We start from the raw sequence: 254,768 nt of genomic DNA, 5'->3' as shown, positions 1-254,768 counted from the left end.
GTAGTTCCCAATTGGCATGGATACCTGAATGCCCAGATATCTAAACTGGTCCACAACCCGCAGTCTGTTGACCTCATCACCCAGGATCGACCTATCCACTCCCGCGTCCACCTGAAACAGATTCGATTTGGTCCAATTGATAGTCAGTCCAGAGATCCCCCCCATACCGCTCGATCACCTGCATGGCACAGCTCAACGATTCCCCTGGGTCTCCCAGAAACAATAGAATGTCGTCTACATAGAGGGCTATCTTCTCTTCTAGATGGCCATATACAAATCTCTTTATGTCTCTGTTCTGCCGTATAGCAGTTCCACTGCCAGAGCAAAAAGGAGAGGCGAGAGCGGACATCCTTGGCGAGTACCCCTTTGTAAATCCACCGTGACAACATTCCATTAATCCTCACTTTAGCTACTGGTCTAGCATATAACAGCTGTATCCAGGATATAAAATTAGTGCCAAATCCCATGTCTTAGCACTCCCCACAGATATCCCCATTCCACACTGTCAAATGCTTTATGAGCATCTAATGAAGCTATTACTCTCTGTCCCGGATTGTCCACCGGCAGTTGCATGTTAAGGTATAATCGTCGTATATTTTTTGCCGTGGATCTATTAGGCATAAAACCCAACTGATCCTGGTGGATTAGGGTAGATATATCACTTCTGTTAATCGATTAGAGAGTACTTTGGCCAAAATTTTTACATCCGTCGTTAACAGTGAGATGAGCCTGTATGATTCGGGGAGTTTTGGATCCTTATCCTCTTTAGGTATTACTGTTATTATCGCCTCCCTCATAGACTCTGGCCATATCCCCCTCATACTTGCCTCCTCCAAGACACTCAGCAAATTGGGTAAGAGTATTTCTTCCAGAGATTTGTATACCTCCACCGGCAGACCATCTACCCCCGGGGCTTTTTCATTTGCCATGCCATGTAAAGCTCTCTATCTCCTCAAGTATGATAGGGCCATCTAGACTGTGTTTCTCTGTCTCTGTAATTTTGGGTAATGTCATTGTACCTAAGAAAGCCTCTAGGTCACTCTGTCTCGTCTCCCCTCTAGTAGAATATAATTCCTCATAAAAGGCTGTGAACGTGTCCATAATATCTACCCCCTCCGTAACCAAATCTCCCATTGTGGTGCGAATGCAATGCACAAAGGATGATTGTCTCTGAGCTGCCGTCACCACCGACAACAGATGTCCCACCTTTTCTCCCTCCGCATAAAAGTTCTCTTTTTGAAAAGCCTGCTTCCTAGCTACTTTCTCCAATAGCACCTTATTAACTTCTTCCTGAGCTGCTTTTAGCTTCTGCCTATTCTCTGGTGTGGGCTGTGTTACCATCTCTGCTTCTGCTCCCTTCAAGACCTCTAAGCAATCAATTTCCCCCTGTCTACTACGAGACTTACACCGGCAAACGTCTCTAAATAAAAGGCCTCTCAGGTATGCCTTCATGGCGTCACAAACTACCAATGGATCCGCACTACCTCTACCCTGTTTCCCCAAAAAATAAGGCACAGTCTTATATTTTTTTTTGCCCTGAAAAAAGCACTATGTCTTATTTTCAGGGGGTGTCTTACTCTCGAGGAGACATGGTTGGGGGTAAGTTTACCCCCCACAAAAAGCAGACCGCCCCCCATCCCAGGATCGTCATACTTACCAGCCCAGGGCGTCTGTATGGCTCCCAGATCCTTCTGTGATCTCCCATCAGGTACGCTGCACGCCTCCCCTGCGTCTGGCTGACATCAGATCTCACACACACACACACACACACACTTCTCCCTGTGATCTCCCTGCAGCTGTGCTCCCCTGCGTCTGGCTGACATCAGATCTCACACACACACACACACACACACACACACACACACACACACACACACACACACACATCAGATCACACTCACTCACTCACACACAAACACACACCCACCCCACTTCTTCCCACCCACCCCACGATCCCAGCAGCTGTGCTGCACGCCGTGCTCCTCTGCCTCCTGCCGACACTCACAGATCCGATCGCTTACGTTCACACACAGTCACACATCAGACAGTATACACGCACACATCTGATCGCATACACTCACACACACACCCCACTTCTCCCTGTGCCCTCCGGTGGGCGGTCCCAGCAGCTGTGCTGCACGCCGTGCTCCTCTGCCTTCTGCCAACACTCACAGATCCGATCGCATACACTCACACACACTCACACATCAGACAGCATACACTCACACATCCGATCGCATACACTCACACACACTGACAATATCGCACATACGCGCTCACACACTCACAACATCCGGAGATACCACATGCTTCCGGCCATGTGATCCTTGGCAGGTCCTGGAAGGTCACTGCACGCACAGTATCGCCGCCTAGAGGCAAGCGATATCGCCATATGTTGTGAGTGTGTGGATGCGATCTGTAGTGTGTGTGTCTGTGTGTGTGTGAGTGAGTGTGATCTGATGTGTGTGTGTGTGTGTGTTCCGCTGCAGGACCTTGATGCGCTCACCTGCTCCCGGTCGGCTTCTGGTAAGTATGATTGGGGGTCTTCTTTCTTCTCTCTTCTGGGGGTGCCCGCTGCCTATAATGAAGTGTCCTGCAGTGTCTTTAACTCTTTCACCGCTGCATGACACTTCATTATTGACCGCAGCTATGTCTTATTTTCAGGGGATGTCTTATATTAAAGCTTCCCTGAAAACTCCTTGGATGTCTTATTTTCTGGGGATGTCTTATTTTCGGGGAAACATGGTATTAAGGGCAAAATATTCCAGAATCTCACTGGCTATATCGTCCATGTCAATACTTTTTATCCAAACCGGATGTAGCTTCCATTCTCTTGTTAGCCTCTCTCCTACTCCCCGTTTTTTAATAGATACCAGTATTGGACTCTGATCCGATATTACTCTAGCCAAATATTCAACATTTGAAATTCCAGAGTCCATGATTTCATTTCCCAAGGCCAGGTCTATACGGGAAAGCATACCATGGGTCGCTGAGTGACAGGAAAAACAGGTCACCCCTAAATTCCTTATCCTCCAAACGTCTACCAACCCCAATTCTTGAATAAAGATACCAAATGCTGTCGCTCCGTCCCTCCTCGCCTCCCGTGAGTTTCTGCTCCTGTCCCAATATGCATTTATGACATTATTAAAGTCACTGACCAACAAGAATGGTAAATTCCCCCATTTAGCCAAACGCTCTCTCACCTCTCTAATTTTGACACTAGTGTAAGGCGGTGGAACATATATAGCAGTAATGCATAATAATTGTCCATACAACTTACAGATCACCATTACATATTGTCCCTCTGTGTCTATCCATGTCTCCACTTGTTCATATAGGGCGGATCTATGGACCAACACAGAGACCCCTCTAGCATAAGTAGAAAAAGTAGAGTGATACGCCTTTTGCACCCATCGCTTGTGAAGTACATTTGTCGTTTCGCTCGTCAAATGCGTCTCCAATAGACACATTATTGATGGTCTCTGGTCTAGCATATATTTTATCATTGCGTCTCTTCTACCTCTATCTGACAGTCCCCTTACATTCTAACATAATATTTTAATCTCCTCTCCCATGTTGAAAATTACTAGTTATCTTTAAACAAACATCCTGTCTGTTACGGTTCCCGTTTCTGGGTATCTGCGTGTCTCCTTCTCCTTTGCTGAGGAACTGGAGACTATGTTCGGATTTCTTGCTACTGCACATGTGCAAGCGCTGGAGACTAAGTCCTATCTTGGAGCCATTGCACATGTGCGGGTGACATCATCGCTGATACGAGGTCACATGTCTCTGACACCTCCTAAGCTGATTGGCCGCTGATCATGTGCTTGTGACACGTGGTCACATGTCTCTGACACCTTCTATGCCGATTGGTCGCTGGTCATGTGATTGTGACGCTTTGCTCGGTGATAGGCCAGCGTGACGTCATTGCTGTCGTTCTGGCAGCGGATTGGCTCTGGTGTCCTCCATCTTGGATGAGGCACAGAGTCTATATAAGCTCAGTCCTCTTGGTTCATGCATGAGAGTAGACGCTCTGTGCACGTCCCTCTAGGCATCTCTCTGTCTATACTAGGTGAGCGCTATTGGCAGGGTAGCGTTGTTATACCTTACAGCTTCGGCTGCGGTCCGTATCCTCGCACCTTATTGGAGCGGACATAGGCAGGTGCCTGAGGCACATGGTCTGGCTGGGCCTTGTGAGTCTACTCGTAGGTGGACGTTGCCTCTAGGGTAACGTTCCTTATACTGCATCTGGCAGTTGTTCGTGTCCTCGCACACTAGTGGAGCGAACATAGGTAGGAGCTTTGTGCGACTTGTGCTGCTGTCCGTCTCTTTTGCACCACTAGTGGAGCGGACCTATCTGTCTGTTTATATGTATTTTTCTGAATTTGTCTTCAAATATGTATATGTACGTATGCCTGTATGTGTATGTGCGTGTCTGTGTGTGGATGGGGTCCACTGAGACTCTTTCACCCGGAGGCCACAAAAACCTGGGCCGGCCCTGGCTGCCTTAACATTGGGATCAATAAAAATATGTGAGTAACTCTCCTTTCTGTGTCTATGTGACGGCTGTGAGTGATCCTGGACTGTGTCTGTATTGTACTGTGTGTATATATGATGGCTGTGAGTTTTCCTGGACTGTGTCTGTATTGTACTGTGTGTATGTGATGGCTGTGAGTTATCCTGGACTGTGTCTGTATTGTATTACTGTAGATCTGAATGTGGCAGAACAGGATAAGATAAATGTTCATTATTATATCTAAATGCTACAGTTCGCGCTCTACTGTTATGGCTAAAAATGTTAACGTTATGGGGCCCCAACCAGATTTTCTGCCCAGGGGCCCCCACCAACCTTAGACTATGTGCACACAGTGCGTTTTTCGCGGCGTTTTTGCACGTTTTTCGGGTGCGTTTTTGGCCTCAAAACTGCATGACTTTGCTTCCCCAGCAAAGTCTATGACTTTTCAATTTTGCTGTCCGCACACAACTGTTTTTTTAAGCTGCGTTTTAGAGCTTGAAAAAAAAAATGGACATGTCAATTTTTTCCTGCGTTTTTCTGCGTTTTCCCCCCATGCAATGCATTGGAAAAACGCAGCAAAACGCAGAGATCAAAAACGCAGCAAAACGCACCAAATCGCGGTAAAAACGCATGCGTTTTTTGACGCGTTTTTTCGACGCGGGTGCGTTTTTGTGCGTTTTTAGCGGCCAAAAACGCACAAACGCAGCGTCAAAACGCAGTGTGCGAACTTAGCCTTAATCTGCCCTGGCTGGCCCCCAGCCATAGATAACAACCCCATGGTTGTGACTGTAGATAATGACTGAGCTGCAATGAGCGATAACTACAGGCAGACGCTGTCACAGGCTGGCGGCGCATCTGCCTGCAACCAATCACAGATGACAGGATGGCTGGTGGGCGGGGAAAGCACGGAAACCTATGTGTATGCGATGAGCCTATTGTGCAGTACAGGAAGTGAATGCACAACCCAGAAGCAGTTTGCCGCCATGATACCAAGTCTCGGTAAGTATTATTTTTCTTACTTTTCCTTTTATTTCCCCAGTGCGGATCCGGATCGTGCACCTGGAATTCCATGCCCGGGTCCGGCACCCGGCCATCTTTGAAACCTCGCGGATCCGGACTTTTACAGTCCGGATCTGCTCAGCCCTACTGAGGACATAATAAAATTGAGCTCTTACTGTAACGAACGCTGTCTAGTGCCCTGTATCTCGGCGATAACCTTTATTATTCTGGATTCTTTCTCAGAGTTTGGTGATGTGTATTTTGAAAAGGGTAGTCAGAGCTGCCGCTGCAAAGGCCTTATAATTGCACCATAAGGTTGAAGACAGGGGCCAAGTACAGACTGTAATATCTGGCCGGTCCTAAGAGACAAGTTCTCAAGGAATACATAAGAGAGTTTGGCTTATGGTCACATTGGGCCATCTTTGTCCAGTGGGTGCGGGTTTCTTTGTCAAAAAGAAGGCTCCGGACTGTTCGTGCCTGGATTTCCGTGAGCTTAACCAGATTAGGGTTCGGGACCCGTATCCTATGCCACTCGGTCCGGTACGCTTCAACCAGATTACCTGTGCCATATGGGTCTCCAGGGGGCCTATAATTTGATTTGGTCTAACAGGGGGATGAGTGGAAGACGGCATTCAACACACCAGAGGGTCAATTGGAAAATCTGGTGATGCCGTTAGACCTTTTAACATTTTGTTAATGATGTATTTGCTCACCTTTTGGGGAAATTTGTTATCATTTACTTGGATTATATCTGCATTTATTCACAGGATTTTAGATCATATTTAAAGCATTTTAAACAGGTATTGCAAATTCTCAGAGAGAACAAGTTATACACTAAATTAGAAAAGTGTGTATGTGCAGTTCAGGAACTTCCGTTTTTGTGTTATATAATTTCCACTTCTTGGTTTAGTATGCATCCCTGTAAGTTACAGGCTATATTAAAATGGGACCATCCTGAGAACCTTAAAGCACTGCTAATTCTTTTTGGTGTTTGCAAATTATTACAGGAAGTTTATTAAAAAATTTCTGCCATAACAAAACCTCTGACTGACATAACGGAAAAAGGTACGGCCTTTTCCAACTAGTCAAAGTGCTTTATATGCGTTTGACTGTCTAAAACAATTGGTTCGTGTCAACACCCATATTAATACAACCTGATGTATCTTTACCCTTTAAGGTGGAAGTTAACACATCAGAGGTGAGAGCTGTATTGTCTCAAGGTCCGTCTATTGGTAAACTGCATCCATGTGCTTTCAATTCCAAGAAGTTATCTCCGTCCGAATGCAATTATGACACTGGTAATAGGGGACTACTCACTATTGAATTAGCATTCGAGGAGTTGTAACACTTTTTGAAGGGAGCTTTTCATCCTTCTACTAATCATAAAAATCTGTTGTACCTCGAGTTGGCGAAACATCTTATACCGAGACAAGTTCGGTGGTCATTATTTTTCAACAGATTAGACTTTTTCTTAAGTTATCATCCAAGGTCTAAAAACACTAGGGCTGATGCTTTGTCCAGTTTTCAAAGGGGGGAACCTTGTGAGGAACTTGTGATCATCCTGCAGAAGAGAGTGGTGGTGATGGTGCTCAGTACTGAGGTTCAAACTGAGATTGTGAGGCCCAGCATGAGGCACCATCTAATAAGCTAATAAGTCATTTGTTCCCCTGAATCTTCGCATTAAAGGTTCTGGGGTCCATCATGATTTCGTCCTGACTGGTCACTCTGGGGTGAAAGGTACCCTGGATCAATTATTACATAGTTTCTGGTGGCCCAAAATCCAAAGGGATGTGGTATCCTATGTGTCTGCATGTGCCACGTATTGTCCATCAGGTTGTCTGCAGTCATTGTAGGTCCATAGCAAACCTTGGACAGATATTTCCATGGACTTTATTAAGGATCTTCCTTCCTTTGCTCTCCTACTTGCTGGTAATATGATAATTTTTGTGGTGGTGGGATTGGCTTTCCAAAATGACACATTTTATTGCATTACCATCATTAACCAATGCTAAAACCTTAGTTCAAGTATTTATATGTGAATTCGACTCCATGGAGGCCCATCTGATATTATTTTTGATAGAGGTACTCAATTTATTGCCAATTTTTGGAAGGCTTTCTGCTTTCACTTAGGGATTAAACTGTCTCATTCCTTGGAATTCCATCCATAGTCTAATAGACAAACTGAGTGAATGAATCAGAAGTTGGAGCAGTGTTTGTGCTGTTTTGTCTTAGATAGTCAGGAGGAGTGGTCCTCGTTCCTTCCTTTTCCAGAGTTTGCCATCAATAATCGCCATGAGTCCTCTGGTATATCGCCTTTTTTTCGTCTATGGTTACCATCTACACTTCTGTACTTTTCTTAAGGGGCTCTCGTCTGGAGTATCTGAGGAGGATCAATTGGGCTCAACACTATCGTCTACATAGGAAAAGGTTCAGCAGCAATTCCTTAACATTGGCTCTAATTATAAGCATGTGGGTGACAGTAGACGTGTGCCTGGTCTGGACCTGTGTGTGGGTGATCTGGTGTGGTTGTTCACTAAAAAGATGCTTAAAGTACCATGACTTAATTTAGGACTTTGGTTCATTCAAAATTACAACGGTCATCACTCAGTTGGCTTTCCGTCTGGCCTTACCAGCTTCAAACAAAATCCATAATGTGTTCCATATATTTCTATTAAAGAAATTTGTGGGTTCGGGAGCTCTTCTGCCCACCCCTCCACTTGCAGTCTTAATGGATCACTGGAGTTCCAGGTAACGAGAATGATAGATTCTTGGGTCGTTCATTGTTCTATACAGTACCTGGTTTACTGGCAGGGTTATGGTTCTGAGAGAACTTGGATACCAGCCTCTGATATGCATGCGGAGTGTTTGGTTATGGCATTTCATTGCTGTCATCCGGAGAGACTTGGTCCAGAGGCCCCTTGTAGAGGGAGGGGTACTGTCACAGGGTGTTTTCTTCTAAACTCAGAGTATCATGGAGGCATCAGATGCTGGTCAGACCACAGACTCTGACACTCCTCACTATACTTTCTCTGGTGCTTCTGAATTACATAGGCATGCTCAAGAGTCGACCAGTTGTCTGCTCATTATTGTTCTGACTAGCAGGAGTTAATTTCTGCCAGGCTGCTCCTTACCTTTTAAATCACATGTTGCGGGAGACCTATCACAATTCCTTCCCACCATTTTAAGATGGAGGAATTTGTCTTCCTATGCAGACTATAGCTTTCTGCTAAACTGGTCCATATGCTCTTGTTTTCCAGTGTGATGATTTACTGTGTGTTGCTTAGTGTGCTGTGGAAGTCGTCCTGTCATCTGGTTATTTCCTCCCTGCTTTAATTTTCCTCCTTTTACTTGTAGTCTACTCTGCGAGTTTTGATTTCCCCTATTTGTCTATCACTGTTGGTGCTTACATGCGTCTGTCCCGCCCCCACACCCCCCACTGGACTACAGAGGGAGGGAGTACTAGATCAGGGCTAGCAAGAGCAGGGGTAGGAAGATGGCCCAGACATCGTCACCATCAGACGTATCTCAGAAATCAGGCACAGCTAGGACCCCCCACCCCTCTAGCTTGAGGGCCAGTTTAGGAGCCCTTGTCTCCGGTTATCACCTGCCACCCTGTGACAGTTTATTGCAAACTTTCACCTGTCTGCATTTCAAATTACCAGACCGGCTGAGAATCTCCTGACCTGAACTAACGCCTTATAAATACCTATGGTGCTTCTATTTCGGGTCAAAATGCCACAGCTGATTGGGAAATGTAGACTTAAGGCCGCTTTACACACTGCGATATCGGTCCCGATATCGCTAGTGTGGGTACCCGCCCCCATCTGTTGTGCGACAAGGGCAAATCGCTGCCCGTGCCGCACAACATCGCCCAGAACCGTCACACATACTTACCTGCCCGGCGACGTCGCTGTGACCGGTGAACCGCCTCCTTTCTAAGGGGGCGGTCTGTGCGGCGCCACAGTGATGTCACTGAGCGGCCGCCCAATAGAAGCGGAGGGGCGGAGATGAGCGGGACGTAACATCCCGCCCACATTCTTCCTTACGCATAGCGGCCGGGAGGCAGGTAAGGAGAGCTTCCTCGTTCCTGCGGTGTCACACAGAGCGATGTGTGCTGCCGCAGGAACGAGGAACAACCTCGTTACTGCTGCAGTAACGATTTTTGAAAATGGATCCCCATGTCACCGATGAGCGATTTTGCACGTTTTTGCAACGATGCAAAATCGCTCATCGGTGTCACGCGCAACAACATCGCTAATGCGGCCGGATGTGCGTCACAAATTCCGAGACCCCAACAACTCAGCATTAGCGATATCGTAGCGTGTAAAGCCCCCTTTAGGGCTGGTTATAATTAACAAGTTAAACAGTCTGTTTCCTTTAGTATAATACCATGCATATGGAGTCGATTGATCTCATAGGGTGTGTGGTTTTTTGAGTATATATATGCAACCTTACAAGTAGGTGTTCCAGCTTCAGTGTAGAATAACTTTGTATACAAAGAATAATCCAGGCTAGGACAGGTGGTATAGGTACCCGATTATTGACTGATCATACTCAATAGTTACAGACATAGTAAGTTATAGAAATATACTCGTCAGTAAAATCCAACTCAATCACTCCAGAATACCTTGCAATGACTGCAGCTGAGACTTTTTTTTTCACATTAAAAGTAGTACTAGAACATAAATTGCAGTTTTAAAGGGTAAAAAACTGTGCAGACAAAGAAAACTAACATTCATCATGTGTACATTATTTGGGCTGAGATCCATTTTTTTTCCCCAAATTATTTTTATTGGGATTTTTGAGGAAGGGTAACAAAACACACAACAAAAAATAAAACCAAATAATGTACACATGATGCATTTTTAAAGGGACTCTTTCAGCACAGAATGACTGTTGAAACCCAGTACAACTGCTTGGTGCATCATGCTGCACTTTCTCACCTACCGTACTTGTTTTCCACCTATCTCCGCCCTTCTCTGGCTCTATAATGCCAGAACTTTCAATCAAAGAAGAGCGGGTGGAGACAGGAGGAACACAACTAGATAAGAACACTGCACTTAAGGCTGGAAACACATCTATGTGAGTAAAATCGGTCCGAGTTGGCTGAAAAAAACTCGGCTGATTTTAGTTCACGTTAGGTGCAAGTGCAACGCACGTGCGATGCTATTTCTGAAAAAATTAATGATTTGGCTAGCGTGTGTAATGCGTGTGTGTTCCTTTTTTTTCCTCAGCAGCTGTCATCTGCCATTGAGCTCTGCTACATGGCCGCTGACAGCAGACACAGACAGAGCCGCACGATCAGAATGAAATCGGATGAACGTCACCCGACTTCATTGTCATCCTGCGGCTCTGTCTGTGTGGCATGCCCTGATTTCGGTCACCGGTGAAGATCTCACCGGTGACCGCAAATCCCCTGAGTTACCGCGGTGAGCCGCGCTATCAGCGGTGCAGTCACTGAGGTTACCCGCAGCCACAGCAGAAGTCCTCACTCTGAGAGCAGTGGCCGCGGGTGACCTGAGTGACGTCATCGCTGATAGCGCGACTCACTTCAGTCGTTGCGGGGAGCTCACAGAGAGCGGTCGTGCTCTGTGACCGCTCTCTGTCAGCTTCTGATGTAGCAGAGCTGGAAGCGACGCAGGACCTCTGGATTACGTCGGACAAGGATGGGTTTTTTGCGTACTTAATAAAGTGGTGAACGAGGGTCTTTGTTATTGTTTATTATTTCAAATAAAGGATTTTTTTCACTGTGTGTGTTTATTAACTTTAATTTATAGGTTAATCATTGCGGGCAAGAAAAAACAAAAAGCCAGCACTAAATGTGCACTTCAGCACTAAACATTCCAAAATGAACTAATTATAAAAATTTTGAGATTTTTGGCAAAAAATTGCAATTTCTTGAGCTGCCTCGCCACGTCACGGCAAATCTCATTTGAGGCAGTACTACACTAAAATATTTTTATAAAATGTGCCATACGGCCTCACATATGTCATGGGTACGGGATTGAAATAGACCAGGTGAGTGCTGCTAAGCAGTTCTACTATTCATATGTGAGGCCGTATGGCACATTTTATAAAAATATTTTAGTGTAGGACTGCCTCAAATGAGATTTGCCGTGACGTGGCGTGGCAGCTCAAGAAATTGCAATTTTTTGCCAAAAATCTCAAAATTTTTATAATAAGTACAGTTTGGAATGTTTAGTGCTGAAGTGCACATTTAGTGCTGGCTTTTTGTTTTTTAATCATTGCGGGTGTCTGATAGACGCCTGCAATGATTAATCTAGAATTCAGTGGCAGCTATGGGCTGCCATTAACTCCTTATTACCCCGATTGCCAACGCACCAGGGCAAAATCGGGAAGAGCCGGGTACAGTCCCAGAACTGTCGCATATAATGTATGCGGTAATTCTGGGCGGCTGCTGACTGATAGTTAGGCTGGGGGGTTCCCCATAACGTGGAGCTCCCCATCCTGAGAATACCAGCCTTCAGCCGTATGGCTTTATCTGGCTGGTATTAAAATTGGGGGGAACCGCACGCTGTTTTTTTAAATTATTTATTTATTTTACTGCTCAGCATAGACACGCCCACCGGCTGCTGTGATTGGTTGCAGTGAGACAGCTGTCACTCAGCGTGGGGGCGTGTCTGACTGCAACCAATCATAGGTGCTGGTGGGCGGGTAAAGCAGGGAATACGAGATTGTTTAATGAGTGGCCGGCTTTTTCAAAAGAGAAGCCGCCGGAGCAGTATGAACGCCGTGCAGCGCCGTGCTGGTGATCGGTGAGTATGAGAGAGGGGGGGAGAGGGATAGACCGACATGGACAGAGAGTGAGGGACAGAGATAGTGACCGACCGATAGACCGACCGACAGAGAGAGAATAGAGACTGAGTGGGAGAGACCGACTGACAGAAAATAGTGATTGACAGACATTGTGAGACATCACTCGTTTCCAGTGTTTTAGGAAACATGCGAGAAATGTATTTAGAAAATCGGATGTCATTAGGATGGTGTGAGTGCCGTCCCGTGACATCCGATTATTTACACGCTCCCATAGACTTGCATTGGAGAAACTCGCAAAAAAGCAGAATGCTGCGCGATTTTTTTCTCAGTCCGATTTGGACTGAGAAAAAAATCGCAGATGAGAGCTGAATCATTCACTAACGTGTCCGATTCCAATGTGAGATTTTCTCGCATTGCTCTACTGCGAGAAACTCGCAAGTGAGAAGCAGCCCTAAGACTATGTGCGCACGCTGCGTGTTTTGCACGTTTTTTGGGTGCAGTTTTGGTCTCAAAACTGCATGAATTTCATTCCCAGGCAAAGTCTATGAGATTTAATTTTTGCTGTCCGCACAGTGCATTTGTTTTAACTGCGTTTTTGTGGCGACCACAAAGGTTCAACATCAATTCTTTTTGCGTTTTTCCCTGCGTTTTTCACCCATTTAATGTAATGGAGAAAAATGCAGCAAAAAAACGCAGCAAAAAATGCATCAAAAAGCACAAAACCACATGCGGTTCTTTATGCGTTTTTGTGCGTTTTTTGGGGCCAAAAATGCTGCATCTTTGTGGTTAGAAAAAAATGCAGCGTGCGCACATAGCCTAAAGCAGGGGTCTCAAACTCAGCTGGGTATATGGGCCGCACATAGAAAAAAAAATATTTGGGGGCCACTTTCTTTGCTGAACCCAGTGACATTTTTAGTGATCGCATATTTTTTTCTATACACCTTTGAATCACATTTTTTGAACATTTTTTCCTGTTTATTATAATAAATGTGCCCTTTTTTATTTCAGTTTATTAAAAATAGTTTTTAATGGGAAAAAAATCCATTCTTTATTTTATGTTTTTACATTTTATCCCCTTCTTGTAAGTAATATCGTTTTACAATTACCACCATCTAGTAATTTTGGCCAACATTTTGTAGTTAATTTCCATCCTGGTCCTCATCTATTAGTAATGTCACCATCCTGTAGTAATGTGCCCATATTACCCCCCTGTAGTAATGTGCCCATATTGTGCTCCCTGGTAGTATTGTGCCCCTTGGTAGTAATGTGCCCATATTGTGCCCCCTGGTAGTAATGTGCCCATATTGTGCCCCCTGGTAGTAATGTGCCCATATTGTGCCCCCTGGTAGTAATGTGCCCTTATTGTGCCCCCTGGTAGTAATGTGCCCATATTGTGCCCCCTGGTAGTATTGTGCCCATATTGTTCCCCCTAGTAGTATTGTGCCCATATTGTGCCCCCTGGTAGTAATGTGCCTTTACTCTTCCCCCTGGTAGTATTGTGCCCATATTGTGCCCCCTGGTAGTAATGCGCCCATACTGTGCCCCCTGTAAGTAATGTGTCCATATTGTGCCCCCTGGTAGTAATGTGCCCATATTGTGCCCCCTGGTAGTAATGCGCCCATACTGTGCCCCCTGTAAGTAATGTGTCCATATTGTGCCCCCTGGTAGTAATGCGCCCATACTGTGCCCCCTGTAAGTAATGTGTCCATATTGTGCCCCCTGGTAGTAATGTGCCCATATTGTGCCCCCTGGTATTAATGTGCCCATATTGTGCCCCCTGGTAGTAATGCGCCCATACTGTGCCCCCTGTAAGTAATGTGTCCATATTGTGCCCCCTGGTAGTAATGGCAGTAATGTGCCCATACTGTGCCCCCTGTAAGTAATGTGTCCATATTGTGCCCCCTGGTAGTAATGGCAGTAATGTGCCCATACTGTGCCCCCTGGTAGTAATGTGCCCATACTGTGCCCCCTGGTAGTAATGTGCCCATACTGTGCCCCCTGGTAGTAATGTGCCCATACTGTGCCCCCTAGTAGTAATGTGCCCATACTGTGCCCCCTGGAAGTAATGTGCCCATATTGTGCCCCCTGGAAGTAATGTGCCCATTGCTGTAGTAATATCCCGTTATTCACATACAAAAAAAAAAAAAAAAAAATTCTCACCTTTCCTCTGTTCCCTCGAGGTGCTTCTTCCTGCTTCTTGCAGCCGCAGGCACCTAGACCCAGTGACGATTGTGACCGATTACATACACGGAGCTGCCGCCATTAGCGTTTTCCTACTGAGGAATGATTTGCGGCACTATTGCTCTCCTTACATCTTTACTAATGGCAGCCGCGCCGGCCAATCAGAATACACCCACGTTAGCTGCCTCTGATTTGCCGGCGGCAGCTGCCATTAGTAAAGGTGTGTAGAGGCGTGCCGCAAATTATACTCGCTGCAAGGAAAGTGCTGACGGCGGCGGCCCCGAGTATGTACCGGGCCGCAATCGTCACGGGGTCTAGGTGTCTGTGGGCCGCAAGAAGCAGCGTCAGGGGCTGCATGCGGCCCACGTGTTTGAGATCTCTGGCCTAAAGGTTTGGTTATCCCATGGGAGCACAGAGTGCCTGTACTTGGTTTGAACAGTAAGGCTGTCTGTGCTTGGTGCATTTTTCATGTGTGTTTTTGGTGCAGTTTTGTGACAAAAAGGCATGTCTATCCTTATTCCAGCAAAGTCAATGGGAATTCTGAAGTGCTGTGAACACGTTGCTTATTTTTTCCTTGCAGCTTTGGGTGCAGAAAAAAATCTGCAGCAAGAACATTTTTGGTGCGTTTTCCTTAGTTTTGTAGCCATTACAGACATTGATTTCACTGAATGAATGCAGGACACAAATTCACCAAAAAACGGATCAGTTTTTTGGTGCATTTTTCTGCCACAAGGTGCAGATTATTTCTGCACCAAAAACTCAGCATGCGCACATACCCTTACTCTACACAGTCTTTTTGAGGGTTTACGTCAACAAGTTTCTTAGCAACATGATAGTAAATCTGTAATGCAGAAGTATTGTGCTTGCCAAATATACCATCCTACCGATCTGGTCTTCTCTTACTGCTACGACTCATTCTACCCAGATCTATGGCTAATCTTTTTTTTTTTATGGTAGATGATTTAGACCGTCTCTTTTTTATGTTACAATTTTTTTTCTTGTCATATAGACAATTGGTTTATATATTGTACACTGTTAGGGCATATGCAATTCATAGAGTGGAGAATCACTGTGAATAACTGCTTCCCTGGATATATTTTAGAATCCGTTATGGGATACTCTAATTTCCCAGCAGCTGATCGCTGGAGTTTCTCAAGCTAGACCTTCAATGATCCGCTGATCACTACACCACCGTCAATACTGAAAGGTGCCGTTTACAGACATCTGTTAACACCCTTCTTCCTTCTCACGGGGTGAAAAGTAGACAAGATGACTTTAGAACAGGACTACAAATAAAACACATTGAAGCAATGGTAAGGATCTTTATTTATCAAGGTCTTTTAGAGTCACTAAAATGGCTACTAATTACAAATCTTCATTGCTTTTTTTCTGCCTGTCCCCCTGGCTACATTATTTTTTTATTAAACTGCAGGTTGCTTACCCGCTTTCCCCAGGTCCAGCGATGCGTCTCTGCCACTGCTTCCGATATCTATTATTGCCTGCAGCATTGACTGGCCAACAATTAACTGAGCACAGGTGACGGCACAAGCTATCTAGCTCAGTTATTGGCTGCAGCGCTGTGGACATGACATCAATGCTGCAGGCGATAACAGACACTGGAAGCAGCTGTGAAGACTCAGTGATGGACATGCTGAGGGTGAATAAAGGCAAAGTTTTATTTTTTATTTTATTTTTTTTAAAAGAAATTAGCAACTAGGGAACAGGGGTTTTCTGAAGCCAAAAAACCCTCTAAGGGCGCCTTCACTCTTGCGTTGTGCGGCATCTGTTGCAATGCGTTGTGTGACGCATGTGACGGATGCCTTGCAAATAGTGTGATAATAAAGGCAAAGCATTCCTGGGAAATAACGCGTTGCGTTAAGTTTTCTAGCCGCGAGAGAGAGAGAGACCATCATCACCGCACACGCAGGCACTACCGCACTCATCATCATCACACATATCCCAGCACTACCGCCCCCATCATCACCGCACACACATAGGCACTACCGCACCAATCATCACCGCACACGCAGACACTACCACACCCATCATCACCGCACACACCCCAACACTACTGCACCCATCATCACCGCACACACACAGGCATTACCTCAGTGATGTTCCCGCTGACAGCGCGACTTCCTTCAGTTGCTGCATGGAGCTCACAGCGAGCAGCTACTGCCGCTCTTGTCAGCTTCATGTAGCAGAGCTGGATGCATCGTGGGAATTCGTGGATTATGCCGGACCTGGAGGGGTATTTGGGGATTTTAATAAAGTGGTAAAAGAGGGTTTTTTTTGTCTTTTATTCCAAATAAAGTATTTTTTTGGGTGTATGTGTTTATTTACTTTCACTTACAGGTTAATCATGGAATGTGTCTCATAGACGCCTGCCATGATTAACCCTAGGACTTAGTGGCAGCTATGGGCTGCCACTAACTCCTTATTACCTTGATTGCCACCGCACCAGGGCAATTCGGGATGAGCCAGGTGGAGTCCAGGGACTGTCGCATCTAATGGATGCGGCAATTCCGGGCGGCTGCTGACTGATATTTTTAGGCTGGGGGGCTTCCCATAATGTGGGGCTCCCCATCCTGAGAATACCACCCTTTAGCCGTGTGGCTTTAGCTTGGCTGGTATCAAAATTGGGAGGGGGGGACCGCACGTCATTTTTTAAAATTATTTATTTATTTATTGTACTGCACGATATAGACCCGCCCACCAGTGGCTGTGATTGGTTGCAGTGAGACAGCTCTCACTCAGCGTGGGGGCGTGTCTGACTGCAACCAATCATAGGCACCGGTGGGCGGGGAAAGCAGTGAATACAAGATGGAAAAATAAACGGCTGGCATTTTCAAAAGCAGGAGAAGCCGCCAGAGGAGTGTGACAGCTGTGCAGCACCGAGCCGGTGAGAGGGGGGAGAAAGACCAGGAGTGATTTTAAACGATTTGATCGTTCTGCTAGACATGCTGAGCATGCGCAGTAGAACGTCATGGAATCCGTTAGTGGATTCCGCCACTTAGTGCACTGCGGCGGAATCTGCCCCCATAGACAATCATTAGACACCTTGGCGTAATCTAATGGAATCCGTCAAAGTGCGTTATTTTAACGACCCAAAAAACGCTACATGCAGCGTTCCCTCTGCCTGACGCTGCGTCTATATAACAACGCAGCGTCGTCCAGCGGATGCAAAGCAGACACTTGCATTACGGTGTGTCGTCAATACAAGTCTATGGAGAATAGCGCAGTGCGTTAACGGACTGCGCTACTCTCCATAGCGGCGGATTGCGCTGAACGCAAGTGTGAAAGCACCCTAAAGGAGCATAATGTCAAGGTCCTGCAAAAGTGTAACACCTGCAAAAATGTTTCCCCCTGCTGACTTCATTTAAAATGAACACATCAAACCTTTCATATTTTTTTTCCAAATGAAAACCATACAACAGATTTACTTGTCAAATATAGAATTTTATTTACATGTTGGCATCTGTTGTATTTGCTTCATGTGGCACGTCAGGAAAAAAAAAAACGCAGCAAATTAGACAACAATGTAAATACATCATTTGCAAAGTTTACATATCACATCTAAAATAAATAGGACTTTTGAGATAACTATATTTTGTTTCAAATAAAAATAGTCATTTTTAAAAATACAGCAGTTTCCATTGTGCAGGAATAATATCACATATTACATATCTTCCAGTTTAACAGGATATATCCTGAATACATCCTAAGGAAACCTTACTCAACAATATAAAAGGGTGTCCCTGCTTAGTAACCCCCAAAGCAGTATCTTCTAGCAACACTGTCCATGGTTCCAGACTAGTTTTGTGCTTTCCAAAGAAAAGCGACTCAAAACATGAAGTGGACGATTTATCAAACTTTCTACAGAATTCTGGCATTAAACTGTCTGAAATATCGCTGATTAGAGTACACTTCTTGCCATAGGTGCACAGCAGCTCATAAGAGAGATAAATTCATTAAGAAGCACAGACTCGTCATTAAAGTTAAGATGTCAAAAGGATCAACCTTCATAGTCAGTCTATATAGGCATACAGGTCAAAAGTTGAATAAAATGATACCTTGTCTTCTTTCAGAAACAATGCACATTTTACTGAATAGGTAAATAAGCAGTTACGATCTATGGGAGGGACAGAAATCTTTCTGACAGCCTGCCTCTCGGGGTGTGTACATATTTCCCCATATGACGTTGACCAATCATAATAAGGTATGCAGTGGAAAAGACAATAGTCACCACAATAGCTTAGATCTGGTATCTCCATGTGATGTGGCTTGCCAGAAAAGAGGGAGGGGCAGGCAGTACAGCAGAGCTGAGGTTGTCTCATTATAAACACTTCTAGCAGCTCTGCTCTAATAGTGCTGTCAGCTCAGCTGTATTGCCCCTCCAACACCCACATCACTGGCTGACGTGATGAAAGCTGAACAAGTGTTTGTAATCACACTCATCTGTGCTCTATGTAATCACACACAGCTCTGCGGTGACAGCAGACGGTCGTTACATGTCTCACGGTGAGAAACCTGCTCTAAGCTATTGTGGCGGGGTATTATTCTTTTCTTTGCATCTTGCTACCTAATAATTGGTCAACATCATTATGAGGAAAAAGTAGATGCCCTTAGAGGCAGACTCTTGGGAAAATTTAAGTCCTGCCCATAGATCTTCATTTCATTCAGTTCACTAAAGCGGGCTTTACACGCTACAATTTATCTAACGTGTCGGCAGGGTCACGTCGTAAGTGACGCACATCCGGCATCATTAGTTACATTGTAGCGTGTGAAACCTCCGTGCGATTGCGATTGAATGTTAAAACATTGATCGCATGCACGTCGTTCAATTACTAAAAATTAAACGTCAGGTTGTTCAATGTTCCCGTGGCAGCACACATCGCACTGTGTGACACCCCGGGAACGATGAACAGCAGCTTACCTGCGTCCCGCAGCTCCCGCCGGCAATGGGGAAGGAAGGAGGTGGGCGGGATGTTTACGTCCTGCTCAGCTCCGCCCCTCCATTTCTATTGGCCGGCTGCCGCGTGACATCGATGTGACACCGAACGTCCCTCCCACTCCAGGATGTGGATGTTCGCCATCCACATCGAGGACGTATGTAAGGTAAGTACGTGTGATGGGAAATAATCATTTGTGCGACACTGGCAACAAATTGAATGTGCCGCACATACGATGGGGGCGAGTCACATCGCATACGATATCGTATGCGAAAATGTAAGGTGTAAAGCAGGCTTTACATAATAAGAAAAACATGGATTTCTCTGGTGTAAGCAGAACAGATAGCAAAGTATCATTTTAACTCTCTATAATCCGTATGCACATATAGATTGTTTGGGAGGGTTGATCCTACTGACAGATTCCCTTTAAAACAGGCATGCAAATACCCAGTCTTATTAACTGGGGCTGTGATCACTGTTACAATAAGGGATGCTATATGTAGAAAGAGGGGGAAAATGAGAAAATCATACTGAGGAATCACCCCAGAGATAATTCAGACCACAATCGTCAAAGATGGGTTCTAATTTAATGTCTGGGATATGGGGGGTCTGAATTAATTTTGGGGTCTGATGTCTTGCTTCTGCGGCTTAAATTTTATTTTACAGTGTATTTTATATTACTTATTTTTTTAGCATTTCAATTCTTTATTGTACCATTTTGAAAAATTGATAATTGGTATGGGTTCTTGTGATTAAATATGTAAAGTTGGCAAACTTGAATCAGAGCACAGACACAATTCTGACAACACATGTTGGCTTAGAGGACTCCGCAGGATTATGCATTATGTGGTTGTCTATTCATTTATATTGCCATTATGTAACACTACTATGGTTCTGCAGAGGCCACTGTATAAGAGCAACCCAAAGGCTCCCCCCATTCATACAGGAGTGACCTTTATAGTTTTTTCTCTGGTGTTTCTAATGTTAAGGCCCAAATAAACATTGGATCAAAGATGGGCGAACCTGATGATTTCAGTTTGACGGACAGACATGCCAACTAGTGTACATGGGGGGGGGGGGGTCTACAGACTCTCCTCAATACACAGATTTTCTAATACAATTGACGAACTTTGTAAAGAGGCAGAATATGTTCTATTTTCTCAGAAGAGATACGCTGGCACGAGAGGCTTTGGCAGTAGCTTACCTCTTGATACTCAAGAACGTTTGCATGCTTGGTCAAAAGGAGCATGCTTGTAAATTGTCGGTGGATGTGGGTTTATGGATATAATAGCTGTAAACAAGCATCTGGCTGACTGCTATCTGCTGAGAATGAATAGATAAAAATGGTATGCTTCAGACATGAAAAAAATCAGGTGAAAACCATTCCAAGAAGGTTTCTCCAAGAAAGTGTACATGGAATATATTGCATACTGCACATACCTGGGCACACAATCCATTGTTGATGGGTGTGAATCAGAAAGAATGGATAAAACATCTACTGTAAATACTCTCTTTATGTATTAAAACAACACAATGATGAACAATCACTGTGCTAGCTCCAGTGTGACATCTGCTAGATGTATAATTAGGATTTTATCATGGAACGATTCTTTAGGACACCACAGAAAGCAAAAAGAAATGAAAGCTTATATCAGGGAGAAATGTACTTTCTGATATTGATACAACGAAAGATGACATAGAATCATATTGCTGACAAGTGCAACTCTTCACTGTTCTGTCACACAAGTACAATACGACTAGCAAAAGCACCAATGTTAAAAAAACAAACAAAAAACGTGTCCAACTCATTCATCTAACTTTCTTCACAGCTATGACAATTGGGGAGGCTGTTCAAGAAGATTGCGTAGATTTACGAATACAGTCTAAATTAAAGTCTGCCTGGGGCGGGTAGGGAGAACAAATGATCAGTGTGTGATAGACTTCTTGATGGACATGTTAAGTACATTTACTTACATTACGGCTCGCTTGGCCTTCACCAAAATTGTGCTGCATAGCATTACTATATCTGGCAGACTACGTGCAGCCACACTCCTCATCAAGAAAATTAAGTATCCAGTAAAGCACAAAACGTGTGTAAAATACAAATTTACTGCACCGCATGAACTGTATTATGCACCACATTTCTGGTATATTTGCCGTAGGGTATCTGCTCCATTGTTTCATGGTGTCAGATGAAAAGCAGCCATCTTCCATTCTTTGCGTTGGCCTGGACTGTAAAGTGCCACTAGGATATGTAATATGTAAGACTAGACTTAACACAGTCTTTCGTAAAATAAAAGATATGCTTGAGAACTCAGAACTCTAGACTCCGAAACCACTTGTACATGTGTGTCGCTGACATACACCCACTGGCTGGAAGACGACATAGCTTCGTCTTTTGATCTTCCATCCATTGATCTTCCATCCATTGATACTGCAAAGCAAAAAAAAAAATGGTAGGTAAAACCTTTCCCTCACAAATAACTTTATTCCTGATTTTCACACATAAGCAAACATGCATTACCTGGCATATGTTGGGCACGAGAAGTTCTTTAGTTTTCAAATTATACTACTGTATTGACATATCAAGAAAAAACAAAAAGCCAGCACCAAATGTGCACTTCAGCACTAAACATTCCAAACTGTACTTATTATAAAAATTTTGAGATTTTTGGCAAAAAATTGCAATTTCTTGAGCTGCCTCGCCACGTCACGGCAAATCTCATTAGAGGCAGTCCTACACTAAAATATTTTTATAAAATGTGCCATACGGCCTCATATATGAATAGTAGAACTGCTCTCAGCAGCACTCACCTGGTCTATTTCAATCCCGTACCCATGACTGAGTCATGGCTGTGGGCGGGACAGGTCCAAGCAAATGCTGCATGAAGTAAATAGCCTGTGGACAAAGCCTGATGACTTAATGTGAACAGTCACCAACCGCCAAAATCAAGACAGATGGAATACATCCCAAATTGGGGTGCATAGCAAGGTGGAGGTCAACCACCGACCAATTCAATGAAGAAAAACAAAAAGCCAGCACCAAATGTGCACTTCAGCACTAAACATTCCAAACTGTACTTATTATAAAATTTTTTATAATAAGTACAGTTTGGAATGTTTAGTGCTGAAGTGCACATTTGGTGCTGGCTTTTTGTTTTTTCTTCATTGAATTGGTCGGTGGTTGACCTCCACCTTGCTATGCACCCCAATTTGGGATGTATTCCATCTGTCTAGATTTTGGCGGTTGGTGACTGTTCACATTGAGTCATCAGGCTTTGTCCACAGGCTATTTACTTCATGCAGCATTTGCTTGGACCTGTCCCGCCCACAGCCATGACTCAGTCATGGGTACGGGATTGAAATAGACCAGGTGAGTGCTGCTGAGAGCAGTTCTACTATTCATATGTGAGGCCGTATGGCACATTTTATAAAAATATTTTAGTGTAGGACTGCCTCTAATGAGATTTGCCGTGACGTGGCGAGGCAGCTCAAGAAATTGCAATTTTTTGCCAAAAATCTCAAAATTTTTATAATAAGTACAGTTTGGAATGTTTAGTGCTGAAGTGCACATTTGGTGCTGGCTTTTTGTTTTTTCTTCATTGAATTGGTCGGTGGTTGACCTCCACCTTGCTATGCACCCCAATTTGGGATGTATTCCATCTGTCTAGATTTTGGCGGTTGGTGACTGTTCACATTGAGTCATCAGGCTTTGTCCACAGGCTATTTACTTCATGCAGCATTTGCTTGGACCTGTCCCGCCCACAGCCATGACTCAGTCATGGGTACGGGATTGAAATAGACCAGGTGAGTGCTGCTGAGAGCAGTTCTACTATTCATATGTGAGGCCGTATGGCACATTTTATAAAAATATTTTAGTGTAGGACTGCCTCTAATGAGATTTGCCGTGACGTGGCGAGGCAGCTCAAGAAATTGCAATTTTTTGCCAAAAATCTCAAAATTTTTATAATAAGTACAGTTTGGAATGTTTAGTGCTGAAGTGCACATTTGGTGCTGGCTTTTTGTTTTTTCTTCATTGAATTGGTCGGTGGTTGACCTCCACCTTGCTATGCACCCCAATTTGGGATGTATTCCATCTGTCTAGATTTTGGCGGTTGGTGACTGTTCACATTGAGTCATCAGGCTTTGTCCACAGGCTATTTACTTCATGCAGCATTTGCTTGGACCTGTCCCGCCCACAGCCATGACTCAGTCATGGGTACGGGATTGAAATAGACCAGGTGAGTGCTGCTGAGAGCAGTTCTACTATTCATATGTGAGGCCGTATGGCACATTTTATAAAAATATTTTAGTGTAGGACTGCCTCTAATGAGATTTGCCGTGACGTGGCGAGGCAGCTCAAGAAATTGCAATTTTTTGCCAAAAATCTCAAAATTTTTATAATAAGTACAGTTTGGAATGTTTAGTGCTGAAGTGCACATTTGGTGCTGGCTTTTTGTTTTTTCTTCATTGAATTGGTCGGTGGTTGACCTCCACCTTGCTATGCACCCCAATTTGGGATGTATTCCATCTGTCTAGATTTTGGCGGTTGGTGACTGTTCACATTGAGTCATCAGGCTTTGTCCACAGGCTATTTACTTCATGCAGCATTTGCTTGGACCTGTCCCGCCCACAGCCATGACTCAGTCATGGGTACGGGATTGAAATAGACCAGGTGAGTGCTGCTGAGAGCAGTTCTACTATTCATATGTGAGGCCGTATGGCACATTTTATAAAAATATTTTAGTGTAGGACTGCCTCTAATGAGATTTGCCGTGACGTGGCGAGGCAGCTCAAGAAATTGCAATTTTTTGCCAAAAATCTCAAAATTTTTATAATAAGTACAGTTTGGAATGTTTAGTGCTGAAGTGCACATTTGGTGCTGGCTTTTTGTTTTTTCTGTATTGACATATCAGAAGCAACTCCCTGTGACATCTCACTGGCCGCTCATGTAAGCTCTGCTTCACATTTCTCTTGTACCTGTGGCATTACATGCAAGCTATGCAAACTGAGGGTAAATCATCTAATCCATGGATAGGCTGTGTCCAGAGTAAGAACAGCTCTTACCTTGTTACGGGCTCATGTAGGCTCTCAAAAAGTGAGCTTCTTTATGACATCCATTTTTTTCCCATGAGACAACCACTTAAAGGAACTGGACTTGTTAACAGTTTGACAAAAAATGACCAGAGACATTATTTATGAAGTAATATACATTATGTCATAAGGGAGTCCACCTGTTTGAGACTTACTCTATGAGCCAGATTGGCATTATAAGAGCGTCTCTCAATTTGAAGGATGCAGTTTATCTATTCCATGATTTGCTCTCAATTTAAACTGTTCTTAACTGAAGCATCTATGGGGCTATTGCATCTTTGCTGACCGCCAAGGTGCATCGGCCCCCCAGGCTGCACGAGGGTGCATAGTCACGAAACCCCTCCCCCGTGTGCATCGGCAAACCCCACCGGGGTTCATAGGCACGCCCCCACTAGGGTGCATTGGCATACCCCCCACCACCCAGGATGCATCAAAACGCCCCCACAAGGGTGCATTGTCATGCCCCCCTGCACCCGAGGAAACATCAGAACGCCAGCTCCAGGGTGCACCAGCATGCCCCCCTCCAGGGTGAACCGACACACACTCCAATTAATAAATTAAGCATTAAAGCTGACAATTTAGTTTTTCCTGACAATTTCGATAATGTTTATGGAACCTGATACAGTAGATTTTTCTATGTCAGACTCTGCTTTGGGGAAAACAAAAAAATCTCCTCTTTCTAATATGCATCTGTTCTAAGTGGTGCCAAAGTTATCTGATTGCTGCTTTGTTCTCGGCATGCACACTTTACCAAGCTTAATATGCACATTATAGGTGGTGTGGGGGTCAAGAGACAGATACTCACCAGATGAATGCTTGCCACCACTGATGTTATCCACGTCCTTTTTGGAAGGCATTCTGATCTTCACATACGCCACATAATGTCCTCCTTTCATTGATCCGCTGTGCTCTACTACTCCATAAAGACTGTACAGAACATGTTTCTCTTCTGGAACATTCTATACATGTGCAAAGATATAGGTTATCGTATGAAAAAAGAACAAAAACACTAAAATCATCAAACGATGGGAAACTAAATGCCAATAAAAGGGGATAAAAATGTGTTGCGGGACGAACCATCATTTTTTTATCCACAATATTTAGATATGTGATCATCTAAAACAAATTCCAACTAAAACCTGCTTTGCATGATCTAATATTGTAATCCAATATTTATTCATATGTCAACCCCTATACACTAGTTTGACATTTGAGAATCTCATTCAGCAATTCACACATTAAAGGGAACCAACCAGCAGGATTTTCATACGTAAAGCCAGTGCTATACTGGCGCTAGGAAGCTGAATGTAAGCATGCCTTTTGTTCTGAGATTGGAGGTTTTATTTCAGAAATATGTGCAAGTAAATTTCCAGCAATGCACTGCCATTTGATTGACAGGTGCAACAGGAAGGGAATATGTGGGTCACGTTTTGCAAACTATTCCCACCCCTTTCTGCCTGCCTGGCCTTCCTCCCTGTTGCCATCATAGACGTTAATTTCGGCACAGGCAGACAGACAGGGGCGGGAATAGATAGTAAGAGGCAACCCATATATTCCCTTCCTGTTGCACCTGTCAATCAAATAGCAGTGCATTGCTGGAACTTTACTTGCATATATTTCTGAAATAAAACATTCAATCTCAGAACAAAAGGTATGCTTACATTCAGCATCCTAGCGCCTGTATAGCCCTGGCTTTACTTTATAAATGAAAATCCTGCTGGTTGGTTCCCTTTAGTATCAGGATTGGCAGATATTGGGCAGTCGCCAAATTTGCCATTCTTCACTTTACAAAGAAGAATCTATCAGTTGTGTATCTAACACCATGTTTTAATATGTCATACCTTGCAGGTCACAGAACAAAATGGAGCCAAGTCTAATATGAAAGGAAAGTCCACATGCCTGTTAATTTTACGGAGCGTTAACCCATTCTGCAACAAAACAATTGAATTAACTTATAGGTTTTAATGGTGGAAGAGTTCAAAACATATTTGATGAAGGACAATCTAAACTTAGTCTGTGGTTTTAGTTTAGGACATTGCGTGTGCCCCAAATATGTCAACTGTTCGAATCATACCTGAGAAAACCTTTTCAAGTGCAAAATGAGATTGGCCGGTGCTGAAGATATTAGCAGCTGCTTTCGAGCATTGGTATACACACTATCTTGTGTCTCATCTAGAAGATCTGAAAAAAGATGTTCGATCAGAAATAAATAATTGTGCGCATTAAAAATGCATAAGTGTTACCAGAAACCATCTTGTCTAGACCCAATATTCTCTAAAAGTTGTCCTCATCAGTATTTAACATAGTCCCATGGTTTGGGTTTTTCTTTACCATATGAAGGGCATAGCAAAAAGGTTTTTATTTGTATCTCAGAACGTCATTAAAAGGGAACTTGTCAGTCGAGTCGTGCATCCCAAACCATGGGCAGCATTGTTCAGAGTCTGGTGCAGCCGGGTATGTTCTCCTCTGAACTGCTCTGGAATTTCAGAGATAACATAGTTTAAAGATCCCTAGTCACTGCTCCAAGGAATGGACACGCTTCTCGGTCTATGAAAATCTGTTAGAAATTAAATCTGGCAAGATGATTCCACACTACAAACTATTTATATGTACATGTATCTCAAAGACAAGTCCAACAATACCTTTACATGGCCAGTCCACACCTCATTTACGGAGAAATCAGTGTTTATTGATATGTAAATGAGGTTGAAGAGCAATTTGTAGATCTCAAGCCTCTATCACTACAGCTCTATTCTCGGACCAGCGCTGCCTCCTGTTTTGCAGACAGCCTCTATGGTGTGTAACTTCAGCAAAATGAGCGATCCATCAAGCAGAAGGCGGCATTGATAGGCAGGGAATAGAGCTGAAGTGACAGATCTACCATATACATATGCATATCAATTTCTCAGTAACAGAGAAACAGACTGGCCAAATAAAGATATTGCTGAACTTGTCTTTGAAAGAGCTGCATGCACAAAAAAAATATATTGGGGGGGAGGGGTGAAATTTTGATTACAGATTCCCTTTAAGATTTTTTTACAGTCAGTAAATCTATTCTATGACACATGAAACCTAAATATTGTGATACCCTATAGATATATAATAATAAATCAGTGCCAGGGATACACAAAAAAAACAAAAAAAAGGACCAGTAAGAAATAATTGTCAAATACAAAATACAGTTTTATTGATACAAAAGATGAAACACGTGGACAGTGGTGGCAAAGAGAGAGTAGAACACTCTGCCCAAAAAAATACAAGGTACCAAAGACAGCCTCAAGATGGCAGTATAACCTGCTGTAAAAGGTATATACAGTATATATACAGACAATAGTAGCTGCAGGAGAGAGTGTGCTATAGCTATCATATGAAATGTCTAAATCACCCTAAAGTGCTTCCTCCATTGACAACCAAAATAAAATAAGTAACACAATACCTTGAGTCATAATGAAGGCAGCAGAGAAGAGATGAGGCAGACCAGGCACAACAACGTGTCCAGACTTTACCATCTTTTGTCCAGGACACTAATGATGTCCTGAAAAAGTTGGATGGGGTGGTGCTTAAAGAGGATATGTGGTTGGTGAGTTGTGACGTGGAAGTACTTTATACATCTATACGCCATACACAGGGCATTTTTGCATCTGAGTTTTTTTGAACATGACCAATCTTGATCCGGAGTTGAAGGAGTTTATCATACTCCTCCTCCGATTCATTCTTGGCCATAATTTGTTTGTGTTCAAGGACCGCCTCTTCCTACAGCTCCAGGGAACGGCTATGGGGGCTGCATGCGTACCCTCATATGCTAATCTTTTCCTGGGGCTGTAGGAGAGGTATACGACACTTGACAGTGAGGGACACGAAGGTGTCATTTCTTGGATGCGTTACATCGCTGACATGCTGTTTATTTGGCAGGGCTCCACGTCGCGACTCGATAACGTCCTTGGGCACCTTAGTAAGAACGATAGAAATATTAGGCTTACCTGGAAATATACTGTATATACCTTTACAGCAGGTTATACTGCCATCTTGAGGCAGTCTTTGGTACCATGTGTTTTTCTGGGCAAAGTGTATTCCACTCTCTCTTTGCCACCACTATCCACGTGTTTCATCTTTTGTATCAATAAAACTGTATTTTGTATTTCACAATTATTTCTTTCTGGTCATTTTTTTTGGTTTGCGTATCCCTGGCACTGATTTTTTATTATAAGTCTATAGGGTATCACAATATTTAGGTTTCATGTTCTATATTGGACCATTCCTCTTAGGAAATTTCTTTGTAGGTTTATATAATCTATGACACATGGTTTGGCACAATTGAGCGCTGCCACGTAGCACCCCCAAGATGCACATAGGTTACCCGCAGAGTGAGCCTTCCTCTGATATTTCATCCTGTTTTCAGTGCACTTCTCACACAGGAGCTTGTTGTTCCCCATTAAGAGCTCGACAGATGTAAACTGGTAGAGACAGGACTGAACAGAGCATTCTTTGGAGCTGGTTACGTAGCCCTGGGAGAGTGTTTGGAAAGCGTTTTGAGGGTTCAGGGATGGCACACACTTTGCATAAGAAGAAGGCTGATTGTTTGTGCTGCTCACTTCTTTACAGGAGTCCAAATTCTCTGCCATTTCATTGAGGTTAAGCTTGGATAAAGAGCCCGTGACTGCACTAAGGTCAATGTTGTTGTTAGTGGACTGTGGACTCTCCTCCGATACGCGTTCTTTAGGATTATTAGACTCCTTCTTAGAATCCTTCTGGATTATTGACATTTCCCAGTCTGAAGCCTCACTATCCGCATCTCCGCTGCTCTGGCCATCTCTTTCACTGCCATCTGACTGGCTGCCAGACTTCACACTTCTGGAAATACACTTTACATCTGGCACTAAACCATCTCTTCCATCCACTTCAGACTGCTTATGTCTTTCCTCAGTAGATTCACTCTGGCTGATCACAGAATCTTGTGAAACTTTCTGTCCTTCTTTTAAGTTATCCTAAGTTAAATTAAATAATGAACGTTAGTAAATCTCTTTCATATCATCACAAGAATGTAACAGTTAGGATAAGTACATTATTTATTGGGAATGCAGTTACATCATGGCGTCAGTTGTCCTGACACGCATGTTTAAAGGGAATCGCTCATCAGATATTTGCTACCCAATCTGAAAGCATGATGTAGTGACAGAGACCCCAATCCCAGCAATGTATCATTTATTGGGCTGCCTGCTGCAGTTTTGATAAAATCAATGCTACAGAGCTACCAGTTTTCTGAACATTGACTTCACCACTGATTGTCAGCTTTCTGTGTACACCATAGGACGAAATTCATCAAATCAGTGGTGGTGATGTGGTTGGACTACATGGCAGCAGGTTTACTAATGTTTTTTTAGTGAAAATCTCCTGCTGATAAAAGTCATTTTATCCAAACTACAACATGCAGCCCTTTAAGTGACATCACCAGAATCCGGGTCTCTGCCTCTACATTATGCTGCTCTCAGATTATGTAGGAAAAACCTGGTGACAGATTCCCTTTAAGCAAATACTTATTAACTAATTATTGCCTTAAATATCTACTTTAGCATCTTTGTTAGGAAAAGATAGGCTCTGCTTCCATTAGTCCTCTTAGAAATATAAGCGTAAATTGACAAATGGGTGTTACTATTCCATAACCATGTTAAAAGGACATAGTCCCATACAATAGGACACTGTTAAAAAGACATTACCACAAGATAGGGATCAGGATGGGGCACATTACTGCAAGATGTTGGCCAAAGTTACTACCGTATTTTTCGCTTTATAAGACGCATGTTTGTTCCCCCAGAATATACGTGGGTGTGTGTGTATGTATGTGTGTATGTATGTATGTATGTATGTATGTATGTATGTACAGTTAGGTCCAGAAATATTTGGACAGTGACACAATTTTCGCGAGTTGGGCTCTGCATGCCACCACATTAGATTTGAAATGAAACCTCTACAACAGAATTCAAGTGCAGATTGTAACGTTTCATTTGAAGGTTTGAACAAAAATATCTGATAGAAATTGTAGGAATTGTACACATTTCTTTACAAACACTCCACATTTTAGGAGGTCAAAAGTAATTGGACAAATAAACCAAACCCAAACAAAATATTTTTATTTTCAATATTTTGTTGCGAATCCTTTGGAGGCAATCACTGCCTTAAGTCTGGAACCCATGGACATCACCAAACGCTGGGTTTCCTCCTTCTTAATGCTTTGCCAGGCCTTTACAGCCGCAGCCTTCAGGTCTTGCTTGTTTCTGGGTCTTTCCGTCTTAAGTCTGGATTTGAGCAAGTGAAATGCATGCTCAATTGGGTTAAGATCTGGTGATTGACTTGGCCATTGCAGAATGTTCCACTTTTTTGCACTCATGAACTCCTGGGTAGCTTTGGCTGTATGCTTGGGGTCATTGTCCATCTGTACTATGAAGCGCCGTCCAATCAACTTTGTGGCATTTGGCTGAATCTGGGCTGAAAGTATATCCCGGTACACTTCAGAATTCATCCGGCTACTCTTGTCTGCTGTTATGTCATCAATAAACACAAGTGACCCAGTGCCATTGAAAGCCATGCATGCCCATGCCATCACATTGCCTTCACCATGTTTTACAGAGGATGTGGTGTGCCTTGGATCATGTGCCGTTCCCTTTTTTCTCCAAACTTTTTTCTTCCCATCATTCTGGTACAGGTTGATCTTTGTCTCATCTGTCCATAGAATACTTTTCCAGAACTGAGCTGGCTTCATGAGGTGTTTTTCAGCAAATTTAACTCTGGCCTGTCTATTTTTGGAATTGATGAATAGTTTGCATCTAGATGTGAACCCTTTGTATTTACTTTCATGGAGTCTTCTCTTTACTGTTGACTTAGAGACAGATACACCTACTTCACTGAGAGTGTTCTGGACTTCAGTTGATGTTGTGAACGGGTTCTTCTTCACCAAAGAAAGTATGCGGCGATCATCCACCACTGTTGTCATCCGTGGACGCCCAGGCCTTTTTGAGTTCCCAAGCTCACCAGTCAATTCCTTTTTTCTCAGAATGTACCCGACTTTTGATTTTGCTACTCCAAGCATGTCTGCTATCTCTCTGATGGATTTTTTCTTTTTTTTCAGCCTCAGGATGTTCTGCTTCACCTCAATTGAGAGTTCCTTAGACCGCATGTTGTCTGGTCACAGCAACAGCTTCCAAATGCAAAACCACACACCTGTAATCAACCCCAGACCTTTTAACTACTTCATTGATTACAGGTTAACGAGGGAGACGCCTTCAGAGTTAATTGCAGCCCTTAGAGTCCCTTGTCCAATTACTTTTGGTCCCTTGAAAAAGAGGAGGCTATGCATTACAGAGCTATGATTCCTAAACCCTTTCTCCGATTTGGATGTGAAAACTCTCATATTGCAGCTGGGAGTGTGCACTTTCAGCCCATATTATATATATAATTGTATTTCTGAACATGTTTTTGTAAACAGCTAAAATAACAAAACTTGTGTCACTGTCCAAATATTTCTGGTCCTGACTGTATGTATGTATGTATGTATGTATGTATGTATGTATGAGATATATATATATATATATATATATATATATATATATATATATATATATATATTATATACATACACACACACACACACAGCAGGGTCCGGTGGAGGTAGGGGGCGCTGCTGGGGGCAGGTGAACGCTGCGGCGGCAGCGTTTGATCTCCTGCTCCCGCTCATATAACCGCTGGGGGAGCGGTGCATATTATAGGTCTCTGCGCCCCCCTGTGATCGCACATGCCCCCCCTGTCTTAGATATGGCCCCCGTGCTGCTACTCATTCTAAAATAAAAAAAGCTCTACTTACCCCCTCCAGCGTTTCTCCCCGGTGTTCCTGCTTCCACTGATCAGGCACGCAGAGATCTCAGTCTGCTGTGCCGATCACATGGCCGGCACTAGAATCAGGAAGTGGAGGAACAGAAGCATGGAGGGAGATCAGCGCTGGAGGAGGTAAGGAAAGAGTGTTTTATTTTACAATGGGCAGCAGCCTGGGGGCGATATCTAACACAGGGGGACTTGTGCAATCTATATAGGGGCCATGGAGCACCATGGGGAGATATCTAACACAGGGGGACTTGTGCGATCTATAGGGGCCATGGGCAGCACCATGGGGGCGATATCTAACACAGGGGGACTTGTGCGATCTATATAGGGGCCATGGGCAGCACTATGGGGGCGATATCTAACACAGGGGGACTTGTGCGATCTATAGGGGCCATGGGCAGCACCATGGGGGCGATATCTAACACAGGGGGACTTGTGCGATCTATATAGGGGCCATGGGCAGCACTATGGGGGCGATATCTAACACAGGGGGACTTGTGCGATCTATAGGGGCCATGGGCAGCACTATGGGGGCGATATCTAACACAGGGGGACTTGTGCGATCTATAGGGGCCATGGGCAGCACAGGGGAATGTGTGCCATCACAAGGAAGCTATATTCAATATCCAGATTAAGGGGGGCTAATTTTAGGATGGGGGGCTATGAGGGACATATACCCTATATGATTTGTTAGAGGGACACTGGCATTATAAGATGGACCCCATATATAAAGTTAAATAAATGAAGTGAACATTTCTTACTGCCACATCCGTAACAACCCAATCAATAAAACTGTACGACGAATACTATTTAAAAAAAATTATAATAAAGTATCGAAAAATGTTCTTAAAAAAAAAAAAGTGTTTAACAGATGTATAAAAAAAAACAATATGGTATGTCACTTTGTCTTGAAAAGAATGCAGCGGCCCAAATTAAATTTTTTTATATGTGCGGCCCATATACCTAGTCAGGTTTGAGTCCCCTGTCAGCACTAGGCTGTGTAGGAAGAGACCCTACTGACCAAGTAAATTGTAAACTGTTAAAAACTAATTCTATTTTAACATTTTTCATATTTTAGCTAATTTATGCAATGAAAATGCATAAACTTTATTATAAAAGTGAGTGGCACTGGCAGCACCCAGTTATTAACCTATTTATACATTTCCAGAAAGTCTAAAAAGTAATAGCACACGGTAAAGTCATATCAAAAATGCTCCAACATTGTTATCTCATAGGGAATACATTATTCTGATTAAAGAGGTTTTCCACTACTAATGTGAGCCCCTTTCATTTGTTTTAACCCTTCCTAACTAACACTTCTCTAATATTCTTCTGCTACCTACTCTGCTCCTGTAAGCTTACTTCTCTGTGGTGCATATATTCCTATGTTGATAGGTGCGTATATTCCTATGGTGCGTATATTCTTAAGTTGGTGTTTTAGCTTTGATTCTTCCAGTCTGGAGACTGGAATTGAACCAACTGAGCAAGGCATGTGACTGGTGGGGGCGGGATATAGGAGTCTGGGCACACATACCTGTTATGATTCAGGGACCGAGGAGGATAAAAAAATGCGGAAATCCAAAAAGTAACCAGAGTGGCTGGAACCTTAACAGACTGCAGACCTAATCCTAACACACAACTAGAAGTAGCCATGGGATGAGCTAGTCATCTTGACACAGCCGGAGAACTAAATATTCTTACATATAGAAATATAAGAAAAGCTAATCTGCCTCAGAGCAATCCCCAAAGATATAGATAGCCCACCACATATAAAGACTACGGTGATATAGGAAATCACAATAGAAAGCTAGAAAACAGATTCAGCAAATATGAGGCCAAAACTATCTTTATAGGAAAGGATAGGAAAGAGCACTGTCTGAAGCCGTAAAAACCCTAAAAAATCTCAGCACGCCTGATATGGAAAAATCCTGAGACCACACGGCCTCTCCCCCACTATCTCGCACTCTGATGTTACTGGGATCCAAAAACACTAATATAGATGAGGGACTGAATTTAATTAAGCATGACAAAACACAATACGTTGCAGAATCATGGAGCTAATATGGCAATCATTAGATAGTATATCACATTGCATGACCTGCACATTACAGCACTTGTCACATCAAAGCACTGCACTTTAAATCAGGCTGAGAAGAGAGTGAAGTGAAATCTGGGCATGAATCAGTACTTAAATATGTGCTGCAGAGAGATATATTTACAGAATGGAAGAGGTACTAGACAGGGGTTCCCGCTCTCGCCCTTGCTATTTGCTACCGCAGGAGAGCCATTGGCAGTTGCAATACGGAAGTCCAGGGAGATAACGGGATTTAGGTGTGGAGCAGAAAATATCATTATATGCAGATGACCTACTTTTATATTTAGACAGGATACATTCCTCGATTTTGCCGGCAATGGATATCATTCAAGAATTTGGGCGGAGGTCTGGCCTTCAGATTAATTGGTCCAAATCAGCTTTAATGCCGATAGACCCTCTCCCGGTTGATTTCTCGGACTTGCAGATACCGGTTCCTGTGGTCCGAGAGTTTAAGTATCTGGGAGTAACTGTTAGCCCAATTCTGAAGGATTTCCAGGCCCTAAATCTGGAAACCCTGGTGCAGCGGTTTAGAGCAAAGGTACACACCTGGTGTCGCTTGCCGCTATCAAATATCGGTAGATCTAAGTTAATCAAAATGGTAATGATGCCACAATTACTACCGTATATACTGGCGTATAAGACGACTTTTTACCCCCTTAAAATAATGGCTACAGTGGGGGGTCGTCTTATACGCCGGATATACGGAGGGGGGGGGGGTGTGTATGTACACTGCAGTGTCCAGGGGAGGTGGGGGCAGCAGCTCTGGAGCACAGGGGAACGCTGCGGCCTGCATCCTTTGATCTCCTGCACCCGCTCATATAATATGCACAGCCGCTGTCCATCTCCAATGGTGCTGAAATCGCACGCAGTGAGGGGCTGGGGCAGCGGTGCATATTATATGAGCCTGCGTCCCAGTGTGATGGCACATGCCCACCCCTGTGTTAGATTTGGCCCCCAGGCTGCTGCTCATTCTAAAATAAAAAAGCTTTACTTACCCCTGCAGCGTTTCTCCCTGTGTCCCTGCTTCCACTGTGATCAGGCAGGCAGAGAGCTCAGCCTGCTGTGCCGATCACATGACCGCACTGAGAACCAGGAAGTGGAAGAACAGAAGCACGGAGCCAGACAGGAGGGAGCTCAGCGCTGGAGGAGATAAGGAAAGAGGGTTTTATTTTACTATGGGCAGCAGCCTAGGGGCCATATCTGACACAGGGGGACTTGTGCGATCTATAGGGGCCATGGGCAGCACTATGGGGGAGATATCTAACACAGGGGGACTTGTGCCCATTATGGGCCCCGGTGAGCTGCTTCTAACCCCCCAGATGTATGCCCTGCCAATCCCCCCCCCGCCGATGCAGCGGGTGCTGTACCCGCCGAGCCGCGGGTGCAGGCCCCACAGAGCAGCAGAGTTGTGTGTATTTGTCTGTATGTAGCAGAGTTGTATGTGTTTGTCTGTATGTAGCAGAGTTGTATGTGTTTGTCTGTATGTAGCAGAGTTGTATGTGTTTGTCTGTATGTAGCAGAGTTGTATGTGTTTGTCTGTATGTAGCAGAGTTGTACGTGTTTGTCTGTATGTAGCAGAGTTGTACGTGTTTGTCTGTATGTAGCAGAGTTGTATGTGTTTGTCTGTATGTAGCAGAGTTGTATGTGTTTGTCTGTATGTAGCAGAGTTGTACGTGTTTGTCTGTATGTAGCAGAGTTGTACGTGTTTGTCTGTATGTAGCAGAGTTGTATGTGTTTGTCTGTATGTAGCAGAGTTGTATGTGTTTGTCTGTATGTAGCAGAGTTGTATGTGTTTGTCTGTATGTAGCAGAGTTGTATGTGTTTGTCTGTATGTAGCAGAGTTGTGTGTGTTTGTCTGCATGTAGCAGAGTTGTGTGTGTTTGTCTGTATGTAGCAGAGTTGTATGTGTTTGTCTGTATGTAGCAGAGTTGTATGTGTTTGTCTGTATGTAGCAGAATTGTATGTGTTTGTCTGTATGTAGCAGAGTTGTATGTGTTTGTCTGTATGTAGCAGAGTTGTGTGTGTGTGTTTGTCTGTATGTAGCAGAGTTGTGTGTGTTTGTCTGTATGTAGCAGAGTTGTGTGTGTTTGTCTGTTTGTAGCAGAGTTGTGTGTGTTTGTCTGTTTGTAGCAGAGTTGTGTGTGTTTGTCTGTTTGTAGCAGAGTTGTGTGTGTCTGTTTGTAGCAGAGTGTAGTACCATTGTTTCAGTCCAGTTGTGGCTTTATACAGCAGGGAGGAGCATTCCTTGCTGTACTAAGTGAACATTGGAGCAATTGATCTGTCAATGGCCCTTTAAAAACATATTGTACGGCTCTCGCGGAATTAAAATTAACATGTTGCAATCAAAGCAGACTTTTTTTTCATTTGGGAGCGGGGTAGTCTTATACAGTGAGTATATCCCAAATTCTATATTTTTAGGGCAGAAGTTGGGGGTCGTCTTATACGCCCAGTCGTCTTATACGCCGGCATATACGGTATATCTTATACATAATTCTCCAGTGTGGATACGTAGGGAATTTTTTGCAAAAATTAATACATTATTCCGGGAACTTATCTGGAAGAAACAGGCTAGGATTCGACTGGAAGTGCTACAGCGGGGAAAGGAGGAAGGAGGATTGGCGGTACCAAACCCATATATAATATTTATATATATATATATATATATATATATATATATATATATATATATATATATATATATATATATATACACACACACACACACATACTATAAAGCCTCCCAGATGCAACATCTTAGGGGTTGGGGCAAAGAAGGAGCGTATGATAATAGTGGTGATATAGTGAGACAGGGATCGGTATGGAAATATCCAGGTTGCCAGTTGGATGTGGGACAAAGACAGATAAATGGGGCACGATATCCCACCTTGGCTATGATATTTAGGGTATGGGACAGAGGTAAGTTTCTTTTGAAGATAAATGGGCCTACGGGGTTCTGGCCACTGTTGCAGAACCCGGATTTGCCAGAAATTAAAAAATTAGTGCGGTTCTGAGGATGGGAAGATAAAGGGATCCATTTAGTGCCACAAGTACTACAAAATAATATTCTTAAGAGTTTTGAGCAATTGAGAACAGAGTTTCACCTCCCGCATCTCTTCTTTTATCAATACTTACAGCTGAGACATGCACTGAACAGACAGAGGAGGACAAATCCGGTGACAGTGACACATAATCAAACATTACATATGCTACTTACATCTGAGTCCTCTAAAGGTCTTATTTCTGAACTATACAAAAGATTACTACCTGCCCATCTGGAGACATACCCACTGACTGTTAAAAGTAAATGGGAACGGGACGTTGGTCCCCTGACGGAAGACCAGTGGTCCGACATTCTAGAACAGGTCTCTAAACTGGCGGTCTCTGAGTGCCAAAGGCTTTCTCAAATATATCTCTTCCACAGGGTATATAAAACTCCCAGCCTATTATTCAGGATGGGACTTAGATCAAATGCACAATGTGTTAGGTGTGGACAGGATGATGCCCATTTGATGCATGTTATGTGGGAGTGTGGACACATTGGTGATTTCTGGAAGCAAACCCTGGGACTCATAGACCAAATATATTATATCACAATACAACCGTCACCTCGTTTATGTTTGTTGAGTCTGTGGGAGGGAGGAGTAGACCCGGACTCTCCAACAGCCCTGGGAATAGCCCGTATCCTGTATCAAGCAAGGAAGATACTGGCATACCATTGGTTAGATCCTTTACCACCAACGTTATCAGATCTTAAAAATAAATTAAATAACGTCATTAGATTGGAAAGGGGAGTTTATTTAAAAAGAAAAACACTGAGAAAGTTTTACAAAATCTGGCAGCCATGGATTGAGTCGCCGGGTCTCCCCTCTGGGGCACTAGTGCAGGATTCAATTTTGGACCAGTTACTGTTGTGCTTGCAGTGAATGGAACGTTTGGGGGGTAAAAGTTAAAACTAGTGTTTTACGTGGCGAAGTGGACTTTGAGCGGCGCTGTGGGAGGGGCCGGAAGTGTGTGATTGATGATTAGACGGGGAGAGAGAGGCAAGCGGGTATGGAAATATGATGCGGAGCGACACGGCTGATGGAGGAGGCTTTTCTATTAGACTGAGGTATTATTGCATAATTTAACTTTTGTTTATCTGTGGAGCCATGTTGTTTGTAGGCTCAATTTATATAACTGTGATCTAAGAATTTTTTTCATATATATATATACAGAGGAATAACCGGATTTATAGACAACATAAGTTTTTTCAATGTACGCTTTTACTAGTTATACAAGATGCAATATATTTTCTCTGTATTGATTCCTAATTGTTTAATAAAAAAGATCTGATTTAAAAAAAGATACATTTACAGGAGGAGGGTAGGTAGCAGAAGTGTATTGGGAAAGTGATACTTAGGAATAGTTAGGAAGAATGAAAGGGGGGGGGGGACACACACAAGTAGTGGAAAATGCCTTTAATGAGTATTCCCAAGGGATATGACAAAAACTTTCACCTTTTGACCCACAGCCACTTTCTGAAGGGGAGTCACTGAAATGGCCGTACATGTTTGCAGCTCTCTCCTTTCTAGCGTTATAAAAGAAAATGCCATACACCAGTGAAGCCACCTTCCCATTAATACCCTACTGGCATGCGATGGCAGATCCCATCATACCAAACTATGCCCAGGTTATATGTAAGAGGTGTTCATTAGATGCACATCTGATCACATAAGTCTTCTGTAAAGTGATAAGGGATATGTTAGCACTGTATAAGCAAGGTGGTTCAGTTAGCATTGTAGGCTGTTATCAATAGGAATCTAGGTCCAATCCCAACACCCTCAAGGAATTTCTACATTTTCGAAAGAACTACTGATCGGGAATTTAGATTGTGAGCCCCAAAGTGGACAGAGCCAACAATGACTGTAAAGGGATGTGGAATTATTGGCGTTCTATAAGCGAGTAAAATACATACATAAATCCCGATCACATGACATTTTATATATACTTTTATACAAAGATATGACACATCCTTACATTATTATTTACTTCGAGGACTGTCTCGTGTATCCTCCCTGGTGAGTTGTCGTTACAAGGATATGATATATTATCCTGAGTAGTCTTTCCTTTGGGTCCTTTTCCACAGATTACAGGTTTGGAGACCTAAGTCAAACAGCATCACAAGAGATGAGGATAAGTAAGGTTTAACATTCACTAGACAAAGTAAGAGTGCATTGGTACACAAAGCTGACATTTGGGGCTAGAAAGGTGAATAAAGTGAGGGCACAAAAGACATGGGTGATAAAGAAATGTATTCACTTTAAAATTAAAAACACATTCATACTGTGGAATTTCTGTATGTAGCATAAGTGAACAGTTGGTAGAAGGTTCAAGATGCTAAAGGGACTAAAATATTGTTTTTTATAAATATGAAAATAAAAAAAGCGAAATTCGAATTACTCTTTTTTTCCCCCCATTAAAAAAAATAAGCATATTTGGTATTAGTGGATCCATCTGGTCCATCAAAACATACGTCATACGTTGTGATGGTAATGGCTTTCCAGAAAATGGGGTGCAAAAAAAAAAAAAAAAAAGCGAGGAAAAATAGGTAATCCTAATACTATGAAGGGGTTAAAAAAAATATTTTTTTTTAAATGGAAAACAAGACAAAAAGATTAAAAAAAATAAACCATAACTCATAATGCCACATTATTACCAACCTAAACAATTAAATGACCCCTCGAAATAGTAGCAATAAACACCAAAACTGATGAAAATGAATAAAAAGTGTTAACACAATCCCGTCAATAGAAAAATATAGGACTCCCAGATTGCAGTGGAAAAAAAAATATTAAAAGGGAAAAATACCATTTGTTTTTACGTAAAAACAGCAAAACAAAATGTGAATTTGATATTGTCGCAACTGTATTGACACAGTCAACTCCATATGAGCCAACCCTCCCGAAAAAATGGCAGAGACCAATGCCGCACCATAAAAAAAAAAAAAGTTATGCAACACAAGTAACAAAATAACTAAATGGTGCCATAAAAATAAAAAACTCATTCCTCATCACTGGCTCTGGTAATGTAATGAATATATGGGAAATACACTTTTGGTCATGAAAACCAAAAATATTGAGATGATTAAGGGGCTTAAGTAGATTTTGCCAATATACACCACACTGTGGAAATGAACAAGAAGTTTCACTCACCCTTCCTTCTATAATGGGCAGAGAAAGATCAATAAATGCCTCTTTGACAAAGGAAATCTAGAGAAAGGAAATCATGAACCGTAATTACAACCTACTACTCAAACCTCATTTGTAAAAGTGATTTTACCAAAATACATAATAAACATGACTACTGCTCATTTTAGCCTTGCAGACGTTACAACTTACACGGCTTTATGGATCGGAAGATCTAATGCTTTTACCACTATATTCATGGTTATTGGTTTTTAAGAGGTAGAGTCCGCATTCTAGTACAAACCACTCCAAAAAGTGGGCCATTGTTTTCTAGGGGGTGTAAATGTGCATCCAAATGGGGAGGATATGAACCAGATTCTCCACTGCTTATTATTGTAGCTGCATTGTCAATGAGATTGCACAACATCTCATCTATACACTGCAGAAAAAATTCACAGCTTAAAAGGAGGTGTCCCAAGAACAAAGTTCATTTTTATCGCTAGATCTTCGAATGAGAACACTGGTAAATAAGAAAATTGATGCCTGAAATATTTAACCTGATTTTAGATCATTTTTTGTTGCGGATTCTAAATCTATTCTTTATTGATATATATTAAAATTTAATAGAAAACACCCAGTGCTTATGAACACACAAAGACTAGTAAAGGGATGAGCTATATAAATGGGATCCCTATAGCGCCCTATGGGATCTTGATCCTGCCTGACAACAGAGGGTATGACACCGTAACTGTTTTGGGCGCCCCTGTTCCGCGTCGGCTATCCCTTACTATGCCCTATGAAAATAGTGAATTAAAAAATTACACTGCCCAAATCAGTTACAGTGTCATACCCTCCGTTGTCAGGCAGGAACAAGATCCCATAGGGCGCTATAGGGATCCCATTTATATAGCTCATCCCTTTACTGTGTGTTCATAAGCACTGGGTGTTTTCTATTATCAATTTTTATATATATCAATAAAGAATAATTTTATTCTAAATCTACCCTTATTTTATTCCCATCAGCTCTAGTTAATATACCTCATGTATATGCATACAACCGATCAAACACTAGGACCGAGGTCTACTAAACATTTTTTCCTTCTTTGTTATTACAACATGTACGTACATAGATTTGATTTATTTATGAAGAATTTATATCACAGAATAAGAATTAAACATGCATAAAAAGGTTGTCAGTGATACACTGTTCATTTACGGAGATACCTCTTAAAAGTGGGCGCTTTAAAGATTTATTGCGCTAAGTTGCACCAGGGCAATCACTTTGAATAAACCAGCAATAATCCACAATCATGTGAGTTTATCAGTATCCTCAGTATCTTTTGTCTAGATTTCTTAAATCTTGGAGGGATCGTTCACCCTGCTCTTCACTTCACCAAGGTTTTTTGGAAAATGATCCAAGTGGTTCTGGAGGTAATGCTCGTACATGCAAGGTGATGGAGAGATAGTAATCTTTCTACTAGTTAGGTGTATTCATGTGCTTCATAGTTCAAGAAAATTCTGTATAACCATAGTGAAAAAAGACCATGCATCTGCCTCAGCATTGTTCAATGAATCTTTGAAGTGTGGATCTTCAGGAGTTCTCTGATTTGAGGACCATCAAAAATACTCGCCTTTAGATTTTTCATGGTCAGCGCTGGAAATGATGTAGAGATGTAGTTGAAGCATCTTCCCTCTTTGTTTTGAGCCTTTACAAACTGTTTCATCAAACCTAATTTGATGTGCCATGGTAGTAAAATTATCTCGTCAACCAATGGCTCTGCAATTATATTCTGTTCTCTCAGAGGCCACTCTTTACTCTCCCAGTGCTCTTTTTTTTTCCGCTACAATCCGAAAGACAGATGAAACAGGGATATTTAGTTTATCCAATCTGCTGTCCCTGCACAATATTCTTTAGATCCATACAGACTGGCCACTGGTGATCATGGTATGATAATTTCTGTAGGACAAGAGCAATTGTGTTTTGCTCTTCAGTCATCTTAGTTGAGTGACCTATTGCAATTGATCCATATTGTATCCCCACATTTTAAGCTCCGCTTAGAACTAAGAACAGCCACCATTTGCTTGGTTGATATATTGTAGAATCGCAGATGGTCAGTTATGGATTTGACTACTACTTTTTAAAACTTATTTAAATGTGCATTGCATTAAATATTCAAGTATTTGTCACACACGTTGCAGATTATCTTTGATTCCAAAATTAATACTCCTGTCGAGGAATAAATCCCAAATTGCTGTGTGGGTAACTGTATAGTAACTCAAAAAGTAGAGCTGCTACAAAAAATGAATAAGATACTCTGATTCAGAGGAGTGCATATACCTAAAATCAAGTTTACTACCTGAGGCACCAATATGTTATGTGTTTTTCTTTCAATAGTTGCAGAGTGTAATAATTTCCACAATTGGATATCTTTAAAGGGGTTGTCCACTACTTGGACAGCCCCTTCTCATTCCCCTTGTTTGTCCCACAAAAATAAATAAGCCTATACTTACCTTGGTGCGGCCGCAGTTCCAGGGATGTCTGAAGTCACATCCCGCAGCCCACATTACATTGTTATGACACATGGGTCCCGCGACCAATCAGCGCCACTTTCCTTCTCCTTGCCTTCAGCCGTTTGAGCAGGAAGTGAGAGCAGTGCTCACATCCTGATCAAATGTCCAAAAGTGGGAATACATACATCTGATGCTGATTGAAGCCACGCTCCCATGGCCCACATGACATTATGGCACCAAGCCCCGTGACCAAACATCAGTGGAAATCACTTTCGCACCGTATGTCACCATAGGCTTATATATTTTTATGGGGGTGAACAAGGGGAATGAGTAGGCAGTTGTCCAAGTATTGGACATCCCTTTTAAAAATGTTTTCCTGTGCTGAGATAATCTTATAAATGTGCCCCTGCTATGTACAGTTTAAACCCTTGACGACCTTGGAAGCACTGGTACATGTAAAGTCGTGTCTCTCCCTTTGATGCAGGTTCACATGGCGAACCCACATGTTTCTCTGTACTTGTTGGCTACTCTGATCAGCCGACATGTTCCTATAACAGGCGTGGGTGAATCTTCGATCCACCTGTGCCTGTTAACTGGTTAAATCCTGCTGTAAATCTCTGACACAAAACACAAGCCATCATAAGGCTATATTGAAGGAAACATAAAAAAAGTTATGGCTCTTGGAAGAAAAGGAAGGAAAAAATGAAAAAAAAAATAAAAAAAAAATAATAAAAAAAAATCGCTGGGTGGGGAAGGGGTTAATAGCAGTTTCTTATCGTACAGAGACGTAGTCTGATCATACCACGTATTCAGGCAGGGGAGGAAGTAAAAAAAAAAAAAAAAAGTATACAAACATTAAAGCATGGGATTGCAAATAATTCTCTCTTTAAAGGTAAAACATTTTTTTTTAAAAAACAGGCAGGGAAATGCTTTACCTCCCCAAAAGAATCAGCTCTGATCCCGTGCTGTGCTATATATTCTCTTTCGCATCCTCCCCTTCCCAGGAGCTATGGTATGTTCAGACAATGTCCCTGTACAGTCAGATACATCCATTACACAGTACATAGTAGGCACACTTTATAAGATTTCAGCACAGGAACCTTTTTTAACACGTCCAATTGTGGAAATTATTATTATTCTAAGATCTATTGATTAAAATTAATTTTAAAATTAACTTCATTTGTGGGGAAAAAGTAGATTTTAGGCACTCACCATAAAATCTGTTTCTTGCTAGTCTTCATTGGGGGACACAGAACTGCGGGATAGTCTGCTGCCACCTGCAGGCTGACACTAGTATTACATAGAATTAAAAAATGTTTCCTCCGTAGAAGACTATACCTTGCCTCCTAGCAACTGGCCTCCTCAGGGAAGAAGAGGAGGAAGAAGAAGAGGAAGAAGAAGAGGAAGAAGAAGAGGAAGAAGAAGAGGAAGAAGAAGAGGAAGAAGAAGAGGAAGAAGAAGAGGAAGAAGAAGAGGAAGAAGAAGAGGAGGAAGAAGAAAGAAGAGGAGGAAGAAGAGGAGGAAGAAGAGGAGGAAGAAGAGGAGGAAGAAGAGGAGGAAGAAGAGGAGGAAGAAGAGGAGGAAGAAGAGGAGGAAGAAGAGGAGGAAGAAGAGGAGGAAGAAGAGGAGGAAGAAGAGGAGGAAGAAGAAGAGGAAGAAGAAGAGGAAGAAGAAGAGGAGGAAGAAGAGGAGGAAGAAGAAGAGGAGGAAGAAGAGGAGGAAGAAGAAGAGGAGGAAGAAGAAGAGGAGGAAGAAGAAGAGGAGGAAGAAGAAGAGGAGGAAGAAGAAGAGGAGGAAGAAGAGGAGGAAGAAGAAGAAGAGGAACAGGAAGAGGAAGAAGAGGAGGAAGAAGAGGAGGAAGAAGAAGAGGAAGAAGAAGAGGAAGAAGAAGAGGAAGAAGAGGAAGAAGAGGAAGAGGAAGAAGAAAGAACATTGTTAAAACATGCCCAACTGGCAACCAAGGAAGGGAGCTGTGTGCCTCAATGAAGACTAATGAGAAACAGATGCGTACTAAAAATGTACTTTTAATCGGTCGCTTTACAGGGGGTCACAGAACCATGGAACATCCTAAAGATAACCGTAGGGTTGAAAACAGAAAAGTAAATATTCTGTTGAAATCACAGAACTTACTGAAAAGGCTCAAGTGAAGGTTTGAGCCACTGCTGCCTGCAGAGTCTTCAGCCCAAATTTGCATGTACAGAAGCAAAGTTGTGGCCCTTGTAAAATTTTGAAAAGTATGAACTAATGCCCAGATAGCTGCAACGCAGATGCCCTGTGGTGGACCGCCATTGCAACTATCTGGGAATCAGGTCATGCTTTTGCCATTGGCCTACACTAGGATGCCAAATTGGTATGAGAAAAAAGCGCTAATCGTCACTACTCCATAGTATAACACTGGTCTATCCTATAAAACATCGGATAGCCCTCGTTTGTGTTATATGCTCGTGTTAGCAAGCCCTAATAGGGGTTTTCCAGTTTCAGAAAACCCTTACCTCTTGGATGCAGCAACAACAACAAACAAATCGTGCTTTAATCACCCTCCCCGGGTGCAGGGCTGAGGCTCCACTGCTGCTCACGTTGTATGTTATTATTTGCAGTGCTGAAGTCGCATTGATAGCTCTACAGCCTATAACTAAGCAGGGGACAAAGGCAGGGGCAGTGGGATCAAGTATTGCAGAGCTGAAATCCATATCATGTCAATTTATGAATGGAGCTAACCAGAACCTGTTCCATTATCAGACAGTCAGATGTTACATTGTCTTCAGGGCGAGAGCCTCAAAATAGCCGGATTCTCAACACACAGTCTTATACTTGTCTTACAGCATGTACTGATGTTTTTCTAGAAAAATGTATCTAAACAGGATCTTTCACCCCATTTTTCATGTTGAACTTGGACACTCAATGCAATAGTGGCAGTAGATCTGAATAAAACTTTGATTTTAATTTCGTCTCTCCATTATCGTGATTTTAGCTATCAAAAATTTGACACCCAAGATAGTTTTTTTCTGTAAAGTCCAAGTGGACACTACCACAGAGCTTTCACTGGGGTCAAGTATTTCTTCCTCTTTCTGACAGTGTGCAATCATAAGCAGGCAGCAATATACTGGAGCAAGAAATATACCCCCCCAATAACTTAGATCAAGCTCTGTATGAGACATGTACAGTGAGAGAAATAAGTATTTGATCCCTTGCTGATTTTGTAAGTTTGCCCACTGACAGACATGATCAGTCTTTAATTTTAAGGGTAGGTTTATTTTAACAGTGAGATAGAATATCAAAAATAAAATTTGCTGTGTGTAACGACAGGTAATCACCTCATTATTAGCAGCTCTCAATACATTGGATCGAATAGACAGACTGCGACCCTATAATTAACACTGAGATTGCTTCTGCTGTGAGCTGGACGCGCCCCCTGGGCTGTCCAGATCACAGCAGAGGGAGATCGCCACCATCTTTGTGGAGCTCACAGTGTATGCTGTGTGCTGCACTTTCACCCTGTCATCCGCTAGGGATGTGTGAGTACCAGTGCTGGGCGGCCGCCGCTACCTTGTCTCCCCCTCTCTCCCCGCTGCCGCCACTCCCCCCTCTCGTGTGCTCACCTTGGGCCTCCACTCCTAGCAGCTCAGAGGGGCACAGTATACTAAGGAGCGCAGTATAAAGTGGGGCACAGTATACAGTGGAGCGCGGTATACTGAGGAGCACAGTATACTGATGAGCACAGAATACAGGAGAGCACAGTATACAGCGGAACACTGAATACAGCGGAACAGAGTATACTGAGGAGCATGGAATACAGCGGAGCACAGTATACTGAGAAGCGTCGTATACAGCAGAGCACAGAATACAGCGGAGCACAGTACACTGAAGAGCACGGAATACAGCAGAGTACGGTATACTGAGGAGCACGGTATACAGCGGGGCGCAGAATACAGTGGAGCGCGGTATACTGAGAAGGACCGTATACAGCGAAGCGCAGAATACAGTGGGGGGTGCGGTATAGAGCGGAGCGCAGAATACAGTGGGGGTGCGGTATAGAGCGGGGCGCAGAATACAGTGCGGGGTGCGGTATAGAGCGGGGCGCAGTATACATTGGGGAATAGTATACAGTGGCGCACTATGCCAGTGGTCCACGGTGATACATTAATATCACTTTGCGGTCACCAACAAGATGGCTTCGAACTGGGATCCTAAACTTCATTCTCTCTTATCCTTTTGGAAACACCCAGAACGGGAAGCGTGACACACACATGAGAGTAGATTCCACCCACTTTTACTGCAGTAGTAAATGTGAGCTAGTTCTACAGTAAGATTTCAGCAGCTGCTCCCCCTAGTGTTTAAGAGTGGAAAATATCAAACTTTTAAAATATTTTTTTTATATTTTGCTCAAATTAAAAACAAATAATATTTAAATAAAACATTAAAAAGGTATGTGCCCACGATCAGGACTCTCTATGTCATGAACGCAGCGAGTCCTGACCTGCGGGACCATGCGTCTCTTCCGCAGGAGAACAAAGCTGCTCGTACCCACGATCAGGGTTCAGTGCGCTGCAGTCTCCTTGCTGTGTTCTCCCTACAGAGGACGCATACAATTCCGCAGCAAACAATTGATATGCTGTGGTCTGGAAACATGTGCTACAGATCAGTGTTTGCTGCTGAAAAAACAAGCACCGTGGGCACGGGATTTCAAGAAATCCTGTCCACTATGCTTGTACTGTACAATGCTGCATTTTGTTTGCAGCAGACGCTTGCTGAGTCCAAAACACAGTAAACACTGATCATGGGCAGCACCCTAATACTTTACAGTTTTTCAGTTATTGATTTTTTTTTTTTTTTACGACACCTTCCCTCTAATGATTTAGAGATTATCTGCAAAGAGGAATGGACCAAAATTCCTCCTGACATGTGCGCAAGTCTCAACATCAACTACAAAAAGTCTGACTGCTGTGATTGCCAACAAGGGTTTTGCCACCAAGTATTAAATCTTGTTTGCCAGAGGGATCACATACTTATTTGTCTCTTGCAAAATGCAAATCTAATATATAAAGCGGAGTGTATGTGTGTATGTATGTATGTATGTATGTGTGTTTGTCCGCTAAAGGAATCCGCACCGTCGCATTTACAATCATGAAATTTTGCACAGACGCCTCATGTGAGCGTCGTAGACTATGTTTTGATAGAAAAATGTAACCCCGTGCTTTAGGCCGGGGCCACACGGGGACTACTGCGATCCACTTGCATGACGCTCGGCTCGTGCTGGCAGTACAGCAGAGCCGAGTCTCATGCTTGTGTCCCTGCAACTGAGGTCCGTTCGTGCGAGCAGACCTCAGCTGCGGGGGGCGGGCCGGCACTCAGGAGGGGAGGGAGGGATTTCTCTCCCTCTCGCCTGTGTAGCCGGCTATAGACATTCTCGCATTGCACTGGCAGTACACCGGTGTACCGCGAGTGCAGTGCGATTTTTCTCTCGCCCCATTCACTTGAATGGGTGCGAGAGAAAGAGTCTCGGATTACAATCGCAGCATGCTGCGATTGTTTTCTCGGTCCGATTAGGGCTGAGAAAATAATCGCTCATGTGTGCTGTCACACAGGCTAGAATTGGTCCGAGGGGAATGCGATGTTTTATCGCACTCCACTCGCACCGATTTTCTCGCCGTGTGGCTTAGGCCTTACAGTTAGTCTCTAAAATCCTGCCGCCATTAAACTGAATGGAGGTGGGAGCTATAAGTTATTATTAGCAACTGTCAGTGGTTGCTTTAGGAACAAAACAAACTGTTAGTTGAAGCTTATGTGTGAGGTTATATGATGTCGGTGGAGAGATAGCCAGGCAAAGAGACAGCCGGGCAAAGAGACAGCCGGGCAAAGAGACAGCCGGGCAAAGAGACAGCCGGGCAAAGAGACAGCCGGGGAAAGAGACAGCCGGGGAAAGAGACAGCCGGGGAAAGAGACAGCCGGGGAAAGAGACAGCCGGGGAAAGAGACAGCCGGGGAAAGAGACAGCCGGGGAAAGAGACAGCCGGGGAAAGAGACAGCCGGGGAAAGAGACAGCCGGGGAAAGAGACAGCCGGGGAAAGAGACAGCCAGGGAAAGAGACAGCCAGGGAAAGAGACAGCCAGGGAAAGAGACAGCCAGGGAAAGAGACAGACAGACACACACATAGATGCAGACACAGAGATGGAGACCGATAGACTGATACAAATACAGACAGAGATAGAAATAGTCAGATAGAGACAGACACAGACAGACAAGGAAAGAGACAAACAGAGAGACAGACAGACAGCGACACACAGACAGAGACTGGGAGAGAGACAGAGAGACAGTTACTATCCCGGGCAACGCCCGGGTACTACAGCTAGTACATTTATTTAATCTATACGTGATTTTCTAGATTTTATTGTGGATATTCTCTCACTGTTAAAATTAACCTACCATTAAAAATTATAGACTGTTCAGGTCTTTGTCAGTGGGAAAACTTACAAAATCAGAAAGGGATCAAATAATTATTTCCTCCACTGTATTGCCAGACAGTCTTCTCTCCTTACTGCAGAGTGATGACTGAAGTGCACCAGAATTGAGGCTGTTTAACTATCAACTTTCAGCTCTCATCTCTGGAAGTTAGTGTGGGAGAATGGTCAGCGCTACAGAGTTGTGTCACACTACAAACACTTCTAGTAGCTCTTCTCTCAAATTCAAATGAGCTTTATTGCCAGAAACAAATACACATTAGCATTGCCAAAGAAGTGTAGTGCTGCCTACCCTGCTATAGTGCCCTTCCTTAACCACAATGACTGGTGGAAATGAAGGCCACTAATCACACTCAGCTCTGCTTCATCACATGTAATCACTGAAGTGACAAGAGCAGTCAGTTTTCATGTCTCACACAGAGCCTCTTCTAAGCTATTAGTGGGGAATTGTTCTTTTTCCCCTTATTTGTCGACACCTGCTTATGATTGGCAGCTAGAGATGGGCGAACTCCTCCATGTTCGTGTGACTTGCCCGAACTTTTTGTAATGTTCGAGTTCAGGTTCTGAGATAACGCAAACTTGCGTCCGAACCCCGAACTTGGACTTTACAGTTATGGGATGGGGTGGGGTTGTAAAATAAAGAATATAGTTAATAAGAAACATTGTCATTATACTTACCGCTCCCGCGACGCATCCTGCAGACCCATTCAGCCGCTGTCTCCCGGCCGCTTCTCCTCCTGGGTCTGATCATTAACGTCCGGTGGTATTCACTGCATTGCTCGTCACTCTTTGGCTGTTTTCGGCTGTGTTCGCAGTGACGTCAGGGTTCACCCAAGTCCATGGCTTAGCCATGGATTGAACTTTGACTGTCACTGTCAGCCTTCTTCTCGCTCTGTATAGACGTTTTTCTGTACAGAGCGATGAAACAGAGCTGACATTGCTCTCACTGTGGATTATGTCGGACCAAGGATTTTTTTTTTTTATATAATAAAGATGGAGTCGCTAAATGTTTTTTTGTTTTATTTCTAATAAAAAATTCGTTTCTATGTCTTGTGTTTTTCTTTTTACTATTTACTAGAAATTCATGGTGGCCATGTTTAATTTGGCATGACACCATGAATTTCGGGCTCAGTATCAGCTGAGAATACAAAGCTGGTGTTAACCCCTTTATTAGACAGTGTGCCACCGCCATCAGGGCCACTGGACAAGACGGGTAAAGTGCCTGGAAGTGGCGCTAAGAAACAATGTGCCATTTCCAGGGGTGACTGCAGAGAATCCCAGCCCCCAGCTACCTGGTTTTACCTAACTGGCGATCAAAATACGGCAGGAGCCCACGCATTTTTGTTTTAATTATTTTTTTAAATAATTAGAAAAAAATTAAATGGGCTTCCCTGTATTTTGATTGCCAGCAAAGGCAAGCAGATGGGGGTGGCAGCCCGTAGCCATCCACTTTATCTGCGCTGATAATCAAAAGTACCATGTAGCGCTAAGTCTTTTTTTAATTATTTATTTTTTAACACTACTATATGTGTGAGGGACCCAACAGCCAATCATAGACACTGTCACGTAGAATGAGCGTCAGTGATTGGCTGCTAGAGTAACCTGGAATCTGCCCATACATTCTAGATGCTAGAATGTATGGGCTGGTTTCAGGTTACGCCAGCATCCAATCACAGATGCCTACTCTGTGGCAGCATCTGTGATTGTCTGTTATTTTAACAGTAAAATAAAACAACAGAGACATTTTTTTTCATTATAAATAAAACAGAAGACGTTTAGGACTCTATCTTTAATACCCCCAAAAAAAACCTCCGACGTAGTCCAAAGGCGGGCGAGCATCTTCAGCTCTGCTACATCTGTGCGAGGAGAAAGACAGGTCTGCTCACACAGACTCAGGTACAGACTCAGCTGAGAGCTGTCAGAGACTTCACTCGAGTGCACAGCTGAGGCCAGTCAGCTGTGCCCCTGGGTAACCTCAACTGACGTCACTGCAACACTGCTGTAAAGTGAGCGCTTGTTGGCAGTGAGAGTACTGACGTCAGAGTCGGGGTTAGCCAAGGGCACAGCTGATGTCACCGCCGACTAGCGCTCACTTTCGGCAGTATTGCAGTGACGTCACAATAACATTCACACCAGACTGGTCACATGGCTATGACGTCATGGAAGGTCCTGTAGTCAGTGGAGGTTACCCGGGGGCACAGCTAACGGTGCTTGTTTGTCTTTGTGAGCAGACCCGTTTCTCTCCTCGCACAGATGTAGCAGAGCTGAAGAGATGCTTGCCTTTGGTTTACGTTGGAGGTTTTTTTTGTTTTTTTTATTTTACAGCCCCTGTACCCGAACGGTAACACAAAGCTCGTGTTCAGGACCTTGTGCACGAACACTGTGTGTTCAGTATGAACCCTGAAGTTTACAGTTCGGGTTCGCCCATCCCTACTGGCAGCACAATGAGAGAACTATTAGAAGTGTGTGTAGTGAGACTCAACTCTGCAGCACTGTATGAGTGCTAAAAGCTGTAAGATAATTACACTCCGCAGAACTCTAGCATGTCATCACTTTGCAGAGAGGATAGTAAACTGTTTGTCAATACATGTCTCATACTGAGCCTGTTCTACGCTGTTGTGGAAGCGTTTTCTTCTTCCAGTGTGTTGCTACCTGAATGACTGGTCACCAGAGGAAGAAGTACAAGCTCCCAGTTCAATCTCTCTGGTCTCGCTCAATTCGACTCAAATTATTTTTTTAATTAACAATTTAGGCGCCAAATACATTGATCGCTAATATCTGTTAACTGCTTTTGAGCACTACGGCATTTTCTATACCAAATTATACAGCCATTACTTACACTGATAAGAAGTTCCTTTCTTTTTCACACATGTATGTACTTACATTCTCACATTCTTCACACATGACTGTGCTGGATAATTCACCAACAAATATTCTGTCAATAAAATTAGTTCTGATGCCTTCTCTTCCATACGCTAGAGATGCACAAAAAAACCTGGTGGTTAATAGCATAAAATATCGGTGTCGACACACTGCAATATTACTAGCATAATAATCAAAGTATGCTTTCCATGATGTACGCCCCCTGTCCACTAGATGGCACTAAAGAATCACTAGCCCACGTCCAGGAAGCTATTCCGTGACTTCATAAGCGGAGGACAGTGGGAGGCATGCAAGCAAAACAGTGTTCCAAAAATCGTAAGGTATCAAACAGCTACTAGATCATAAAAAACAGCAAGTCAACGATATCAGCCTGGGAGGGACATGTATGTATATGTGTATAGTCAAATGACACTGTACCTTTGACTTTTCTCTTTGTATCCTCATCCGCAGTTTTAGTGGTTGGGTTGTTAAATGCTTTCAAAATACCAGATTGTATACGCTGCAAAGTCAAGAAAATGCTTTTAAGAGCATGCACAAAGTAAATATGCTCGAATATACAATGTCCACTTAAAGCATGGATTTGTGTTAAGACTGTTCTTACAGTTAATTTTCTCATAAAAGGTCTCCGGACAGTCTCCACTGGCCTGTGCTTTCTAGTGTTGTCCTTGACACAATGGAAATGGCAGGAAAATGTCAGCAACGCTAATCAATGGCCACAATGGGGACCTAGCCCAGCCAGGGATTGGCGGAGCGGCCACATCTGATCCGCTGAGGACAGGCAAGCACAGACTGACATGAGCATCCGGTTGGACCATTTATTTATTTTTTAATAGTTTTGAGCCCTTTTATGAATACAAGTTATTGGCTGGAAAACTGAGTATTTAACACTTTATGCAGAAAATATATACAGTGCAGTACACCAAATTAAGATTTCCTGACTGGCTGCAGCGGTCTCATGTCCCCGAGTTGGGATGTCATTAATTCAGCAAGAGGTAGTGACCGTGTTGGAATGGAAACAATGAGGGATTGGAGACGTATTGCTTGTTTTAAAGAGTTTTCATATTTTGGTACAGAAAAATACCCACTGGAAGACCCCTTTTATATCTTTCAAGGCCAAGATATTTTATTTTGTTTTAGATCAGCTGAAGATTTGTTTCCTATTATTGCTGCAGAGATTAAGAACATTTTGATTCCAAGAAATACATTCATAGGGAATAGCTATGCATTTCAGACATACTCAAGCATCCATTGTCAAAGAACTGGAGTGTGTCTGAAACACGCAGCTTTTCACATGAATATTTTTCTTAGAATCCAAAAGGTTCTTAAACAGTTTTTAACTTTTTCAATGAAGTCACGTTTTTTACTGGGCACTTGAAGCATCTTTCCTTTTTATTTTCCATGGACATACAAGTTTGGTCAGAACAGATTTCCATGCTCCTGGATCATGAGAACCATATTGGGTCAGCTGGCTAAAAAATAATTCCACACTAATGCCACAATGAATCCTGCCTGCATTCAGGTAAGAGGTGTCTTGAAAGAATGTTTAGGCCTTATTCAGACATTCATGTTTATTCACAAAAAAATGATACGAGGATCTGCTGATAAGTCTTTGGCTTTACCCAGAAAGAAATGATAGAGAATGATGAAACTTTATATTTATTCCACATCCTCTCCACTGGTGTCAACACACTTCTTACATCGGCATTCCAAGTTCTGTAAGCCTAGCAAAAAGAAGGATTTCGGTTGTGCCTCAAACCAGGCATCTGTAGCAGCCATGGCATCAGAAATGGGGTGAAATTTGGTACCCTTTAGGTGTTTCTTCAGGTTTGGAAACAGATGATAGTCAGAGGGAGCTAGATCTGGTGAATAAGGTGGGTGGTCAACCAGATGGAATCCCAGCTCTGCCAGTGTTGCCGTGGTTGCTTGTGCAGTGTGAGCGGAGGCATTGTTTTGCAGGAATAAGATTCCTTTGGACAGCTTGCCGTACCTTTTGGCTTTAAGAGCTGCCTTCAATTGGTCCAAAAGTTCAATGTAATACCTTGCATTGATGGTGGAACTCTTTTGAAGGTAGTCCACTAGCAGCACACCCTCCTTATCCCAGAACACTGACGTCATCACCTTAGTGGCTGATTTTTGCACCCTGAATTTCTTTGGACGAGGAGAGCCACTGTGCCTCCTGACTGCTTTTTCTTTTCAGGGTCATACAAGTAAATACAGGTCTCATCCACAGACCATTAGATCCAGGAAGTTCTTATCAGTCTGGAAACGCTGACTAATGGACCGGGAAGTTTTAATTCACATGCTTCTCTGATCTGTTGTCAGACATTTGGGAACCCACTTTGCAGAAAGCGTCCTCATGTCCAAATGTTCATGGATAATGACACAAACATGTTCACGGGAAAGCCCCATGATGTCTGCTATTGCTTTAGCTGAAATTCGTCAATTCTCCAGTATGAGGTTGTGACAGCAACGACGATCTCTGGAACAACAACCACTTTTGATCGTCCAGGATGTTCCTCATCATTGGTGCTGAAGTGGCCTGTTTTAAATTTGGCAACCCAGTTCTTGAAGGGCACTGATCCTCCAATGTCTGCGACATATCACCATGAATATCCTATGCGGACTTTCCGTGCAGAAACAACGATTGTATCCATCCACTGCTCGCAGTTGGTGTGAATATTGAATTAGACTCCGCCATTCTGTTTTCCCGCGTGCGTAGAACACTGTTGCCATAAGCAACAAACACAATATTTTGAAAACATACATTAGACACATAAGGCTGGTTTAATATTTGCGCCGTTTTAACTGGTGGAGGAAGGTTGAACTAGATGGACCTAGGTCTTTTTTCAACCTAAGTAACTATGTAACGGAAACGGAATCCAGCACAGATGCAGTACAGTTCATTTATTTACAGTGCAAGCGCAACACCATGCGGTCGTGTGCTTCATACACATCCGCATGTGTCCACATGGTGTTGCGGTCCACATTCAGTTTCCGTCAAAACGACACAAATGTGAAACATTCATTACCATAGAAACAAAAAAAGATCAAAAAGCCAAAGACTTAGCAGCCCCTCGTATAAGTGTTTTCGATCTGAATTTAATGAGTGTTTGGTCTGTGTCAGTTTTGCCATGAGTGATTTTCGTATATGGATAAATAAACCACAAAGTGTCTCCTATAGTTTGTAATGTTATTCATCGACAGCGCAAAGAGCACCAATTGTACCCTGATGCTTTCCGTGTACTGTCCGTGATTTTCACAGACCTATACAGTTGTATTTATACTTTTTTTTTCTCTTTAGTGATTTCCCTTTTTTTTTTTTTTTTAAACATAGAATAAAATAAACGGTTTGGCGATATAAGGAGGAATTAAAAAATGGTCTACAGTGGAAGGGAGGAGGAAAAAAAAGAAACAAAAATGGGAACAAACTATTAAACAAAACATACAATAAATAAGGTCTGGCTAAGTTACCGTTTGGTTTCAACTATGTTTGGGTAGATCTTTCCTGTTGATTCCTATTTTTTTTATTCTGTGAATAATCTGATTTCTTGATTTTTCTTTTGTGTTGTATTATTTAGATTTCTATTTAGGGAAGGCATTATAACAGTATTTTCATTTTTATGATATATAAAGTATTTTTTTTATAGCTTGTGACAATTCATAGGCTCTATGTGTTGAGACTCTTCCTATGACATCAGATATTGGTACTTTTTACGTATAATTTCTGTAAAAAATGGATGTCTCCATGATTTTTGTATAAACACCAACAGCCCCATACAACACATAACCATTCTAATCTGAAAATCAGAGCGAGATCATGTACTGTATGTGAAATATTGGCGTCTTATGAGGACTTAGAATGTGCACCACATTTGGTATTTTTTCTTTTTCAATTGATTTATTTGCTGAAGTTCAAAGTCTTTTCTAACAAAAATGCCACAAGAGCGGACATGAGCTTCTTTTTCACATGGATAAAATGTAACACCATGTGCACTTCCGACAATAGGAAGCTTATTCTTTTAATATTAGAAGCTTTTTTATGTGAATGTTAAAGAATCTGTGCAAAAAAACACAGAATAAATTCTGTGCAAACGTGAGCTTTTTTATTTTTTTTTGCCAAATAGATACAACTTTTTTTGTGATGCCATCAGCAAATCAGTAGGCTCAGAGGTCGTCGGATAACTTCATTCTCAAGACTCACCACTTCTGCATTTGAATGAGAAAACTGAAACAGCAGGGATTTGGAGTGCCAAGTAACATTTCTTTTTATATAATGGTTCCCCATCACTAACCACTTTAGAAAAAGGAGTGAAATCCCCTTTAACAAACAGTGGGAAAAAAAAGTTTTTAGTCAGTCACCAGTTGTACAAGTTCTTCCACTTAAAAAGATGAGAGGCCTGTAATTGACATCATAGGTAAACCACAACTATGAGAGACAAAATGAGACAACAAATCCAGAAAATCACCTTGTTTGATTTGGCAAGATTTTATTTGCAAATTATGGTGGAAAATAAGCATTTGGCCCATAACAAAAGTTCATCTCAATATTTTGTTGTATATCCTTTGTTGGCAATGACAGAGGTCAAATGTTTTCTTTAAGTCTTCATCAGCTTGGCACACACTATTGGTGGTATGTTGGCCCATTCCTCCATTCAGATCTCCTTTTTGGGCCTGTCGCTGGGCAACACCTACGTTCAACTCCCTCCAAAGGTTTTCTATGGGGTTGAGATCTGGAAACTAGCTAGGCTACTCCAGGACCTTCATATACTTCTTACCAAGCCACTCCTTTGTTGCCCTGGTGGTATGCTTGGGATCATTATCATGCTAAAAGACCCAGCCACGTTTCATCTTCAATGCCCTTGCTGATGGAAAGAGGTTTGCACTCAAAATCTCACGATACATGGCCCCATTCATTCTTTTATGTACACGGATCAGTCGTCCTGGTCCCTTTGCAGACAGACAGCCCCAAAACATGATGTTGCCACCCCCATGCTTCACAGTAGGTATGGTGTTCTTAAGATCAGGATTCTGTCTCCTCCAAACACGATAAGTTGTGTTTCTACCAAACAGTTCTACTTTGGTTTCATCAGACCATATGACATTCTCCCAATACTCTTCTTCTTGATAGTCCAAATGCTCTCTAGCAAACTTCAGACGGGCCCGGACATGTACTGGCTTAGGCAGGGGGACACTTCTGGCACTGCAGGATCTGAGTCCCTGGCATGTGTTACTGAGGATAGCCTTTGTTATGGTGGTCCCAGCTCTATGCAGGTCATTCACTAGGTCCCCCTGTGTGGTTCTGGGATTTTTGCTCAATGTTCTTATGATCATTTTGACCCCATGGGGTGAGATCTTGCGCGGAGCCCCAGATCGAGGGAGATTATCAGTGGTCTTCTATGTCTTCCATTTTCTTATTATTGCTCCCACAGTTGAATTCATCACACCAAGCTGCTTTCCTATTGCAGATTCAGTCTTCCCAGTCTGGTGCAGGGCTACAATTTTGTTTTTGGTGTCCTTCAAAAGCTCTTTGGTCTTCACCATAGTGGAGTTTGGAGTGTGACTGATTTCTGACAAAAATGATTAAATCTGCGAAAGAGCTCTGCAGCTTCCTTCCGAAAGACTCTTCTGGAAAATCTCAGCTACATACTGAGTGAGATCAAACCTTTTTATCTATATGTATTTGTTTTGGTGTTGATTGCACCTTTTTGCACTAGCTCGGTTATTTATGCTCCAGCATAATTTTAAATGATTTAATAAAAGGTATATTTTATTCCTAATTGCTCATATTTCTATTGAATTGTACGGAAAGTGGCTTTATATCCCTGCATTTCCTTCCATCACGCCCACAGTGACACGATTAACCAACCACAGTGTGTGAATATGCAGGGATAAGTGATGGTGCTTCTGGACCAGTCTAGGTCCACCAGTGCCACGATTAAACATCATTCAGTTTGTGGAAGAACTAATTATACTTAAAAGATCCCTTCTCTTGACAGGTGTGGATAGCACTATATGGAGAGAAGGTATTCACACCAGTGACTATGTAAGGGAATTATATGAAAAGCAGAAACTGCTGTGTGAATACTGACATGAAAAATCCAATAGTTATATGTAAGAATGAAAATATGAAAATGGAATCTGCATTACTGCCATGAACATATGAATAAAGAGAAATTTAGCTATTGAATTGATCAATGCAACAGAGCCCCTACACTACGCCAAAGTATTTCTCTACGTTGGGGTCCCTAGCTAGTGTGTGTACTCTCATGCAGTAAAAAAAAACAACAACAAAAAAAAACAAAACAAAAAACAACTTACCGTGTATGGGAAGCTGAGACCCAGGCTATATATGCATATAATGTGGACTGGCTATTGGGTGGGGCCGAGTTCACAAACGAAAGACTACAAATCAATTAAGAAATAACGTCTGGAACATCTGTGCATACCTTCTCGTCATATAGTGTAGATTTTTTTTAGGTTTTTGCACCCAGTTCAGACTCAGAATGGAGTTCCAGACGTTATTTCTTGATTGAGGTGTGGATAGCAGTCACAAATAGCAACTATCGCCATGAAGGGCCTATCCTGTCCTGCATTACACCGATAACCCATTGATGTGAATGCTTCAGTTCTCCTGTGGTGTGGCTGCATGGAAACACTTGACAGATTTTCCATAAGTTTTAGATGATCGTCAAATATCCTAGAAGAGGAATATTTTGTAATTTGCCTATTTCCAAGTGGAGTACAATTTTAACACTTCATATTGCAGAATATCAATCTAAACACAATATAGTATTAAAGTGTGTATATTCACTTTTGGGCTGGGGACTAGGACCTGCAGTATACGCTGGATGGCTTAAAAGGAATCACTTTGCCAAGATAAGCCAATGGATGATACCTCCAAGCAGAGAATTGAAAGGGATTGTCCAGTGAAAACAAGTTATCACCTATATACAAGTAGAAGGTGGAATTTTTTTCCCCATTAAGGTTTGTGTACAAGGCGTTGTTTTTAGGCGGATTCCATACAGAATCCACCTGAAAAAGTGCCACAAAAGCTCTCCATAAGATGAACATAATGCGCAAGAACAACAAATTGACGCCTGCTTTCAACTCTTTGAAGTACAGAGTAAAAGTCACTGGAGTAAGAATGACGGGAAAACCACCAGAAAAGCCGCTTCAGGAAAATGATCGCCAGTGTTTTCTTGAAGCGGCTTAGTCTGGAAAAACACAACAGCTGTGGTGAAGTCTAAAAGACATGTGCCCATACCCTCAAAATGGATGGCAGTGTGATTGCTCGACCAACACTCCAATGATTCTCTATAGCGCTGCCGTGCTCTGTGCTTTTTTTTTTTCTGGCAGTCCCATAGAAAATGAATGAAACAGCAATTGGGAGTCCAACTTGCGGAGTCATTTTGTAACAGTGATAACCCACATCTGCGTGTAGAGGTGAGACACCCATCGATCTGCAAGCTATGAATGACCCTGGATATCGGTCATAACTTGCTTGTTGTATTCACTAGACAAACCCATTAATCATCCAAGGGAGAAATAGAAAGTAGTAGTGAGGTTATGGTTATTGTGTGGTGGGCAAGACTCGACGCAGCAGTGGCATCAAAATCAGTATTACATGTTCCAGAACCAAATAAATCCTCTTGCATTACATACACATGATAATACTAAACAAATGAGCATACTTTTACTTACATTACAGTTATTTTTTTACATCTGATTGATGACCATTATGTAGTGGTGGCAGATACAACCGTAATGGAGTGTAGCTATTCCATCCAAGTAGCTACCGGACGTGAAGAGTACATTGCTTCATGGTAATTCTTAATGGATGGTCTCTAGAACACTCATTCACCCTCCCAAGAATCTGACTATGGGACACTGCAATAGGACCATTTTGACATTCTACTGTAGGTAGGATGTATCATTAATGTTTGTTTTTCCAAGTAGTTTGTCCCCATGTTTTGAACAACTGCAGAAGCAAAGACACAGCCATACCCAGCCACTTTTTAAGAGAATCTGAAAGCAAAAAAATTGCTAAATGACATTTCTGACCTCAATCGTCAATACCATCAGTATCGACTTACAGGAGAAGCCTTTGCTATGCCTGATCTACAGTACCTTCTAATCTAATCACACGGCACTGAAGACTAGTAACACACACTGCTAACCTCCTGCACTTCAATTCTCCGTAAGATGAAGCAGAGGAGGACACCTTGTGTCACAGACTGCTTCAAGACCTTTTTCATGGTCAGTCTTCAAAGCAAAAGAGTCGGAAAACGTCAAACAAAACAATAGCTTTTCTAAGGCAAAATGTAGTAGAGCAACTAGCTTTAACTGCAATCTAAGCCTTCTTCAGAGAAGCTCTTACACTTGTGTGACAAGTGGGCTCTGCAGTGCGTATAATAGCTTTACAAGTAAGAAATAGAAAAAGAACAGGCATGTGGAGTTTCAAGGAAAGCAATTATTCAGTGTTATGTTTGGTACAATACAGCTAAGGGTCAATTGTCGCTTACATTTGAAACCTTGGGTCTCAAGGTCTGACACCTGGTTCAATTTGCTTATTTGTAAAAGGGAAGACCTCAAGACCTACACTTGGAAATAAAAGGGATGCTAAATGAAATCAAAATCAGTTTGTCCTCGAACATAGAGGTGCATGTCAGGCATGCAATCTTCAAAAATTGGAGTTCTGGTATAGAAAACCACCCTTTATTAAAGGAAATTGCAGTCTTGCTCATAAAGTGAAGTGCTGAAAATACATATAAATGGAGTGGTAGCTGATTGTGCTGATAAGAAAGGATTATATGTAGCGGTCATACATCACAGCATTGTATGAGCCCAACCAAACATTGCCATGTAAAGTGTCACACCTGTGCAATCAGTGCCAAAGACATTGGCCCAAGTCAATAAAAGGTCTTTCATAAGATTTCCGGTGTAAAACAGATTGTAAAGTCACAAAACTTTTGTGCAACTCAAAGCTGTGCATAAGTTTAGCATCTTTTAGCATTTTCACGCCAGTACCACCTAGTTCTCCTGACAAATTCTTCACAATTATGGGTGATGTATCATTTAGTTTACTGAGTGTAGCTGATATGATGGTCACAGTTTTCTGGGCTGCAGAACTAGCAGAGATCAGATGTTAGACTATGTATAATTCCACCCACCCTACAGCTTTTTTGGGTACAATGTAAAGTGACAGAAAGCTGGTGGCAAGGTGGGACTAAGGGGTACTTTGCACGTTGCGACATCGCAACTGCGATATCGACGGGGTCAAATCGAAAGTGACGCACATCCAGCGTCGGTAACGACGTCACAACGTGTAAAGCCTAGATGTGCCGATAAACTATGGCAAAAGCATCGTAATTCAGTGATCTGTGTAGTATCGGACATTTTCATAATGTCGCACCAATAGGAGATACGATGTTGTTCCTCGTTCCTGCGGCAGCACACATCGCTGTGAGTGAAGCCGCAGGAGCGAGGAACATCTGCTTACCTGCCTCCACCGGCTATGCGGAAGGAAGGAGGTGGGCAGGATGTTAACGTCCCGCTCATCTCCGCCCCTCCGCTTCTATTGGACGGCTGCCGTGTGACGTCGCTGTGACGCCGCACGACACGCCCCCTTAGGAAGGAGGCGGGTCACCGGCCAGAGCGACGTCGCAGGGCAGGTAAGTGTGTGTGAAGCTGCTGTAGCGATAATGTTCACTACGGCAGCTATCACAAGATATCGCATGTGCGACGGGGGAGGGTAATATCGCGCTCGGCATCGCTAGCATTTGCTAGCGATGTCGCAACGTGCAAAGTACCCCTAAGAGCCAAGAGGCCAGATGTCCTGTAGTGATAATATCCTGCTGATAAAACACAGATTCTATTGTAAAAGCAACACAGTCCAGTATGTGACACATCACTGTAATTATGGTGCTCTCATATTACATAGCAATATCGTGCTGACAGATTCCTTTTAAGTGACATGCATCACTAAATTAATTAAGTGCATCTTAACCCTGAACAACCCTTCATTAAGATGTCTGTATAGAACGCCCATTGTGTCCATTATAAAACTTGTTCAAATCAGTATAGGGGCACTGTACTATAGTTAGGTCCAGAAATATTTGGACAGTGACACAATTTTCGCGAGTTGGGCTCTGCATGCCACCACATTGGATTTGAAATTAAATCTCTACAACAGAATTCAAGTGCAGATTGTAACGTTTAATTTGAAGGTTTGAACAAAAATATCTGATAGAAATTGTAGGAATTGTACACATTTCTTTACAAACACTCCACATTTTAGGAGGTCAAAAGTAATTGGACAAATAAACCAAACCCAAACAAAATATTTTTATTTTCAATATTTTGTTGCGAATCCTTTGGAGGCAATCACTGCCTTAAGTCTGGAACCCATGGACATCACCAAACGCTGGGTTTCCTCCTTCTTAATGCTTTGCCAGGCCTTTACAGCCGCAGCCTTCAGGTCTTGCTTGTTTGTGGGTCTTTCCGTCTTAAGTCTGGATTTGAGCAAGTGAAATGCATGCTCAATTGGGTTAAGATCTGGTGATTGACTTGGCCATTGCAGAATGTTCCACTTTTTTGCACTCATGAACTCCTGGGTAGCTTTGGCTGTATGCTTGGGGTCATTGTCCATCTGTACTATGAAGCGCCGTCCGATCAACTTTGCGGCATTTGGCTGAATCTGGGCTGAAAGTATATCCCGGTACACTTCAGAATTCATCCGGCTACTCTTGTCTGCTGTTATGTCATCAATAAACACAAGTGACCCAGTGCCATTGAAAGCCATGCATGCCCATGCCATCACGTTGCCTCCACCATGTTTTACAGAGGATGTGGTGTGCCTTGGATCATGTGCCGTTCCCTTTCTTCTCCAAACTTTTTTCTTCCCATCATTCTAGTACAGGTTGATCTTTGTCTCATCTGTCCATAGAATACTTTTCTAGAACTGAGCTGGCTTCATGAGGTGTTTTTCAGCAAATTTAACTCTGGCCTGTCTATTTTTGGAATTGATGAATGGTTTGCATCTAGATGTGAACCCTTCGTATTTACTTTCATGGAGTCTTCTCTTTATTGTTGACTTAGAGACAGATACACCTACTTCACTGAGAGTGTTCTGGACTTCAGTTGATGTTGTGAACGGGTTCTTCTTCACCAAAGAAAGTATGCGGCGATCATCCACCACTGTTGTCATCCGTGGACGCCCAGGCCTTTTTGAGTTCCCAAGCTCACCAGTCAATTCCTTTTTTCTCAGAATGTACCCGACTGTTGATTTTGCTACTCCAAGCATGTCTGCTATCTCTCTGATGGAGTTTTTCTTTTTTTTTTCAGCCTCAGGATGTTCTGCTTCACCTCAATTGAGAGTTCCTTAGACCGCATGTTGTCTGGTCACAGCAACAACTTCCAAATGCAAAACCACACACCTGTAATCAACCCCAGACCTTTTAAATACTTCATTGATTACAGGTTAACGAGGGAGACGCCTTCAGAGTTAATTGCAGCCCTTAGAGTCCCTTGTCCAATTACTTTTGGTCCCTTGAAAAATAGGAGGCTATGCATTACAGAGCTATGATTCCTAAACCCTTTCTCCGATTTGGATGTGAAAACTCTCATATTGCAGCGGGGAGTGTGCACTTTCAGCCCATATTATATATATAATTGTATTTCTGAACATGTTTTTGTAAACAGCTAAAATAACAAAACTTGTGTGACTGTCCAAATATTTCTGGCCCTGACTGTATATTGGAATATAGTAGCAATATTAATTAATTGGATTCTGAGAACTTACCTAACTTAGGGTATGGCCAGATGATGGCCAATTGATACATGACTTGTTTTGTAATCGTGTGAGCTTTGCTTGCCATAGGTGGGCTGAACGTCAGTTGTACTGTCAAAGCATGGTATGGTTTTTTTTTTTTAAATTCTTTATTTATTTAGAAACCGTCATAACAAACAAATACAGGTCCATGGACCTAACGGCCTGTCTGCAAAAATCACAGTCTGCTCCGAATAGAGAGTACATTGAAACCATTCTTATGCACAACTGGGTAAAGTGTAGCAGACGTACATCCCATCCCGAACATCTAACTATGCAAGGTTCCCGTAAGGTTTTTCTTTATTATTTATTTAAGTGAAAACGTCCATTGTGCCTAAAGATATTAAGATACTCAAGTTTGAAAGAAGAAAAGAAAAAGAAGATAAGATAGAAAAAGAAAAAGAATATAGAAGAGTCATAAGAGGATGAGCAGGGAAGAGATGGGACGGGAGAAGGTGAGGTAGAAGGGTAGGGGGAAGGGTGTGGGGGGGGGGGGAGAGGGAGAGTCGGCGGACATTCATACCCGCCACATATCAGCACACTTACAGACTTGCGGATTCGTTGGTTCCCGTGCCGTCCCCCACCAGCTCTCTATAGTCCCCTGTTTGTTGGAAGTCCATCCACCCCCGCCAGGTGGCCCAGAATTTCACATATGAGTCATGCAATGAGGAGGTCAGATCCTCCATATGCATTAGGTCATTGACCTTAGTGATCCACTGTGCCACCGTGGGGGGGGTCCGAGATCTCCATCTCTCCGAGAAACATAGTCTCGCTGCCATTATGAGGAACTTCCTCAGGGATGCTTTGTATGTTTTTAATGGGGTCTCGCAGTGATGCAACAGGAAGATAGCTGGACCCATTTCTTCAGTGGTTCCTGTAACCAACCGAATGATGTCAGACACACCTTTCCAGAATGGCTGGATCGCCTCGCACTCCCAAAACACGTGGAAGAGAGTGCCCTCCTCCCCACCACATCTCCAGCAAGTAGGATCCACTCCTGGAAAAATGGCATGCATTCCAGATGGCACCCTGTACCATCTGGACAGCAATTTGTAACTGGCTTCCTGGAATCTAGAGCTAATGGATGAGCTGTGTGCAAGCGAACAGATGCGTTCCCATTGGTCAGAGGAGAGGCTCACGCCGAGGTCACTCTCCCACTTCGCTACAAATGACGGAGGAGGTTGGTCTGAAGGCGAGGATAACAGAGAATATGCCGCCGATAACGAGTGTCGAGTCGGGCCTGTTACCCCACAGATAATTTCAAATCGTGTCTTGGGCTGTTGGAAATAGGCCCTATTTGGAATTTTACTGAGAAAATGTGCCAGCTGTAAACATCTCCAGCGTCCCAACGGGGCTGGGGTTTGTCTAGCCTCCAGATTGGCAATCGAGGGCCAACCCTCTCGGTCTCCCAAGTCTTCTACCCGATCCATCCCATTGTGTATCCACAACTGAAATATGGGGTCCGTTCTTCCTGGCTCAAAAGAGGGATGGCTCAAGATAGGCATCATGCGGGAGTGAAGGGTGATCAATTCTGCACGCACCAGACCCATATTGCAATATGTCACCGTAGGACCAATAGTTGGATGTACCTTCAGCCCCGCAGGAGCCTCCGGGAGCACCCAAGGCAGTTTATTTAAAGGTATTTGAGAAAAAGACTGTTCAATTTGAACCCACACCTTCTGTGTACCGTTCCTACACCAATCAATTATCCTGGTGAGATGGCCCACTAAATGGTAACGTTTCATATCCGGCAGCCCGATCCCGCCTTTGCGTTTGGGTCTAAATAGGGTGGTTCTCTTTAAGCGTACTGGTTTGCCCGCCCATATAAAAGATGACTGAATTGACTCGAGTGTTCGGAAGAATACAGCCGGAATTTTAATTGGGAGAGCTTGGAAAATGTATAAGAGCCTGGGCAGTATATTCATCTTAAAGATTTGATTTCTACCAAACCATGAGAACAGGGATTTTCCCCACCGGTCAGAGTCTTTCCTAATAGATGCTAGTAAGGGTAGAAAATTATGGACATAGAGGAGGCTCAAGTCACTGGTAAGACGTATTCCCAGGTAATTAAGAGACTGAACTGCCCACCGAAAACTAAAAGGATGATTTCAACTCCTCCACTTCCCTGTAGGACAGATTGATGTTAAGAACCTCTGACTTTGAGAAGTTAATTTTGAAGTTTGCTAATTGAGAATATATCTGAAACTCTTTCATCAAGTTAGGGAGAGACACTTTGGGAGCCGAGACAAAAAACAGGAGATCGTCCGCATATGCTGCGACTTTATGCACGGCCCGGCGCACCGCCACACCCGCAATATCGCTATTAGCTCGTACATGTCTAAGGAAAGGTTCGAACGTTAGGATGAATATTAGAGGGGATAGCGGGCATCCCTGACGGGTGCCGTTTGAAATGGTGAAAGGGTCCGAAAGGATCCCATTCACACGCACCCTCGCTGATGGTACAGTGTATAGAGACAATATCCATCCCAACATACCGTCCCCCAACCCCAGACTTCTGAGTGTAACCTCCATAAATGTCCAATCTACTCTATCGAATGCCTTTTCGGCATCGGTCGACAATAGCAAGGACGGAATTCCTCCTGTTTTTGCTGCATGTATTAAATTAGTGGCCTTAATTGTGTTGTCTCGTGCCTCGCGACCTGCCATAAACCCCGCCTGGTCTGGATGGATAATTCGTGGAAGCAGAGGTGCCAGTCTGGTCGCCAGTATTTTAGCAAAAAGTTTCGTGTCTACATTTAATAATGATATTGGGCGATAGCTAGCACACTGCGTTGGATCTTTCCCTGCTTTAGGTATTACTGTGATATGTGCTCTCAAAAAATCAACGTTAGGGTTTGAGTCCCTCTGGGCCCTGGAATTAAAGGTACGCAGAAGGTGCGGTGTAATTCTTTAAGTTTTTTATAATACACCAGGGGCAGGCCATCAGGGCCTGGAGCTTTTCCTGTTTTGGAAGATGCAATATCATCCCATAGTTCTTGGTTCGTAATTGGTAGTTCCAATGCTGCAATCTCCAAACCTTCCAAGTGCGGCATTTTAGCTTCTTTAATATAGTCTACTATTTTAAGTTTAAGGGTAAGTGATGACTTTGAAGGGCCATTTGTTTCTAGATTATATAGGGATGCGTAAAATGTTTTAAAGGTTTCCGCAATTTCCAGGGATGAATGTAGCATAGTACCCTGCGATTGTGTGGGGGAAATTTTAGAAATAAATGTTGACGCTTCTTGTTGTCTAAGCGCTCTCGCCAGTGTTTTGCTGCATTTATTCCCAAATTCATAGAAATGCCGACGAGATCTGACCAAGATCCCCTTAGCCCTATTATTGAGCAGTTTCCGCAAGTTGTCGCGGGCTCTAAAGAGGGCGCTTCCCACCTCTACCGAGGGCATCTGTTTGTGACGGGTCTCCAGGTCTTTCAACTGCGTTAAGAGCGTAGATATCTCAATCTCCCGCTCCCTTTTTCGTCTTGCCCCCTGCTGAATCAATATTCCCCTAATGACACATTTGTGAGCCTCCCATACTGAAGTTGCTGAGATGTCACCAGAGGTATTCCTCATGAAGTATTCTGTCAGGGTATTTTGTACTAGTTGTAGTATCTCCGGGTCCTCCAGCAGGGAGGTATTCAACCTCCACTGCCACTGATGTGGCAGTGAGGATTGTAACAACACCTTTACCGTACAAAGTGCGTGATCGGAAAAGGTAATGTTTTCTATTTGAGACTGAGAGATCCTTGTGAGATCCCCATGCTTTACAAAAAAGTAATCGATTCTAGAATATGTTCCGTGTGCCGTCGAATAAAATGAATAGTCTTTATCGGCTGGGTGTAATAGCCTCCATATATCCACCAATTGGTGTTCATGTATTATGCGTCTTAGTTTACGAAGGGCCGCTAGAGGATGTGCCGAAGAGCCCGAAGAGGTGTCCTGGACTGGGTTCAGTGCGATGTTAAAATCTCCCCCTAAAATGAGAGTGCCCTCCATAAAATCCTCTAACGTTTCCAGGAAGTCAGTCAGTGCTGTAATTTGTCCAGTATTTGGAAGATACAGTGAGGCTAGGGTGTATATGTGCGAGGCGATCCTACCCTTTACCAACAGAAACCGTCCTGAATCATCGCTGCGAGAATCCAATAACTCCCAGGGAACGGCGCGAGATATAAGGATACTTGTTCCTCGGGACTTCGGGACGGGGGAGAGGCTATGCTAAACTTCAGGGAACCACCGAGAAGACAACTTGAACATCTTGTGTTTGCAAAGATGTGTTTCCTGCAAAAAAGCAATTTGAACATGAGACCTTTTCAGCATATTTGTCAATATGGATCTCTTACCAGGACTATGTAGTCCTTTCACATTTATTGTCCCGCATTTCACCTCAGTGTCCCTCGCCCTATGCATGGCGAACAGCGAGCAAGAGAATGTCCCCCTACTAGTGAAACACGGGTTGGAATAGGAGAGGATGGGGGGGGGGGGGTTGGTGGGTAGGGAATAGAAGAGCTCAGAAGAGAGAAGAATGTAAGTAGAACGCGAGATGAATGAGAAGGATGAAGTAAAAGGTAAAAGATTAGACCGAAGAAGAAGCAGAGATGAGAAGAAAAGTATGAAAAGAATAAACCAGTTCAAGTAGCTGGTTTATTGACCAGATTGTATAGATTTTTACAGTCTCAACACCTGTTTGAGACTTGGCGCTCTCTAAACGGGAGAGCGTCCCTTGGGGTACGTAGAAAACCAGGGGTCAGAGCTCCCCAAACCCCCAGATATACATGAAAAACATATACAGTTAACTAGATCCAACACCTCACCCCTCCACTGTAAGGTATCGGGGTGAGGGGCACTTATCTTAGAATACGTTAGCCAGAGAGATAGAACATCAGGATTAAAAACTTATATAACATGTATCGCATAGAGAACATGTATCGCATACTGCAATAAATCCGTCGGCAGTAGGGCAGGTGTATCTGATTCATATTAGAACACCCGCAGGATATCCCCTACCGACCTCGAGTTCCGAGGAGACATACAAGTCCCTCCCACTCCTTTAGGGAGAGTAAGACCATAATAAACATAAAAATGTCACTCCTCCGAGTATGACCATCAGTCCGGTGACCCTTGCGCAAGCTCCTCCGCAGGTGTGGGCCCCCGTGATCTCTGGGTCATGCGATTGCCTCCTTTCTTTCTCTGAGGCAGGCCGGGCGGTCTGTCTAATTGTAGCCAATTGGGGACCTCTACTGCATCCATGCCCAGAAAACTGAAAAGTCCCTCCAACTCCTCCGGACGTTTCAGGAAGAATTGTTCTCCACCATATCTGACAATAAGATGAAAAGGATGGCCCCATCTGTACGTTGCTCCCTGTTCTTTGATCTTCTGCAGCACTGGCATGAGCTGACGTCTCATGTAGAGGGTCCGGGAGGAGACATCCGGAAAGAGCTTTATTTCTGACCCCTCGTGAGAGACAGTCCCATAGGCCCATGCATTTCTCAGAATGTCCTCCTTGTCAGTGTAGTAGTGTAGTCTGCATAAGACATCATGTGGAAAGGCAGCATCTATGGGTCCCTGGCGAAACACCCGGTGAACTCTGTCAATTACATATAGAGTGTCTGTTGTGCCTCCTGAGACCTTGTTGAAAATTGCAATCACTGTCTTGGAGAGGACTGCTGTTGGAATATTTTCTGGTATGCCTTTCAGGCGGACATTATTTCGCCTTCCTCTGTTCTCCTGATCATCTAAGAGAATGGTAATATTTTGCACTTGCATTTTGGATTTGGAGAGATCTTGCTCTAATGCAGTAACCCTTTCAAACAGGGTAGACACATCTTTTTCCACTACAGCAGTGCGAGTGTTAATCATATCAATGTCTCCTCTAACTATAGATAATGCCCTTTCATGTGCAGCCTCCATCCTTGCTACTAGAGAGTCCAGATCATTCCTGGTAGGGAGAGCTGATAACTGTAAAATGCGGTCTGTCTCTGCTGAGGCCATGATGGGGTTAATGCTCCGCAGGGCCTACTCCCCTGCCTGTCTCCCACATGTCTCTGGGGTCTTTTTCCTCTGTGCTCCCTCCAAGGGTAAATGGACTTCTAGGGGGAACATGTTACTGGGACCTCCAAAAAGGATTTCCCCTGCGTCCGGGCGCCCACTCACCGCACCAGAGATACACTTCATGTTTTCCTGCACTTGTGGAGACCGGGGTTCCCCGCCGCCATCTTCCTGCATCGCCCGCTCTGCTGTGCACGCTCCTGACTTGTCAGAGCTGAAGTGTATGTTCTGAGTCACGGGTCCCGCTGCAGCAGCGCCCGCTCCCTGTCGCTCCATATCTGCCGCTGGTGTCACTGCCTTCCCCGCTGCCTTGTCAGGTCCTGCACGTGTGGCTTCTGGTGAGGACCGCGCGGCCGCCGGCGCCATTGCTGTAGCAGGCCTGGAAGTCGGGGAAGGCCCCCCGCCTCTGAATAGGCGATCCACCGCTGCACTGCCGCTCTGGGATGCTGGGGGATCCCTCTTCATAGCCGCTGCCCTCCTCCGGTTCATTTAACCTCTGATGAATAGGATCTAGTGGGTTAATTTAATCTGGGTCTGAGGAGCTCAAAGGAGATGCGTCCTCACACCACCACAGCTAAGCCACGCCCCCAAAGCATGGTATGTTAACACCCATAATGGCATGCTAAAATTCAATCAATTATGAACAATTACAATAAAAACCTAAGACATTAAAAAGGTTTTCCAGACACAAAAAAACCCCAAAACAAGAATTTGGCTATCCCGGTAACAAGTCTACAACCTTTTAATACCTAGATATATTTTGCTCCCCTTCAGCCCTCTGCAGCCATCCCTGTTATTGTGTACCTCCTGAACATCTTGAGAGCTTTCTCTCTGTGCCTCTGGACTACATAACCAAGAGTCAGAGCTTTAGCTGTTCCATAGCTCACACACTCCCACCCTATGTGCCCCAACAGCTCCACCTAAATAGCACCGTCCTGAGACTCATACAATCTCAGGAAGGTGAATATGTGTGTGCACGAGTCATCCATCCTAACATTCCTCCCACTTGACCTAGAGTGTGTTATCCTAACACTCTCCTGCAGCCATTAATGTGCTTTCACACTGCATTTGTGCAGTCCATCAAACGTATACACTAAGCGAACTGTGCAATTCATCTATATTTGTGTTTTTTACCCCTCACTTAAAAATCGTATACATTACACGGAACCCACGTTGGACTCATTTCATTGTTAACGAAAAATGCATTCATTTGTTAATTGCACAGGACAAAAAAAGTGTTTTTTTTTTATTTGAAACCAAAACTAACCAGTGTCTATGGGTTTTGATTTTTTTTTGTGAGAGGAGAGTAGACATTGTTGAACGAGTCTAAAGGCAGCAACATGATTGTGTCTCTACTTGTGAAATATCACTTAATGCTGTTGCATCCGGAGGCAGAGAAGATGTCCTGTATTGGAAGACTGAGAACTTGGATATAGCGAACTATCGTATTTTTCGGATTATAAGGCGCACTTTTCCTCCCAAAATTTTGAAGCCCACACCGCTGAGATCTTTAGAATGGCAAGTGCCTCTCTGCACGCAGCGAGCACCAGCACAAAGCAGCGCCGGCCACCCCAGCACACAGCTGTGCCTGCTGCTACAGCACAGTACTGCACTGAGCATCTGGGCCCCCCTCTGCACCACCCGCATCACTGACCTGGTCCCACCACCGCCGCCGCCTCCTGTGATCCCCGTTCCACCACAGCTGCCGCTCCTTCTGGTAAGACACCGCCGGATTATAAAACTGACCCCATATAATTTTTTTTACCTCTAAATTTGGGGTGCGTCTTATCTAGAGTGTCTTATAAAACGAAAAATACGGTATGTGCGTGAAAGATATGTTGCCTTCCACACCCTTCATCATCAACGGTGATCTTTTCCAGAGAAATTTGAAAACAATCTTCAAATGTTCAATGAAACCTTTGATGCTCCGCTATCACATACTGTATACATGAAGATATTCAGCATCAGTACATACATTTTAGAAAAATCATCAGTCCAAAGCAACGATTAGTGGTGACGCGGAGGTAATAATTTTATTTTAAAAAAGTATTTTCAAATTTCATTGTGACGCAGTAGCCAGCCATAAAATGTGATGTGTTCAGTGAGGGCTTCAAAGAAATGGTACCTGGAGTTAGTGCGTGCGCAGATTGAACTCTCGGCTCAATGAGGAGCTGAGATCTCATCTGCGCATGTGCCATCTCCAGGTTCCATTTTCCTTAAGTCCACTGCTGGGAGATCAATGGGCCGGAGGCAGCGTGTTTGCAGAGGAGTTCTCGGCTGTCAATGAGCCGAGAGCTTAATCTGCGCATGTGCCAAAATTTTCTGGATGGTTCCTACCTCACACCGCCAGCAGCATCGCCCTATTCCACCAATGCCCTTACCTCTTGTGACCCCGCTCCACCACCCCTAGGTAAGCTAAAAAACTGAATTATAAAGACACACATCCCATTTTCCTGCCAAATTTTTTGGAGGAAACTTGCATGTTATAATCCAAAAAATACAGTATTTCAAATATTGTTTTGGGGTTCTTTTTGGTAGAATAGTTCCTTTAATATTTTCATAGATATCTGGCTACCAGGGAAAGCTTCACCTCACAATTTTGCTTAGGACTTCAACAGTTTGCGAACTGGTTCATGAAATGAGCAAGGTTATTTGGGAGAAGCTCAGTGGCTTAGTATTACTGAATGATTAAATCAAGTGATACTTTGCACTGACGAGGGGCGATCACCCCGAAACACCGTGTCTGCAAATTGGGATTCTTATCTGGCATATATCCTAGGTCATATGAAAAGGCTTGTTAAAAGGCCACTTGTGACTTTTAGGAGAACTATTTCCAATAGGTGGCACTACAGTTTGTCTCCTTTCCTGGACAGAATTTAAATCAAGTGCCAAATTTTCCCAATTGCTTTGGATGGGAAACCTATTCGCATTCAGAAACCTGTCAATAGTGGATCTCTGTATTACAATTATAAAAAATATTTTTCCATAGTTCTCATGGCTATTGTGGATGCTAGATACCACTTTGTTGCTGTTGATATTGGTGCGTATGAATGATTTTGGTTTTTTTTTCTTTTTAAAAAGTAACATGGGTAAATGCCTGTATAACAACTGTTTCAACACCCCCCATCATGACTACTTACAGGCACAGAAGACCAATGGTTGGCCAATGGTTTTAGGGGGGCTTGAGGCCTTCCAACTTTGGCAAAATCTTATGAACCTATATTCCAGTCGGAATCTGAACTCAACCCGTAGGATCTAGATTGAGCAGGGTAAGGCTAATGACCTCAACATGGCATGTGCTTTTAACCACAATTCAACTTGAAAATGTTAACAATGTGATAAAGGCTTGTGTTATTTTGCATTATTTTGTGGTTCGACATGAACTCCTCTTTGTTGATCAAAAGGACTGTGAATCTAACCTGACTAGCATAGAGGCTAGCTCGATATGGCTTTGTGCGCACCTTGCATTTTTTTTAATGCAGATTTGGTGCAGATTGTGGCACAAATCTGCATGTCTATCCTTATGCCAGCAAAGTCAATGAGAATTCTGAAGTGTTGTGTGCACGTTGCTTATTTTTCATTGCAGATTTGAGCAGAAAATAATCTGCAACATGTCAAATGCTGGTGCATTTTTTCATGCGGTTTTAAGCCATTGACTTCACTAAGAAAAACACACAGCACAAAAACACACCAAAAACGTATGCATATTTTGGTACGTTTTTTCTGCACCAAATCTGCAATGTGCACATATACTGTAGGTCTTAGGGGCACTTTGCACACTACGCCATCGCAAGCAGATGCTTGTGATGCCGAGCGCGATAGTCCCCGCCCCCGTCGCAGCTGTGATATTATGGTGATAGTTGGCGTAGCGAACATTATCGCTATGCCAGCTTCACATGCACTCACCTGCCCTTCGACGTCGCTCTGGCCGGCGACCCGCCTCCTTATTAAGGGGGCGGGTCGTGCGGCGTGATAGCGACATCACACGGCAGGCGGCCAAAAGAAGCAGAGGGGCGGAGATGAGCGGAACTTAAACTTAACCCGCCCACCTCCTTTCTTCCGCGTAGATGGCGTGAGCCACAGGACGCAGGTAGGAGAGGTTACTTGCTCCTGCGGCTTCACACACAGCGATGTGTGATGCCGCTGGAACGAGTAACAACATCGTAACATCGGTCATTTTCAAATTATGGAAATGACCAACGCTACACCGATGATACGATTACGACGATTTTGCGCTCATTAATCGTACCAAAAAGGCTTAACACACTAAAGGGTACTTTACACACTGCGACATCGCTAGCGATCTCGTTAGCGATGTGAAATTCTAGATCGCAAGTGCGATCTTTCGAGATCGCACATGTGTAAAATGACCTATGTGCGATCTCAAATGATCGCACTTGCGATCTAGAATTTCACATCGCTAATGAGATCGCTAGCGATGTCACAGTGTGTAAAGTACCCTTAAGATAGCGCCTGCGACGCCGGATTTCAATTTGACCCCACCGACATCGCACCTGTGATGTCGTAGTGTGCAAAGTGCCCCTTAGAGCTACTACTACCATTCTACAAATTTGGGAACAATATGACCAGTATTTTGTGTGTGAACAAATTCAGAGTGATCAGGAGGTAAGTAATACTTTCTTCTGCATCATGCGATTTTTATAGGATAATTTGAAATAAAATTAAAAATATTTTCTAGAATTTGGGAAAGGTCTAAGATTAAAGGGAACCTGTCAGCAGAAATTTTGCCCTAAACCTAAAAGCTTCCCCTTCTGCAGCTCCTGAGCTGCATTCTAGCAAGGTTCCTATAGTTATTCTGCCCCCTTTTAGATCAAAATAAATAGTTTATAAAGTGGTACCTTTCAGTTTGAAAATCTTGTTAATTCTACTACGGGGGCGGGCTTGTCTGTTGTCCGTTACTGTCCCTCCTGCCGCTTTAGGCCGTCCCCCTACGCTCATTTACATACCTCAGGACGCCGCCCAGTACGTCAGAGGTCTCGCACATGCGCCGTGCCACTGTAGCGGGACTGTGCACAGTGGGACCGCTGGTGACGTTGCGCAGGCACGAGATTATGGGCGGCGCTATGATTTTCATCAGCAAGCTCCCGCCCATAATCTCATGCCCGTGCTTTCCCCTCTGCCTCCACTGTTCTGCGCATGCCCTGGCCAGATGACCCAATGTCACCTCTTTCCCATCTAGCCCTTGAGCAGGAAATAGATGGGAGGAGCAGAGCAGGACACCACCGATCATCTGGTCATCTGGCCAGGGCATGCGCAGAACGGTGGAGGCAGAGGGGAAAGCGCGGGCATGAGATTATTGGCGGGAGCTTTCTGATAAAAATCACAGCGCCGCCCATAATCTCGTGCCTGTGCAACGTCACCAGCAGTCCCCCTGTGCACAGTCCCGCTACAGTGGCACGGCGCATGTGCGAGACCTCGGACACACTGGGCGGCGTCCTGAGGTATGTAAATGAGTGTTGGGGGACAGCCTAAAGCGGCAGGAGGGACAGTAACGGACAACAGACAGCCCGCCCCCGTGGTAGAATTAACAAGATTTTCAAACTGAAAGGTAACACTTTATAAACTATTTATTTTGATCTAAAAGGGGGCAGAATAACTATAGGAACCTTGCTAAAATGCAGCCCAGGAGCTGCAGAAGGGGAAACTTTTAGGTCAAAATTTCTGCTGACAGGTTCCCTTTAACAACACATAACAAAACAAGAAGGTGCCTAAATGTATTGTTAAGAAAAACTATACAGTGTATATATGAATGAAAAAAAGTAAAACCTGATTAAATTATATTTTTGGTTGGTTTTCCACAGGTTTGGCACAGCACAGCGGATGAAATCCAATTTGTTATATAGAAGTTAAAGAGGTTTTACTACATTTGTCTCTGATTTTTGTTTGTTTTTTTTCTCAGATCTGTTGAAGTTATAAAAATTAAAAAAAATATATTTATATTATTTGCAATAGAAATAATGATCACGGTGTAGAAGTATGATATATTTTTTTCTTGGCCAACCAACAATCTTTTTTTGGGGGGATAAGCAAAACATAGTTTGAAATAATATATATTTATTATCACAATATTTTGTCTAACATGCAATGTGTTTGTCCATTAGAAAAGCATTATTGTTTTCCAATCCTGAGCTCAAACTTTACTCAAGGTAACATTTTATGGGATAAAGCAAAAGTGAGATTCAGTGACCAAGATAGCTTAGCTTGGCTGTCCAATAATACACTCTATCCATAAAACATGTCGTAGTAAAACTCGACAGAGTAAAACATACCTGGCTGGAATAATTCAGTCAGTGCCTGATAGATGCTTCCCATGGATTTGGCAGCATGTGTCAGATGCCAGGTTCCCTTTAAGAAGCTTGCAATTTTCTGAGATCTACAACTTATTTTTCTGTTGCTGGAGCTTCCGTGTTTCCCCGAAAATAAAACAGTCTGGCTGAAAGCAGTATCACTGTTGCAAAGATAGTTAGAGTGAAGTGAAACTTCAACCTGGTGTGTGTGTGTGTGTGTGTGTGTGTGTGTGTGTGTGTGTGTCTGTCTAACTTTTTTAGCTGCCCATACACTTCATTATTGAACCACAACAAGGGCTTATTTTTGGAGTAGGGTTTATATTTTTAATTTCTTTCCTGGATATGTAAAATTCTAATGATGCAAATACTGATCAAAGAAGCAGGTTTATATCATATTTATTACATATGACCAATGGTATGGATAGGTCATAAAATGGTTTAGAAACAAGCAGGGCAAGTAAAGACGCTTAGATCGATATTAAAACCATTAGGGGTTAGATCAACAATAGCATTGCAGCTTATTCTGAAATTCTCTTGCAGAAGAGTAGTAAAAAATAACCTAAAAAACCCAAAAAAACAAACTATGAACTGGAGCCCTCCTCTCAATATTCTGGGCCCCATATTTCTTAAGACTAGTGTTATACATGCCAGTTTTAATGAAGGGGCGTTTTGGAGGAGGATAAGCCAAATTCATTAAAGGGAACCGGTCACCTAGAACATGCGTTCTTACCTATCAGCAGACGCATGTGTGCGCTAATTACACCTCCCTACCTATCCCTGTGTTATAAAATTGTATAATATGAAAGTAATAAAAAACATTTTATTACCTTCATATTTCCTATGTAAATAGCAAGGTATTTGATCACAGGGGCGGCGCCTTGCCCCTGCATACTTTCCGTGGTATCACGCCCATGTGGCCGTGATACCATGGAGTCACATGAGCGACGTCACCGTCGCTCATTCTATCCTGCGCACGTTTACACTTAGTATTGCGGCAGGCTTCTCTTCCGGGTTCTCCTTGTCAGTTTCAGACGCGCACTGCGCATGCGCAGTGCGCGTCTGAAGCCGGCACGTGAACACCCGGAAAAGAAGCCTGCCGCAATAGTAAGTGTAAACGCGCGCAGGATAGAATGAGTGACGGTGACGTCGCTCATGTGACTCCATGGTATCATGCCCACATGGTCGTGATAACACGGAAAGTATGCAGGGGCAAGGCGCCGCCCCTGTGATCAAATACCTTGCTATTTACATAGGAAATATGAAGGTAATAAAACGTTTTTTATTACTTTCATATTATACAATTTTATAATACAGGAATGGGTAGGGAGGTGTAATTAGGGAACACATGCGTCTGCTGATAGGTCAGAACGCATATTCTAGGTGACAGGTTCCCTTTAAGAGGCAAGTACTGGAATAGGATTTCTGACAGAACTGCCACCACTATTGAAGACTTTGACGGGCTGGTTTACCGACACCCTGTGCCCTCCCCAGCCTCACCAAATTTGCCAAAACTGGTGTGAAAACACAAAAGTCTAATTTTTTAAGCAACTGGAAGGTGCGCAAAAAAAAATCAATCAATTTTTCAAAATCCTTTATGCCAGTTTACTTTTGGAAATACTGTAGTTTGAAAAATGTGAGCCTTCGTGTGGCTGGATAGGGAGGCATCCCAACTGAACTAAGAAGTGAAGCACTCCCAGAGCAATGAACTAATCTGCTGTAAGAGACGTTTTAGCTCAATGCTGGACTTTGTTGGAGGTAGCATTTTGTCAGGAGGTAAAAGGTCACTGACTGCAGAGTAGTAATTGTAAAATGACCCTTCTCTTATGTGTTTTGTTGGGAGTCATGACCCATCAGTGGATAACCTCCCTTCCACTGGTTTTACAGGCACAAATTTACCACAGAGACAAATCGATAGCCAATTCTCTAACGCTGAGATAGGTTATAATTAACCCACTCTGGTGGGATTAGGGAGTTATACCATTTATTTAGGTCAAACACAAAGATCTTTTGAATAGTAATTGGGGGAAGGGAAGAAGTGCAGCAGAAACAAATACAGTCCTATCTCATATGAAAAAAAGTGGTTGGGATAATACATTGGTGACAGGAGTGGTCTAAAAATCCTAGTGTTAGCTGTTGGGCTGGAACATGCAGTCACCATATAACAAAGACAACATAGACTCACATGGCAATACATAAGACAATACTAGATTTAAGAAAATCAAATGCAAACTTAGATAACTAGAATATACAGTAAACGTTTTACTTAACAGATTAAAAAAAAAACCCCACATATATATTTTTGTATATTATCTGTAACATTAAAGGACTAATTTATCATGAGCTTTTGAAGTCACTTTCTTTTTTTGTCTTCTTGTGTTAGGACTAGTGATAGGCGGACCGGGACTGTAAAAGTTCGGATCCGTGCGGTTTCAAAGCTTCCCAGGTGCCGGACCCGAGATTCCAGGTGTTGATCCCGATCCGGCACTGGGGAAATAAAAAAAATAAATAAAAAAATAACGTGAAAATAAGAATGAGGCAAGAACTTCATACTTACTGAGGCTCGGGCACGGCTGTACACTGCTCCCGCGATCGATCATTCACTTCCTGGGCCATTCGTTATTGCTCATCTATATGCACTGCTTTACCTGCCCACCGGCTTTCCTGGCGACTGTAATTGGTTGCAGTCAGACACGCCCTCAAGCTTGTGTGACAGCATCTGACTGCTGGTATTCTCAGGCTGGGGAGGCCCATGCTTATTGGGCTACCCTCAGCCTAAAAATAGCAGCCTGCAGCCACCCAGGATTATTGCATCCATTAGATGCAACAATCTCTGTGCTTTACCTGCCTCTTGCCTATTGCCCTGGTGGGGTAGCAATCAGGGTAATAAGCTATTAACAGCCCACAGCTGCCACTAAGCCCTAGATTATTGATGGGGAGTGTCCATGAGAGCCCTCCATTACTAATCTGTAAGTGAAAGTAAATAAAACACAAACAAAAAATTTTTTTATTTGAAATAGAATACAAAAAAACCTCTCTTTTTCACCTATTTATTAACCCCCAAAACACCCCTGCTGGTCCGACATAATCCACACAAGGTTTCACGATGATTCCAACTCTGCTACATATCTGAAGTCACAATGTGCGATGATAGTACACGAGACAAATGCTGTGAGTTTGAGGCAGAGAATGAATGAGATGCGTGATCAGCGGTGCTGTCACTCAGGTTATTTGTGGTCAAAGCGGGAGGTTCCCATGGTCCTCCACCTGTGACTGGAAATAAAGAGACCTCAGGTGACCACAGTAAACTCAGGTTCACAGACCTGCATCTCCTGGCAGAAAACCGTGATTTTTTTTGCCAAGAGATGCTGATTTGGTGTTGAAATTTTCATACCATAATCCTGCACCAAATCTACACATCGTGCCAAAAAAATCACTACCGCATCATACTGCATGTGGTTTTGATGCTTTTTTTGCCAGGAGGTGTAGATTGGGTGCATGAACATGGTGTAAAAATGTAATCACGAAATTTGCATCTCTTGGTCCAAAAATGCAAAAAAAGGTTTTGATGCCTATGCAACTGCATACGTCCTCTTTCATGTTTTTGGCTTTTTTTTTTTTTTTTAAAGTATGTGCTAGCTAGGTTGATTTATTTGTTAGCACCCTCATCTATATACTTTTTTCCCCCCTCACATAATTTTTTTTATTCTAATGGAAAATTGGATTGCAAAAAAGTGGATAAAATGAACAAAAAATCTTAACTTAATTTTGATGCCAAAGAAATATGCCAGTCAGCATTTGCAGTTTAATGTCCATGATATTTACTTGTCAAATTAACATAGTCCCCCCAATAACACATCATTAGAAATCCTGGAAAGAATTTCAAAAGGATACTGATGTCATACTAAATCTATGTACCCTTTTTTCTAATGTATCAGCCATACTAATAATTAAGTCTGTACACTCTGCTCATAACAATTTAAAGCGAGCAAATAAAACAATGGTAAGCTACACAATATGACGGTAAATGTCTTTAAAAGCATCCTGGTGGCAGACATATTGCTGCGGGCATTGTTACATCAAGAAACACATGGTTGTGACACTCCAATACAATTGCATGGTTCACAGCTGTGGATTTCCCATGGAAGACAATGCAGCCACAGCCAAGGTACTGCTGGGTAAGATCGACACAACTGTCAGTGCTTAAGGGCCCCAGACCCCCAGACCTGACATCCTAATTTTGTCACATCATCTACTACCATGAAAAGGGGGCTATGCAGGGGAAAAAAAACCAAACCTAAGAGCAGAGCAGAGCTTTCAATAGTGCTGCTCCCCTGCTGTGCTGCCCTGGGGTGATGAAGAGGATGCTCATACTAATGTACCATTATTGTAAAACAGGCTCTGTAATTGTGGCAGAGGGTGGAATCCAACCCTTATCTGACCAGTATTGGCAATGTCTCCAACACAGGCACAAAGCCCCCTTTCAAATGACTCATACACGGGTGAGTGCAGAAGTTTAGCATGTAGTTTTCTGACAGACATCAAGACCACTGGAAGCATAAATGGGGTCACCAGCCGTTCTTTTCCACAAGTTCACAAAGCGTGGAGGTGACCTCTGTATAGTGGTTTTATACAGCTATTAGCATGTCTCTTACCAAATCCATGTCAGATCACAGAACGCAGCCAGATGACAAGACAGGTGAATCTATTCACTTACCAGATCATCGTGGCCAAATATCAACTACTTGCGACACAATTATATATTGATTTGGGGGTTCAATTAAAAAGCAAATGTAGTCTATGGAATAAATTTATTTTACACCGCAATCCTATTCATCGAAATTGTCGGCGTATTATTATTATTTATTCCTTGGCAATTTACAAGTGAAATGGGTATACATAAAAAAGTAAAATAACCATGAACAATACAAAGACAGGAGAGAGGTCCCTGCCGGCAAGGGCTTACAGTCTACCGGATTTATCTATTAATTATAGCCAGGACTCAAACACCGTACATGAAACATAAATTGCCTGTATTAATATATATGGGAAGCGTTTTCTTACTATTTTTCTGTCCTTTTCAGCAATATAGAGAAAATATGATCAATATTCGTAAAGTTAGGGTTTACATCGCCAGACCGGCGGCACGATACGGCTTACCTTTGTTTCTTCCAAACGCAAAGCATCCAGCAAATAGTGAAGTAGTTCCTGGCTATCCTGCTGCTGGAAAGTTTTAAATCGAGGAGCCCTATCGAAGATAGAAATTTATAGCAGGTTTAAAATCACAGTAGAAAAGCAAAGGCAGCACTACATCAAGAGTGTGCGTGATGTATGTAATAGGTACATCAAAAATCACAAGATCAGCAGATCTTTCAGAGGTTATACAACTGCAGACCTCAACAACATGCTGGCACTTATGGTTTCATGACAACTGGAGAGACATAACATTGTTGACCACTGAAAAATTGTGTAAAATTGATATGTAAAAACAAATCTCAGATTTCAAAACTATATAAACATTCATATGAATTTAAACTTTACTGGTGATCTAGGGTACAGCAAGAGTAAGGTTAGTGTAAACATGGAAGTTCATAGTGGTTGGACTAACATACAGGAGTTTTGTTATTGATGGTATTTTTTACCCAGCATCAGAAGAACTGTTTAATTGGGGGTAGGCTGTGGGATCTTTTGAGTGAGATTCTTTTGGAGATGTTTGCTTTCTTTCGAAGGTGTCTGCTTTCCTTGATACATTCTATTATATCTGTTCTGCTGTATTCTATTTACTTTTTACATGTACCAGTTGCTGCCTGGACACTTTTTTTACTGAACTATATAAGGCTACATGCGCACGCTGCATCTTTTTGTGTTCACTAACTGCAGCAAAAACGCAGCCAAAATGCAGCCAAAACTGCACCTTGTTAGAGAGAGCCTGGAAATGTCACAAAAAATGCTTGTAATTGTAGGTGCGTTTTCGGTGCGTTTTTCATAACATGCATTTTTGCTGCGTTTTTATGACAAATGTTGACAAAAACGCAGGAAGAATGAACATGCTGCATTTTTGTGTCACAAACTTTTGATAAATAAAACGCTGACAAATAAACTGCAATGTGCACATAGCAAATCTGACTTCTCATAGACTTTACTGGGAAGTCCAATGTCAGAAAGTTCTGACAACAAAACTGAAGCCAAAAACGCAGCAAAAAACGCAGCGTGCGCATGTAGCCTAAAAAGCGCGTATTTTGGAGGAGGGTTTATTTTTCAAGCATACTCCAAAAATCCCGAAAAATCATGCTAGGACATATTTTGGGGTAGATCATCTGTTCAAAGAAACATGGTTGTTTCATGTGATGTCCTAACGGTGTTCCTTCCATGTTGTGCACATTGTCTTTAGCTTCCTCTTTTGTCCTACACCAATCACATAGATAAATAAAGAACAGAGCACTGAGTGAGCGATCTCCCCAATCATTGAGGAAACAGATGTCTGGTGCCTAAAATACAGACAATTTCATTACATTTTTATGTTTTTGCTTTACAGTTTAATTATAATTCAAAAATATTTTTTAAAAAAGAGGTTTACGGTACACACACACACACACACACACACACACACACACATTTTATATATCTGGACATACTCAAACACACACACACACACACACACACACTAAACCAAAATATAAATGCAACACTTTTGCTTTTGCTCCCAGAATGTGCTCAAAGATTTAACACTTTTCCTATGTACCACAAAAGGCCTTTTACGCTCGAGTATTTGTGCACTATGAGATTATGTGTTGAAAATGCAAGGCATCACTTGCCTCCCTGCAAATTACACACTAAGTCTTCTGAGTATCATACGTCACTGACAACAGCACACGTGCAACAGAAATGTACATAAGTACAACAAAAGTATACACAAGATCTCACGTGATGAGACGATCAATTAATAATTAATTAGAGAAAGAATGCCAAGGAAGAAAAAGTGAGGAGGAGTACAGGACAATGGATTCTACCTGGCATGCTACTCCTGCTTTTGCGTCTATCATACTCTTACTTCAATGGCTTACTGAGAATTAAGAGATATACAAAAATGTCATTCGTCAGGATGAATCCACCACGCCGCTATAAAAGATAAATGACAGCAATGCAAAAAACTGGGCTAGCCAAATAGCAATTTGTTTTCCATTTTTTCTGCAGACTAGAGGGTCTACCGAATACATTCTGATTATCAAAATGTGTTCTACAGTTTTTAAAGGGTGGTCCGGCGCCACTCACCTTTCAAATTAGTAGTGAGAGGCAACAGACCCCTCCTGAATCAAAAATAATAATAATGCCTGTACGATCGGCAGTTATAATGGAAATCCTATTCTAACGAATGAGAACGTTTGTATGATATCCGACGATCGTGGGCGCATCCCTATAGTTATCTGTAGATGTGACATTCATTGATACTGGGGAGCAGGGACAAACCAAATTATTTCAGAAAGAGATCGATTGTTTCAACAAATTGTTCACCGGAGAAGATTCAGGAAAATTAGTTGAAGGGTAAAGTGAACAGTTGCCCAATGTAAAAAATCATGCTGTCATGCTGGCGTGTACGGCAACTTTCACTTGTTTACACTATCTTGACACTTTTTTGCTGCTTTTTTCTGCAGGCAAAACTTTTGCTTTTGGCAGTGAAGGAAGATGCTTACAAAAAACTAATTTTGCTACATTTTTGCAGGTTTTTTGTTGCCTTTTTGTGTATTTTTTGGTGCCGATTATATGTAATTTGTCTAAATTACATGTGTAATAAATTTAGTTTTATTCATGAAAAATGCATAAAAACTGCATTTCTCCTGTGTGTTTGCACTTCATCGCTCTTCATGATGAAAAAAAAATGCTGCAAAAACACTGAAGGAATTGAGAACGCAACAGTTTTTCAATTTAGTCAAGAGAAAAAAAGTGATCGTGCATGAGATATCTAAGATCTCATATCTTTTACTAGTACTGTACAAACCTGCTTTTAATGTGTATAACAAAACACAGGGGAAAAAAGTTGCAAAAATGCAATGTGTGAACAAGTCCTTCAGAAGATTTCCATTATGGATTTGGCCACAAAACCACAATGCATTTGCCACTAAATCCATATCAACACTGTAAGGTCTGCAATAAAATGAGAAGATTAATATATACATTAAAATATTTATTATTGGCTTTACAACAAGACAGAATATTTGGTTTTAGGCTTCATTTACAAATGTACGATCCCAATATTGGTTCTATACATCAGTGTGTCAGGAATAGTACCAGACAGTAGTAGCAGTGATTCGCAGCATTCTGACAGCTAAAAGATGTGTTCTCTCTTCTCCTTGAAAATATGCTGCAAGCAAGATGCCTGACAAGACTGGACTGCTGGGACGGTGGGTGAGCTGACCGCTCACAGATGTGAGGACATATGGGAGCCAGTGCCAGTACGCTACAACCTGTTGTACAGTGTCAGCAGTATAATGACAGAACAGGTTGGACCGCGGCTCATGGTGACACGAAGTGAAGGGCGACCGTCATTGAGATATACACGCTACATTCACCACTCCTGTTAGAAAGCCTGTTAACTTGGCAACCAGTTTAAGATCATATCTAAGTATGTTCACGAAGATATAACATAAGTCATTAAATTTCTCGTAAAGCCATCATTATATTGTGGAATTCCTCCATTCTAAAGACAAAAATCCAGTATGAACAAAAAAAAAAAATAAAAAAAATAAAAGTATTTCTTAGGGTATGTTCACACCATGCTTTTTCTCCGAAGGTCAAAAACATCCATTTTTCCAGGATACAATGCTTCAAGAAACACTCCAATTTTTTGTAGTCCTTAAAACCTAAAGCATCTTTTGCTAGGATTCTCAATGTCCATTTTTCCACATTGTTCAGATGTTTTTTGATATCTATAGAGAAATAATGAAAATGCTAGTTTTTTTTATTGCAGCAAAAAAGCTGAAAGTTAGCAAACAAAATCCCTACATCTTTTTTGGCTTGTATTGTAAAGTATTGAGTGTTTTTCCAGTCCAAAAAAATGCCTAAAGAATGACCATGTTACTTTTGTAAAACGTTTGGAGTCCTTTGAGAGCGTGACGCATTTACAAGACGCTAAAAAGCATGAATATATGAGCAACAAGTTCTTTTTCAATAGAAATTAATGTGATTATTCTTTTGAGAGTTTTATTTTTTTTGCAGTGTTTTCCATGCAACAAACTACAGCTAAAGACGCAATGTGAACCTTAGGGCGGCGTCACACGCTACGATATATCGGGTGATATGTCGTCGGGGTCACGGATTCCGTGACGTACATCCGGCATCGTTAGACATATCGTAGCGTGTGACAGCTACGAACAACTGTGAACGAGCAAAAATACTCACCTTATCGTTGCTTGTTGACACGTCGTTCATTTTCAAAATGTCGGTCCTCCTTATGTGCTCCGGTTGTTTATCGTTCCTGAGGCAGCACACATCGCTTTGCGTGACACCTCGGGAACGACGAACACAGCTTACCTGCGTCCTGCCGGCAATGAGGAAGGAAGGAGGTGGGCGGGATGATACGTCCCGCTCATCTCAGCCCCACCGCTTCTATTGGCCGGCCGCTGTGTGACGGCGCTGTGACGCCGCACATCCCTCCCCCTTCAGGAAGAGGATGTTCGGGAGGTAAGTGCGTGTGACAGGGGGTTAACGACTTTGTGCGCCATGGGCAACTAATTGCCCGTGACGCACAAACGACGGGGGCGGGTACGATCGCTACGTGTGACGCCGCCCTTAGATTGTAATAACGTTCAAACTAGGAATTTTACAGCTCATTATTGCACATCTAATGTTAGCTATTTTGAACATATAGCCCGTCAACCCATATTAGGCAGTCTTAACATGTCAGTGTTTCCGGTCCATATGGTGTCCGCACATACTGGAGACATGTTCTCACGCATACTAATTAAATTCAATAGAGATCTTCACACCTTTCTGTGTCTGTGTGGACCATCCATGTGTCCTTGTGCTCCACACGGAGACTTGTCAATTTTTTACCAGCAGCACGAGTCAAATACAGACAGCACACGGATGGCATCCGTGTGACATGTACAGGAAAAAAAATGGAGGATACTAAAATAAATGGTTTACTTGGTGTAAAGGATGTACAAAGCTTGCAAAATGATAGATAAATGATAGAGTTAGGTCCAAAAATATTTGGTCATTTTAGCCGTTTACCAAAAAATAATAAAGATACATTTATATAATAAATATGGGCTGAAAGTGCAGACTCTCAGGTTTTATTTTAAAGTATCCACATCCTAAATGGAGTAAAGCTTTAGGAATTACAGCTCTTTAATATGCAGCTGCCTCTTTTTCAAGGGAACAAAAATCATTGGACAATTATCTCAAAAGCTCTTTAATGGGCTGCATGGGCTATTCCCTCATTAATCCATAATAAATTAAGCAGGTAAAAGGTCTGTATCTGATTCTAGATGTGGGATTTGCAGGCTGTCGCTGTAAACCCATAATATGCCATCAAAAGGAGTCCTCAATGGATGAAAGGATTTTGTGTTGCAGTGTAATGCCCAGTGTCAGACAGCTGGATTTGCATCCTAGGTCATGGGTCTTCCAGCAGGAGAATGACCCCAAACATACTTCAAAAAGTACCCAGTTTATAAAAGAAGAGTGGTCCAAAATTCTAGTTGAGAGGTGTAATAAGCTTGTTGATGGTTATAGGAAGCGATTGATTGAATTTATTTATTCCAAAGGGTGTGCAACCAAATATTAAGTTGAGGGTGCCAACAATTTTGCCCATTGCCCATTTTTGTGTGAAATTATGTCCAATTTGCTGTTTTGTTCTCTGTTTCCTTGTGTTGTTCCAATACACACAAAGGAAATAAGGATGCGTATAACAAAATGTGTAATTGTAATAATTTTCAAAGGAAATGGGAAACAAATACATAATTTCTGGAACAATTTTAAAAGGTATCAACACTTAAGCCCATGACTCACTAATTACAGCCCTACAAACAGGCAGTATAAGCAAATAATCTTTAGATTCTTCCATAAACTACGGTATAGTACTCATCTAGCGCAAAAACAGTTTTTGGGCTTGTGTGTGTATCCTAACGACTATCAGCATCCCGCAGTAAATGTACAGCACACGGATCAGTACACTGACATTCGTTTGTAATACAGCGATGGTGAGGGCACAGAAGCAAAGGCAGGCTTAGTAAAAAGTCAATAGTGGTGTTGCATTATTGAGAAGTATAGACTCCATGTTCAATTATAATTAAGGTATAAATAATAAATTAAGTGTATAAAAATAGAATTAAACATATAGTGTGGAATAATAAAATAAAAAAGTGAAAAATTAAAAACTACATATTGCCATTTTTATTATCTTAGCAATCAGAAGAAAGACAGTCATCATTCTATAAACGGCACTGCAATGGATGTATATAACAAACAAAACATAATGGCTGTTTTCACCCTCCCAAAACAAAGGGTATAGGGCCATTATAAAGTTACAGTAAAAAAACAAAAAAAAAACCCTTAAACATAGTAGAGACAAATGGAAAAACAAATTCTGCATCCTGATGGCCCACCATGACCCTGTTCTTATAGGGTTACTGGTTCAGATTTTTAACTGAAGAGGGGCTTAATTTGTTTTTTCCTCCAATTTACTGAAAGACGACAGCTAAAAGATGTGCTCTCTTTTCTCCTTGAAAATATGCTCCAAGCAAGATGCCTGACAAGACTGGACTGCTGGGACGGTGGGTGAGCTGACCGCTCACAGATGTGAGGACATATGGGAGCCAGTGCCAGTACGCTACAACCTGTTGTACAGTGTCAGCAGTATAATGACAGAACAGGTTGGACCGCGGCTCATGGTGACACGAAGTGAAGGGCGAATGTCAGCAAGAATCTCATGCAAGCAGCTCTTCATGTTCTTTTGGAAGAAAAGAATCCAAAACTACTTAAAATCTTAAAAAGAATGCAAGTGTTAGAACAACGACAGTAAAAGACTTAACACGTTCAAGGCAATGCACAGAGATGTAGAATGAGGAAAGCCGTGCTACCTGTTTGTGCTCACTTATGACCATATTAAATGTATCTAGCAAAACGGACTTCAAAGGGTAAATGAGAGAACGATATGTCTACGCCAATTAATGCAAAACAAGGTAGTCACAATATTCTGTGTCCTATGTTGTGCCAATCCTGGGATGGATCTGTAGTTTAGCTTACATACACCACGGCATCTACCTTACAGAATAAATACATTTCAGAATGGGGTTTTTCTTTTAATTTTTTTCGTGGATATTGTAACTCTTGAGCCCACCCTATAGAAATCATTCCAGCTTCACATACAGTTAATGTGTGTGAGAGAGAATATAATATATATTGCTATTCTTCTATCTCCACAAACTCATACGGTGATGTATGGGCAATACACTTCATATAATGGGGGGTGTTGTTTCCGAGACCAAATTTTACCATATGCTGAGTATCCAAATACAGCATCTTTATCACCCAAGCGTAAGGGGAATTGAAAACAGATTTAAATTAAAGGTTTTCCAACTAATTACATCTATCGCCTATCCCCCAATATTAGCATTCTTTCTAGTTGTGGTTGAAACGGAATTGAGCAACATGATCGCGCATGCGCTTTGCTTCTCCATTTATTGTCTTTGGAACTAATACAATTAATTGAATGCAGTAGCCTTCTGCCCAGTGGCGTACCGTCAATAGAGGCAGACCATGCCACTGCTATGGGGTCTGTGAGCTGGAGGGCCCCAGGCTGCCCGAGGTGTGTGCGTTTTCACTTTCATGCATCATGCCTCCGAAGCTGTCACCAAGCAGCTCATTAAGGTGGCTGTGTGCCGGCACGGTTTGTAGAGCTGCATGCTGGCCTACGCAGACTCGCCCACACTGTGCGTGGCCTGTGCTGAAGAGGAGGAAGTGGTCAGGCAACTTCTTCCAGAGAGCTGTGAGCGATGCTAGGAGGACAGGCAATCAGGAGAGGGGGCGGAGCTTGTTCAGTACAGCCACGAGAGAATTAAAATGATGAAGAGAAAAAACAGTGCAGGAGTGAAGGAGTAGAGACCACAGAAAAGAGAAGAGCAAACAGTGCAGAAAAACAGTGAGAAGCGGAGAACAGAAGGAATAGAAAGCAAATGCAGAAGACAGGAGGAGCAGACAGGAAGTGCATGCAACAGAAAGGCCAGAGCCACTATCATCATCTCTCACATTACAGGAGCAGGTGAGTATTATAATGTACAACTGCCCTGTGCTGTGCAAGCACTGTGTGTGTTGCCCCTGTGCTGTACCATCACTGTGTGTGTATTATCCCTATGCTGTGACATCACTGCGTGTATTATCCCTGTACTGTGACATCACTGTATTATCCCCTGTACTGTGACATCACTGTACCTGTACTGTGACATTACTGTGTATTATCCCTATACTGTGACATCACTGTATTATCCCCTGTACTGTGACATCACTGTACCTGTACAGTGACATCACTGTGTGTATTATCCCTGTACAGTGACATCACAGCGTGTATTATCCCTGTACAGTGACATCACAGCGTGTATTTTCCCTGTACAGTGACATCACAGCGTGTATTTTCCCTGTACTGTGACATCACTGTACGTATTATCCCTGTACAGTGACATCACTGTGTGTATTATCCCTGTACAGTGACATCACTGTGTGTATTATCCCTGTACAGTGACATCACTGTGTGTATTATCCCTGTACAGTGACATCAAAGCGTGTATTATCCCTGTACAGTGACATCACTGTGTATTATCCCTGTACAGTGACATCACTGTGTGTATTATCCCTATACTGTGACATCACTGTGTGTATTATCCCTGTACTGTGACATCACAGTGTGTATTATCACTGTACTGTGACATCACAGTGTGTATTATCACTGTACTGTGACATCACTGTGTATTATCCCTGTACTGTGACAACAGTGTGTATTATCCCTGTACTGTGACAACAGTGTGTATTATCCCTGTACTGTGACATCAGTGTGTGTATTATCCCTGTACTGTGACATCACTGTGTGTATTATCCCTATACTGTGACATCACTGTGTGTATTATCCCTATACTGTGACATCACTGTGTGTATTATCCCTATACTGTGACATCACTGTGTGTATCCCTGTACAGTGACATCACTGTATTATCCCCTGTACTGTGACATCACTGTACCTGTACTGTGACATTACTGTGTATTATCCCTATACTGTGACATCACTGTATTATCCCCTGTACTGTGACATCACTGTGTGTATTATCCCTATACTGTGACATCACTGTGTGTATTATCCATATACTGTGACATCACTGTGTGTATTATCCCTGTACTGTGACATCACTGTTTGTATTATCCCTGTACTGTGACATCACTGTGTGTATTATCCCTGTACTGTGACATCACTGTGTGTATTATCCCTATACTGTGACATCACTGTGTGTATTATCCATATACTGTGACATCACTGTGTGTATTATCCCTGTACTGTGACATCACTGTGTGTATTATCCCTGTACTGTGACATCACTGTGTGTATTATCCCTGTACTGTGACATCACTGTGTGTATTATCCCTATACTGTGACATCACTGTGTGTATTATCCCTGTACTGTGACATCACAGTGTGTATTATCACTGTACTGTGACATCACAGTGTGTATTATCACTGTACTGTGACATCACTGTGTATTATCCCTGTACTGTGACAACAGTGTGTATTATCCCTGTACTGTGACAACAGTGTGTATTATCCCTGTACTGTGACATCAGTGTGTGTATTATCCCTGTACTGTGACATCACTGTGTGTATTATCCCTATACTGTGACATCACTGTGTGTATTATCCCTATACTGTGACATCACTGTGTGTATTATCCCTATACTGTGACATCACTGTGTGTATCCCTGTACAGTGACATCACTGTATTATCCCCTGTACTGTGACATCACTGTACCTGTACTGTGACATTACTGTGTATTATCCCTATACTGTGACATCACTGTATTATCCCCTGTACTGTGACATCACTGTGTGTATTATCCCTATACTGTGACATCACTGTGTGTATTATCCATATACTGTGACATCACTGTGTGTATTATCCCTGTACTGTGACATCACTGTTTGTATTATCCCTGTACTGTGACATCACTGTGTGTATTATCCCTGTACTGTGACATCACTGTGTGTATTATCCCTATACTGTGACATCACTGTGTGTATTATCCATATACTGTGACATCACTGTGTGTATTATCCCTGTACTGTGACATCACTGTGTGTATTATCCCTGTACTGTGACATCACTGTGTGTATTATCCCTGTACTGTGACATCACTGTGTGTATTATCCCTATACTGTGACATCACTGTGTGTATTATCCCTATACTGTGACATCACTGTGTGTATTATCCCTATACTGTGACATCACTGTGTGTATTATCCATATACTGTGACATCACTGTGTGTATTATCCCTGTACTGTGACATCACTGTTTGTATTATCCCTGTACTGTGACATCACTGTGTATTATCCCTGTACTATGACAACAGTGTGTATTATCCCTGTACTGTGACATCACTGTGTGTATTATCCCTGTACTGTGACATCACTGTGTGTATTATCCCTATACTGTGACATCACTGTGTGTATTATCCCTATACTGTGACATCACTGTGTGTATTATCCCTATACTGTGACATCACTGTGTGTATTATCCCTGTACTGTGACATCACTGTTTGTATTATCCCTGTACTGTGACATCACTGTGTGTATTATCCCTGTACTTTGCAGAGTTTTACTATAGTTCCTAAGGCTATAAAGAGGGTCATAATTATTACCATTATATGGGGGAGACAGATGTGAAAATTTATATTGTGTGTGGTGAGGGGCACGAAGAAGGACATCACTACTGTAGGCAAAGCTCACACATTGCAGATTTTTTGGGGATCTGCGGTATGAATCCACTGGTCTTGGTGCAGTGGACTTTGCTCGGTAACAAGACAGTGGTTATATTCAAAATTTATGTGGTGATATTTGGTCATGGTGTGGTGGCATTATTTTGCAATGTATTATTGGCCCTGGGTTGGTGGGTGTTGTTCAGTAACACTGTAGTAGTAGGTGTTATTTCTGACTATAAGCCGCCCCCGGGAACGTGTGCTTTTCCGACCTACAAAGAATGGAGAGGTTTGTAATTTTTATCGTAAGTACACTTCAACTGTGACAGAATCCTAAAAAAAAATATTTAGAAAAATCACACTGATTTTTTTTTTTAAATAATTATCATTTTATTGAATGAAATATGTATTTGATACAATAGAAAAACAGAACTTAATATTTGTTACAGAAACCTTTGTTTGCAATTACAGAGGTCAGACATTTCCTGTACTTCTTGACCAAGTTTGCACACACTGCAGTAGGGAGATCTTTCAGATTTCGGGGAGGTTGCCTGGCAACTGTCACGGCCAGGGATAGAAGCTATACCGGCCGTATAGGACAACACAAAAAGGGAAGGGGAAAGGAATGCCCTATCACTAGGGAAGACAACAACCTACAGATCACCCTCACGAACCCTATACAGTTGTCGCACCTGTCGCCAAGCAGGAATACCTAGAACCCTCTCTTACCCTGGCAAATAGGCCCCAAGTTAGAATGGAGTGTATGAGCTCTTCCTCAACACCACTATCACTAAAGGAAGACACAAGGGAACAATACCGGGGAAACAAAACTGCAATCACCAAAGCCCTGGTAGACTGTAAAAGACAACACTGAGCTGCAGCAACCACAGAAGTCTGGAGCAACAGAAGACGACCTTTCCAGAGCTCAGCAAGGAACAAACTATAAACCGTACCCAAATCCCCCCAGGGTGAGGTTTATAAAAAAAAGTCAAAGGCTGGCAATTGAGAGGAAAAACTGACAGTTTCCCATGGTTCTAGAGTACTCTGATGGAGAAACAGGGAGCGGTCAGATAACACGTGCTGACAATCTCTGGGATTTTCTAACACTTGCCGTCACTGGATTATCAGCTGGCCGTAACACATCCGTGATAGCAACATTGAGTTTCAGGTCCCACCAAAGCTTTTCTATTGGGTTCAGGTCTGAAGACTGGCTACGTCACTCGAGGATCTTGAAATGCTTCTTACGGAGCCACTCAGATGTCCTGGCTTTGTGTTTCGGGTCATTGTCATGTTGGAAGACCCAGCCATGACCCATCTTTAATGCTTTTACTGAGGGAAGGAGGTTGTTGGTTAAAATTCCACTAGACACGATCCCATCTATCATTCCTTCAATACGATGCAGTCGTCCTGGCCTGTTTGCAGAAAAGCCCACCGAAAGCATGATGTTTCCACCCCTATGTTTTCTTGAGGTTGTACTCATCCTTCTTATTCCAAACACGGTGAGTGGAGTGGATGCCAAGAAGTTCTACTTTCATCTCATCTGACCACATGACCTTCTCCGATGCCTCCTCTGCATCATCCAGATGGTCATTGATGAACTTCAAACTGGCCTGGACATGTGCTGGCTGAGTACGGGGGACTCTGTGTGCCCCACAGGATTTTAATCCATGATAGTGAAGTGTGTTACTAAGGCTGGAGTCACAAGAGCGTATGAAAAAAACAGTTCTATTCGCATCCAGGAGAGTAGGACAATTTTTTCTCACTTGTAATCAGTGTGCGGTCAGTGTGCAAACTGTTTTTTCTCAGCAACCATTATTGATTTACTGGTCATTTACAGGACCATTTACAGTGTTCTGTGCTAAAGAATAATTTTGTATCCATAAAAAACGGACGTAGGATTATCTGTGTGCTGTCTGTGTAGCGTTCGTTTTTTCTCTCACAACCATTGACTTGTATTAGCGACTATTGCATGATTTCGGCATCCACTCGCAGCATGCTGCAACTTTTTTCGCATCCAGAATATATTTAATACCTGAAGATCATTCCTTCATAATGCTGTAAAGAATTTTTATCCTTTTTTGTAAATTTGCTCGAATGTAGATGCAAAGATTTTTTTTCTACATTAATTGCATTTTATGTTTAATGGGGTTCCATTAACTTATGTTTCTTTTTAGTCATACTGTAATGATATACTGTTACAGTTGGATCCAGACATATTTTGACAGTGACAAGTTTTGGCAATTTACTAAAGTATATTCAAGATATGGTTATATCATTATATGATCTTAGCTTTAATTTGTGGGTTTTCATGTCCTAATTGTAGTAAGGGGTTAGGAATTACAACTCTTTAACATCAGTGTTAAAGAGCTGTATTTCCTAAACCCTAACTGGAACCTGCCCGATGCACATCACTGATAAACATCAGACCCCAATGCCGTGACGGCACCAGCGTGTTCAGTAATTGATGAGTGTAGAGTGAATGGCCGCTGTAACCGTGCCCCCAGCACTGACTGACATGTAATTAATCAAAAGCTCTAGAACGGGCTATTACTTTGTTAATCCATCATTTAACAGGTAAAAGGTCTGGAACTGATTGCAGGTGTGGCATTTGCATTTGAATACTGTTGCTCTGACTCCCACAACATGTGGTCAAAGGAACTTTCAATGGAACAGTAACAAATCATCATAAGGCTGAAAATAAAGAAATCCATCAAAGCGATAGCAAAAATGTTAGCTGTATCCAAATCAACAGTTAGGTACATTCTGCTAAAAAAAAAAAAAAAAAAAAAAAAAGAAGAAGAGCGCACTGGCGAGATTGGAAATTCAAAAAGGCCTAGACATCCACGGAAGACAATGGTTTTGTATGATCACAGAATCCTTTCCACTTTCCATTGGTAAAGAAAAACCCCTTCACAACATCCACCCAAGTGAAGAGCACACTCCAAAAAGTAAGTGTTTCAGTATCTAAGTCTTCCATAAAGAGAAGACTTCATGAAAGCAAATACAGAGGGTTCGTCACAAGGTGCAAACCTTTAATCAGCCTTAAAAATAGAGATGCCAGATTAGACTGTGCAAAAAAAACCAACAAAACACAACATCTGAAGAAGTTATTGGAGAGATGAACAAAAGATCAACCTGATGGGAAAACGAAAAAATGGAGATGGCTTGAAATGGCTCATGGTCCAAAGCACACCACATCCTGTATAAAACATGATGGAGGCAGTATGATGACATGGGCATGCATGGCTTCCAATGGCACTGCAGTTTATTGATGATGTGACTAAAGACAGAAGCAGCTGGATGAATTCTGAAGTGTAGAGGGCTATGCTTTCTGCGCAGAGTGAACCAAATGCAGTAAGGTTGATTGGATGGTATTTCACAGTGCAGCTGGATAATGACTCAAAAGACTGTGAAAGCAACTCAGGAGTTTGTTTGTTTTTTTTAAGGCAACTAACTGGAATATTCTGCAAGGCTGAGACAGTCACCAGATCTCATCCCTATTGAGCATGCATGTCACATGCTTAAGACAAAACTAAAGGAAGAAAGTCCCACAAACAAGCAACAACTGAAGTCAACTGTAGTAAAGGCCAAAGCATCAAAAAGGAGGAAACACAAGGTTTGGTATGTCCAGGGCTTCCAGACTTAAGGCAGTTATTGCATGCAAAGGATCACTTACAACGGATTAAAAATTAACATTTTAATTATAGTAAAGTTAATTTGTCCAATTACTTTTGAGCCTCTGAAATGAGGAGGCTTGGTAGAAAAATGGTTGAAATTCCCAAACATTTCACTGGATTATTTGTTCAACGCCTTCCATTAAACCTGAAAAGTCTACACTTTAATTGCATCCGTGTTGTTTCATTTTAAAATCATACAAAGCCCCAATCACGAATATTTAGTCACTGTCCAAATATTTCTGGACCTGACCGTTTTCTCTAATTTATGGTATAGAGCAGACCCTATATGCCTGAAATAGTTCCTATCACCAGTATCGTGCTGCCCTTACCATTTAATAAAAAAGAGTGTGCAGCTCCAGACTCGTGATTTTTCTACACGTTTTTCACAAAAGTGCACAGAACACACCCTCATATCTCCCCGAAACGTTTGTGGTATATCTACATTTAGATCAGAATCCCACAACCCTCCATGGCTCCATTTGCAGTGAAAGTATGAAAGTATATTAAGCCAAATTTTTGTTAGAAAGTTGGGCCCTTTTTAGGAACATTAGGGAATGTGCTTTGTACTTTTGCTTTTGTCATATTTATAAAAATCATCAGGCAGCCCACACTTTTATTAAATTAAAAGGACATGCCCAGACTGGTGATAAGTTCTCTTTCAAGCTTGATCACTTTTCTACGCCCTTATGCTGCAACCGCTTTAGGGTAATTTTATTTTTGTACTATATATATTGTTGGATTATTGTTATTTTAGACCATCTGTGTCTTCCAAAAATTTCAAATGACTCACTAATACGCAGAACTATCACAAAGGCTTAGGGGGTCTCTATGGTTATATATACACGTGTCTATAGTCTTCACCAACCTAGCAGTGATTTTGTGCTTGTCCAATGCAAACGTGGCCTGTATTTACATAGCTGTTTGCGTGCCCTTCTGACTTTGTTCCTCAGTTAAAAATATTTTTGTTACAGTAAATGTTCATCGTAGGTTTGTTGTTTTTTTTTGTTGTTTTTTTTTTTTTTTAAGATAATTGCTCTCCCTGTACAAGAGCCTTTTAAATGGCTTTGGAACTCTAAGTCTGATCTACTTGTTTACTTTTTTTTTTTTTTTTTCTAAAGAAAACTTGTCATTAAGTTTTGCCTATTTAATACATCGCCAAAATGTTATTAAATGTTTTACCCACATCAATATCTTATTTACCTTGAAACATGCACTTTATGCCATATACAATAGGTCGGCTGCACAAAACAAATTTTATTGTTTAAATCCAGAAATCCTGTTTATTCATGTTGTCTTGATTTTTATTTGAAGAAGATCCCTGATTTGATTAATCAGTTTATGAATAGGGTCTGCTGACAATAAGCTGATCCAGGAAGAAAAAAAATTGGGAAAAAAATAAAATTTATATTTAAGAACAAACAATACCAGGAAACCAATGTTCCGTTATATCAGATTAAAAATTAGTCTTATCAAGACAACCCTCGTCGATAATTAGAGATGAGCGAACTCGCAGATATTTGGGTTCGGAAGGTCCAGTAGTAACCCAAAACATGGGCCTCCCCAGCCTGAGAATACCAGCCCAAATCTGTTTGTTTTCTTTTGGCCAAGTATCAAAGTTGGGGGGGGGGGGAAGGGAGGGGGGCGCACAATGTTTTATTTAAGATAATGCGCACAGAAGTTTCAATATACAGGGGACCCTACATCATTTTTTTTTCTCACATGTTTTAATTCCACAACCAATCACAGATGCTATCACAGTGAATATGCTTGAGAGCTAATTATCGGACCCATAAGCAGTGTGACAGCTGCAGGAAACCCAGTAAGTATAATTCCCCTGTTTCAATCTCTATTTGAACTTTTATTTTTTAAGCTGTGTGGCCAAACCTGAACAGTAAGGCCGGCTTCTCACTTGCGATTTTCTCGCAGTAGTGCAATGCAAGAAATTCTCGCATTGCACTCGGACACATGTTAAACAATGAGGCAGCTCCCATGTGCTATTTTTTTCTCAGTCCAAATCGGACTGAGAAAAATAAATAAATAAATCGCAGCAGCCTGCGTTTTGGAGAGTTTCTCGCGCGAGTCTCTCCAATGCAACTCTATGAAAGCGTGAAAAAAAATGCATGTCACACGGACCGGCACTCACACCATCCTAGTGACATTCGTTTTTCTAAATACATTAATCGCATGTTTCGCAAAACACTGGAAATGAGTGAGGTCTCACAATGTCTGACAATCAGAGAATGACCAACATTGTGAGACCTCACTCATTTCCAGTGTTTTGAGAAACATGTGATTAATGTCAGTCGGTCTCTCCCTCTCTATTCTCTCTCTGTCGGTCGGTTTCTCTCTCTCTCTCTCTCTCTCTGTCCATGTCGGTCTATCCCTCTCCCCCCCTCTCTGATACTCACCGATCCCCGATCACCGGCGCTGCACGGCATTCATACTGCTCCGGCGGCTTCTCCTCTTTTGAAAAAGCCGGCCGCTCATTATTCAATCTCGTATTCCCTGCTTTCCCCGCCCACCGGCGCCTATGATTGGATGCAGTCAGACACGCCCCGATGAGTGACAGCTGTCTCACTGCAACCAATCACAGCTGTCGGTGGGCCGGTCATATAATGCAGTAAAAAAAAAAAAAATAACTTAAAAATAATGGTGTGCGGTTCCCCTCAATTTTAAATACCAGCCAGGGTAAAGCCACACGGCTGCAGGCTGGTATTCTCCGGATGGGGAGCCCCACGTTATGGGGAGCCCCCCACCCTAACATTATCAGCCAGCAGCCACCCGGAATAGCCGCATCCATTACATGCGACTGTCCCGGGTCTGTACCCGGCCATCCTGAATTGCCCTGGTGCGGTGGCAATCGAGGTAATAAGGAGTTAATGGCAGCAGCCCATAGCTGCCACTAAGTCCTAGATTAATCATGGCAGGCGTCTCCCCAAGATACCTTCCATGATTAACCTGTAAGATTATGAAAATGAAGACATACACCCAAAAATCCTTTATTTGAAATAAACAAAAAAAAAAAAAAAAACAACCTCTTTCACCACTTTATTCAAGACTCCAAATACCCTTCCATGTCCGACGTAATCCACAGAGGTCCCTCGACGCTGTCAGCTCTGCTACATCGGAAGCTGAAAGAGCGTGGTCACAGACCACGACCGCTCTCTGTGAGCTCCCCGCAGTGACTGAAGTGAGTCGCGCTATCAGCGATGACATCACTCAGGTTACCCGCGGCAACAGATCTCAGCGGGAGGACTTCAGCTGTGGCCGTGGGTAACCTCAGTGACGGCACCGCTGATCGCGTGGCTCACTGCGGTCACTCAGGGGATTTGCGGTCACCGGTGAGACTTTCACCGGTGACTGAAAATCAGGCCATGCCACACAGACAGAGCCGCGGGATGACAATGAAGGCGGGTGACGTTCATCCGACTTCATTCTGATCGTGCGGCTCTGTGTCTGCTGTCAGCGGCTATTCAGCTCTGCTACATGGCAGAGCTGAATGACAGATGACAGCTGCTGAGGAAAAAAAAAAAAAAAAGGATCACACACGCTCTGCTAGCCTGGAAACAAAAAAAAGCATCGCACTTGCATTGCACACTGACCTAACGTGAACTAAAATCGGCCGAGTTTTTTCATGCAAGTCGGACCGATTTTACACGCATAAGTGTGTTTCCAGCCTAAGACAGACTTCCCTGAGAAGTCTGTGTTTGGGGTCTGTGCATGAACACTAGATGTCCGGTACAGACCCTGAACCTTACAGTACATCACTATCTATAAGCCCTCTTGTGGCTTGCTGCTTGGGACTTCCTAAACCAATAGTATGTAATTGGGCTTAGCAATCCATACATTCCCATGTCAGAGCAACCTTTTTCAGAATAAGGCTATGTGCGCACGTAGCGTTCTGTCCCTGCAGAAATTTCTGCAGCCATTTGAACAGCACATGTGCGCTGCAGAAAGAGTCCGTAATGAAAAAAAAGCCGATTCTATGCGCTCTGAGTGCAGCCCCTCCCATAGACAGAGCGGGGTCTGCAGGCAAAGCGCACGGAATAAGTGACATGTCACTTCTTAGAACGCGCGCCACGTCTAAGACGCCACATGCGCACGTCTCCTGCATAATCTTCATAGATTATGCTGGGGACGCAGGACGCATGCAGTTACGCTGTGGTGCAGATCGCAGCTTAACTGCATGCAAATACGCAACGTGCACACATAGCCTTAGGTAGTAAAAGGAAATATAAATCAGAGAGAAATCTGGGAGTGCAGTGGTGGCAAGCACATGTTTGCTGAAAAAGAAAAATATCCTCCCACTCCCCACCCTGTGAGCTGACTCTTCTCTGTCTAAGCTCTTTAACAGGGATAAAACCATCTCTATTGAAAAGCTTCCTTGTTGCAGCCCATGCTGTGATACTCTGTTATGGAAGATCCCTGATATTTTATCAATACAGGAATGGGCACAAAGGTTTAACAGCATTATTTGGAAGGAGACATGAAAGCAAAAGAATAATATTTATGAGAACCACATGATAAGCATTTGGTCATCTTGGTTAACTTTTATATCACATTATGTTTTTGGCTATTGTGAGATTTACCTTGAGATCACTCTAGGCCCATTGGCATGGATTCTCCAACTGACCACCCCATTTTTATTCTCTCCCTCTACACCTCTTCAGTTTCCTTTTCTTTCAACAGTATACCTCAATTACCTTAAGCACAGAAATACACACATTTCACACCTTGCCATACTATCAGTGAGGTTAGTAATTGGGGTCAGACGAATCATCTGTTTAAAGGCCCATGACCTAGGATGCAAACCCAGCTGTCTGACATTGGGCACTACATTGCAACCCAAAATCCCTTGGTAATCTTCAAATTTCATGATGCCTTGTATACAGTCAAGGCACCCAATGCCAGAGGCAGCAAAACATTCCAAACACATCTTTGAACTCTCCACCATATTTTTATGTAGGTAATGTGTTATTTTCTTTGTAGGCCTCATTCCATTTTTTTGTAAATATTAGAAAGATGGGCTTTACCAAAAAAAACTCCACCTTGCTCTCATCTGTCTGCAGAATGCTTTCCCAGAAGGATTTTGGCAAACTGCAGTCTAGCTTTTATAGCTCTCTGTTGTCAGCAGTGGGGTCCTCCTGGGTCTCCTGTCGTAGTGTTTCATTTAATTCAAATGTTGATGGACAGTTTGCACTGATACTGACGCACCCTGATTGGGGCTGCTTATCCATCATCCAGACTATCCTGCGTTGCAACCTTTCATCAATTTTTCTCTGCTGTCCACATTCAGGCAGATTAGCTACAGTGCCATGGGTTGTAAACTTCTTGATTATGTTGTGCACCATGGACAAAGGAACATCAAGATTTCAGGAGATGGATTTGAAACCTTGAGATTGTTAATATTTTTCAACGCTTTTGGTTCTCATGTCCTCAGACAGTTCTTGTCTCCTCTTTCTGTTCATCAAGCTTAGTGTGGCAACCAGAGTGTGAATATTTGGTAAACTGCTCTTTTTTTATCTGCTTTCAAGGGGTGTTTGTTTCAAGCATGTGATTTTTTTGCAAAGTGGATTACCCACAATTTTGGAAAGTTGCCAACAATTTTGTACAGACCATTTCTGAGGTTGTGTGTGAAATTATGTCCAATTAACTTTTTTGTACCCTCTGTTTTATGTGTTGTTTCAGTACAAACAAAAGGAGAGAAACAAGTGTATAACAAAACGAGTAACTGCAATAATTTTCTTGGTTGAAATACTGCATTTTCTTGAATAATTTCAAGGGTGCCAACCTTTTTGGTCATGATTAAGACATTGACTTGATTTATGAGAAGCTTACAGGACTGGACACATGGCAAACACACTTCTGTGAAAAAAAAGGATGGGAAATTTGTTAACTCAGAAATCAGCAGCTGCAAACATCTGCTGTATCATCTGTATACTCACTAATCATAGGTGACTAATGCAAACTCCCCTGGCCAGGAGCAGTGGTATATGCCGATAAATCACTAAAAATCCAACCTTTTCCGAAATATTGCAACTAAGTCATTATGCAACCCCTATTAACCTGCATAAAGCTGTTATGTGGCAGCGACAGAGCTGTTTTTTGCTGCATGTTTTGTGTTGCAGCCATTATCATTTCCCTAGTTTAATGGTTACCATCTGATTTTGAGCTTGTCTTTTGTGCTTTTTCTGTCTGCAGTCACTCTACATGACTGTTGAATCCGCATAGCGTGCACACTACATACTTTCAGCATTCTCTGGTATCCATTTCAACAACAGGCGAGTCACATGGCCGCAATTATTTGATCTGCATATCTCCAGCCACATTCCCACTAGACATGATCCACCTTGCTCAATTTGTGAGCAAGGTGGATCTCAGCCGTGTATCTAATCCCCTCCTATGTGATACTGTCTGCTGAGCTGTGTATCTAATCCTCTCGTGTGATACTGTCTGCTGAGTTGTATCTAATCCTCTCCTGTGTGGTAGTCTCCTGAGCTGGGTATCTAATCCTATCCTGTGTGATACTGCCTGCTGTCCTTGGTGACAGTATAGACATTTGTGGTCACCACAAAAAATGGCTCCGCACTGTGATCGTAAACTTCACTCTCCCTTATCCTTTTGGAAACCCCCAGATTGGGAGGGGGAGGTGACATCACACACAGGAGAGCAGATTCTGCCCACTTTACTGCAGCTGTAATCCAGGCTACTTCTACAGTAGGATTTCAGCAGCTGCTCCCCCTAGTGTTTAAGAGTGGAAAATTTTAAACTTTTTATTTTTTTTTTTATATTTTGCTCAATTAAAAACAAATAATATTTAAACAAAACATTAAAACATTAACACTTTACATTTTTTCAATTATTAAATTTTTTTTTTTTCATGACGCCTTCCTTTTAAGCAAGACGGTGCATGTCTAGTCAAATTATGGTCGGAAATATGCAAAATTGCACACTTGCAGTCACGTGACCGCCTGCTCTCACTGCAGACACCAGAAAATTCAGACAGCGTGCAGTGAGGATTCGGAAGTCTGCAGTCACATACAGTGACTGCAGACTTTTAGAAAAAGGCCACACAACCCCTTTAAACCAGATTTAGAGTGATGTATTTTCAATACTTAACAAAAGTGTCACTTCGGAAGCACCTATATGGTTGATCGGCTTGATATCTTGCAGTCTTGTTACCTTTACTTCTTAGAATTATTGTGTACACAGTTTTGGGTGAGCTTTATTTTTCTAGACATGTTCACTTTACAATTTTATGGTGAGTGGTTTACTTTGTATACCATTTTTGAAAACAGAAAAGCGAGCTTAGAAAAAAAAATGACAACTGTTATATTCACACTAGTTATCGCATTGTCCATTTTCTTTATCTTACAAAAGCCTTAATGACTAGAGCAGCAGTTTAGGTCACAATTATCTAATTCATTAATAACATATAATACCATAATAGTGGCTACTTGACTAGTAATTACACAGACAATGAGCCTATAGGTTTCATACTCTGTTCCTTACTCAGTGTTCCCATCATAGACAATCAGTATGTAAATGCATTAATATAAAAAAACATTTCTAGCCATTATATAGCATTTTTAAGCAGTTTTCCCCTTAATATTAGTTCCCCCTGCACTCTGCTTCAAAGATGGCAGAGACTAGCTTTTAGGGTGTCTCCCCACACATAGAAAAGAAGACTAGCAGCAACACGTAGGCCATTATACAGCAGTACGGAGCAGTGTTGTTCTGGATCCAGCACTGTACAGAAATAGAACACTACTAGCAGTGTCTGTGCCTCCCTTCTTCCCCTATCCTATCAACAGACGTCTAGGAGGAGCAGCTGTAACCTGATCACTAAGTGAATTTAAAAATCTGTCTCATCTCTTCCTCCATGGACATTGATGTCACCAGTGAAATGATAGTAAGCGGTTTGCACAGAAGATAGGAGAAGTCTGATAGGTGAAATGTTTCCGGAATAAGATATATTACAAAGTTTACGGTTTGCAAGCAGGGCTGTGGAGTCAGTAGGCCAAACCTGCGACTCAGACTCCGAAATTTCCCTTGCACCGACTTCATGACTCCAACATATATTGCTTATATTTAAGTGAAAAATGTATTGTAGTACAATGTGAACATCAGACATTTAATCAGTTTTATGATACAATATTCAAGATATTTAAGTAGAGCATAAAATATATTTATTGGAATACAACTTTAGAACACAAAAAACTGGAATTGTAGACGCACCTGATTATAAGACGCACCCCCAAATTTGATGACGGAAAAGAGATTTTTTTTTTTAATGTTAAATGGGGTCCATCTTATAATGCCAGTGTCCCTCTAACAAATCATATAGGGTATATGTCCCTCATAGCCCCCCATCCTAAAATTAGCCCCCTTAATCTGGCTATGGCCCCCTTATATTGAATATAGCCCCCTTGTGATGGCACACGTTCCCTTGTGCTGCTTATGGTCCCCCTATGGATTGCATACATTCCCCTGTGCTGCCTATGGCCCCCTATGGATTGCATACATTCCCCTGTGCTGCCTATGGTCCCCTATGGATTGCACACGTTCCCCTGTGCTGCCTATGGTCCCCTATGGATTGCACACATTCTCTCCTGTGTTAGATAGCTCCCCCATGCTGCTGCCCATGGCCCCTATAGATCGCATAAGTCCCCCTGTATTAGATATCGCCCCCTTGGTGCTGCCCATGGCCCCTATATAGAATCGCACAAGTCCCCCTGTGTTAGATATCGCCCATATAGTGCTGCCCATGGCCCCTATAGATCGCACAAGTCCCCGTGTTAGATATCGCCCCCAGGCTGTGCCCATAGTAAAATAAAACCCTCTTTCCTTACCTCCTTCAGCGTTCATCTCCCTCCTGTCTCGCTCCGTGCTTCTCTTCCTTACTTCCTGGTTCTCAGTGCGGTCATGTGATCGGCACAGCAGACTGAGATCTCTGCGTGCCTGATCACAGTGGAAGCAGGGACACAGGAGAAATGCTGGAGGGGGTAAGTAAAGCTTTTTTATTTTAGAATGAGCACGAGCGTGGGGGCCAAATCTAACACAGGGGGGGGCATGTGCCATCACAGGGGCGCGCAGAGACATATAATATGCACCGCTGCCCCAGCCCCTCACTGCGTGCGATTTCAGCACCCCCGGAGATGGACAGCAGCTGTGCATATTATATGAGCGGGAGCAGGAGATCAAACGCTGCCGCCGCAGCGTTCACCTGCCCCCAGCACAGCGCCTCCACCTCCCCTGGACCCTGCAGTGTACATGTACATTATATATATTATATATATATATATATACACACATATATACATACACACCCCCCCCCCCGTATATTCGGCTTATAAGACGCACCCCCTACTTTCCCCCAAAATTTGGGGGAACAAGAGTGCGTCTTATAAAGCGAAAAATACGGTGTGTATGTATATGTATATATATATATATCTATATATATATCTATATATATATCTATATATATATCTATATCTATATCTATATCTATATCTATATCTATATATATATATATATATATATATATATATATATATATATATATATATATATAGATATAAATAAAATCTATAAATCACTAAGTAATAAACTATGTAAGTGGCAAAAAACTGTTTAACAAAAACACACTAAACATTTGTGCAGTGAGTATATAAATCTGTTGTAAGAAATAGAATTGCCTCTGTCAGATCCTCCTTCATAGATGACCTCAAATTTGACCTAATAATTTTAAAGGCTAGAGAACAACCTCTCTACAGTAACTTGAGTTGGAGGCACAGCCGTAACCACATGGGCAACATCTCTAACAATTTACGGGTATAAAGGAATTGCCTCATGTACAGTCAGTTTTGATGAACGGTTGAATTTTTCTATTTATTTGAGAGCAAGTGAAAAATTTTGCTGAAATATGGTCAATCTGCTTGCTATAGGAGACAGAGCGAAATATTTTTCTTTGCGGCAACGCTTTGCCTGCTCCAGGTCATCCAAATACTTGTCAAAGTTAAACTCCTCATCTGACGAGGCTGAAGATATGGCAGCAGTAGCACTGTCAGGACCCAAGTCTTCTTGCACCTGGCAGTCCTGTAGGCCACTCATCCTAACTGCTACCTCAGTCAGAGCTTCTTTTCCTTTAGTAAGCTGTTGATCATCAAGCAGTATACGATGACTTGGTTCCACATAAACAGCTGCCAGAAGAATTTTATTTTCCAATAGCTGTGTCTCTCTCCTTTTCATGAAAGCAGAAATGCCATCTGCGATTAAACCTCCTCTTTGGGACAGGTAAAATAGCAAGTTCTTCCACTCCCTATGAAAATGCCAGGAGTTAAATCCTTAGCTTGTAATTTTTCAGTCACGGTAAATGCGTGATTAAGCAATTCCTTCAATTCAGCCACCTGTGTCCATTGATCTTCATTTAGGGTTAGCCTTATCTATAAGAAACAGTTTTCGTTCAAGCAATCGCTCAATTATTAAATAAGTGCTGCCTCACCGAGTGACTTGATCGGCAATTGCCCCTTTCCCAGGATGTCTCTTCAAGATGGAATCAATTTTAGGGGTTTTAGCGGCAATAACCAATTTCCTCACTTTTCCATTCAGATTTCCAGCATGTCCGTCTTGCAGACTATCTCTTATTGCCAGCTGCAGCGTGTGCACAACACAGCGCATGTGATGAATATGAAAGTGTTTTGAAGCAGCTTCAACAACATCATCTAATCCTAAAGTATCATTTTGCTGTTCTTCTGTTGTAATATCTGTTTGTTCCTCAGTTACATGAACAGCACTGTGGCCTTTCATCTCAAACATACTGAATCCGAAACTTTCTTCTAGCTGTTGTTCATTACTCTCATTCATCAGTTTAATTATACTTATGTTTGAAGCATTGTCTGTTACAATAGCAAGAACCTGCTCTTTTTTGAGTTTGTAATCCTGCAGAACTTTTTCCTCTAAGGCCTGGAAAATCTGGCTGGTGTGATGAGCTTTACTATCTTTTACTGCCAGTGTCTTGGTAACAATTTCTTTGTTGTCACAAATGTATCGAACATTGATGGCAAAATAGTTCATTGAAATGCAGGGACTCTGGGCATCCCAGCAAAGGCAATGGGTTTCAAGATAGGACATTCAGACACAGCGTTTTGTGAGGATCCTCACAAAGAATGAGCAGTCAGTTTGTGGCGGTTTTCTAATCTGCTTTTGTTATTGAAAGCATTATTTATGAGCTCAGAAACCTTTCAGGTGATGCGGTTTTTTAAAAAGCTGATCTGCTTTTGCAACTGGAAAAAACGTATCCTCAAAAAACGCAGCAAAAACGCTGTGTGTGAATGTAGCCTTAGATCAGGAATAGAACAGCCATTTATAGGACATTTCATAACTTTCCCAAATTCCTATGAAAATAAATATTCAGCACATTCTGTATTGAACTACTGTCCCCAATTTATTTTATATTTTAGGAGTCGGAGTCGGTCCATTTTATACCGACTCCAACTTCACCAAAATGTACACCGACTCCGACTCCACAGGCCTGTTTAATGGTCTATTATTACATTCCTTAATGTATTTCTAAATGAGTAAAGGTTTACATAGTTGTCAAAATGTCTTAGGAAAACTTCAATAAATGGTTTCCAATTATTTGAAAGATAACTTTACTGCTGATAGATGCTGCCCGAGAACTCGACAGCATGAACCAGTGTATGAACTCAGCCAGGTATGTTAGACTCTGGTTTTCTCTGAAACGCTGCAATGCTTCATACTTTAAAGGCTGCCAGTAGATTCGGTCACTGCCCTGGACTGATAGGCAGTGTAGGCAGAGAGCTGTTAATCCAGGGCAGTGGAAGTCTCTGGGGACTTGCCTGTGTGACTAGTGTGGAGGGACGCTTAGTCTCAAGCAGCTTGTGACGTGTCATGGATTGGGCCGCATGTATCAGCTGTCAAGCTCACTTTAAGGCTATGTGCGTACTAGAAAATGGACTTTTCTTAAGAAAAATCCACAGCCTCTGGCAGAATACCACACCCGCGACAAAAATCTGCTGTAAAACCGGACCCGCGTTTTGCTGCGTTTTTGCTGCGGGTTGGGCCCTGCTTTTTTTTTTTTTTTTTTTTTTTTACCATTATCTATGGCAAAAACCACAGCTACCTGCAGAAAAAAAGTGACATGCACATTAATAACGCAGTGGAAATTCTGCGGGTAAATCCATAGGTATAAAAAAAACCGCAGTGTTCGCACAGCATTTTTTTTATACCCATAGGTTTTGCTAGGGAATGACTGCAGAAATGTTAGACACATTTTCTGTTGCAAATCCGCGGTAAAATTAGCAGCGTAAGACAATGGAAGCTATGGAGAGGAAATTCGGTATGACATGATGGCCAGTCAGATTCATGGCTCTTCTTGTATCACAAAGTTTCGCAGAACGGGAGCCCATGTACACAACCGTATTCCATTTTGGCTGAGAGCATGGGGTGTCAAGTATAAGATCTCTGGCTGTGCTGTCTAAAAGCCGCAACAGAGTACAAGAACGAGATGAGTTTCATGAGAATTCCTGTAATATGTAGACCATCATTTTTTTTTAGAACGCTGGCATAAAATAAATTTTGCACATGCAAATATATTGCAATAAGAGTATAGATTTTTTTAAATTTCCTTTATCCATCGCATCTTTACAGTTTTCAAATAAAAGTCTCCGATTAGACTTCATGGCATGAAGAATGTATGGATTTATTTAAAAGGCAGCTCTTCAGGGCTGCAGGAACACTACCTTTCAGTTAAAATGTATAGCAATCATGGGTTTAGGTCTTACTTTTAGTTGGCTCACAGCATGAAAAGGTTAATATATGTCAAGCACTATCTCTCCAGATAAGTAAAAATGAAAATCTGCGCTCCTGATATTCAGAGCAGTGGAAAACAAACAGACGGGCCCTGTAGCGATATATCCAATCTGTCCCAGCAAAACGTCTGACAGCTGCAACACTAACAAAATTAACAGTGGATGAATTAGTACCAGACGCTAAACAGTTGCCATGGAGAGAATCAGCCTCATAGATTAAGGATCCAGCGAGGCAGGGGCAAGGAGCTGAAAATTCCAGAGAGGAATCCAGTCAGTGTGTGGGATTCAATGCTCACAATTACTGCTATTGTGAGCAGATCAGCACGTTATAGATGAAATGATCTCTAAGAGGCATATAAAAAGGTAAAGATCACACATTTCCCTTGTATTTTAGGCAAAAAAAAAATATATTTTCATCCTTTACATTTTAAAATTAGCAAAAAAGGAAAATGGGCCGATGCAAAGGTTTGGGCACCCTGCACGGTTAGTAAACTTTATTGTATATGGTATGTAGTGTACGTACCACTGCAATCATAGGCTACGGGGTACTGATATCTGCTCCTTTCATAAGTTATCGCTACCAGAGCCAGATCAAACCTCAGAAGCCGCTGAATGTGCAGGGGTGCTATTAATATTTTAAAGCCAAGTGTGAGGCAACACTTTAAAAAAAGTTATTCTCCATCCCTAGGATAGGGGGTAACAGCTGATCACTGAGTGCCTGACCACGGGGAACCCAAGAACAAGCTTCTGCAGCCTTATCTTCAACGGAAAGGAGTTTCATATGCTCATCCTTTGCTCTAGAAATAGATGATCCTTGTAGACAATGTTTTTAAGTGTCGGGGTGGTCAGCTATTGACTCTCCAAGGACATTTAAAATATACTTACAAATGCAAAAGCAATGAGGAGATTATACAGTCACAGGAAAGCCAACCAAATTCACTATACTGAAGACAGAGATAGGTTATTATGGTTTCTGCCTTCATGATTTCCCTGTAACTAATATGCCAATCCCAGATCAGGCTAAATCAGCACAGAAAATATATTGTGAAGTTGAAATGCATAAAAAAATTATGCATGTCCAAACTACAGTTTCTAGCTCGGACAATTAAAAAAACAACATGTCCCATATATAAAAATAATTTTAATGGAAAGGGACACTTCTGCTATAAAAAAAAAAAACCAACACTCCAGTGTTAGTTCCCTGCCCTTAGTAATACACTCACTTGCCATCCTCTTATGCTCTCCCCAGCGCCGCTCGGGTCCTGATCTATCATCTTGTGACAGCAGATTCTGATTGACCAGACGTCAAAGCTAAACTTTCACAAGCTCTCAATGTAAGTCACTGGTGGACATGGGCATAGACAGAATGGGGCCCCTGTGCAAGAACAATGTATGGGACCTTTCCAGTAAAATAGTTCCTTGTAAGGCACAATCCCACCTGCTATGGAGTTGGCCCCCCTTGCCTCTTGGGCCTCTGTGCAGCTAGCTACATAGGTTGTAGCAATGATATATGTCTGCCCTTGATGTAAGTCCTTGACAGCCTTGTGGTAGCTCTCATAGACTTAGATTGAAAAGTGATCTCTGGCTCACCCAGCCGACGTCAACCTACAGAAGACAATTGGAGCGGCGCCATGAACAAAAGATGGCAGCTTCTAAATATATTAGTAGAGACAGGGAACATACATAAGTGATAGCACTCCAGAGGTGAAATAGAAAAAAACAAAAACAAAACAGAATGGTGCTTTAGGTAGAAATCTTGTCTTGATGTTCATGCATTCAGGGGCAATATCGCACTTAAAGAAAGAACAAAAACTATATGACACTATATGTTATTAGTTATATTGCTATAACACCACTCAGTCGTAAAATCTAAGGGTATTTATTTACACTGATGAAATGTCAGAATCTGAACATTTTTATAATTAACGTTAGTTTTACAACACAAAATAGATGCCAAAAGTATCTCTGCTGCTCTATCCTCCCGAGACGTAAAGGCTCTAGCAACACATTGCCTTCATATACATGGCTAGTCCCTCTGGTATACAAGGAATGTAATGCTTCAGCAGCTAGTGAAAAAAAATATGTATGCCTCCAAAGGACGAAGAGCAACAGACTGGCATTTGCTGGCCAACTTCTATCTAATGTGAGCAGGCGGAAGTAATAAAACCTCCTGCTAACCCTGGTGGGGACTGCAGCTTGCTGTGGCGGGGGCACTGTCGCTGTGCCATTTCACCGCGGTCTGTTCAGCATTGGCATCAGACAGGCCTGGTGTGCAGCTTGAGACTCGCTCAAATCAAAGATACAATTCTGAAGAGACCAGTTGCAACATACCACTCATATGGGTGACCGGGTCAAAAAGGGACCACGGCTGATAGTACAAATTACTCAACTCTTGTAACAAATATTACATCGTACCACTACACAAGCGACTTAATGAAGTCCAGAGTAGAGAAGTTGAAGTTCATTTCATAGCAAAGAGGTAAGGGCTGCCATTGCGCAGGGAAAAAAAAAAAAAAACAAAACAACAAACATTCTCAGATTCTCAGGATCAGCAGGAATCCCAGACGTCCTAACCCCATTGATTAGAAATAGCAATAAAGGTGGTGTCACACACAGCGACGACGACAACGACGTCGCTGCTACGTCACCATTTTCTGTGACATTACAGCGACGTCCCGTCGCTGTCGCTGTGTGTGACATCCAGCAACGACCTGGCCCCTGCTGTGAGGTCGTTGCTCGTTGCTGAATGTCCTGCTTCATTTTTTCGTCGTCGCTCTCCCGCTGTGAAGCACACATCGCTGTGTGTGACAGCGAGAGAGCAACGAAATGAAGCGAGCAGGGAGCAGGAGCCGGCGTCTGGCAGCTGCGGAAAGCTGTAACCACTGTAAACATCGGGTAACCAAGGGAAGACCTTTCCCTGGTTACCCAATATTTACCTTCGTTACCAACCTCCGACGCTCTTGCTGCTAGTGCTGGCTCCTGCTCTGTGCACATGTAACTGCAGTACGCATCGGGTTAATTAACCCGATGTGTACTGTAGCTAGGAGAGCAAGGAGCCAGCGCTAAGCAGTGTGCGCGGCTCCCTGCTCTCTGCACATGTAGCGACGTTATGATCGCTGCTGCGTCGCTGTGTTTAACAGCTAAGCAGCGATCATAACAGCGACTTACAAGGTCGCTGTTACGTCACAGAAAATGGTGACGTAACAGCGATGTCGTTGTCGTTATGTGTGACACCAGCTTAACATATCTTGGCAATGTGACATTTCTTTTAGGCGAAATCCCACATCAAATTTTTAATGAATGATAACAACAACTTTTCCCATAGCAATCAAAATTGTACACAAAAGTGCTATTATGGCATAGAAAATGTCAATGTAGAGCAAGCAACTTGGCTGTCCGAGATAGTCAGACTCCTCAGTGAGAAGGCAGAGATCGTTTAAAACCATCTTTGCCTTCCTAATCGCTGCATATGTTCTGTGTATACAGATTAAGGCCCAGTGCCCACGCTGTGTAGTTTTGACACGTATTTTCAGAAATCTGCATGTCCATTGTGAAGCCAGCAAAGTCCATGAGAATTCAGAAGTGCTGTGCTCACTTTGAATATTTTTCCCTTACGTATTTGGTGCAGATTTGGTGCAGAAAAAAGAAATCTGCACCAAATTCGCAAGGGAAAAATACTCAACGTGGGCACAGCACGTCTCAATTCTCAGACTTTGCTGGCTTCACAACGGACATGCAGATTTTGCGGCAGATTTCTGAAAATCTGTATCAAAATCCGAGTCAAAATACGGTGTGGGCACAGGGCCTAAAAGCACTTCCTCCTCTAGTCTCATCAATCATGCGATTGTCAGGCCCACAGGGAAAAGGAGAAACTGGGTTCTAACAGATCCAGATCAGCTCTGCTTTATAGTAATAAATAAATGTTCCCTGTAACTAGAGATTATATTCCAGCCCAAATTACTGGGAAAATAACAAATATAAAATTGTATTTAGAAGGTTGAAATGTCTCCAAAAAGTCTTTTATGACTTAGGGTCCAGAATGTGAAAATAAATGAAAATAAATAAAAAAATAAATAAAAAAAAAAAAAATCAGAAGATACGGTAAGTATAATTGTTTTGCTTTAATCCCCATTCTCCCTTTTTTCTTTTTATCCATGTGGACAAACCCAAACATTAAAAAGGCAATGTGCCTAAGTGGCATTTTTTTTGTTTATTTTTTATAGCGTTTTTCCTTGCTTACTTTAATAAATAAAAGCAAGGAAAAAGAATCCATGCAAAGTCTATGAGAGTCGTGACTTGCTGTGCACATGCTGCTTCTTTTCTCTTTGCAGATTTTGTTGCTGAAAAAAGAAGTAGCATGTCAATTGTTTTTGTGTTTTTTGCTGCAGTTCTATAATCTCCTGAAATGCTTTAGCACTATTAGGCTATGTGCCCACGCTGCGGATTTACCGCGGATTTTGCCGCGGATTTGCCGAAAATCTGCAGCAGCGGCACTTCCAAGCCATTTCAATGGCATTTTGGAAATGCTGTGCCCATGCTGCGGATTTTTCCGCGGCGGATTTGCCGCGGATTTTGATCCGGAAAAATCTGCAGCATGTCAATTGTTTGTTGCGGATTTTGGTGCGGATTTGGGTATAGAATGGGAAAAAAAAAAAATCCGCATCAAAATCCGCGGCAAATCCGCGGGTGCGGATTTGCCGCGAAAGTCGCAGATTTTCAGGCAGAAAAATCCGCAGGTACATTCTACCGTGGACACATAGCCTTATATAGCAGCACTTTGCCTCACACTATGCATACAGCATGGTGTCTAAGGCCCTCCGTAGCTCAGTAATCCAAGGTCGTCATGGTGACAACCCAGTGTTACAATGGCAGCGATCAGGTCCCGGTGATTGCATTACAGGGACTCGATCGCCAGGGAGATGTAAGCAATTCCTCTCCATGCCGTTTGAATGCTGCAATCGCACTGATTGCAGCATTCACTGCTAGTAGCGGCGCGGGCACCACTTTGGTCAGTGAGATCCAGGTAATGGCTATAATAACAGTTAGTGACCAGGCGGCAATCGCAGGAGTATAGCACCTGAACCCCGCGATCATATGACTAAGAAAACAAAAAGCAGGAAAAAAACAACAGTGAAAAAACGCGCAATCACAATAAAAAAAAAATGTGCGTTTTTTCAGCTGCTTTTTTTTCCTGCCAAAACATGCTTTTTGTGTGCAGAAAAGAAGAACACAAAAAGCATATGGGCACATAGCCTAACGCAGACTTTCCTGAGACGTCTGTGTTCTGGGTCCGTGCTGATACCACTTTCTTAGGCTATGTGCGCACTAGAAAGTGACTTTTACTTAAGAAAAACTCGGACCCTATGAAAGAATCCCGCACCCGCATTTTTGCTGCGGATTTTCTGCAAGTTGGTCCCCGCAGTTTTGACAATTATCTATGGCAAAAAACGCAAGTACCTGCGGAAAAGAAGGGACATGCTCATTTCCTCAAGAAATTCTGCAGAAAGAATGTTCTTGAGAAAAAAACGCAGTGTGCGCACAGCTATTTTTTTTTCCCATAGGTTTTGCTGGGAAATGTCTGCAGAAAGGTTACAACCATTTTTCAAGAAATTTCTGCAGCAAAATCGTGGATAAAACCGTGGGTAAAAACGCAGTGTGCGCATAAGGCCTAAGGCCTCCTTCACATATTCATGTCTACAATACTTGTGATGTCCATTTTCACACGTACCGGACACATGTCGACCCGTTAAACTCAATGGATTTACTGACACTTCCGTGTTTTCACACAGACCGTACATCTGTGTAGAGCACAAGCCTGTTTGTGTGCTCCACGTGGCGACATGTCTGTTTTCTAAACAAAAGAACAGGGAGTATAACATGTAAAAGGAATTTTATTGAATTATCAAACAATTTTAATAAATCCAAGTGGTAAGGATAAAGTAGCCAAGAGAATTTAATATGTTGAGCAGGACAGAAAAACAATGAATACATATAACCAGTAGCATACATACATGGACTAATATTTGGGATGAAAATGGACAGGGCGATACAAAATATGCCTATGGAAACAGTGGTTCAGTGTAAATAATAATCTATAAAGTGCCTGTGCTTATATTAGATTACATTTTTCAAACTCCCCTATGTGTAATCATGCTAAAAGGTGTATCCCCGCCATCATACTCCTCCCACAGTATAAAGACCCCTACATACATTTTGCTTACTTTATACAGGATATGCCTTTTAGTACAGACCGCTTCCTCAGGGGGGACAGTTGTTAATTGATATGGAATTTGTGCACATACCCCATTGGCACATTTAGTTATGGTCCAATTTGGATTAATAAGAATCGAGTCAGTGTATTTTTGTTAATAACATGTCTGCTGGCAGCACGGGTGTCACACAGACCGCACACTGATGTGATCCGTGTGACATCACTAACATGCATCGGAGAAAACACAGGTCACATAAAAAACAAACAAAAAAAAACGTATATTTACATGTCTCCGATGCTACTGTCTCTGTTACTTCCGGGCCCGCTCATTAAGCTCATGAATATTCACTGCACTGACGGGGGACCCATAAGTAATACCGTGTTTTTCCAAAAATAAGACACTGTCTTATATTTTTTTTGACCCCCAAAAAAGCACTAGGGCTTATTTTTGGAGGAGGTCTTATTCTTTGAGAAACACGGTTTGGGGTAAGTTTACCCCCCAAAAAAGCAGACCCCCCCCACTTCCCAGGAGACTCATACTCCCCAGACCAGGACGTCTGCATGGTTCCCAGGTCCTCCTGTGATCTCCGGTCGGTGCTGCACGCCGTCCTGACACACACAGAAGATCCCAGACACATACAGCAGATCACACACAGCCGATCGCAGACACACATACACACACACACACACCAGATCGCAGATATACACAGCAGATCATACACAGCAGATCGCAGACACACACAGCCAATCACAGATACACACAGCCGATCACAGATATACACAGTAGATCACACACAGCTGATCGCAGGCATACACAGACATACACAGCCGATCGCAGACACACACACATCACATTCAGCACTTACGGCAGCAGGGAATGAGAGCAAGTCACGTGTCCGGCCGCAGGTCCTGTTCGTTGCGCTCCACTGCACTGCCTCTCAGGATTCTCCCGGCGAGAAGAGATTGGTGTCGCTGGATGAGGTGAGTGTGTATGCGATCCGATGTGCGTGTGCGATCTGATTGAGAGAGAGAGAGCGCTGATGTGTGCGGGTGTGTGATCACTGCAGGTCCTGTCGCTCAGTGTCGGGTGAGTGATTGCCGGGTGCCGCTGTGTATAATGAAGTCTCCTGCAGTATCTGTATCTTTTTTAGCTGCAGGGACACTTCATTATAGATCCGCGACTAGGGCTTATTTTCGGGGCAGGGCTTATATTTAAGCCTTTCTCCGAAAATGCTGAAAATCCCTGCTAGGGCTTATTTTTGGGGGAGGTTTTATTTTTGGAAAAACACGGTAGCAGTGCCAGAGACAGCAGTACTGGGGTGTACAAGTACATTATCATGCTATCCATGTGGTATCTGGATGTCATAAAGATAGCACAGGACAGCACACTGAACACAAAACACATACACACATTCATCACGGACCATGCAAAACGTTTGTGTTTTGCATGAATGTGTGAATGAGGCCTAAAGGGGGCTTTACACGCAACTACATCGCTAACTAGATGTGGTTGGGGTCACGAAATTCGTGATGCACATCCGGCCTCATTAGCGACGCCGTTGCGTGTGAAACGTACGAACGACCGCTAACGATCAAAAATACTCACCTAATCGTTGATCGTTGACACGTCGTTCTAATCTCAAATATCGTTGCAGGTTGTTAGTCATTCCTGAGGCAGCACACATCGCTACGTGTGACACCCCAGGAACGACGAACAACACCTTATCTGCGTCCTCCGGCAACGAGGTGGGCGGCACTTTCTTTTGGCTGCTCTCCGCCCCTCCTCTTCTATTGGCTGGCTGCCGTGTGACGTCGCTGACGCCGCACAAACCGTCCCCTTAGAAAGGAGGCGGTTCGCTGGCCACAGCATCGTCGCTAGGCAGGAAAGTATAGTGTGACGGATCCTAGCGATGTTGTGCGCACACAGGCAGCGATTTGCCCGTGACGCACAACTGACGGGGGTGGGTGCTTTCACCAGCGACATCGATGCGATATAAAGCAGCCTTTAGATAAAGTTACATATCTATAGTAAGCAGCTATGTGGGAATTGTATTACGGAATTACATGGTAACTAGAGGACCATAAAAGGGTACAATAAGAACTTCAGATATGACCATCAAACATAAATGATATATTAGTAGAAATGGGCATTCAAGTGATGACCACAATGATCGGGTCACTGCATGAATTTAATCAAGGCAGATCTCTACCCATGAAAATCCACCTCCCTATTAAAGTCAATCATCTACAGGCAGTTTCTCATGCACAAACACTTTCCTAATTTAAACGAGGACCTGGACCCATTAGTTGAGGACATCAGTGGAGATCCCAGTTTAGAAGATCCTATTGTGGAAATAGTCGATTAAGCTTCTTAAATAACTTCTAGTTAAAGCCACTGATTATTAAGATGACTACTGTTACCATTATGTTAATTTTTTTTTTGCCTGTAATTTTAGCAAAGCACACCACAAGAGCGCAATTTATTAGCAACAGTAATTTTTAACAGAAGCTATCCGCACAGTGTCACTTGACCTGAACGAAACAAGCACCAATAAAGCACTATTGCTTGGCAGCAGAACCTCTTAAGAGAACAAAACGTCCCACTCTGTCAGGAAGAACCACATCTGTGCGGCAGCAGAGCACATAATTAGGTTGGTGATTAAGTGATTAGCCATCTTCTGCCCAGTTTTGTTGAAATAATAAATTAGGACTAACAAGCTGAATGAACTCAGTACACAAGCAGCAGAAGAGCTATTCAATGACTGCATGCTCTGGTAGTTTACATGAAATGATCACCACCAGGTCTGGCCAAAGAAAAATAGCAAAATCTGACATTTATAGAGTATTTTTCAAGGTACTAACATACAATGCTATGTTACACTATGCTGCAGTTCCGGAAGGGAGTATTGAGGAATACTGTACTGTGGAGAGCTGCTTAGATAAAGCAATACTCCGATGAGAACAACAACTCTCCCGTGTGTCGCGTTGAACCACTTATGAGTCCGTGTGTTCTCTGTTTTTTCATAGACCTACTACGTTTGTCTGAGGGAGACTCGTCCGAGAATTGGAGCAAATTGAGATTTTATGTCCACAGACAGATCGTCTGAGGGAAATAACACTTATGAATTGGTTCGTTGACTTAATGCAAATTGGTCACTGGATTCGTGCTACATAACCCATAACTGGTATAAAACAGCCTGGATGCACAATTGTAGTCTAGTATACTTTCCTCTATAACACTGCACTGTAATCTAGGGAGAGACCTGACTAGTGCAATAACGTTCTACGATTACTTCTCCCTGCATCGACCTAGTTGACCAACAGGTCTCTCCCATGTGTGTACACAATGCGACATCTGCCAATCAACTGGAATGGGGCAGGAAAAAGCTGGCCAGCGGAATCACGTCTATGGTCCCTGGCTGATTTATCAAATGGTGTTCTCTGAAACACCAGCGTTTCAAAATAACAATACCTGGTGCAATTGCTCAAGGTTCACGGAGCATGAGTCTAGGGTCTTCCCACAAGAAAGCATGATCCAGGGCCCAAGGGTTAGATGGCTTATGTAGCATAACCATTTGCCTTTAGATTTAGCAGTTCTAACTGGCTTATCCATGGGACAGTTATAGGAAAAACAAGGAAAAACAAAAGTATATTTTCATCAAGGATCTTGGAATAATAATAATTTCCACAATTGGAGATATATATATAAAAGTTCTTAGAATCTTATAAATGTGCCCTCGTACATACCACAGCTCCTGGTCAAGGGAGGAAGCAAAAGAGCGTATACAAACAGGATAGCGTGGGTTTGTATCTAAGTACCTCAGCATAGGAACAGTTTTTTTTTTTAATACATTCAATTACATCGATTAATGCGTACCGTAGTTTGTTCGTGGGACAACACAATGTTAATTAGTACATCTGCAATTGATGTTGTTTATTACTTTGATATAGTGGAAGAGTTATATATTAAAGGGAACCTGTCAAGTACAATATGCACTGAGAGCCACGAGCAGTTCTGGGTGCATATTTGCTAATCCCTGCCTAAAGGCCCCGTCACACTAAGCAACATCGCTAGCAACATCGCTGCTAACGAACAACTTTTGTGACGTAGCAGCGATGTTGCTAGTGATGTCGCTGTGTGTGACATCCAGCAACAACCTGGCCCCTGCTGTGAGGTCGTTGGTTGTTGCTGAATGTCCTGGGCCATTTTTTAGTTGTTGCTGTCCCGCTGTGAAGCACAGATCGCTGTGTGTGACAGCGAGACTGCAACAACTAAATGTGCAGGCAGCAGGAGCCGGCTTCTGCGGAGGCTGGTATCCAATGTAAACATCGGGTAACCAAGAAGCCCTGTCCTTGGTTACCCGATATTTACCTTCGATACCAGCCTCCGCCGCTCTCACTGCCTGTGCTGCCGGCTCCTGCTCTGTGCACATGTAGCTAGCTGCAGGACACATCGGGTTAATTAACCTGATGTGTGCTGTAAGTAGGAGAGCAGGGAGCCAGCGCTAAGCAGTGTGCGCTGCTCCCTGCTCTGTGCACATTTAGCTGCAGCACACATCGGGTAATTAACCCGATGTGTGCTGTAGCTAGGAGAGCAAGGAGCCAGCGCTCAGTGTGCGCTGCTCCCTGCTCTCTGCACGTGTAGCTGCGTGCGGTGGTAACCAAGGTAAATATTGGGTTGGTTACCGATATTTACCTTAGTTACCAAGCGCAGCATCTTCCACGCGGCGCTGGGGGCTGGTCACTGGTTGCTGGTGAGCTCACCAGCAACTCGTGTAGCCACGCTCCAGCGATCCCTGCCAGGTCAGGTTGCTGGTGGGATCGCTGGAGCGTCGCAGTGTGACAGCTCACCAGCAACCTCCTAGCAACTTACCAGCGATCCCTATCGTTGTTGGGATCGCTGGTAAGTTGCTTAGTGTGACGGTACCTTAACCGTCCCTGTATACACTAGCATAGATAAAGGGATGTTGAGAAAAAGGAATTCTGAAGTTCTTTTATCATATGCTAATGAGTGCAGGGAGTAGTTGCAAGGGCGTAGGTTCCTGTGCTCATTCCACCCTCTTAGCATGTTAGCACGCCCACAGGGGTGTACTAACATGCTATTCAATACACACTGGCCAGCATAATCATCGGCAGTGAAGCCCATATCTGTGTCTGTTGCACCGCCTCAGAATGTTGGGCATAGGGTCAGTGCGCATTATCAAAAGTCCCCAGCACTTCCAGTCATGAGCACTACACCAGTTTGAAGCTGGGACGCGTACCCCGCTTCATAGTGCGCCTGACTGGAAGTCCATTGATCATGCACACTGAGCCGAAATACAGCGTCGGGCGTGGTGGCAGCAGAGGTGAACATGACCATACCTCTGACGCTGCGCATTCATTAGCATGTTAGCACACCCACAGGGATGTGCTTACATGCTAAGGGTGCCAACTAGCCAAGGGAACCAACGCCCTTGCGACTAGTTGCTGGCCTCATTAACATATAATAAACGATCTTTAGAACTACCTTTTCTAAAGATCCCTTTATCTATGCTTCTATAGGCTGGGCAGGGATTAGCAATATGCACCCACAACTGCTTGTGGCTCTCGGTGCATATTGCACCCAACTGGTTCCCTTTAACTCCTTCCCAACCTTGGTGACCAAGTGAATCTAATGGTGGTTCTTCTAAATCCCGCGATCTTTCTCGGTATTGCCCAATCCATGGACCACTGAATAACCATTACTAAAGGCCACTTCACACAACGAGATCGTGAACGAGATTGTTGCTACGTCACAGTTTCTGTGACGCAACAACGACTTCACTAGCGATCTTGTCATGTTTGACATGTACCAACGATCCGCCCCCCTGCTGCATCGTTGGTCGATGTTGAACAGCCTGGGCCATTTTTGGCTCGTTGGAGTCCTGCTGGGCAGGATGGATCTGTACGTTTGACACCTAGCTAACGATTTCGTTAATGACCTAGATGAGTGATTCAAGATCGGAATTGTTACCACAGCTGTTGTGTGACAGGGACCCGACGATTTACAAGATCGTTATACGGGTCGCATGCTCGTTCCTAAAGTCGGTGTGTGTGACACCTCACATACGATTTTACCAACGACTCAGCAACGATCTGGGAACTGTGACGTAGTAGCGATCTCGTTCACGATCTCGTTATGTGTGACTGGACCATAAGTCTGTAAGGTGAATTGGAGTTAATAGGGTTATATAAAAGGGAGTTAAATAAATAATATCCCCCTAAGAGTAATTGGTTTGCTCAGTAACTGCATGCACCTATCAGCAAGCACTGGGGTGGAGACGTGAGGGTCAGCGAGTGCTCTCGTCCGCTGGCCTAGCTATCTTTGGAAATACCGCACAGGCCAGGGCTCATCCCACTGAATGCCTGTACTCCTACTCAGACAACACAGGGTGAGGGTACCACACTCCAGTAAGACTTTATTGGGTCACCAACAGACAACAGCATACAATACATTCCCAGCATGGACACAAGAGGGTGCAAGTGACAGAGTCTCACCTTTCCGCTGGCTTGCCAGGGATTAGAAGCTCAGCAACTTCAGGGCATCCTGGGCTAAATGCCTCAGACAGCAGCACGCTTTTGGCGGACACCCGAGGGGCGATGGTGGCAAGCTTAGGAAGCTGACCAAGCACAGTGGGGTATGTGGCCAGGTAACTAAGTTTGTCCCAACCTGAGTTTTGCAAATTGTTCGACAATGGAGCAGGTCTGTAATTTACCAGCTGGAACCATGGTCTCTAGGCTGAAGTCCTGTAGAATCACACAGGTGACAGCAGTGGGCCCCTTTTTATGTCCCTCAGCTCCCATGTGCTCGGCACATTCCCAATGCTTTCTAGGAGACAGGTTTTGTGGTTTCTATGAGAGTGCTGCTGCCAGAGTCCACTGATGGCACCTTTTCTCACTGAGAACAAAAGCTTCAGCAGTCCGAAATCGAACATACCAGATTCCTCATGCCGTCATGAGAAGATCAGGAGATCCTCATGCACATTGGACTGTCAGCTGAGCCTATCACTATTGATGTAAAGAATTTGAAAAAAGGAGCGCATGTGAAGGATCCACGGGATAATGTTAAGGATAGTGTTAGAATGTACTCACCTGATGTGGTTGTGCAGCCCTGCACAACCACAGTGTAGAACGAGGGTTGAATGCGCTGCCAGGGAGTCGGCCCGTAGTGACCATCCAGAGGAACGGAATCCTTAGAAGCCGGTCATGTGACAGGTCAGTGGGGATGGTGGACGTCTCTGGTGCTGATTGAGATATGACCTCCGGCCAAGCTGCTCATGCCGTGAGTCCCACAACGGGGAAAGAATTCAGAGAATGCAAAAGAACACGGTCTTGAAAGCGCTAAGGAGGCCACGGTGATATAATAGTTTTGTAGATTTATTAGAGGTTTACAGCCACAACGCGTTTCAATATCACAATGTCTTTATCAGGTGGATATAAAGCGAAGTGTGGGGAATATTATTTAAAGGGGCCAGTGTGATTTCATTGGCTACCATCGAATTGATTAAAAGATTAACCTTTGATTGATCACATTGGCACCCTACATGGACAGTGATGATGATTTCCTCCAGGAATCTAACCTTTTGCGCAAAAGGTTAAGAAAAAAGGGCTATCCATCCAAATTGTTGGATGATGCCTTCAGTAAGACCAAACATCTTACACAGGACCATTGCATTACGAGTATAGAAGACAGCACACTGACAAAAACAGTGAAGGAAAACCAAACCCACGTAAATTTAGTTTAATTACCACCTACTGTAAATCTAGAATTCAAATACATAAACTCCTGGAGAAATATTGGTTTATTTTACGAGGCGACTCGTTGCTTCAAGACCAGATTCCCCTTAAGCCTTCCATCATTTACCGGAGGAATACAAATCTTAAAAATTTAGTGGCGCCAAGTAACCCTAATCTTAATGGTTTGTCTAAAAATACCACCATCTCCATTAATAATGGAAACTTCAGGTGCAACACCCCTAGGTGTATGTGCTGTGAAGTCATTGGGAATAATATTACCTGTTTCACTTCCCGGACCACAAATTCCCTCTTTCCCATCCAATTCCATCTGGATTGTCAGAGCACCTATGTAATCTATTTGCTTGAGTGCACGTGCGGCCTGCAATATGTGGGCCGCAGAGTGCAAACAATGCATGCTAGGTTGAACAAACATAGGTCTAATATTAAAAATGGTTTTCAACAGCATAGTCTGTCCCACCATTTTTATAATGTACATCAAAAAGACACTAAATATTTGAGATTACTAATCATCAATCATATAGATAATTCTGGGTCCGACCACTTCGAAAGACTCATTAAACGTGAGAGTTATTGTATTTTTAAATTAGGGACTTTACATCCCGAGGGTTTGAACCTGACTGTTGAAAACGTAGCCGAACATTGATCTGGGTTTCTCTGTTTAACGGAATCCATATCTTGGATTCTTGAAAGGGGAGCAACAGCACCTATTGTGCTGGAAAATGCACTTAACTGTTGTCCAACAATGGATGGCTTGCCTACAATCCACAAATAGGTAGCGCCTTCTAAATAATGACCCTTCCTTTTTTCTTCCTAGCTACATGCAGTATAATAATAGGTACAGAATCCACACATGGCTTTTATTATTTCATTTTTATCTCCCTGTGTTTGATTTTAGGAAGGTAGTGTTAAGTTAAAACAATGAGAATGTTAATATAACCTAACTTTATTAATATTTTTGTGTTTTTAATTCATTCTTATAACTGTGATTTAAATGTTAAAAAAAAAATAAAAATAAATAATCATGAGTTTTTATATCAATTATTATCCATGTAGGGTGCCAATGTGATCAATCAAGGGTTAATCTTTTAAATCAATTCGATGGTAGCCAATGAAATCACATTGGCCACTTTAAATAATATTCCCCACACTTCACTTTATATCTACCTGATGAAGATATTGTGATATCGAAATGTGTTGTGGCTGTAAACATCTAATAAATCTACAAAACTATTATATCACCGCGGCCTCCTTAGCGCTTTCAAGACCGTGTTCTATCGCTATTGATGGATTCAGCCAGCGTTTGTTTAATGTGTATGGGGGCCTTAAAGGGGTTGTCCAGGATTTCTTTATAATTTGTGGGAGTAGCTAGGCTGCAGCATGCTGACTGTTTGTAATATACTCCTTGCCAGCATTCTGCACCTTTCCCTAGATATCACACTTCGTCATGTGACCTGCTCTCTCCTGATTCTGGAGGAGTCACACCCAGACTAGAGTTTTCCTGTTTGGCAGAGACTGGTTATATTGTCACTACCATTTAATCTCCATTTGAATGGTTTGGTCTTTGCCAGAGAGGCTTTGCACCAACTTGGTGGTTACCTGGTGGTTCTCCTACTTTCTTTATTATTTTTTTTATCTATTTATCTACCCATCTAGTCTAGAGCTGACAAGTCACGCACACCGCAGCGTAACCTGGAAGTGGCTGTTGCCAAATGCTATGGAGGGTCAGGACAAAGCTTCATAAATTTTGTTTATTGGATTCGTTGGACTACGTGCATGGAATTTTTTCTTTTTCTTTAAAGGTGGTGAATGAGGGAAAGTGTGGGGGAGTGTTTATTTCAATTAAGTATTTGTGTGTGTGCGCGCATTTCCTTTTTATTACTGGGTTAGTAATAGGGTAATAGGGGTGACTGATAGACACCTCTCCATTACTAACACCAGAGTTTACCCTGACTGCCGAAGCACCAAGAGCCAAAGCGAAGCATCAGAATTGGAGCATCTCATGTGATGCACCACTTCTGGGGAGGCTGATTGCTGGTATTATCAAGCTGGGAAGGAACCAATAACCATGGACCTTAACAGCCTAATGATATCAGCTCAGAGGTGTCTGCTTCATCTTTGCCGGTTACTTTGCCGGTTGAGGGTACCCCACAATGTTTTTTCTATTTATTTATTTGGTTAATATAAAGCTGGACAATAAGCTCCACATGCCAATTTTATAATGACTCGTGTGCTTGCAAAGTTTTATATCTGCTGGATGTCTGTCTGTCTACACAGAGCTGAACTCAAAGGTCTAAGACTTTTTGTACGTACGCAAAAGACCTCTTTCAAATACTGTTCACAAAGTATTCCAAAATTTGTGTTCGTGAGCAATTCTCCTTTGCCAAGATAATCCATCCATCTCACAGGTGTGGCTTATCAAGATGCTGACTATACTGCATGATTATTGCACAGGTGAGCCTTAGGGTGCTTTACACGCTGCGACATCGCTACCGATGTATCATCGGGGTCACGCCGTTAGTGACGCACATCCGGCGCCGGTAGCGACATCGCAGCATGTAACACTAATGGGCAACGATCAATGATCACAAAATTGTTCCAAAACGGTGATCGTTGACACGTCGTTCATTTCCTTAATATCGCTGCTGCTGCCACCGGTACGATGTTGTTCATCGCTCCTGCGGCATCACACATCGCTATGTGTGACACCGCGGGAGCGACGAACATCTCTTTACCTGCGTCCACCGGCAATGCGGAAAGAAGAAGGTGGGCGGGATGTTACGTCCTGCTCATCTCCGCCCCTCCGCTTCTATTGGCCGGCCGCTTAGTGAAGCCACAGTAACGTCACTATGACGCCGAACGCACCTCCCCCTTGAAGGAGGGATTGTTCGGCGGTCACAGTGACGTCGCTGTCAAGGTATGTGCGTGTGACACTGCTGTAGCGATAACGTTCACTACGGCAGCGATCACACAATATCGCACACACGAAGGGGGCGGGTACTATCGCGCTCAACATCGCCAGCAAATGCTAGCGATGTCGCAGTGTGTAAAGCACCCCTTAGGCTGGCCACAATAAAAGGACACTCTAAAATGTGCAGTTTTGTCACACAGCACAATGCCACAAATGTCGCAAGTTTTGATGGAGCGTGCAGTTGTCATGCTGACTGAAAAAATGTCCACTAGTGCTGTTGCCCGTAAATTGAATGTTCATTTCTCTACCATAAATCATCTCCAAAGGTGTTTCAGAGAATTTTGCAATACAGTCAACCGGCCTCACAATCGCAGACCAGGTGTAACCGCACCAGCCCAGAACCTCAACAACCAGCATCTTTACCTTAACATCTTGAGACCAGCCACCCAGACAGCTGCTGCAACAATCGGATTGTATAACCAAATAATTCCAGCACATATTGTCAGAATCAATCTCAGGGAAGCTCAACTGCATGCTCGTAATCCTCATCAGGATCTCCAACTGACTGCAGTTTGTCATCGTAACCAACTTGAGAGAGCAAATGCTCAAATTCGGTGGTGTCTGGCACATTGGAGAAGTGTGCTCTTCACGATGAATCCCAATTTTCCCAAACATACCAAAAACAAGAATGCGTTTGTTGGTGCATTTTTATGCCAGGAGGTGCAGATTTGATGCAGAGAATTTCTGCACCAAAACTGCAATGTGTGTACATAGCCTAACACTACTTTATCTTTCTAGCTAATAATTGGCAAACAAATATTCTAAAGGATGCTGGTTCTGGATAGTTGGTCTGTGTACACATGCCACCGGTTGCAAGATGCTCAATTGCCAGCTAAGTAGATTGTATAAAAAGTATTGTTGTCAGTATACATACATCACCCCATGTAAACAAGGTGCTCCTGAAGTATGATCGCTGATTGAAGACAGAATGATTACTTTTAATGATCGCTCTGCCCTATGCAGTTTGCATGGGCTGTGTGACTGGGCCTTTAAACAAGTGCCATTTAACTTGGACATGTTCAATCTGCTCATTTCAATAGACTTTAGTATTTGTAGCACAACGCCAAGACATTCCAAGATCTTCAATTAGTGAACAATAAGCAGCGTACCGATATTTTTTTATTTTAGATGTATAGTTATATAACTAATGTTGCACACTCAACATAAACCCAGCTTAATGGTCTGCAGCAAGAACAAATATTAAATGGTTCTATAAAATTCCTGACCTGAGGCGAAGTGCAGGTATCTCGGCATAGTGCACTATAAGCGCCTAATCATAGAAGTCTGAAGATATGTGAATGGAAATGCTAGTTAAATAATGACTTACTTTTGACAGAGCTGGCTGAAGAGCATTTTGGGAGTCAAAGGTTCTTTTCCGAGCTGCTTCATACTGTGCAGAAATAAGACCACGGCTGATGTGAGAGGACCAGGATTAGGGAGGGTAATCACCAACTGATCCTGAAGGAAAAAACATAGTAGCGAATATTAGGTTAGATCATCTAATGGACATGGAAATGGTTATGCTATATACTGTATTAGTTCTTGTGTTTTCATTTTTTGCATTCTATATGGCATTTACCATGTGGGTTAATTCATTATATAATTTTACAGACTGGACATTTATAAAATCACAGATAGCAAATTTACATTTTTGTTTTTTAATTCCTTTATTTTCAGATAGAACAGTAAATATTTGAGTAATCTGTAGATAAACAGTGTTTAAAGGGAACCTGTCAGGTGCAATATGCACCCAGAACCATGAGCAGTTCTGGGTGCATATTGCTAATCCCTGCCTAACTGTCCCTGTATACACTAGCATAGATAAAGGGATTTTTAGAAAAAGTATTTCTAAAGATCTTTTATTTTACACTAATGAGTGAGGGCACTAGTCCAAAGGGTGTTATATCCCCCGACTAGCCGCCCTCTTAGCATGTTAGCACGCCCACAGGGGGCATACTAACCGGCTATTCAACTCAGCATCACCAGCGGTGCCGCGCGTACCTGTGTTCACTGTGACCGGGTTTCTGAGTCCCCGACACTTCCAGTCATGCGCAGTAGACCTCTCTGAACCCGGGACGCGTACACCCAACTTTAAACTGCGCATGACCGGAAGTGCCCGGCATTCAGAAACGTGGTCACAGCGAACACAGGTACGCGTGTCACCGCTGGTGATGCTGCATTGAATAGCAGGTTAGTACACCACGGTGGGTGTGCTAACATGCTAAGAGGATGGACTATGTTGGGGGATAACACCCTTGGGACTAGTCCTTGCGTTCATTAGCATACGATAAAAGATCTTTAGAAATACTTTTCCTAAAGATCTCTTTATCTATGCTCTTTGAACTCACGGTCACTCTTCCTATATTATGTTGCTCTCAGATGAGGTAGCAAAAACCTGGTGACAGATTCTGTTTAATGTTATCCTCTGCAGTGGGAGACTAAACCCAGCAGCATGGTGGTGCACTGTGGCTCCATTCAATGCCCATGCAGTGAATTAGCACAGTCCCATAACTCAACCATGCCACTCCATTTAATTTCTAAGATCAGTGAGGCGGAAAAGGGGCTCCATATCCATATTCTTCTGTTGGGGGGGGGGGGGTTCTTGGCACTGGAGCTTCTGATTAATCAAACATTCTTTACCTGTCTTGAGGATGAGTAATAATTGCAATTTGTGCAAGAACACTTAAAGAGGACCAACCACCAGGATTTGCAGTATGAACTTAATGCAGTGCCATACAGGCACGAAGATGCTGATTGGAGGAATACCTGTTGTAGAAAGATTGGATGCTTGGTTGCACAAATATGGTTAATCAAAGTTGCAGAAATGCACTGCACTTTGATTGAGGCGGGCCTTTATGGGTAGAGTTCTCGGCGTTTAAGAGTGTCACTTAGTTTACTGGGTGCAGCAGCTGTGACACAATCAGAGTTCTTGAATGTAGCATAAAGCAAAGCTGAGAAAGCTAACACCCCCACACCAGAGCTCTCTGAGTACGTTATCTATTGACAGTGAGCTGCGTATCAGGAGGGGACATGGTCGGAGAATTGGCAAGAGGCCGTTATTCCCAGCAATGATAATGTCCTAGTGATAAAACCTTCATGGTTAGTAAACAACAGCACAAAGCTTATTAAATGACACATTCTTGAAATCTGTATTTCAGCCTCTATTGCCTGCAGTCGTCAGATTACATAGCAAAAATCTGCTGACAGATTCCCTTAAGGGCTCGGGACACCAGTTCTAGAGGTCCATCATCAGGCAAGTAAATAAAATCTCTTCATAAAAATACAACAACTTATTCAAGTGTACAGCAAATATATCTCTGGGAAAATCAAAAGGTTGTTGTTCTAGCAAAAATTTTGGATAGCTCGCGACATTCACTATAAACTGGGACAATAACGTAACAGCAGGAGATTATTGTAGATGCATTTACCAAGTTCTCTTCATTATGGCAAATCTTTAATTTGGATTCCCTTTCTTTCATTGCAGACAGAGCTTCGGTTAACATATGTGTATGGGCAAGATTCTGGAAAAAAAGACAAAATTTGTCAAATATTCTGCAAAGCCACTCTCTCAATGATTACAATGCAATCCTCATGCTAAAAAGCGGACACTAAAGCGGGCTTTACACGCTACGATATCATTAAATGTTTTATCGTTGGGGTCACGTTGTTTGTAACGCACATCCGGCGTCATTAAAGATATCGCAGAATGGGACACTTATGTGCGACCTAAAACGATCGCAAAAGCGGCAAAAATAGTTTGCTGCGGAGAGGTCGTCCTAAAACAAAAAATAGTTTACCTCTCATTAGCGATGTTGTTCCTCGTTCCTGCGGCAGCACACATCGCTGTGTGTGACACCGCAGGAGCAAGGAACATCTCCTTACCTGCCTCCACCACCAATGCGGAAGGAAAAAGGTGGGCGGGATGATACTTCCCGCTCATCTCCACCCCTCCGCTTCTATTGGACGCCTGCCGTGTGACGTCGCTGGGACGCAGAACGAACCGCCCTCTTAGAAAGGAGGCGGATCACCGGCCAGAGCGACGTCGCAGGGCAGGTAAGTCCGTGTGACGGGGGAGCGCGATTTTGTGTGCGACGGGCAGCGATTTGCCAGTGTCGCACAAACGATGGGGGCGGGTACGCACGCTAGCGATATCGGTACAGATATCGCTAGCGTGTAAAGCCCCCCTTAACCCCTTCACCACCCAGCCAGTCTCTTCAGACAGGCCAAGTTTTGCAATTTTGACTCGTGTCACTTTATGAGGTTATAACTCTGGAACACGTCAATGGATGCCACTGATTCGGAGAATGTTTTATCGTGACACATTGTACTTTATGATACCATAATGGAAAATTTAGGAGCGCTATTGAAGAACAGATTTGGCAAGAATAGACTACTGTGGGAGCAATATCGCATTTGAAGAGTGGTTATGGTGCCAAAACTAGCGGAAACAACCCACATGTGACCCCATTTTGGAAAGTATAACTCCTGTGGAATTCATCTAGTGGTACAGTGAGCATTTTAAACCCACAGATGATTCACAATTGTGTAACATTGGGTTGTGGAAAGGAAAAATTAAAATGTTTCCACTTAAATGGTGTTTTAGCCCCAAGTTTTTACAATTCAGAAAAGCTATTAGGAGGAATTGGACCATGTCATTTGTTATAGAATTTTTCCTAAGCTCACTAATATCCTATATGTGCTTAGAAACTACTTTTCAGACATAGTACATAACTCAGAAAGGAAGGAGCGCCATATTGAAATGCCGTTTTTGCTGGAATGGTCAGGTCACTTTTGCAGCGCAGATTTTTCTAGAATAATTTGCGGACTCCATTTGCAGAGTGATGTACCTAAACAGTGGAAATCCCCCATCAAGTGACTCCTTATTACAATTCACACCTCTCTGGGAAATCATATAAGGGCAATAAATGTTTTTACGCTATGGGCGTTTTCGAGAAACAATCTGGCAATGGAATTTGCAGAGTGAAAAATACAAATATGCCATTGTAGTGCTCAATAGATTGTGCCCAGCTTGTGCTTCTGGAAACACGTACCTGTAAAATAAGGGAGCTCTCCACACTACATTAATTTCAAAGATGTGGGCACTAACTGAGGTTTAAGCACATTTTGGTGCTCTGAAGGGAGGAGCAAATTTGGATTTAGGAGGGCAGATTTCACTAGATTTCTTTTGATGAGAGACGTGTCGCTTTTCAGAGCCTTTGTGCTTCCAGTAACTTAGACACCCCCTATATTTCTGTTAAGAGATGACGGACCCAAGTGGAGACTTGTTTTTATGCGGCGTTCTGGGGTACAGAACATTTTGGATCAGTTCTTATGTATCCAATGCTCTACACTAAGCACTTACATCGGGGTTTACATCTAAATATCTGAAATATGTGATTCAGATGAAGCCTCCAATGAATCCATTCCCTAATGAGGCAATTGGTGTTACTCCAGACTCCTTTCGGTCTGTTTAGTTGTCTCCGACTTTTCAGAGGTGCACAAATCTGTGGCCAACCGCGCTATTGTGCATGCCTAAAGAGACACCTAAAAAGAGGGACATCGCTGGATTATAGGCCACAGAGTCCACAGTGACTCCTTCTGCCTCATTACAATGAATCTTGACTCAGGGGTTCCGTCTTAATCATGTATTTCAGAGATTTACATGAAAATCCCAATGCAAACGATCAGCGTAGAGCGCAGGATAAATGTGAGCCGACTCTTACTGCGATCTTTGTGAGAAAGAATGAACAAATCAACAGCAGATCAAGAATTGGTTTCCTTTATTATTTATGCCATTCACCGTGCTGTATAAATGATTAGATGGCTTTTTTCTTCGGCTCTGTGCGACTACAGCGATACCAAGTTTATATCCTTTTTATATTTGGCTGCCATCACACACACTAAAAAAAAACAAAACTTTTTTGTCTGTATTTTTACATAAAAATCTTTTGCATTGCCATTATTTGAGTGCTATAATTTTTCTATATTTCTCCTGAAAAGTCATGTAAGTGCTTGTTTTCAGAAGGATGAGTTAATGTTTTTATTATTACCATTTTCAGGCACATATATTTTAAATCACTTTGTATTCTGATTTTAATAGGCAGAATGAACAAAACAGCAATTCAAGATAAGACTGCTTTATTCTTCTGGTCATTACAAATACAATATTCATATTGCTTTTTATGTTTTGCACAATAAAAACTAATTTTGTAGAAAAAAAATAGTTTTTGTATGGCTATACTCAGAGCTATACCTTTATTTTTCTACTGATGGAGCAGTTTGATGGCTTGCTTTTTTGACAGACAGGATGGTTTCCAGTGATAACAAGTATGCTTGCTTTTTTGTCTATTTGTACATAAATATAAAGTCTTAATTGGTATAAATATATATATATATATATATATATATTTTTTTTTTTTTTTTGCTTTATTTTGTGATATTTTTTTTTAGATTTTTACAATTTTAAAAAGCTTTTTTTTTTTACACTTAGTTCTTCTATGGGACTTTAACATTCATTACTCTGATGGCTGTTGTAATGCATTGCCATGCATCAACATTGCAATGTATTATACCTGTTAGCTGTGCAATGACACAAGCCTTTAAGATCCTGCTCATGGCATGGTCTAACAGACTTGCCGAAGCTGGCTGACCTGGAAGGTTGCCATGGTTATGATCAGGCGCCTGCGATCACGTCGCAGAAGTGCTGATCAAACAGGAGAGGGAACTCCCTCTCTTAGCCTTCTAAATGTTGTGATCGATATTGATCACAACATTTTGGGGGTTACATAGTTTGGGGTAGTGCAGGCACTGCTTTTGGCAGTGAGAGCAGAGTCTCTGCTGTGCAGCTCCTGTGCCCCATACAATTTCCATGACATAATCATACGTTATAGGTCAAGAACCCCTTTCCAACCATGACATATGGGTACATTATAGGTCATGAAGGTGTTAAAGCATAACCATGATTTTAAATTATATTTCATAAATCAATAGTATAAATGAAAATAAGCAACTTAGTAATATATCTTATCTTAGACAAATTTTGCTTCTTTCTCTACCAGAATTGATCAGTTATTATGAAAATTGTCCATTCTGAGGTTAAATCTGTATTCAGTGAAGACTTTCCCATCACTGAGATGGGAGATGGCAGTTATTGATGAGATTCTATGTAGCTAGAAAAGGGAGGAGGGATAGAGCTCTGCCTCTAGCTCCTCCCTCTGCCTGTCATCATAGATTCTCATCAGTATAACTGCCATCTCCTATCTCAGTGATGGGAAAATCTTCACTGAATACAGATTTTTTTTGAGCCGCGCCAATGATCACTTCTCAGGTATTCAGATTAATGGATCTTTATTTTGCACAGGTCTACGCGTTTCTGGAGTCTCAGCTCCCTTCCTCAGGACCATCAGGCATAAGAACACATCAAATCATTGGAGATTTGATGTGTTCTTATGCCGGATGGTCCTGAGGAAGGGAGCTGAGACTCCAGAAACGCGTAGACCTGTGCAAAATAAAGATCCATTAATCTGAATACCTGAGAAGTGATCATTGGCGCGGCTCAAAAAAACCCTATTTTCCTCTATTGTTCTCTGTTATCTGCAGTCTGGGTTGCTGCTGCCTTGATCAAAACTTTCCATGCCTGCATAGTAGTTGTGACTTTCACAACTTCACTTGGTGAGTAGTACTGCTCCCTGTCTCTACCCCGTGTGTTATTGGGGTAAAACCCTATTGCGCTTCTTCTCCACAGCTTTTTACTCATCCGAATACAGATTTGACCTCAGAAGTGAGAATTTTGATAATAACTGATCAATTCTAGGAGAGAAGGAAACAAATTTGTCTCATAACAAATATTACAAAGTTGTTTATTTTCATGTATACTATTGATCTATGAAATAGAAATTAAAACGATGGTTACACTTTAACATCTACTTTAAACAAGTGGTTCACCCATATTTATATTATTTGCTAGATCGATATGTTGAGAAACAATGTTTCTCTCAAAACACCTTATGTTGGCAGTAGTGCCTGTGAGCGGCGCTATTGCGGACCGCTGTTCCCCATCACCTGACCCCCAGGCTCTGTGACCACGAGGATCCGGTGATGTCACATCAACTTCCTGCTGACCTAACATCAGCACGGCCGGCCGCAGTCTCCGTGAGTGATTGGCTGTGGGCGGTGTTTCACCACTCAGCGCAGCCCAGCGTGACAGCCCATCAGCTCTCTGCTCCCTCACAGCAGAGCGCTGCAAGCAAGAGACACGCTGGGCTGTGACGAGTGGTGAAACACTGCCCACAGACCAGTGACTCAGGAAGAGTGCAGGCGGCTGCGGTGATGTCACAAGATCAGGAAGTTGAAGTGACATCACTGGATCCCTGAGGTCACGGAGCCCGGGGGTCAGGCGATGGGGAAGGGTGCACTGCAATAGCGCCGCTCACAGGCACTATTGCCAACATAAGGTATTTAAGAGAAACATTGTTTCTCAACATAATATTGATCTGGCAAATAATAAATATGGGTGAACCACTTCTTTAACACTTTCAAATCCTTTAAAATATCAGCTCATTGGAAGACTGACCAGTAGGAAATCCTCCACCTGATACAGTGGGCACCGTTCTCTTTTTTTCACCACTAGCTTGCCTGCAGCAGTATGGAGTGGGGCAGTAATGGAGCATTTGGGCTGCTGCTCAACACAACTCTGTGGCAGTGAATGAAGAAGAAAAATTGCAGCATGTGCTTGGCAGGACTAGTTTATGGATCGTCCTCATGTAAACAATAGGCTGCACCTGTACCGCCTGCTTTACCTTTTAGTTTGACTCGAATGGTAGTTTAAAAAAAGTGTACCACTTTTTTATGCACAATCTCTAACCATTCATACAAAAAGGTTTCCCATTCGATCATAATCTTGTAAACAGTTACAGTGTCTGAATGTACATATATAAAAGGTTGCATTATCAATCATTTTTTGGTGTAGGGAGAAATGGTTTGCCAGCAGTCAAAATAACTTTAAGAAATAATTAGCAACATGGTCATGAAGGTGACCCTAAACAATAACACTCGAAGGCTGGACAGAGGTCCGTCCCAGGAATGTACTAATTGGTACTTTATCACTTGCCACATCCAAAGATAGGCACAAACCAGGATATATAGGCAAATGACATCCTCCCCTGCTTATCTGTATGACATGATTAAGTGCACAAGAATCCTGCACTCATCTTACCTATGCCCACACAATGTTTTCAAGATTGCTCATTGCTAGCTAGGAAAGAATTTGTTCTTTAAAGAACTAAAGAAGAAAACAGAACAAGTACGAATTTATCTTGATTCAATGTGCATTGATGTAAGGGAGAAAAGGTCACCCAAAAGAGCATAATGCATATCCCATGTAACAGAATTACAGATTCATGCACCACTTGTTTGGTTTGCTTTTTCTTCACCTTTTATTTTTTTATTAAGTGTAATTTGTATTGAAAATTTATAAGACTGATACAAACTCAAATACAAAATTCGGGTTAGTGTCTAATGTTGTGAACTCTCAAATTCTGCAATTCAATGTATAAAAGTGGGGGGAGGGGTTATATACCACAAGGAAAGGGATAAAGGGACAAGGGGAGAGTAAGGCTATGTGCCCACAGGAGAAAATACCTGCAGATTTAGCTGCGGAAAACCTGCAGATTTTTGGGATTTTCTTTTACGCAAGTACAGACACTTCCCATGTTATCCTATCCGGGATTTGGGGAGTGCTGTATCAATGCTGCAGTATGTGCGCCTGCGGAAAATGCTGCGGATCTCCCGCAGTCGCACGTAACTGCATGTCAATTATTCATGTGGATTATTCCGCACTGATCTCTATACTTACCTGCCTTGATTGAAGACACCGGAGACTCTTCCTTCGGTGTAGAAGAGCAAGACGGAGCTAGGAGCGGGCTGCAAGAGTTGGGCGGGGCCTGCACAAGCTGCGGTCATCTGACAGCCGGAGCTTAGCCGGAAACCAAGTTGCTGTGCGATACAGGTAAGTAGGAACTCACCGATCACTCCAGCACTTGTTCTGCACTGAGGATGCAGTGTCTAAGCCATGGTACTGGGTCCTCAATGCAGAATGCCCGCATAATATCCGCAGGACCTCCGCACCAAAAACGCAGAACAGCTCAGACAAAGTTGTGCTACGGATTTCTGGGAGCTCCTGCTATATCCGCAGGACACTTTCTCCGTGGGCACACAGCCTTAGGTGCTGTTTGTTTGCAAGCTCTTGCCATCGGAGTCTTAATGGCTGCATAAATGTATAGGAAAAACCTGACTGACTTCTTATCCAATCCCCTGGGGAAGGCAAGTACCAATTATTCTAATATAATGGAGTAAAATACCTACAAGCCACGAAAACAAATCAAAACATAAAACACGAGATATCTAACATAACATGTCCTCCTGTGACATCAAAGCTTCAGTTTCTGACTTAAAAAGGATTGTCTACCTTAGGGAACAATTTTCTTCTTTTATGTAACTACATTTTGTTCTAAAATTAGTTTTTACAATTGGCTTCAGTAATGGTTTTGCAGTTTGTCCTTTACATTTGCCATTACTCTATATTTGTTGTTACTGGCAGGGAGTTCGGTTTGATGGGGAGTCTGTAACTTATCAATTTTTCTAAGCTCTTTTTTCACGAACAGTACTCAAAATATAATAGTTATTCAACTGTTCATGTGTCCATGTGTTCATTTCCCCTCTGACCGAGCAGTCAGCACAAAATTCAACAGATGTCAAGTGTCGGAACAAAAATGGAAATCCTATGGGTCAGGTTTTTTCTCACATATGAGAAAAAGTGATGAAACTGACCAAACTGATGAAAATAACTAACGACACTCGGTCCGGTTTTCTCATACGGGAAAGACAATTACTTACTGACAAGAAACAAATCCAGAAAAAAATCACCTTGTTTGATTTGGCAAGATTTTATTTGGAAAAATTATGGTGGCAAATAAGTATTTGGTCAATAAAAAAAGAAAAGATCATCTCAATATTTTGTTATATATCCTTTGTTGGCAATGACAGAGGTCAAACATTTTCTGTAAGTCTTCATAAAGGTTGGTGTTATGTTGGCCCATTCCACCATCCAGATCTCCTCTAGAGCAGTGATGTTTTGGGACTGTTGCTGGCCAACACGGACTTTGAACTCCCTCCAAAGGTTTTCTATGGGGTTGAGATCTGGAGACTGACTAAGCCACTCCTTTGTTGCCCTGGTGATGTGTTTGGGATCATTATCATGCTGAAAGACTCAGCCACGTTTCATCTTCAAAGCCGTTGCTGATGGAAGGAGATTTGCACTCAAAATCTCACGATACATGGCCCCATTCATTCTTTCATGCACAAGGATCAATTGTCCTGGTCCCCTTGCAAAGAAACAGCCCCAAGGCATGATGTTGCCACCCTATGCTTCACAGTAAGTATGGTGTTCTTTGAATGCAACTCAGCATTCTGTCTGCTCCAAACATGACGAGTTGTGCTTCTATTAAACAGTTCTACTTTGGTTTTATCAGACCATATGACATTTTCCTAATACTCTTCCGGATAATCCAAATGCTCTCTAGCACACTTCAGACGGGCCCAGACATGTACTGGCTTAAGCAGGGAAACAGGTCTGGCACTGCAGGATCTGAGTCCCTGGCAGCTTAGTGTGTTACTGATGGTAGCCTTTGTTACGGTGGTCCCAGCTCTATGCAGGTCCTTCACTAGGTCCCCCCCTGTGGTTCTGGGATTTTTGCTCACCACTCGTGATCATTTTGACCCCACGGGGTGAGACCTTGCATGGAGCCCCAGATCGAGGGAGATTATCAGGGGTCTTGTATGTCTTCCATTTTCTTATTATTGCTCTCACAGTTGATTTCATTTTACCAAGTTACTTGCCTATTGCAGATTCAGTCTTCCCAGTGACAACACTGGAAGAGCACAGACATCACTGGGGGTTATGAACATCACAGCAGGAGCACAAACAGCACTGGTGGGGGGGGGGCACTGGGGAAAACAGATAACACTTGCGGAGCACAGACATCACCAGAGGAGCACAGACATTACTAGGGTGGTACTGGGGGGCACAGACAGCACTTCCGGAGCAAAGACATCACTAGGGGACATGAACAGCACAGGAGAACATGGACAGCACTGGGGGTGGTACACAGCACTGGGGGGGTAGCACACAGCACTGGGGGGGGTAGCACACAGCACTATGTATGGATGGAACACATACTGCACAGGGGGTGGAAGCACACAGCACTGTGGTTTGCACACAGCACCGGAGGGTGGGCACACAGCCCTGGAAGCCGTGAAGCTGCTGCTGCTCGTCTTCTGTGGGACAGGAGCGTAGAGAGCTAACCCTGCCCACAAAGTAAGTCCTGGAGCCAGTGTGAGGACCCAATGGTACGCTCATGTAACGCTCAGCAGTGAATGCTTCGGCTGGAGTCACACATCGCATCACCCGGCAGGGACGCACACTCTTGACAGGAGCGTCTCAGCTACATAGAAATACATGCAGCCGACCCACTCCTGTCGAGAGTGTGCGGCCCTACCAGGTGATGCGTGACTGACTCGCAACTGTGATTCCAGAATACGCGTCCCCGCAGTGCACATGGGGATTTAAAGCACCAGTGGCCGGAAAGACGCGATTGCCAGCCCGAGAACTGTGGCCCTAGGAATCTGTCCAGGGGCCGCAGAAAACTTCCTCGGTTTTCCACCCCTGGCATAAAGGATAGGTTTCATGATTATTTAACATGAACACTGCGATATCATACAAACATGATCAAACTTTAAACGTATATAGAAATTAACTACTATGGCTTCAAGTAATTTTTCAATCCGCAGATATTATTCACTCTACTTTGTTCCAACGCCACCTAATTAGAACTATAGCTGTCCCTATGCTGGGTATGGGACTAGTTTTAGGTGACTGTAAAACTCAATTATTTGTAGACCAATGGCATCCCTGAAATAAGAATCAGGAAGAAAATAATCGAACTTTACTTAACCTCATTACGACAGCCTTAAGCCTGCTTTACACAGGACGACCGATTGTGCGATTTCACAATCGATCGTACCCGCCCCCTGTTTGTGCGTCATGGGCAAATCGTTGCCCGTGTTGCACAAAGTCGTGAAACCCCCGTCACACGTACTTACATGCTGAGCGACCTCGCTGTGTGCGGCGAACGTCCACTTCCTGAATGGGGAGGGACGTTCGGCGTCACAGCGACGTCACACAGCGGCCGGCCAATAGAAGCGGAGGGGCGGAGATGACCGGGATGTAAACATCCCGCCCGCCTCTTTCCTTCCGCACTGGACGCAGGTAAGTGGTGTTCATTGTTCCCGTGGTGTCACACGGAGCGCCGTGTGCTGCCACGGGAACGATGAACAACCTGCTGCAGGAAAAATAAACGATATTATGAAACTGAGCGACAAGTACACGACTCACGATTTGTGAGTGATACTGCGTCGCTCAGAGGTTTCACACGAGACGATGTCGTGTACGATGCCGGATGTGAGTCACGAAAACCGTGACCCCGACGATGCATCGCACAATCCGTCGTCTCGTGTAAAGTATCCTTTAGGGTTCTTTTACACTTGCGTACCGCTTCCGATGCGAGAGCATCGGAAGCAATATGCTAATGACCCTCTGGTGCGGGTGTCAGCCAAGGGTCATGCGATGTTGCGATCGCATCACAGGAGCGGAAAAGATGGGAGGGAACACTTTCTCCCCATCTCCTCCGCTGTCTGTCTCTAAGTGCACCACACTGTAGTCGCATAACATTCAAGTGCAGTGCGATGTTTCACATGCTCCCATAGGTTTGCATGGGGGTGCGTGAGCTGAGACGCTCTGCAAAACGGAGCATGCTGCGATTGCACTGAGAGCACGATTCGTGTCAAGAAATAACAGGAAAGAGGAAACTGCCTCATTGATTAACACTGGTGAGAGTGCTATCAGATTTATTATGGGATTGCACTCGCACATCAAAATCGCAGGTGAAAAAGTGTCCTTCCAGAGATAAACGGCAGCAGAATAGAGTACTTATTCTGATCCGCCATTTATAAACGACATGCAGAAATAAAGTAAATAGCGCCCCCCAGCTTTGGAAAATCTCCGGGGTTTCAGCTGCCGGGGGTAGCTGAGACCCTGGAGATCACGATTTGGGCCGTTTTTTCCAGTCCCTGCTCACATGATTGTCGGTATACACCGTATAACAATGGTCACGTTACAGTAAATGCCAAACGTGACCAGCGCCAGTAAAAATTTATTTCTCTCACCTGGCATGATCAAACATGTCAGATGGGAGATATATCTGCTTCCCGGTCCCCCGATGTCGCCAAAATGACCCCCTGACCCCTCTCAATAATCCAACATGGCAGCGAGCACGACCAGCGCGTCGGCCGCATTCATCCTCCTCTGATTTCTGTCACATGTGCCATGACACATGTGACAGAAAACACCTCCCCAGGTCCAGCTAGGTCACCCCCTATAACCTCCACCCGGTGTTCCCGGTACCTTGCGCAGCATTGATGCCCGTGATCCCTCCTCCTCCTTAGATGCTAGACACATGTGCAGAGTGGCTGTCAGGTACTTTCAGAGACGCTGAGCTGACTGCACTCACACTGCTGCTGTGGACCCGGGGAGAGTGGGTGCAGTATCAGTGCACCCACACTCCTCACATGGAGGGTCTGCACTCCTAGAAAATGGGGGATACATTCCCTGGGCGTACACCCATATTCTAGAAGGCCAGCTATGGTCTGCAGGCTGCAGCTGTCTGCTTTATCCTAGTTGGCTATCAAAAATAGGGGGGCCCCCATTTCGTTTATTTTAATATTTATTTTTTGGCTAAATACAAGGCTAAACACCCTTTAGTACCACATGAAAGGCACAAAAGGGAGCCAGCTTAGAATACGTAGGGGGTGGGACATTATATTGACATCCATCCATCGTAGCTTTTTAGGCTGTGTGCCCACAATCAGAATTTGCAGCGTTTTGGACGCAGAATGTTTTCGCTCCGTCCAGAACGCTGCATTGTGCAGCAGCAGCGCAGTGGAAGGATTTTTAGAAATCTCATGCCCACTGTACTTATTTTCTCTGCAGCATACACTGACATCCAGTGCTGCTTCCTGAGCAGCAGCATGTAAATTTATGCTGTGGAGACGAGCATAATAGAACTTCGCAGCAGCCTGAACCCGGATCGTGGGCACGGGCAGCTGTGCTCTCCAATGGACAGCATTCCCATCTCTGCAGGAGGGCTGGCACTGTGCACTAGACGCAGTGTCGCTGGATCGTGGGCACATAGCCTAAAAGTGAGAAATTTGGCATTATAGCAACATTCTTGTTAAGAACCTGTGGATTCAAAATGCTCAATGTACCCCTGAATAAAATCCTTGAGGGGTCTAGTTTCTAAAGTGGGGTCACTTGGGGGAAAGGGGAGGGGGTGTCTGCTGTATAGGTACCCTAGGGGTCCTGCAAATGTGATATGGTGCCCACAATTTATTTCAACTTTTCCAAAATTCAAATGGTGCTCCTTCCATTCCAAGCCCTCCCATTTATCCAAACAAAGGTTTTTGACCACAGGTGGGGTATCCCTGCGCTCATAAGAAATTGGATAACAAACTGTGGGGTCCACTTTTTGGTGTCGCCTCTTGAAAAAGTGAGAAATTTAGTGCTAAAGGAACATTTTTGTGAAAAAAAAATGAAAATTTTTCAATATGGTTAAAGTTATCAAACTCTGAAGTACTCATGGATTTAAAATGCTCACTATACCCCTAGATAAAATCCTTGAGATGTCTTGTTTCCAGAAGGGGGGGGGGGGGGCACTTGTGGGGGAGCACCACTGTTTAGGCAACTTAGGGGCTCTCCAAACACAACATGGCGTCCGCTAATGATTTCAGACAATTTTGCAGTCAAATGGCGCTCCTTCCCATCCGAGCCCTGCTGTACGCCCAAACAGTTGATTTCCACCACAAGAGGTATCGGCATACTAAGAAGAAATTGCACAATAAATTTTATGCTGAATTTTTTCCTGTTACTCTTGAAAAAAAAAAATATATTTTTTTTTTATTTTCCCGGCTCAACATAATAAACTTCTGTGAAGCACCTGAGGGTTCAAGGTGCTCCCCAAACATCTATATAAATTCCTTGAGGGTTCTACTTTCCAAAGTGGGGGAACATGGTACACACAATCTATTTCAGCCAAATTTGCTTTCCAAAATTCAAACATGGCTTCTTCGGAACGAGCCCTCCCATTTCTCCAAACATAGCTTTCTGGCCACATGTGGGGTATCAGCGCACTCAGAAGAAACTAGGTAACACATTTTGGGGTCCATTTTGTTGTGTTATTTCTTTTAAAAGTCAATAAATTGGGTCTAGAGCAGACCTGGGCAAGGGGCGGCCCGCGGGCCACATCCGGCCCGCCTGCTCTCTGTGACCGGCCCGCCGGTCTTCAGCCGGTGCAGTGGAGCCGGGCTGCAGCATGCCGAGCAGGGAGAGATCCTGTGCAGGTCCGCACAGTCAGCGGAACGCAGGAGTCTTTCCTCTGTTCCCTGCCGGCACTAATTGTCAGTGACACACGCGCGCGCTCTGACGTTGTCAGTACTGCGCTGCGTGTGTCATTTTAAAAGTTCCCGCCCGGCAGAAGAAGCAGCACAGCAGAGGAATAATTCATCTTGCAGGACCTGCGATGATGTCACGCCCATGTGACTGTGTGGGAGGAGACACAGGATGCCGGGCAGAAAGCAAAGATACTGAATCCTGAAGGAGATGTGGACACATGATGACTGGTAATGAGAAAAGAGGGGACATGAGGGGGAAGGGGGCTGCAGGGTGAGTGCATATGAGGGAAGATGGAGTTGCAGGGTGAGTGGCATATGTGGGAAGATGGAGTTGCATATGAGGGCTGCAGACTGACAGAAGGATGTGAAGGGCTGCAGAGTGTTTGAGAGGGGTAAGTTGGGGTACAGGCAGGGTGAGATATGTGGGCAGGGTGTGTGAAATATGGGGGTGTAGTGTGTGTGATATGGGGGTGCAGGGTGTATGGGGTGTAGTGTGTGTGATATGGGGGTGCAGGCTGTATGGGAAGCAGGGTGTGTGACATATGGGGGTGTAGTATATTACAGGTGTGCTATATGGAGGTGTATATAGTGGTGTAGTATATGGGGGTATAGTGATGTAGTATATTACAGGTGTACTATATGGAGGCGTAGTATATTACAGGTGTACTATATGGAGGCGTAGTATATTACAGGTGTGCTATATGGAGGCGTAGTATATTACAGGTGTACTATATGGAGGCGTAGTATATTACAGGTGTGCTATATGGAGGCGTAGTATATTACAGGTGTGCTATATGGAGGCGTAGTATATTACAGGTGTGCTATATGGAGGTGTAGTATATTACAGGTGTGCTATATGGAGGTGTAGTATATTACAGGTGTGCTATATGGAGGCGTAGTATATTACAGGTGTGCTATATGGAGGCGTAGTATATTACAGGTGTGCTATATGGAGGTGTAGTATATTACAGGTGTGCTATATAGGGGTTTAGTGATGTAGTATATTACAGGTGAGCTATATGGAGGTGTAGTATATTACAGGTGTGCTATATGGAGGTGTAGTATATTACAGGTGTACTATATGGGGGTGTACTATATTACAGGTGTAGTATATGGGGTGTAGTGATGTAGTATATTACAGGTGTATATAGGGGTGTAGTGATGTAGTATATTACAGGTGTAGTATATGGGGTGTAGTGATGTAGTATATTACAGGTGTACTATATGGAGGTGTAGTATATTACAGGTGTGCTATATGGAGGTGTAGTATATTACAGGTGTACTATATGGAGGTGTAGTGATGTAGTATATTACAGGTGTAGTATATAGGGGTGTAATGATGTAGTATATTACAGGTGTAGTATATGGGGTGTAGTGATGTAGTATATTACAGGTGTACTATATGGGGGTGTACTATATTACAGGTGTAGTATATGGGGTGTAGTGATGTAGTATATTACAGGTGTGCTATATGGAGGTGTAGTATATTACAGGTGTGCTATATGGAGGTGTAGTATATTACAGGTGTACTATATGGAGGTGTAGTGATGTAGTATATTACAGGTGTAGTATATAGGGGTGTAATGATGTAGTATATCGGAGGTGTATTATATAGTGGTGTAGTATAATACAGGTGTATATGGGGGTGTAGTATATTACAGGTATATGGAGGGAGTGTAGTATAATACAGGTGTAGTATATAGGGGTGTAGTGGTGTAGTTTATTACAGGTGTAGTATATGGAGGGGGTGGAGTGATGTAGTATATTGGGTAGAACTGAGGTAATTATATTAGTCCGGCCCTCTAAACCAATCCCAATTTCTCATGCGGCCCCATGAGAAAATTAATTGCCCACCCCTGGTCTAGAGCAACATTTTTAGGTAAAATTATCATTTTTTTTTTCTTTTCATTCCACATCGCTTTAGTTCCTGTGGAGCACCTGAAAGGTTAATAAAAACTTCTTTAGGCCCTGTGCGCACTAGAAAATGGAATTTTCTTAAGAAAATTCCGCAGGCTCTGAAAGATTTCCGCACCCGTGGGAAAAAAAAAAAAAAAACACAAACCACAAAGAACCCGCACCGAAATCTGCATGCGTTTTGTTGCGGATTTGGTGCCGTTTTTCCACAGGTTGTTCCCTGCGGGATTTCACGATTACATTAGTGAATCCCGCAGCTACCTGCGGAAAAGAAGTGACATGCAATCCCGCAACAAAACCTGGAGCTGTCAAAATCCACCTAGTGCGCACAGCATTTTTTTTTTTCCATAGGTTTTGCTGGTGAATCACTTCAGAAAGGTTGTGAACATTTTCTGCAGCGAAACATGCAGCAAATCCGCGGGAAATCCGCAGGAAATTTCACCTAGTGCGCACAGAGCCTTAATATGGTTTTAAGCACTTTGAGGGGTGCAGTTTTTAGAAGCTGTCACTTTTGTTTTTTTTCTGTCACCTAGGCCTCCGTAAGTCACTTCAAACACGATGTGGTCCTTAAAAAAATGATTTTGTAAATTGCTGGAAAAATGAGGAACTGCTGATGAACTTTGACCACTTCTAACTTCCTAACCCCAAAAAATTTTGTTTAAAAAAAAAAAATTGCGCTGATGTAAAGTAGACGTGTGGGAAATGTAATTTATTAACTACTTTGTGTTACAGAACTCTGGGATTTATGGGCATAAAAATTAAGTTTGAAAATTGTGAAATTTTCAATATTTTCATCAAATGTAGTATTTTTTCACAAATAAAAGCAAAAAATATCGTCCTAAATTGACCACTATCACGAAGTACAATATGTCACGAAAAAACAATCTCAGAATCACCGGGATCCGTGGAAGCGTTTCAGAGTTATAACCTGTGGAAGTGACACCTGTCTGAATTGGAAAAAAAAAAAATGCTCCGGACATTAGAGACAAAACTGGCTTCAACCTTACGGGCTTAAATAAATTATTTACAAATAGAGTAAATGATAAAAAAATGGGAAAGGTCTTTGACAGATTTTTAGCAACTGTTCAAGCACTCACCTGCATGACCGCATTAAAGAAACAAGTGTTGCCCAAGTTTGTTATTCCTTTGACAGGGACAGACGTAATATGAAGAGCCGATTTCTGCCTGGTTTCACCGCTTTGTTCTTGTAAATGAATGACCTTGGAAGAGGAGCCTGAAATTAAAACATAGCTTGCTTATGGGCAAATACACAGACAAGTACATAAAGCCCTGAACACAGACTTGTATCATTTTTAGATCTGTGCAGATATGTTACATTGAGAAATATTCTGGCTGGGAACATATACAGGCTTTCCCTATGTCACCATTACAACATCAAGCACAAAAATCTCAGGACTGCGTGGACTACACCAAGTTTCCATAGCTACGTGGGATAATTTTGAGAATTTGGCACACATGTAATATTTTTTTTTTGCTCAAATATTCCTATAAATGTAAACAGATTTATTCATACAGAAGCATTAAATGGATGCATTAAGTTAACTGAGGCAGTGCTCTGTTAGTTCCTTCCACTACATAATATATATTGTGTAAATGATGCTTTGAACATAATACTGTTTACTTTTCAAGCAAGCAGCCTAAAAAGGTAAATGGCTGAGGACACGCCGGCTAAAGGGGGCTTTACACGCTACGACATCGCTAATGCGAACTCGTTGGGGTCACGGAATTGGTGACGCACATCCGGCCGCATTAGCAATGCCGTTGCGTGTGACACCTATGAGCGATTTTGCATAGTTACAAAAACGTGCAAAATCGCTCATCGGTGACATGGGGGTCCATTCTCAAAAATCGTTACTGCAGCAGCACACATCGCTCCGTGTAACACCGCAGGAACGAGGAAGATCTCATTACCTGCCTCCCGGCCGCTATGCGGAAGGAAGGAGGTGGGCGGGATGTTACGTCCCGCTCATCTCCGCCCCTCCGCTTCTATTGGGCGGCCGCTCAGTGACGTCGCTGTGACGCCGCACGGACCGCCCCCTTAGAAAGGAGGCGGTTCGCCTGTCACAGCGACATCGCTGGGCAGGTAAGTAGTGTGACGGGTCCGGGCGATGTTGTCGCACAACAGATGGGGGCGGGTACCCACGCTAGCGATATCGGTACCGATATCGAAGCGTGCAAAGCGGCCTTTAGGCCCGTTTCACCCATCCGTCGCTAATACAAGTCGAAAGAGAAAAAACTAATCCAGCGGCATCAGTCGCCAGATTCGGTTTTTTTTTTTTTCAAAATTTGACGGATTGTGACTGATGGCAAAAAACTGTTGTGTTAAAGGGGCCTAAGAATGCAATAGCTGGGTAAAGGAATGACTGTTTCCTTGGTCAGTGACAGGGGGAAGCACTAACAGTAGAGTAGGCCCAGGATCATAAAATGTAACCATGATCACACTGATGTGTTGTATTTATAGGAGCATGAACAAAGTACAAATCAATAGATCTGGGAATAATCATAAATTGCGCAATTGGATGTGTTAAAGAAAAATGTTCCTGTGCAGAGATAATCTTATATACAGTGGGTATGGAAAGTATTCAGACACCTTTACATTTTTTACTCTGTCTCAGTACGCAGCGCGTACGTGCCGGTCTACAGGCCTAGGATTGGCTGAACACTGATCTCAGGTTCTGGAACTCACAACCAATGCGGTCATGTGACCGCCTATTTAAGGTCCTGCAAGGGATCACTTAATATACCTTCCCTGAAGAAGAGAGTATAAGGTGGACGCGAAACGTGCGTTGGAAGGGGTTTTGCTTTGCCCAGGAGGGGTTCAGCTGGGCTACTGATTTATGGGTAAGCAGCAATAAATTACTTTGTTACATGATCCCACCACCTTGCCTCAGAGTACGCATGATTTTGCAGACCTCTCTAAGAATTTCAGAGTGGGTCTCTATTTTGCTCTGATTTGGTCTAGTGTGGTGTTTTAATATACAACTGGGATAAAAAATTGCTGCTTAAGGGTATGTGCGCACTAGGCGTTTTTTTCACGCTGCGTTTTTATGTGCGTTTTTGTCTCAAAAAAACGCACCCGCGGCTAAAAAACGTGGCAAAAACGCATGCGTTTTTGCCGCGATTTGGTGCGTTTTTTGCTGCGTTTTTGCTCACTGCGTTTTTAATCAGTGCACAATGCCATTAAAGATTGTTGATGAAAAAAAAAAAAAAAAAAAGGTCTGATGTCATTTCGTTCTTCAAAATGTTCATTGTATGCAGGAGAGCAGACAGCTGCAGAACTAGTGTATGCAGGAGAGCAGACAGCAGCTGCAGAACTACAAGGCTCAGCATCCTCCATTCACTAGTGTATGTAGGAGAGCAGACAGCAGCTGCAGAACTACAAGGCTCAGCATCCTCCATTCACTAGTGTATGCAGGAGAGCAGACAGCAGCTGCAGAACTACAAGGCTCAGCATCCTCCATCCAGGACTGTATGCAGTTTTTTGCCCAAAAAGAAAAAAAAATGACATGGGCTTCGCCATATTTTTGTATGCTAGCCGGGTACAGCAGGCAGGTACGGGCTGCTCCCAACCCCCAGCTACCTATCTGTACCTGGCTGGGAACCAAAAATATAGAGAAGCCCTTTTTTTTAAATTATTTCATGAATTTCATGAAATAATTAAAAAAAAAAAAAAAAAATGACGTGGGCTTCGCCTAATTTTTGAGTCCAGCCGGGTACAACTAGGCAGCTGGGGATTGGAATCCACAGTGCAGGGTGCCCAAGATTTCTGGGCACCCCCACTGCGAATTGCAGTCCGCAGCCACCCCAGAAAATGGCGCTTTCATAGAAGCGCCATCTTCTGGCGCTGTATCCAACTCTTCCAGCTGCCCTGATGCCGGGTGGCTAGCTAGGTAATAGTGGAGTTAGGGCTAGCTGTATATTATCAGCTGGCCCTAAGCCCGAAATTCATGGTGTCACGCCAATAGTAGACATGGCCACCATGAATTTCTAGTAATGATAAAAAAAAACAAAAAAAAAAAAAACAAACACACAGAAAAATATTTTTATTAGAAATAAAACACAACACAATTAGTGACTCCATCTTTATTGAAATAAACCCCCCTCCGCAGTAATCCTGGGTTAGGGTCCCGCGCCGTCCAATCAGGATCCAATATCATCTGATCGGTTTGCTGGAAGGCAAAGCGATCATATGATGTGTCAGGTTAAACTACGTGAATCACATGACACATCAGCTGATTGTATAAAAGCCGATTATACAATCAGCTGATGCATCAGTAGAAAAAAAAAAATAATACTCACTTATGTGCTGTGCTGATTACCGGCAGCTCCTGGAGCGATCGATTGGACAGGAGTCTGATCCCGTCCGATCGCTGCAGGAGCTGCCGGTAATCAGCTGATGAAGTCCCCTGACGGCAGGATCAGCTGATAGCCGGCCGGGCGCGAAAAAGCCGGCGAGACTACGATCAGCTGATGCGTCAGGTGACTGCATCAGGTGATCCACCGCCAGGTCCTGCAAGCAAGGTCCTGCCCCGGGGAGACTGCACACAGCCGGAGCGGCGGTACCGGGACAGGAGCTGGGAGCGTGCATGGCACCGGGACCCTGCAGACAGGCGAGTATATATGACATATTTTTTTTTTTCTACTGTTCACTTTGGTTTTCGCCGTTGCCTCCACCTCCCGCCCAGACATGGCGCCGCACGGAGCTGACATGGCACCGGACGGGAGGTGGACGCAGCGGTGACGGTACCGGGAGGATTCATGCTTCTGTGTTTACCAACAGAAGGAATCCTCTTCCTGTACACGTCACTGTAGTACCCACCCCTTGCGTTTATAGCTGCGTTTTTAGTCATAGAAACGCGACTATATGCGTTTTTCATTGCGTTGTTGAACATCTCATTGAACTCAATGGGTGAAAAACGCAGTGAAAAACGCAGAAATAATTGACATGCTGCATTTTTGTGGTCACCACAAAAACGCAGCTACAAAAAAACGCTGTGTGAGGACAGCACTTATGAAAACCCATAGACATTGCTGGGGAAGCAATGTCACTGCGTTTTCAGCACAAAAACGCGGTAAAAAACGCCGCTAAAAACGCCTAGTGCGCACAAGGCCTAAGGCTATGTGCGCACGGTGCATTTTTGCACATTTTTCGGATGAGTTTTTTGGTCTAAAAACTGCATGACTTTGCTTCCCCAGCAAAGTCTATGAGTTTTCATTTTTGCTGTCCGCACAGTGCAGTTTTGTTTTAGGTGCATTTTTGTGGCAACCAAAAAGATGCAATATGTCAATTCTTTCTGCATTTTTGCCAGCATTTTTCACACATGCAATGCATTGGAAAAAACTCAGCAACAAAAACACGCGGTAAAACACGCAAAAACGCATGCGTTTTTTACAGCGGATGCGTTTAGCGGCCAAAAACGCACAAAAACGCTGCATCTTTGTGGTCACAAAAAAAGGCAACGTGCGCACATAGCCTGTCACTGCTCAGTCATTGCACTCACCTCCTCACTTGCTGTGGGCGTACTTAAAAAGTTCCCCATTGCTTTATATACCTAATATCAGCATGTCTATTTGCACAGACTCTTTTTTTGTATGAATTCTTCTATAATCCTTTTTTTAAACAATTTTTGTCTAATAAAACATAATTTTTAGCCTTAAAGCTCTGGTTTCTTTTTCCTTCATAATTTTTATGAATATTACTTTTGTGAATTAAGGGACAATGTGCAATATAAAAATATATGTATCTACATGTCCCTGTACGGTCAGACACAGCCATTACACAGTACGTAGCAGGAACACATATCAGATTATCTCAGCACAGGAGCATTGTTTTTTGGTTTTGTTTTGTTTTTTTTAACACATCCAATAGTGGAACTTATTATTATTCAAAGATCGATTGATTAAAATAGACTTTAAAATTAACTTTGTTAGCGGGGAAAAAGAGAATTTTGTTTACTTACCGTAAATTCTTTTTCTTGTAGTTCCGACATGGGAGACCCAGACCATGGGGTGTATAGCTAGCGCCTCCGGAGGACACACAAAGCACTACACTCAAACGTGTAGCTCCTCCCTCCAGGCTATATACACCCCCTGGATGACAATCTACCCAGTTCAGTGCAAAAGCTGAAGGAGGACATCCACCCATAAGTAGAGATAGAGTAAAACTCGGCAAAACCAGAACTCTGTCTACTAACAACAGCCGTGAAGCACACGGAACAAAAAACTGCCAACAGGCAACAGGGAGGGAGCTGGGTCTCCCATGTCGGAACTACAAGAAAAAGAATTTACGGTAAGTAAACAAAATTCTCTTTTTCTTTATCGTTCCTTCCATGGGAGACCCAGACCATGGGACATTCCAAAGCAGTCCATGGGTGGGAAATAAACTAAACTGAGAAGTAGGCAAAACCTAACTTCACAAATGGGCGACAGCCGCCTGAAGGATGCGTCTGCCCAAGCTCGCATCTGCTGAAGCATGAGCATGCACTTGGTAGTGCTTAGAAAAAGTGTGCAGACTGGACCAAGTGGCAGCCTGACACACCTGCTGAGCCGTAGCCTGGTGCCTGAAAGCCCAGGAGGCACCGACAGCTCTGGTCGAGTGCGCCTTAATCCCCGGCGGGGGAGGCACCTGAGAAGACTGGTAGGCATCGGCGATAGCCGACCTAACCCAACGAGCCAGGGTCGGTTTAGACGCCGAGAGGCCCTTGCGCTGACCCGTGGTTAGCACAAAAAGTGAGGTGCACCGCCGAAAAACAGCGGTGCGAGACACATAGATTCGGAGCGCCCGCACCAAATCCAAGGTGTGCAACGCCTTCTCAAAGCGATGCACAGGGGCCGGACAAAGAGAGGGCAATGAAATGTCCTGGTTAAGGTGGAAGGAAGACACCACCTTAGGGAGAAAGTCCGGAGTCGGACGAAGAACCACCTTGTCTTGGTGAAACACCAAAAAGGGGGATTCCGAAGAAAGCGCAGCCAAATCAGAAACTCTCCTGAGAGAAGTTATGGCTACTAGAAAGACAACTTTCTGTGAAAGTCTAGACAAGGGAACCTCCCTGAGAGGCTCAAAAGGGGGTTTCTGTAAGGCCGTGAGGACCAGATTAAGGTCCCAGGGATCCAAGGGCCGTCGGTAAGGAGGGATGATGTGAGATGCGCCCTGCATGAAGGTGCGCACCTGAGCCAGTCGGGCGATACGCCGCTGGAACAATACCGACAAAGCCGACACCTGTCCCTTAAGGGAATTGAGGGACAGACCCAACTGTAGACCTGACTGTAGAAAAGACAGGATGGTCGGCAAGGCGAACGGCCAAGGAGCATGGCCGGAAGAGCGACACCAGGACAGGAAAATTCTCCAAGTCCTATGGTAAATCTTAGCCGAGGAACACTTCCGAGCCTGAGTCATGGTGGAGATGACCTCAGAGGGAATGCCTGAAGCCGTCAGGATCCAGGACTCAAGAGCCACGCCGTCAATCTGAGAGCCGCAGAATTCTGGCGGAAGAACGGACCTTGAGAGAGAAGGTCTGGGCGGTCCGGGAGATGCCACGGCACCTCTACGGACAGGCGGAGCAGGTCTGGGTACCAGGCTCGCCTGGGCCAGTCCGGAGCAATGAGTATGACTCGACGACCCTCCATTCGGATCTTGCGCAGAACCCTGGGCAAGAGCGCTAGAGGGGGAAACACATAGGCCAGACTGAACTGAGACCAATCCTGAACCAGTGCGTCTGCTGCGAAGGCTTGAGGATCGTGGGAGCGAGCCACGTAAACCGGAATCTTGTTGTTGTGCCGGGAAGCCATTAGATCTACTTCCGGAGTGCCCCACTTGCGGCAGATTGATCTGAACACTGACGGATGCAGGGCCCACTCGCCGCCGTCCACGGTTTGACGGCTGAGATAATCGGCCTCCCAGTTTTCCACGCCTGGGATGTGGACTGCGGATATGGTGGACTTTGAGTCCTCCGTCCACTGGAGGATTTGTTGAACCTCCAACATCGCCAGACGGCTGTGAGTTCCGCCCTGGTGATTGATGTAGGCAACCGCTGTCGCGTTGTCCGACTGAACCCGAATGTGCTTGCCCGCCAATAGGTGGTGAAAGTCTAGGAGAGCTAGAAACACAGCTCTGATTTCCAGCACATTGATCAGGAGGGCTGATTCGGACGGAGTCCAAGTGCCCTGTGCTCGGTGATGGAGAAACACCGCTCCCCAGCCGGAGAGACTGGCATCCGTGGTGAGGATCACCCAGGACGGAGTCAGGAAGGAACGTCCCTGTGAAAGGGAGAGGGGCTGAAGCCACCACTGAAGGGAGTTCCTGGCCTGTGATGACAGAGCCACCAGCCTGTCCAAAGAAGAGATCCGCTTGTCCCAACAGCGGAGAATGTCCAGCTGCAAGGGACGCAGATGGAACTGGGCAAAGGGAACCGCTTCCATGGACGCCACCATCTGACCCAGCACCTGCATGAGGTGTCTGATGGAATGACGGCGGTGCCTCAGCAGAGAGCGCACCGCCAGACGAAGGGACTGCTGTTTGACTAAGGGCAACTTGACAAGTGCCGGCAGAGTCTCGAATTGCATCCCTAGGTACAAAAGTACCTGGGTCGGGGTCAGAGTCGACTTGGGGAGGTTGACAAGCCACCCGAACTGAATTAGCGTGGCGACAGTGAGAGAGACACTCCGCTGGCAGTCTACACTGGATGAGGCCTTGACTAGAAGGTCGTCCAGGTAAGGAATCACTGCCAATCCCTGGAGGTGCAGGACCGCAACCACTGCTGCCATGACCTTGGTGAACACTCGAGGGGCCGTGGCTAAACCAAAGGGAAGAGCCACGAACTGGAAATGTTCCTCTCCGATTGCAAAGCGTAGCCAGCGCTGGTGTGAGACCGCAATAGGCACATGCAGATAGGCATCTCTGATGTCGATGGATGCCAGAAAATCTCCCTGGGTCATTGAGGCAATGACCGATCTCAGAGATTCCATGCGAAAGTGCCGCACCTGAACATGCTTGTTGAGAAGCTTGAGATCCAGGATGGGCCGGGAGGAACCGTCCTTTTTGGGGACTAGAAAGAGGTTTGAGTAGAAACCGCTGAACCGTTCCCGGGCGGGAACCGGAACAATTACACCGTTGGCCTGCAGGGATGCCACGGCCTGAGAGAAGGCGGCGGCTTTGGAGCAGGGGGGGGTGGACAGAAAAAATCTGTTTGGCGGGCTGGAAGAAAAAGGTATCCTGTAGCCGTGGGTGATGATATCCCGCACCCACTGATCGGAGACGTGTTGCAACCACACGTCGCCAAAGTGGGAGAGCCTGCCCCCGACCAAGGACGTTGCTGGCGCGGCCAGATAGTCACGAGGAGGCTGCCTTGGTGGCAGCGGCTCCTCCGGTCTTTTGAGGACGCGGCTTTGCGCGCCAGTTGGATTTACGATCCTTGGCGGTAGTGGACGAGACTGTGGGCTTAGAGGATGACCAGTTAGAGGAACGAAAGGAACGAAACCTCGATTGGTTCCTGCCCTGGGCAGGTTTCTTGGCTTTAGCTTGTGGCAAGGAAGTACTCTTCCCGCCAGTAGCTTCCTTAATTATGTCATCCAGCTGTTCCCCAAACAGCCGTGACCCAGTAAAAGGGAGACTCGCAAGGTACTTCTTAGAGGAAGAGTCCGCTTTCCACTCTCGAAGCCACAAGATCCTGCGGATCGCGAGGGAGTTAGCGGAGGCCACTGCCGTGCGGTGAGAAGCCTCCAGGATGGCAGACATGGCGTAGGATGCAAAAGCCGAAGCTCGGGAAGTTAAGGCATCCATCTCAGGAATAGAGTCCCTGGAGAGGGAATGAATCTCCGCCAGAGAGGCAGAGATAGCCTTAAGAGCCCACACCGCCGCAAAAGACGGAGAGAAGGAGGCTCCTGCCGCCTCAAATACAGACTTGGCCAGAAGGTCAACCTGGCGGTCAGTGGGATCCTTAAGAGAAGTGCCGTCGGCCACAGCAACGACTGTGCGGGCTGAGATTCTGGACACTGGAGGGTCTACCTTTGGGGACTGGGCCCAGTCCTTAACCACCTCCGGTGGAAAGGGGAAACGGTCATCTGAACTACGTTTCGGAAAACGTTTGTCAGGACAGGCCCTAGGCTTGTTAACAGTGGTCTGAAAGCTGGAGTGGTTAAAAAACATACTCCTAGGTTTCTTAGGAGAGGTAAACTGGTGTACCTCTACCAGAGAGGGTTGATCCTCTGACTCATGTGGGTTGAGGTTCAGTACGGAGTTAATGGACGCAATCAAGTCACTAACATCCGCATCGCCCTCAGACAAGTCAATGGGGTACATAGAGGCAAAGTCTGAGCCCACAGTAAGTGAATCCTCCTCGCCCTGCACCTTGGCTTGTGAATCAGAGCCGTGGGACGAGGAAGGAGAAGGGTCCGTGCGTCTCCGTTTAGGGGGACGGGGTCCTTGGACATGCTCTGAGGGCTCTGCAGAGCTCGGAGCCGCAGAGACACCCTGAGAGGGAGGCGGATGCATAGACAGCAGCGTCTGGGACAGCTGTCCCATGGAATCGGCAAACGACTTGGAAAGAGCCTGTGAAAAGGATGCTACCCAAGCCGGGGGCTCAGCCACCGGGGCCGGAGCAGCCGGAGGGACCCCTGAGGAGGCTCCAGGCTGAGACACAACCATATTAGCACAGTTATCACAATGTGGGTACGTGCTAGGCTCTGGCAGAATTAGCTTGCAAGCAGTGCATATAGCATACATGTTTGCAGCCTTGCTCCTAGTGACAGACATGCTGCTGTGGAGGAAGCTCTGCAGCCAAAACACACTCCTGTAGAAAGCCTGAGAGTGTAATAAAAGTCCACAACCAGAGGTTGTGGCTTACCAGCACTGTTCTCTGTGTGTCCTCCGGATTTCACCGCTCCCTGAAGTGTCAGCCTTCCAAATAGAATGCAGCAGTAGCATCCAGCGCTTCTCAGTGTAAAAAACGCTGAGAAAATGGCGCTGGGAGAAGGAGGGGGGGCGTGTATAAGCCCAGGAGCGGGAAAAACAGAGGGCAGAGCGACACAGGGAGGTAGACAGGGGAGGGGACATCTCCTTAGGGAGGAGTGCCCTCCCCTCTGCTGGCCGGGCGGTGGGCGGCGCTGTATGCAAAACATACAGAAGAAGCCAAAAACGAAACTAGGCCCAAACTGAAGCCGGGGCCTAGATTTTAAAGTGCGGCCGACGAGCAGGCACCGTCGGCGCGGTTCTCATGGGAAATTCCCAGAACCGGCCGAAATGAACAGTAACGCTAAAGCACATACTGCCCCCCTAATAAAAGTACCCGGGACCCCTGAAAAAACGTCTCAATACTTAGCTTTGAGACGCAGGGCCATGTCCCTGAGTGGGGGTTAACGCTCCTTCCAGCAGGGACCAGACAGGGCTGTGGATGGAGCCGGCCTCCTGCAAGCAGAGAGGACCGTGATGGCTCCCACTTCAAACAGAGCCTCGACAGAGGATGCGAAGGAGCACGGCATGTGAAGGCTCCAGCCTTATTAAAATCAACCTTAACAGCACCCCGCAGAGTGGAGCGTGAAGGGACATGCCGGGAGTCCAGACTGGACCCGCTTTTCTTCCAAATCTTTAAAAATTAAAATAAAATTGAAAAAAATATGAGGAAATGAAAGTGTGTGTGATCCTCCTGGAACACAAAGCATTGAACTGGGTAGATTGTCATCCAGGGGGTGTATATAGCCCGGAGGGAGGAGCTACACGTTTGAGTGTAGTGCTTTGTGTGTCCTCCGGAGGCGCTAGCTATACACCCCATGGTCTGGGTCTCCCATGGAAGGAACGATAAAGAAAACCACTTTAAATAGGCCTTCGAAGTTCATCACAAGGGAGCGTGCCAGGCTACTTGCAAAGTTCAACAAGGAGCACAATAACAACAAACAGACCAGGCAGGGCATGTGCGTAACAGCTTTGTACATCGTAGCCACATATAATCCTCTCTGATCAGTACAATCATAATAATCAATGTTATTTCCAGATCTATTGACTAAAACAGGTCTGAATAATATGAAGACATAGCAGAAAATACACTAGTGACACTGCTAGCACACATCTGGAAACATCACAGCATCTGGAGAACCAGATGTCACTATTATTACCGTGCCAGCAGAATATCATTATACGGTTATGTGGACAAAGGAGCAATTTGTATATGATACAATCTTATTTACTATTGCTTGTGAAAAGTAGTAGAAAAGAGGGTCACTACACCATGTGCAGAATTAGCCAAGTTGTATTTTAGAGGATTTTTTTTATTATTGATCAACAACTATGTTCTCAATCAACCCAAAAGACTTGGCTATCTTAGGAGGATATCTGTTTGTGCAGGGAACTATTACTATGCAGAATTATTAGGCAACTTAATAAAAAAACAAATATTATTTCCATCTCACTTGTTTATTTTCACCAGGTAAACCAATATAAACTGCACAAATTTTAGAAATGACATGCAAAAACAAAATCCAAAAACATGAGTGACCAATATAGCCACCTTTCTTTATGATGACACTCAACAGCCTACCATCCATAGATTCTGTCAGTTGCTTGATCTGTTTATGATCAACATTGAAGCCACCACAGCCTCCCAGACACTGTTCCGAGAGGTGAACTGTTTTCCCTCCCTGTGGATTTCACATTTTATGAGGAACCACCGGTTCTCTATGGGGTTCAGATCAGGTGAACAAGGGGGCCATGTCATTATTTTTTTTTAATTTTTTAGACCTTTACTGGCCAGCCACACTGTGGAGACGTTGGATGCATGTGATGGAGCATTGTCCTGCATGAAAATCATGTTTTTCTTGAACAATACTGACTTCTTCCTGTATCACTGCTTGAAGAAGTTGTCTTCCAGAAACTGGCAGCAGGTCTGGGAGTTGAGCTTCACTCCATCCTCAACCCGAAAAGGTCCCACAAGTTCATCTTTGATGATACCAGCCCATACCAGTACCTCACCTCCACCTTACTGGCGTCGGAGTGGAGCTCTCTGCCCTTTACTGATCCAGCCTCTGGCCCATCCATCTGGCCCATCAAGAGTCACTCTCATTTCATCAGTCCATAAACCTTTGAAAAATCAGTCTTAAGATATTTCTTGGCCCAGTCTTGATGTTTTATCTTAGGTTTCTTGTTCAAAGGTGGTCATTTTTCAGTCTTCCTTACCTTGGCCATGTCCCTGAGTATGGCACACTTTGTGCTTTTTGATACTCCAGTAACGTTGCAGCTCATCATGTGATCAAAATATTCATTTGCCTAATAATTCTGCACACAGTGTATACAGAACATCTAGATGAAAGGGAACCTGTCAGGTCCAATATGCACACTGAAACACGAGCAGTTCTGGGTACACATTGCTAATCCCTGCCTAACTGTCCCTGTATACACTAGCATAGATAAAGAGCTCTTTAAAAATAGTATTTCTAAAGATCTTTTTTCGTATGCTAATGAGCGAGGGGACTAGTCCCAAGGGTGTTGCTTTCCTTGCTAGTCGGCTCCATTAGCATGTTAGTACGCCCCTGTGGGTATGCTAACATGCTAATGAACGTGCAGTGTCAGAGGATGATCTCACTTACCTCTCCGCTGCCATAGCTGCCCGATGCTGGATTTTGGCTCAGTGCGCATGACCCCAGAGTTTCGGTCATGCGCACTATGAAGCTGGGTGTACAATTCCCGGCTTCAAACTAAAGTAGTGTGCATAACTGAAAGTCCGAGATCCTGTGCACGGAGCCGTAATCCAGCCTCGGACGTGATAGCGGAGAGGTGAGTGAGATCATACTGTGATGCTGCACATTCATTGGCATGATAGCACACCCACAGGGGCGTACTAAACATGCTAATGGAGCCGACTAGCAAGGGAAGCAACGCCCTTGGGACTAGTCCCAGAACTCATTAGCATACGATAAAAGATCTTTAAAAATATTTTTTCAAAAGATCCCTTTATCTATGCTAGTGTCTACAGGGACGATTAGGCAGGGATTAGCAATATGCACCCACAACTGCTCGTGGTTCGGGGTGCATATTGGACCTGACAGCTTTCCTTTCAAAGGGCTTGTTTACACACTGCGGTTTACTGTAACAGCGAAGTCAATGAGAAGTCTGAGATCTCATGCACATGGAGCTTCATTTTTCTGCAGCATGTCAAATTTTTCAGTATAAGGGTTTTCACCCATTTCAATTAATGTGGGAAAAGGTCTAAGAGGACACCTGCAACTATGCAGTATAGAACCATAGACCACCTATAAATGTATGGTGGGCTAAGTTTTCTTGGGGTGCATAGATTACAGAGCAAGGATTTCTTTTTCCCATACATTGCAAAATATTACATTACACTACATGAAGATATCAAAAGTAGTGCAAATAGTAAAAAAAAGAGACTAAAAAAAAAAAACCCCACAACCAGTGGAGTCTAACTAGTATTTCTCTTCCAATATATTACATATGCACATTTATTCAATTGTTCTAAATGTGGACATTTGAGCTACAGTCTCATTAACTTATAGCCTAGAGATAACACGAAAATTAAGATATTCCTTGCAGTCTCCGATTCCAGTGGCAACTTCCTTGCTGTCGCTATCATTGTACTAAATGAGAACATTAGTGACATATTCAGACTAAAAAAATATTGATTAGCACAGCATGTCAATGCAAACGAGTTATGGACTTAATAAATGCCAGGAATGGTGACTCCTGAAATGGAGATTTTTGACATATGAGCTCACATTTGCACTAATGAGTTAAAGAGCGAGTCTCATTAAAGTGTTCTGGGGACATGGCAGGGACCAATTTACGGTAATAGAATGTTTATGCCAAAGGTTGTGCGGCATTGAGGAGCAGAGGGACGGAGCCTCCTCCACAGGGAGTTCTCCTGAGTCTCCTACATCAACCAAAGACAAATGTGTAATTAAAGTTCCGAAAAGCAACATTTAATTAAAGAGGAATAAAACAAGACTGACAAGTCGCACAATATATTTTCCGGCACACTGATCAGATCCTGCTGGCCAGGCAGATGCAATTTTCCAGGTTACAGCTGCATCGGCAGGATGCACTAGATTTGGAACAGATTATTACAGAGCTTTATAGTTGTGGCCGGTTTACAGCATGGAAATGTGTCTTTACAACAAAATTAAAAGAAATTTCAACTACTGTAAAAACAGATTAATAACCAAAATCTATTCTTGCTATTTTTGGTAACAAAATCAGATCTGTCACCAGATTTCTCAACACAAACTGCCAAGATTATTCTGAAGATGGTGTACTTTATACAGGCATTTCTGATGGACTTTTTATTTAATCTTTTCCCCCTCTTCTTTAGCATTCACGAGTTCAGTGAATGATTTAATTGCAGGATTATAGAGCCATGGGTTTTTATAAGAACATAATAATGTAAGCAATTTGCATTATCAAATCTAGCAGCGGATCCATTTGATAAAATGTGGGAATATAAGTGAGAAACAAAACAGATACAAAAAAAAAAAAAAAAAAGATTGTGTTAATATATCTCACCATATAAATGGGACAAAGTATTATGCAAAAATCCTTTTAGTGCACAGCCTAAAGGCCCAGTCACACACACAACGACTTACCAGCGATCCCGACAACGATACGGCCTGATAAGGATCTCTGGTAAGTCACTGGGAGGTCGCTGGAGAGATGTCACACAGTCACACCTTACCAATGACGCAGTAACGATCAGAGAGCTGTATAACGATTTCGACGGGCATTGGGACCCCGGGACCCCGTTAGGAGGTTGTTGGTAGGCGTCAAACACAGCGATGCGTCCTGCCCAGCACGACATCGCCTTTGAAGAAAATGGTCTGGACCATTCGGCAATGACTAGCGATCTCACAGCAGGGGCCTGATCGCTGGTAGATGAGAAGCTGTGACTCAGCAACAATCTTGTTACTGATCTCGTGTGTGACGGGGCCTTAAAGATGGTCCGTTTCTTTTCCATTGAGAACGCCTTTGACCACATGTTGTGGGATCACATCAACAGCTTCCAAATGCAAAGGTCACACCTGGAATCAGCTCCAGATCTTTTACTTGCTTAATTGATGGTGGATTAATGATGGAATAGCCCTTGTAACCCATTAAAGAGCATTTGAGAGTCTGCACTTTAAACCTATATTAATTATATAACTGTATCTTCAATAAAACAGCTAAAATGACAAACTTTGTGTCAGTGTCCAAATATTTCTGGCCTTAACTGTACATAGCATAAAAATCTAATCCAATCTTGTCAAAGGGATGTAGGAAAACCTAAGCAGCTCCTTGAAGGGATTGTTGCCCTTCAGATAATGTTGGACCCTGTAAGCAGTTTGCACCTTTCCTGGTTCCACAAGCAAATCTTTACCACTGCTCCCTATTTCTGGCACTGGTTGCTGTGCTGATGTCATGTCAACAGCCAGTGAGCTCAGCAGCTCTGCCAGTATACATGGTCACCCCCTTCAGAGCTGTTGAGCTCTCTGATTTGCTGTCACTCTGTCAAAGGGATGTCAGTGTCAATCACAATGCAAGACACTAAGAGCAGCGATGGAGACTCGACAGAGGACCTGAGGAAGGTGATTACAGTGTGGTTTGTTATATTTTAACAAACTGCACCGAGGGCAAAAATGGTGTGAAAAGAAACATCCTTTTTAAAAAGTCATTCAAACAAAGTCTTAAAAGGGAACCTGTCATCAGAAATTTAGCTTGAAACCTAAAGGTTTCCCCCTCTGCAGCTCCTGAGCTGCATTCTAGCAAGGTTCCTGTACTTTTTGTGGCCCCTTTTAAACCAAATTAAATACTTTATAAACTTGTACCTTTTGCTATGTAAATTTTGTAAATCGTCCATGGGGGCGGGCTCTCTGCTGACCGTTGCTGTTCCTCCAGCACATTGACGCCGTCCCCCCACGCTCCATTTCATCCATCAGGACGCCGCCCACTGTGCCAGAGGTGCCGCCCACGCCAGGATCGCTGGTGACGTGTGTCACAAGCACGAGATTATGGGCGGCGCTGTGATTGCATCGCAAGTGCCCGCGCTTTCCCCTACTGCCTCCAGCGTTCTGCGCAAGCGCTCGCCGGCCAAATGACCCGACGTCACCTCCTTCCTATCTTACCCTGCAGCAGGTCAAGATGGGAAAGAGGTGACGTCGGGTTATCTGGCCAGCAAGCGCTTGCGCAGAACGCTGGAGGAAGAGGGGAAAGTGCGGTCACGAGGTTATGGGCATAACCTCGTGCCTGCGCAAAATGTCACCAGCGATCACACGTGCACACAGTTCACAGTACCGCTACAGTCGCACAGCGCATGCGTGGGACCACGGGAGCCCAGGGGCGGCGTCCTGAAAAATGAAATTCAGTGTTGGGGGGCGGCGTAAATCTGCTGGTGGAACAGCAACTGTCACCAGAGAGCCCGCCCCCATGGCGAGTTACAAAATTTACATAGCAAAAAGGTACAAGTTTATAAAGTATTTAATTTGGTTTGAAAGGGGCCACAAAAAGTACAGGAACCTTGCTAGAATGCAGCCCAGGAGCTGCAGAGGGGGAAACTTTTAGGTTTCAAGCTAAATTTCTGATGACAGGTTCCCTTTAAATACAGAGCTCCACATAGAGCCTAAAGCAGTCAAGACATATTATTGAGTATTTCAAGCACCACGCCAGTGTTCATTTTTATTTCATTTTACCTAGTGTAGCAGTGCTTTTAATTTAAGTTCCCTGGCCCTATTCTTCTACTCACCCTCCGGCAACTTCACCCTGTATCGCCGCTGCTCCACTCGGTCTCTGGCAGTTTTTAATGGAGCAACTCTCAGGTCACACTTCAATGCAAATGTATGAGAGATTCATTCTGGCTCTCCGAGACATGCACTGAGAGATTGGTGACATAACTTCTGACTTCCAGCAGTCACAGGATGATGCCGTGGTACCAGAGCTGCGTGAATATATGATGAAGATGCCGGAGGGTGAGTGTAAAGGGTGCTTTACATGCTGCGACATCGCTAACGATATATCGTCGGGGTTACGGTGTTTGTGACGCACATCCAGTGTCATTAGCGACATTACAGCGTGTGACAGCTAGGAGCAACGATCGTAAAAACGTCAATTATCGTTGATCGTTGACACGTCGCTCCTTTTCATATCGTTGGTGGTGCATGCCGCTGGTTGTTCGTTGTTCCTGTGGCATCACACATCGCTATGTGTGACACCGCAGGAACTACGAACATCTCCTTACCTGCGGGCCACCAGCAATGAGGAAGGAAGGAGATGGGAGGCATGTTCCGCCCACTCATCTCCGCCCCTACTCTGCTATTGGGCGGCCGCTTAGTGATGTCGCTGTGACGCCGAACGAACCGCCCCCTTAAAGGAGAGATTGTTTGGTGTCTCAGCGACGTAGCTAAGCAGGTATATGCATGTGACACTGCCGTAGCGATATTGTTCGCTACGGCAGAAATCACCCCCATGACGAAACAGCGTCGTGGGCGGGTGCTATCGCGCACGACATCGCTATATATCGCTAGCGATGTAGCAGCGTGTAAAGCACCCTTTAGACCGGTGGCAGAGTCCTTAGATTAAAAGCATCACTCCAGCGGTAAAAAAACAAAAACTCTGGAATGGTCCTTTAAGAGACATGTATTTTTTTTTATATAACTTTCCCTGATATTCGCAAGAAAAATAAAATGACAAAAAAATTATCTCCCAGTGTCGCAAAAAATAGTGAGAACATTTTTTTTTTTTTAAAGCTGTTAAAGCGCGCATACAATAAGACCCAAAAATATGCTGACAAAAACTAGATTTAAAAAAAAAAAAAAAAACCCCACTAACACTGGGGTTTTTTTAGGCTCACTTTTCCTGGTCTTGCAGAAAGACTTTTCAGAGGGCTCCTTATAAGTGACACAAGGACAGGTAACACCTCTATAAATAGCGGATAACTGAGGATCCACTAATATCGAAAAGCAATGTCACACCTAACCCTACTCCACCTCATTTTCAAGTCCCTCTGTTAGGAAGGAAAAAAAAAAAAGAAAGACATACTGAAGAACACATCAACTGGCCTAAAGAGAAATGGAGAAGCATTTTTGTTAAAAGCAAAATTGTTGTATTTGGGTCCAAGGGCCTCAGACAGTTCGTCAGACGATCCCCAAACTCTGAATTCAAGCCACAGGACACTCTGAAGACCGTGAAGCATGGTGGTGCAAGCATCATGATATGAGCATGTTTCTCTTACTATGTGCCGGGCCTATTTACAGCATCAAAAATGCTGTTTCTGAGGCAAAGTCAACAAATGCAAATGAATTGTGGGATGTAGTCACAGCATCCTGGGCTGGAATAACAGGTGACAGGAGCTAGACGTTGGGTGACAATGCAACAGAGATGTGAAGTGCATCTAAAAAATGTGGTTATACAACTAGATATTAGGTTAGTGATTCACGGGAATGCTAAATCCTATATAAAGAGGACAGATTGTGAGTGAGTAAAGACAAATGCAGACACTGCTATTTTTTTGGAACAGCACAATGTTCATTTTTTATATTTTCTGTAAAGTAGTTAAAATTATATAAATTTCTCTGAATGTTGCGATTTAGAAAAAAAGTGTGTAAAGTTCCCAATGGATGGAAATAAACACTATTAGAAAGATTGTGGGGTTTTGCACACAATGCTATTATTGTGAACACAACTGTATATGAAAACCTAAATCACTTTATATTAGTAGGTGACCTAGTAGGAAATATATAGACAAACTATTTACTAAAAGAATACATGTGAAAATCTAGAAAGGTTTACCTGTTACACACTGTATTTACAGATATGAGAGAATTAAAAGTGCCAAATATCGGTATAAACACAGTTGTGGCCTCATCTCCATTGGCATTTCACAAACATCTGGGAATGTATCTTAAAGGAAACAATGTTCAGGAGCCATCTGGACAAAACTGCGGGCAAAATGAAATGCGAAGCATATGGAAAAGCAGATTTTTCTCTTCCCTGCAGCAGTACAGGATGACAAATGTCAAAGTTAGATGTGAGCACGCTTGACTGTGCTATGCTTTGCAGCACCACCTGGCTCTCCTTGCCTGGCCACCAAATATGGACAGCATTGCCACAGCGGACTATGTCTTCAGGGGAAACTCAATAAACGCATTGCACTTCATAGTTAAATGGCAGCTTCACACAAGTACCAACATCCCGTTTGTCTTCCCTGACGTGTGAAGCAATGAGGAAAAAAAAATACTAATAAAAAAATTTTTTCTAGCTACATTCACTAAAATTTATTACACATTATTATACATTTTAATTGTTCAATTTTTTTATTATATACAGGAGCAGTTTACAGAACAGCTTAAAAGAATAACTATATATATATATATATATATATATATATATATATACATACATACATACACACATATATACATATATAATGTGTGTGTATCTATATATATAATTGCCTTATTCTGTCTGTCTGTCTGTCTGTCATGCTCCAAAATTGTGTCACGGTGACATTGTGTCACCGTGACATGTCCTTACGGTGACACAAAGCTGATTGGCCGCTGGGTCCGCCATGGCCCCGCCCCCCCACACGGATTGGCCTCTCGCCCCGGCTGCGCCCCCACACGGATTGGCCAGCCGCTCGCCCAGGCTCTGCCCCCCCCCACAGATTGGCCTCTCGCCCCGGCACCCTGCAGGCATTGGCAACTCGCCCACGCCACGCCCCGCCCCCTCACGCAATAGACGTTAGCTCTCGCCCCCCCCCCCGCATTGCCCGAACTGACACGGTCACGGAGCCACGAATCCCAGGTGAGTACTGTACTCCCCCCCCTTTTCCCCCCTCACCAACGGGAGCCCACATCAGCGTACGCCGCCGCCGTATGCTGGTGTTGGCTCCCGTGCGAGCGGGGGACGTGTTGCGCTGGTAACCATGCTTGCATAGTTACCAGTAAATCAAGGTCCTGCAGCGGCGGGACTTCCACACGCACAAACATAACAGCACACACACACGCATACACACACACATCAGATCGCACTCACCCTCACACACACCTCACACACACCTCACACACACCTCACACACACCTCACATCCACATACTCACAGCATCCGGCGATATCGCTTGCTTCTCGGCCTCGATACTGTGCTGTTGTGATCTTCCAGGACCTGACGGAGGATCACATGGCCAGAGGCATGTGGTATGTCCGGATGTTGTGAGTATCAGCGCGTATGTGCGATATCGTCAGTGTCTGTGTGTGTGAGTGGATGCGATCGGGTGTGTGTGAGTGGATGCGATCGGGTGTGTGTGAGTGGATGCGATCGGGTGTGTGTGAGTGGATGCGATCGGGTGTGTGTGAGTGGATGCGATCGGGTGTGTGTGAGTGGATGCGATCGGGTGTGTGTGAGTGGATGCGATCGGGTGTGTGAGTGTCGGCAGAGGAGCACGGCGTGCTGGAGGAGGCTGGGAGCAGAGAGGCTGATCATGGGGAAGGCTGGGAGGAGAGAGGCTGATGATGGGGGAGGCTGGGAGGGGGAGGCTGATGCTGGGGGAGGCTGGGACGAGGGAGGCTGATGCTGGTGGAGGCTGATGCTTGGGGAGGCTGATGCTGGGGGAGGCTGGAAGGAGAGAGGCTAATGCTGGTGGAGGCTGATGCTTGGGGAGGCTGATGCTGGGGGAGACTGGGAGGGGAAGGCTGATGCTGAGGGAGGCTGGGAGGAAGGAGGCTGGAAGGAGAGAGGCTGATCCTGGGGAAGGCTGGGAACGGGAGGCTGATGCTGATGGAGGCTGGAAGGAGTGAGGCTGATGCTGGGGGAGGCTGGAAGGAAAAAGGCTGATGCTGGTGGAGGCTGATGCTTGGGGAGGCTGATGCTGGGGGAGACTGGGAGCGGAAGGCTGATGCTGAGGGAGGCTGGGAGAGGGAGGCTGGGAGGAAGGAGGCTGGGAGGAAGGAGGCTGGGAGGAGAGAGGCTGAACCTGGGGAAGGCTGGGAAGGGGAGGCTGATGCTGGGGGAGGCTGGAAGGAGAGAGGCTGATGCTGGTGGAGGCTGATGCTTGGGGAGGCTGATGCTGGGGGAGACTGGGAGCGGAAGGCTGATGCTGAGGGAGGCTGGGAGGAAGGAGGCTGGGAGGAGAGAGGCTGATCCTCGGGAAGGCTGGGAAGGGGAGGCTGATGCTGAGGGAAGCTGGAAGGAGAGAGGCTGATGCTGGGGGAGGCTGGAAGGAGAGAGGCTGAGGCTGGGAGGAGAGAGGCTGATGCTGGGGAAGGCTGATGCTGAGGGAGGCTGGGAGGGGAAAGCTGATTCTGGGGAAGGCTGGGAGGACGGAGGCTGGGAGGAGAGAGGCTGATCCTGGGGAAGGCTGGGAGAGGGAGGCTGATGCTGGAGGAGGCTGGAAGGAAAGAGGCTGATGCTGGCGGAGGCTGATGCTGGGGGAGGCTGGAAGGAGAGAGTCTGATGCTGGTGGAGGCTGATGCTTGGGGAGGCTGGGAGAGGGAGGCTGATGCTGAGGGAGGCTGGGAGGAGGGAGGCTGGGAGAGGTAGGCTGAGAGAAGAGAAGCTGATGCTGGGGGAGGCTGATGCTGGGGGAGGCTGGGAGGAGGGAGGCTGGGAGGAGAGAGGCTGATGCTGGGGAAGGCTGGGTGGAGAGAGGCTGATGCTGGGGACAGAGAGGAGAGGCTGATGCTGGGAGGAGAGAGGCTCATGCTAGGATGAGAGAGGCTGATGCTGGGAGGAGAGAGGCTGATGCTGGGAGGAGAGAGGCTGATGCTGGGGGCAGAGAAGCTGATGCTGGCGGCAGAGAGGCTGATGCTGGTGCAGCATGGGGGATGGAGCACGATGGGGGGTGCGCAGCATCGGGGATGGAGCATGATGGGGGGGTGCGCAGCATCGGGGATGGAGCACGATGGGGAGTTCACAGCATGGGGGATGGAGCACGTTTGGGAGTGCGCAGCATGGCGGGTGGAGCACGTTTGGGAGTGCGCAGCATGGGAGATGGAGCACGATAGGGGGTGCGCAGCATAGGGGATGGAGCACGATGGGGAGTGCGCTGCATGGGGGATGGAGCACGATGGGGAGTGCGGCGTATGGCGGATGGAGCACGATGGGGAGTGCGCAGCATGGCGGATGGAGCACGTTTGGGAGTGCGCAGCATGGCGGATGGAGCACGTTTGGGAGTGCGCAGCATGGGAGATGGAGCACGATGGGGGGTGCGCAGCATAGGGGATGGAGCACGATGGGGAGTGCGCTGCATGGGGGATGGAGCACGATGGGGAGTGCGTTGCATGGGGGATGGAGCACGATGGGGAGTGCGCACCTCCCCCCAAAACACACACACACACACACACACACACACACACACACACGCGCGCGCGCACTGCACAACACACCACACATCACACACACACACACTGGGAACCACAAACAACTGCCCTACACAGACACCCACACACAAAGAAAACGCTGCGCACACACAGCACCCAACACACAAACACCGCGGCACAGACAAATATACGCACATACCGCACAACACACACATTGCACAAAACATACCTCCCCCCAAAACACACCACACACACACAAACCGCGCAACACACACACAACGCTACAGACACACAGCGCTCCACAAACAACGCAACACACGCAACACACATACAACACCGCTCTCACCCCCCGTCACACCCAGACAACACCCAGAACATGTACAGCCCCTACACAAACACTTGGTAACTACACACAACAACATCTATATAACAAAAATCATACATGAGCTACACAATACGTAAATTCTAGAATACCCGATGCGTAGAATCGGGCCACCTTCTAGTCTATATATATAATTGCCTTATTCTGTCTGTCTGTCTGTCTTGCTTCAAAATTGTTGTCCTTACGGTGACATACGGTGACACAAAGCTGATTGGCCGCTGGGCTCGCCATGGCCCCGCCCGGATTGGCCGCTCGCCTCGACTCCTCCCCCCGCACGGATTGGCCGCCACTCAGACTCACACTCAGACTCACACACGCACACGCACACGATCGCATCCACGTCCTGCAGCGGCGGAACACACACACCTCACACACACATCAGATCGCATCCACGTCCTGCAGCGGTGGAACACACACACACCTCACACACACACATAAGAACAGACACACACACACACACACACACATCAGATCACACTCACTCTCACACACACTTCACACACACATCAGATCGCATCCACATACTCACAACATCCCGTGATATCGCTTGCTTCTCGGCGGCGATACTGTGCAGTGATCTTCCAGGACCTGCCGGAGGATCACATGGCCGGAAGCATGTGGTATCTCCGGATGTTGTGAGTGTGTCAGCGCGTATGTGCGATATCGTCAGTGTGTGTGTGTATGCGATCGGATGTGTGTGAGTGTGTGTGTGTGAGTGTATGTGATCGGATGTGTGTGAGTGTATGCGATCGGATGTGTGTGAATGTGTGTGTGTGAGTGTATGCGATTGGATCTGTGAGTGTCGGCAGAGGAGCACGGCGTGCAGCACAGCTGCTGGGACCGCCCACCGGTGGGCACAGGGAGAAGTGGGGTGTGTGTGTGAGTGTATGCGATCAGATGTGTGCGTGTTTACTGTCTGATGTGTGACTGTGGAGCACGATGGGGGGTGCACAGCATGGGGGATGGAGCACGATGGGGAGTGCGCAGCATGGGGGATGGGGCACGATGGGGGGTGCGCAGCATGGGGGATGGAGCACGATGAAGAGTGCGCAGCATGGGGGATGGGGCACGATGGGGAGTGCGCAGCATGGGGGATGGGGCACGATGGGGAGTGCGCAGCATGGGGGATGGGGCACGATGGGGAGTGCGCAGCATGGGGGATGGGGCACGATGGGGGGTGCGCAGCATGGGGGATGGAGCACGATGAAGAGTGCGCAGCATGGGTGATGGAGCACGATGGGGAGTGCGCAGCATGGGGGATGGAGCACGATGGGGAGTGCGCAGCATGGGGGATGGAGCACGATGGGGAGTGCGCAGCATGGGGGATGGAGCACGATGGGGAGTGCGCAGCATGGGGGATGGAGCACGATGGGGAGTGCGCAGCATGGGGGATGGAGCACGATGGGGAGTGCGCAGCATGGGGGATGGAGCACGATGGGGAGTGCGCAGCATGGGGGATGGAGCACGATGGGGAGTGCGCAGCATGGGGGATGGAGCACGATGGGGAGTGCGCAGCATGGGGGATGGAGCACGATGGGGAGTGCGCAGCATGGGGGATGGAGCACGATGGGGAGTGCGCAGCATGGGGGATGGAGCACGATGGGGAGTGCGCAGCATGGGGGATGGAGCACGATGGGGTGTGCGCAGCATGGGGGATGGAGCACGATGGGGGGTGCGCAGCATGGGGGATGGAGCAAGATGGGGAGTGCGCAGCATGGGGGATGGAGCACGTTTGGGAGTGCGCAGCATGGGGGATGGAGCACGATGGGGAATGCACAGCATGGGGGATGGAGCACGATGGGGGGTGCGCAGCATGGAGGATGGAGCACAATGGGGAGTGGGGATGGAGCACGATGGGGGGTGCGCAGCATGGGGGATGGAGCACGATGGGGGGTGGACCACGATGGGGGTGCACACCTCCCCCCAAAACACACACACACACACTGCCACACACGCACTGCACAACACAACACACCACACACACACTGGGAACCACAAACACCGTCCTACACAGACACCCACAGACAACGCCACAGACACACAACACCCAAACACCGCGGCACACACAAATATACGCACATACCGCACAACACACAGATTGCACAAAACATACCTCCCCCCAAAACACACACACCCACACAAACCGCGCAACACACATACACAACGATACAGACACACAGCGCTCCACAAATAACGACACACAACGCAACACACAAACAACACCGCTCTCACCCCCCGCTACACCCAGACAACACCCAGAACACGTACAGCCCCTGCACAAACACTTGGTAACTACACACAACAACATTATATATATATATATATATATATATATATATATATATATATATATATATATATATATATATATATATATATATATATATATATATATATATATATATATAAAAATCATACATTAACTACACAATACGTAAATTCTAGAATACCCGATGCGTAGAATCGGGCCACCTTCTAGTAATTATATATATATATATATATATATATATATATATATATATATATATATATATATATATATATATATATATATATATATACACACCCACACGGTATATATACATATACACACACATACATACATATACACACATATATATATATATATATATATATATATATATATATATATATATATATATATATATATATATATATATATATATATATATATATATATATATATATAAAGCTGTGTGTGTGTGTGTGTGTGTGTGTGTGTCCAGGATTGGCATCTGCACCGTTGCTGCTACAGCCACAAAATTTTGCACACTCACACTTCTGGACCCCTAGTCATAGGCTATGTTTTGAGGGGAAATTTTAACCCCGCGCTTTACAGTTATTCACCAAAAAACCTGCCTCCATTAAAGCAAATGGAGCTGGGAGCCACAGTGCAGCCAGAACTTCAGAAGAATGCGCAGCCACGCCCTTATATGGAATGTTGGCGTGTCACAATACAGCCAGGGAAAGAGACAGACACAGACAGGCTAAGAAACAGACAGACAGGGTAAGAGACAGACACAAAGAGACAGACACAGACAAAGACAGACTGACAGGGAAAGAGAGACAGGGAAAGAGAGGGAAAGAGACAGACAGGGAAAGAGATAGATAGACAGACAGGGAAATAGACAGAGACAGTCAGAGACAGACAGGGAAAGAGACAGACAGACAAAGAGAGAGAGACACAGAGAGATATATACAGAGGGGGAGACAGACAGATAATGGGATAGAAACAGAGAGACAGTTACTATCCTGGGCAGCGTTGGGTGCTATGTTGTGATGCGAAATTTTAACCCCGCGAGTTCGAATTTACCAATCAATTTTGCCCCTATCTACATAATGGGGAAAAAAATGAAACGAAAAGTGTTGGGGGCAAATTGACAGCTGCCAGATGTGAACAAGGAGGACTTAAAGAATGAGAGCGATGGCGCCAAAGAGTATATACCGTACAGTTGCTAAGGTGGGGCCCCGACATGGGATACTCACCACACTCTGGGATATGAACACAAAATGCGCCACACACTACCACGTGCTTGAACACATATACCACCCTCAGCACACATCTCACCACACATACACCAACCTCGCCACATAATCGCCCTAAAACAGTCTGGTATTATCCTTCAAAAATAAAAATCTGATTAATAAGCAGCCAAACTACAAAAACAACAAATGTTCCACATAGGAAATACGGCAGCTGTCAGTCACATGACCTGTCTATTATGTGCATGTGTGAGCTAATATATACTGTCAAGGGGGAGGGCTTTCTGTTGCCTGGAGATTTATCAGGCTGCCAATAGCAACCAATCACAGCTTAGCTTCTATTTTGCTACAGTTAATTAATCTGAGCTCTGATTGGTTAATATAGGCAACAATTTAATAATTACATTTCTATTTGTTTTGAGGTTTTTGTGTGCAGAATACATTTTTGTTAATACATTCTATGTTGTTAACAGCAGTTATTAACCCGGGCGAAGCCGGGTAGTACAGCTAGTATTATATATATTACATACACATATAAACACACACACATACCTACATATATACATAAATACATACATACACACACCATGTGCACACACACACAACGATCGTGGCTGTTTCAGGCACAGTTGCATTATTCTTTGAGGTTATATGCAGGTGGCCACTCAATAAGCCTAAAGCATGCATATTTTCTATAAGAGTAGAAGAATCTTAGTGCACATTACAGGAAGGATTGAACAATGGAATGCCAATAGAAAATAAAGTGTAATTTCCAAGGAGATGCTTGAGAAGTTATGCTTGCGTTACGCTGCTGCCGGCAGAGAACACTTGAGACTCGATTCATCGTTGCCCTTACGCCTGCTCTTTGTCTAGTTTTTACGCCTGCTCTTTGTCTAGTTTTGTGTGTTTTGCTCCTTGGTCTATTATTCTTTTTTAAAGTCTATTTTATAAGTACTCAATTCTAAAAAGGGAAAAAAAAAGAAAAAAAACACAAACTTTTTGCGCCACCACCAGCACTACCGATACCGAATACCTCAAGACAAAAAAGAAAAAAAAAAAAAAAAACATGCAAAAGATGTATCGAGCTTCGGTGTGTAGGAGAAAAGTACTGCACTATACCTATTTACTTAATTTATTACGTGGTACAGCATTTGCAATGAATATAGCCGAAATATTAACAGTAGAGGCCACACTACAGCCTTCCACTGTTCTACACCATTAGATAAACTGCATCTCAGAAGCACCCTATAGCCTTCAGTAGTCCTTGAAGGGAACCTGTCATCAGAAATTTAGCTTTCAACCTAAAGGTTTCCCCCTCTGCAGCTCGTGGGCTGCATTCTAGCAAGTTTTCTATACTTTTTGTGCCCCCTTTTAAACCAAAATAAATACTTTATAAAACTGTACCTTTCACTTTGAAAATCTTGTAAATCGTCCATGGGGGCGGGCCGTGTGGCGTCCGTTGCTGTATCTTACACCGTCCCCCATGCTTCAAATCATCCCTCAGGACGCCGTCCACTGCGCCCGAGGTCCCGTGCACGCCGGGGACACCTGGTGACGTGTCCCGACAGCATGGAGTGCGCGCGCTGTGAGAGGTCACATATCTGCAGTCATATTGAAGGACTGCAAACTTCTACCTTAAGACAACCCCTTTACGCTAATCTTACTCTTAAAACATACTGATCCATTATCTGTAAATGGTTATAGATATTTTGTGGAAAAAAAAATGAATGTGAATCAGTCTTTCAGATTAGCTTTAAAAAAAAAAAAAACCAAAAACCCTTAAGGGTATGTGCGCACTAGGCGTTTTTTTCACGCTGCGTTTTTATGTGCGTTTTTGTCTAAAAAAACGCACCCGCGGCTAAAAAACGCGGCAAAAACGCATGCGTTTTTGCCGCGATTTGGTGCGTTTTTTGCTGCGTTTTACTCACTGCGTTTTTAATCAGTGCACAATGCCATTAAAGATTGTTGATGAAAAAAAAAAAAAAAAAGTCTCATGTCATTTCCTTCTTCAAAATGTTCATTGTATGCAGGAGAGCAGACAGCTGCATCACTAGTGTATGCAGGAGAGCAGACAGCAGCTGCAGAACTACAAGTCTCAGCATCCTCCATCCAGGACTGTATGCAGTTGTTTTGCCCAAAAAGAAAAAAAAAAATGACATGGGCTTCGCCATATTTTTGTATGCTAGCCGGGTACAGCAGGCAGGTACTGGCTGCCCCCAACCCCCAGCTGCCTATTTGTACCCGGCTGGGAACCAAAAATATAGAGAAGCCCTTTTTTTTAATTATTTCATGAAATAATTAAAAAAAAAATGACGTGGGGCTTCGCCTAATTTTTGAGTCCAGCCGGGTACAACTAGGCAGCTGGGGATTGGAATCCACAGTGCAGGGTGCCCATGCTTTCTGGGCACCCCCACTGCGAATTGCAGTCCGCAGCCACCCCAGAAAATGGCGCTTTCATAGAAGCGCCATCTTCTGGCGCTGTATCCAACTCTTCTAGCTGCCCTGGTGACGGGTGGCTAGCTAGGTAATAATGGAGTTAGGGCTAGCTGTATATTATCAGCTAGCCCTAAGCCCGAAATTCATGGTGTCACGCCAATATTAGACATGGCCACCATGAATTTCTAGTAATGATAAAAAAAAAAAACAACACACAGAAAAATATTTTTATTAGAAATAAAAACACAACACAATTAGTGACTCCATCTTTATTGAAATAAACCCCCCTCCGCAGTAATCCTGGGTCAGGGTCCTGCGCCGTCCAATCCGGATCCAATATCATCTGATCGGTTTGCTGGAAGGCAAAGCGATCAGATGATGTGTCAGGATCAAGTGCCTGAATCCCATCACACATCAGCTGATTGTATAAAAGCCGATTATACAATCAGCTGATGCATCAGTGCCAAAAAAAAAAAAATACATACTCACTTATGTGCTGTGGTGATTACCGGCAGCTCCTGGAGCGATCGATTGGACAGGAGTCTGATCCCGTCCGATCGCTGCAGCAGCTGCCGGTAATCAGCTGATGAAGTCCCCTGACGGCAGGATCAGCTGATAGCCGGCCGAAAAAGCCGGCGAGACTACGATCAGCTGATGCGTCAGGTGACTGCATCAGGTGATCCACGGCCAGGTCCTGCAAGCAAGGTCCTGCACCGGGGAGACTGCACACAGCCAGAGCGGCGCTACCGGGAGGAGATGGGAGCGGGCATGGCACCGGGACCCTGCGGACAGGTGAGTATATGACATTTTTTTTTTTTTCTACTGTTCACTTTGGTTTTCGCCGCTGCCTCCACCTCCCGCCCAGACATGGCGCCGCACGGAGCTGACATGCACAGGACGGGAGGTGAAGGCAGCGGTGACGGTACCGGGAGGATTCATGCTTCTGTGTTTACCAACAGAAGGAATCCTCTTCCTGTACACGTCACTATACTGCCCACCCATTGCGTTTATAGCTGCGTTTTTAGTCATAGAAACGCGGCTATATGCGTTTTTCATTGCGTTTTTAACATCTCATTGAATTCAATGAGTGAAAAACGCAGTGGAAAACGCAGAAATAATTGACATGCTGCGTTTTTGTGGTCACCACAAAAACGCAGCTAAAAAAAAAACGCTGTGTGAGGACAGCACTTCTGAAAACCCATAGACATTGCTGGGGAAGCAATGTCACTGCGTTTTCAGCACAAAAACGCGGTAAAAAACGCCGCTAAAAACGCCTAGTGCGCACAAGGCCTAAGGGTTCATGCACACAATCAGGACCCGCTGCATCCTGAACACAGCAGGTCCTGACCTGTGGGGCTACGAGTCTCCTCCACAGGAGACCGCAGCTGCTCACCCCTACGATCAGGGTTCGGGGCGCTGTGGTCTCTTGCTGTGTTCTCCCTGCAGAAGATGCTTGCGGCTCCGCAGCAAACAACTGACATGCTTTCAGCTCGGAAAACCAGACCGCAAGTCAGTCTTCGCTGCAGGCTGTACACGCACAATGGGTATGGGAGTTCTAGAAATCCCGTCCACTGTGCTTCTACTGTACATTGCAGCGTTTTGGACGCAGCTGAAGCATGCTGCGTCCAAAACGCTATGAACACTGACTGATTGCGGGCACGCACCCTTAGACGTTAAGGCAAGTGCAGTATTATGCACATGTGAACTGGTCATGACTTTCCTTAGGCTACATAAGCACTTTTATTAGTTTTCCCTTCAGGTTTACAATATGTTTTTTTGATTGACAAAGTATTATGGTGCTTACTGTACACTATTCAACATAATAACAATGATACTTTTCCTAACTGGATCCACAGTTATCCCAAAAAATTAATAATATTGAATAATTTACGGATTGCAACTTATTATTTCAATGCAAGACATACATTTTCACTGACAGATGCATAAAGGCTTTTTTTTTTTTTTTGGAGGGGGTGTGGAAGAATTTGTAGTTTTCTTTGGCACAAGTTTGGGGTGAATAAGTCTCCATTTTTTAATTTATTTATTTTGGAAAGTCGTAATAATATAGCAAAAACAAGATTTGTTTCCCCACATTCACCATTTTGAAAAGAAAAAAATAAATAAATAAATACACTACAGTTTAGGAGTTTGGGGTCACACAGACAATTTTGTCTTTTCCATGAAAAATCATACTTTTATTTATCAAATGAGTTGCATAATGAATAGAAAATATAGTCCAGACATTGACGAGGTTAGAAATAATGATTTTTACTTGAAATAATAATTTTCTCTTTCAAACTTTGCTTTCATCACAGAATGCTCCTTTGCAGCAGTTATAGCATTGCAGACCTTTGGCATTCTAGGTGTTAATTTGCTGAGGTAATCTGGACATATTTCACCCCATGCTTCCCCCTCCCATAAATTGGATTGGCTTGATGGGCACTTTTTGCATATCATACGGTCAAACTACTCCCACAACAGCTAAATAGGGTTGAGATCTGGTGACTGGGCTGGCCACTCCATTACAGATAGAATACCAGATGCCTGCTTCTTCCCTAAATAGTTCATGCATAACTGTGCTCTGGGTCATTGTCCTGTTGTAGGATGAAATTGGAGCCAAATCAAGCGCTGTCCACAGGGTATGGAATGGCGTTGCAAAATGGAGTGATAGCCTTCCTTATTCAAAATCCCTTTTACCTTGTACAAATCTCCCACTTTACTAGCACCAAAGCAACCACAGACCATCACATTACCTCCACCATGCTTGACAGATGGCGTCAGGCACTCTTCCATCATCTTTTCAGTAGTTCTGCATCTCACAAATGTTCTTCTGTGTGATCCAAACACCTCAAACGTCGATTAGTCTGTCCATAACACTTTATTCCAATCGTTCTCTGTCCAATGTCTGTTCTTTGGCCCATGTTAATCTTTTCCTTTTATTAGCCAGTCTCAGATATGGTTTTTTCTTTGCCACTCTGCCCTGAAGGCCAGTATCCCGGAGTCACCTCTTGACTGTAGACGTTAACACTGGCGTTTTGCGGGTATTATTTAATGAAGCTGCCAGTTGAGGACTTGTGAGGTGTCAATTTCTCAAACTAGAGACTCTTATGTGCTTGTCTTGTTGCTCAGTTGTGCAGCGGGGCCTCCCACTTATCTTTTACTCTGGTTAGAGCCTGTTTGTGCTCTCCTCTGAAGGGAGTAGTACACAACGTTGTAGGAAATCTTCAGTTTCTTGGCAATTTCTCGCATTGAATATCCTTCATTTCTAAGAACAAGAATAGACTATCGAGTTTCACATGAAAGTTTTCTTTTTTTCTGGCCATTTTGAGAGTTTAATGGAACCAACAAATGTAATGCTCCAAATTCTCAACTAGCTCAAAGGAAAGTCTGTTTTATAGCTTCTTTAATCAGCAAAATTGTTTTCAGCTGTGTTAACATACTTGCACAAGGGTTTTCAAGGGATTTCTAAACATTCATTAGCCTTCTAACACAGTTAGCAAACACAATGTACCATTACAACACTGCAGTGGTGGTTGTTGGAAATGTGCCTCTATACACTTATGTAGATATTGCATTCAAAACCAGACGTTTGCAGCTAGAATAGTCATTTACCACATTAAAAATCTATAGAGTGTATTTCTGTTTAATTCAATGTTAGCTTCATTGAAAAATAAAAGATATTTCCTTATTTTTGAAAGCAAAGCACAAAGTGACCCTAAACTTTTGAACTGTAGTGTATGTTGATTTTAATGTAGGGGTCGTTACAAGTGCAACTATACTGGTCGTTTTCCTTTTATGTCTTGATAATAAAAAAAGATACATAAAAAGTGACTGTGTGATGCTTTTATCCTTGTACTGCTTCCATAATAAATCACATTACAGTATACTATGTCTGAGACTAACTCCAGCATAGCCTTATTTACGCTGCAGACATGGGGTGGGGGTGGTCATAGTTAGGCCCCTTATTGCTGTAACTAGCCATCAGCACCTGTAGTTTACATCATAAGGTGCAGATGGATTTACAATGGACTTTCTTCCCTCTGCAAAAGCTCGAGTTTACTCTGATGCTGATTATTGGTGTTCAATCTATGTCTCCGCTGACATTCACAGGACATGGTGCAAGCACTCCTGAGCGTGGACCATCCTCGTGCCCATGCCGTAATAGTACAGCTGCGTTTGGGTACCACTGCTGTACAAGATTCCTATATAGATCCTGTCTTAAGATGGTCAACGGTTCTTAGAAGCAGAAATATGTATACAATCTGCCACAACCTCAATTAAAATACTGGTTATTTTAAGTCACTGCTTTGCAATTGCAAACATTCCAAATTGGTAAAAGGAAATTCCAAATAAAATAACACTGTCAATGTTTTCAATACACTTTTCATATCCTTATATTGACATTCCATATTTATATAGAATTATTGTATACTGTCCTTGTGCTCCTTTTTACCAGATACAGGAAAGAAGCTGCTGCAATCAAGGGCAAAGTCTTGCTATTGAACAGACCTATGCTGAAGGTCTGCCTCACAGGAGCTCAGTAAATAGTTTGTCTTGTGTTCCATTTATCCATCTCTACATAGTTCAATTAAACAAAAAAATGTACTCGCTGCATATAAAAATATACAATAAACTACCTGAAGTCTTAACCAGTGGGAGAGAGAAAAATGTTATTCAAAAGGCTAATATTATATTTCTCAGAATTATGTAGCCACCACATGTGGAAGTCTTAAAACGGTCAAGACAACCATGCCAGAGATTGTCGGCCACGGTCACATGGTGCTGGACAAAACATTGTTGTGAGGACAGCAGGGTTTGGTGAATGCTTCTAGGAGTGAATGAGGTCCGGTAAGCATTACAATTTAAAAGTGACCAATGCAGCCAATCACAAGATTTGCAGGTCTACAAATGGAGAAGAAACAAGTCAATTATCATAGTGACTGGTTGCAGCGGACTTATGCGTTGTGGTCCTTACATTACTGCTGTTTGTAAGCATTCAATGGCAGCAGTGGTAGAGAGCTGGCGCTGGAGAAGGTTTGGATAAGTAATGCTTTTACTTCTTCTAAATAATAGCAAGCAGATAGGTTGCCTGACATTGTTAAAGGACTTGTCCAGTTTTAATCTATAAATCTGCATTCACCACCCATGATTAAGCCATCGTAAATACTGCGAAACGTATGTCGGGTCCTCCACGGGAGCTTCTTCTAACTGCCTGCCTATTCCAGCGCTTACACCCTGACCGGTAATATGCCTCACAGTTTTCCCCTTCTCCCACTGGGAAATACATTATAGCCGTTGTGGCTGGTCTGATTTTGGGGAGTGTAAACGGTTTGGAGGCGGTGTACTCAAATGGCGGGTTCAAGCTTACCCACTGTACCACCTAAAGCTGTCCTTCATATCCTAGGTCTTATTGTGTTACCAAACATTATGTATATTGATTATTTATTCATGTATTGCAGAAAGAAACTTTTGCCTTTTAACTATTTCATATCAATAAAACCTCATTTCTTCGTGTTTTAAATCTGCATTCTTGTAGTCTATTGTGCAAGAGTGGATACAGTTGTATCGGATTGTGGCTGGCTGTATGCAAGTCACATGACCACCCGCTGCGGGATACAGCACCGGAGAATCCTAACAGCGATGTGAGGAATCACAAGTCTGCAGTCATAAATGAATGAGGGGTAGGCACCTGCCTAGGGTGCTAGCTCTTGCCTCCATGTGGGGGGGTCACTTTGAAAACAACGACTGAATGTCTGCAGCTGCCTGGCAGCTTCCGCCAGTTACAGATATTTAGCTTACCGTCAGTCGGGTTGCAAACACAGTGCGCAGTGTCAGCGAGTCACAAATCCCACTCGTCTTTCCTTGGCTGTGCCCTGGCCAACGTTGCCTCCCCTGACTCAACCGCATTTGCGTCTTTAAGGTACAGGCGCAAAAGGAGCCATAATCAGCTCCCTGCTCTGCTGGTAACTTACAAGACACAGGCAACTTTTAGCCTGCACCTTGCGGGATTCGGCGCACACAGTGGACGTCGGGTGGTGCAATGGACATCACTGCATTGCACCATCCAGAGCCAATTGCTATTCAAGATAGAAGCGAAGAAAGCGGTCACTGTGTACAGGGAACCTGCATTAGGCGAGTATAAGCTTTTTTTACTCTTATTTGGCCACTAAATGGGGTTGTGGGGGCTATCAAATGAGGGGCTGTGTGGGGCCATCAAAAACATTAAATGAGGAGCTGAGGGGGACATCATAATATATATACACACATATTTATATTATATATATATATATATATATATATATATATATTTATATTATATAAATAAAAGGGGTTGTGGTGACCTTTTTGTATATGGGGCTTTGAGGGAAATTATACTGGGGGTTGTGGTGACCATACTGGATAGGGAGCTGTGGTGGACATCACACTATATGGGGGACTGTGGTGGTGACCATACAATATATTGAGGGGTTTGTGGATATCATAATGTATGGGTGGATCTGGTGACCGTCATAATGTGTAGGGACACAGTATGAAGTAGGGGCACAGTTTGGAGAGGGCATGCGTGATAGGCAGTATAAGGGCATCATGTGAAAAGAAGGCACAGAATGGATACTGAAAGAAGACAACGTGAAATGAGGGCACCATATAGAGAGACGATAGCATTGCGGTGGAAAAGTGTGGAAATATTGTGAGTGAAAGGGGGAACTGGAGAGGGGGCAGCCATGGTATATGCAATGGTTCAAAGCGGTAGATGGTATGGCATTTAGAGTGAATAATGGCAGGCAGTGTGGTAGTGATAGTTCATTACTAACCAGCAAGTTTTTGCCCTATAAATTATAGGCAGTGCCATAATGGTGCTAAAATACTGATTAAAAATATACTTTTAGATAAGAAACCCGAGAGTTGATTGCAGAATAATCGCTGCTAAAACCTTTATATATCTTACTCGTACTGGTTTATAATATTTCTGGTTGGAACTACAAATAACAAGTTTTATGTAGTTGAACATTGACTAGGTTTTGATAATAAACTCAAGGTAGGGCTCATTCTAGACCGAATATAATCATATGACATTAAGCATGTGAATTGCAGCCTCAAGACTAGAAAAACATTGTTTCAGCTCAGGTTTTTTGTGTTTTTTGTATGTTATCTTGCTTTTTTGCAAGTTGGGGGCGCAGCCCTCCTAATACTGAGACTGAACAACTAATTGCGTCTCACTTCGCTGTGTATTTAATCTGGGACACAGCTGACCACTTGCCACCATTCATATTGGAGTTTGACATGACACAAGTCAGGTATTGATAATGTTTTTAACTTCAGTTGGTTAGGGACTGTCTCAGATGGGTACACCGTGACGAGGTGAGACAGCTTTTTACCTTTTTGCAAAAATGTATACACTAAGTACCCTGTTATTAAGCACTTGCAATTTATTTATAGTCAGGGTATTTTTCATGCAATTTTTCTCTTTGGTTTTTTTCGAATATAATCATATGTTGTACTGGAGCCACACTTGGGAGCTTGCAAAGACAATTGACAGATAAGAACAATCGGGTGGCACGCTGTGTGCCTGACAAATGAACACTTCCCTGTGATGTCCCATGACTGCCAAAGCTCTAATTACACCTGCCACTCCCTGAAAAGCATCACGGGCAGCTAAGCTCATGTACAACAACTTCTTGGGTGGCTCTCACTAGAAAGCAATCTTGCTTTACTCTTCTTTGGTGTAAGACATGCTCCTTCTCTCCGTATGTATGGATTGGTGGGCCCGGAAGCCCACGGGATCAGCTGTGAGAGTCTCACAGCTGCAAGCATTCTTTTGGGAACCCAGCACTCGTTTTTATCCCTGCCGCTTAATGTAATTACTGAAGTCTCTCACGCAGCACTAATGTCATTTGCACATTTTTACAGCTGAAGGGAAAGGAATGGCTAAAATGCTGGGACCAAGCAGACATCATTTTACCAATGTCAAAAAAGAATTAGGAGCAAGAATTTGAGACTTTTTGTGTATGCATGTACAGGTTTCTGATTACATCAATTAAAAAATAATACATATTTGCAATTTATAGTTTTTTAAAAAAAAAAAAAAAACAAAAAAAAAAAAACAAACAATAAAAAGCTTTGTACTTGGGGACTTACAATGGAACAATAAAACATACTGAGAAATTTAAGTAGTACCAGAAACCAAATCTTCAAATCTTAAGGGTATGTGTCCACGACCAGAACTCGCTACGTCCTGGATGCAGTAGGTCCTGACCTGCGGGGCCGAAAATCTCCTCCGCAGGAGACCACAGCTGCTCGTACCCACGATCAGGGTTCAGTGCGCTGCGGTCTCTCACTTGTGTTCTCCCAACGAAGGACGCACGCAAATCTGCAGCAAACAATTGACATACTGTGGTCTGGAAAGACGCACCGCAGGTCAGTGTTTGCTGTGGAATAAACAAGCACAGTGGGCACGGGATTTCTAGAAATCCCATCCCCTATGCTTTTATTGTACAATGCAGCATTTAGGACGCACCTGAAGTATGCTGCGTCCAAAACACTGCAAATACTGATCGTGGGCACACACCCTTCCCCGTAAAGTTACATCGAATTTCAAATGAGGATTTCATCCAAAATAATGAATTTTCTGATATACAGATGGAGAAAATTATTGGGGTACCTACACATTACACCTACAGGAGATTTTAGGACATCCTGTTCTAAATCCATAGAGATTAATATGGAGCTGTACGCCACTTTGCAACGCTAAAAGGTTCTACTCTTCTGGGAAGGATTTCTTCAAGATTTTGATAGTGTGTCGGGAGATTTTTGCCTATTCATCCAAAAGATTATTTGTGACGCCAGATATCAAAGTTGGTGGAGAAGACATGGCTCAAAATCTCTGTTTTAGTTTCACCTAAAGTTGTTCAAAAGGGTTATAGCTCTGAGCAACCAGGCAAAATCTTCAACACCAAACTCACCCAATTATACCTCTATGGACCTTACTTTATGCACTGGGGAACAACAATACTGGAAAAGAAAAAGATCTACCCCAAACTGTTCCCACAAAAGCCTCTCAATACAGCCAGATGAGATCTTATACTTTGTACTGATGAGGGGCAATAACCCTGAAACACCGTGTCTACAAATTGAGGTTCTGATCTGGCATAAATCCTAAGTTTTATGCCAAAGCTTGTTAAAGGGCTTTTGACTTTTAGGATTGCTACCTCCAATAGGTGGTACTAGAGTTCGTCTACTTCCTCACTGAAAGGACAATCTGCACAAAGTAGAAAGCACACACTTAACCAAAATGTCTTAGTATGCTGGAGCTTTAAAATTTCTTTACACTAGAACTAAGAAGACAAGGCAAATCTCCAAAAAACAACAACATAGCATTAGTCCTCATGCACAACTTTACAGTTGCACAGTGCAATTAGGCAATGTTTTTCTGACATTCGCCAAATCCAGGCTCATCCATCAGACTTCTGGATACAGAATAAAAAAGGATATTCACAAACATAGAACCTAGGTACAACTTGAGGTTAATACCATGTTTCCCCGAAATAAGGCAGGGTCTTATATTTTTTGCTCCGAAAGATGCGCTAGGGCTTATTATCAAGGAATGTCTTATATTTTCCCATGAACATTAATTGCCATTTATTCTTGAACAAAAAAAATATAAATAAAAATCTACATTTATTCAAATATAATCATGTCATCACATTCTGTAACATCAACATTTTGTGTTAATCATATTACTGGTTCAAATACACATTTTCGTATCTGACGATATTCCCGTGGTGCTGCACAAATCCTATAGTGGTGGGTACATAACATATTTACAAAAGGTTTAAAATTATATGCTTAAATTTATTATTCTCAATGTACTGCTAATATTTACCCCCCCTCCTCCAAAAAAACAGACACCCCTAACAGAATCACACTTATCAGACCCCCAAACAAAAAAAATTAGAGATGGCAAGTGAATGGGCTAGCATATACAAATCTGCATCACTGTCAGGTCCCCCTGTGTTCTACAGCGGTTGGCTCCCAGTGGTGACTGGAAACAGTATCACTCGCAAGGAGTGATACTGGTACCCGATCGGTTTGTGCCAGCTACAGTGCAATGCAACTAGAAAGGCGAGGGACCTGACAGCAAAGATGATCTCTGTGTGAGAGGCCATCCATCATCAACACTTGTCAACCAGAATGGTTTGGGGTCTAATGACTGAATTTTTTTTTTTCTTTTCTTTTTTTTTTTTTTGGGGGGGGGGTCCTTTTTCTTTTTTAGGGGGTCTGCTTTCTTTGATGATGAAGAGTCCTGCTGTATTTAAACTCTTTATAGCTCCTTGGGCACTTCCATATGGTATCGCAACTAGGGGTTATAGTTTAACCATACTCAAGAAAAGCATCCAAGTCTGATCCGCACCAGAATCCAGGGCCCATATAAGTCAATGGGGACCGGAAACTGGAGATTAAAAACGTTTGTGGAGGGGGTTTCAGAGCTGACAATTCAATATTCCCTACTTTGCCCGCCCATTGGCATGTGTAATTGGTTGCAGTTAGATGCCCCCCCACCCTGAGTGTCAGCTGACTGCAACCAATCACAGGCGGCAGGACAGCTGGTGGGCGGGGAAAGCAGTGTATCCTTTTTTTTTTTTATTTAAATAAATAATTTAAATAAAAAAAAAAAAACACCCCACACAAACCCCCGACGTGCGGTCCCCCCTAATTTTGATAATGCCGGCTGGGGGCTGGTATATTCTCAGCCCGCAGCCACCCAGTATTGCCGCATCTATTAGATGTGACAATCCCGGTACATTACCGGCTCTTCTCGATTGCCCTGGTGCAGTGGCTTTCGGGGTAATAATAGCTTCTATTAAGTCCTAGGTTTGTGATGGTACAGGCGTCTGAGATACCTGCATCACAAACCTGTAAATTCCAGTAAATAAACAAGACACAGAGAAAAATCCTTTATTTATTTGGAATAAAATACAAAACACACCCTCCTTCACCACTTTATTAAAGCCCAAACACCCTGCAGCTCCGGCATAATCCACACGAGGTCTCACGACGACACATCCAGCTCTGCTACATCTACACAGAGCAAGCAACCATAGAAAAGACTGCCAGCTCTGAGTGTAGCCTATTACTTAGCCCCAATAAGCGATGACTGAAGGCAGGCGCCGTCACAGGCTGGGGGAGCGTGTGCCTATAACCAATCACAGACGAGAGGACGGCCGGTGGGCGGGGAAAACACTGAAAGCTGTGTGTATGCAATGGACAGTACAGGAATTGAATGCGCGACATGAAAGCAGTGTGCCGCCATGACACAGAGTCTTGGTAAGTATGAAACTCTCACTTATTTCTTCTTTGTTTTATTTTTACTTTAATTGCCGAATCCGGATCGTGCAACTAGAATCCCGCGTCCGGGTCCGGCACCCAAATATAGTTGAAACCACGCGGATACGGACTTTTACAGTCTGGATCCGTTCAGCCCTAGTGATAAGCCCAAACATTGCAAATAATGTCTAAAACTATTATTTAAAACACAGGGCGATGGATAGTATAGTAAAAACAGGCAGGCTAGCCAGCAGAATAGGAAATACAGAGATAGATATCTATCTATCTATATACACACACACACATATACATACACACACACACACATATACATACACACACACACACACACACACACACCACTATCTATCAGTATGCATAGGAGCAAAATAATCAATACTATTAACCTATTTACTTATGGAATATATAACGTTGCACAATATAATATAAAAGGTATGTATGGTAGCCACAAACCCATGAGAACAGTATAAGGTAAGTATTGTAATCACAAACCCAATGCAATAAGCTCTATCCTGCTGAGGTGGCGCCCAGACGAAGGCTCCCTGCTGCAACGTTTGTTGGGTCGGCGCTACCTCAGCAGGAGAGGGCTTATTCCATTGCATTTCTGACTACAATACTTACCTTATACTGTTCTTATGGGTTTGGGACTACGATACTTACCTTATTCTATATTGTACAATTTTACTATTCAACAGCGAGCCAGATACATCCGGACTATAAGACGCACCCCACACATTTGAGGGAAAAAAGTGCATCTTATACATTATGGTAATAAAGTTTTGTTACACATTAATCGCAATCTTTGAGCCTATGACTGTTTTCTTCTTCTGTTTGCTTGTTCCAGATATAGAAGTATAATACGATTCCACTGCTTCAAATTTCAGTTACAGTGTGCTTTACCCCCATTCAATAGACACCTGGGACTGTGCTTCGTGATTTAAGGGTAGTTTGTAACTTATAGAAACGCATGTCATGAAGCCCCCGGCATAATTTTTGTGATGAAGTTAAAAGGGGTTTTCCACTACTCAAAATACCCCTTTCCCATCACTAAATTTGCCCCAAACAAAATAACTACAGCTATTCTCACCTCTGGTGCTGTTCCGGCAGTCTCAGCACTGCGTGTCCCAGGGATCGCGTGATATTGTTATGTCCCACCATCACTGTGGCCAATCAGCTCTGGCTTCATTCTCCCCTCCTAACAAATCAACACATTCGGAGAAAATGAGAGACCAGCTGCAGCACTCACTTCCTCCTAATGTCCGATTACGTCCATAGGATGGAAAGCAAAGCAAATGCTGATTGAAAGCAGGGATCATGGGACATAATGTAACGCGATCCCCAGGAGAGGCACTGTTGACAAAGCTTTAACAGCACTGGGAGAGAGTATAGGTGTAGTTATTTTGCTGAGGAGACACATAGGGATGGAGGAGTTATCTTAGTAGTGGATAACCCCTGTAAAGCCAGAGATTTGGATTCTGCTGCTACTGAGTCAACAGAGCATTGGTGACTTTCTAAGCACTATGGGCCTCAGCACTGTGACCCCACTCCGTACTTTTGTATAGTCTGACAATTTATGTCAGAGTTGCTGTATTCCCTAAATGCCTCCACTATTCAATAATACCACTCACAGTTGATAATGGAACTAACTTATTTTATTACAGTATTAAGCGCAAAAAGATTTTTAAAACGATCCATTCTTTCACAAATGTTAGACTACATGGCGTGGGGCTGGATTTTATACTCCTGTGTTAAAGGGGCTCAATGACAAACCCGATTTCAATAACTGAGAAGTGATCGCCAATACTTTTGTCCATATAGTGCATATCGTGGCATTTGGTGAGAATATGGCCTAAAACATACAACCTTTTCAATAGGCAATTAATTATTACACAGAGGAAGATGGATAATAAAAAAAGTGTACATCTCTGATTATGCAGGGTTTAGTAAGCGACTGTTACATTTTGACAAATCACTAAATATCATGACAATTAGTCAGGTTTGCATTACCTTTCTCAGAGCGTGATGAGTGTTTCTGGAGAAAGTCCAGCATCTGGGCAAGAGCCTTCTTGTTGCAGTGAGTTGAAAGCTCCTCATTACATTCATAGCAACTTAAAAAACAAAAGCAAAACATATAAACCAAAACAAAACGCAAACCTTAATATAAAACTTTATGACAACTGAAATGTTAAAGGGAACCGGTCACCAGTTTTTGGGCCTATAAGCTGCGGCCACCACCAGTGGGCTCTTATATACAGTATGTTAGAATACTGTATATAAGAGCCGAGGCCGCTGTGTAGAACATAAAAAATACTTTATAATACTCACCTAGAAGGTCGCTCCGATGCACAACAGTTGGATGGGTGTCTCTTTCAGTTGGATGGGTGGGTGGCTCTTTCGGCCATCTTGGTCTTCGTTATTCTGAAGCCGCAGTGCAGGACGCATCTACGTCATACACACTCGCCGGTCCTGCGCAGGCGCACTACAATACTTCGATCTACTTTGAGCAGGGCAGATCAAAGTGCGCCTACGCAGGACCTAAAATGTCAGCGCGTGTGTATGACGTAGACGCGTCATGCACCGCGGCTTCAGAATAAGGAACACCAAGATGGCCCAAAGGGAAGGCGCCGGTCCCGGAGAACGGCGCCACACATCCGACTGGTTTGCACCGGAGCAACCTTCTAGGTGAGTATTATAAAGTGATTTTTTATGTTCTACACAGCGGCCTGGGCTCTTATATACAGCATGTTAGAATACTGTATAAAAGAGCCCATTGGTGGTGGTGGCCGCAGGTTATAGGCTGAAAAAGTGGGGACAGGTTCCCTTTAAGGACTGAGGTGTTTATGTTGACAAACTGGGTCACAGAGTCAAAAATCTGTAAACTTGAAAATTGGCAGCCATGTTGCTATTTGACTTCTTATTGTATTGTGTGATAACTTAGGGATTTTTAGCCACAATTATGGTACAGCAATTGAAATATTTAGATACAAGCTTTGAAAAACAAATGTACCGTATTTTTCGCTTTATAAGACGCACCCGATTATAAGACGCACCCCCAAATTTGGTGAAGGAAAAGAGATTTTTTTTTTTTTTAATGTTAAATGGGGTCCGTCTTATAATGCCAGTGTCCATCTAACAAATCATATAGGGTATATGTCTCTTATAGACCCCCAATCCTAAAATTAGCCCCCTTAATCTGGATATTGAATATAGCCCCCTTGTGCTGGCACAAGTCTCCTATAGATGGCACACGTCCCCATATTGCTGGCACAGGTCCCCATATTGCTGGCACAGGTCTCCTACAGCTGGCACAGGTCTCCTACAGCTGGCAAAGGTCCCCCTGTGTTTGATATGGCCCCCATGCTGATGCCCATAGTAAAATAAACACTTTACTTTACCTTCTCCAGTGCTGTCCTCCCTCGTGTCTCCCTCCGTGCTGCTGAGCTCCTGCACTTCCTGGTTCTCAGTGCCGGTCATGTAATCGGCACAGCAGAGTGACATGATCTCTGCGTGCCTGATCACAGCGGCAGCAGTGAGATCGGGGAGACACGCTGGAGGAGGTAAGTAAAGCTTTACTAAGGGAGCAGGAGATCTAAAGCTGCCTCCTGCAGTTTCTACCAGCCTCCCCCAGCACTGCTCCAGAGTTGTCCCCACCTCGCCTGGACCCGTATATTCGGATTATAAGATGCACCCCCTACTTTCCCCCAAAATTTGGGGGAACAAAAGTGAGTCTTATAAAGCGAAAAATACGATATATTAAATGGTATAAAAAAAAAAACAAAAAAAACACGCATCCACCATAGCTTTTGATTTGTTTATGCCATTCAGTGTTGGCCTTAAAATTCCTTCAAGGAATGGCCTATTTTTAGAATAGGTCTGTGGGATCAACTGCACAGGATGGAAATATGTAGGCACAACTTATTTTCAATCTTTCCTCTTGGGCACCATTGAGGTCTCCTGTACAATTGATCTTACATATTAAACAGAAACCATGAACTATGAACAGAGGGAATTAGAAAAAAAATGCTTTCTAGTTCGTGATCAGACAAAGTAGTTGGTGTCATGTTTCGAGCACCCCACTGACCCTATATTCACAGCAGACTGTACACCACAGATAATTATTGGCCCCACAACATGTTATGTCTACTGTAAAACCCTCTAACTATTTTAGAAGAATGGCTTTTAGGCCGGGGCCACACTGGGACTACTGCGATCCTCGCATGACACTCTGCTCATGCTGGCAGCACGGCAGGAGCTGAGTGTCATGCGAGTGTCACTGCGACTGAGGTCTTATGTGATCGGACCTCAGTTGCGGGGGATGGGCCGGCACTGAGGAGGGGCGGGGCGGATTTATCTCCCTCTCTCCTCCGTTGCCGGCTATTGCCATTCTCACTCTGCACTCGCGGTGCACTGATGTACTGCGCGTGCAGTGCGATTTTTCTCTCGCCCATAGACTTAAATGGGTGCGAGAGAGAAAAAAAAAAAAAGGATCGCATTGCACCCGCAGCATGCTGCAATTGTTTTCTCGGTTCGTTTAGGGCTGAGAAAATAATCGCTCACGGGTGCTGGCACAGAGTAATATTGGTCCGAGTGGAGTGTGATGTTTTATCGCATTCCACTTAAACCGATTTCTATGCCGTGTGGCTTAGGCCTTCGAAGGAAAAAAAAAAAAAAAGAAAGTACTGATATTAAGTAAACCGATTTACTACTTACCAAATAACCCAGGTGCTTAGATTAACCGCAATGCAATGAGGCTCATTGTGTGGAAACCGGAAATGCTTCAAGGAGTGTTGGCATTCAGAGGTAGCGCTGCAGCCCTAAGGGTACAAAATGAAATTCTAAATTATACCATCATTCCCACAAGAGCCCGGAAAGTAGAAAATTAGGGGTATTGTTTGATCAGGTTCTTTACCGGATATTGACATGGAAACAAAGTGGGCTGGCGATTTTCTCTAATTGAGAAAAAGGATCCATAGAAATCATGCAGGTTTGGATAAGTAAAATCTGTAGTTTATTAAACACATTAAAATAAGAATTATTCTTACCGTTAATTCGGTTTCTAGGACCTTCCACGACAGCATAGGAGGTCGTCTCTCCACGCCCTAATTGGGACAGGAAGCACAAGAGGTTAAAAGGACCCTCCCACCTCCCATAGCCAGTGTCTTACAAAGAACCCATAGCATATGAGAAGTACAAACACATCCAGGAATATCGAGGATAAGGGAGGGAATTACGTGCTGTCGTGGAAGGTCCTAGAAACCGAATTAACGGTAAGAATAATTCTTATTTCTCTAGTCCCTTCCACGACAGCATAGGAGGAATACCAACGAATTGATACCTGGGGGGGGGACCACAGCCTGCAGGACTTTCCTGCCAAAAGCCAAATCCCTGTTGGAATCCAGATCCAAACGATAATGCTTCGTGAAAGTATGGAGGGAAGACCACGTAGCCGCCTTGCAGATCTGCTCAGGAGAAGCCCCTGCCCGTTCAGCCCAGGAGACAGAGGTAGCCCTGGCGGAGTGTGCCGTAAATCCGGTAGGAGGAGACAGATGCTGAGCGAGGTAGGCGTCTTTAATAGCCCGCACAATCCAGTTGGCGACGGTACTCTTAGCCACCTTCTTGCCCTTATTTCGACCAAAGGGCTGTAGGAATAGGTTATGATCAATACGCCAAGGTGCAGTGATATCTAGGTAGTGCAACACAGTCCGACGAACGTCCAAAGAATGGAACACTTCCTCCCCCGGAGTCCTAGGATGCTGACAGAAGGAAGGCAGGATGATGGACTGAGAACGGTGAAAATCCGAAACCACTTTGGGAAGGAAGGAAGGAACCAGCTGAAAAACGAAGCTGTCATCCCTGACGGTCAGGTAAGGCTCCCGAATAGACAATGCTTGAAGTTCCCCGACTCTCCGAGCGGACGTAATAGCCACGAGAAAGGCAGTCTTGTGAGAGAGAGAGAGAGAGAGCGGATGCTACAGGAGGACAGAGGCTCAAAGGGTGACTGGGATAGTCCGGTAAGTACCACACTGAGATCCCAGCGAGGTGTCAGGACCCTCTGACGCGGACAGAGTCTACTAGCGGACACGAAGAAACGGCGGATCCAGCGATGATCTGCCAGAGCCGTGTCAAAGACTGCTCTGAGTGCTGAGACCTGCACCTTCAGGGTGCTGGGCCGAAGGCCTAAGTCCAATCCACTCTGGAGGAAGTCGAGAATCTGTGTAATGTTAGGCCGGAGCGGATCAGGAGGCCGGGAACCACACCAGGAGGAAAATCTCATCCAGATTTTATTGTAGATACTATTCGTCACTGGTTTACGGTTGCTCTGTAGAGTAGCCACGACCTTGTCAGAAAGTCCTTGGGCCTTCAGTGCCCGGGCCTCAGAAGCCAGGCAGCCAACTTGAGTTTCTGGGGGTCCGGATGGAATATCGGACCCTGAGACAGTAAACTGGGGTCCGAACCCAGGAGGACCGGTCCGTCGATCCCGAGAGTCAGGATCAGGCTGTACCAACTCCGCCGTGGCCACAGAGGAGCTACCAGGATAGTTGTGGTTCCATCGTCTCTGATCTTCCTCAGGGTTCGTGCTAGAAGAGGAATAGGGGGGGAAGGCATAGGCGAGGCAAAAAGGACCAAGTGTGGCAGAAGGCGTCCACCCCCAACACATTGTCCCGAGGGTTCAGGGAGAAAAATGTTGCGACCTTGCGATTTCTTGCTGAAGCAAAGAGCTCTACCTCTGGAGTACCCCACCTTGCCACCAGAGAGCAGAACACCGCTTGATCCAGACTCCATTCCCCTGGGTGAACATCCCGACGACTCAGGAAATCTGCCTGAAGGTTTAGGGAACCCTTTACATGGACTGCAGAAAGGGATAGCAGGGACAGTTCTGCCCAGTGTAAGATCTGGGAGGACACAGATTTCAGGGCGCCCGATCGTGTACTGCCCTGATGGCGGAGATGTGCCACTGTGGTGACATTGTCTGAGTAGACCAGGACGTGAGAGTCCCGGACGAGTTCCTGAGCCGCAAGGAGGGCTTCCCTGACTGCCCTGAGCTCCCGGTAGTTGGAGGATTGGGAGCCGACATAAGGACTCCAGACCCCCTGAAATGGGGAGTTTGCCACCATAGCACCCCATCCTCGCAGGCTGGCATCGGTTGTTAGTGTAACCAGGGGCGTTTGAGTCCAGGCAACCCCCACCTTCAGGTTGCTGGGACGCAGCCACCAGAGAAGGATTGAGGAGACGGTCCCCGAGAGGCAAAACCGTCTGTTCAGGGAGGACGGGAGTCTGTCCCAATGCGCCAGGATATGACCCTGTAGACACCGAGAGTGGGCCTGAGCCCACCTGACTGAGGGAATGCAGGACGTCATAGAACCTAGAGCCGACATAGCCGCTCGAAGGGTCGGGCGAGCCTGACGGCGAAGCTTTGAGATTTTGGCTAGCAGGGCCAACCTTGGCCCTCCGGGAGAAAGGATGCCTGTCTGTCGGAGTCCAGCAGCACTCCGAGAAACTGCAGAGTGGAGGAGGGGTGCAACTGTGATTTCTTGAGATTGGGGATCCATCCCAAGGAACGAAGAATGCCTAAAGACTTCTCCACATGGCTCCAGAGGGTCTGAGCGGAGGGAGCCACGAGAAGAAAGTCGTCCAAATATGGAACCAGACAGATACCCTGCAATCGTATGAAGGCGACCACCTCTGCCATGATCTTTGAAAAGATCCTAGGAGCCGAGGAGATCCCGAAGGGAAGTACATTGAATTGGAAATGCAGCACTTCCTCCCCGTGCAGAACCGCAAACTTGAGGTATTGCCTGTGACACGGATGGATGGGCACATGGAAGTAGGCGTCCTTCAGGTCTATGGAGGCCATCTGGTGGTGCAGACCTATCAGTGGGATAGCCGATTTCACAGACTCCATCTTGAAACGCCGGTACCTGACCTGCCGGTTGAGACGTCTTAGATTGATGATAATCCGGACGCCGCCAGACAGCTTTTTTACAAGGAAGAGACGGGAGTAGTGGCCTATCCCTCCTTCCTGACTCGGGACTGGGGAAACGACCCCCGAGTGCATTAGCTCCTGAATCTTTGTGTACAGTAGGGCCTGGGAACCCTGTGACGCCAGAGCCGTGACACGGAGGCCCGGAAGGGGGGGGGGGAGATGAATTCTATTAAAAGATCCTCTGAGACGATCTTCAGAACCCATTGGCAGGAGGTGATGGACCGCCACTGGGGAAGAAACGCCGAGAGTCGTCCCCCCACCCGAGCCGAGTCACGGTTTGTCCTGCTGAGGACGTTGTTGATGGGGAAGGATGAGGATGTTTCTCCCTCTACCCTTAGGATAGCTCCACCGGCCCGACTTCCCTTTCCCTCTGGGCTGGGAGGCCTGAGGCATCGAGGGACGAAAGGACCGCTTCCTGGGGGGTCTAGGATCTGGTAAGGCCTTACGATCATTCGCCTTGTCCAAAATATCATCCAGGGCAGGCCCAAAAACCAAATCCCCTTTAAACGGAAGGGAGCAACGTCTCATTTTGGAGGTGGAGTCTCCACTCCAGGCCTTAAGCCAGAGGGCATGTCACAAACCACCGGGGGGGTCACTCAGAAATCCCCCGCGCTGGCTACCAGTACGTCACAATCGGGGGGTAACAAGTGGGGGTCACCCCTCCTTTATACCTCCCGACCGACAGACAGAGCACGTGACGCGCTCTCTAGCGCCCCTCTTATAGTCAGGCCAATTATGGAATTGCCCGACAATAAGCAAGGAGGCCGCTATACTACTTATGCCGATTATTGAAGGGTCCCCGGTGAGAGTAGGGTATATATTCCCCCGACCTCCGCGGGCGGAATATATAAAATCTCCCCGAATCTCACTGGCCTCCCCACAATAATCCTTGGCACAACTCGCTGCCACCAACCGCTTCACGGTAACTATTAGCCGAACACACAGACGTGGGATTCAAGATCGAGATAACAGAACAGCCCAAGATTAATTATATAATTTAATCAGCCTAAAGCACACTAGAAAATACAATATATACAATAGGAGATCTACAGAATATACATATGTCAGAGTACAGTTACAGATAAAGCATGGTTTACAACAGGTATGCAATTCAATCAGTTACCTTGTGCGTCTGGCCACAGGGGGGCGCTGTAGGCCAGGTTTCTAGGATCCTTCCCACAGATGTTTCCTGCACGTGACCCCCAGCGAAAAGAACACTGGAAAATGGCCGAAGTAGGGTTATCAACCTGGGCAAATCCAGGTCCCCTCCTACCTTAGTGACCTCAGAGGGAGCACTGCTCCACCCCTGGCTTGAGTTATGGACAATCCACAACATGGAATATGGGCCATAACTTTGCCTGGGAGCGTCGTAGGCGGACGCCAATGCTCTCATTGTGACAGTTATGAATTTAGCTACAGAACGAGGGGACTCATGACCTGTCTGCCAGTTCCCCATTGGCTGATATCACGCCTGGGGCATTTCCCAATGTCCTGCTCCCATAAAAAGGGTGTGCCGGCATCGTCCGCATGCGGAGACACCATTTTTATGGTTGCCATATTTATCGGAAATATGGCTTGCGAGATATGAACCATTTTTTACTGGAGTCGTTCTGTCTGGCTACTTCCAGAGCCTTGCTAACTAGCTAGCAGCCCCCACTACAGGGTCACGGCAGGGAGTCATCCTGTGTCCATTGTCCCCACATCATCTCATTTCCATATCACAGGACATGGCCATGGAGGTGTGTGCTTCACAGATGCTGGACATCTGAGGACAAGAAGGGGGGGGGCACTGCCAGGGAGTGATGAGCGATTATGACTGGAGTCATAATTCATCTTCATATCCCGGGATTTGCCTCACACCTCCCCCCTTTTGAGGGCGCTAGGGGGCAGCACACTCCGGTGTTCCCCCGTGCGCCCGTCCGCGACCTCTCCTTGTCGGGACAGCCCGTCTGCGTTACCGTGGTCACGGCCCCTTTTGTGGCGAATGGTGAAGTTGTATTGCTGGAGCGCAAGGCTCCATCGCAACAATCGCCCATTCGTCCCAGAGACGGTGTGCAACCAGCTGAGGGGATTGTGGTCCGTCTCCACGATGAAGTGGCGCCCGTATAGATAGGGTTGCAGACGCTGCAGGGCCCACACTATGGCCAGGCACTCCTTCTCCATCGTGGAATAGGCAACTTCCCTTGGTAACAGCTTCCTGCTCAGGTACAAGACTGGGTGCTCTTGGCTCGCAGAGTCCACCTGGCTGAGCACCGCACCGAGGCCGAAGTCACTGGCGTCGGTCTGTACTACAAACGGCCGCGTGAAGTCGGCTGCCTGTAGCACGGGCGGGCTGGACAGGGCGTCCTTTAGGGCCCGGAAGGCTGTCTCGCAGTCCATTGTCCAATCGACTGCAGAGGGCAGCTTCTTCTTGGTGAGGTCCGTCAAGGGCTTTGCCAGGCTACTATAGCATGGAACAAACCTCCTATAGTACCCAGCGGTCCCCAAGAAGGACATCACCTGCTTCTTGGTCCTGGGGGTGGGCCAGGATGCGATGGCCTCCACTTTCTCAGGCTCGGGCTTCAGTGTTCCCCCGCCTACCCGGTGACCGAGGTACTGGACCTCGCTCATGGCCAGCTGACACTTGCCCGGCTTGATGGTCAAACCTGCCCGGTGGACCCGCCTGAGCACCTGTGCTAGATGCTCTAGGTGATCTTCCCAGGTGGGACTGAAGACGGCAATGTCATCCAGGTACGCGGCCGCGTACCCTTCAAGTCCCTTGAGCAGGGTGTTGACCATCCGCTGGAAAGTGGCAGGGGCATTCCTCATCCCGAATGGCATCACCGTGGACTCGTACAGTCCAAATGGGGTAATAAAGGCAGAGCGTTCCCTGGCCTTGCGAGTCAGGGGGATCTGCCAATATCCCCGGCTCAGATCCATGATGGTCAGGTACTGAGCCCCGGCCAACTGATCGAGCAGGTCATCGATGCGTGGCATTGGGTACGCATCGGCGACCGTGACCGCATTGAGCCCCCTGTAGTCCACGCAGAACCGAGTGGTTCGGTCCTTCTTAGGGACGAGGACTACAGGCGAGGCCCAAGCGCTGTTGGATGCCTGGATCACCCCCAGCTTCAGCATCTCGTCAATCTCCTGGCGCATGTGTTGCTGCACCTCCAGGGAGACCCGATATGCTGAACGCCGGATCGGGGGATGATCCCCAGTGTCCACGTGATGGACAGCCAAGTCAGTCCTTCCGGGCTGGTTGGTAAACAACCCCCGGAAGGGGAGGAGGGTGGCCCACAGCTGGGACCGTTGGTCCTCCAAGAGCTGGTGGCCAACCTCCACATCCTCAATGGATCCGCCTGCCCTAACCTGGGCTAGCATATCCAAGAGGGTTTCCGCTTCTCCCTCCTCGGGCAGGTTGCACACGGGGAGCGCACATGCCTCCCGCTCATGATGTGCCTTCATCATGTTCACATGGAAGGGCTTCCGCCTTCCACGGGCAGGGTCCAGGGTGACCAGGTACGTTACAGGGTTGAGCTGCTGGTACACGAGGTATGGGCCTTCCCAGGCTGCCTGAAGCTTGTCCTGTGGTACGGGGACCAGTACCCACACCTTTTGACCCACTTGGTAGGTCCTCTCACAAGCGTTCTGGTCGTACCAACGCTTCTGATCGGCCTGGGCTTGAGCCATATTGTCGTGTACCAGTTGCGTCAAGGCCTGCATTTTGTCCCGGAAGCGCATGACATACTCGATAACCGACACTCCAGGGGTGGCCAAATCCCCTTCCCAAGCCTCTTTCACCAGAGCCAGGGGGCCCCGCACACGTCGCCCGTACAGGAGCTCAAACGGTGAGAATCCTGTTGAGGCCTGTGGAACCTCCCGGTAAGCAAATAACAGGTGTGGGAGATACCGCTCCCAGTCACGCCCATGGGAGTCGACCAACATCTTAAGCATCTGCTTTAAGGTGCCATTGAACCGCTCGCACAGGCCATTAGTCTGTGGATGGTACGGGCTGGCCACCAGATGTCGCACCTGGACTTGCTTACAGAGGGCCTCCATCAGCTGGGACATGAATTGGGTCCCCCGGTCAGTGAGCATTTCCTGGGGAAAACCCACTCGGGAGAAAATCTCCAGCAATGCGGTGGCCACCTTGTCAGCCCGAATGGACGACAAGGCCACTGCTTCTGGGTACCGGGTGGCATAGTCCACTACCGTCAGTATGAAGCGTTTCCCGGAGCTGCTGGGGATGGCCAGCGGGCCGACCAGATCCACAGCCACCCTCCTGAAAGGCTCATCGATGATTGGCAGAGATACCAGTGGGGCTTTGGGGCGTGGCCCCGCCTTCCCCACTCTCTGACAGGTTTCACACGAACGGCAGTAGGCAGCCACATCGGCCCCCATTTTTGGCCAGTAGAAATGCTGGTTTAACCTGGCCTTGGTCTTAGCGATCCCTAGGTGTCCGGCCATCGGAATCTCATGTGCGATCCGCAACAACTCCGTCCGGAACGGATAGGGTACCACCAACTGTCGGTCCCTGGGCCACGCCTCCGGTGAACCCTGCTGGACCGTGGCCCGGTACAGCCGTCCTTGGTCCCAGACCACTCGCTCCGGGTCCGAGTCCGAGGGAGGCTGTGCCGCCTGCTCCTTAAGAGCTTTCAGGCTGTCGTCAGCTTCTAACGCTGCCTGAAACCCCTGACTAGATGTGGCCAGAATCGACGAGACTGTCACATCTTCAGTCAGTACCCCGGGACCTGTGTCCTGGCCTCCACCTGACTCGGCTGCCACTTGGTCAGAAGGGGAAGAGCTATCGGACCTCCGGGAGGCCCCTTGGCTTCCAGCACTCCCACTGCGGGTGACAGCGGCCACAGCCGCTGCGACCGTGGGTCGTGCCTGCTCCTCCTCCGTTCCTGACCAAGTCGCCGGTTCAGGCAGACCTACCTGGCTTCCTGACACCCCGGTTGTGGGGGAACCATGCACCGAGATCTTACCTGGGAGCACTTCCGCTCCTGGACCGGCCCCAATCTCACCTGCCTGTTCCCCTCCTGCAGCAACAGAACCCCGCTGTGAAATCTCTGGGGACCCCACATTTGCTGTGGTAGCCCCCACCCCACACACTGGTCCTCCCCCTGCAGCACCCTGCTCTCTGCTTATCCCTGCAGAGGGCAGCAGATCCCAGCTCACAGGCTGATTACTTGTAGAGGCATTGTCACACCTTTCTCTGACCCCCTCCCCTGTCACAGCTGCAGCTGAGTGTGTGTCTATGGTGTCTATGCAAGCAGAAATATCAGAGTTCACTCCCTCCTCCCTTACATCATTCATAGATAACACATTAACATTGTTAGGAGTCATGTCAGTACGGGCTGAAGGTTCAGCCCTTGGGGGGGGCCCAAACTGGGAGGTTATCTGCCCCAAATCTGTCCCAAGTAGCACGTTTGCAGGGATCCGATCAGTTACCCCCACCTCCCTCACCCCCCGCCCTGCGCCCCAGTCCACATAAATGTCAGCAACAGGCAGCGCCGGGTCAGTGCCTCCAATCCCGGAGACAGCGAGGGTTTTTCCAGGGATCAAGTCTTGGGGGGACACCATCTCAGGCCGCACCAGAGTCACCTCCGAGGCGCTGTCTCGCAGTCCTATGGTCACAGACCGGCCGACGGTGACAGGTTGGAAGCTGTCCAGGGACCTACCACCACCCCCACCCACACAATACACCCTGGGCGGCCCTTGGGACGGGGACGGAGCCGGGGCCTTGGGACGCTGAGGGCACATGGCCTTGAAGTGTCCAGGTAGGTTGCACTGGTGGCACCGTCTTGGTTCCGCCACGGGCCTGGAGAGGGGAGTTGAGGGGGACACCCCCTGCAGTCTAGGGGCAGGTGGGGCAGTCGCCGAATTCATCTTACCCCCTCTCCAGGTGCTGCTGGTGGCCGCTCTCCTGGCCTCAGGGGCCCGGTTGTTGGTGTAGTCATCGGCAAGGGCAGCTGTAGCCGTGGACCCCTTTGGCTTCTGGTCTCGGATGAACTGGCGGAGATCCTCAGGGCAGTTCCACAAGAGTTGCTCCGTGATGAACAAGTCCAGGATCTCCGGTCCGGTGGAAAGCTGCAGGCCTTGGGTCCAGTGGTCGGCAGCTCGGGCAAGTGCCCGCCGGTGGTCAGCCCAGGAGTCCTTTGGTCCCTTCTGTAGGCTCCGGAACTTCTTGCGGTAGGACTCTGGAGTGAGGTTGTACTGTTGGATCAGGGCCCGCTTGATGGTGTCGTAGCCCTGATCTGCCTCAGCAGGCAAGTCCCCAAGGATATCCAGGGCCTTACCCCTTAAACGGGGGGTCAGGTATTTGGCCCACTGGTCCTTGTCCAGATGGTGCTGCAAGCAAGTCCGTTCAAAAGCAGTCAAGAAAGAGTCCAAGTCTCCATCCTTCTCCAGCACTGGGAAGTCCTCAACACGGACCTTTGGAAGTTTGGTGTCTCGAAGGTCACATGTGGCTGATGAGGGCCGGAGCTGAGCTAGCTGCAGCTGGTAGTCACGGTCTGCCTGTCGCTCTCGCTCTTCACGCGCTGCCTGCCGCTCTCGCTCCGCAGCCTCACGCTCTGCGTGCCGCTCCGCAGCCTTAGCATCACGCGCTGCCTGCCGCTCTGCCCTGCGCTCTGCCAGGAGTTCCTTGTAGCCCTTCTGGTCTCCAGCCTGGAGAAGGGCCATAGCCATTTGAAGAAGGCTATCCGAGCCTCCCAGGCTCGGTGGAATGGCACGTGGTGATCTGCGGCACGCTGCAGAGCTAGGCGATTCACTGTCCCTTTCAGAGCGGAGGGCTGGCATCTGGCTCGTTGAGGAACCTTGGGTGAGCTCCTCCTCATCTTGTCCAGCAGTGCCAGGTTGCGCAATGTCCTCGGCAGAACGGTTTTCTGGCGTCGAGCTCCTGGAGGACTCGTGGGCAACCTCCTCATTGCTGTCCACAGCACCGTCCTCCCTCTCTTCGGCTCCTGCCTTAGCATTGGCCAGTTGCATAGCTCTGCTCCTGGTGCCATCAGCCATTCTTGCAGACTTTTGGTCACTGACACAGAACTGACACCTGATGCCTCCACACACCTTACAGTATCTGCACTCTGACACTCTAGTGTTGAGCTAGTCTGAAGACCCCAGCAGCCACAGCTGCTGCAGGCAGTCTTTAGTGTCTGGGAGTATGGGTCTCACACTCACACACACTATTATCTCGATCCCACCGCTATGCCACCAATATGTCACAAACCACCGGGGGGGTCACTCAGAAATCCCCCGCGCTGGCTACCAGTACGTCACAATCGGGGGGTAACAAGTGGGGGTCACCCCTCCTTTATACCTCCCGACCGACAGACAGAGCACGTGACGCGCTCTCTAGCGCCCCTCTTATAGTCAGGCCAATTATGGAATTGCCCGACAATAAGCAAGGAGGCCGCTATACTACTTATGCCGATTATTGAAGGGTCCCCGGTGAGAGTAGGGTATATATTCCCCCGACCTCCGCGGGCGGAATATATAAAATCTCCCCGAATCTCACTGGCCTCCCCACAATAATCCTTGGCACAACTCGCTGCCACCAACCGCTTCACGGTAACTATTAGCCGAACACACAGACGTGGGATTCAAGATCGAGATAACAGAACAGCCCAAGATTAATTATATAATTTAATCAGCCTAAAGCACACTAGAAAATACAATATATACAATAGGAGATCTACAGAATATACATATGTCAGAGTACAGTTACAGATAAAGCATGGTTTACAACAGGTATGCAATTCAATCAGTTACCTTGTGCGTCTGGCCACAGGGGGGCGCTGTAGGCCAGGTTTCTAGGATCCTTCCCACAGATGTTTCCTGCACGTGACCCCCAGCGAAAAGAACACTGGAAAATGGCCGAAGTAGGGTTATCAACCTGGGCAAATCCAGGTCCCCTCCTACCTTAGTGACCTCAGAGGGAGCACTGCTCCACCCCTGGCTTGAGTTATGGACAATCCACAACATGGAATATGGGCCATAACTTTGCCTGGGAGCGTCGTAGGCGGACGCCAATGCTCTCATTGTGACAGTTATGAATTTAGCTACAGAACGAGGGGACTCATGACCTGTCTGCCAGTTCCCCATTGGCTGATATCACGCCTGGGGCATTTCCCAATGTCCTGCTCCCATAAAAAGGGTGTGCCGGCATCGTCCGCATGCGGAGACACCATTTTTATGGTTGCCATATTTATCGGAAATATGGCTTGCGAGATATGAACCATTTTTTACTGGAGTCGTTCTGTCTGGCTACTTCCAGAGCCTTGCTAACTAGCTAGCAGCCCCCACTACAGGGTCACGGCAGGGAGTCATCCTGTGTCCATTGTCCCCACATCATCTCATTTCCATATCACAGGACATGGCCATGGAGGTGTGTGCTTCACAGATGCTGGACATCTGAGGACAAGAAGGGGGGGGGCACTGCCAGGGAGTGATGAGCGATTATGACTGGAGTCATAATTCATCTTCATATCCCGGGATTTGCCTCACAGGGCACGTCTGGCAGAGTTAGATAAGATCGAGGTCCTGGCAGCCAGGCGGACTGATTCCACCAAGGCATCCGCCAAAAAACTGGTAGCCTTCCTAAGTAAGGGAAGGGATTCCAGCAACTCATCCCGAGGGGTACCCTGGGAAATATGAGCCTCCAACTGGTCTAGCCACCAAAGTAGGGACCGGGAGACAAGTGGAGGCAATGTTAGCCTGAATGGTAGAAGACGATGCCTCCCAGGATCGCTTCATGAGGCCCTCGACCTTCCTAGCCATCTGATCTCTAAGCTGGGAAGTATCTTCAAAGGGGAGCGCCGTTTGTTTAGCTACCCTGGCCATCTGTACATCAACTTTGGGGACCTCCGAATGCAACCCAGAAGTCTCCAGAGGAAACCGGCGTCTGGGGTCACACCGGAAACGCTTCTCAGGAAATTCCCATTCCTGAGAGACAATATCCAGAATATTGGCATGAACCGGAAACCCTAATTGTTTGACAATTTTCAGGCCAGCAAACATTTCATCCTGGACTGAGGGAAGGACCTGCACCTCCTCTAACCCCATAGTGCTCCTAACCGCCCCAATAAGATCCCCCAAATCTTCTGAGGGAAAAAGGAAGGACTGGTCAGACCTCCCGGAGGAAGAACCTTCGTCGGGACCCTCCGAGGCGGAATCAGCAACCTCATGATCAGACGGGGCTGACTGGAGTTTCCTTTTCTTTGGGGGAGAAGGGCCAGGAGCAGGGGGGGAGGCTAGTGAGGCCTGAATCTCCTGCTTCATCATGGACCGTAGCTCTCTAACAGGGACGGTTGTTCAGCCCTTATAATCTGGTCCGTACACTGTTGGCAAAGCTTCTTATCCCAGACTGCAGGTAGCTTTTTTTACACAGACTGGACACTTTTTAATCTTTTCAGTCCGTTCATAGCGGTCAGGCTTATCCGACGTCTCTGACGTCCCTCTGACGTCCCTCTGACTTCTCACATTTGTCAGATTTCTTAAGGCCCCTTTACACACTGAAACTTTGCTGCACAGCGGGAAACAAAGGACCAAAGAATGGTCCTGAACGATTTGTAGCGATCATAACTTCACACCAGGGGCCAGGTCGCTGATGTGTTTCACACACTGCAATGTCGCTGGGGAGGTCGCTATTACGTCACAAAACCGGTGACGTTACAGCGATGTCGTTTGCGATGTTGCAGTGTGTAAAGCCACCTTTAGTGGCCTTGTCCTCCTGGAAAACACAGACCAGAAGAAGCCATAAACATCAGTCTGAGACCATTCATGAGGGACCACCCCCCTCCTTACTTACTGTGGCAGGGGGAACACTGGGCTCTGCAGATGCAGATGCAGGGGAAGACATGTCAGGGAGCACAGCAGAAATTCTTACCATGAGTCTGAAGTCTTCAGGGCAGCCTTTATGCAGAAAGGCCTGCCCCCCCCCCCCCCCAGTGACAGGGAACGTTCCCCGCCTCCTGCATCAGGTCCCTGACAGGCCGTGGAAGCGTCGGCGTGTCCTCCACGCTGCCTCCGCGACCGGAATTGCCCAAACCGGAAGGTCGCCAGACCGGAAGTCCCGCCCACGGCAGCACTTCCGGGTCGCCCAGCAGCGTGCATGCAGGAAGCGGCCGGCGGCTCAGGGAGGACGCCGGCCGGGGAGCTACACAGCCTGCATCACCCCAGAGGAGCTCCGGAAGGCTGGAGCAGCAGTCCCACACAGCGTGAGGGAACAGTAGGGGAGGAGCAGCGAAGGCCCGACCGATACTGCCCGGCTAAGGTAGGGGAAAAAAGGGAAAAAAAAAAAAAAATCTATATACTGTAGTTTGCCGGCCACCACAGCATAGGAGAAAAATAAAACCTCTCCATGCCTCATGGGGACAGGAAAGACACTGGCTATGGGAGGTGGGAGGGTCCTTTTAACCTCTTGTGCTTCCTGTCCCAATTAGGGCGTGGAGAGACAACCTCCTATGCTGTCGTGGAAGGGACTAGAGAAATAGTCCGTAGTGGCACCAACAGAGCTGACCGGTAATAGTCCACTACGGACTATTTTAATGTGTTTAATAAACTACAGATTTTACTTATCCAAACCTGCATGATTTTGCTGGATCCCTTTTTTCCTTTGAATTTACTTGCTCTAGCTGGGCGTCTGTGTGTGAAGCATCGTGATCCACTCACTGAACATTGGCGGTGAGCTGGCTTTTGTTTCTCTCTATCTCCCTGACTTACAAAACTGTCACTCAAGGAGTCACAAAACCTAACCCTTTATATAAAACCTTTTTATATAAATGGTCATCAATATCATTGCAATGGAAAACCCCTATAATATGTTTAAAGTGGTAGCAATTAAAACCTATACACTTGAATTAAAAAAAAGGACCCAGAAGATGAGATATCTGTGTCTGCACATCATCAGCGCTGAGTTAAGGGGGCTGGCTGATTAGCTCATTTTAAAATCCAAGCCTAAGCCGTACCTGTGACCGAGAAGGAAGGGGGCTCAGTTAACAAAATGTGCAAATCAACCATTCTTTTTATTCCATACCACTGACACTAAGAAAAGCTGGTGGGTAGCAGGCCCTGGGCAGGTAGCATTGGGACACCACGTAGGTTTCATCTACATTCACTTGAAACACAGCAGTGTTGCTCTAGACTCTGGGTTTGTAACCTTGGGAAGTTTTAAGATACTAGTGTTTTTTCCCTCTATTTGTTTTACTTCCTGTTCTTTTTTAACATTTGTTTTTATTGTGACCAAAGAAGATTGAAAAGAACCGTATTTTTCGTTTTATAAGATGCACCGAATTATAAGACAAAACCCAAATTTCGAAATAAAAGGGGGTGGGGGTCAGTCTTATACTCCGGTGTTGCCTTACCGGAGGGGGGCGGCAGCGGTGGTGGAGCGGGGGTCATAGGAGACAGAGGCTGTTCTGGCAGCGGCGGCTCAGTGGTGGCAGCGGCAACAGCGGGTCAGTGGTAGCAGCAGAAGCTGCAGTGGTTGTGTGATGGAGCAGGCCGGTGTGGCGAGTGTCCCAGTCTGTCCAAAGTCCGGGCTTCAAAGAAACGGCACCCGGAGTGCGCGTGCGCAGATGATTTCTCATCCAAGAGCTCCATCTGCACACACAATGACTCCCGGCGCAATCATTTGATGCTGGGACCACGAGCAGACTAGGACACCCACTGCACATCCACCCAGCTGCCTGTCCGGCCGCACAGAGGGCAGCCAGCAGGCCGCCCACCCACCCACCCACACAGAGAGGCAGCCGGGACAGAGAGGTAGCCGGCTGCCCGAACGGACAGGCACCCTGCTGACCGCCCGTATGCACTCAGCCACCCGCACACAGAGCCGCACAGACAGCCCCCCGTCAATTCACCTCCCGGTAAGTTATATTGGGATTTTAAGGCGCCCCCCTCATTTTCCTCCCAAATTTTTGGGAGGTAAAATGCATCTTATAAGCCGAAAAATACGGTATATTATAAAATAGGGCACCCAAAAAACATTTTCACATTTTTTTTTATTGTAACTTCGAAGTCCATTTATAAGTTAATAGAAAATATACAGGCAAAGGTGATGGATTTTGGTTGGCAAAATACCAAACAGTTGGGCCATCCAGAGGACACTTGCAATGGATTGCTGCTTCTACCTATACTCAGATACTCAGTAAATACTAGTGGATGACCAAGAATAGATAGGTCTCTATAGTGGATGAATGAGTTGCATTAGCACCCACACAGTCCATAGGGATCCAATAAGGCCTCTTGGCCCATATGACAAGAGCAATATTATTAAAAATGATTGATAATTGGGGGTCCCCTTTGAAGGTTTATCATCGGTGTTTAAAGAGTTTCATGTCACGCCTCTAGGAATATGGCCCACTGCTCTCTAGTTGCAAGAGCAGTTTATAGCTGCAAATTCGGCCATGTTATCCAAACCCTGTATGCTAAAGCTGGACCTCCATAAGATAGCAGTATATTATCCACGGATTGCGCCAGAAACAAAAAAATATGAATTTTTGTAACAGATATTTTGGAATACATTCAGAATTAGTGATCACAGTACACTGTATGGGTTATTGTTTCTGGTAGGCACAATACAATGCATGAAGGCCCATGACTGATAAGTCAGTGCAAAACTAAATCACAGCACATTTCCAATGAAAAGCCATGCTTTATTTATTAGCATCTTTACAAATTCAGCATTTTGTGAGTGATTTTCACCTGGTGGCCACATTTAAGGCAGAGCCAAACATCCACTGGAGGATCGAACTCTCCATTCTTCGTCCTCCTCTCCTTCATGCATTCTGTACATGAGCACCAGACATTCTGGGACACTGCTTTCTTAACCTGAGTCACATCTACTGCTTGGCTCACATGATGGCAGGTAAGACCTGTAAATCAACAAGACATCTTTAAGAGCCACCCAACAAAACTGCATAATTCATGTAATAACCAATGCAACGTATAATGGTGCTGAAAACTCAAAACATGGGATTACCTCTACTACAATACCTGTTTTGGTGCAGCGATAAGGAGGCAACCAATTGTAATTTGTCATCAGCGGTCCTTCAAGATGTAGTATCATCATTTATAACAATGCTGGCTAGTATATGCTATTGCATTAGGATCATAGGCCCCAACCTCTGGGGCTCCTACAGTACAACGAATCAAGGTTCAGCAGCGCTGGTTGTAACATTTCCTCTGCATAGCAGTACTCCCGGGCACTGCAGTAACTTGTTGCTGAGGTACCTTAAGGATCAGCACACACGGCAAGTAATACGGAGTGAGTGAAATGGGATAAAAAAAAAAAAAATAATAATAAATAAAAAAATTGCATTCTACCGGGACCAATATTACTCTATGGGGCAGCTCCCATGAGCGATTTTTTTTCTCAACCCTAATCAGAACGAGAAAACAATTGCAGCAAGCTGTGGGTGCAATGCGATCCTGTTTCACTCGCACCCATTCAAGTCTATGGGGGCAAGAGAAACATCGCATTGCACTCGCGTTCCACCGGTGTAATGCGAGAGCAGTGCGAATCTCACCTCAGCCGGCAATGGAGGAGATAAGGAGATAAATCCCTCCCTCTCCTCCGCAGCACTGGGCCTCCCCTCCACAGCGGTGGTCTGATCGCACGATTGGACCACAGTCGCATGACACTCAGCTCCTGCTGTGCTGTGAGCGTAAGCAGAGTGTCATGCGAGGACTCGCAGTAATCCCCGTGTAGCCTCAGCCTAATTCTCATTATCAGTTGGGTCCCAGAGGTTAAAGCCCACCCATTATAAAATTGTGCAATATCTTAATGACATCACTTTTCAGGTGTAAACATCTCTTTAAAAACTTTCCTCTTTTTTTTTTTTATGCGGGACATTTTGTAACACATGGTCTAAATAGGTTTGGAACACCACATGGCGCTAGTGATCTGACTGCAATAAAAGGGATTTTACAGTCTAAGAAATACGGGTAAGCCAATATATACGTTTACAGTTCTTAAACTTTCTATATACTTTGGGATTGATTCATCATTGATCCGGATTTTGAGCTTCTTTTCTGGAGTAAAAATAGTGACATTTTATTTGTGCTTAATAAATTATTGAATGCATTATTTTACATTTATTTACTTTTTACAAGTTAAATGTACTTGGTATTATCCTTTTTTATGCATCATGGGTGTGGTTTTGTCTAAGTAGATGTTTTAACCCATTTATCCATTTGGGACTTTTTGAAATGTAACAAGATTGTTCCACAATAGTATTCCAGTAACCTAGTGGAGTAGAAAATCTGTACTAGGAGTGCCATTGAAGACTAATCTGCAACATTTTAAACCTGTCATCAGTCTATCACAATATAAACAAAATCCTCTATCTTTAACTACTTTTGTACTGTAGTCTATCAATCAGTATATAAGCCAATAATGCCCTCTGCATAACCCAAAATAATACTTTTTATAAGTGTCCAGCGCTATATGCTAAACAGCATGGCCTGGTGAGAAAGGCGTCGCTGGTCTGTGCCTTCCTCCTGCCTTGGTTAATGTGGTACAGGCGTCTTTTGGCGTCCACAGGTCGCTGAAAATCTTGCGCCTGTTCAGTGGAAGCACAGTAATGTGCACGTGGTGGCTTCACTTCCGATTTATAGGCGCTGGCGCATCACAGGACTTTTCTCTGCCCTTGTCCACGCACAAAATTCGCAAAACAGTCAGTGGATGACCTAGGACACATCATCCACATTAAAGGGGTTGTCCTCTACTTGGACAACCCCTTCTTATTCTCCTTGTTCGCCCCCTTAAAAATAAATAAGCCTATACTCACCTCTGGTCCACCCACAGTTCCAGCAATGTCTAAAGCCACGTTCCCAAAGCCCATGTGACATTGCTATGACACGCGGACCCCGTGATCAATCAGCGCCAACTTCCTCCTCCCCACCTCGCACAGGGCTCACATCCTGCTAAAATGTCCGAAGGCGGAGAGACAGACGCCGCCACTGATTGGTGAAGGGGCTTGTGTCGTAATGTCACATGGGCCCCAGGAACGTAGCTTTAGCCATCACTGGAACCACTACCGAACTGGAGGGGAGTATAGGCTTATTTTATTTTACGTGGGCGAACAAGGGGAATGAGTAGGGGTTGTCAAAGTAGTGGACAACCACTGTTAGGCAGGAGGACAAGCAGACCACAGGCAAGGGAGATCCATACAATTAGACTGTGCTGACTAATCAGCATATGGCATGAGAGACTTTATTCTAAAAGAGTGTCAAATAAGCAAATAAGGAGGGGGGGGGGGACATCTTTGAATTTATGCTGAGGCGCAAATGACATAAAAATGCAGTGTTCAAAAAGAAGCACAAGATAAAAACTGAAATGATGAACCGGGCTTTAGTGTGCATATTCCTTACCATTTTCAAAATATTAGTTTACTGTGAGCTGTTGATTACATGCAAAGATACGGTCACGATTGTGTCTTTTTATAAAGTATTTAGGGACAGTTTTTTGGATCTGAGTCTCACTTGTCCGTTGTGAGACTGCTATTTAGGCACTGAGGCACCCTCTGAAAGTTTACCGCACCCGCGGTAAAAAGCTGCGGGAAACCGCACCCGAAAACCGCATGCGGTTGGTACAGGTGTTTTAATGCACTCAATGCAATAAAGCACATTGAAGAAGAAAAAAAAAAAAAAAAGTGTCATTTCCTTCTGATGGATAGATAGGTAGATAGATAATAGATAGAAAAATAGATAATAGACAGAGGGATAGATAGATAGATAGATATTACAGCTTATTTCTGATGTAGGTGTTTCTCCCCCCAACAGTATTTGTCATACAGCAGTGACCCTGCGGGACCTTGGGTCTGAGTTCTCGCAGGGTCACTGCCGGTCGGTGACGTCACTCTATTACCGCTTGTGAGGCCCTAAAGTTCTCGTGAGCAGTAATGTGTTGAGTTGAGTTGAGTTGAGTGAGAGAGCGAGAGAGAAAAAAAAAAAAAAAAAAAAAAAAAAGAGAGAACGGATCCGGATCGTACACCCGGAATCCCACGTCCGGGTTGGACTCGGATCTGCCGCTCAAACCGTGTGGATCCGGATTTTGCCGATCCGGGTCCGCTCAACACTAGTGTTGACATCACCGACCGTGAGAAATGACCTGGGGTTATCCCTGCAGCATCGTTCACGGGGCTGCCCTGACTACGTGTCAGACGCTGAGGGGGTATGCAAGCGTCATGGGACAGTGTGGATTGCGCTGGACCTGGAGGGGTATTTGGGAATTTTAATAAAGTGGTGAAAGAGGGGGGCTTTTTTGTGGTTTATTTAAAAGAAAGGATTTTTCTGTGTATGTGTTTATTTACTGTCACTTATAGATTAGTCATGGCGTGTCATAGACGCTGCCATTACTAATCTTGGACTTAGTAGCAGCTGTGCGCTGCCATTAACGCCTTATTATCCCGATTGCCACCGCATCACGGCAATCGGGATGAGCTGGGCAGAGTCCCGGGACTGTCGCATCTAATGGATGCGGCAATTCCAGGCGGCTGCTGGCTGATCTTGTTAGACTGGGGGGGCTCCCCATAACATGGGGCTTCCCATCAAGAGAATACCAGCCTTCAGCCGTGAGGCTTTATCTTGGCTGGTATCAAAGTTGGGGGGAAACCGCACGTCATTTTTTTAAAATTATTTATTTATTGTACTGCACGATATAGACCCGCCCACCGGCGGCTGTGATTGGTTGCAGTGAGACAGCTGTCACTCAGCGTGGGGGCTCGTCTGAATGCAACAAATTACAGCCACCGGTGAGCAGGGAAGGCGTGAATATGTTATGAGACTAATGAGCAGCGGCTCGGGAAGATGAAAGAGCTGCTGCGGGAGCAGTGTGACAGCCGCCCGGTGATCGGTAAGTAAGCGCTTGCTCCTACCCCTTTGTGCCCGATTCTGGTCCCCATAGACTTTATATGGGGAGCAGTATCTGGCCAAATACCAGCCATTCCGAATGTATGTTGCCTGATTTCTATGGGTTTGTGTAGGATATATCTATGTGTGTCTGTGTGAGAGTGTGATATGTGTGGGAGTGTGATATGTGTGTGTTTACTGTCTGATCAATTTCATATTCCTCTTCTAGTGACATCACTTTCCTTACAAAACGCAGGGAAGTGATGATCACTATGTCCCAAAAACGAGAAATAACGCAGGGAATAACGCAGGAAAACGCAATGAAAAGCACATAATTTGCTACCCGCGTTATTCCCTGCGGTATTTCATGTTTACATTACAGTCAATGGGGTAAAATACCGCAGGCACCTACAGAAAAGAAGGGACATGCAATTCTTTTCTGCAGCAGAAATTCCGCAGCAAAACCTATTGGTGAAAAAAAAAACGCAGTGTGCGCACAGCATTTTTTTTACCATAGGTTTTGCTGGGGAAGAAGTGCAGAAAGGTTATGAACATTTTTTGCAGCAAAACATGCAGCAAAACCGCAGCGTGCGCACAGGGCCTTAAACTGGTTTTCTTTTCCTTTGGCAGTTGTAGGGTTAATGGCAGCATTCCTTGCCAGCAAGCAGGCCTAGTTCCAGCTCCGGAGTTTCCAGTCGGGACCACTCCCAGTCCCTTTATATACCCTCTGCTACCAGCAGAGGGTGCCAGTTATTCTTGAATCATTTGGATGTTGGTCTTGGAGCTGGAAGGCTCTGCTGAAACCCGTGGCTGAGTTGTTGGTGTAGCTGCAGTCCTGGAGCTGACTAAAGCAGTCTGTTGCTTTTCCCTGTGTATTTTAGTGCAGTGGTGAGGGTAGCGTCCTTCACCTGCCCACTCTATAGTCAGGGACTATTGTGGGGTCATCTCAGGGCTTCAGGTTCCGGCTTGGCGACAGGTGAGAAACCTCTATAGGGACTGGCTAGGAGTGCAGGGTACAGCGGCAAGTAAGTGGAGGAGGTGCCCATCTTCCCTCTCACTAGCGCTAGGGCACACCGATGTTAAAGTGTTCCAAGTGTACCCCTTGTTTGTTGTGGTGTTACCCCTACTTAGTTGTGTTTTTCGCCTCCCGCTGGACCTCCCCCAGCCAGAGCATGACAGATACCTAATGCGGCTCTTAGCTGACTAGTCAAAGCAGATGTATCCATTCTAGGGAAAGGCATGCGAGCTAAACAGCCTGGACTACAATGCTGTAATGTTAAACTAGCAGAGAGCTCTGTACAGGTGCTGCTGCTGTGTTTAGCTCAGTAAACATTGCCTACACTGCATACAATCGTATCAACAACTGAACTAAATAAATGCATATCACACAACAGCATTGTCAGTCACTCCGAGAACTAATCTTTTCAAAACAGATAGGAACAGAAGTAAAGTTCCATTATAAAGGTCGTAGAGAACATAGAAAATGATTTATATGTGGCTGAAAGCTCACAAAACAGGTCACCATACAAGAAAAATAATTTTTTTTCACGATCATTAGCTTTCCCAGATGTGTGCTGCCCTTCTGTTTTGAGGCTGCCAGGGCTTTATATGGGTGACCTCATGCAACAAACCACAGTTTCCACGATTATTCTCCTTTCTCACAGTATTTGCTTCTAGTTTGAATGGACTGCATGTCCCTCTATTACAAGCTGTAAGGTGTCATTGACTACCTTGCTCACTAAGGCTGCTTTCACACTACGTTTTTTTAACATGCGTCATGAACGTTTTTTTAACGCAAAAATGGATCCAGTGCAAATGCGTTTTCATTTCAATGCATTTGCAATGGACTCACGTCAACATGCGTTCACCTGCGTTTGCATGCGTTATAGTGAGGATCCAGAGAGTTGCAGTTTTTTAACTTTTATTAAAAACGCTACTTGTAGCGTTTTTGAGCTGCGTTCAAATACTGCAAATTGCTGGATCCTGACTAAACAGCACGCAAACGCATGTGAACGCTGGCATGCTGATAGGACAGGATGACAGGATCCTGCTTGCTCTACTGAGCATGCCCAGAAACCAGCCTCGCGTGATCAGTATCTCTCTCCCCCTCCCTCTCTCTACTCTCTCCCCCTCCTGAGAGCGGAGGACGCTCGTAACCAAGGTAAATATTGGGTAACCACGGGCTTAGTTACCCGATGTTTATCTTGGTTACGTGTGCAGGGAGTAGGCTCCTAGCAGCTGCAGAAGCTCGTAACCAATGTAAATATTGGGTATCCAAGCAAGTTACCCGATGTTTACCTTGGTTACGAGCCTCCACAGCTGTCAGATGTCGGCTCCCAGTCTCACGTTCAGTTCCCCTCACTCCCGATCACATGACTCCAATGCCCGCCCATAAACTTAAAGTGACAGGATTCTGTAAAATAACACATGCATTTTTCTTTGCAAAAACAGGATCCGCTTTTGCAGCAAAAAAACGTTCATGACGCATGTTAAAAAAATGTAGTGTGAAAGCAGCCTAACTACACATTATTGCTGCTCAGCATACACAATCCTTCCAGAGACTAGAAAGGAAAAAGAGAGCCAGAAAGCAGTGAAGATAAGATGTGTAGCCTCCTGTACTATAGGTACAAGAGAGAAAGAAGGTAATCAGTGCTCCAAGTACAAAGCATAATTAATTCCCTATTAATATGTGTCTTTGGAGTGTGGGAGGAAACTGGAGTACCTGTAAGAAACCCCATGCAATCACGGGGAGAACGTATAAACTGGTATGCAGCTATTCACTACACTAATAAGTGAATAACTGCCTGTAGCCTATTTACTATGATTGGTAAACCCATGAGAGACCTGTGTCAAATCTTACTTGGGGACGGTTGGCTACTGAGGATGTATTTATGTAATTCCCAATTAACAATGTGCCAGATATGGTGGTACTACCATGGATATCAAAACACCTTGTGCTACCTAAAATCAATAAATAGGACTTGACTTTGCCATTAACTATAGCTAGTTTTTGTCACTATATTCTATAATGGTCTTGGATTCATCATTGAACTTACAGCTATTAACAGATATTTAGTAAAACTTTGATCATACCAATGATGTCGTCTGAGGAATCTTCATCAGGGGGACGACTGGCCCTCCTATTCCGCCTCGTCTTTTCCGAACCTCCCAAAGAACATGGCTCCTTTACTCTCATCTGCAGCTTTAAGAGCAAACAAAAAAACTATTTCAATATTTAGATACAATTTTAAGCAACTAAATCATTATCTGTCCACAAAAAGACCAGGATGTACCCATTTACTGACAGGCTGCAGGTCTCCATGACAGTTCTCTGGAACTGATCCATCTGTGCACAATAAGGGTGCTTTCACACATCAGTTTTTTGCCATCAGGCACAATCCGGCAAAAACATGAAAAAACGGATCCGGCGTCTGTTGCCGCCGGATCCGTTTTTTCCCCCATAGACTTTCATTAGCGCCGGATTGTGCCGGATGGCCTTGCGTTTCATCCGTTTTTTTGCCGTATCTGTCAAAATTTACTTGTCCGGCGGCTGGATGAAACGTTGAAGTGAACGTTTTTGTGTCCGGCAAAAAAAAAAAAAAAAAACGGATCCGGCGCCGTGTTTTATAATGGAAGCCTATGGACGTCTGATCTGGCGTAATGCGATAAAAAAACGGATCCGGCCACCGGATCCGGTTTTTTTTAACTGAGCATGCTCAGTATCACACCGGATCTGTCAAAAAACTGAAGGAACTGATGGAAAAAAACTGATGCAACTGATCCGTTTTTTCGCCGGATCGTGCCTCATGCCAAAAAACTGATGTGTGAAAGCAGCCTAAGTGATGCCCATAAAAGCCCCTATTAAACACTGCAACCAAGTTATCAAAGGCTACAAAATGGTAAAGTTATATATGTTTACTGATATTTTGTTACTTCAGGAGGAAAATACTTTTGTAATTCAAGACTTAAAGGAGTTGTCTCATCAGCACAACCTTTATCCACTATAAATTATGAATAGACATCTGCAGGAAAGCATTATACAGTACAAAGACGGTGCAACCAAGTGCTTAATTGGTCAGCCATTATATTTTCAGCCCTTGCTAGGATATACACGGCCCACAAAAAGTTAGGGCTATTTGGATTTCAGGTGAAATTTCAGGATCATCCTAAAATGCACTCTAACCTTATCAAGTGAACTTAAAGGGGATGTCCACTACTAGGACAACTCCTTCTGATTTAACATGTCTGCACCAGGTAAAAAAAAACAAATCGTATACTCACCTCCTGTACTGGCGTCATTCTAGTGGTGCTGCGACTTGTGATGTGGGGGCTCACACGAGCTCCGCATCCAATCAGCGAGGCCTTTCTTCTCCCCGCCTTTGGACCAAACTAGTTAATCAACAGGAAGTGAGCGCAGCCGCAGAGCGTTTGGTCTGAAGGCGGGGAGAAGGACACCTTACAGAATACTGTATATAAGAGCCCAGGCCACTCTGTATAACATAAAATACAGCATTTATTATACTCAACTGCAGGGTGGACAGGTCTGATGGGCGTTGCTGGTCTTGGTCCGGCACCTCCTCTCTGCTTGTGATCGCCGTCCTCCTTCTCAGCTCCATGTGGATGACGCGATCTATGTCATCCATACTCAGGTCTGCATTGCACTGTTGCGTACGCGCACTTTGATCTGCCCTGCTGAGAGCACATCAAAGCATTGTAGTGCGCATGTGTTGTCTTTGACCTTTCCATTACTGTACTTTCCTCTGACCTCAGCAGGGTAGGGAAAAGTGCGCATGCGCAGGGGCACAACAGAGGCCTCTGGGTGAATGAGAACGACCAAGGAAGGAAGATAAAAGACGCTGCACAGAGACCAGCGGCGCCCTTTGGACCCGACCACCCCGCAGGTGTGTATAATAAAGGATTTTTTTTATGTTATACAGAGCAACCTGGGCACTTATATACAGCATTCTAGAATGGCATTGAAATAACTACACATGATCAGGATTAGCAGCATTTTGTATGCGTATTTTCACAGCATCCAAAACACTGTTGTACAGTGCAGGCACAGTGGACAGCATTTACAGAAATCCCACGCCCACTGTGCTTCTCTTAGACGCTCCATAAACTGACATGTGGCGTAGTTTGGCTTTCGGAGCTGCAGCATGGCAATTTATTCTTGCAGAGACACTAGTGTTTTGGGCAAGAGAACACAACAAAAACGTGCTGTGCTCAGAATCCTGATGGTGGGCTCGGATGCGGTGTTCTCCTGTGGAGAACACTAGCGTGTCCGCAAGAGGAATGACACTGCGTCTAGAGCACAGTCTCCTGACCGTGTGCACGTATCCTTAGGCTATGTTCGCATGCTGCCTTTTTTTCTGACCACCAAGATACAGCGTTTTTGGTCAAAAAAAGACCGCACAAAAACACACCTGCGGCAAAAACACATGCGTTTTTATCTTTTTTTATGCGTTTTGCTGCGTTTTTTTAGTTGCTTTTTTTTCTAATACATTCAAAGGGTGAAAGACGCAGAGAAAAACGCAAAAAAGAATTGACATGCTGCATCTTTGTGGTCACCACAAAAACGCAGCTAAAAAAAACTGCACTGTGCAGACAGCAAAAATGAAAACTCAGACTTTGCTAGGGAAGGAAATTCATGCAGTTTTTAGACCAAAACCGCACCCGAAAAATGCGCAAAAACGCAGCGTGCGCACATAGTCTTAGGGGTACTTTGCACGTTGCCACATCGCTACTGCAATATCGTCGGGGTCAAATCGAAAGTGACGCACATCCGGCGCCAGTAACGACGTTGCAACGTGTAAAGCCTAGGAGCACCGATAAACGATCGCAAAAGCGTCGAAAATCAGTGATCTGTGTAGTGTCTGTCATTTCCATAATTTCGCTGCAGCGACAGGTACGATGTTGTTCCTCGTTCCTGCGGCAGCACACATCGCTGTGTATGGAGCCGCAGGAGCGAGGAACATCTTCTTACCTGCGTCCCGGCTGCAATGAGGAAGGAAAGAGGTGGGCGGGATATTTACGTCCCGCTCATCTCCGCCCCTCCGCTTCTATTGGCCGCCTGCCGTGTGACGTTGCTGTGTCGCCGCATGACCCGCCCCCTTAGGAAGGAGGCGGGTCACCGGCCAGAGCGACGTCGCAGGGCAGGTAAGTGCGTGTGAAGCTGCCGTAGCGATAATGTTCGCTACGGCAGCAATCACAAGATATCGTATCTGTGACGGGGCAGGGACTATTGCGCTCGGCATCGCTACAATCGGTTAGCGATGTCGCAACGTGCAAAGTACCCCATAGAGTCTGCCGGCTACAGCGGCCTGTTCAGATATTAGCAACATTTTAGAGGTGAAAATAACAGTTTTCATTCCTATCATTACACTTTGTGTTAATTCCGGAAAAGCACTTGAAGAGTGAATAAACTACTTGACAACAGTCTTGCATATGTTGAGAAGTGCCATTTTAAAAATGGTATAAAAATGTATGATATCTGATACCATAATAAAAAAAAAAAAAACCCTGCTCTGATGAACACAAGTCCCTGTATGTCTACATCAACTGAAAACTTACAGCATCTATTGCTCTTGAAATACATCCTCCCAGCCCAGAACTATTGTTCTTAAGGAGTTAATGGATCTGTAGCGTATGACGACTACAATGGCAGATACTGTACAAATACCTACACATGACAGCACAGCATATGGTAACACAATGTGAAATGCCTGACGTTTCATCAAGTCATCAACATATATAAAGCCCTACTCCAGCATTTTTATTAACACCACTGGAGTGGTGCTTTAAATCTATGTCCCCTGTTCCTACTCTTATACTCACCTGTGACAGTCTTCATCTGTTATCAGCACAGTTTTGGTCGGTCAGCTTGTAACCTGCCGGCAGCTGTAGTGTTTCATGGAGCACGCTGGAGGTCACAAATCAATACAAGTCTATAAGAGCCTTATTCTGGCCCTCATAGACTTTTATTGAGGGCTTGTGACATGACATCTAACTTATCGCCAGTCAGAAGTTACGAGTATAAATTGGGGCCGCGTGATCAAAGCGACACGAAAAAAAGAAGACGCCAAAGGGTGAGTATAAGACCAGGGGCAGGGGGGTTAGATTTAAAGCACCACTCCATCATTTAAAAAAATAAAAAAAATACGTAAGAGTGGTGCTTTATGTTTAATCTTTTTATTAACATTTTTTCAAGAAAATACAGAAGATAAATAACAGTATGAATGATCGACTGGTATCACCTTAAATCAATTATATGGTTACATCCAAAAACCAAATGCAAAATTAATGAGACCACGTATAGTGAGTGATTCCCTGAGAAAAGTAATAGGTCTCTACAAGAACAAAATAAAATAACTGTGGCTTTATTGAAATCGGGTGGTCTAAAAGAAGCCAGAAGAGATAGAGAGGCAGCTATCTAAAGAGGAAAGAAAGAGAAGAAAAGGACGGGAGTAAGTAAAGAAAGGGGGAAACGAAAAGGATCAGGGGGTTCCAAAAAGAGATTGCTCAATGCTAGTTCCAGCACTCGCATAGGGGAGTATACAAGGGGTCCAGCATATGATTACCGTATTTTTCGGACTATAAGACGCACCCTGGTTTTAGAGGAGGAAAATAACATTTTAAGCAAAAAATGTGGTCATGACACACTGTTATGGGGCGAGGATCTGCTGCTGACACTATTATGGGGGTAATGTCCCCAAATTTTCTACTAAGGTACACCATCCTGGTAATGATCCCCCTGCCATATATATATATATATATTATCTGTCCCTCATCCTAGTATAGCCCCATCTTGCTATATACTGCCATCCTGGTATGTGCTCCCATCCTGCTATATATCTCATCCTGGTATATGCCCGCATTATACCCCACCCTGGCATATGGCCGCATCCTGTCCTGCTATATACCCCATCCTGGCATATGGCCGCATTCTGCTATATACCCCCATCCTGCTATATACGCCATCATCCTGCTATATGTCCTGCATCCTGTGGCACACAAAAAAAAAAAAAAAAAAAATACGTTTATACTCACCTTTCCTCGCTCCACGCAGCATCGCTCCTCCTCCTGTCTGTGCCGGCAGTGCTGTGTGGAGCCCGCCACGATCCCTGCAGCATCGTGATGTTCTCCTGTCTGTGCCGGCGGCGCGGCTGCGTGTGGACACGTGCGCACAGCGATGACGTCATCGCTTTGAGCACCGCTAGTCTACACACAGCCGCCCCGCTGCCACAGACAAGAGGATATCGCGATGCTGCAGAGATCGTGGCCGGCTCCACACAGCGCTGCCGGCACAGATAGGAGGAGATCGCGGTGCTGCAGGGAAGTGACCAGTGAGTATACTGATTCACTGCCCCCCGCGCTGATGATGATGCGCGGGGGGCACTGAATACAGCCGCACATGATCACTCCAGGCTATAGTTGCCAGGGGTGATCATGTGGACGGCTGTTAAGTAAGCGCGCATCCCCCGCCCACCTGTCAGCGCTGGCTTCAGCGCTGAGAGATGGGCAGGAGGATGGGCGTGCATATGTAATGAGCGGGCCCACGCGCTCACGGCAGGCGCTGCTGCAGCCTGCTCGTGCCCCCGATGACCTGGTCCACCGCAGCACCCCCATTCCCCGCAGCCCTACATTCGGACTATAAGACGCACCCCCCCAATTTCCCCCAACATTTGGGGGGGGGGAGGGGGGAGTACGTCTTATAGTCCGAAAAATACAGTAGTTTTTATCTCTCTTCTCCCATCGAGCAAGGGGGTGGAATAATTTAAGTCACAGTCTCCAATAAGGACCTGAAGGAGGGGGGAGAGCAAGAAAAACATCGAAGGACCCCAGACTCAAACACATTTTTCCGTTGAGCCATTTAATTCTGCAGTCAGATCTTCCATTTTACAGATGTTAGTCATCTCTGTGAACCAGTCTGCCTTACTCGGAACTCCCGGGATTTCCAGTGCCTAGGTATTAGAGTTCGCGCTGCTGCAAGGCAGAAGCGAAGTAGGTTCGATTTCTGCGCTTTGATGGTGAGTGGTGCTTTATACACATCTCTGTAGGTTATGAAGATTGTCTTCATATATGGATTATGTATCATTTTCAGATGTAACTACTGCTATAAACCAATTAAAGGAAACCTTTAAAAGATCCCATATGCATTCTGCGCTATAAGCAGTGTGTTGTGTGGCCTGTTAACAGCTTCCTACCCATCCCTTTCTTGTAATATTGTGGAATATGAAAGTAATAAAAAAACGTTTTATTACTTACATATTCCCTATGTAAATGAGCAGGGTCTCTAGCCCCAAGGGTGTCACATCGCCCTGTGGGCGTTTGCATACTTTCTGTGGTATCACGTCCCTGTGGGCGTGATACCATGGATTTACATGTGCGACGTCACAATCAGCGTCTTCAGATCCCGCGTGTGAGCACTTACTATTCCTGCAGCCGTTATCAGGGTGCTCGCTTCTGTGCTTCAGATGCGCTCTGCGCAAGCTCAGAATACTCACTTACATAGGGAATATGTAAGTAATAAAACGTTTTTATTACTTTCATATTCCACAATATTACAACACAGGCATGGGTAGGAAGCGGTTAATAGGCCACACAACACACTGCTTATAGCTCAGAATGCATATGGGACCTGACAGGTTCCCTTTAAGGCTGAACACTAAAGCGGGCTTTACACACTACGATATTGCTAGCAATTGCTAGCGATATCGAGCGTGTAAGTACCCGCCCCCGTCGCACATGCGATATCGTGTGATCGCTGCCGCAGCGAACATTATCGCTACGGCAGCGTCACACGCACTTACCTGGCCGTCGTCGTCGCTGTGACTGACGAACAATCCCTCCCTTAAGGGGAAGGGACGTTCGGCGTTACCGCGACGTCACTAAGCGGCCGGCCAATCAAAGCGGAGGGGAGGAGATGAGCGGGACGCAACATCCCGCCCACCTCTTTCCTTCCGCATTGTGGCCGGCGGCAGGTAAAGAAACGTTCCTCGCTCCTGCGGTGTCACACATAGCGATGTGTGCTGCCGCATGAGCGATGAACAACATGGATAAACAACCCTTACCGATTTTTGTGTTAGGGACGACCTCTCCATGGTGAACGATTTTCACCATTTTTGAGGTCGCTTAAGGTCGCTGGTAAGTGTCACGCTGCGATATCGTTAATGACGCCGGATGTGCGATAATTCATTAACGATATCGTAGCGTGTAAAGCCCCCTTTAGGCTATATGCCCACGGCACTATGTACCCACGGATATATCCGCAGTTACGTCCGCAGGTTTCCCGCAGCTGCTCCCCGGAATCCGCAGCTATACATAGCTGCGGGATTCCAGCGAAATATCTGCGGAAAGCCTGCGGATATTCATGCGACTTACCTACGGAAGTCCTGGCTTCTATCTCCATAGTGGAGGGCTGGGAATTCCGCAGGAATAATTGACATGCAGTTATGTGTGGCTGCGGGACATCCCCAGCATATTTCGCAGCCGCACATACAGCAGCATGGACACAGACACTCCCCATGTCCCATAGGATAACATTTGGAGTGTCTGTACTTGCTAAAACCTGCGGATTCATCTAGAAAATCCAGATACATCCACAGGTTTTCTGCTGCAAAATCCGCGGGTACAGAGTCCCGTGGGCACATAGCCTTAGTCTATGTGCCCACGGAGGAAAGTGTCCTGCGGTTATATCCGCAGGATCTCCCAGAAAACCGCAGCACAACTTTGTCTGTTTACATGCTGCGGTTTATTTGCGGAATGTCCTGCGGATATGATGCAGGCATTCTCCATTCAGGATACAGTACCATGGCTTCGGCACTGCATCGTCAATGCAGAACAAGTGCTGGAGTGATCGGGGTGTTCATACCTCCATCACGCAGCACTTCACACTCCGGCCGTGTTTACACTGTGAAGGAGAAGGTGGGCGGGCCTGAACAAGCTCCGGCTGTCACATGACCGGAGGTCATGCAGGCCCCGCCCACCTCCTTCCTGCTCCTGTGCACCGAGGGAAAATGATCGGGTGTCTGCTATCAAGGCAGGTAAGTATGGGACCAAGGCAGGGGATTTCCGCAGGTAATGCCGCAGGAATAATTGACATGCAGTTATGTGCGGCTGCGGGATATCCGCAGTATATTTCGCAACTGCACATTCCGCAACGTGGACACAGCACTCCCCATGTCCCATAGGATAACATGGGGAATGTCTGTACTTGCTGAAACCTGCGGATTTATCTGTAAAATCCAGATAAATCCGCAGGTTTTCCGCGGCAAAATCCACAAAAGCAAGCTCCCGTGGGCACAGGGCCTAAGGCTGATGAGGAGAGCCATTAGATCAAATACTTGATTAACCTCTTGACAAGGTATTGTGGGAAATGTGTCAATTTGCCTTACATGAGTCAGGTTTTCAAATATAACTAAGATAGCCACCAATGACATCATAGACCCTCCCATCAGCATGGATCCACCAGATGACGTCCCTCCCATCACCATCACCATGGATACGTCCAATGACGTCATAGACCTGCCTACGATGATGCCCACCAATCAGCTCATGGACTAACACATTGTTCAACCCACTGCCCAATGGACACATCCAAGTATGCCCACTGTAGAGCTGACCATGCCCCTTTCCTAGTTTTTATAAAAGGCATGTTCTTGAATAAATCTCTCTGTTTCTGGGCCAACTTTGGTCGAGGAAAGATGAATATGACTGTCTGATCTCATTTTTCAAGCATGCACTCGATCCACACCAATTAGAATCAGGCAGTAGGCAACTTGTGGAACTTTATAAGAGTTCACCGTAACAAGGCCAGGTTCACAATAAAGTGTAAATTTACGTTCTTTTCATATTCTATGAGGAATAGCAATAAAAACAGCTTCATCCAGGGATAAACTTAAAGGGGTATTCCCATCTTCAAGATCATATGTCAATATTTAGCAGGTGTAACAATAAGAATATTAGCAAATACCTCCAATTAGAAATGTAGTCTAGTTCTTTGGAAAAGCTATGTCACTTACCTTATGTGCAGGGCATTGCAGTAGCTTAGGAATCCAAGGGTATGGCCACGCATATCAGGACAGTGAGTTGAACGTATTCATAACCATGGATATCTAAGCTACTGAAATGCTCTGCACATAAGGTAAGTGACATTTCAGGAAAACTATACTACATTTATATTGAATATATTTACTAATTCTTATTATTACACCTATTATATATTTGTATGGGAGCTTGGAGATCTTGGAACCAAGCAGCCACCCCTTGCACTCAAGCAACCAAATGTGACGCCCTGTGCCTAGTTGCCAAAGATAATTACCTGTGTATTGCCATCTGTATAACATGTATTGTAAGCCTTAGGCCTAAGACACACGGCATGAAAATCGGAGCATTCCACTCGGACCAATATTAGCCTATGTGCCAGCTCCCATGAGCAATTATTTTCTCAGCCCTAATTGGACTGAGAAAACAGTCGCACCATGCTGCGGGGGTAATGCGATCCTTGTGTCTCTCACACCCATTGAAGTGTATGGGGCGAGAAAAAAAACGCACTGCACTCACATTACACCGGTGTACCGCAAGTGCAGGGCGAGAATGGCAATAGCCGGCTACGGAGGAGAGAGGGAGATAAATCCCTCCCGCCCCTCCTCAGCGCCGGCCCGCCCCCCGCTGCTGTGGTCCGATCGCACCTCAGTCGCAATGACACTCGCATGACACTGGGCTCCCGCTGTGCTGCCAGCATGAGCCGAGTGTCATGTGAGGATCACAGTAGTCCCCTTGTGGCCCTGGCCTTAATGAGGATTTGGCTATCTCTGCTGCTCACAACAGAACACATATTTGTATACATTCCCTTAGTGAGGTTGTCACTAGAGAGAAAACCAACTCTTGAGTGATGAGCCCTTAAAGGAGAAAGGGGAGGAGCTTAGTTGTGAGGTAAATTTCAGTCAGGGGCAGTTGGTGGTTGTGAAATGAGGAGTGTTCTGAGGTGATTTCTAGAAACCTCTGGGAAGGGCCATCTACACTTGTCAGGTTATCAGTCCCTAGGTCATCAGTGCCTTCAAGGTCAGTGACAAAACTGGGAGACTGCAGCCTTTTTTTTTTTTTTTTTTTTTTTTTAAAGGGGCAATGACATTTGCCTGGGAGCACAGTGGCAAGTGAGAGTCCGGAAACTTCTAGAACAACTAGAGAGTCATCCTTCAGGATTCCAGTCACCTGCTGGCCAGAAGAGATTACAAATCTGGATTGTTCTGGTCTTGGAAATCCAAAGATACCAAGATACCTATTCCCAGATAGGAAAACAGCAGCAGAGGACAAGTACACTACAACCATACAGCAGAGAAGCCAAACTCCCATCAGGGCAGGAAGGATCCCCATCATCGGATGCTGTGTTAATATGTGGAGGTGGCCTAAGCTATAGCTAGTTTGTTTAAACGTAATAAGAATATCTGTGTATGTAAATAATCAAAATATAGATGTAGTAGCATAATTATCTGTGTCTATGTAGCCATCGCATAGACCCATAATATAATTCTAAGCTGTATATTCATGAAAGGGTTACCAAGGATAAGTGAACAGATGTACGAACAATGAACAAAGAAAGTATTTGTGCTTATCAGTAGTTCCACACAAAGAAGGAATGTGCCATCCATGGGATGAAATGTGGGTACCTACACTCCCCAACTCTCCCTATGCAGTTTCGATGTGTGAGAGAAAACAGATTGATACTTTTTGTACATGTCTGAAGGTTGAAATGTATTAAAATCTGGGCTATAGATTATACGAGTTCAGTTGGAGACGCTGGCTAAATGAGAGAACATGTCTGTGTGGTCATTGTCTGAGTCATTAATATCGGCACTGATATACAGCTAATACGGCACCGGCCTCTGAATATCCCAAATGAAGATACCATTAGCTATCTTTACCCGAAATCTCTACCTTGACAAATATACTGCTGAGCTCCAGTAAAAGGTAAAAGCTCCCTGTCCTGTCTGACTGAATTATTTCCTGCTGCGCCATCCCTACCTCAACACATCCCCCAGGAGCCAGCCCTAGTTGGGGGGGCAAGAGGACAACTCTCTGGCACTGCGCATCACCACCTAACTCCTTCCCAGCAGCAGTGCCCAGCAATACCACAGCCGAACATGCCAACTGGTCCGACAACCACTTTATTTATAATTTTATTTTTCTTTCTCCCCTTTTTAAATATTTTTATTCCCCATTACAAAAAGCCTATCGTTCGCGCCTGGTACGGCCACATCACTGCTCAGAACCACCGCTGTGACATCAGAGGCCTCCGGGGCGGAACATAAGCACCCGCCCCTTGCACTCCGGCAAACCAAGCACCTGCCCCTTGCACTCCGGCAAACCAAGCACCTGCCCCTTGCACTCCGGCAAACCAAGCACCCGCCCCTTGCACTCCGGCAAACCAAGCACCCGCCCCTTGCACTCCGGCAAACCAAGCACCCGCCCCTTGCACTCCGGCAAACCAAGCACCTGCTCTTTGCAATGAATATATGCGCCACTTGATATACGACACCACTATTTTTTTCTCATTTGTGTGGAATGTTATGTAAAAAACCATGGATATGACCTTGATCCTAAAAATGAAAAAGTGTCACATGGTTATTTCACAGTATGTGCACGCAACGTCTCTAAAAAGAATGAACGTATTCATTGCAATGTTAAAACCACTAACTGCACATGTAAAGCCTGTTGAGCGTCTTTTAACTGTTTCACTTTTCCAAGGACACAGAGTGGATAAAATAAGGCCAGGACCATTATTCTGGCAGCTTCTGTGGTTCCTGAAATACTCTGCATACACATACGCATCTGCTGCCTACAGGGACACTAAATGGGCAGAAATCACATGGCATGGACACTAAATTTTAGAGGATGTCATAAAAAGGGGGAACTGGCGAAGACAGGCATAAAAATACAACACAGATGTGAACATAAGGCAATCTGTAACGTGGGATCTACACTCCAGCTCTGCTTAGACAGGCTGCTGTATACGGGCATCGGCCGCCAGGACCTGGGTAACCAGCACATAGCCTTTGTCCACATTACCTCAGGTGGTCTCCACCCTCACATTACTAGAAGCAGCTCAGTGGGTGTAGCCTGGGCATAGCCCTTCCGTGCAGCTCAGTAGGTAAAGCCTGGGCACAGCGCTTACTTATAGGTCAGTGGGTATAGACTGGGCACCGCGCTTACAGCTCAGTGGGTATAGCTGGATACAGTGGGCACAGCGCTTGCTTACAGCTCAGTTAGTATAGCCTGGGCACTGCGCTTGCTTATAGCTCAGTGGATATAACCTGGCACAGCGCTTATAGCTCAGTGCATATAGCCTGGCACAGCGCTTATAGCTCAGTGGATATAACCTGGCAAGGCGCTTACAGCTCAGTGGATATAACCTGGCACAGCGCTTACAGCTCAGTGGATATAACCTGGCACCGCGCTTACAGCTCAGTGGATATAACCTGGCACCGCGCTTACAACTCGGTGGGTATAGTTTGGGCACAGCGCTTACAGTTCAGTGGGTATAACCTGGGCACAGCAATTACACCTCAGCGGGTATAGCCTGGGCACAGCGCTTATACCTCAGCGGGTATAGCCTGGGCACAGCGCTTATACCTCAGCGGGTATAGCCTGGGCACAGCGCTTATACCTCAGCGGGTATAGCCTGGGCACAGCGCTTATACCTCAGCGGGTATAGCCTGGGCACAGCGCTTATACCTCAGCGGGTATAGCCTGGGCACAGCGCTTATACCTCAGCGGGTATAGCCTGGGCACAGCGCTTATACCTCAGCGGGTATAGCCTGGGCACAGCGCTTATACCTCAGCGGGTATAGCCTGGGCACAGCGCTTATACCTCAGCGGGTATAGCCTGGGCACAGCGCTTATACCTCAGCGGGTATAGCCTGGGCACAGCGCTTATACCTCAGCGGGTATAGCCTGGGCACAGCGCTTATACCTCAGCGGGTATAGCCTGGGCACAGCGCTTATACCTCAGCGGGTATAGCCTGGGCACAGCGCTTATACCTCAGCGGGTATAGCCTGGGCACAGCGCTTATACCTCAGCGGGTATAGCCTGGGCACAGCGCTTATACCTCAGCGGGTATAGCCTGGGCACAGCGCTTATACCTCAGCGGGTATAGCCTGGGCACAGCGCTTATACCTCAGCGGGTATAGCCTGGGCACAGCGCTTATACCTCAGCGGGTATAGCCTGGGCACAGCGCTTATACCTCAGCGGGTATAGCCTGGGCACAGCGCTTATACCTCAGCGGGTATAGCCTGGGCACAGCGCTTATACCTCAGCGGGTATAGCCTGGGCACAGCGCTTATACCTCAGCGGGTATAGCCTGGGCACAGCGCTTATACCTCAGCGGGTATAGCCTGGGCACAGCGCTTATACCTCAGCGGGTATAGCCTGGGCACAGCGCTTATACCTCAGCGGGTATAGCCTGGGCACAGCGTTTATACCTCAGCGGGTATAGCCGGGGCACAGCGTTTATAGCTCAGCGGGTATAGCCTGGCACAGCGTTTATAGCTCAGTGCGTATAGCCTGGGCACAGCGTTTATAGCTCAGTGCGTATAGCCTGGCACAGCGTTTATAGCTCAGTGCGTATAGCCTGGCACAGCGTTTATAGCTCAGTGCGTATAGCCTGGCACAGCGTTTATAGCTCAGTGCGTATAGCCTGGCACAGCGTTTATAGCTCAGTGCGTATAGCCTGGCACAGCGTTTATAGCTCAGTGCATATAGCCTGGCACAGCGTTTATAGCTCAGTGCATATAGCCTGGCACAGCGTTTATAGCTCAGTGCATATAGCCTGGCACAGCGTTTATAGCTCAGTGCATATAGCCTGGCACAGCGTTTATAGCTCAGTGCATATAGCCTGGCACAGCGTTTATAGCTCAGTGCATATAGCCTGGCACAGCGTTTATAGCTCAGTGCATATAGCCTGGCACAGCGTTTATAGCTCAGTGCATATAGCCTGGCACAGCGTTTATAGCTCAGTGCATATAGCCTGGCACAGCGTTTATAGCTCAGTGCATATAGCCTGGCACAGCGTTTATAGCTCAGTGCATATAGCCTGGCACAGCGTTTATAGCTCAGTGCATATAGCCTGGCACAGCGTTTATAGCTCAGTGCATATAGCCTGGCACAGCGTTTATAGCTCAGTGCATATAGCCTGGCACAGCGTTTATAGCTCAGTGCATATAGCCTGGCACAGCGTTTATAGCTCAGTGCATATAGCCTGGCACAGCGTTTATAGCTCAGTGCATATAGCCTGGCACAGCGTTTATAGCTCAGTGCATATATAGCCTGGCACAGCGTTTATAGCTCAGTGCATATAGCCTGGCACAGCGTTTATAGCTCAGTGCATATAGCCTGGCACAGCGTTTATAGCTCAGTGCATATAGCCTGGCACAGCGTTTATAGCTCAGTGCATATAGCCTGGCACAGCGTTTATAGCTCAGTGCATATAGCCTGGCACAGCGTTTATAGCTCAGTGCATATAGCCTGGCACAGCGTTTATAGCTCAGTGCATATAGCCTGGCACAGCGTTTATAGCTCAGTGCATATAGCCTGGCACAGCGTTTATAGCTCAGTGCATATAGCCTGGCACAGCGCTTATAGCTCAGTGCATATAGCCTGGCACAGCGTTTATAGCTCAGTGCATATAGCCTGGCACAGCGTTTATAGCTCAGTGCATATAGCCTGGCACGGCGCCTACTCACAGCTCCGCCGTCCGCTCCCGGTTGTGTACCTCCTGCACCCACGTGTCCTCCTGGGGAAGATTCCAAACTGCAGCAATAACAGCTACGGAAGCCGAGAGGAGCCGCGCGCCTCACACTGGAGCTGTAATTAGCTTTGACATTTATCTGCGCTGATAATAATAGCAGTGGTCGGTATGGACAGGCCCCCTCTATAGGGAGTTACTGTGTGGGGGCCGGGGCCGCTTTATTACTGTCCAGTACTAAGTGTAGGGAGCCGGCGGGTGGAATTTCCGGGGCGCTCCCCTCCCTGTAGCAGGACGTTTCCGCCCGGTGGAGGTGACACCAGTGACCGGCACCATGTCTGCTTGGCTCGGACGCTTGTGTATGGCAGTGAGTGCTGCGAACAGAGCTGGCACCGTGCAGAGGGCGGCAGCGGCTCGCCAGGGTGAGATGTCATGGATATCAATGTCTACAAGTATGTGCCAGGTTAGAAAGTCCCGGTGCCGGCATTCTATTAAACAGAAAGCCCCGGTGCCGGCATTCTCTTACCCAGAAAGTCCCGGTGCCGGCATTCTATTAAACAGAAAGCCCCGGTGCCGGCATTCTCTTACCCAGAAAGTCCCGGTGCCGGCATTCTATTAAACAGAAAGCCCCGGTGCCGGCATTCTCTTACCCAGAAAGTCCCGGTGCCGGCATTCTATTAAACAGAAAGTCCCGGTGCCGGCATTCTCTTACCCAGAAAGTCCCGGTGCCGGCATTCTATTAAACAGAAAGTCCCGGTGCCGGCATTCTCTTACCCAGAAAGTCCCGGTGCCGGCATTCTATTAAACAGAAAGCCCCGGTGCCGGCATTCTCTTACCCAGAAAGTCCCGGTGCCGGCATTCTATTAAACAGAAAGCCCCGGTGCCGGCATTCTCTTACCCAGAAAGTCCCGGTGCCGGCATTCTATTAAACAGAAAGTCCCGGTGCCGGCATTCTCTTACCCAGAAAGTCCCGGTGCCGGCATTCTATTAAACAGAAAGCCCCGGTGCCGGCATTCTCTTACCCAGAAAGTCCCGGTGCCGGCATTCTATTAAACAGAAAGCCCCGGTGCCGGCATTCTGTTACCCAGAAAGCCCCGGTGCCGGCATTCTATTAAACAGAAAGTCCCGGTGCCGGCATTCTCTTACCCAGAAAGTCCCGGTGCCGGCATTCTATTAAACAGAAAGCCCCGGTGCCGGCATTCTGTTACCCAGAAAGCCCCGGTGCCGGCATTCTGTTAACCAGAAAGTCCCGGTGCCGGCATTCTCTTACCCAGAAAGCCCCGGTGCCGGCATTCTCTTACCCAGAAAGTCCCGGTGCCGGCATTCTCTTACCCAGAAAGTCCCGGTGCCGGCATTCTCTTACCCAGAAAGTCCCGGTGCCGGCATTCTCTTACCCAGAAAGCCCCGGTGCCGGCATTCTGTTACCCAGAAAGCCCCGGTGCCGGCATTCTGTTACCCAGAAAGCCCCGGTGCCGGCATTCTGTTACCCAGAAAGCCCCGGTGCCGGCATTCTGTTACCCAGAAAGCCCCGGTGCCGGCATTCTGTTACCCAGAAAGCCCCGGTGCCGGCATTCTGTTACCCAGAAAGCCCCGGTGCCGGCATTCTGTTACCCAGAAAGCCCCGGTGCCGGCATTCTGTTACCCAGAAAGCCCCGGTGCCGGCATTATATCACCCAGAAAGCCCCGGTGCCGGCATTATATCACCCAGAAAGCCCCGGTGCCGGCATTATATCACCCAGAAAGCCCCGGTGCCGGCATTCTGTTACCCAGAAAGCCCCGGTGCCGGCATTCTGTTACCCAGAAAGCCCCGGTGCCGGCATTCTGTTACCCAGAAAGCCCCGGTGCCGGCATTATATCACCCAGAAAGCCCCGGTGCCGGCATTATATCACCCAGAAAGCCCCGGTGCCGGCATTATATCACCCAGAAAGCCCCGGTGCCGGCATTCTGTTACCCAGAAAGCCTCAATACCCCTAATTTGTAATATCCAAACTGGTGAGAGAACACCTGACAGACATTTATCATTGCATTTGTGCTAAGATTTTTATCCAAATGGCAATATTTAATTGTCATAAATGCCTACGCCAAATTTAGGGCAGAGGAGCTGGGAAAGACTCAAGCGCAAAATATGGTCTTAGGCCTCCTTCACATGTCCGTGCAAAACACTAATGTGGAGCACACGGACCCGCATGTGCTCCACACGGACAATGTCAAAACATGGACATGTGCGCAGACCCATTGATTTACTGTATCTATATATCTCCATGTCTCTGGTACGTGTGAAAACAAACGTATCACGTATCGGGGACACGGATGTGTGAAGGAGGCCTACCCAAATAGTCATTACCCAATAGACACATTAGGCCAAAGTTTGCCAGAGCTCAGGGACGCGGCCCACGGCTCCAAAAAAATAGATTTCTCTAGCGCGTTAGCGCCGATACCGAATTACTTGCTATTTATCCACCAACAGGACCTCACCTTAGGTGGCTATTAGTGATGAGCGAGCATGCTTGTTACTACTCGGTACTCGCACGAGTATCACTGTACTCGGTCTACTCGGCGGGGACCGAGTAATCTCGCGATACTCGTGCTGTACTCGTGGTCTTCATTTCTGCATGTTGGCGCTCTTTTGAGAGCCAGCCCTCATGCAAGGATTGGCTGGCAGACCACTGCAATGCCACAGCCCTGTTAGTTGTGGAATTGCAGTGATTGGCCGGCCTGCACAGCGTGACCGAGCCTTTATACAGGCGGGCGCGCTGTGCTCTGCTCACAGCTATCCAGACAGTCAGTGCAGGGAGAGTGTCGCTGCTTCAGGGAAAGCTTTGCGGCCCTTTATAGTTAGTTCCGGAGCAGGGCTGCAAACAGTGTGACCAGAAGTCCTTCTCAGGACTATTCTAGTTGTATACAGGCAGGCAGGGTATAGCCAGGTCGGAGTACAGTAGCGGAGTCCTTCTCAGGACTATTGTTGCTGTATACAGGCAGGGTATAGCCAGGTCGGAATACAGGCTAGTGACCAGAAGAGTCCTTGTCAGGACTATTGTAGCAGTATACAGGCAGGCAGGCAGGCAGGGTATATAGCCATTCCTAGTGGTGACCGTATACCAGCCTTCATCATATCTGGGGCTGGTGTACACAGTCTAAAACAGTCCTGATAGTGTCAGACTTCTCAGTAATTGTCGCTCCTAAAAACCTGTTAGGTTCTTATTGCGTCCGTGCTTGCATTTAAAAACCGCACGTGTGTGCCTGTCGGTGGCAGCGTCAGGCTCCATATTGCCCCTGGATAGAGACGTGCATGATGGCCTGTAAACCTGAAGTGCCCATTGTAAGGCAGTGGGTCTATTGTAGTATAGCCCTTAGGCAGGGCAGCCAAACATTTGGAGGCTCCACATTGTCCCTGGATAGAGATGTGCATGAGGGCCTCAAAACATTGTTCCCATTGCAAAGGAGCGGGTCTCCTGTCGTTGTAATGCCCATTCTGAAAGAATGGGCGAAAAAATTTACCACTGGGGGTATACCTGAAACAACGGCCTAACTATTGTAACGGTCATCATGATGGCGCATGAGGAGAAGGAGGAGCAGTCCAGCGATTAGCCAAAGTCCAGAAGTGTGTTACCATGGGTGAGTGGAGGTACATGGCAAATTCCCGTTACAAACTTTAAATTCCGCTGTCATTTGCTGGTGGTGTGGTGAAGTCTGGCCCAATCCAACCCTTGTTCATCTTGATCAGAGTCAGCCTGTCAGCATTTACAGTTGACAGGCGGGTGCGTTTATCTGTAATGATTCCACCTGCGGCACTAAAAACACGCTCTGACAAAACGCTAGCGGCAGGGCAGGCCAGGACTTCCAAGGCGTAGAGAGCCAATTCATGCCACGTGTCTGTCCAGCTTGGATACCCATTAATTGTAAGGCACAGAGGAATGTCGGAGTACAGTTGTTTGATCTGCAAGGTACTCCTTGAGCATCTGGGCAAACTTAGGATTTCTTGTGGCACTACCCCTCACCTCAGGGGCTGTGGTATGTGAGGGGCTGAGAAAACTGTCCCACATCTTAAAGACTGTTCCCCTACCTCTGGCGGATTGGACTTGTGCCCCTCTCGGCTGTACGCCTTGGTTGTCCACTGATTCCTGAGCTATGCCGCTAGCGTTTTGTGAGGGGAATGCTTTGCCTACTTCCGTGACTATGGCCTTCTGGAACTGCTGCATTTTGCCTGACCTCTCCGCCTCGGGAATAAGAGACATAAAGTTCTCCTTTTAGCGTGGGTCTAACAGTGTTACCAACCAGTAATGATTGTCGGCCAAGATGTTCTTAACGCGAGGGTCACGAGACAGGCAGCTTACCATAAAGTCAGCCATGTGTGCCAGACTCTTAACAGCCATCACTTCAGTATCCTGACCAACACGATGACTGAACATGCTGTCCTCCTCCTCCTCCTCCTCCTCATCATCTACCCTGTCCTCTGGCCAGCCACGCTGAACCGAGGATATGACTGCATGTCATATCCTCAATTTGGCCAGAGAGTTGCTCCATGTCTTCATCCTCCTCCTCGTCATAGTCCTCCACTGCACGTTGTGATGAGACGAGGCTGGGCTGTGTGTTATCACCCACACCCACTACTGTTTCTTGCTCAAACTCATCGCGCTCCGCCTGCAATGCATCATGGTTGTTTTTTGAGCAGAGACCATTTTAGAAGGCAGAGAAGCGGTATGGTGACGCTAATAATGTCGTCATCGCCGCTCACCATCTTGGTGGAGTCCTCAAAGTTTTGTCGGATGGTACATAGGTCGGACATCCATCTCCACTCCTCAGGTGTTATGTGTGGAGTTTGACCCATTTCCCGACGGCTTAGGTGATGCAGGTACTCAACAACTGCCCTCTTCTGCTCACATATCCTGACCAACATGTGCAGAGTTGAATTCCAACGCGTGGGGACATCACACACCAGTCTGTGAGCCGGAAGATGCAAACGGCGCTGAAAGCCGGCAAGGCCGGCTGAAGCAGTAGGTGACTTTCGAAAATGTGCAGACAGGCGGCGAACTTTTACCAGCAGATCAGACAGCTCTGGGTATGACTTTAGAAACCGCTGAACCACGAGGTTGAGCACATGGGCCACGCATGGAACATGTGTCAGCTGGCCTCGCCTCAAAGCCTCCACCAGGTTACGGCCATTGTCACACACGACCTTTCCTGGCTTTAGGTTCAGAGTTGTGAGCCAGTGATCTGCCTGCTGTTTCAGAGCTGTCCACACCTCTTCTGCATTGTGGGGTTTGTCACCTATGCAGATTAGCTTCAGCACTGCCTGTTGCCGCTTCGCCGAGGCAGTGCTGCAGTGCTTCTGTGTCGCCCTGGACAAGCCAGGGGCCACAGAGCACAACACTTAAACACCCCACACTCCCTGCAGGCATATCATAGTCAAAACACAAAATCCTTGTTGCCTTCCCCAGGGGCTGTTGTCCACACCAGGGTGTGGAGCCAGGCGGTTGGTCTCCACCCACCAAGGAGGAGGGAAAACACAGGCAGTGAGAGTTAAGCTAAGGAAGTGGAAGGAGGAAAGTAGTAGAGAGGAGAAAAGTGACAGCAAAGAGCCTGAAGTTGGTCCGGGTGTGTGGCCCGGACAGGACAGCAAGGTTGGCAGGATGTGGTGACCGTCTGCAGTGGAGGCCGATTGGAGTCTGCCGTAAGGACCGTGGACGGGTGGTGACCCGGCCGTACCGGACCGGTATACAAAGAGAAGCCAGCACCATTGGCAGAGGACTTTCGGATCCCGGCAAGGCTTGGTGTCGCCGTGAATTTGCCAAATCCGTTAGTGAAGGGGACCTCAGGGTTTCCAAACAGCCAAGTCCCGATAGAAGGCAACCGTCCAACCGTGAAGGGGAGACACCGCCACCGCCAAGGGCAACCGTCTCCCAGGGCCAGCGCCTGTGGGCAAAAGGGGCTCCTCCGGCCCATATCCAGGTCGGGGAGCGGGTTACCGGTGGGAAACCATCACTACCAACACTTAACTTAGGTGCAGGGAGAGACAGTCATCACTAACCTGCAGGGAGGAACAACCGCAGCCGTCCGAGGGACCCATCCATCCAGCCACTTGTTTTACCGTGAACTGTGTCATCATCATTGGGCTGAGTGAGTACCTCCGTGCCGTGCGGCACAGCGCTGCCCCTGCGACCCTGCACCTCATCAGGCCCCGCAACCCGCCTGTCATCCATCTCTACCCCATCACCGGGCCCCGGGACAACCAACCCCCCTACCCACGGAGGGGAGAAATAACAACAAAGCTGCTCCCTGTCACAGGCTCCCGGGATCCCCGTCCAGAGCAGCGGTGGTGTCCACACAATCACCACAACCGTGGGTGGCGTCACGGACAATATCCCCAAAACCCAAACCACCCCTTTTCACTCACGGGCGAGTAGCGCCGCTCGAGTCCCCGGGATCCGGCCATTGCTCGAGCCAACGAGCAGCAGCAGCCGTAGAGCAGCGGCAGCCGGACCCGAGCAGTGGGAGAGCGCAGCGTCCCCTCCTCCGCCCGCGACACTTCCAGCTTGGGACTGGTGTGGAGGGTAAAGTGGATGAGGATGCGCAGGAGGAGGAGGAGGCTGAGGAGCATGACATTCCGGAGCTGTAGAGTGTGGGTGAAACCCTGACTGAGGTAGGGCCTGCAAAACTTGGTGTGTGAAGGACGTGTTCCGTCCCTCGCTCAGACTGGGTCCCAGCTTCCACAATATTAACCCAGTGTGACGTCAACGAGATGTAGCGGCCTTGCCCACATGCACTTGTCCACGTGTCTGTGGTTAGGTGGACTTTGGCTGAAACAGCGTTGTTCAGGGCACGTGTGATGTTTTGTGACACGTGGTTATGCAATGCGGGGACGGCACACCGGGAGAAATAGTGGCGGCTGGGGACCGAGTAACGTGGGACAGCTGCCACCATCAGGTCGCGGAATGCTTCTGTCTCAACCAGCCTAAAAGGCAACATTTCCAGCGCAAGCAGTCGCGAAAAGTTAGCATTTAGAAGTGTGGCATGTGGGGCGTTGGCAGTGTATTTGCACCTGCGTTCAAAGGTTTGCTGAATGGATAACTGAACGCTGCGCTGGGACAAGGACGTGCTTGATGATGGTGTTATTTCTGCGTGGGTAACTGCAGGTGCAGGGCCGGAGGAGGCTTGTTCGCAGGCAGCATGGACAGGGGATTGGCTCGCATGCACAACCAGCGAAGACGTAGCAGTGACATCAGCAAGCACTGCTCCTCGACTCTGTTGTACTTCCCACAAAGTCGGGTGCTTGGCTGACATGTGCCTGATCATGCTGGTGGTGGTCAGGCTGCTAGTTTTGGTACCCCTGCTGATGCTGGCATGGCAGGTGTTGCAAATGGCCTTTTTAGAATCATCTGGAGCCAACTTAAAAAACTGCCAGACTCGGGAAGAGCTAACATTTGTACAGGCACCTTGTGTCGTGTTGTTCCGGGGAACAGTTGCCTGACGTCTGCCTGGGGCCACCACTCTGCTTCTTACTGCCTGTTGGGATGCTACGCCTCCCTCCCCCTGTGCACTGCTGTCCTCGCTCTGCATATCCTCCTGCCAGGTTGGGTCAGTTACTGGATCATCCACCACGTCGTCTTCCTCTTCCGCACCCTGCTCCTCCTCCTGACTTCCTGACAATTGTGTCTCATCATCGTCCACCCCTTGTTGAGACACGTTGCCAACTTCGTGAGAACGTGGCTGCTCAAATATTTGGGCATCTGTACATACAATCTCGTCATGGCCCACTTCAACAGGAGCTGGCGAGAGGCCAGAATGTGCGAATGGAAACGTGAACAGCTCTTCCGAGTGTCCAAGTGTGGGATCATTAATGTCCGAGGACGTGTACTCAGCCTTGTGGTAGGAAGGAGGATCAGGTTCTGAAATGTGCGGTGCAGTATCACGGCTACTGACACTTGACCGTGTGGAAGACAGAGTGTTTGTGGTGGTGCCAATCTGACTGGAAGCATTATCCGCTATCCAACTAACAACCTGTTGACACTGGTCTTGGTTCAAGAGCGGTGTACTGCTGCGGTCCCCAAGAATTTGGGACAGGACGTGTGAGCGAGTAGATGTGGCCCTTTGTTGTGGCGAAATTAGAGCTTGCACACGACCTCGGTCTCTGCCTGCACCACCATCACGTCCACTTCCTTGTTCGTTGACAACGCCCTTGCGCATTTTGCAATGCTGTGCTGATGTGTATTCACTAGACTTGTGCGTTATATCCAAGTTTTTGCAAAACGCACACAAGTGCAGCGGAAAGCTGCCACCAACAGGCACACACGTGCGGTTTTTAAATGCAAGCACGGAGGCACTAAGAACCTAACAGGTCTCTATCCAGGGACAACGTGGAGCCTCCCAATTTTTGGCTGCCCTGCCTAAGGGCTATACTACAATAGACCCACTTCCTTCCAATGGGCACTTCAGGTTTACAGGCCCTCATGCACGTCTCTATCCAGGGACAACGTGGAGCCTCCCAATTTTTGGCTGCTCTGCCTAAGGGCTATACTACAATAGACCCACTTCCTTCCAATGGGCACTTCAGGTTTTGCAGGCCCTCATGCACGTCTCTATCCAGGGACAACGTGGAGCCTCCCAATTTTTGGCTGCCCTGCCTAAGGGCTATACTACAATAGACCCACTTCCTTCCAATGGGCACTTCAGGTTTTGCAGGCCCTCATGCACGTCTCTATCCAGGGACAACGTGGAGCCTCCCAATTTTTGGCTGCCCTGCCTAAGGGCTATACTACAATAGACCCACTTCCTTCCAATGGGCACTTCAGGTTTACAGGCCCTCATGCACGTGTCTATCCAGGGACAACGTGGAGCCTCCCAATTTTTGGCTGCCCTGCCAAAGGGCTATACTACAATAGACCCACTTCCTTCCAATAGGCACTTCAGGTTTACAGGCCCTCATGCACGTGTCTATCCAGGGACAACGTGGAGCCTCCCAATTTTTGGCTGCCCTGCCAAAGGGCTATACTACAATAGACCCACTTCCTTCCAATAGGCACTTCAGGTTTACAGGCCCTCATGCACGTCTGTATGCAGGGGCATTGGTGAACCTCACAATTTTGGACTGCCCTGGCAAAGGAAAATACTACAAAGACTCAGTTCCTCAAAATGGGCACATTAGACTCAGAGGCCTTTATGTACGTCTCTTCTCAGGGACATCGGAGTGCCACACAATGTTTTACGTAAAATCTTTCATGTATTGATCTCAAAAAGTAACGTACATTAGCTCTATCTCACTATTGGGTATGTGCCCTTAACATTTCCGCCATGAAAATTCATTTTGGTGTCATTTTGGAATGTTTTCTGGTGAGTCCGTAAAAATGGCGTAAAACGCGGACAAAATTGTTCACAGCTGTGACTTTTGAGTGATAAATGCTTCAAGGGGTCTTCCCCATGCTGTTGCCATGTCATTTGAGCACTCTTCTGAGACTTTTGTGCCATTTTTAGGGTTTCTACATGCTACCGGTGGTCATTTCACAAAAATACTCGGGTCTCCCATAGGATAACATTGGGCTCGGTGCTCGGGCCGAGTACACGAGTATCTTGGGATGCTCGGCCCGAGCCTCGAGCACCCGAGCTTTTTAGTACTCGCTCATCACTAGTGGCTATACTTCATTTAAGCTTTTTTCACTCATTGAAGCGGTGCATCCTTTAGTGGCACGCTCGATGCTCTACACACACTTAACAGAGCGAGTTTACGAATAAGACCGCAAAAGGTCGAAACGTCACAGTTAAGTCGCTGTTTTGTGTTGCTGTCCTTAGCATTTGTGTGTAATAAAGAGATTGCATTTTCAACTGATATTGTGCAGCATTTTACATTGATCATGTACCAGAAACACGGATGTGTAAGGCTACTTTCACACATCCGGTTTGAGCACTGCGGCTCAATCCGGCTGTGACAACTATGCAACGGATGCGGCGAAAACACCGCATCCTTTGCATAAGTTTTTACATGCGGTCGGTCCGTTTTTTTCCGGTTGCGGCATGCTACTGAGCATGCGCAGTGGAAAAAACCGCATGCGGCGAGCGGATGCGTTTTTTTCCTCATCGCGCCGCATCCGGCCAACATAGGTATGCATTGAAAAATGCGCCACAGCGGCCGGATGCGGCGCGATGCGGTGTTTTTTGCCGGAGCAAAAAACGTTGCGGGGAACGTTCGATCCGGCCGCCGCATCGGCTAAATCTGCCGCATGCGGCAAAAACCGGACCGAACGCAAGCCCCCTGCGGCACAATACGGCACTAATGTAAGTCTATGCAAAAAAAACCGCAACCGGCGTTAGAAAAGCCGGTTGCGGTTTTTCTGCAGAACGCCGTATTGTGCCGCAGAGCAAAAATCCGGATGTGTGAAAGTAGCCTAAAGGAGGCTTTACCCAAATAGTGAGGGGGGCAATGAGGGAAGATGCTCACCTGGTTGGGTTGTGTAGACACATCCCATTTTATCACATACAGAACTCACAAAAAAGTAAGGGATTTGGCTTTCAGGTGAAATTTCATAATCCTAAGTCGCTCTCTAACTTTTTCAGATGAATTTAATGTGACCTTCTCTAAACGTGTCCGATTGTTCAATGTTTCAGTACTTTTTGCTCAACTTGCTGTTCTCTAACAAGCAGATTAACGACATAATTCACAATAGGAGTTTGATCCATGAATCGTCCAAGAAATGTTGAGGTTCAATTAGAATCTATTTAAACAGTCCTCTTCATCATGCTGTTCACATTTTGACATCACGAGACCAAGATGATACCTAACAATGCATTGACAGTATCTCCCCATTGCGAGACTTCAAGCAGGATGTTCTCAAATGGAAGTGGCCACTGAGCTTATTGTCACAGTGTTATCAGCAGGTTTCAACAGAGATAAATAGAGACTGGAAAAGTCACAGAAAGGCATAGAAGTGGACATCCTTTGGCCACATACCACACTGATGACCGTCTTGTTGTAAACAATGCCGTTAGTAATCGGATGATGAATGCCGTACAACTCTAGGCGCATTTAAGGGAGGTGAGAGGCACTCAAGTCTCAGACCACTCACAATCGTTTACATCAGCGTGGCCTGCATGCTGAACAACTTGCAAGGGTACCTGACCACAAGCAGCCACAGCCATAATCCTCTTGCTGGACGAAGGACTGGTGGGCCTAACCATTATTTGTTGATGAAAGTTAATTCATGCTGAGCTGTAATGATGGCTGTCAATGATGTTCTAGACATCAAGGAGAGCACTGTACATCAACCACTGTTGTCCCCAGACGAGCCTTTGGTGGTAGTGGTGTTACAGTATGGGCAGGTGTGTCCAGTCCATACAATGCTAGAGCTCATCAAAGGTTGCATCATTAGGGAACGGCTGCTGGAGGCTGGTGCACCTCAAATGGAGTGGCCTGCACTTTCTCCTGACTAAAATCTTATAGAAAACATATTAGATCAGCTCAGTCGCCATGTAGAGGCTCATAACTCTGTACCCCAGAACCTCAATGACCTGAGGGCTGCCCTTCAAGAAGAATGGGATGCCATATCTCAGCAGACAATAAGTCCACTTGTGAAATGCCCTTACTTTAATGATGAAATATCACTGAAGCGAAGTCTGAGATTTTATTTTTGCTGTGCGCATGTTGCAATTTTTTCTTGGCTGCATCTTTGTGGTGACCACAAAGATGCAGCATGTCAATTCTTTGTGTTTTTGTTCCTGCGTTTCGAAGTACTGGCAGATTAATCCCCCGCTGACTCTGGGTCGGCGGGGGATTGATCGTTGGCTTCTGGCCAGATGTCGGGCCCCATATAAAGTCTATGGGGACCAAAATCTGGTGCAGAGGGATAGGAGCAAGCGCTTCATACTTACCAAATCACCGTGGCGGCTGTCACACTTTCCCGCAGCCTCTCATTCTTCTTTCTGGGCCCCTCTTTAGGCTCATACATATTCACTGCTTTCACCGGCGTCTGTGATTGGTTATTGCGACAAGCACCCACGCTGAGTGACAGCGTGTCTGAGGCTTCCAATCACAGACGCCGGCGGGCAGGTCTATATAAAATAAAAAAAAAAAAATATATACATATATATATATATATATATATATATATATATATATATATATATATATATATATATATATATATATATATGTATATGTATGTATATATAAAAAAAATTGTGTAGCATCCCCTCATATTATGATACCAGCAGAAATAAAGCCGGACAGCTGCACCACTAAAAGATGAGGCTGTATCGGTGGAAGGGAACATAATTTTGTACCGCCATAAAACTTTGCTTTTGGGGCAACTGCCCCTTTGGACCTCCCCATGCTTTGCTAATGCTGGCACAATGTCTTCATTGGTCCATGTCCAGTCCATTGCACAGGCACTGATAAAAGATCAGTCTGGAAGTAACAATGTCAGATAAACAATTTTAAGTTACAAAAGTATTTGTTTTGCTTATCGATCAGAGTATATCATCATTTCTTCTCTATACTTTGTGCTCTTTATTACAGCCCGGAGTCCTCAATGGCTTGCTGTCCTCAACTTTTCTGTCAGTCCTGGCACAACCATCAATTACGAACAACTGAAAGGCTTGCTGAAAAAGGATGGAGTTGTACTCATAGATGTACGGGAGCCATGGGAAATTAAAGAATACGGAATAATTAAGGGATCAATGAACATTCCATGTAAGTAATTTAAAGAGTAGGGAAGATTCGTCATCGCACGTTACCCATATATAAGGTAATAAATCGGCACTGGACAATGCCCATTGACATACTAGAGTCAAAATACTCAATATCAGTCGTGACTGAAGGTGGAAGGTCACAGACATTTTTACACTATTACTTTTTAGATCCATGACCTTCAGATATACATTGGAAATAAATTTATGCAGAAAAATGAGAAACAAATTTTGTAAAATTCAGTCCCCGTAAAGGAAACCCACCACAATGACAGCATGGAGGACACATGGGGTTCTGTTGAGTGCGAAGTGCAAAGTCCATGGTGCAATTTGGTAGAGTGTAGTGGACGCCAAACACTACACTGAAACGTTCACACAGGAGCTGATACCGCTACATTGACAAAAAAGGGCTATTGGAGGAGATAATGCATAAATCACTGTATCCTTAGGGGGTTCTGTGTGTTTTATGCATTTAAATCTGGACATATTCCTTAGATAACTATTTCTCTTGCCCCCTCCTTCCATACACATGCATGTGCAGCTCAGCCGAGCATACATTTCTTTTTGCAGATGAGAGGGCCACTGTCTGACACCTGTTGGGGAAAAATGGACAGCTATTAGCATCAGATCAGTGGCAGTCCGATACCTGCCACCTCCACAATCCGCTTTTATTAGCCCTGATGACAGCACAGATCTGTTCACTGCTGCTGAGAACTGCAGCTCAGCTCCTATTGAATTAAAAAGGAGCTGATCTGCTGTTCTCAGCAACTGACACTACACATTCAACAGAGCTGTGTGGTTCCGACCCCATACATTGTTTACATCCTGAAAACAGCTAATCAGTGAGAATCTGACTCCCAGCACTGATGCTAATGTCATAATCCCAGACAACCCCTTTAATCGAGTATATGTAGGGGTTGGGGGAATTTACGACTTGTCTTTATTGAAAGTAGTGATTTTGATCATTTTTAGATTTCTTGCTTATTAGTGGATTTGAATATGTATATATTAGTTGTATTGTACTCTAGGGTATAGTATTTTAACTGGAGTGGGGGTGTCCAATGCATTATTAAAAAGGAAAACTCTTGTATCCTTAAAGACTGTGTCCCATGCACCGCTCCTCAGCCTCCCGAATTTGTGCATGCCAGAGGGTGGTGTGCTTCTGTCTGACGGTTCATAGTGGTGTCGCTGGCCCAAACGGTGCATAACTTTGCCAATGCAGGGGTGCAGGGGCCCTGGACCTGGCCCTACAGAAAAGAGCCTGTAAACACTAACCTTGGCAATGAGCAGTAAATTCTAAAAGTAAAATCTTGAGAACGCAGAAGATTTTACATAAAATGTGAATTTCAAAAGTTGCTTGGTTTTGCAACTTCTAGATTACCTCTCTCATCTGTATGCTGATAGCAATGAGTACTGGTATCCTTTCTTTAATTATATTTGTTTATCTAGTGGGAGATCTAGGGTCGGCACTTCAGATGACTCCAGAGGATTTTAAGAAGAAATATGAAAAGAAGTTGCCAGAGAAATCCAACACATTGGTCTTTTCTTGTCTTGCTGGTATTCGAAGCAAAAGAGCCTTAGATGTAGCAAATTCACTTGGCTACAATAGGTAAGGAATGCTCCTGGTGGAAAACACAAAAGATAAAATAAGTTTTTCAATAAGGTGTATGTTATATTGGCAGCACAAGTTGTGGGGGCTCACAGCTCACCAATGTGATACCTGCCTTGTAGTATTTGAGGACCCCTTTTCATGCAGGGATTGGATGGCAGTCACCTATATTCAATTTCCTGTGGACAGGCCGACGACAATTCCATGTTCTGTTATTGCCAGCACATTAACTGTTCACATGGGGCATGTACAGCAGATAATAATGACATACTTGTATGTCCAATGCTTGGTTCCTGTGTTTTAACATGATCTCAAAAACTGAGCCCACATGTTACCTGACAGATGATCGCTGTGGAATTCGGCAATCATCTGCTTCTAAAAGCCGCAGTTGGAGCTGAGCTGTGTCTGCAGTTGTTAGCAACATTTACAGCGCGCAGCCCAGGGGGACTTGCCATTTAAGGTTAGGTTCACACTTCCGTTAAATTGTATCAATTGTCACAATCCGCTGCTCTGGTAAACAACGGAATCCGTTTGGCGAATTCCGTTGTTCACATAGACTTGTATGAGCGGCGGATTGTGACTTATGATGTTGCGTTGCACCCTCCGCCCGACTGATCAGTTGTGGAACGACTGACCGCCGGGCGGGAGGAACGCAGCATGTAACGTTTTTTGAGCAGCGCGATCCGTAGGATTTCGCTGCGCATTCGCTCTCTGGCTCCCTGCACACGTAACCAGGATACACATCGGGTTACTAAGCAATGCGCTTTGGTTAGTTACCCGATATTTACACTGGTTACGTGTGCAGGGAGGCAGCGCTAAGCGGTGTATGCTGGTAACCAAGATAAATATCGGGTAACCAAGCAAAAAGTGCTTTGCTTATACCCGATATTTACCCTGGCTGTGCAGGGAGGCCAACACTTCCCCGCTCGGCTCCGCACCCTCCCGCACTCAGCATGTACTCGCACACACACACACTCTCACACACACACACCCCCACACACTCACCTGTCCCCAGCCCTGCAGTCCCCGCGGCACTGATGTCCTCAGTGCCACGGCCCCGCTCTGCTCCACCCACCCCGAACTCCGCCCCCTCGCGCTCCGCCCCCCGCAGACAACTGAGAACGACAAAGAATTCTGTTCTTTGTCATCTGTTGTACAGCGCATCAGTCACATGCGTCAAGCGACGCATGAGACTGATGCAAAACAACGGAAATGTGAACCTAGCCTAACACTCCCACCAGCTTGCCACAACTTGATGGGGAGGCCTCGATGGGTTGCTGAAGAAATAATAACTATATCTTTGGTATAGCCATAATTGTGTTGACTTGGAGAATCCCAATCCTATATTGTTAAAAAAATAAAAATTTGACTCTTGGAAGAAGGGTAGGGAAAATTAAAGTGCAGAAAGTGAAAAATCGCCATATCTAAAAAACATTAGTTTGCTCTTTTGTCCGTTTTCTTTTGAGGCCAACAGTTAGCAACGAGCCTACAGACAAATGCTCCCTTGCCTGACTATTGACCTCTCTAAGTGGGACCTAACATGAACGGTCCGGGGATCAGCCACATGATTAGCTGCTTTATTACTGAAGAAGTATCAAGTTGTGCTGGGTTTTGACAGCACAATTGATTTGGCCTATTTAGATAGATCAATCACAATAGTGTGTACACAGAACAATAGTTAATATGAATGATTGAGCATTTTGCTGATTCACGGGTCTCTGCCAGTATGCTTAGATGTGACAATAGTGCAGAACAAGCGTTCCAACAAACATTTCTTTTCTGATTATTGGCTTGTTTAAATGGTCCATAAATGTTCATTCTGCATAAGAGCTGCATGCATAGTGTCCCTAAACGTCTGTATTACTGAGTCCATATTATGGAAGTATTCTCTCGTAGGCAAAACACCTAAGCAATGCAGTTTGCAGACTTAAACGGAATCGACCACCAGTTTTTGCCATCAAATCTGAGGTCATCATGATGAAGAGACAGATACCCTGATTCCAGCGGTGTCACTTACAGAGATATTAGTGTAGTTTTGATAAAATCATTTTTTTTTCATCAGTAGGAGACTATCACTAGAGGATTAGTAAACCTGCCAGGTAGTCCAGCATATTCATGAGCCCTGTATAACCCCTTTTCCACTACTGATGGGCAGCTTTCTGTGTACACTGTATACATAGGCAGAAAGCTGCCAATCAGTAGTGTGCTCGAGGTTACATAGAACTAAACATTCAGAGAACTGCTAGATCTACAGCAAAGAAAACAGTAATTTTATTAAAATGACAGCAACCAGCAAAGAAAATTATACATCCCTGGTCTGTGCCCCTATATTATGCTGCTCTCAGATAGGGAATTTGCTTGTTACAGGGAAGCTGCCAACAGATTTTTGCTATGTAATCTGAGGGCAGCATGATGTAGGGGCAGATACCCTGATTCCAGCCATATATCACTTGTTGGCCTGCATGCTGTTAATTTGATACAATCATTATAAATGCCTCATGCATATTCGCCCCATTCCCCCTCCCACCCCTCTGTGCGGTGTCAGTGCTTGGTGCAGACTGTCAATATTCATTTGTTTAAGAAAGTGAAACTAATACACTATAGTGTGCGGCTAATGAGGGGGTGTAACTGCTGCAGGATTAGTTGAAGGGGGTATGCAGGAGATCATAAAATTTCAAGGGTTTATACCAACACAATGGGGCAATGTACAGGAATAAAAGTTACATATCGTGAAAGGGCTGTCCAAGCCCTATTTCAGGACACTGTTAGTATGACACACCACCTGACAGATTCCCTTTAATAAGGGGTATGCAGGAATAAGTTGTGTCAACTCATTAAGGCTATGTGCACACGTTGTGTAAATACATGCAGTTACGCTGCGCTTTGTAGCGCAGCGTAACTGCATGCGTCCTGCGTCCCCTGTACAGTCTATGGAGATTGTGCAGGGGCCGTGCGCACGTGGCGTCTTAGAGCGCAGCACTTTGGCTGCTGCCCGAAGCGCTGCGTTCTAAGAAGTGACATGTCACTTCTTCCGTGCGCTTTGCCGGCAGCTCCTGCACGGTCTATGGCAGGAGCTGCAGGCAGAGCACATGGAATCGGCTTTTTTTTTTTCTCTACGGACATTTTCTGCAGCGATTTGAAGCGCACGTGTGCTCTTCAGATCGCTGCAGAAATTTCAGCAGGGCTAGTACGCAACGTGCGCACATAGCCTAAGAAGCGCACACCACTTAATGAATTTGGTGCATCTTATCAGTGGTTTGTGCTTCACCAGAAATGTTACCCCAGTCATTAACTGGAGTAACATTTTTGGCGTAAAAGGGATATGTCAATGGGATAAATCCTCCTAAGCCGTCTATATGGGCATGTAGGTGATAGGAAGCTGAATAGAATGATACCTTGATATCTGTGATCTGATGTCTCATTTCAGAGAAATCCACATATCAATGAGCTGTTCCAGGCTATGGTCCGGACACTAATCAGCATGAGAATCTGCCTCCAGGGCCTGTTTTGAATAGACTGGGGCGTTACCAGTGTGAGACATCTAATGGTTGCTCTCTGATCTCACTGCAGAGATGTGTGTGATGCTTCAGCCTCCGTCTCACAGGCACTCAGTGTTACAATGTGGTTTCAATACAGCAGAGCTGTGAGAACTGCAGTTGCTATTGTATTTCTGAGGATACAAAGGTCACTTCTACTGTTCTGTGCTAGTTACTTGTCTTATACTAGTAACTTATTTTTTTCCCAAAATAAACTCTTGAGGCAGATTCTTTGGGAAATCAGTGTCCGCCCTATAGCCTGGAACAGCTCATTTATATATAAGAAAAATGTGGAATTTTCTGGAATAAGACATTGGATCACAGATATCAAGGTATCATTTTATTCAGCTTCCTATAACCTATGTGCCCCTATAGACTGCTTAGGAGGCTTGATCCTAGGGATCCTAAGATCCCTTTAAGAAACACCGCCACTTTTGACATGCGGGCATAGCCATGTTCCGGCTTGAAAAATATATCTAAAAATTAACAAAAATTGCAAAATGTTTGTGCAACTTTGCTTTACTCAAAAATGTTGCGACTCTAAACAGTTTTCCAACAGTGTTCTGGTGTAAACACTTTTATGAAACAGAGCACAAGTGTTTTATAATACAAATGGCATTTCAGAGTTCAATTTACTATTTCTTACAATAAAAAAACCTTTATATTATAGCTGAATTTCTCAAAACATTATTTTTTTTTTTTTTTTTTTTTTTTTTAGCGTTCATCACTATACAGGAGGCTTTGAAGATTGGACAAGGCATGAGTTGCCAGAAAAACAATCATGAACTTTCTTTCTTTAGGCACATCCGCAATAAAATGTTTGATGGCATACAGAGCGAGCGTGAAATATTACACTTTAATGTCATGACATTAACAGAAAATATGGGCTTGTGAATAAGGTTTCCTCGGAGTTAGGTAAAGGACTCTTTTTGAGCGGGAGTTGCAGATGAATTGGGATCAGATCACATCTGTTGCCAAGTTATTATACTTTATAGTGAAAAGCTTCTTGCATTATCCTAATGAGATCTCATCCTTTTTTTTTTTTTTAACTCTAAATTTAGGGCTCCCACAAAATATCCTGAACTACAAGGTTGGCTTTACACAAGTTTATCATCCCATTACCAATTATGTGACTGTTCAGGTGGAAATATTTTTTTCTTTGTCGCTCCATTGGGAGACCCAGACAATTGGGTGTATAGCTTCTGCCTCCGGAGGCCACACAAAGTATTACACTTTAAAAAGTGTAACCCCTCCCCTCTGCCTATACACCCTCCCGTGGATCACGGGCTCCTCAGTTTTATGCTTTGTGTGGAAGGAGGCACACATCCACTCATGCATTCTCAATTTAGTTATGTCGGTTGGAAGAAAAGAGGGCCCCCACGGGGCCCCCGGCATGTTCCCTTCTCACCCCACTATGTCGGCGGTGTTGTTAAGGTTGAAGTACCCATTGCGGGTACAGAGGCTGGAGCCACATGCCGTCTCCTTCACCATCCCTTATGCGGCTCTGGGAGAAGTGGGATCCTAAGCGGTCATCCATTTACTGGGACCGTGCTCCATCCGCAGCCCCTGTGGGACCCTGCCGGACCGGAGCCTCTTCAACCTCAGGGACCGGGCCCTGCAACTCAAAGGTACTCTGTGTCCCCATAGGGGACTGTGCAGGGAGAGCACCTTCTTCCCGGAAGCCGCGGCGGCTGCTGAATTCAGGAGGCCGGTGGACTTCTGCGCCGACCGTGCCTGCTTGTCGGGCGCGGTCTCAAATTTAGTCCCCGGCTTCATCGCGGCCTAGTCGCAAAAATCCCGCCCCCGGGCCTGCCTGTCAGGGGTAAGGGCGGGATTACCGACCTGACGTCAGATGTGAGGGCTGGAGCATCCTGCATGTTTCCTCCCCCCGCACTGATCACTGTGGGGACCCCAGATTCCCGCACTTTTCTGGCGCCGCCCACGGCTCCACTCCTCCCCTGAGAGCTCCGGCAGCCATTTTTTGGCATTCTGCCGGTGGAGGATTCTTAGTGAACAGCTCTGCAGCTCCGGGGGATCCAAGGCAGGGAATCTGGAGGACACACACCGCTCGTTAGCGGTCGGTAAGCCACACCGGTCACCCGGTGCTAGTCCCCCTAGGGTGCCAGATTAGATACGTATATCTCTATATCTATCTGTTCGGTGGGCTGTATACCCCTTTCCCATATACCCTCAGTGATCACTCTCCTAGGAGACAACAGCATGTCGTCCACAAGGAGCAAAGCTGCTAAGGCACAGGGTTTTTTTACGGCCTGTACCTCTTGTGGGGCTATGTTACCTGCGGGTTCCACCTACCCTCACTGTGAGCAATGCTCGACCCCTGTTTCGCTTGCTCAGCCGGAGCCTCGGACACTGGTGGGCCCCTCGGCTCATGTAGACCCCCCTGCTCCCCCTGACCAGGCTGCAGGGACAGAGTTCGCCTCTTTTGCTGAGAAACTCTCTGAGTCACTCTCTCAATCCATTGCACAGTCTATGGACAAATGGTCTTCTAAGCTGCTAGAGGCTTTGCAGTCCAGACCGGACCTTTCTCAGGCCCCGGCCCCGGTTGGCTCGTCGCCTCCAGGCCCCTCTCGGTCCGCGCCGCAGCGCGCTCCCAGGTTGGCCCCTCGGTCTCAGGCGGAGGACTCCTGCCTGGACCGTAGTCCTAGACCGGCTAAGCGGGCTCGCTGGGACTCTTCCCCGACTTCCTCTCGCTGCTCGGGATCCCAGCTTGAGGACTCTCTGGAGGACGAGGCGGACGTCGCAGCTCAGGGCTCTGACCCGGACGTCGCCCTTAACCTTGATACACCTGAGGGGGACGCCTTATTAAATGATCTTATCTCGTCCATCAACCAGGTGTTAGATCTCTCTCCCCCGCCTCCTCCTGTAGAGGAGTCGGCGTCTCAGCAGGAGAAACACCAGTTTCGGTTCCCCAAACGTACACGCAATACGTTTTTTGATCACTCTAATTTCAGGGACGCTGTCCAGAAGCCCAGAGCGGTCCCGGACAAGCGCTTTACTAAGCGCCTCACTGACACACGTTACCCCTTCCCATCTGAAGTAGTTAAGGGTTGGGCTCACTGTCCCAAGGTGGATCCTCCAGTCTCAAGATTGGCGGCTAGATCCGTGGTGTCGGTTGCAGATGGCTCATTGCTAAAGGATGCCACTGACAGACAGAGCTCCTGGTGAAGTCCATCTATGAGGCCACGGGCGCGTCTTTTGCCCCGGCCTTTGCAGCCGTGTGGGCACTCCAAGCTATCTCGGCTTGTCTGGCTGAGATTAATGCTGTCACACGTAATTCTGCTCCGCAAGTTGCGTCTTTGACCTCTCAGGCGTCAGCCTTTTCATCCTACGCCATGAACGCCGTCCTGGACTCTGCTAGCCGTACAGCTGTAGCATCCGCTAACTCTGTGGCAGTCCGCAGGGCCATGTGGCTACGCGAATGGAAGGCAGACTCTGCTTCCAAGAGGTTCTTAACCGGTTTGCCGTTTTCTGGCGACCGTTTGTTTGGCGAACGATTGGATGAGATTATTAAGGAATCCAAAGGAAAGGATTCCTCCTTACCCCAGGCCAAACCTAAGAGACCTCAACAGAGAAAGGTTCAATCGAGATTTCGGTCCTTTCGTCCCTCCGCCAAGTCCCAATCCTCTTCGTCCAACAGGCCGGAGAAAGGCCAGAGGAACTCCTATGCGTGGCGATCCAAGTCTCGCCCACAAAAGGCCGCAGGAGGCACTGCCTCCAAGCCGGCTTCCTCATGACTCTCGGCCTCCCCTGACCGCATCCTCGGTCGGTGGCAGGCTCTCCCGCTTTGGCGACGCCTGGTGGCCACATGTTCAAGACCGATGGGTGAGAGACATTCTGTCTCATGGTTACAGGATAGAGTTCAGCTCTCGTCCTGCGGCTCGCTTCTTCAGAACCTCTCCGCCCCCCGCTCAGGCCGACGCACTTTTTCAGGCAGTAGCCGCTCTAAAGATGGAAGGAGTTGTGATCCCCGTTCCCCTTCAGGAACGTGGTCGCGGATTTTACTCCAACTTGTTCGTGGTGCCAAAAAAGGACGGGTCATTCCGTCCCGTTCTGGACCTCAAGCTACTCAACAGACATGTGAGAACCAGACGGTTCCGGATGGAATCCCTCCGCTCGGTCATCGCCTCAATGTCACAAGAAGACTTCCTAGCATCGATCGACATCAAAGATGCTTATCTCCATGTACCGATCGCACCCGAGCATCAAGTTACATCCCGGGCGTCGAAAATTGGGAAGCAGATTTTCTCAGTCGTCAGGGCATGGACGCGGGGGAATGGTCTCTTCACCCAGACGTGTTTCGAGAGATCTGTCGCCGCTGGGGAACGCCGGACGTCGATCTTATGGCGTCACGACACAACAACAAGGTCCCGGCCTTCATGGCACGGTCTCAGGATCACAGAGCTCTGGCGGCGGACGCGTTAGTTCAGGATTGGTCGCAGTTTCGACTGCCTTATGTGTTTCCTCCTCTGGCGATGCTGCCCAGAGTGTTACGCAAGATCAGGTCCGACTGCCGTCGCGCCATTCTCGTCACTCCAGACTGGCCGAGGCGGTCGTGGTACCCGGATCTGTGGCATCTCATGGTGGGTCAACCGTGGGCGCTTCCAGACCGCCCAGACTTGCTGTCACAAGGCCCATTTTTCCATCTGAATTCTGTGGCCCTCAACCTGACTGTGTGGCCATTGAGTCCTGGCTCCTAGCGTCTTCAGGGTTATCTCAGGATGTCATTGCCACCATGAGACAGGCCAGGAAACCTACGTCCGCCAAGATCTATTATAGGTCTTGGCAAATCTTCCTATCCTGGTGCGCTAATAACGGTTTTATTCCATGGCCGTTTGCCTTACCCACCTTTCTTTCATTCCTTCAATCCGGAATGGACAAGGGTTTGTCACTGGGCTCTCTCAAGGGCCAAGTATCGGCGCTCTCCGTGTTTTTTCAAAAGCGCCTAGCCAGGCTTCCGCAGGTCCGCACGTTCCTGCAGGGAGTTTGCCACATAGTCCCACCTTACAAGCGTCCGCTGGAACCCTGGGATCTTAACAGGGTGCTAACGGCTCTTCAGAAACCACCTTTCGAGCCGCTGCGGGATGTCTCTCTATCACGTCTTTCGCAGAAGGTGGCCTTCCTAGTGGCAGTCACATCACTTCGGAGAGTGTCTGAGCTCGCAGCGCTGTCATGCAAAGCCCCCTTCCTGGTGTTTCACCAGGATAAGGTGGTTCTGCGTCCGGTCCCGGAATTTCTCCCTAAGGTGTTATCCCCTTTTCATCTCAATCAGGATATCTCCTTACCTTCATTTTGCCCTAATCCAATTCACCAGTGTGAAAGGGATTTGCACTCTTTGGATCTTGTGAGAGCGCTCCGGCTCTACGTGTCTCGCACGGCGCCCCTGCGTCGTTCAGATGCGCTCTTTGTCCTTGTCGCTGGCCAGCGTAAGGGCTCGCAGGCTTCCAAGTCAATCTTGGCTCGGTGGATCAAGGAACCGATTCTCGAAGCCTACCGTTCATCTGGGCTTCCGCTTCCTTCAGGGCTGAAAGCCCATTCTACCAGAGCCGTGGGTGCGTCCTGGGCATTGCGGCACCGGGCTACGGCTCAGCAGGTGTGTCAGGCAGCTACGTGGTCTAGTCTGCACACTTTCACGAAACACTATCAAGTGCATACCTATGCTTCGGCAGACTCCAGTCTAGGTAGGCGAGTCCTTCAGGCGGCGGTTGCCCACCTGTAAGAGGGGGCCGTTTTTCGGCTCTTTTTATTGAGGTATTCTTTTACCCACCCAGGGACTGCTCTTGGACGTCCCAATTGTCTGGGTCTCCCAATGGAGCGACAAAGAAGAAGGGAATTTTGTTTACTTACCGTAAATTCCTTTTCTTCTAGCTCCTATTGGGAGACCCAGCACCCGCCCCTGTACCCTTCGGGCTGGTTGTTTTTTTGTGTACACATGTTGTTCATGTTGAATTGTTCTTTTGGTTCATGGTTTGCAGTTCTCCGAACATTCTTCGGATTGCATTTACCCTAGACCAATTTATAAGTTTTCTCCTTCCTGCTTTTGCACCAAAACTGAGGAGCCCGTGATCCACGGGAGGGTGTATAGGCAGAGGGGAGGGGTTACACTTTTTAAAGTGTAATACTTTGTGTGGCCTCCGGAGGCAGAAGCTATACACCCAATTGTCTGGGTCTCCCAATAGGAGCTAGAAGAAAAGGAATTTACGGTAAGTAAACAAAATTCCCTTCTTTTTCAATATAAAAGTAATATATTTGGCAGTCAAAAAAAAAACAAACTTTTTTTTCCCTCCTCATTTGCAAGTTCTCTGCTTGCAGTTATTAATTAGGACTGTGTATATTGTATAGGACAACAATCTGTCCTGGTAATGTGAACATACACGGATGGCTCTGATAACTGTACTGGAAGCACCTGTGATCACATCGCATGGACAGATTGTTAGGCTATGTGCGCACGTTGCGTACAGTCCCTGCAGAAATTTCTGCAGCGATTTGAACAGCACACATGCGCTTCAAATCGCTGCAGAAAGAGTCTGTAATGAAAAAAAAAAAGCCGATTTCATGCGCTCTGACTGCAGCCCCTCCCATAGACAGAGCAGGGGATGCAGGCAAAGCGCACGGAAGAAGTGACATGTCACTTCTTAGAATGCAGCGCTTCGGGCAGCAGCCGCTGCGCTCTAATACGCCACGTGCACACGTCTCCTGCATAATCTTCATAGATTATGCTGAGGACGCAGGACGCATGCAGTTACGCTGCGGAGCAGATCGCAGCGTAACTGCATGCAAATACGCAACGTGCGCACATAGCCTTATCCTCTGGAAGTAGCATCTAAAAACACATAATACAATTCTATATGCTAAAACCAAAAATAACTACGGTAATTCCTTAATGGTGCCTTTACACATAGCACCTTGGGAAAACAATGCTTTAATTTTAGTGACCTTTTTTGTTCCAAAAACTCCTGGAGAATATAAAACGAAATAAATACAATTCCTTTTTTCACAAAATCGCAGCACTCTGAGAATGTTTGGGTTTTTATGTTTTGTTTTTTACTATATATATTGTGGCATTTTGCTGCAGTTTGTAAATTTTTTTACATTACATTGTCATACAATTTTTCAAGGAATCCTGGATTAATAGAATAATCACATGACTTGTAATGTTAAAAATGCAGCTGAAAAAAGATCTCTAAATCTAAAAAATAAAGTTTGACTAAAAACGGTTAGCTAAGGTAGAAACTGGCATACCCAAACCAAAAAAATAAAAATAAAACCAGAGCCAAACACAATGTATTCCATATAGACTTTAATGTAACATCAACATCAAGAGCGTTTTTGGGCAGACAAAAGGAAAGAAACACTGTATTGAATCATCCTAAGGCTTCATTCACACATCAGTCTGAACTATGCATGTGCTGTCTAATTTAGTTTTTTTTTATTTTTTTTATTTTATTTTATTTGCGGGCACAGAAACCCAGAGTTGACTGGACCATACAAATCAATGGGGATACGTAAAATGTAGATCTCATCTCTTACAGATCTGTTGTTTAGTGATACTTTTAGATAAAAAACATGACTTTACTCACGGCTTTTTTTTTATTGATGAGGGACAAGCACATCTCTGCTGTGAAAAGAAAAAAAAAAAGGGCAAGAAAAAAAACGGATACCATACTAATGCAATCCGAATAACACTGGAGAATAAAAATGATCTATTTCTCACCAATGGTAAAATTCACACAAATGTGTGAAAATAAGCCTAGGAAAACTTTCGGCAGCTTTTATATTTCAGGAAATATCATATTGTATTAAATGTATCGGCATTAAAGTTACTTGCCTTAAAGGGAGTCTGACAAAAGGATTTCACACCACCAAACTATTTATTTGGGCATGAAGCTCTTTCAGAGACAAGTCCAGCAATACCTTTACATGGCCAGTCTGTTCCTTCAATACTGAGAAAGCAGCATTTGAATTGATATGCAAATGAGGCTGAAGAACTGAAGCCTCTGACACTCCAGCTCTATTGCCTTCCCAGCACTGCCTTCTCTTGCTTGAGTGACAGCCTCTATACTGTGTGACGTCAAGCAAAGAAGCAGGAAGGGACAGCGCTGGTTGGGGAATAAGGCTGGAGTGACAGAGGCTTCAGATCTAGTTGTTCTTTAGACGCAATTGTACATCAATTCTAATGCCGATGCCTCAGTAATGGAGGAATGGATTGGCAAATTAAAAGTATTACTGGACTTGTATATGAAGGAGATAAGATACATACACAAATAACATGGTGTGTGAAATCCTGCTGACAGATTCCAGTTGAACTGTACTGTAATTCTAGACTTTGGAATGCTCACTCATTTGCTATATACCTCTTATTTGTGATTTATATGATTTTATTCCATTTGTTAATGAAGACAATAGTAATGTAACAAACCTTCCTATAAGAATTTTTTCAGTTTTCTCGTATTGTATTTTTATATAATTACATAAGTTTCTGTAAAACTGTCTTTGTTTTTCATGTATTTACATTCTACTATAACTCGCAGAGGCTGATGTTTTAGGTAGAAGACTGTAGGATTGGCCGGCTTTCAAAATGTATTTGTGGACCATGTGCTGCTGTTCGTAACCACTAATTGCAATGTTTAGATACAGTTTGTGGGGTTTTTTGTATCACAAATCTGTTTTTTGTTCACAAGTGATGATTGGAACACTGCTGCTGTAATTAATATTCACAATAAAGATTTTTGTGAAGCTCCACTTCCGGAGCAAGTTTTCAACAAAATGAAAAAGATGAATATACTGGTACTTTTGTCATGAATTTCTAGAACTAACAAATGGGTTACA

The 254,768-nt window shown here is 45.1% G+C and overlaps 2 protein-coding genes across 5 annotated transcripts; one reads left to right on the top strand and one right to left on the bottom strand.

Annotated features, from left to right (window-relative positions):
• Positions 1-17,923: 17,923 nt before the first annotated feature.
• Positions 17,924-228,649, bottom strand: USP45 (ubiquitin specific peptidase 45). 3 transcript variants are annotated; one of them, XM_075340100.1, is made up of 18 exons: positions 228,630-228,649; positions 213,452-213,560; positions 206,210-206,379; positions 190,243-190,346; positions 187,540-187,640; positions 145,667-145,803; positions 129,524-129,616; positions 127,423-127,553; positions 81,838-81,925; positions 52,919-53,000; positions 52,502-52,593; positions 40,678-40,734; positions 39,503-39,628; positions 28,877-29,504; positions 26,594-26,700; positions 26,361-26,447; positions 25,325-25,478; positions 17,924-21,859 (listed from the first exon to the last, which is right to left on the bottom strand). In XM_075340100.1, exons 2-18 carry the CDS (start codon positions 213,552-213,554, stop codon positions 21,699-21,701), a joined length of 2,421 nt encoding a protein of 806 aa, XP_075196215.1. In that variant the 5' UTR covers positions 213,555-213,560; positions 228,630-228,649; the 3' UTR covers positions 17,924-21,698. The 3 variants fall into 3 exon arrangements, with proteins under 3 accessions (XP_075196215.1, XP_075196214.1, XP_075196216.1); XM_075340099.1 differs by lacking the exon at positions 228,630-228,649 and adding an exon at positions 228,102-228,453; XM_075340101.1 differs by lacking the exons at positions 206,210-206,379; positions 213,452-213,560; positions 228,630-228,649 and having other exon boundaries at positions 145,667-145,789; positions 190,243-190,333.
• On the top strand, positions 228,242-247,134 carry LOC142296462 (thiosulfate sulfurtransferase/rhodanese-like domain-containing protein 3). 2 transcript variants are annotated; one of them, XM_075340102.1, is made up of 4 exons: positions 228,242-228,555; positions 240,607-240,780; positions 242,226-242,385; positions 246,640-247,134. In XM_075340102.1, the coding sequence occupies exons 1-4, from the start codon at positions 228,438-228,440 to the stop codon at positions 246,704-246,706; spliced, it is 519 nt and encodes a 172-aa protein (XP_075196217.1). In that variant the 5' UTR covers positions 228,242-228,437; the 3' UTR covers positions 246,707-247,134. The 2 variants fall into 2 exon arrangements, with proteins under 2 accessions (XP_075196217.1, XP_075196218.1); XM_075340103.1 differs by having other exon boundaries at positions 228,245-228,525.
• The last annotated feature ends 7,634 nt before the right edge of the window (positions 247,135-254,768 follow it).

Source organism: Anomaloglossus baeobatrachus, chromosome 3 (assembly GCF_048569485.1).
Source record: "Anomaloglossus baeobatrachus isolate aAnoBae1 chromosome 3, aAnoBae1.hap1, whole genome shotgun sequence".
NCBI lineage: Eukaryota > Metazoa > Chordata > Amphibia > Anura > Aromobatidae > Anomaloglossus > Anomaloglossus baeobatrachus.
This window is presented reverse-complemented; position numbering and strand designations above follow the sequence as displayed.

What these genes read in the sequence shown, in the direction of transcription:
- USP45 (XM_075340100.1), bottom strand. Translation starts at nt 213,554, where the DNA reads ATGAGAGTAAAGGAGCCATGTTCTTTGGGAGGTTCGGAAAAGACGAGG. An exon ending in GCCATAATGAAGAGAACTTG is followed by an intron (nt 127,554 to 129,523) that starts GTAAATGCATCT and finishes TTTTTCCTTCAG; the next exon opens with GATCAGTTGGTGATTACCCT. An exon ending in TTTGTTCTGTGACCTGCAAG is followed by an intron (nt 25,479 to 26,360) that starts GTATGACATATT and finishes GCACATGTATAG; the next exon opens with AATGTTCCAGAAGAGAAACA.
- LOC142296462 (XM_075340102.1), top strand. Translation starts at nt 228,438, where the DNA reads ATGTCTGCTTGGCTCGGACGCTTGTGTATGGCAGTGAGTGCTGCGAAC. An exon ending in ATGGATATCAATGTCTACAA is followed by an intron (nt 228,556 to 240,606) that starts GTATGTGCCAGG and finishes TCTTTATTACAG; the next exon opens with CCCGGAGTCCTCAATGGCTT. An exon ending in AATTCACTTGGCTACAATAG is followed by an intron (nt 242,386 to 246,639) that starts GTAAGGAATGCT and finishes TTTTTTTTTTAG; the next exon opens with CGTTCATCACTATACAGGAG.